Below are 205830 nucleotides of genomic sequence, written 5' to 3' on the forward strand. Positions count from 1 at the left end.
TACGTCCATTAGTACTACGATTACTTCTACAATAACAACAATAATAACAATAATAATCATCATGTTAACAATTACAACAACAAAATAAGAATATCAATATTGATAATAATAACAATGATAATATCAAAGCTCAATTTGCTTACCTGCACTGCAAGAAGCTCTTAATTCTGCCTCAAATCCTGAAAGTTCTAGAGTTCTATCACTTCTGAATCGGATTCGCATTAACGTTGACGGAGCATAAGTTCTGTTGAATTGCGCCAGATGACTTGTAAATCTGTCAATTAGCATAACCGACTGATCAGCTCCTGATTCACTGCTTACGGTCAGCTGGTCATATGAGTTCTCAGTGAAAAAGCTGAGGACACTCAGAACCAGAGAGCAATCCTCCGGCATGGTGATGACCCATAGAACATTGGTGTTGGAATCGTAGTAGGCAGGGTAGTTGGGAGAAGAGATGTACAGACTGTCTCCGTCTTGAAGAGCGAAATTACCTCCTTGCAATATAATTCAACATGTTTGTACGTTATTGAAGGGATTATAATCAAGCATTCTTCATGATAAGAGGGTACATTTGCTACTTAGATAGACAGATAACGCACCTGAGAAAATGAAGTATGAGACGTACCCATAAACCAGAGCATCTTATAAGAAATGTTTGAAAGAAACTAAGCAAACATCAAGAAAGTTAATCATTTTTGAAAATTGAGATCACTGTATTAGATACAAACATTTCAAGATTTTAATAGCATAAAATTGTACTTTGTCCAATTTTGGTGTTCATAAATACAAATGCTGTCCCTACTAAATTAAACTCCTTTCCTTCGACACTCAAAGTTTGAGTTGAGACTAAAAAATCGCTACTTTCTAGTGAAACAGAAGCAAGTAACCTCATTGTGAAGGGTATTCGCATGGGATATATTTCATACCTAATCTAACAATAAAACAATAAACCTTTCCAAATAAAAAGTCAATACTTGAAAGTTGATATCTAGCAATTGCTTGAAGAAAGGCTTGCTAGGATATGAGGCGGTAAACAGCTACGAAAAAAACTGTCACTTTATATTTAAATGAATAGCATCTAGGCCTACAAACAACAAAGGTCCTATACGTGTATTCAATTAATTTGATTATGCAAAGTCAATCAAAATGATAACATGTTCATAACTCTTACCATTTAAGTGTACCTGTGTCATCTGCTCGGAGGAGGCTGTGTTTGAGGCTGTGATAGATGAGATAGTAGTCTCAACAGATTCTGCATATGAAGGGATATGAAAGAGGCTATAGAAGTTTCAAAGACCCTAATGATTTACTACTACTACTACTACTATTACTACTACTACTACTATTACTACTACAACTACTACTATTACTACTACTACTACTACAACTACTGGCCCTACGTCCATTAGTACTACGATTACTTCTACAATAACAACAATAATAATAATAATCATCATCATGTTAACAATTACAACAACAAAATAAGAATATCAATATTGATAATTATAATAATGATAATATCAAAGCTTAATTTGCTTACCTGCACTGCAAGAAGCTCTTAATTTTGCATAAAATCCTGAAAGTTCTAGAGTTCTATCAGTTCTGAATTGGATTCGCATTAACGTTGACGGAGCATAAGTTCTGTTATACGGCCCCAGACGACTTGAAAATCTGCTCATTACCACAACCGACTGATCAGCTTCTGATTCACTGCTTACGGTCAGCTGGTCCAAATAGTCCTCAGTGTTAAAGCTGAGGAGACTCAGAACCAGAGAGCAATCCTCCGGCATGTTGATGACCCATAGAACATCGGTGTTGGAATCGTAGTTGGCAGGGTAGTTGGGGGAAGAGATGTACAGACTGTCTCCATCTTGAAGAGTGAAATTACCTCCTTGCAATATAATTCAACATGTTTGTACGTTATTGAAGGGATTATAATCAAGCATTCTTCATGATAAGAGGGTACATTTGCTACTTGACAAGCTGTACAGAATAGCTACACTTTTTTTCCTATTTTTCTCATTGAACACTATGGGTGTTAATATTCATATATACATACCACAAGATTAAAATTAATGCAATTTTACACTCCACTGAGGAAAAAAAAAAAAAAGCAGTAAAGGAGTAAAGATGGTTTGTATTTTTAACCCCAAAAGAACATAATAATAAAAACCTGAATTAAATGACATATAAAATTCCATTCAAAGAAAAGTTAACAGGAATTAAATTTCCTAAACATTGCGCATGCCACCTATAAGGTTTTTATAAAAGCGATACGCACATATCATGGACATATTGTGAGAGAATGGAAAAGCGTGTCTGTTTTTGTTTTGTTATAGGAGTGAGAAGACATGAGCCCCTGAACGCTTGCGTACTAATGGGGGGGGGGTTATTTCTTATTCGATACCAGTGATTTACAAATTTTGCTGAAATGACATGATTTTCCGGTATTTTTCTCAATTTGTTGGTAAGTCATACCTTTTTATGCGTTTGTTCGAAAATTAGAATTCCCCAAAATTTACAGTCGGGCGAAAAATATGCTTTTTTAGAAGCCTTTATGTCAGGGTCTGCAGAACGACCGGGCTCGGGGGCTCGAACCCCCTCACTTTTAAACAAAGTTTGTTACAGAGAAAAAGAAAAAAAGAGAGGAAGAAAAAAAAACCCGAGCGTCCGGGGGCTCTGCCCCCTTGATACTCATGTGACCGTAATTAAATGCCTAAAACCCCAGAGGTAACGGGGGCTCCGCCCCGGATCCCACCAAGGGCCCTAAGACGGGGCCCTGGATGCTCATCTGACCGTAATTAAATACCTAAAACCCCTGAGCTTCCGGGGGCTTTGCCCCCTGGACCCCACCTATGGCCCTAAGGCGGCCCCTGGATGCTCATATGACCACAGTTTAATATTAAAACCTCTGAGCTTCCGGGGGCTCTGCCCCCTGGATGCTCATCTGACCGTAATTAAATACCTAAAACCCCGAGCTTCCGGGGGCTCTGCCCACTGGACCCCACCGAGGGGCCTTAAGGCGGGGCCCTGGATGCTCATCTGACCGTAATTAAATACCTAAAACACCTGAGCTTCCGGGGGCTCTGCTCCCTGGACTCTCCGCCAAATAGTGGCCTGCCAGTGTCACAAATAAGGTGTCTAAATATGCTTATATGACCGTAATTGAATGCCTAAAACCCTGAGCTTCTGGGGGCTCAGCCCCTTGACCTCCTTCCGGGGCTCAGGCCCTGGACCACACGCCAATTTACGCTCTACCTGATCTTTAATACAACACTTTGAGAAACGTTCGGCGGGGCATGCATGTAACGTGTAAGAGTGGAGGTGATGCAGATTTTTCTTCTGCCCCCCCCCCTTCCAAACGTTTTTGCTCATTACGTCACTGCGCCTGGAAGGTGAGCCCCGTGGAATGTTTGCCCCCCCCCCCCCCATCCCAAACTGCTTCCGGCGCGCCTGATTATGATGCTATATAAATGATATCATGCAAATTCAATCAAGATGATAACATATGTTTATAACTCTTACCATTTGAGTGTACCTGTACCATCTGCTCGGAGGAGGCTGTGTTTGAGGCTGTGATAGATGAGATAGTAGTCTCAAAAGCTTCTGCATATGAAGGGATATAAAAGAGGCTATGAACGTTTCAAAGACCCAAATGATCTATTACTACTTTTGCTACTACTTCTACTACTACTACTACTACTATTACTACTTGTATTATTACTACTACTACTACTACTTCTACTATTACTACTTACATTTCTACTACTATAACTACTAATATTTCTACTACTATTACTACTACCACTTTTACTGTTACTACTCCTACTACTCCTAATATTACTATTACTACTTCTACTACTATAACTAATACTACTTCTTATACTTCTACTACTACTATTACTATTACTATTACTAAGTTACTACTACTATTATTATTATTACTGTTTCTATTATTACTACTTCTATTTCTGCTCCTACAACTACTACTACAATATTAATAATAATGATCATAATAATAATGATATATATCATGCAAAGTCAATCAGGATGTTATCATGTTCATAACTCTCACCATTTGAGTATACCTGTGTCATCTGCTCGGAGGCTGTGTTTGAGGCTGTGATTGATGAGATAGTAGTCTCAACAGCTTCTGCATATGAAAGGATATGAGAGAGACCCAAATGATCTGCTACTACTACTACTACTACTACTACTTTTACTACTACTACTACTACTACTACTACTATTTGTATTACATTATAATTGTCTGATGGGCATATACCACATTTGAACAACTTTAGATCTTCCTTTCATGCAGATGATTCCTACACAGTTTGGTTTAAAATCCAGCCATGGGTTTTCAAGAAGAAGAAGAAGATGTCCAATAACTGCCACTGAGGAAGTCTGGGGCGATGCCCTAGGGGTGCACGGCATACTTGGAGATGCACGGCAAATATGCGCAAGAGACTGTGAGTGTGGGCAACCTTACTGAGCTGTGACATACTGCATGATTCATGTTCTAAGAGGGACATGGCGTACATCAAAGGCGTGGCTCTTAGGTTCTATATATTTGGCTATAGATACTGGGAAACAGAAATATGATGGCAAGATATGCATGATGGCAGTATTTGAAATCGCTGCCGGACTGTGTTGTGGACATGCTTACATACGCACCTTCGTTTGGCTTGCACTCAACACCGGCATCCTCAGAATGCTGACAGTTGTGTACTCCAATGTCATCATGTTGACACTCAAGGATGTTATCCCAAGGGACCAAGCAATCAACATTGTCAAGCCAGATTGGTACCGTAGGCAAGCCGGACCCAAATTCTGCCCTTACGCTGGCCCGTATGGCGCCCTATCGGTACCCAAGCATCCTGCACACAGTGCTGGCTTCATCCAGACCCCAAAGGTCATCGCAGATAGTTCCCCATTCGCCGTCGATGTTGATCTCAACACGTCCGGTCCAAGAATTAGGACCCTTGCTCAGACGGACAATGTCTGTCATACTGGTTGGTGAGAGGGAGGGTGTAGTCTGTTCTTCTTCACATTGCTATTGGCAGAACAGAGTTTGCACAATTTGCTTACCTCTTTGGATGGTCACTCATTCGCCATTCATGCAATTTTGCTCAAAGCAATCGGCAGAAATTTGTGGTAGGATTGCTTGCCGAAACACATGGCTTTGAAATATGACCCATTCCGAGTCTTTATTAGCTCCATGACAACCCTTTTAAATACCGAATTTTAATCTTGCACTAGAAACAGTCATATAATAGTTAAACATTGGGTACATGATAAATACAAAGTGGCACAGGGAGATTATTTTTGTGGTATCCTAAGAGTTGAAGGGTGTCGGTACAGTCTCCTCTGGGTGCACCGTCCCTTCTTTAAGGTTCGGTACCTTAAAGAAGGGTGCACCAAAAGGAGAATAAAAATGAACAAATTATCCTACGTTTTACAAACAGGTTGTAAATATTATAGTGTCATGTATTATATATATATGTATACATAATACATGTATTATCTTTCATTTCACTCTATGCTTTAAATGGAAACATTATTTGACAGAATTGCAAAACCCCAAAGTTGATCTCCTAAAAAAGCTCCTCAAATAATGCATCTAAGGCGTTTAATACCATTGACCATGGTATCCTCCTCAGGAAACTAGAGCATTATGGAATACGTGGTGTAGCATTGTCTTGGTTCCAAAGCTATTTGTTTGACAGGACTCAATTTGTTGTGGTGGATGGTAGTAGTTCCCAACTTGCTTCTATTAAATATGGTGTACCTCAGGGTTCTGTTCTTGGTCCCCTGTTGTTTTTAATTTATATAAATGATATAATACACTCGTCAACATTATTCTCATACTCCCTGTTTGCTGATGATACCAGCTTGCTGCTGGTTGATAAGAAGGCTGAAGATTTATTACTAATTGCAAATCAAGAGATTCAGAAACTGTATGCATGGTATTGTTGTAATAAGTTATTGTTGAATGTTCAAAAGACCAAATGTGTTATTTTTCGCTCAAAGGGTAAAAAGCTTCCAGATGGTATTAATTTTCTTAATGTTGGAGGCCATGATGTTGCGCTTAGTGAAAATGTTCAGTTCTTAGGGTTAAATGTGGATGAACATTTATCTTGGAAGAATCATTTAGATGTTGTATGCACTAAGTTGTCTCGAAGTGTAGGTGTCATTTTTAGATTGAAATTTATTTTACCTGAAAGAGTGCTGATAACATTATATAATAGTATTATTCTTCCTTATTTGACATATTGTAATGTTGCTTGGGGAAACACTTTTAAGTCATATCTTGATAAGTTAAGAGTATTGCAGAAGAAGGCAATAAGGCTTATTACTAATTCTAATTATAGACATCCAAGTTCTCCATTGTTCCTTCGATTAAGAATGTTACCACTAAGTGGACTTGTGTCAATCAATTGCGTATTGTTTATGTATAAACTTCAGTTTATGCCTTATGAATGTACGTTAAAAGATTTATTCCGTAAAAACTCACACATTCATAATTATAATACACGTCAAAGGGGTCTCATTCATCAGCCTTTTGCAAGAACAAATATCACTCTGACCTCTTTCCATATCTCTTGCATCAAAGAATGGAATAGTTTGCCTGATGATATAAAATATAGTACAACTCTTTCTAGGTTTAGAAGGTTATCTAAAACGTACCTACTTGGAAGACTGACATAATTCTACTTTGTATCTTAATAATTTCTCATTCTCAATTTGCTTATAGACCACTAAGGACTGTGTGTGTGTGTGTGTGTGTGTGTGATGGTGCGCGCGTGTGTGTGCATATTTTTTGTGTTCTATATTCTGTAGCTTAGTTTGTTTCCATCCCTTGTATAAACATTACATTCTTTTTAATCACCTTGCCATATCGTTAATGTATGTATTTTGTTGACTATAGGGCCCCGCTCACAAGCTTAGCTTCTACAGGGGTCCTAAAACCATTCACTTAATGATGAACTATTACCAGTCTCTTTTTCATGTAAAAGATTATATCATGTTTTGTGTGGTTTTGAATAAATGAACTTGAACTTGAACTTGAATTATAAATCATTCTGTACAAACTCCGTGCCTGCTAATTTAATAATTCATGGAACAAATGAAGATAATATAATCATCATGTACCTCTTGGGGGATTCCAATACTGCAGTACTCCCATCTGACGTTGGAATCAGTTGTATAGCACCAGGCCATGTCTGAGGTGTCAGGGTTACGGCAGTAGTTGTGCTCCCCGATACCAGTATTCGGGTACTCTAATGGGGTCCTGCTGTGCTCATGGGGATACTGAGAAGTCCAGGCCTGGCACGTATAACCCCTGCGAGTCACGTTGATGGTCCCACGGTAGTCCGTTGCATAGGGATCGGTGTAGCAGTCACTTGGGCCTAAGATTGGAAATGGTGAAATCAAACAAGACATTAGCTTGTTTAATTGTAGTGTCATAAACCCATTTATCATTATAAATGGGTTGGAATAGCTCATTTAGCTTTGTTTCCATATTATGCAGTAAATTAACTTACCAATAGCACAAGTGAGGTGTGCTTTACACTCCTTTATCTTATAACACGGATAAACATTTACTGCTTGAATATGCTCAGAGGCCTTTTGTTCTCACACCCACATATTCATTTTTCAAACCTGCCTGTTAGGTTTACTGCGCGTAATAAGTGAGCGAGCCTTTAGAGTGAATAATATATTTGCGACTTTTGAAACTCACTCAATGTTGTATGTGCCATGCATTCGGGCTCATAGGTGCCGACAGGGCAGTACTCCCATCGCTCGTCTGAATCGGTGGTGTAGCACCATGCAGTGAAGGAGGAAGCCCCCACATTTCTGCAATAGTTGTGGTCTCCCAGCCCGCTGTTAGGGTACTCCTCCGGTGTCCTGTTGTGCTCATGGGGTGCTTGGAGGGTCCACTTCTGACAGGTACGTCCAGAAACCGTGTGAGACACCTCCCCTCTGTAGGTGGCCCCTGATGGGTCCTGCTGGCACTCTGGAGATCCTGTGGTGGTAGCTTTCAAAATGAAGAAGACAAAAATTATATCCAGGCATTTTATTTCTAAATTTCTCAAAGTTCTCATCATGGGACTTTCCTCGATATTGCTAACATTTAGGGTGATCAGTTTAGAGGTGTCAAGTAAATTAAGCGTTGACTGGACCTGTAAACCTCACAGGTTGAATACCTAGTATGAAATCTTGTGAAACAAATGTATATTCTTATGCAAGGCCGTTTACCTACACCCCTACTCTCTTTTCACGTATATAAGGGGATGAGTATATAAGGATAAAAATCTGATTTGTACTGTAATTCCGTCAAGAGTGGGAGAGTTGGAATCTCTGCATGATGCGATATCATTATAAAAAGAAATCACCGTTCTATATAAGTATATCAAATAACATGGGAATAGATCAGGGTTAAGTTAGCATATTCAAAGCTGATCTCCACCTGCAAGATTACCTTTACTTGTATATATGTCTTACCTGTTTCAGGAGTCGGAGGAGTAGGAACACTTGTTGTTTCTGCAGTAGTTGTTTCCTCGTTGCAATTTTCACGGGGCACTCCGATGTTGCAGAACTCCCAGCGAGTAGGGGAAGTCGTATAGCACCAAACCTTGTCACCACTTCCCCCTGGATTCCTGCAGAGATTGTGGTCACCAAGACCATCATTGGGGTAGTCAGAAGGGGCGTAGTTGTGCTCATGAGGTGTCTGGACGCTCCACTGCTGACATGTATGGCCATTGCGGGACACCGATATATTTCCCCTGTAGTCAGTTGCGTTTGATAACAGGTAGCACTCTGATAGTCCTATCAAAATCATGTTTAGGGATTAGAAAACAAACAGCAAATGTAAAATCGGCAACATGGGAGGGGTGAAGTGGAACAGGGGTAAAAGGGCGCACCGGTCAATCAGAAGACATTATAATTTGATGATGCTATACAACAGTCTACTGACTTCACTTTTGATCATTTCGTCTTTTTTAGAAAAATCCATGGAACCCAATTATGTAGCATTCGATCTTCATTCACGCATTTTAGCATCGCATCTTAATCACAATAATGACTATGTCATCTATTTTAGTATCTAGGAATGTTTTGTTTTATTGAGGCCGGGGATCCAACTGATCTTTCGGCCTGCTACAGTTTGCCAGCATCATGATTATCACATATAACTCCCATCAACTAGCTAAACATATCGCCCTCTTATTTTCTAACCTTAACATAGCTGTAATTACCTATGCTTCATTATAGCTAACTTACTTTGGTCGCCAGCTAGTCCGGTTTGCCAATCAATCAAGAAAATACGTCTATAGCTCAGTGGGTAGAAATGTAGTCTTTGACTGTCTATGGCTTGGACCAAGTGAACGCAGTACGTAATTGTCAATTAATGTCATCCTCTGAATGGCTCTTAATTATAACTATATGGATGCTTAAAGTCGGGGGTAAAACTTTGCTTTTCTTAACATTTGCTTACAAGAAAATGCTGGTCAAAACAATCAAATTTACAAGAACTATAATTCCGACCTGGACACCCTGGCAACTTTAGGAAGCTTTCTGGGTGCATCTAATTCAAGATTAAAGACATTATTCATAAACTAACCTCCAGCTAGGGGAGTGATGGTACACTCTGGGTCAAAGTCACCTACAGCACAATACTCCCATCTAACCTCAGGGTCAGTGGTATAGCACCAAGCAGTGAAGACATTGTCTGGGTTTCTGCAATAGTTGTGTCCTCCAAGCCCTGTATTGGGGTATTCAGAGGGGGTCCTGGTGTGATCGTGGGGGTACTGCGAGGTCCATTGTTGACAGGTGCGACCAGATAACGTCTGAGATACGTTCCCTCTGTAGTTGACCCCTGTAGGATCAAGCTTACAGGCAGGCGTTCCTGTACATTAAGATCAAAGATATTATGAATTTAGAAAATACAGAATCGGGGTTCGAAAAATTTCACAGCAATCTTTTCAAAATATTTTGTACTATGATAGTTAGCCCATTGTTTTCTGGCAGATACCATACACCTTACAGGAAACTTATTGATAAAAGCTAAGAAAGGCTTCCGCACTTGGAGACTCGCAGGGTAATTAATTAGCATACATATTAATTAACAAAGATCGAGTGACATGTCTCCTAGAGACCACTTCAAGGTCGATCCGCTGGATAATACGGGTACAATGTAAAAAATAGCTCTAGAAAATAAAACATATTTTGGAGTCCTTTTTAATCAACATGCAGCAAATCGACCCCGGCAGACATCCATAATAGGTTCCTCCCCACATATCCCAATACTCAGGTATTGGTACCTCGTTGGTTTAATCAAAGTGTACTAGCTTTAGGTTGCCCGTCGAGTAAGAGGCGGATGGCATATCGTCTTCTTTCCACGTTGCCCCTTACCCCTTTCTCCTTTCTCCCTCTCTCTCGATCTCCCCCCCCCCCCCTCTCTTCCTCTCTCTCGCTCTCTCTCTCTCTCTCTTCCCTTGCTGCCCCTTTTCTTCATCCCTTATGACAGGTGGCAGGTCTCATAATGCCACCTGTAAATTCGGAACTGATTAATGGATCCAAAGGTTGAGGAATAAGGGCACACAATATTCTTCATTCATTTTATTGTATACACTGTTTGAAGTAATCCATGCGTGTGTTTTGATTTTAGATTGTATTTTAATGACATCTGGATACGGGGATGTGAATTGATGAATGTTTTAAACAGGAAATAATTTAACCATAAATTCAAGGAATTTCCTGGCACCCTTGGAAGAAGGAAAAAACATGTTTATCGGTTATGTTAAGGCCATGGCTAGATAAAGTTCGTGTTGTAGCTGAAATAAATGAATTATCAGGATTCTGGTTTCGACTATGTTTTATTATTGTCAACCCGGCTAACATTTACAAAAGGATGGCATTATAGGTAGTTTCATACTTGAGAGGGGCGCTTGCAGCTCATCTTCTCCACAGACGCAGGCTTTTACGTACGCATATATACGATCGCGAGCAGGCAGCAGTGACAATTTTTTTTTTTTAGCGCTTAGAGACTTCGGTGGTAAGCGCTTTATAAGTAACACTTTTATTATTATTATTATTGTTATTTTTGTTGGGGTCGACCACTGATCTGTTTGGAGAAAATATTCTTTTTTTCCATACAAATCAGTCGGGTCGACCCGCTGAAATATCACAAACTAGACGTATTCGTGAGAGTAATCCCGAGAGGGTTGAAGCCAGTGGCGGATCCAGGGGGGCCGAAACGGCCGCGGCCCCCCCCTATTGGCGGCGCAAAAAAAGGAAGAAAAAAAGAGGAAGAAAAGGAAAAAAAAGGAGAAGAGGAGAAGAAAAAAAGGAGAAGAGAAAAGAAAGGAGAAGGGAAAAGAAAAAGGAAGAGAAGAGAAAAGAAAAGATAAAGAAGAAAGCCCAACTTTTAAATAGAAGCTATATACTCAACAGTCAAATTTTAAATTAACGGTTGGGCCGCTTCATTACTCTTATTTTGCCCTTCATTTGAATTCAGCTCATACCAACTCGCTCGTGTTTGTATTTGAACTCATGTTGGTAGTAATCATGGACAGGGCGGCAATCCTGGGCCCGATAGGGAGACACGTCCCTCAGGAAATTTAGAAATATAGCTAGAAAGAAATATAGCGGAATTTTCTAGAATGCATAATTTCAACATTGCAAAATCTTGCTTGGTTGCTACGCCCCGGCCCTCGCCCGATAACACAAAACTATGATATGACGCTCCCGGCCGTGATTTATCCATGGTTAGTGTAATAGATCTTTTCTCCCTTTCATTTCTACTAACCTAATTGTGTGCTATCACAATCATGATTGTTTCATTTTCCCTTTAAAGCAGGCGCGTAGCCAGGGGCGGTTGGGGCAGGAAGAAGAATTCTGACAAGTCGAGTACGGTACAACGAATCGTCTTCTTTCTCTAATAATTATATGTAATGTCAAAGCTTCCGCGCTTGGCTCGGAAGGGGGACAACTGAAATCAGACAAGGAATGGTAAAACGAATCGTCTGCTTTGTCTAATAATTTAATGAAACGTCAGAAGTTTACGCGCTACGCGCGGGCGGGGAAAAACTGAATTCAGCCAAGGATTTAGAGTCGATAATGGAACAACGAATCATCTTCTTTCTCTAATAATTCAATGAAACGTCAAAGCTTACGCGCTACGCGCGGGCGGGGAAAAACTGAATTCAGACAAGGATTAAGAGTCGAGAATGGTACAAAGAATCGTTTCCTTTCCCCTTATAATTTAATGAAACGACAAAGCTTCCGCGCTTCGCGCGGGAGGGGGCGGGCGGAACTCAATTCAGACAAGGATTAAGAGTTACGAATCGTCTTCTTTCTCTAATAATTTAATGAAACGTCAAAGCTTCCGCGCTTCGCGCGGGGGGGGGGGGGCACTCAATTCAGACAAGGATAAAGAGTCGAGGACGGTACAAAGAATCGTCTTCTTTCTCTAATAATTTAATGAAACGTCAAAGCTTCCGCGGTTCGCGCGGAAGGGGGGGGGGAACTCAATTCAGAGAAGGATTAAGAGTCGAAAATGGAACAACGAATCATCTTTCTCTAATAATTTCATTAAACTATGAAAGGCCAAAGTTTCCGTGCTTCGCGCGGGAGGCGGGGGGGGCTGAATTCAGTCAAGTAATAAGAGTCGAGGATGGTACAACAAATCTTCTTCTTTTCTCTAATAATTAATGAAACGTCAAAGCTTCCGCGGTTCGCGCGGGAGGGGGAAAATTGAATTCAAACAAGAATTAAGAGACGAGAATGGTACAACGATTCGTCTTCTTCCTCTAATAATTTAATAAACCGTCAAAGCTTACGCGCTACGCGCGGGCGGGGGAAAACTGAATTCAGACAAGGATAAAGAGTCGAGAATAGTACAAAGAATCGTCTCCTTTCCCTTATAATTTAATGAAACGCCAAAGCTTCCGCGCTTCGCGCGGGAGGGGGGGGGGAAACTTAGTTCAGAGAAGGATTAAGGGTCGAAAATGTCAAGTAATAAGAGTCGAGAATGTTACAACAAATCTTCTTCTTTCTCTAATAATTAATGAAAGGCCAAAGCTTCCGCGCTTCGCGCGGGCGGGAGGAAACTGAATTCAGACAAGGATTAAAAGTCGAGAATGGTACAACAAATCGTCTTCCTTCTCTAGTAACAATTAATGAAGGTTCAAAGCTTCCGCGCTTCGCGCGTAATGGAGGGGGGGAGACAGCGAGCTGCCCGAATAAGAGTTTTCGATATCTTTTCTCGTTTATTTTGGTGATAAATAACACTTTCACAAATTATTGTTGCTCGCTCGCTTCGCTCATTATTTCGAATTGTGAAACCAGAAAATTACTTTCCGGGCAAGAGGCTATAGCCCCCCCCCCCCCCCCCGATGAAAATGTCAAAAATTCTACTGGTATCGTGCTTCTAATATGACCTTGTCAGTATTGGTATGTTGAGTTGAAAAAATGGTCTGCGCAATTTTCAAATTTCCGGCCCCCCCTATTGGAAAATCCTGGATCCGCGCCTGGAAGCGGCTCATTGTGGCCATAACAAAATTCTTTTTGATTTGAAAATATAAAATATTGACCTCGCAAAAAATGATAGAAATTCCTAGTGCCTATATACCTATGCTGCATGGCGTCGCTAAATGTGAAGTTTTTATTCTACAACATGGAATTCCTATTCCTAGAGAGGGGGTATTGGTGGGTACCCTGCCAGACCATTCACCGAACGGTAACAGCTACCTCGTGTATGTCCGCCCCATCTCGGTTATGACCAAAGAATTCGCCGCTCCTGCTATACTTTCGGCCATTCCTGAAAACAGAACAACCTAATTCAGGAATGGCCGAAAGATATACGTGAACGAGTGAATTCGAAATTGCTATGAATTCCTCGACTGTGATATCTTGACATTAATTCATCACGTCATTTTGAAAGTATTTATTTGAAAATCCAATGGTGCGAAATATAATGTGTATTCATGAATTACAAAACAGGCACAATTAACACGTAATCAATGCAATACCATATATTCACCTCCAAATGCAGAATTCCACTCATCCATCATATTTCTACCGCGGCCCGCAGCCTCTGTGAAATATAACATCACTCGGAAATTCTCACTTGTCGGTTCTTATATTTTGTTGTATTGAACGCTATTTGTATAATTTGTCGAATATTATTAGGCAAGTTCATGTTCTTCTGTTTGATAAAAAAAATAATAACCTGGGCCAATATTCACAAACCTTGGTAAGGTATTTGGCGACTAGACCCTAGTATTCAACTAAAATACCTAGTTATCACCAATGGAGTATCCAACTAACTCATCTAGTTTATAACTAGCCATTGCGTGCCTTCTGGGCCAATATTCATAAAAACCTCACTAATGGAGTTTTCAACTAGGCCCTTGTAGTCAACTAAAATCTTTAGTTAGCAACTGTGGAATAGCCAACTTACTCCACTGCCTTCTGGTAAAGGAGTGGGTGGAATGAATAAAAAACTAATTACATCATTCTCAATGGTTAATTTACATGTTTTTATGAAACACTGGCATACTATTGTTTTGAGTTGCCCACTTCAAAGTTGCCGCCAACTAAATTGTAATTCATAAAACAATAATATCAAGAACCATCGAAGCTAGTACTCAACTAATAAAAGAGAATTTAGTTTCCAACCAAAGAATTGATTTGTTTGCTCTTTGGTACAGCAGACATTATTAGATTTTATGTTTAATTAGGAGCTATCAAATTTGGGTACACTTTTGTTATACGCACTGTCTACACAATAACAATACCGGGACTCTTGATATCTTATATGTCCCTGGCAAAATTAGCTAGTAAGGAAAATGATCCGGGTAAAAAGCTGTATGATAACAGTACTTGTATTCTTTTTCGGAAGGATGGCAAAGTTTGAAATGAAATATATTCCTTAGTTGCTGAAAACAAAATTATATTATCTTCTTGGACGGAGATAATATTTCTTACAAAATGAATCATAGTTTTTTACAAAAGGAATGGTATGTAAGTAAAATATTGAAATAACATTCCCGAGGGAAAGTTGATAACACTTAGCTTTTCTGTATCATTAAATATGTCCGTGGGATTCCTACTGTCCTGAAACATACCCTATTCTTCGCTTTCAGTGACAAATATCGTCGAATTCTATGTAAATGTTGAGAGTTACGTGATAGCTTGTCAGCCAATGAAATGGTTTCTAATAATTATTAACCTATCAATAAGTGAAAATTCATCATTAAAAAGAATTCAAAAGGTTAATGAACATACAATGCAAGCTATCTCAATTCGGGCTATATTATCATAACTGAGCATGTCAAGTAGTTACCTCAACTCCTGGACCATATGTTACATTATTTCTTATACTCTGCTATGCCAAAACCTTTGTCATGTAGTTGCTGTTAAAATGAAAATCCTTGGAATTTGAAAACATTCTCATAATTTTAATATTAATTGATGAATCAATGATACGTAACAGGAAGGTTTGAAATTAGGTTCTCTTACCAGTCGTTTGTCTGGCTAGGAAGCAGAGAGCACAGACGGCAACAAAGGCCTTCATCTGTAGGCCCTGGTAACTCATGGACGCAGTCTAATTAAGTTGACGCTTGAGCTGAAGGTTGAAGTGGTGTCTCTCCTAGTCACCAGCCACACAATGAGAGTATGCTGGCAAATCTTTGTTCTAAATATTGGCTTGATACGAAAATTTCAGAATGTTCCATTCACTCTCCGGGGAGAGCTATATTATATTTTCAAGAATTGTATTGATAATGGATATTTTTTTATGAAGCGGATACTTTTTAGAAAGTCTCAAATTAATAAAGACAAGTATGTAAAGGTATAGAACTTCTGCTCCATTAAATAAAAGCGTATTTAATTTCGCTTGTCTTTTACGCCCCCCCCCCCCCCCCCTCCCGCCATAGTTGTCTTTCCTTCCTTCGGCACCCCAATTGCGATCCTACTTCCAGGTGTCCATTCCAAGTGATGGATATTCCATTTATCCGAATTTTACAATCGAGGCTCAACCCTCGAAAACTCTACAATAAAGGAAAAGGTTAAGTGTCATCTTTCACTCGAAATCTTCAATTTCGCGTATAACTTATCTAAACTTTACACCATGATAATACGTTATTGTATTACATGTTTTTATGTTAAACATACATTCAGTATATTATAGGGCCTATGATATTTCTAAACAAATTAAGAAATTGCAAAAAAGAAAAGAGGATTTATTAGAACTTCCCCAACCCACCTTTGCCCCGCCTGTGGGCATCAAATAACTTGTTCATTTTCTTTGCTTCTAATTTGATATTTTACACATTTTGTTGGTTAATAATTTGCATATTATGATAGTTTTGCTTAAATATGGCATTATGATAAAGGGGTCAAAAACACTTTTTTTAAAATAAATTCAAGATCAATGTCAGTATCTTTCTGTATTGCCTATAGAGCTCAAGTTCAGTAACGCCTTGCCTCCGTTTTTCTTCTTTCCGATGGTGAATCAAAAGGATAAAATTTTGCTTTGATTTGGAGGCGAAAACCCGGAAAGCAAACGATTGTGTTTGGAACGCCCGTAACAACTAAGGAAAAGATAGTATAAAAACGGAGAGGAGTGTTAGGTATGGAATAAATGCGTTATGCTTAATGCGGTCGTGATTTATAGGGGGTTCGAGGATAGTCCTATCATGCCAGGATTTATTTCAATAACAATCTTATATGATCTGGCATTTCTCCATTATTATTATTATTTTTTTTTTTTTTTAACAGTGAAGAGGGATGTTGAGATATCAAGGATCTAAACGCCCCTCCGGCATGTTGAAACACGATCATTTTATCAATCCGCGGGCGGTATATTATTGCATTGACAGTCATATTTCAGTCCTTAATAAACACTTGTAATGTAAACCATATCCTGATCTATATTGCTATCAAGCTCCCTATCAAATAAGTTCCGGTAGACTTCCGCATACTAGGATTAACGTGACAAAATAATCCAGGTCGTTTGCACGGGTAAAATCAATTCGAAGTGTGAGGTCATGCAAAGTTTGGGTTATTGATACAGTTGTATGTCACATCATTCTGATCGATACATGATTGTAAAAAAACAATTACACACACGCACCCACATGCCAAACTTCTCACACACATACGATCACAAGCGCATCACACACAATGCCCACGCACTCAACGTAATCATACACCCTCAGGCACAAACACAAAAATGTACTCAAAGTCATTTTTAACGCAAGCCATCCCATGCACAATCATTAATTCAGATATTGTTTAAGTCTGAATATAATCCAGAGTGGCACATTTTACCTTGGAATTCAGTCTCAAATGACGGCGTTCAGTAGTTAGACAATTCATCAAACAGTGAAGCAATTAATTAAACAAAAATGTTAGGTCTGCAGTATGTATATTAACAAAAAATTAGCTGCAAATGAAATACATTTGTCTGTATTCATTCAGCTTTTGTTCTTTTTATGATATCAGTATTAAATGGTTACAATTTTGTCCCTCGCTTTGCTCGCTCGTAACATTTGAAAATGGAAAGTTGAGATTCGGGTAAGGTATATATCTCCCCATCCCTCACGAAAATGACCGAGTAAATATGCCTATATATCCAAAACAATTATTCTTTTGACTGGTAACTCCTTTCTACAATTATATGGCAATATATTTAATTCTTACATGTACGTACATTTTTTTCAACAACGCAAGTGCAAAGATTTTCCAAACTTATTCTACGTCAATTCCCATAGCACTCTGCATTAGTTGTATAGAAGGGATGGCTTTTCAAAAATAAATGAAAATATTTGAAATTATATCGTAAGTTTGTTTTTTCAATCCACTGAACAAATTCACAATTTTAAATTTACATTGGTTTAGTGATCTCATATTTCAAGAATTCACAAAGTCTGATCATTTACGAGTCCTGATTGTTATAAGTGTATCCCAATTGTTTCTTCCGTATTTGAATGGAATAAGCTAGATAATGAGACCGGCTTCCTCTGTCAATTTATTTAAGAGATTGTTTAAACAAAGTTGTAATTTGTGAATGGCTCAGTCGAACATACACTACGTGCATGTTCTGTAATATTAAAATGACTCATTCACATAATAGCGACTTAATCAATAGTTTCCTATTGACATTACTGTTTACTAGGTTAATGATATATGTTTATTTTCAAACGAGTATTATTTTTTTGTAACTGTTCTGTATAAACGTTATAAACGATGTAAATATGTTCATGTTTATTCAGGGCCCCATGGAAGACCACTACTTGTTGGTGAATGGGCTACCCTGTCAAAAGATTATAAATAAAAAGATAAAAATATTTTTTTTAATGAAATTTTTGCCATTCAGTTACTCTTATTTGTCTACTTTCATACCAGTAAACCTATTACAAAGATTGAATTATCCTTTAACAACCTTGACTTTCGATTTATAATCATGAAGGCCTAACAAGCCTAGTTAAAAGTACCCTTTTCTTTATAAACAATGGTGTAAGGTTACCTCAGAGGAGTGTAACTAATACAAGTGCTGTGACCTCAATTATGAATATGATCAAAATATTGATAAAAATGGAATATAATGTTACATAGTCTTGACCTAGCCTAGTACCACGCGCCGGATATTGACGTTACGTTTACATGAATCCCGCCTCGGCAGCAGTAATGAGATATCGCAAGATTTTTCTTCGTTTTTAAGTTGCTTGTCGGACGTCTTTTCAGTTTCATCTTAGTTTTCAATGTCGCTCTGAATTCAGTTGGAAACACCCAGTCCCTGGAATAAGACGTTAAATGGAGGTCCCGTGTGCACGTTGAAACCGTTAATAAGCTGCCTACGAGAGGGGGTTGTAAACGCAGTCTACTGGACCTGCTGTACCCAAAAGAAGTTTCAGAGAAAAGAATGCAAGAAAATTTATAGTTGAGGGGACAGTTGTTCCTAATCTGGAAAAAAGGTGAAAGAAAAAAAAGGAACGGCAGAAAGCGACAATCAGAGTCAAAAGTAGAGAGCCACATAAATGGAAATTCCTATTTAGGCGAGTACAACAGTGTTTAAGTAAACTGGGAGGTTGTGTTGTGAATGCATTGGTGGCTCTCCCTCCATTTTTTCGAGTACCCCAATTTTTTTCTATTTTTGTAAGAAAGTGCCCCTTTCTACTACATATAAGTACCCCTGTTTCTTTATAAGTACTCCTTCCTGCTTTCCATAAGTGCCTCTTGTCACCTCTCATGAGTGACCCTTTTTTTCCATGAATGTCCCTTTTTCTTTCTATTAAGTGCTCCTTTTTACCTCTGATAAGTTCCTCTATTCTAATGTGATAGGTGCCTTTTTTCTTTTGCAATAAATGCCCCTTTTCCTTTCCCTGGCATTTTAAAGACTGTAAAAATAACCCTGACACCGTTGACCTCTTACATCCAAAATCCGAATTAGTTCCTCCCTTCATACTCATACACACTTCATTCAAGTTTGGTTTGAATCGCTTGAAAGCTTTTCAAGTTATCTAGGTATAGAGTTAACTTCTGGTCATGACCCTGTCACCACTGATCTCTTACACCAACATCCAATCAGTTCATTTGTGCATGCTCATACACTTTTCATCCAAGTTAAGTTTGAATCCGTTCAATGGCTCCCTAGTTATCGCGGTAACGAAAAGCAGGAAGGACGAACGGACGGACAACCAGAAGACATAATGTCTCCGGCACTTTCTTCGGTTGCGGAGGCATGAAAATATTCTTAAATACACAAATTTGCCAAAGAAATCATGGACTTGGAAGGTCACTTTATCCCTCCCCCTCTAGCAACGTCCATGAGATTTATCACGATTTAATAAGTCGATAAAACGTGGAACTTTTTAAAATGTTACACTTTATTTATTTCCATATCTCCATTTTAGAATCGTGTATAAATCATGACAAAATATACGTAAAAGCAATAACAATATGATAATACCCCAACGGCGTTTTGTACTTAACCGGAAGAAGAAGAAGAACATAGTACAAGCAAATATACAAAGAAGACAATAATAATGTGTATGTGGTTTGATCATTACAAGTTTAGTATAACCTGTAAACATGATCCCATTAATACAAACAACAAAATATCCATCATAAGAGCAGAACAGATACGACAGTTAAAACATATTGGCATAGAGAATTCTAAATTGAAAACCATATTCAAACTTTTCATAACACTTCATATTTTCATAACTAAATATTTAATACATTTAGCGATAAATACTCTTTCTATTTACGTTTGAAAGAGTTTAAAGAATTATTGTTCTTGATGTGTTGAGGTATATTATTATAAAAAAAATTGGGCTCCTTATATGTTGTTAAAGATCTAGAAATTGATGTACAACCATAATTACCTCGATTTTTAAATCTCTCTTCAGTATTGTTATCATGCAAATTTATATTTATTATGAAAATTGAGTTGAATACTTTGGGTAAGAGTATATCATCATCCAAAAACATGTAAAAAAATATCTTAATTGTAGTTATTGAAGTTATTCACGTAGACGATATTAAGTTTCTTAAAATAGAGGCGTAGAATGACTTTGGAAAAAAAAGGAGTTTGTAGTTATCCTAACAATTCATGTAATTTCAATAAGATGTCAAGAAGACAGCATCAATAGAATATTACGAGGAATAAACTCTCTTTTTCTAATAGTACGCTAATATTCCTAAAGATTGAGTTTGATGTTATGCGACATAAATTTTCCATTTCGTGTCATCATCTATGTTTCAGTGATCGATATGAATTCATTTATTAAGTCGATCAAGTAGATTGATTATATTTATGTTTAGCGCCATCTGGAGGCTACTAAATTCGTGTGAAGAGATGGCACCCTTTTTGATATCCAGTGGATAAAATCTGTTGATATTGGAGGCATCCTTGTGTAATATGGATGTTAGATGCACTTAAGAAGGCAGAATGAAGGTATGTAATGATGCAATGTGATGAATGTTGTATATAAATGCTGTAATGATGCGATAATCTATGATTAAGTACCTTTCATTCGCACCTAACTCGTTGTGTACATTACATGGATGTAACTTACATTGAACAGTAGCCGAGACGGTCGGCTCACATACAGAATGTTATTGTTATGTAATGTACACTACGGCATGCGATTGAAAGGTACACGCATGCAAGAATGTAAACAAAGATTTGCCTATTTTCAGTTAATGTACAAAGATGAGTACTTGGGGTGCATAATATGAGAAAGTTGTTATATGATTTATACAAGTTTATATTGATAATTAGTAGATGGTTTAGTTATAAAGATACATGCTGTAATTATGAACAGAAGTAATGCAAAGGATGTACGTCAGAAGTCTGACTTAGTTCAGTTAAGCATACATGTACTGGTAGTAACAAACAGTTATAATTGTATTAAGTTTATATGCAGTACAAGTTAATGTGTGAGATCAGGAAAAGAGCTAAAACAAAGGTTAAAACAAGGGGTTAATTAGCTGTAAGGTGCATATTATTGATAAGAGTCACCAGGTTTTCTCTAAGCATTCATGAACAGTTGATTTATGATCCGTTCAATCTATTTTCATTTGTGCAGTTTTTACGGAGCATTTGGAGCAACGAGAGAATTGGAACAATAAAGAAACGACCAATAACAAAGTCAAAGATGCTTCCGCTACAATCTATATTAAAACCTAAATAAAATAAAAAAATTGACTTGTATGGTTACATCATCAATATATAGTTTTACATCATTCATTCCAATATACATGTTTCCGAACATCATAAGATTTCTTACTATCCTTTGGTGTTACACCTACCTTTACATTCTTCGTCTCTTTGAACTAGTTTGCTTAGTTCCTCTGATTTCAAATTAGTTACTGCAATTTGAATAAAATCATTCAGTTTAGATTTTGCTCATCAGTACATTTTCACTAATGGCTTCCTGTATAGAGCTGTTGCCCCTAGTAACTAGGCGACCCATTATCCACTTTGCGCCAGCTGAAACAAGTTGCTTTTTTATTCAAATTCACTGATATGTTTTAGTAAGAAAAAGCAGTATAAAAGCAGTATAAAATCCAGATGCAATCCAAGCATTAACGCATTAAGGCTAAGTGATATATACAAATCGATGCCTTCGTCGATTTAGCATTTATAATTCCTTTCCAATGAAGATCTTTCATCTTCTTCTCTTTTTATTTTATTTTCAGATCGAAGCAGTCCACTGGTAATAAAGTTTCCTCGAGTATGCTTTGTTTTTGCTTTTTCCTCATATATTTCCTGCCCTAATAGAAAATGTTAAAAACTTTAAAAATCTGCCATATGAACGGGAAGGGTATAGAATTCGAGCTGGAATATCGGTACGATCGCCCATGTATCTTATACCGTTTCAGTTCCAAGTTTTCCTAAATTGTCTTTATATCTCAACTTTTGATTAACTTGCCCTTCGACAAAAAACTGAAATATCCACCAGCCCCTCGAGAAAACCCCAAAACGACCCGATTGACAATATATCCCAGGGCCCCTTTGCATAAAACTTACCACTGGTGGTAACTTTGCTATCAATGGCAACTACCATGGTAACAAGGCTCAACAGCCAATCAAAATCAAGGTTTCCGTGGTAGTTACCATTGATGGCAAAGTTCCCATCAATAGTAAGTTTTATGCAACGGGGCCCTGTCTATTTTCCCCATATAAGGAAGACTTTGCTACTCCAATTCCCTACAAATTCAACAGAAAGTGGGCATCAAATAACTGATGTAGACGAACCATTTGGCCACTTCAGGAATGCAGAGAAGTCACAGATGCTTTCATATCCACGACACAACCAGTGAGAACCAATGCAATTCTCCCATGTCTTCAGAACATCCCGATGGATTCGAGGGAACCTTTTACGATAACGTCTGCGCAAGAATCGAACACGAATTGAATATTCTGTGTGTCGGTTGCTACGGTGAAATGGTGATAAATTTGACGATGTTTGAACTTGTTTAACGCCAAAAACTTGTCACGGATGTAATTCCTTGCTTCGCGAGAGCTATTGGATCCTACAAGTTAAAATTAAACAAAATAATTGAGAAAAATGAAACATTGTTTTAAAATACTTAAAAATATGAACAGTATTCAAAACTTTTGTGTAAACATACTTCATTTTTCTTTTCCTCTACATAACAGTAGCTTTCACACCGTGGCATTTATAAGTCGTTCTTAAATTAGATGCTGCTTGTAAGTATCGGCTTGCATGGTGATGTAGATATACAATAGGCTTTCGGGTGCACCATGTGTGAGAGAGAGGGTGGATCTTTCTTGAGGGTTTGTAGTCCTGAAAAGGACTACTGTTCTTAAATTGTTTTCCATTTTCTTTTCGTTTTGGTGAATCGAATCGCATCAATTCCGCGAATGCATTAGTTAAGGATTTCCCCGTCAAATGGACGGACTTCATGCCTTTAAAATGCACATTACATTTGTTTAAATAATAAAATCCTATAACTAAAATCGTGAGTGTAAAATGTTCAGATCCGTGGAATCTCATCTCAAAGATTGATTCTAACAGAGCTCTTATTGGAACCCAACCTCTGTTAAAGTGCAAGGGCGGATTCACAAGTTAGTAAGAGAAGGGGCACAATATCCTTCCTAAAAAGGGTCATTAGAATTTTCTGTGGTGGTTGGTCCCCTTGAAAACTCTGTCAGTATAAGTGTAAAATGCCCGGATTTTCCACGTTTTACCGTGCGATTGATTTCATTTCCGGGCACTGCTCCCTTAATCTTGATATGTATTTTTTTTCTCTAATAAAGAAAGGGATTGAACTCTTTACTTACTTCTCCTTACTACAACAAAGATCACGAGCTCCCCAACTTTGGGCTTAAATCCCACGAATGGGGATATTTATCCCTCCCTCCCCCCTCACACCCACACACACACTTACGCACACTTTTGATGGAGGAGGTGCCTTTAAAAAAATATACCCCAACAATTTTCAAGGAAAAATTGTAATCAATTACTTAATATTTAAAATGTTGACAACATTGCTATAAAATGTTCCTTAATTTTCTTAAAATCAAAATAGAAAATTAAGTTCACAACGTCATAAAATTAGTTGTCTTCTAAACATCACATGCATCTCCATTTAGTAGAGTAATTTGTGATTCAGAGGCCTAATTGCGATCATCCCCCTCCTCGTAACGGATTTATGTCACTGGATATAAAAGGGTAATTATATCTCCCTAGTATGTACATACCTGTGTACTCCGGGCTGAAGACAGTTAGTGGAACGGTTTTGATCTTCTCTTCAAACAGGTCTGTTTTATTGAAGAAGATCATTAGCGATGTTTTTTTAAACCAGACGCTGTTACATACCGCTTTAAAGATGTCCATACTCTCCCTGATGCGATTCTAATGCACATAAAAACAATGATAAGTAGCATTTGGTTTGTTAACACGATTTAAATGATCATGATAATAATACTGAAAATAATAGTATTTATGATAAGAAGAATATTAATAATGAAAATAATAACATTAATGAACACTAATAATAATCATTGTTATTATATACAAATAAAATGACGGCTTAGGATAAAGCGGTCTAAAACTGATGACCCGATCCGATGAAAAAACAACTTGATATAAATAGAAAACTAAATAAATGTAGAATACAAATATAAAGGAAGTTAAGTATTTAGGGTTGCTGCACAAAAGCAAATTAAAACCTCATTTTCCTCACCCCTCCAAATGACGGGTCAGCAGGGGTCAAATTTGCCGCAGTTATAGTGACGACATAATATATGCACTCGATATGGCGAAAACTCCCGATTTTCGAAGCTTTAGATCTTGAGTTTTCAGAGAGTTGATACTCCTCTGACAGACCCTAAAAAGGCATATACTTGATATTATCGTAATCATTGGCTTATAAGCTTTCCGTTGATATAAAATTCATCCATTTCATTTTGCAATTCGGATACGGTCTTTAACGGGATTTTACTCCCTCGCAAACTTAGCAATTTATGATTGTTTCCCGTCTTAAACTTAAGCCCCCATCAAACCGAACTAGTCCTCAATACGTTCTGAAAAATGTGCTCAAACTGTGTGCGAATAGATTTGAACATAGTAGCAACTTTTAACAATTTGTTTAAAGCATGAACGGGCTCGGACTGCCTGAAAAAAGCAAATTTTCCCGATCTGAACTTGATATGAACTGACTGTGGACGGGGTACAGACGAGATGGACGTATTGAGGACTGTTTATGAACGAACTAGGGTTGTATTATAGACATTATTTACAAATTCTACTCCGACCACAACCCGTTTTACGATTTTCTAGGACGGTTCCAAAACGTAGTGAGAACTAGTTTGGTGTGATGGGGGCTTAATGAAGCACTGATTGTACTATAACCAGGGTCATTGGATTCAGTTACTGTTCTGCATATTACAGTGGACATTTTCTGCTACCTGGGGAGCATTCCAGCGATTCGCCCTCTTATGTACGGGAGCGCAGAATTATGGCAATCGGATTGAATTGCATATCCTATTCTACATGGGTATTAGCAACTGGGTAGAGAGGAGCCCGGAGAGGAGCAATTTTGATAACGTTCCCTACTCATTGAAATAGTGACGTGTTGTGTCAGCCCATCCCCACAACCTTTGCCCCGTGACCTCTTGACTACGACACATCTACCTTCCTCTTTCTACCGGATTTCTATCGAGCACATGGGTGGAGAGGAGTTCTTAAAGGTCTCGTCCTCACTACCTTCAGGTGGGGATTGGACAGTGATTGCCCCTGCCTATTGTAGGCGTACACAGAGGAGAGGCTATAATCATCTTTAATAAAATACTATCTTGAGCTCTATATTATTATTTGTTCTCGAGTCATCTGTTATATGTTTTACTAACACTCATCATATCCACGCTACCAATTATCAACAATTCGGAGTGTTACACTTGCAATGTCGATAAAATGCCCTACTTCAGACTACAGATCGAAGAAGAAAAAATCTCGAACAGTGACATCGACGGGGAAGAGGATTTTGGGCTCTGCCTCAGCTTTAAACATATTTCTCTATAAGAAGACCATCACTGGAAAATATTAGTTACCAACGTGATCTTATGATGTAATTCGATTTAAACCTGTATCGGTCTCATGTATCATGTATCATATACATGCATGTAATATATTATTGCTGACAAAGAAATCACGTAAGGTCAGATCAAATCAAATCAAATCGATAAAGCTACACGTTGGTTGTTAAAGAAAGGCTAATGGCAAAGTCATTAACAAAAAAACTACATGAAATATGACTATAATCGACAATTTTCTTCCACTAAAGAAGATATCAGAGACAAAAATGACAAGAAAAAAAAGTCCAGTCTTTCCGGAATCACTTATCTCCTTGTTAACAGAACTTTCAGAAAACATCCCTATATTTATATTCGATCGTTTGCAGAAATACCGACTCTTCGAAATTACGAATCTTCGTAAACAATTCTTTGGAAAAACGTAAGTTAATATAACATCAACCGTGGAATTCTCTGAAAACATAAATACGACGTGTATGCAATAAACACTTTCAAACCAGACACACCAAGTTGACCGACCGATCATAAAGACAGGTATCTCATAAACCCGTCCCCCTAATGACCAAACACCACTCGGTTCGAAGTTGATTTTGGCGGTGTAACTGATGAGCTATTACTTTAAACATTAAGTTGGCTTATTACGGAATTCCCATCAAGATTATAGAATAATGGTATTTTATGGGTCCGTAATCCACCCTCGGGTATAAACAAGAAGTCACTTAAATGAGTTCATAGTGATGTCATTCCTAAAATGGGGTTGTTTACTATTACAATCCTCTTCACGAAAAATAAAGAAAAGCCTTAGGCAATTATCATTTTAAGAATTGATTTTTTTTTCAAGGATGATTATCACGATGTTAAGGGGTTACCCGACCATGCTTTTTGCAACGTGATGATAGTATTCGAGCGTAGAGGCCATTATTGCATGTTTGTTACTTCGATCAGTGTTTTGATGATTATAGAGAAGGATGATGGGAAACCTTTATTGCAATCTACTCTAAAAGGAAGCAGAACAAATCGGACAGGCAAACTGGTGAAAGTGTCGATGATATCTGAGAAACATTGAGAAGGTCGTGAATTTGTGAAAGTTTTAATCAATATACATATGGGAAATTCAATTTGGTCGAATCGGTAATGTCATTGTGCTGTCGTGCCAGACAACTTTCCCAGTGGTTCCAATGACTCCGGATGGCCTTTTCTGTTTAGATGACCTAAACAAATATGTCAGCCATGATGTATTTTGTGGAAAAGGGCACTTACGAGAAAAACAGAAATGAATTATACTTTTGTTCACGGCAAAAAGAGGAATCCATCGACAAGATTGGCAATTCGAAATTCGCATATACAGTGTATTTAGTGATCACTTAAATTATATCAAACATTCTTAAATTTCGTTTAATTGTACAATTTATTACAGTCTTTCGCCACTCTATTTCTCTTATTTTTCGGCTTTCCTATACAAAAAAACTTATTACGAAGATTGGATTGCCCTCTGTTCTGATTAAGGTGAATTAATTTTTAACTTACTCATTCTTTGTATTCTTTTTTGAAAGAATATCATAGATGAAGTGGCACCTGTAAAAGATTACTCTTCAAATGCCCTCAAATTCGAATATGACGAGAAATAGATTCAAAGTTTGGAACACACTTTCATGTGTTTGGATTCCAACATACACAAATCTGTCTGTATTGTGCAGTGCTTAAGCATGCTGAACTCTTTTTTTACTACCCCATTTTTTCCTTCTCCAGTTTCTTTCACAATGTAACCGCTTGACCTGACTTTAAATATAAAATGGAGGCATCAAAATCTAATATAGCTCTGAATCTCTAGATGGTTGACGGATAACAGTCACCTGAAGGCCTACATAATATGGCTGCCCAGCTTCATGTGAGCTCAAAAGCCAGATTTGTTTTTTCATGTAAAGGTTATTTTCCCTGCCCGTCTAGAGACAGACGAAGAAGAGAACAATTGTCGATATCAGTTTTCAATGGTGGATCATTTTGCAATAAAACGGGGGGGGCGCTTCTGCTTGCGCACAAGTTCTATGTTTTCGATTTGGATTTGAATCGTCTCCAGTAGATGACCCCCCCCCCCCCCACACACACACACTCACACGCACCTACGCACACACACACACACACACACACACACGCACGCGTGGCTGAGATACATACTGCAAACGACGATGAAGGTATATAGGAAAGGGCCTACAATGTCCTAGAAAATTGACATTCTTCTTTGAAATACCTTAGCAGATCAGGTTCCATTTTCAACTTCCTGGAACCATTGGCGTAAATCCTTACATAATACCTATTGTTCAGGGTGGATGAATGAATAGATCACCCCCCCCCCCCCTGAACAATAGGTATCAATTGCAGATTTACGCCCATGCCTGGAACAAACAAAAGTATAGCGATGAAAACAGGTTATTACAATTTACCGTGAGCAATTCAATCAAAAACATAGCCGTACGGCACATTTTGGCGAGGAGGGGGTTGAAGCCTTGTTCCCGAACAAGCAACCGCACACAAAGTTGACCCTTTCTGAAGTGAATATTACGAAATCTGGGCACCTCCTGTGTGAATATAAGATTATTCGGGCATTACACAGCTGGAATATAATGCTATTTGGGCATCCATCTTGCTGGGCATCTTGCTGCCCGAATTTGTGATGCTGGTTACCCGAATATTGGATTTTTTTTCCAAGGAGGCTGCAGTTCACTTAGCAACCCCCCCCCCCCCTCCCCCCAGGGTCTCGTACGTCTATGATTAGGAATCGGGTTGACTGCATACATAAATGAACAACAAGGCAATTTTCAGCCTTTTGTCACAATTTAGAACAAAAAACTTGTCAGCATTATCACCCTTCCCAATTCGATTAATCACACCGGGGCCTGTTTTTGAAGCTTCTCGTCAATAAAAAGATTTCCATAATTCTATGCCAAATTCGCTCTCAGCCAGTCATAACCGGTTTTATGAAACAGTGCCTTGATTCATCATCATTTAACTTCACTATTCACGTGGTGTGTGGCGTGCACGGAAGCATTAAGCTACAGCATTGGAACTTGACAAGGTTATTAAACAGATTTTACTGACGACTGGTTATTCCACACTTCCCACGCTGTATGATGTGTTCTTATCATACAACAAGTAGGGGTATCCAGGTTTTGTTAAAAGAGGGGCACAATATAAATAATTGAGAAAAAAACACAAACAAAATAAAAATAGGTTATTACCTTAAGGGGGCACTCCAAGTTTTTCACTTAAGATGTGCCACTTGAGTTTCATTGGTGGAAGATATGAGCCGGATATGCCCCCTTCCCACTCAAATCTACGATCGATTGTTTTTAGTATCATTATCAGTTGCACTATTATTATCAAAACTATTATTACTATTTTTATTATTATAATTATTACTATCATCATTATCATTATTATTATCATAATAATGATTTTTATCATTTATTCGGCAAAGCGAAAATAAAGAAACAGTGAATACAAAACAATGGTAAGTTTAAAATGAGTAACATGGATGTCGTGAATTTCCAATCCATGTGACTTTATATAAATAAAGATGAATAGCAAGATACCTCATACATTGACTTGCAAATGTTTAGGATTAAAAGAAAAAGGAAACAATTAATGTTGCATTATGTATATGCCTATGCCTCACAATATAAGGGGAAGGAGATTACATGTACATCACCCAAACATAGCATAAGATGAACCTGATGAGGAAATGTGCAACTGAATTTCCTTTAAACAATATTTGCAACTACTTAACAAATTGAGGATTATGGAGCTGATTTTGATTTTAAAGAAAAAAACACTATACATGTATGATATACAGTTTAGACTATTTCAGGTTGGTGACTAGAAATCGTGGAGTTGACTTTGAAGAAAAAAAATGGATTTATGCGCAAAAAAATTAAGAATGAAATCAGGGAAAATTGACTGGAGCTATACACAGACTATAATCATAGCGATGACAGATTATAACGTTATGAATTTATGAAATTTTGGTACTTAGGCTTCACAACAGTGTATAATCCCGGGAACAATGTGACACTTTACGCCCTAAATTATTCAGGAATGAATAGGGTACGCTATGGAGTTTATAATTTCGATATTGTGCGCCCCCATCTCCTCCAAACCTGAATACAGATAAACGACTTTGTGCATGCTGTATTACTATCATTGGTGTATTTAATTCCCAGTAGATCTCTTTACTTATCTTTGTTTTCTCACACTTGGCATCATTTTTCGCTGACGTTCCTAGACTTTTTTTATTTTACAGGGAAGTCAGATAAACCATCAAATGCCAAACAAAATCTATTTTACTATGGATTTTGATGAAACATAAATAATAAAGCCATCCGACTGAAAATTCAAGACAACAAAAATGGAATTTGCAATTTGTGATAAAGTTTTGATTTAATGTGGCTATCATTTCTAAGGCTACTTCATTAAGTCAATGCTGTCTATGGTGTGTCAAGACTTTTTGTTCTTTCTCTTTTTATTTATTTCTTCCTTCCTCGATTCATTTTTCTCGTTTTTTTAGCTTTTGCGCACAATGTCACAGATGAAACGGGATAATTATTGTTATACAATCAGAGTGTCTCTTTAAAAAGTGTCTTATCCTTCTTTCAAAAAAATCCATCACACATTTTTCCACACGCGACTGCTCAAAGAAATATTGGATTGATATTCATAGTTTCTCGATAACATGGGATTATGGTTTACTTCCACCAACGTCGTTTAGCCTTAAGAGCATTTAGTGTCGCCCACGAACCAACCACAGGTGACTTTCTTGAAGTGATTGTTGTAACTTTTTCGGATTCATTCATATTTTCCCTCGTAACGCTGCCACATTTACTGCGAAATATGTGAACGGATCTTTACAGTTCCCACCATTTTACACTAAGCGTATACACAAATTTCACGAAATTGGTCTTTCGACAGGTAAGGGACACGTCCAAACAGAGAGTCAATCGTATCCCAAGTTTTCTTCCAGATGCATGTATTAAAACATGAAAGGGATCGATCTGGTTTTACATGTTTCAAGCGGCGGCATCTTTTTATATTGAAAACACTTCTGATAAAAATAGACAGTATGGATTTTACTCGATTTATCAAAACCATGACCATGGATTATGATAGTGACAGATCCTGGATCTTCCACTAACCTCGTTCCCATCTCTTTTAATAACCATTTAGTAAATTACAGATTTTGTTTTGAAATGAAAAAATAATAAACATATCCATATCATTCATGTTCACTGTATCAACGCATTAAGCTTCCAATCTGTCAATTCATTCGCGTCCCAGAGGAAAATAGATGCTATCAAATAGCGACATTGCAACTTCAGTTATAATAGCATACTGCTATTTTAATGCGACTTGGAGATTAGCTCGGGTGGATGCATCGAGATAAACTTAAGTGTTAAGTGGAAGGTGCATACCGCAATAAGATTTGCAAACATTGGAATTATTACATCGTCATTCAAGCTAGTATACACGAGAGACGCACGTTCGTATGAGACGCAGAATGCCTTAATGAGGGCCAGGAAGGTCGAGTTTGTTGTCATTATGATAACCTCACCGTCTAGTGTTATCATGTTTAAACTATTCTTACTTTACACTGAAGAAGAAGTACAAATATTATAATGAAGATATACGTCATTGCATTTTTCCATAGATGTAAGACCCTTCTAAATTTCGGTCAGAAAATGAAGGATCGTTGTCAGAATTTCGACACCCTTACCCCATTAATCCAGCCCGAGCTACCACTGCTGGAAAACTTGAAATTTGAAGTATCTACCATAGAAAAAACCCCGAAGAATATTAGATTTAAGATGTGAATAGATCGCTGTCAGCCAACATTCACCCCGCGCGCTTTACAACGATTATTCATAAAAAAATAATACTTCATTATCCTCAAATGGTGCATACGTGCAAACGACTCGATATAACAATCTATCTAGGTTAGATATGAACCAATTGCTATTTGCGTCTGGACAGCTACCCTATCGACCCTTGACTAAAACTATATCTATTTTCTTTAAAGGTATTATGTGTGATAGATTACGATTAATCTCAGTTACAAAAATTCAAAGACTTCAGTGCATTCGAATCCGAGCTGCTCGTGTTGTTCTTCGAGCTATGAGACACGATCACGTATCACCCCTACTTAGATAACTTTATTGGCTACCGGTCGAAAAAAAGAATAATGTACAAAACTGCACTGTTTGTTTATAAGTGTACACATAATGTTCCCGCTGAATATTTGTCCTCCTTGTAACAATCGTCCATATAATCTCCGCTCAACTACAGACACAACGGCTCTCTATGTGCCTAGAATAAATTCGACAGTGGTCGGGTTACATGGAATAGGTTACAATGTGAATAACGCTGCATTATGCCAGTTGAATTATTTAAGAAGCATCTTAATAAAACACACGTACATTGTAATTAACTGCATTACATTTTCTATCATATTTTTTGTTGAGTTTTGATCAGTGGATTATTCGTTTTGTAAAGCGCTTTGATTAGTTCTAAATTGGATATATCGCTATAAAAGAAAAAGTATCATTATTATTATTGTTATTATTAATCATCGTATCTTGAGAAACATATGTGATTTTAAGTCTTATCATTTTGCAAAACACCCTTCTAACTGTCAGCAGTATGCGTTAAAATATCGACTAATTATTGTATCCGGACCGTTTTCTGAATCTTATCAATACTTACACACAAGGTAGAATGCACCAGAGATAGTGGTGGCTTGTTGATATCTTTCTGTTTTTGTGTGTGTATATGTATGGTGGCCCTGAAGGGACATCGCGAATAGACTAAATCGTGAAAAATATGCGATAAAATTCACGATATCGTCAATTTTATCGCATATTTTTCACGAAGAAATTCACGAAATTGACGATATCGTGAACTTTTCACGATGAAATTGACGATATCGTGAATTTTATCGTGAAAAGTTCACGATATAAAGTTCACGATATCGTCAATTTTATCGTGTACACTATCGTGTACTCTCCTGACGGGCGCTTCGTAAACAAAACCAGCCCTAGCTGGGGGAGACAGAGAGAAGGAAAAAAGGGAAAGTGAAAGAGAAGATAAAAGGAAAGAAAGAATAATAAGAAGAAAAGAGGGAAACGGGGGGGGCGAAGGGCTCTTGCCTCCTCCTCACTCCCCTCCCCCCTCCCCGCCAAAAAATAAATCAGAGAGAGAGAGAGAAGGGAAAGGGAAAGGGAAAGAGAAGATAAAAGGAAAGAAAGAAGAGGAAGAAGAAGAAAAGAGGAAAACGGGGGAAGGGCGAAGGACTCTTGCCCCCCCCCCCCTCCCCCCTCCCGCCAAAAAATAAATCAGAGAGAGAGAGAGAGAAGGGAAAGGGAAAGGGAAAGAGAAGATAAAAGGAAAGAAAGAAGAGGAAGAAGAAGAAAAGAGGGAAACGGGGGCAAAGGGCTTTTGCCTCGTCCCCCCGCCCCCCGCCAAAAAATAAATAAGAGAGAGAGAGAGAGAAGGAAAGGGAAAGAGAAGAAAGAAAGAGAAAAAACGAAAAAGAGGGAGAATAGGAAAGAAAGGAAAAGAAAGAAAAGAAAGGAGGCAAGAGCCCTTCGCTCCTGTTTCCCTCTTTTCTTATTCTTTTTCCTCTTCTTTCTTTCCTTTTATATTTTCTTTCCCTCTCCCTTCTCTTTCCCTTTATGTCGGGAGGGGGGAGGGGGAGGTAAGAGCCTTTCGCCCTTCCCCCGTTTCCCTCTTTCCGTCTTCTTCTTCTTTCTTTCCTTTTATATTTTCTTTCCCTTTCCCTTTCCCTTCTCTCTATCTCTCTCTCTCTCTCTCCTATTTATTTGTTGGCGCGGGAGGGGGGAGGAGGCAGAGCCCCACTTTTCTTCTTATTCTTCTTCCTTTCCTTTTTTATTCTCTTTCCCTTTCCCTTCTCTCTCTCTCTCTCTCTCTCTTATTTATTTTTTGGGCGGGGGGATGCAAGAGCCCTTCGCCCCCGTTTCCCTCTTTTCTTCTTCTTCTTCCTCTTCTTTCTTTCCTTTTATCTTCTCTTTCCCTTTCCCTTTCCCTTCTCTCTCTATCTCTTATTTATTTTTTTGGCGGGGGGTGGGGAGGGAGGAGGCAAGAGCCCTTCGCCCTTCCCCCGTTTCCCTCTTTCCTTCTTATTCCTCTTCTTTCTTTCCTTTTATATTTTCTTTCCCTTTCCCTTCTCTCTCTTATTTATTTTTGGCGGGGGGGGGAGGAGGCAAGAGCCCTTCGCCCTTCCCCTGTTTCCCTCTTATTCCTCTTCTTTCTTTCCCTTTCCCTTCTCTCTCTCTCTCTCTCTCTCTTATTTATTTTTTTGGCGGGGGGGGGGGAGGTAAGAGCCTTTCGCCCTTCCCCCGTTTCCCTCTTTCCTTCTTCCTCTTCTTTCTTTCCTTTTATATTTTCTTTCCCTTTCCCTTTCCCTTCTCTCTCTCCTTATTTATTTTTTGGTGGGGGGGGGGAGAGTGAGGAGGAGGCAAGAGCCCTTCGCCCCCCCCCCCCCGTTTCCCTCTTTTCTTCTTATTATTCTTTCTTTCCTTTTATCTTCTCTTTCCCTTTCCCTTTTTTCCTTCTCTCTGTCTCCCCCAGCTAGGGCTGGTTTTGTTTACGAGGCGCCCGTCAGGAGAGTACACGATAGAGTACACGATAGAGTACACGATAAAATTGACGATATCGTGAACTTTATATCGTGAACTTTTCACGATAAAATTCACGATATCGTCAATTTCATGGTGAAAAGTTCACGATAAAGTTCACGATATCGTCAATTTCGTGAATTTCTTCGTGAAAAATATGCGATAAAATTGACGATATCGTGAATTTTATCGCATATTTTTCACGATTTAGTCTATTCGCGATGTCCCTTCAGGGCCACCATATATATGTATGTTGTTGTCAGCAAGAAACTCTCCCTAATGCCTTAAACATTATAGGATGAATACAAATATTTTACAATGCTGAGAACGTTATTCTAATGAAAGGGGAAAAGAGGGATCTGACACATTGATGGAAGGTGTGAAGGCTACGAGCCCGTAAATCCCATGCATGGACCCGCATTCCTTTAATTACTTGCTCGTTTTCTACCTTATTACTACATATTTCCATTCTCATTTATCATTTATGCAACACCACTGCTGCTTTCCACGAACGTGGTAAGTGGGGGCGGGGTCTGCAAGTACAGCGCGTCTCAAAAATGCATATTTCTGGAGTTTCAAAGCCAATTGAGATTAATGAACTAAAAAGCGGAATATATTGTTCTTTTAACACGGCATTGTACATACCAAATATATACATGAACATTATAAATTTAACTTGAATGCGATTTTAATTTCAGAATAAAATATTTTACCTATAACATAATATCTTCACTTCGACATGACCACAAAAACATTTATTTTTGACTTAAATTTTGGAAAATATTATGAATGAGAGTCCATTATACATACAGAGACTATTACACGATCATCTGATGATGAAATTGCAGAGGATGCATAAATATTGAGACAGTAAAGAATGGAAACATCATCCAAATTCTTTGGTGTGCCCTGACACGCTTTAGCGTGTACCTATCTGCGCAAAAATTTGTTAAATTTCTGGGAAATCTAAATTCCGCACTTTAGTCGGTGCAACGACTACGAATAAGTGGGGAAAACCTCCTACCCCATCAGATTTGAAAAGGTTAAAATGAACTTGAGAGCAAGAGAAAGGAAAATTTAGACACAATGAAATATTTAAATATGTATATATATATATATATATGCTCTCAAATGTGATTTGAAAGGTTGATTATTGAAATCTTCCTACAACCATCCTACTTATAAATCCTGCCCCCAAACGCCGTTCGATCAACGTTACGCTACAGTTTTGGCACATGCGTCCCGAGGGGCGATGATTGTCCTAGGTGGTAATTATCCTGTGGCTGATTGTCCTAAGGAGATAATTTCCTAGGGTGATTGTCCAGGGGGTAATTGTCCTAGGGGTAAGTGTCCAGGGGGTAAGTGTCCAATGGGTGATTTCCATGGGGGTAGTTGTTACAGGGGGTAATTGTCCAAGAGGTAATTGCCTTCGCAGGTGGTGGTCCTTGGACTTAATTAGTTTGGTAATCTTCCGGTGGATAATTGTCCGGGGGTAATTGTCCCGCTGGAAATTTCCCCGGGGGTGATTGTCTAGGGGGTAATCGTCCTAGAACCGTCGTATTCATACACGAACCGGGATGTTGGCGATGTTGCATAACACGTACACAAAGACAGCAGAAGAAGAAGGTACATAAATATTTGCTAGGCAAATACAAGTCAATTTTTAGTATACATTACCGGCCACATCTGAGATTTTAGCGCATTTGTTAATTGTATTAGGTTAATATCCCAACTATAGCTAAATAGGTCAGACTAGAAAATGAAGTTGAAGTGATTATGTAATGTCACTGTGGGATATTTATGTTCCTAAATTTACAATACTTGGTAACGCAAGGACCACGAAATGCCTTAATGCCGTGAACTTGCCTTTTAACATGTCTCAAAAGTTACTGTACAGTGGGTCTATTATGGCTTCAGATCATCAGATCATGTTTAACAATTAACCGCAAAGTACTTCCTACTTTAAATCTGAAACCCATGTATCGTTTATGTGAGTAATGACCATGTTTCGATTTTCAGCAGATTAATAAATGAAATGAAAAATAAATTAGGGTATTTTGTTCACCTTTGTCGGATCCTCTCTCAACTTCTGATCGAAGGCACTTATCGCCACTGTGTAAATGATAGCCGTGACGTCATCAAAACAGTGTATCCATTTTCGCCTCTCTGTCCGTTGACCACCTATATCAACAACTCTAGTGAAGAAAATCGTGCAAAAATATGATCTAAATTATTAAAGACTATTATAAGGCCTAATTTAGATCTCATTTTTGTTTTACATTCCACTATACTGTAGTTAAGGATAACATTTCACCTCTACAAAACTGTTGGTCATATCTCAATTTGGAGGTTATCTTCAATAAATGTCACTGCTACTCCACCATTGATTATCCATTGTGACATTTTGTTCGAAAATAAATAATTGTGAACACATATATAAAAATATTAAAATATATATAATTTTTCCCCTAAACGGCGGATTTTTTAACTTTGGTTTTCTTCTGTCTTTAGAATGCCTGCTTATGAATGCCCGTTATATCACGTTAAGTGCAAACCATAGGTCTATGAGACTATCGAAGTATGAACAGGCTTACAACCATCCCGTCAGCGGTAGCGCAAGGCCATTTCAAATGAGTGTTCTGCAGATTTTTACCGGCAACATCACCTGCTCATATCAAGTGTTGCTTGCAGGCATATTTAAATGAAATGCTCCAATTTAGCAGCATTGTCCATACATTTGATTCCCTCATTTCATGATATTGAAAATGATAAACGGTAACATTGGAGCGCTACAAGCACCTTGCGTGATGGATGTGAACGTTAATATATATTTTGCATGTGCACAACTTAGCCTAGATACTTACACAAATCTTCGTTTTCTGAATTTGAATTCCGTAGGTATTATTCCAGTGGACTTGAGTCTAGCTCTGATGATATCATCATCACACGGTATGTAGTTATCACCTGAGAGAGCAGATAATCTCCCGAAGAAACTGAAATAAAAAAAATAAAAAAATAAAAACAAAAGAAAGAAATTGGCACAAACAAACCATTTGAAAGTCTTGTTTTAATATTCTGCAACGGTTTCAAGGTTTCTTCATTTTGTCCACATACTATAACATAATCAAATGAATATGGAATATAAACAAATTCAATCTCATAATATTAACCAAAGATATGAGAAATGATTATACAATTATTCAAATAAATCATTTAAGATTGGCACAGTGGTGAAACATAGTGGAGAAGTCTACTAAAAACCCGAAGGTTTTATTTTTTGTTAATGATGAACTTAATATTTGCTGATATCGGCTTGCATGGTGATGTAGATATACAGTAGGCTTGCGGTAGCACCCTATAAGAGATGGGGGGCGTGGGGAGTAGGAAAAAGGACCCTCGGTGATCTTTCTTTCTTGAGTGTGTGTAGTCCTGAAAAGGACTGTGGGTGTAGTCTTGAAAAAGACCGTTGGTTATCTTTCTTAGCTTATAGTTCTAAGGAGAACTATAGCACTTGTTGGAGAAGATTGGTGGACAGGTAGGAGCAGGCACGTAGCCAGAGTTCGATGTTTGGGGGGGCACATTTACATGTAATCGATCGAGGTAAAAAAGGGGTCTAAAAAAGTTCAACCGATCTTGAAAAATTTAGTGGGGCACGTGCCCCCGTGCCCCCCCCCCCCCCCCCCCCCCGTGGCTACGTGCCTGGGTAGGAGTGGCTCGATGTTTCGAACAGGTTTACTATCCATCGTCAGGGGTGATACTCAACCTGTTCGAAACGTCGAGCCACTTCACAGTGGAGAGTGACGCGCGCCTCAATAAGATGACGCGAAAAACGAGGAAGAAGATTCATCCCACCGTTTTTTTTTTAATTTGGTCACGAATTACGACGCACATTATAATATCCGTCGTAATTCGTGAACTAATATAAACTGTTTGATTTAAAGCAAGACTTTTCTCTTCTTGATCAATATGTTATTTTTTTTTTTTTTGTTGGTTCTGAAACTCCGTAGGGCCTATAGGCCCTACTTTGAAAAATATATCTCACAAGATTAAAAGAAAATCATATACTGCTGCTATCAAGCATGATGCCTTCGAATCTCATAGACATTACAATTTCAGCATTAATGGCGGCCATATTGTATTCTTTATACAATCAGTAATTGTGACACTGCCTTAGATTACTGGCATCAGGACTTATTGCCCTCACATGCTTCACCAGCGCACGTATCAATGCGAAAGAAATGACACACCGTGTACAACGGGCATAATGTGCATCGGATATAATAAGTTGGTGACGTACTAGCCTGCGTTGTCGAGGAGTTGGAACTCATTGCTGCGTTTGTAGCATTCCTGGATGCCATGGTCATTCCATATCCTGTCAATGACTTGGACCAATTCTGGGGTGAATTCATGGTCACGTGTTCCTGTCATGTTCATGTACGAGTAGAGATATGCTGCGTCATTCTGTGAGATTAAAATAGGGAAAAAATATTGGAAAGAAAAAATGAAGACATGGGCAATGTTTCATAAAAACTTCTTTTCAGTAATAAATGCTGACATTCTAAGACAAATTTGTTCTCAGCCAAATCTGCATACAGATCACCTCTTGATTTCGTCAGAATCTTTATTCTTTATTTTTAAATATATTTATTTTTTCTGTATCTTTTTTGTGGTCAGTTTACCTATCGGCTCATCACGTTTGAAGCTCTTACACCTATGGGTTCTTGTAATATCGCGATGAAGCTAATCATGTGATTTCATAATTTGACCTCTATGACCCATGAACCTTGAACTACATACCCCCAAATCTGATCAAATCGTCTTCGTATTGTGGTACATTCTGTCACCTGGTTTGAAGTTAATACCTTAAGTGAATCGACAATTTACCTCTATTTTCGGATTGCTGAAACTGATGCCAAGTTTGGTCATAGCACCGAGGAGTGCTAACGTAGATTCGGTCACGTTACAATGAATGATGAGCCTGAACACTAGACGTTCTTCCTCACTGAATCCATTCAAATGTATTAATCTAGTAACGGAAAGAGGCGATTGAATTGACGTTATATAAGTTATAAGATATATACTTACGTTATGTAATCTAAGAACATATGGTGAGTCTAAAACCTTCCCCTCACCGAATCCCTCTAAATGTTTCTATCTGGTAAGAAAGGAATCAAATGAATTTAAAATGCATCAAGGTATATGTTTATTATATATGTATATATAATGCTAGGTAATGACGCTCCCCATGACCTTCCTTTTCACTTTATCCATACAAATATAGCAATCTGTAAATAAAGGAGGCATCCGAATTATTATTTCAATTATATATCAAATATGTGACATTTGATCATATGATGAGCATTGGAACTTAGCGTTCGTCCGCACTGAATCGTTCTTAAACAGGGTCACACAAAAATTCAACAAAATGACTTAAGTTTTTTCTCTTTCTGATCGTATCCTAAATGTATCAATCTGGTAAATAAAGCAGATTTAGATCGACAATTTGAAAATTAATATTCCATCTTTAGTGTTCCAAAGAATTAATACAAGTCGTAAATGTTGCTAAGCAAATTTCAGTTTGTAAAATATGTAAATTCCGTTTATTTATTTCAGGTAATTATGTATACTTATGCTTTACCATTACAGGAATACTGATTTTCGAATATATCTGAAAATACGTGTATTACCTCAACATCATACTTTAAAGTTAATTGTTTGTTTGTTACGGTCAGGTTTGGTTTATACTCCAAAAATTGGGCAGTCAAAAAAGCACCTATAAATATGACAAGCTTTCTTTCTTCAGAGAGATCTATCGAAATGTCGCCTACCTCTTCCCTGCAATAGAACACTGGATCTGCGACTTCTGTAAAAAGTTTGATTTGTCAAATATCAATGATCAGCCTGAGAAGCCTTGTATTTCCATATGTTTTTTCAGTTGATTTCTAATAATCTTTTAAAGCCTCACCTTAACTGCTTTGCAATTGTACTCTTGCCCGATTCACCAGCCCCTGCAGAGGAAAAAAAGAAATATATTTCGATTATCAGAATCCACTGATGATTATACAAATAATGCACAGCAGTGAGGGCATTGGTTAGAATTACCCACACAAGGTACCTTTGGAACAGTCTAACACGCCCGAGGCGATAGCCGAGGGTGTTTGGACTGTTTTGAAGGTACCGAGTCTGGGTAATTTCACTAATGCCCGAACAAAATGCTGTGTATCATTTGTTTTATAAGATTATATTTTATTTGTTATATGAAATGATGTTTGTAACCTGATCTTACTAATGACCGGTCATTATCCAAATTACGCGTTATGTAAAATAAAAGCCTGGTCACGTGTACGCTTTCATTCAATCATTTGATAAGATTCACGTTATCATCTTATAAACTTATATATTGAAGTTTAATAGAGAGGATGAAACCGTGTTATCGTAATATAAATTTCAAATTCCTCTTGACAAATGAGAAATTTAAAAAACTAACAGTAGGGATGGTATAGATCTCTATGTACCTCATTCATTTCGATACGCTGGTTAAAGTTCTCGAACCCATTATTTTTTTCAGCATAGAAACTGCAAAGAGAATTAACATTTTTGACAAAAATTAATGTATGAATCAACTTTCATATCCGGCGATGTCATTCCCAGTCTTCCTATGTTCCTTTATTTTCTAAATGATTCACGATGATTGTTAGAAAAATAATATCATATGAAAATATCTGACATTTTCCACATGGAATCTGAAAGTTTATTATGGGAATATTCAGCAATATGTGTTGTCTTTACATGTTAAGCCAGGTTATTAAATCACATGAGATGCTTCATGTTAATCCCGTGCACACGTATTCAAATATTTCCTAAGATGCCTGAAATCACATCATGTTTTTTTTTTCCTTCTCATTACTTAGAAATGCAACTCTTATTCCTCAAGACGTAATACAATGATGGAACAGTCGTAAAGCAACCGTCTGGTTCAATCTACATATCGAATAATTTACACAAACGATATTGCAACTTATTGCAAAATAATTTTTCGGATAAGCTGCAATAAATCACGCTTTCTTATATTAAATATCGACGGTTTAGAATAAGTTTAAAATGTTGATGAACGAAGAATTCTAAATCACAAATTAGCAAGTTAAAATTACGACTAAAATAACTTGCATCATGTATATGATTCGCGTTCTGTATTTATGACTTTTAACATTTCTATTATTGACAATATTATTTTGATTGTTCTTTAAGACATAGGTCTACACGCTCATATATTTGATTTGATCGATTTGATTTCTATTTATTCCATATACATACGAATACTTTATACATTTACAATCTTACAATCTCAAACCCCCATTTCCCTGCTTGGTGTGTATAGCAATACAACGTTCATTTATATGCGTGATACCAATTATGGCGATTTACAAAACGTTAAAACTATCTTATAGGTTGCATGATATTTTTTTTTAAATCATACAATAACATATACATCATCGTTTACTTCTATTTCTCATAAACAATGAACAGTGTTTTTTTTGGTGTTTTTTTAATCACTTCTACGTTAAATACATCATATCTGACACATCACCCTAAACGAAATCAGAATCACATTATGACTGACAAACACAAATACACATCTAAAGATTCCCGAGAATCCATACATATCGACGTATTTGGGGAGGTTGCACAAAATATCAGGTAATGCAAATGTATGGTAAACAAAGAAGCAATGAAATAATAGAAAATATTGCTCGTGGCTATAGCTTTCTGATTTTTCCATTTGAAACTCCGGGATTTTCAGCTTTTTCCCGGTGGCGTCTCGAAACGTGGCAACCAAAACCTTTTGCAGAAGAAATTGATACTGGATAATTCATTCTTTTTCTCTTTCTTGTTATAGTTACAATCGTGTTCCTAGCATATCAAATACATCGACCTGATTTTGACATTCGTTACTACGACAACTGAAAATCAAATGTGCATGAACTTACTCATTGTTTTGTTGTATCACTGGATTTAAATGGAATACATTTTTTCAATTTAATGATTCATCTGTCGTTATAATGCCATTAAAATATTTTGTATTATGTTTATGCCATAGTTGTCAGGTAAAGTTTATCTAGCGTTCCAGTGGCTGCATTTTATATCAGTGCCATCTGTACTTGTGAAATAGTCTTTTCTGTAACGTATCTTTGTCATTACATAATAATAATTATATCATTGAAATTGATAGCAATAATATAATAATAATAACCACAATATAACATAAATGTTCTTAAATTGTTTTAAAAATAATAAAGGACATGTAGCAACAGAATTACCCATAACAATAAAATTTACAATATACATTATGTAAACAAAACCTCAGAAGGAAAAACAAATGGGGGTTTATGGAAGTTACAAAACCAATTTTTATTAGAAAATAATACAAGAAAATGAATTATAATCTAAAAGCATCTTAACGCACTAAAATGTTTGATCACAGCCCACCCCCCCCCCCCCCTCCCCACTACAAACACACACAAACTTTAATCAGGAAATTCAGAGGTATTGAACTGACAGGTAAACTTTCACTTTCACCTTTAATGGAATGAATCGTGAAGAACGCAAACCCTCGTCTGAAATGTCTATATATAAATATCAAAATTGCATGAACTTTAGAGCAAGGCATCATCCCTCTTTTGCTCTCATTCAGTGTTTAACAAGTTAACCCTGCGTGGTACAGCAGTTTGGGGAAATTATGAAGAAAAAAGTTTGAGATGATTCAAAATAAAATGTAAGATTCATTCATTGTTTAGGTTCAAGAATGTATAAAGGTTTTAAAAGTTTTCTACAGCCGCTCTGCTTGAAGTCGGTCACAGATCGAAACAAATTATACAATAAAATATTAATTCTGATGAGGATCATTATGATGGCAATAACTTCACACACGTTATACATTTACACTACTATAATACTAGAAGTAGCCAAATCAACTATACCTTTACCCAATAATGTACGCATATTGGCTTTTTGTTGCTGATGAAACCAAATTCTGAATTCCCTACCAACGTAAAAGCAATTAAGAACTTTACAACTTCAAGGTTGAATTTAAGAGGTATACCTATCACTTATCATAGGTATAACTTGACAACTATACAATATTGATTAACTTCTTAACGACTGTAATTAGTTTTATTTATCTTATGTTATTCTTCTCTAAATATTACCAGAATTTTTTTTATTTTTTTGCCTTTTTTTTTTTAACTGCCACTATTTTATATCTTTGAATAAAGAAATAATTAATAATGACTTTTTAAATAGGACCCCATTGTAAATAAACTTTTCAGCTTTCATGGGTCATCTTTTCAAGTGATTATTACCATTTTTATTTTGTTTTCATTTAAAAATGCCTGTTTACTCTTCATATTTATGGTACTTAGCACTTGACAAATAAATCAAATCAACTCATCTTCTAAGTCATTGAGGAAGTTAAGCCTTATCTTGACAAATTTCATGAGGCGCCCACACATATCATAATCCCTATTTGTATAACTAAAAAGAAAAATAGTGTGCTACCAATAAAGTATGTGGAGCTCTCCTGCAGCGTATTCCACGGTCTGGAAAATGGTTTGTTTTTCAGGGTCCCTGAACCAATAGAGGCTTATGTGCTCTTCTCTGGGGTTTAATATTTGACATATCTCATTTCAACTCGTAATTGCTTGTCGATCCCAGAGAAACGTTTGTAGCAAACGGGAATTACTCGTTATCTTTATTGTCTTATTTAGTCTATTGTCAAGCTATGCCGTGGGGCCACATAATTTAACAGTCGGTATCATACGTTGACACCAAAGCTTTCAGTGACACTCATAACGAAGGCGTTGATTGTTTTAGAGTGTGGAGATATGGTAGATAAATTAAAAAAAATAGAAAAACACCCACGACCTAGCATGATCGTAGCACCCGTGAAATATTTATTTGTCTTTTATTTTGTTTACTTAGTATATATTTATTAATGGTCTTTGTTAATGTGTGATGTGATCCATGAAAGATATTGATCTTTAACGCGATGTTTTTTAATGCAACTTTATCTATAATAGGAGTAAAGTTAGATATTTCAGATTCACCAAAAACGTATTCACGTATTACCAATATTACCTTAATTTGACCAAGGTTCAGATTGTAACAAATCAATAATTCTTCATCGTCAAAATGTTTAAAAGATCGAAAGGAAATCATTTTCGGTAAGAACTTTTTGGTTCTTGAATCTAATTTTGCAAATTTTGTTTTACCATAATGACCACTTATAGAAAATATAATGCAACCATGTTCGACAACTTTCGAAGAATGAGTTGTAAAAGCGAGAACGATATTGTGTAGCGGAATTAGTCGTAACATGTGTAAAAGTATCAATTAACTGATCAAAATTATACGAACTCATCAAATAATCATGTATGTTTAATAAAGGGATATTTTTCAGTTAAATATAATCACAATTAAGATCTCCAAAAACGAGTATCTCATCTATTGAAGAATTAGACGAACATTATGATTTATAAGCTATTTTTAAACTTTTTGAAAAAAGAAACATCGCAGGACGGAGGTCTGTATATACTAGAAACAAAAATAAATTTCTGACGAGACAAACCTATATGAATACATTTCATTTCGAAGTTCTGATTTTCCTAATCGCATCTTCATGTAGAAAATAATGAAAATGTAATTACCTGCAAAGAAATATATGAATGTATACGAATCACACAATAAAGACCAACGCCTATAAACACATTTGACAACTCTAGAATTAATTTAACATAAAACCTAAGAAGGTGTCAAAATTTAATGAACACTTTGTGAACTTACCAAGTAGTAGCAGTTTGACTGTTCTTGAAGCCTCCAACTTTGCAGCATAAAGCATTTTCTCAATATTTTTGTGTCTCTTCCACGCGACCTGCAGATTGCACGTCTGAACCGTGTCTCTCCGATGGGTTATAGGAGATACCTTTACACTGGCGCTTGATCCCATTTCTTTCATCCGATTACTCGCCCTGTCTTCTCCTATTTCGATTGCTCCTTAATTAGCGTGCGTTCGTCAAAGGTTGACTCGTCTTGAGCGGGAATGATTGCAGGCGACTGATTCCGTGAAAAAGGAAAGACGTTCATCGGTGTGCTGGAATCGACCGCTAAATACGGAGATGATTAATTGTCGACCAGTGAACGAAGATTGTAGGCTTATCGTCATTTTCGTCTGTCCATCGTGAGTAAGGTGTCGTAGTCTAGTGGATACGTCATCGGACTGTGGATCACGTGGTTCACGATTTGAGCCTCACCGTGGTAAACTGATTTTCGGCAAGACATTAATCTATACATGTATTTGCCACTCCCAACCCAGGTGTTTAATGGAAACCCGGTAGGATACGAACGTTAAATGTTTGGCTGGATTGGCATGTGGATGTTTGCAAAACGGCGCCTGGCCGGAATACTATCCAGTTGTAGGGAGAGGGGCGCGTGCAATATCATGTGCGGATTAGCATTTGAATTCAATGACCAGGGTTATAATATAGGATTTCCCGGCCAAATTCGCGTGTTTGTCATTCGAATTCATTTACTTTGCATTTAAGTTAGCGCAGATCGGCTTTGCCAATTATCATTCAATTTTCCAGTTTTTGTATTTAATTTAGGATTTGGGTCGAAGGGTTTCATAGATCTGTCATTCAATTGAGAAACTGCTCAACTAGCATTCAAATTAATATTCACTTGTCGAAGCGTAATTTTTATCATTCAAATTAACACCTGTCATTCGTATTCGTAATATTTTTATTCAAGTTAGGAATGTTAGGGGGAAGAATTGCAACAAACTTTTACAGTTTTTAAATAATGCTCTTAAAATGCACGATTTGCCATTAGGGTCTAAGCTGTTATTCCATTTATGTATTTTTAGGACAATGCAGATGGGTGTAATCAGACATAAAGAAAAGAAGGGGCGAAATCAAGGGATATGGCATTTCTGCACGGACATGTTCATGTACCCGGGAAAGGTGGGGGTACCCTCAATCGCCCCTTTTTACTACAGACTCGGAATTTTTCAAAAGTAATTCACATCGTCTCTTATACCCAGCACACCCCTCTGTTTTTATTAAAGAGTTTCATAGTTTACTTGCCCGCCAGCAGATCGATGGCTAAAGACATGGCTAAATAATGAATCATGTTCAAATTGTTGACTCTAGTCCCTGCCCCAGTCACAATATTGTACCCTTCTTCCATAATGACATTATGATGAAATTATGATAAATTTATGATGAAACATAAGACAAACAACTTCCTTACATGAACATTTACAAATATAATGAGACCATCGGGTCCGTAGATGCAAATCGTTTTTTTCTTCTTGACAATCAAACTCAAATGCCGATGAACATCAGATAAATCTAATAAGTATAAGTGTATAAATGCAAGAAAATTAAATATGATGAAATACCATGGGTGTCGATCCCGGGGGAGGGATGGGGGATATATCCCCCCCCCCCCAATATTTCAGGTGGGGGGATGGCCTGTACAATCAACCCCCCCCCCCCCCCAATAATTCACCATAAAAAAAAATGAAGAGAAAATTAAATGATGAGAGCCCGATGAGAGTAGCTAATGGTTATTACTCGCAAGATGACCATCGATATACACATTTTGCTATCTCATTTTCATAATACATACATATATACGAAGTAAATGAGACAACTGTATATGAGACAAGAATAAATTGAATTCTCGCTCAGAAATTGATGAATTTATTCAATTTGTTCAATCAACAGCATCATAAAAATGCAGTGCGCCAAATGCAAAGACGCAGCGTCAAAAAGCAACGAGCTATTTTGTTACGTGCGAAGCGCTAAAGTAGCAATCTTCAATGCACATGAGACAATCCTGGACAGTGTAAACATAGATGAACTCTGTGACGAATTCGTGATGAGATCGGAGACAAGGAGAACGATTTTCGGACATTAGTATAACTTATAAGACAGTTCACTAGTTGTTATGTTGTTTCCGTTCACCCTTTTTAAAATTCACGTCATTGTATCTTTATTTTTATTTATTTACTCATTTTATTTCCTGATATTTCCTAAAACATTTTTCATTTTTGGAGAAAGATTATTATGTCACAACTTATTTTGTTTTCTTGAAAAGCTGATGTAGGCCTATGTCACTGTCGTACTGGTAGGGGGCGCTAGCCCAAATAAAATCCAGCCATGACTTATTTTCGATTTCATACAAGAGCATATATTTTGTATAGTCACCAATGGGCATAACTAGTGGCCGTTAACATTGACAGTAATATACAATTCCTTTCGAGAAGCTATTGCGACAAGCACTGCCGGGAGATAACATGCTACCCACCACTCGGGCTGTGCATGCAAAGATTTGCGAACGTTCCATACGTACATCATGTGGGGAAACTGAATTCAGACAAGGATTAATATAGAGAACAGTACAACGAATCGTCTTCTTTCTCTAATAATTTAGTGAAACGGCAAAGCTTCCGCGCTTTGCACGGAAGGGGGGGGGCAACTGAATTCAGACTAGGATTAAGAGTAATAATCAAATGAAACGTCAAAGTACACGATACAACGAATCGTCCTATTTTACTAATAATTTAACGAAACGTGAGAGCTTCCGCGCTACGTGTGGGATGGGCGAAAATGATTTCAGATGTGGATTAAGAGTAATAATCAAATGAAATGTCAAAGCTTCCGCGCTTCGCGCGGGAGGGGGGGGGACTGAATTCAGACAAGGACACGATACAACGAATCGTCTTCCTCCTATAATAATTTAATGAAACGGTAAAGCTTCCGCGCTTTGCGCGGGATGGGCGAAAATGAATACAGACAAGGATTAAGAGTATTGAAACGTGAAAGCTTCCGCGCTTCGCGCGGTAGGGGGGGGGGAACTGAATTTAAACAAGGACACGATACAACGAATCGTCTTCTTCAGTCTCTTACAATGTAATAAAATGTGAAAACTTCCGCGCTTCGCGCAGGAATGGGCGAAAATGAATTCAGACAATGATTAAGAGTCGAGAATGGTACATCGAATCGTCTTCTTTCTTTAATAATCTATAATGAAACGTCAGAGCTTCCGCGCTACGCGCGGAGGAAAGGGAACTTGATTCAAACAAGAATAAAGAGTTGAGAACGGCCAACGAATCATCGTCATTCTCTAATAATTAAGTGAAACGTCAAAGCTTCCGCGCTTCGCAGGGGAGGGGGGGGGGACTCCCCCTCCCTGGAACTAACCAGGCATGTCCATGGATATCTGACGAGAGTTGTTAAGCTTATGACGGAACGTGATAAAGTTCTCAAAGCTGCTAAAGCTAACAAAAGTGATGATCTTTGGGACACCTACAAATATCTAAAGAATACAGTTATTCATCTCATGAGGAAAATAAAAAGAGAATATAATGCAGACCAGATCTCGCAAAATCATAACAATAGTAAGCAAACGTAGAGATGTTTGAGAAACCTGGTGCCTAAGTCATTACCTATATCTCCCAATAGCATAAATGTTGATGGTGCTAATGTGTCAGACAATGCAAATATTGCTGAAGCTTTTAATGACTTTTTCATTTCTAATGCTACTAAGATTACAAAGGACCTGCGAAGGAATAAGTCTCAACCGAGAGTAGACGAGGACAATAATATTGGTCCAACTCATTCGCAATTTAATTTGAATTTGATTACTGAGGATTTTGTACTGAAACAGATTGATAATCTGAGTATAGATAAAGCAACTGGTGAAGATCACATCAGCTGTAAACTTTTAAAGATGACGAAGAATGTTATCGCAGAGTCTCTTTGTGATATCATTAACAAATCCCTGTCTACAGGAGTTGTTCCACGTGAATGGAAAAAGGCTCGGGTAGTACCAATATTCAAATCTGGAGATATTTCTTCTTTGAATAATTACCGCCCCATTTCAATATTACCTATCGTGAGTAAAATTATAGAAAGGGCCGTCCACCAACAACTCAGTGAATTCTTGGACGTGAATCAATTATTACACCCTAATCAGTCTGGTTTTAGACCTAAACATTTAACAGCTACTGCCCTTGCAAAACTTGTAAATCAATGGTCGTTGAATATTGATAACAAAGAAATTTCTGGAGTTGCCTTCATAGATCTTCGTAAGGCTATTGATACTGTTGACCATGAGCTACTTCTACATAAACTAGCTTGTATAGGTTGTAGTAATAGGACTATTTATTGGTTCAAATCATATTTAGGGGATCGACAACAAGTGACCCAATTCAAAGGAGCCAAGTCGCATCCATCAACCATCAAATTAGGTGTGCCACAAGGTTCAATTCTTGGTCCCCTTTTATTTTCAATATATGTTAATAGTCTACCTGAATGTACTCCTGAAGGTATCATAGATATGTATGCTGACGATACGACACTTACCGTCAGTGCAAATTAACTGTTGCGTTAAACAGAGTCATGGCATGGATTAAGGAAAATCATCTTGTTCTTAACACTGAAAAAACTTGTGTCATGTTAATAGGCTCACCTGCTAATCTCAAGAAAATTGAATCTTTCACCATTTCATTAAACGGCAATTTGATCAAAAGAGTTCAATTCACCAAATGCTTAGGACTTTTGATAGATGAAAAATTGAAATGGTCTAAACAAATCGAAAACGTAAGTAAACTTACCCAGAAAAACATTAGCATGATAAAGAGAGCAAAGAGTTTTTGGCCTCAAAAATCCTTAAAGTTACTTTATAACAGTCTAGTGTTGCCACGATTAGATTACTGCTCTGTTGTATGGTCGAACCGATTTCATTCTCATACAACTAAGCTGCAAAAAAAATAATATTGAACAAGACATATGACACACCGTCGGCTGATTTGTTCACAAGTCTTAAATGGATGACACTAGACAAGCGGTTTGAGTTAAGTCGCGTTATGATGATATATAAATGCGTTCATAACTTAGCACCTTCTTACTTTCAGGTAGGCTTAATCAATCCTAATAATGTACATGAGCATCATACAAGGCAAATAGACAGTGGATGTTTACGTGTGCCTAGATTTCACAATGATTGTTATAAGTGTAGCCCAATTGTTTCTTCCATATTTGAATGGAATAAGCTAGATAATTCATTGAGAACGGCTTCCTCTGTCAATTCATTTAAGAGATTGTTGAAACAAAGTTGTAATTTGTGAATGGCTCAGCCGTACATACACTACGTGCATGTTCTGTAATATTTACATGACTTATTCACATAATTGCGACTTAATTAATATTTTCCTATTGACATTACTGTTTACTACGTTAATGATATATGTTTATTTTGCAAACGAGTATTATTTTTGTAACTGTTCTGTATAAATGTTATAAACGATGTAAATATGTTCATTCAGGGCCCCATGGAAGACCACTACTTGTTGGTGAATGGGCTACCCTGTCAAAAGATTAGAAATAAATAAATAAATAAAACCCACTAGGGAGCGCGTTTCGCGTGCTCACTACCGACCCGCCCCCCCCCCCCTAAAATGAAATCCTTGCTACGTGCTTGGGATGGGGTGCAACGTACTGTCACACGCTTCTACCTCTTGGTTGCTTTGATCCATTGCCCAAAAAATTTCGGCACCTATCATCCCCCCCCCCCCCAACCACAGATACAAATCGACATCCTTGTGAAATACACATGAAAAAACAATCTTGAAAGAAAAAGAAAGAGCTATAAAGAGTGTGTAATAAACGAGAAATTTATATTGACCATCAATTTAAGTGCAGAAAGTGTTAATTTGAATGCTACAAATGAATTAGAATGCTAAAAGTATACCGTCGCGTTGTCGGAAAATCGTGTAGCGCCAAATCGAATGACCAAATAGCGAAAGAAGCACATTGTTCATTAATTTGAATGAAACATACGTAGATTCTAACGAAAATTCCATTTGAAAACTAGAAGAGGGAATATAAACCCGAGATATACCTACTAAAACCGTCGAATTAGAACGCAAGACAAATTAATTTGAATGACAAACTCGCGAATTTGGCCGGGAAATCCTATAATAACCATATCAGTACAACTACCCCCTGGACAATAACTCTCCGGAAAATTACCCCCCTGAAAATTACCCCCCAAGGACAATTACCCCCAGAAAATTACCTCCCGGAAAAATACCCCCGTGGACAATTACCCCCAATGGAATATTACCCTCCCGAGGACAATTACCCCCCCCCCCCCCCCACCCACATCTGAAAATAACCCCTAGGATACTTACCCCTTCCCCGTTCATTAAACGGGAAGTCCACCCTGATAATAATTTGGTTTTAATCAAAACAGAATTTTTTCGGGATTAATTATCTTTCGGGGGTGATTGTCTAAGGGGGAAATTTATCAGGGGGCAGCTGTGCTTGTGGGTTATATCCACGGTAGGTTATTGTCCTACGGGTAATTGCCGGGGGTAATTGTCCTCGGGAGGTAATTTTCCGGGGGTAGTCCATGAGGGGTAGTTTCACGGTGGTGAATTTTTCCGGGGATGATTGTCGAGGGGGTAATCGTCCTACAACCAATAATTACCATGAAAAGAGCTTAGAAAGGGTTAAAGTGCTAAACAAATATGACTATTACTACGATTTTTGGCTTCTTACAACAACTAAGAGAATAGCCCTATTATCAACTCATCATTTTTATCATTGATTTGTCCATTTTAATGGAAAGCATTCAAAATAATGTGAAGCCATTTCAAATTCAATTGGCACGTGGTAACTTTATTTTATTGAAAGAGTTTCTGTCAATTTCTTCATGATTACTCCAAACATTCTCCGTCTCAAGCCCATGAATTCACAACAAAATTATGTAGTTGTGGTAATCGACCGGTAAAGAGCCGATAATTTGAACTTAATGCAATAATAAGGAGTGATCATCCGAAGCAGTGGCGTACGCAGGATTTTTTTCAAGGGGGGGGGGGGGTTTCCAAAAAAAAACATACATAAAACATACACATAAAAAAAACTCGAGGGGGGGGGTTTAACCCCAAAACCACCCCCCTGCGTACGCGCCTGATCCGAAGTAAATACTCGCTACTGGTGTCAAATGATGCTTCCAAGAGCGCGGTTATAATACCCCTTCATGGACCCATGTTTAAGGATATTTTTGTATGAATTGGGATCCCGATGTTTTGGGATTCTTTGTGAAAAAGCGACCATTAAAGCGGCCCATCCCCGTACCTTCGTTAGGTTGAACTTAACTTCGTCAACACGAATTGAAATCGGAGGGCAACAAAGCGATTATCTCACGTGACAAGACACTTGTATCGGCCTAGAATAGACTGAATAATTTATTTTGACATCATTGCTTAATCGTATTGGGAGCAGCGCAATGGCTTCTGGCGTCCAGCATCTTCTACAGATATCCATATAATTATTAATGTAGGGGGATTTTGTCCATGCTCTGCTATTCACAAGCTTGCATTAAATTTTGATTTTATTTTGATTAATAACGGTATTTTTTATTCCATATCCTTCTTTCCAATCAATTTTGAATCTATCCATATCCTAGTTTGATCTCACCTTGTTGATAGTCATGAATTCTATGAAATATCAAATGCTTCCAGTTCCAATACTGCCTTGAATGTATTTAAATGCTTAAGATATATTTTTAGAAATTATACACGATTGTATCTACGCTTTGATAAACAGTTCCTTTCTTCCGTTTTTAGATTATTCTATTCTTGATAGTTTTGTAGCACATAATGCGTAGTAGCCTATATCTGTATCGTGGGCCGCCCGGGATTATAAGAAAAAGCTTCAAATTAAACCAATGCATCGGCTTTTTGACGCCAACGGCAAAAAGAGGCGATCTGTCTATTAAATTGAGATCATGTCAAATCCACTAAGTTCATCCACTGTGACCCGTCACGTTATGCTACCCCCACACGTTTTACCCTACAACCGTTACGACACGTGACCACTTCAGGATATCGGCAAATAAACCGCTTCATAATTAATATTCTTTGAGTGTTTTTATTCCTTTTGATCAAAGTGTAACGTTCTTTATATAGATTTGAAAAGTCAATATATTTGGTATTCCTGGTGGGGAGGAGAACCAATTCGCCGTCAGCCATTGTTTCTCGCTGTCTCGTTGGTGACTGAGCCCTACTAATGCCCAGAAAATAACCATCAGAATAAAGCGAAGACGTGATATTGATAAGGGAATCATATCAAATAAAGCAGCACTTTAGAGAGCCATGTCGCAAGTTTTCGAAATTATAATTCACTACTTGAGCCTACTAGGGCTTTAGGGCTATAAATTACTTGAGAACGTGTAATAAGGGAGTTTACAGATAGCACATGGTACAAATGACCCCAAATATCCCCAGATCTTTTACACATAGAGAAGTTCCACTTTGAGCATATTAGAATAATAACTGCCAAAGTCCTAGATGTGCTTCATGAATACCTTTTGTTTGCCCTCTTGAAAAGAATACTTCCACCTGCGTATCATAGAATGTACCGTTGGTGCATAAATGAATAATGTTACATAACTTTCATGAGCGCATAGCCAGTATTCATCTCTGTGGGTTTTACCTGTTGGTACAAATGACCTTTATCTACCCATGCGCAGATTGTATCTGTAAACTCCCTTATATAAGGATTACACGATTACTGAACCAGGAATGTCGAAAAAAATTGCAGAGATGTGAATTTACTTCACACATTCGTATGCAAAAGCAGCCTTTATGCTGTTCCGACTGTCACCCAAAAATCAATATTATCAGAAACTAATTACCATTATAGAGGTGGCATAGTCGAGTGGTTTATACACTTGACTGGAGATGCGAAGGTCGTGGGTTCGAACCTCGGTGAGGTACATGTGTCAGTGCCACTCTTCACCCAGGTGTCACGAAGGTACCGATAGGAACAGAAGTCAGTAACCTAGCAGACCTGGGGAGTGTTTCGAAAAGGCATGTCTACTCCAAAAACAACTTACTGTCAATAGAACCAGACAAATCTGACAAACCAATCAAAAAAGTTTGAGCAAAATCAGATAACTAATAAAGTTATGAATTTTTAAAGACATGAACAACTTTGAAATTCACAAGACATTGCATCACTATTTATTGTTTTCTTTATATTGATAATATAAATTTCCAATTTTCCCCATAAAAATATTAATTCCTCACACCAGCATCCAAATTATTGAAAGTAATTTGTTTTAGTGTGGATGAACTAAACTATATAATTACTCTCCCCAATACGACATGTCCTATTCCTAGTTGACCTTTTCTAAAATTAATGTTAATATGCGTTACTGCAGCTTAAGTGCATTTTCCCCAAAACAATTATCTATGTGATATGACAGGTGATCTTTAATAATAATAACAATATCAAGCGCAACATATCCATCTCTAGAGGTGCTCAAGGCGCATACAAATAATTTAAATTAATATTCAACATGTATCTATCTATCTATCAGGCTATAGTTCATCCAGACGTTGGACAAAGCCATCCCCATAGCATTTCCAACATACTTAAGATTAAAGAAATATTAAATGTTAACTTACACGAGATCACACGACTTCATGGTGCCATGGTACATACAATGTGGCACAGTGTGATTATTCGTTTTGTAATGTTACTATAAATATGCTTCTTCTTTGTAAGACTCGTCCTCCATTTAACGTCGTAAACTAGTTTGATATGAAGGGATCAAGTGCGAAACTCTTGCTTAACCATTTGCCAGTAAGACATTTGCGCTCCTTATTTAAGGCTCGCGCAAACAATAAATGAAGAAAAAATGTTTATTATAGTTCTGGTTCCCGGTCCTGGTTGAATGGTTCCTTTTTTGTTGTTCCTTGTTCATGTCACCACGCCGCACAATAACATTACGCTTTATGAAGTATGAATAACACGTACAAAAATTAACACTAAAAAAAATAGACAAACAAAAGACTAATGGGAAAGTAGACTTCATTTGATGTAAAATTTCCCCGGAGAATTTCAGAAGAAACGGTTAAAAAAAACGCCATTTTTTTCTTCATTAAACTGCCTAAGTAGATCAAGTGCTTAGTGGGAAACGGAAATGATATTGCCCAATGATATCGTAAACTTGGGCTTAATGACCTAAAGGCAACTCTATTTTTTAAATAGCAACACATTCGTAATCCAACTTAATCAGCAGATAATCACATGACGATAGCAAAGGCGCTGAAGAAACGACCTTAAATAGCCGTGTCCATCACCCTTTAAAATGTGGGAACGTTACAATGACGTGACGTAATAGCGACACGATTTCAACTGGCAATGAAATAAGGTGTTGGAATTGCCCTCGAGTTGATTTCTTGAAGTCTTCTCAATCCCCTTCCAATCGTGTTCATTGATTAATTCATCAGGAAAAATGTATAAAAACGCTCTCTAGATTGTTATACTTTCTGGACAATGTCGACAAGGATCGCCACGCGACCGTATACTATGAAAGTGAAAAGTAATAAACCTCGGGCCAAATCAAAAACCCAACTTGTAGAGGGCGTTATGAGCGCACGAGATTTCTCTAGGGATATGAAAATCTGCAAAATGACGTGAGATACACTAAAAGACTACCCCTCATCCTTTTTATATCAAACTTACATTCGAGACGCTCAAGGGAGATAAGAATAAATACGAGGCACGTGTCTGTGAACTCAAAAATACGTGTTTTATTTTCTTCCTGAAGAAAAGTCACAATATTTTTGTTGAATTCAGTTTTATTTACATGTACATCTACTGGCAATGATTTATGATGACGCAAAGACGATACGAACGAAGGTTTATTAAAATTCATGAGACAGAAGAGGCTGGATCAATTTCTCGTTGTGATTGCCTTTTATACGGTTTCTTAAAATACGCTTTTAAACAACGTCCGTTTGTTTGTTTTTCCTTTTGTATACCGTGTGAGTCGAAAAAAAGTTTACACCTAGAAAATTGCTTATTATTTTAAAATCATCTATGAACAGTAAATTATTATACATATTACGAAAAAGTGTGTTATCCCAAATAATTTGGTATCACTTTTGTGTGGTATGTGTTAACGCTTGGATGAACAGGAGGCATTGCTTGCGAGAATGCAAAAATCGACTTGCGCCAAATAGGCCAAAAGCATTAGGTCAAAATAGGCTTAGACCTGGAAATTTTTGGTAACAAGCTGATTTTTTTTAGGATAGCTCCAGGAATATGTCTAGAATAACATACTTAAAGTCCTCGTATATCCTCCTTGAGCGTTCTCCGTAATCCAAGATGGCGTCCAAAATGGCCGCCATTTCCTGATTTTCTTATAACTTTGCAACTAGATAACCCGAATACAAAATTTGAATGTCTAAATATATGTTTTTTAGCATAAGGAACTCAATAAAATACTTGTTGATAAATTTTGAAACACACAAGTAGCTATAAACCACTTTAGCCCTTCCCGAAATCCAAAATGGCGCCCAAAATTGCTGCCATTTCCTGATTTTCTTATAACTTTGCAACTAGATAACCCGAATACAAAATTTGAATGTCTAAATATATGTTTTTCAGCATAAGCAACTCAACCAAATACTTATCAATAAATTTTGAAACACACAAGTGGCAGTAAAACCACTTGAGCCCTTTCCGAAATCCAAAATGGCGTCCAAAATGGCCATTATTTCGAATTTATCTCACTGTATTAAAGTAGGTGCGGTATGAATACAATCAAATGTCTATACTAGAAAAGCACTATTGTAATACATATCAGTACAAATAAACCTTTCGTTAAATAATTAAATATTTCTTATACATAACGTATACACACCCACCCATCCACCCACACACACATGGACACATATGGCCGCTTCCATCAGACTGACAGTGTGCAAACCGTGAAGAGTACTCAACGTTAGATGGAACTGAAAATGGAGACACATAAGTACCAATTACTGTCGCAAAGGCAAAAGTCACAAGGTTTCAAACAGGACATGCACCTCAATAGCCCATGCCATGTCATCTCTGCTAGTAGACCAGGTCATTTCTGCTAGTAGACCAGGTCATTTCTGTCGCCAATATTGTTGGAATGGCTTCGTATAAACACCGGAAGTGTGGCTCACGTGAACAGATAGACATCTTGAGCTGAGCAACATAAGCTTTGTCTTTCATGGATTGGTTTCATGAAAGTGTCCATGCAGAGTGACCAGTACGATAATTGAAACTCTGCCCATCGTAAATTTAGACCCCTCCAATCCGAGTACCATCTACACGGCACTATACTTTGCACAGTCACAATGTGAACAAACATATAACTTAAGAATATGTGCAGTATTTTTAACCAGCCCTCGTACATCAAGGCAGCAGAGATTGTAGCTTCTTCTCAAGACCTAGCAAAAGTAATCGTCCGTTTTGGTGGATTTCACCTCCTCATGTCATATCTCGGCAGCATATAGTCCACGTCATGGACAGAAGTATGCTTATAGAGCTATGGGAGACAGTGTACGCCAAAGGATCTGTCATACATATGCAATCTGGACATGCATTTTCCCCTTCTCCTCGTGCTCACATTCTTACTTCAGCTGCCCTCAATGGCGTGTTCATGAGTAAACCTGGCGTCTTAGACAGCATAGATAAGGACTCCTCAACCAGGACAAGAAGGTGACTGTTGTACCTGAGAAGAGTGTGCCAAACAGTCTGTTAAAGTCAGATCATTTCACAACTCACTGAACGGGCAGCAGGACACAGTAGGACAGGAAAGCTTTGGTTGCAGTAAATCCGACATTTATGTGTCTCTTCTGCAATGTTTCATTCCAGCTGAAAGGACAGGGGACTGGAAGCTCCATCTCAGCTGTGTGAGGAAAATGATACAACATTTCCATGCTGCAGGACATCTTCCCTAGTTCAAATATGCCAGGTTGTTTTTACAACAGATGGAAGCTCTAGAGCAAACCATGCCAGGAAATGAATTCGCAGAAATGGGATACTTCACCATCCGCCGTGTGGATTCATTCTGGGGTGGAAACTTCTCTGATCAGACCATTGAAAAGTTCCTGATGCGGCAGCTGAAAACATCTAGAGAAATGACTCGTGGACGTGGAATCACAGACAGTACATTGGCTATTAAAGTGGGTTTATGTACTTCCTCACTGTGTTCCTACCTGTGATGAACTGGAACAGTTCACCGGAGTACACACTGGTACACCAGAGCAGCATAAAGACATACAGCAAAGTACCTGGTCAAGAGACAATAAAGAAAGATGTATCTTTGTTGGAAGGCTGCAGGCACATCACCATTTGCTTGATACGAAACTAATTGCCTGGGGGGTGTTTCACAAAGATCCTAAGTAGAACTTAACACTAAGTTGGACTTAAAAATTATGGACAGCCATTGGAGCCTTAAAATGAAATATATTCAAAAGCAAAAATTCAAGTAGTTTAGACTTTTTTTTATAAATTCCACATCAAGAACATGAAATCTCCTTGATGATAGAAAATATGAATGATTTGAATAAACATTTTATGCCTTTCAAAATAACTTTTACAAAATATTTTCAAAGATGCTAATGGCTTTCCATAATTTTTAAGTCCAACTTAGTGTTAAGTTCTACTTAGGATCTTTGTGAAACACCCCCTGGTCTCCTTGTCAACAGGCATCGTCGTTGGCTTATCTGTTAATTGTGATTAACCTGTACAAATCGGCCTAGTTGCGGCATCCGAAACGAATGGATGGTAGGAAGTTTACAGAATTCAAGCTACGTACATCGTAAGGACAAGGTAAAGACCATTGGTGCCAAGAGTAATAGAGTGAAAATCAGGGGACAGAGCACATAAGTCAACCCAACACTACTGTTCAACAGAATAACATGTGTCCTGAATAACAACACTGAGATGGAATCGGTCTTTGCTTATGAACATATTCCCACGCACTTTCCTTTTCAAAGGTGGGTGGGGTGATGCGGAAGCCAATAAAGAGTTCTCTGGGTCTCCTGCTGAATTCGTTCTCCAAGCAATCCAACGTGCCAGAAATGGTCTCTTTGTTTAAGATGGCCGTGGTCGCCTACTGCACCCTTAAGCATTATGGAGCTCATTTGACGGTGGTGTTCGATGGATATAGAAGTGCAACTTCGACAAAGGAAGCTGAGCAGAGACGAATAGTCCAAAGATGTACCTCTTTATTTGATGATAATATATTATATGCCAACAAGCACAATCCAAAACAGCTTTCCTTGCCTACAGCAACAATAAGATGAGACTTATACAAACTCTACGTGACAAAGTACATACCGGTATCAAGCAGGCAGAAGCGGATGCCAATAACCTGATTGTCTCTACAGCACAATCAGTAGCAGAGTCAGAACAGGTGCCCGTTGTTGTCGTTGGTAAGGACACAGATTTACTGGTCATGCTAGTTACTCCGGCAACCACTTCCACAGATATGCACATGCTATGCCGCTGAATCCTGTCACGGTCTTCAACAGTCATGAAATTCAGCATGCCATAGGGGACACTAGAAATTGCCTGATGTTTCTTTAAGCTGTGACAGGGTGTGATACGGTCTCTGCAATCTACCATCAGGGCAGTCGTAAAACTTTCAATATGGTCCACAACTCCACAAGAAACTTGACTATGGCTTGCTTGATACATTCGCAGTGGAAGCACCCATGACGAGGTAAAAAAAAGAGCCGGGAAAGCCTTTTATGGGGCCAGCAGGTCTTGATGACTACCGTTACACTGCTTACAATTAAACGGACAATTGGTCGCAGTTCTCTGAGTTCATCCTTTCAGTTAAAAAGTCTACTTCCAACTAGAGCTGCAGCAAAGCAACATCCATACCGCACCTCTTACAGTCATTATGTATAACAAGCTTTAGCGACCTTGTGTCTACATTTTCAGTTCCATCTAATGTTGAGTACTCTTCACGGTTGCACCAAGGAGTTACTAGGTTGCACACTGTCTGATATCGTTGAGGATGATGGAAGCAGCCATATGTGTATGTGTGTGTGTGTACTTTATGCATAAGAAGTATTTTTTAATTAAAAGATTGTTGTACTGATATGTATTTCAATGGTGCGTTTCTAGTCCAGACATTTGATTATATTCATTACGTATCTACTTACCATGAGATAAATTTGGAAATATAATGGCCATTTTGGATTTCGGGAAGGGCTCAAGTGGTTTTACTGCCACTTGTGTGTTTCAAAATTTGTTAATAACTATTTGATTGAGTTCCTTATGCTGAAAAACATATATTTAGACATTTAAATTTGGTATTTGGGTTATTAGTTGCAAAGTTATAAGAAATACAGGAAATGGCGGCCATTTTGGATTTCGAAAAGGGCTAAAAGTGGTTTATAGCTAGCTACTTGTTTGTTTAAGAATTTATCAACATGTATTTTATTGAGTTCCTTATGCTAAAAAACGTATATTTAGACACTTAAATTTTGTATTTGGGTTATCTAGTTGCAGAGCTATAAGAAATTCAGGACATGGCGGCCATTTTGGACGCCATCTTGGATTGCGGAAAACGCTCAAGGAGGATTTATGAGGACTTTTAGTATGTTAATCTAGACATATTCCTGGACCTATCCTGAAAAAAAATCAGCTTGTTACCAAAAATTTCCATGTTAAAACTAATGCTCTTGGCCTAAAAGTGATGCCTACAGTATGTTTTATGTTGGGATTAGCGGAGTGAGAGAATGAATTGAATGTATCAAATGAAATGCATTGCATATGCTTTTTGCAGAAGCAAAGTCATACACACACACACACACACGCACAAAATGTTCGTAGATATTTGATATTCGATATTTGTGGCATGATAATTTTCTTAGGGATGTTATTTGGATCTGCAAAGACCGAATTAATACCCCAAGTCGAATTTTGCACTAACGCAAACAATACCTCTTGTTCATCCAAGCGTGAAAAAATACCCCACAAAAATGATACCAAATGATTCGGGATAAAACACTCTTTCATGAGGTGTATAATAATTTACTGTTCATAGGTGATTTTTAAAATAATTAGCAATTTCCTAGGTGTGAATTTTGTTTTGCCTTACACTGTATATTTAAAATGCAGAGGGGTAGCTTTTGGGTTCGAATAGATATAAATTGTTGTAGTTGTATATGATAGTCAATCCATATTTATTCTATATTACTCTTCGATATGAAATTAAAATTGAATTAGATATTGCATAATGCTATTAATACATCAATAGATCTACATCATCCCCTTTCGCACCATCATTTTCAGCATCAGTATCATCACCTACATCATTACTATCTTCATCATTCAATGACTACATCATCGTTAGCTGCACTACCACCACAATCATTGTCATCGTAATCTTTATTATCATTATCACCGCCGTTATCTTCAACCAATAATCCTTCACGAATGTTTTGTAAATATTTATTTTGTTGTGTTTTTAGATTATCCATAAGGTTTTTTAATACATCACAATCATAATCGTTACCATTTTACAACCATGATGATCATCATTTGCACCACCAACAATATTATTACATTATCATCCTCATCAATCACCATCATCATCATCATCATCATCCTCATTACCACCAACACTATCATTATTTTCATCGTCATATCATCATCACCAACACTACCACCATCATCACTACCAACACCATGAGCATTATTATCATCATCAAATTCACCATGTACTATAACCACTTTTGCCTGCATCACTACAATCACCACATTCATTACAACCATTACCACCATTACCATATGCATCCATCCAAGCTACCGCCTGACCATACCACCTGACCATACCACCTGACCATACCACCTGACCATACCACCTGACCATACCACCTGACCATACCGCCTGGCCCAAGACTTTGCCAATACTACATCAACATTCAAGGGGTTGAATTGGTCATTATAGGATACGAGTCATTATTCTGCACCCATAACAACAAGACATAGAATAAAGAGAAAAATACATTTTACATTGTTTTCCTTTTCATATACAGCATTTTGCTATTATATATTTATATACACTTCACCAGTTGACATTATACTTAATACTATTATTAATATACCTCTCATTTTACATATATCGCAAACCTCTTAATCAATACAAAAAACTAGCAGTTGAACTACAATTTTACACACATTTCATTATAGTAATGAAAGAAATTTCATCTAATATAAAATTTCTTGGTATACACAAGTTGGTAATACAAAATAAAAATGCTAAATTTCTTATTGGTCATCCAAAAATGATTGTTAATTCCACTTCACCATCATACTCATATTTAATTAAAACCTGAAGAGAGAAAAAAAAGGGTTCACTCTTATTTCTAGGGAAAATAGAAATCTTTTACCTCTTTTCTCTTACTCTGTAATTTGTTTTAGTTTTTAATTTTGGTATATATTTGAAACACAGCTGTGTTTATTGACAGTGGCCAAAAGTTTAGTTTGATTTCATATTTGATTTTTAACAAGAAATATGCAAACGCCTAAAGGAAACCTCGCCCCAAAGAATAAGTGTAGATCTGCTCAAGGATAATATTTATTCCTGTCTAATGATATACAATGTACCCTACAAAAGTGTACAATAGCTTAGAGTACAAGTCTGTGTGCAGGAGAAATGAATATATTCTTGGCATGATGTAATTATTTTAGCATGACATGGGCGCAGCTATTTTCTTGATAATGTGACGTACCAGGCGAACTTGAACATGTAGCATGCACCAAGCTCTAGTTGGGAAGACTATTTGATTTCTTTTTCTAAACCTTCACTTTTCAATGAGGGTAAATCATAGCTGAAAGGGTAAAAATTATAATTAGCGAAAAATATCTAAGTGAGCAGTTGTAGCTTGTTTACTTAACGATACTAAAATATAACGGTTGACAAACCTATTTCAGTCATGTGAAACATTCATCCCAGAAGAGCAACAATTTATTTACGCAATTTGCATTCTGACAATTGTAGTACAAAAGATGATAGCAGGTGAATGATATACTTCATCACCACACATATATGGGAAGAAGCATCCATGATTTTAAAGACATTTACTTGATAAACGACTTCACATAGAACGTCACATTAACAAGAAAATGGTGATGCCCATGTCATCCTAAGAAACTGTACATTATGCTAAGAATATCTTAATTTATGCCTCTCTCATCTTCCAAATTAACGGTCAAGAATACAATTAATCTCTCAGGTTATTAAGTAACGTTATTTCTTGACGTGGGGTTTCCTTTAAGGTACTTTTAACTGCCTTGTTAATTTATTATATTGTAATCACATCAGAATCACACAACGTTATTACTTGCAACTTACATCTGTCCATAACATTCAATCTGTATGCAACAGGATAGTATTATAGTGATAGTAAGAGCAATCATGTAATATAGGGAGTTTCTAGCAAAAATTCAATTTCTATTGAAATGTTGTCTGTACCCCTAGTGTCAGAAACAGGGAATTTTATCTCCATAAAGTAAACATACTGCTAAAAAGGATATTGTTTATCTTTAGGACTGAGGGGCATATTGATCATATCATTAGAAAAAATTTTACTATGTGCAAAATAAAATGAGTTTAATAACACCCATCTGGCTCCACCAGGTGATGAGTCCATAATTCAAATTATTTGTTGGGGGTAACTCCCCTTCACTCCCATCCCAAATTCTGTGAACATGATTATAATAATAGCAGGAGAAATCTGTTATTTTTAGCAAATGGTTGAGTTATTCGATTCCAATCTTTCTAAATTCATTTACGTTTATTCAACACTCCAAGCGTCCTCTTCGTGCACGTTTGCACAATATCACATTAATCGCACATACTGCTTGCATCCCTTCCAATTTGTAAAAGCTATGTAAGGTGGCTGGAAAGAGCAAACAGTATACTGATCTACTTGTCTACCTCTCATCATAATTGTTATGATTAGTGTCTCAGCCACAACCCTGGACAGTCTGGGGCTTTTATTCAAAATTCTTTACATCAGACATTGTTGATTGATTTGCTTGTCTCTTAAGTGCAAATTTGGTTTTGAATAGTCATATGAAACAGGAAGGGAACAATAAACATGCACACAGCATAACATTTTAATCAACGGGTAAAAATGGCTGCACATTTTGACTGATTAATGAAAAAAAATAACTTATTTTAGGACTCCAGACTTGCGCTTTCAGAAGTAACATAAGAAATAGATCATGCCTTGATTATCAGATTAACATGACTTGCTATGGATTTAATACATGCTCAAGATTTTGAAGGTACTTTTTAGCTGTTAAAAATATTTTCAGTCCAAAAATAAACGGAATACAACGGACCAGACGGTGATAAAAGGATTGTATGGGTGGTGATATTTTTATGGAATCCTTCTGAAATCACCCCATAATTATGAGGATATTTATAAATGGTGGGTTATTTTGGGGAACTTGAATAAAATGAGGTTGATGATTTTCACACATTTTTTCTCAGTAATGGGCTTTTATCTAAAAGCACAAAAATGTGAACAGTTGTTAACTATTACTTACTGAACATATTAGATATGGAAGCACATTTAAAAGTGCCTTTATTTGGCAATTTTTTCTTTGAAGAATTTGCAAGTTGCCCACATAAATAAATCACTCACATAAGTATTCAGACCTTTTAGCGATGGTTACTTAGTAAAATAACTATTAAAAAAAACAATAAGCTAACTTGATTACCCTAGTGTGAGTAAGCATTGCTAGCAAAAAGTCAACTTTCTGATCAACTGAGCAATGTTCTAATTGTTCCATGGTTAACACAAATTAGCTCTTTTTCTGCTTGAGCTGCACAAACGCACTACACCTACTCATCACTTATTCATTCATTTTTAACTTGGACGAACAGCATGCTATTGAATTTCATTTCTCTGACACAATCCTAACAGAGTCGTAGAGTAGAAAGGAAAATTCAAACTCTGTCTATATTTATGTTGTTAGAAGCGACTCGAAACCGGGTGTCTGGTTTAACTGAAATAGTAGAATACGGGCCATGAAGTTAAGATTGTGGGTTTAAGCTCTGAGATTATCAAGGATAAGCACTTTGAGAATTTATGTCTCTGGCAATATCACTCAAAAGAGACATGAACATGCATATTTTCTTGTAAAAGTAACCCCCTCGCACTGGCATTTACATTGCCCTAAAAAGCAAGTTCTTGTCCACACACATAGCTGGACAAAAACTGTACTCTAACATGAATATCTAAGTTCTTGATCAAACTTTTTATCTAAGAGTGAGATTTACTTGCCTATCTATTTCACAACTGCCATTCTATTGCCAATTCGAATTGCCCCCCCCCCCCTGGTAGCTGAAAAAGTTCTTTGAATCTTTGTTGCCCTAGCAACGGCTGGAAAACCCCTCACCCAATCCCCTATATATGACCATGCTCTCGTGAATATTTTCTCTTTTTGAAGCAAGCGTGCAGGTCAGATCCGCAGTTTGGGGAAGGTAGAAGGGGCTCATAGATAAGTAAGGGTCTATATCTTATGTAAGTACCATTTCAGGCCATGTCCTGGACACCACAGTTTATCTTGAGATACTGAGGAGACTGTTAAGTCTCTATTTTCTGAACTTGTAGAGCCAGACCGGAAACACTTTCACCATCAGCCCAATGATTTGCCTGAGATGCTATTTGTGGCGCGATAATCATATTCATTGTCTGAATCCTTGCCTATGATAATATAGGCAGGGCGTGAATGATAGCGGGAGCTAATCTTGTCCCTCTCACAGAATGGCAAGGATGCTCAAAGCCTAGTGTGGCTACAAGATTGTTTGCTAGGAGTCGAGTCAGGGGGAGCAGGACTCTCAGGTCGATGTGATTAGGGGAATTCGGGAGAGAGTGCTGCTGTCTGGCTCCAACTGCGGTGGCAATTAGCAAGAAGAGTGCATATTTTGCAAACCAGTTAGCAAGGCAATAATTCAAAATAATGATTAATTAAAAAAAAACAGAAAAGTAATCCACCAAAAATAACCTAAGACTAGGGTAGAAAAGAGCAGTTGCAAGAAAATCTTACAAATATATGGGTAATTTTTCCTTAGCTTTTCAGAGCTTTCTTGGAGGGAAACATGAAGTCCAGCAGAAGAGAAGAGGAGGTTTTTGCCTGGGCATAGTCATACATAGGTGATTGAGTGGGACTTTTCCTTAAGTTGCAGAGGAAATGAAGGTTCAAAGAATCTTTTCTGCTATTGGGGGCAATTCTAATTGGCATTAGAATGGCAATTATGAGTTCCAGTAATGGTAACAAATAAGTTTTGAGCTTTCACATTCTTTTTTTCATTGTGGAAGAATATATCAAATTGGAAATTACCCACAATTTTCAAAATACGAGAAATAACTAAAAAATTTGGATCAAACTTTCATGCCACATGTGTGTACAGATCAATGCCTAAGCGCAGAGCAGGTGAATTTTAGCAAGAAGTCAAGGTTTTATCATTGTGATGATTCCAAAATGTCACATTACATACTACATACATGTAATAACCTTCTATAAAGTACCTCACAGTAACTCAACTTTATCTTTAACAATAAAATCGTTGAAATAACAATTTCCTGCACATAGAAAAAGGTTTCAAAATCTGCATAATGCTGTCAATAGAGTTACATCAGAAGAAATGTTAATTGTAATACATCTAATCTTTATGAGGGTTCAAAATCATTGAGGGTGCACAAGCAACAGGTGGGGGGCATCGCAGTACTCGGTGCCTGAGATGCATGTTTCTCCTCACCGGTATATGAAATTAACACAATCATAACTGAAAAATCAACTCAAGGGCAATTCAATACATTATTTGATGTCCCATTAAATTTATGTACAGATAACGTAATACATCATTTCTATGTTAGCGTGTTTCAATAGGGGACGCACAAGGCTAATGAAATTGCCTTAGATTTATTTTTCAAAAGTACATAGTTGCTATCGTGTAAATTACACAATGATGCATGAAACATGCATGTCATAATGTCATCCTTCATTAGTTTAGAGCCCCACTGCACTACTTATAGCTACTTGCGCCCTCTATATAGCAAACAATGCCTAATCGGTGACCATTGATCCCCCATGCTCCTCTTTTTCTTATCTTAATTGAGAGCTGATTTGATGAGATAACCACCTGTCAGTGATCATGCAGGGAGGTCTTATCCATCCTGGCCAAACTAGTGCAGTGGGGCTTTAATGCCAACAGGATGGGATTTTATTTCTCTCCTACAAACAAAAATTATCCATTGCATTGCAAGTGAATCTTCTTGGAAAAGACCAAAAATGTTACAAACACTTTGCAGAGGTTGCTACCATATTCAGGGCAAGTACCTGGATCTATTTCAGAAATCTCAAGAACCACACAACAGTACAGGATTCCCCCTCTCCCCCTCCCCCCTCCCACTATAAAGAAAAAATAAGATAATTAAGGGAAATTTGAAACTCTTCACATACATACATACATGTACATCAATTGGATTTTTACCACTAATCTCCCTGTTCTGACAATGTGGCTTAAATTCTTCCAAACCTGGCACTCTTTATACTGTTACGTTTCCTTGGTTGACTGTGCCGCGTGACCAGACTCTTGACATATACAGGCAAGTACCAGGATCTGATGCAAGTTTTAACTGGTTCAGACCAGTCTCCTCAGCTTCTCATGATGGGCTTGGGCCTGAAGAAGATAAAGACAAAACAAGAGAATGACAAATTAATGACATGACCAACTTTAATGGGGTTGTACGACACATACTCCTGCGAAAGTTGCTCTGCATCAATTTCCTACACTAACAGAATTCTATACTTCTACCCTGAACCCAACCCTACCCAACCCTACCTAACCCTAACCCTATCCCAAACTCTAAACTTAACCTTGAACCCAATGGCAACCCTAAAGCCCCCAATCTGCAATTTTTCAGCATAAGTCCTGGGGGAAGACAAGACATGTCATGTTAGAGCACTGTGATAGCAAATGGGGAATCAACGATAATAAAATGATAATATTCAAAATTCAGTGAACTGATTAAGGTAAGCAAACATTATACTGGATATTCATGTATACTTTCTATTTTCATAACTTTAAATCATGTAAAATTTTTATAATATTGAATGTTGAATTGTATATCTGATTTCTTGTCAAAATTACTGTTCTGTTGGAAATGAACAAATAAAACTGAACTGAAACTGAAAAGAAGTTAGTGTACAAACATTACCAAGGCTTCTGTACATCCAGGGAGGTGTTTGGTACATCCTAAAATATCGTTCATTACACATTATACCCATCCCCCTTCCTCCCCCCTCCCCCATCCCTTGTTTACTGCTCATATAGGAATGAGTCCTAAGGCTAACCCATTGCATACAGAAACAGGGTGGTCCCTCTATTAAACCTATAGGAAGGAGATAATTCAGTAGTCAAAGACTTAAAGGGGTGGTGCATTGTATTCTCACATCCAATAATGTATCAAAACAGAATTCCGCCCTCTGGCTGCCATTGAAAAACTAGGTGAAAAATGGAGAACACTGCATAAATAAATATACCACTATTTCTTACACTGCAAGAAAAATGGAGCAAGGCAGGTTGTGAAGTTGAGAGAGGTGACAATTAATTGATAAGAGACTTAAAGGGTAACTCCAGCCCAAAATTGAACCACTATTTCTTAGACTGTGTGAAAAACAAAGTTTAATTTCTTAATAGAATGTAAAAAGTGGACCACTACTTCTTACACTGCGTACAAAATGAAGCACTATTTTTAGACTACACCGAAAATGGACCACTATATCTGAGACAGTGTGCTCTATTTCTTAGACTGCATGGAAAATTAACCATTTATCCATAGACCATCAAAGTTGCTTTCATATAATTTAATTTTAAAAATTAACAAATTTACAAGCGGGAGGATGATTTATTAAAAAAGGTGAAGACAAAGTAGATGCAATTTATATCTTACTTGAGATGTATTTTCATCAACATCCAGAGAATATAATCCCTCTGTGCGTTCTCTCTTTCATCCCTTCCTCTTAATTTCTTATCTTGTGTTCATATTTGAAGGATTTCTCCTGATTCTATAACACACTATGAATATTGATGAGTATATATACTCCCACACAGATCCACCTAAATAGCAGCTTTCAATCAAACACAGATTACAGTTGCCTCTTCCTCGGATTCATATAAATCCAATATCCATGTTTATGTAACAAGTAAAACTTGAAATCATATTTTATAAAAACAAGCAAACAAGAAAAAGAATTTAAACCCAGGCAAAAAAAACTCATCCCCATATTGACTCATCAGAACCAGGGCTGCATTAACTTTGTAGAAAAGTTAAAGATCACTTCAAACTTTTCTGATGTTATCTGAATTAAAACCTGCAGCTTCAAATTAAAGACACTATCCCATAAATATACAAAATGTACAACTTTATGCCACATAAGAGCTGAATGAACATTGAATACAAAAATAAAGGAATAACCAATATTTTCCCTTTCAGCATTGCACAAAAGAAAATTAAAACATCCTTTTCAGCACTCCTCTAAATTTAGGGTCAACAGGGGTCAAATTTGTCACAGTTACGGTGAGTATATATTATATGTGGACCTGATCGGCTCGCCTATAGCTGCGGCAATGAGCCGTGCTTAATCAATGCAAAGTTATTGTGAATATAAATACTTCACATAAAAGGATCAAGTCGATAGCTAGTTTTTAGGTCAATAACTTCCCATTTTCAAAGGTATAGATTTCAAGTTTTCAAAGAGCTGTTAATCTCTCCTTTGACAGACACTAAATTGATAATATTAGTAGAGTCTTGTATAGTGCTCATGTCTGGCACATTGCCACTCCTGGTGCTCCATTTAATCCATTATTATTACCAGGCTTTAGCACGGCTGCCATTACAGCGATGGAGCATATAAAGGAACTAATTCCTGCCAGGTACCCATTGACCTCATCTGGGTGGAGAGTGGCAAATATAGATTAACGTCTTGCCAAAGGACATTAGTGCTGCGACAGGTATTCGAACCCGAACTTATCCACTGGACCACAACACCTCAGCATAGCATATGATTTATATTATTGTAATCTATTGATATATATAATTCATCTAATTCATCTTTCACTTCCAGCTGTGTTCCCAGGAAAGTTTAATCTCACATTTTAATGTTTTTTTAAATATTTGTAAAAGAAGTTAAAGAAGAAAAAAAATATGTATTCACTGTTAGTGGAGCTTAATGTCAAAATTGAGGCTCACTTTCCTTTCCCTGTATCCTACACGCACATGATACGACAGGGCTTGATACTAGTAGACACACAGAGCACATGGGCACAACAAATTGTGCAATTTAGACAGGTACCATATACACAACGAGTCACAGACCATTAGATTTTTATTCAAGTTTCCCTCGTGAAAAAGCTTAGTGTAGAGCCATGGATTTTCAAAAAGCCTATAGGAGATATTCTTTCAATATTTAAAGTGTAATCCTTCAAGATAAGTTAAAAAATTGGAATAACAATTTAATTTCATTTTAATTGAAGGGGATCAATCTCAATTATAGCATGGTAATTCTGATCTTGATGTCTTCCACAAGGGTAAGTATTAATAACTCTTTAATTTTCATAGAATACTTAATTGATCCATACCATATAAATGTATGACAATATGGTTGCAATGTGCATGTACTGACACTGCTACCCTTGGATTGCCCATTGGATCCATTGAGAATTTAAAAGTAACCTTTAAGACTTGTCTTGTATTTGAATTACCTTTATAAAAGGGTGATTCAATCTTTGAATTGAGTTCACTTGTTTGTAAGCAGAAAATATTGAGAAAAAGCATGGCAAAAGCTTGAAATAAATCAGACTAAAAGTGATAAAGCTGTGAATGTTTGAAATATGAAATCATTGCATATGTACAAATCTCAAATTGACAATTTGTAAGTGGATTGCGATGTAGTTACTGACAACTCTCCAGTTTGTTTTGCACAAAAATATGATTTTTTTTTTTTTCTTAAGCACCTCCTTTATCTGGGTACAACTCTAAATATATTATGGATAACATATCATGAAAGGTCCTCTGAAAAGGAAAGACCATCTTGAGTCATGCATTTCCTTTTTTTTAAATTAAAAAATAATTTCAGTAACTATGTGTATTGGAGCAAAGAGGAGAGTTGTCCACCATTACTTCACAGTGATATTACCAATTCGTTCAATTTAAAATTCCCTTTTGTATAGCAATTACAATTTTCAAACATTTCTTTTTAATTCTCAAATTGTTCTTATTGTATGACTGATTTTGTTAAAACTACCACATGTTTCCATAAGTGTTATGATTTCTTCCAAAGCGATTTCATATTAAAGATCAAGATGTGTTCTGATCATGCAATTACATTGTGAAAGAAACCATTTAGATGCAATTGGAAAAGGTTGATCATGTAACATGTAAGCATTGATGTATACTGTGAGGTTTTGGAATCATCAAAACGATAAGAAATTGATCCATTCTTGCTAAAAATCACATGCAATATAATATTGGATGGCTTTGAGTGTGATACAAGAATCACACGAAAACAAAGCCATACAATATTATTATTATTATCTTTATTAGTCTGACTAGCGGAATAACAAAATTTGACTTACCTCAGTAAATATGGCTTTGTTTTTGTGTGTTATTGCCATGATATCAATATCGTTAGTTCAAGTTCCCGGATGACTGAGCAATATGAAACAATATTGGTCAGTCATCCGGGTACTGCGCTAAAGATATTAAATACACTGATTAATTGTACCACTAGAAAGCCTTATATAGATAAAAGTCCTATGTATTATATCTGTCTTCAGTGATAACACTTTCCAGGCATTTGCTAAATCTGGAAGTGGGTGCATTTAAGAGCAATGGTACTCAGTCCTCTCAAAATAGATCAGTTCCACAAAAATTGCATAAAGCTCTTTTACATTAAAATAATACAAGATGATATAAGCCCAAGGCATTTCCCTCCTGTTCGATATGTTTGAAGGGTCTCTGAATAAATGCATAGAAGTTCCTACTTACAGGAAATCCACTGTTACATAGCAGTTAGTTCTTTTAAAATTCATATGTAAGCATTTAATCTGATTAAAGTGATCCTTTGCCTTAGACACCAACATGGTACTCTTATCATAAAAATAGCCCTGTGTAAATATATTTAGTTGATTTCCATTGTTAATACTCAATTTTAATATTCCTCTATATTGTACTGTGTTCTTAAACTTTAAAAGAATAACAAATAAAAATACATCTCACAGAAAAAAATATTCTGCTGTTTTTACTGTCATTCCATCACCATAAATCTGTGTGTTTAAGTTAAGTTCTAATTGTATTTAGACTTTTATTCTCAACTTAAAGGATAAAATTGATCCTCCAAATGAGTAACTTTAAACAGTAGCAGAAATTTCAGAAAAAACAAATCAATAAAGGTTTGAGCAAAATTGGAACAATCGTTACAGAAATGTTATGATTTTTAAAAATCTAATGAACAGCACCTTCTCTTGGAGACAAACTGGAATTCCCTCCTCATTATTCACAAAGTTTGGTATGTCTATTTCAGTAATTTTATTTTGCCTTTTTCATAACCCATTTGATTTTTCATCGTAATTTTTGATATTTTTGCCACCAATTTTTGTAATGTTTCTGCTTTTATCAAAGCAAATCATTTTTCGGCTGGAGGTTCCCTTTAGGTCTCTTATCAATTATTTTTCACCTTTCTCAACTCCACAATCATCAAATCAATATAAGAAAAATGAATGTATGGTAGAATGAAGAAAAAAAGATTGGCATTAATCCTCCCTTAATAAAAACCACCACAAGTTCTACTGGAGATATAACTTGAAACTGGACTTTAAAAATTCAATAATTCAAGGCCCATTTTCTATCAAACCTACCCTCCAAGTTTCATGTAAAAGAGAAGGTTTTGTTCTGGTAGGCCCTAAGGTGAAACAATAATTTATGAGCTTCCTAATTACTTTTCTGCCACTTTGGAAATGTAGTAATGTCTCCTGAAAATGATTTCTCTTCAAATACCCTCATATTTGAAATATGACGAGAAATACTAGAGCTAAGAGCTAAAAGGTTTAGACAAAGCTTTCATGTGAGTAGCCCCATATATACATTTCTGTGTGCAATGTATGTAATTTTCAGCCAGATCAAGTCAATTCTGAGGTACATATACTACATAATAATCCCCTTTCCCAGGTGCTTCCAGACAGATTTTCTTTCAGAGAGGCACTCATGATTCTGCAAGTTTGTATAATGTGTTATATCTATAACATGATTTATAATCATGGTTTGTAAAATAAAGAAGAAAAAGAATCCACCATTGCTACAATTCAAAAAACAAATACCAATACAATGTTTTCAAATAAATCTGGTAAATGACCAAATTTATCAACAGAACAGTCTAAAAGAAAAAGTCACTGTAGTAACTTCTCAGTATCCATTTTCAAAAGTGGAAAAGTAGCTTTACAGATAATTCTGTACATTTTAGGGGTTGTGACAAATATATATCAGACCTGGTAATAACTTGTTCTGCCAAGCTACTTACTTTTTCATTCCCACCTGATGTACAATTACATGTAAAAGGTTTTACTTTGCTGTGGTTGGTTTTTCAAGGGAGATTGCCAATCATGTGTGATCCAGTACTTTCCTACACTAGCAATCTCCAAACTTCCAACCCTGGACCCAAAACTACACCTAACACTAACCCTAAAACCTAACCTGAAACACAATTGCAATCCTAACCATAACCTTATACTTTTGATGATATAAAGCCTGGAGCGATTATCACCTGAGCAAATGTCAGAGCACTCAAATGTAAACAATGAGCAAAGGAAATGGCACTCTGATATTTGTTATCATTTTCTAAACAGATCCCTCCTCTCTGACTTTATTCCTAGTTTGTCCCTTATGATTTCTCCTTTACTTTATTATTGGAAATGTGTTTATATTTATATCAATTTGAAGCACAATATGTTGAACAATTCTTCTTCACTTCTCATCAAATTCTTTGTTTCTTGTCAATTTTGGTGAATTAATTTGATTCTTTTAAACATTTTGAACAGTGCAATTATGTAACCTTTGCTTGTATCAGTTTTCGGACTGTTTTGATGTTTTCCAATACACAAAAATGAATGAATGAATGAAACAGACTCTAAAGTGGACTGATCTTTGGCCGTTGGTGTGACTGAGGATTTAACACAAGTACATGGGATTTGCCGTATACATGGAAGGAATTAAGGCTGTAACTCATCAAAGACATGCTTACCTCTAGGTATTCCTGGGGAATCCTTGTTTACAGGACTAATGTTGGTCTTCTGTATGGACACCAAAGCAGCAAAGGGGTCCGCACTCAACGTTGCAGTCTTGACGGGTGCCAGGGGTGTCTGGAAAGGGTTTGCGCTGGGTTGGTGAGGCACTGGAGGCTGCGAAGAGGCAAAGGGATTTGACGGAGCTGAGGGCCCAGGTGCAGACTCGAAGGAAGAGTTGGTGACATTCAACAGAGGCATCGACAGAAGATCACTGAGAGCACTACTGTTCCTGACTAGCTTTTGGGAAGCTGGTGCTTCCAGACCCTGCGCAGGTACCACTGACCCCTGTCCTAACGGAGCGACTGGTAAGGACGATGGCTGTGATATATCAAGCTTATTAAAGTACAGTCCATATTCCTCTAATAACTCTGTGCCTTGTGTTTTTCGCTTACTAGTGTCAGCACTGTCAGCTGATCCCTCTAACGCTACGAGAGGTTCAAAGTTGTCCTCAAACTGACACTTTATTGGACTAGCCAAACTGTCTTGTGTTATATCAATCAAAGTACACTGGTTAGAGTTATTTGATGATGATGAATGATGGCGGGCGTATGTAGGCGGTGGTGGGGGTGGTGCGTTACGGGGTCTGCTCTTTGGTGGGAGGGGTAGGAGTCCAGCTCCTTGGTCTTTATCAGTAGAAGATAAGTCCATCTTAGCAAGACTACTGGAACTACTACGGTTGCTTCTTAAGCTGATCTCATCTTCCTGTTTCTTCTTCTCCCGCTTTTTACGAGCCGGGGCTAGGGGAGTTACAGATTGCTCACTGGGGGCCTGTAACAAAAAATAAAAAGTTGTGACTTCCATTCAGTGCGATACAGAGAGCATATACTACATATAAAATCTAAATGCAATAAAATTACATACTGTGTGCACTACTGATATACTTGCTTCTATTTCTTTTAAAAGTAAGGAATATATTTGTACAATGTAGTATGTACATACTGGGTGTATAAAAAATGCAATAATATTTTGATTGGAAATATCATGAGAAGTACTGAATTAAACTGAGTGAAATTGTGTATGTATGGTTGTCGTAGGATCCTCTAAATCTAACAAGAATTTATTGAAGCTAAAACCACAAAACAAAGACTTATTTTGTCAAACCTACCATTTGTCAAAAGCTACATGAGAGCTCTTTAAATAGCTTTGGTGCACAATAAGTGAAGTGTGTACTTGTCTTTTCTGCATTTCCCAACAAACCTCTCTATTGAAGTGATTCTAACTCATTGGTTCTTGGTGAAATCCCCACTGTCACATTTTAGATTATTTTTTTCATTTAGATTGTCATGAAGATATCTTTAAAATATATTTTTATTACAAAAAGCAAAATAAAATAATCAAAGAAGTTATTGAAGTATATGACAGTTCACTTATTTGTTCAACTTCATATTTAAATTGTTGTGATGAAAATACTATATCTTACAAAAAAAAATCATAACTAGCTATGTTTACTCAGATTCTTGTGAAATTCACAGGAAGATGAAAAAGTAATACTACAACATTGCTAGTGTAATTTCAATGAGGGTGGATTTGTAATTTTTAAGACATTGCCAATCAAAATTTAGTTGCGTTTTTGGTGGAAACCTGTGTACATGTATGTTCAGCAGTCTTCTGCAGCCAGTTGATTAAGCTTGATATTGTGATTAAAAACTGTGAAACACACACCAAAATATATGACCTTATTGCCTGACGTATGAATACATGCAATTCTGTGGAAAACAAGATGTTTGGGACAACGCTCTTCCCATAAGGTACTATTGGATACATTGTAGTATTAGCAAGGATGTAGGTTTGTAAGAGGGTGGTCATCAAAGGGTTCCGTTGTTCAAATGGTACGTTGTTAAGAGGGTACGGTCAGGGGAATCATCCAGAGGGGTGCTATGTACATTTCACCGGGTGTGCAGATGAATTAAGATTCATATCATTATTGCGTTCCTGCATATTATCTAGGTTATGAGCTGCAATTAAAAACAATTCAGGCGATTGCAAACTATAGATCAATTAAAACACTCATGAATTTTCCTGGAAGCTCTGAAACAGATTCAAATTCAGTGATTTGAAAATGATAATTGTAGTCCTTCTTTTATTTAAAAATGGCTATCTGCATGTCTTTTAGTTCATTTCTAAATAATGAACATCAACATGACACAGAAGGTTCAAACCTTCTAAAAAGTTGCACGACACCACATCTTGTGTTCTCACTTTCTCTTCCTAATGCACGTTTACTGCACAATCTGCAGTAAGCTCCAAAATCGCCAACAGCTATAACCAGGGACCTTCAGCAAACTGTAGTTTTACCCAAGAGTCCTTTCTACCCACATTTATACTAAGAAGCTCTCATATTACTAGTCTGGGATAATATACTGAAGTCATGTCAATGTAAGACATCATAACCTCTCTCTGAGGCATGATCCTTATAGTATAAGATCTGGAGGGTGTTTCTCAAAGATCCTAAGTCAAACTTATCTCTAAGTTGTACTCTTAAAATAAAATATATTCAAAACGGAAAATTCAAGTATTTTAGACTTTTTATAAATTCCACATCAAGAACATGAAATCTCCTTGATTATAGAAAATATGAATGATTTGAATCAACATTTTATGACTTTTAAAATAACTTTTACAAAATATTTATATAATATGGACTGGCCTTCAGGGAGATACAACATATATTTCCCAAACTAGATTCATATTGCTCTGAGTCAAAGACGAGGGCAATATGGGTCTTGTGAGGGCAATATTTGTGGTATCTCCCGAAAGTTAAGCCAGTCAATATTGTTATTGTTATCCAAATCAAACATCTAGAGCAAATACATAAATCAACCATGACAATCTCAAAAAGCTGAAGAAAATTTGTCAAACCAGCACTGTGCATCCAGTGCTTTTTGATACACTGCAAACAGTGTGCCTAATTTGGTGTGATTATTACGTCACAATAGAGTGCGCGCAAAAGTGCGCAGTTTCTTGTACGCATAATAGATGCGCAATGAAAATGACAAAATAGGGCGCGGTGAATATAAGACTTTATTTCCTTTTTTTTAACACGTAAAGCCCATAGGCTTTTCATGAGAGGGTAATATGGTCTTATATTTACTGATTAGCTCTTTTAGGGATTACAAGAAGTGTAATATGATTTTGTAAAACCACTCCTCAGAATAATATGTCTGATACGGGTAATAATTTCATAGATGCTAATGGCTTTCCATAATTGTAAGTCCAACTGAGAGATAAGTTCAACTTAGGATTTGTGAAACACCCCCCTGTTCATAATTGGAGGATCAAGGAATGGAAGCAAATGATAAATCACCTTGTGTTTGAGACAACATTCCTATTATGTAAAGACATTATCTTAACCAGGAAAGACCCTAAGGGACTGTCAAACCTGACAGCTACACATCTGCTTAAAGGTTGTTGACTGTTGAGTGGTTGATTCGCTCTATGTGTTTGACTTTGTTAACTGTTAATGTATGTCTGTGACTTTATTCCCAGATCAAAGAAATCCAAACATAAGCTCCAATCAATCAGAAAAATCAGATAACAATAAATAAAAACTCCAATTAAGTCACCCCACAAACACTTGGCAAGAAAAATAGGCACTTTGATATCGTGATAGTGCAGTTACGATATGTAATTTAATTAAATGAAATAAACTCAATTGAGCCACTCCTGTCACTCATCCTCTCCAAGTGCTATAGTTCTCCTTAGAACTATAGGCTAAGAAAGATAACCAACACTCTTTTTCAAGACTATACCAACAGTCCTTTTCAGGACTAACAAACCCTCAAGAAAAATTACTGAGAGTCCTTTTCAGGACTCCTCAATCCTCCCTCTCTCTCTCACATGGTGCAACCGCAAGCCTACTGTATAAACTCATTATAGCGCTTAGTTTTATCGCCCCGGTCACTGGATTCTGTTAGGATTCTGCACTTTAAAGTGCACATGCTATACTCCCTAAATGATAGCTTTCCAGCCAGTCACCCTTATACAGGCATGCACATGCTAAACCACCCACACTGACACATCCACATCCACACATCCTACTACAGGATACCCATTCAGCACCTGGGTGGAGAGGAGCAATGTGGATAAAATGCCTTGCTCAAGGACAGCTTAACTGCACTATCAGGATATCAAAGTGCTTATTTTTCTTGCCAACTGTTTGTGGGGTGACTTAATTAATTAGAGTTTTTGTATATGCAGGATTCAAACCCACAATCTTTGCATTGCTAGTCGAAGGATTTGATCACTTGACTATAACACCTCTACATAATTAAGGCTGGGATTTCTCAGTAAATTATCATATTGCTTAAATTGCTTTAAAGAAACCCAACTCCACAGGCTATTCCATTCCATTCCATAAATTATCCCTACTCTGAGGCAGTGGGATAATACAGCAATCAATATTGATGGTAACTGTCAAGAGTCCTAAGCCTAGATTTACTTGAATAATCCAGATACAATTACTGCCATGTATTTGTCCCTGTTTTATGGTTATGAAACACTCTTGTCTATAACCCCATTTCGAGTCACCTCCACATACATTTTACTTTTGTTGCAACACTCAGATTCTGAAACAAAATCCTGGATTTAGCTCATGCTGCAATCATAATTACAAACCTTTAGGTCAGCCAGGAGCCCCATGTCTTTTAAAGGCTGATCGCCTGTCTGATTATCAAGATATTTATGATTGGAAATCGAAATCAAATTGTGCGTTTTGATTCAGTGTCAGTTTGGACTTTGCCTTTGAATAACCATTTTACATGTGGGAGGTATGATGAAATATATAATCTACAACATCCGATAACAAATACTAAAAATATATATAATGACATACATGTATTTGTCTCAGTAAGTGATACCTACAGGTAATTCTCATTTTTTCTGTTAAATCCATTTTAAAATGAATTACAGGAGAAAAATTAAATACATGTAAACCAAGGTGCCATCACGCTTATAAATATATTTTAAAGACAATTTCTAAATGAATATTTTAAGTTTTCAATGTCTATCTTAAAGCATTCCTGACCTGTAACCTGACCTGTGACCGTACAATCCATAAACCTTCATCACAAATCAATTTCTTGGTCCAGATTTCTTAGCAAGCAAAAGTTTATATTCAACTGGTTCAAACTACCTGAAGCTTTTAAAGGGTTGATCTTCATTTTAAGAATATGTGCATCAACAATGGTATACCTTTTTTTTCAAGAGGTATTCTATCTTGATGAGGTATCAAAGGATTATTATGACAAAAAAAATATTCTGTCAAAAAAATAATGACTAAAATAGAATAGTGGATCTATTGAAATGACAGAGAAATGTATGCATTTATACCAAGGATTACTGAAAATAAGATCTGTCTTTTCAATTATTCAAATATTCACAGAGAAAGATAAAGAAAAGATATACAGGCAAGGAGATTGTGTGTTACAGAGAGAGAAAGGGGAAGAGAGGGGATAGAGGGGGTGTGTGGGAGAGAGAGAGAGAGAGAGAGAGAGAGAGAGAGAGGAGAGAGAGTGTGTATGTTTGTGGGAGTATTGGAGAGACAGGAGAGTGAGAGAGAGTGAGAGAAAGAGAGAAGAGTGGGTTGGGAGAGAAAGACAGAGACAGAGACAGAGATAGAGGAGGACTGATGGGAGAACAAAGTGGAAGATGGTTATGAAGGAGAACAAGGAGAGATAAAAGGAGAAAGAGAGAAAGGGGAAGAGAGGGGGTAGAGGGGTGAGAGAGAGAGAGAGAGAGAGAGAGAGAGAGAGAGAGAGAGAGAGAAGAGAGAGAGAGAGTGTGTGCGTTTGTGGGAGTGTTGGAGAGACAGGAGAGTGAGAGAGAGTGAGAGAAAGAGGAGAGTGGGTTGGGAGAGAGAAAGAGAGGGAGAGAGAGATAGAGGAGGACGGATGGGAGAACAAAGTGGAAGATGGTTATGAAGGAGAACCAAGAAGCAAAGGGGTAGGAGAGACAAAGGCAGGGACAGAGAGACAGAAAAACATAAACGGAAATCCACGAGAAGGAGAGAAAGGGACAGGGATTGTGTGTGACGTGTGAGAGGTAGAGAGATGATGGAGACAAGAGTGAGAGAAGGAAGGATGGAAGTGAGAGAGGTAGAGGTAGAGTTAGAGGGAGAGTGAGAGTGAGAGAAGGGGAAGAGAGAGGGCAGGGAGACAGGGGAGATTGAGGGGGAGACTGAGAGAGAGAGAGAGAGTGAGTGGGGAGAAAGGAGGAGAGAATGGGAAGGAAACAGATAGGTAGAAAGACAGGGACAGAGATAAAGAGGAGGGAGGGAGAGAGAGGGAGGGGTGGAAGAGAAAGGGGAAGAGGAAAAGATAGAGACAGAGAGCTAGGAAGGAAATAAAAGAGCCTACAATTAGAGGCTGCTGTGTGTAAGTGTAAAAATACGTGTATCACACTCTGCTACTCTTTCATGAAGCCCTGTGGAACAGTACATAAAAATAAATGAAGGATTTTGTAGTTATCAGCCCCTATAGTGATTTCATCATTAAGTGGCATGAAACATTTGTGAATGTCAATTTATCATGAAATATGTGAAATTCAACTAAGGCTAAGTTTAAAGTACACTAAACACTGGTTACTTTTAAACACCACTGGAAAAAAAGGGATGTTTCATTCTTATAAAACACACAGCACAACAGTCCATGTATATAAAAAAAAAAATAAAAAGGCCTACATCTGGAAAAGGGTATTACTTCAATATGTGGCATGCACTAATACTATATTACATAAAACCTTATATTACACAGTTTTTGAAAATTTCCTGTGCTAAATTTAGATGGAAACCACTGGAAATGATAAAAATAATAATTACATTTTAAGGGCGCTTAATATAGGTATTTCTAAGCGCAAGTTAAAAATAAAACCTTTTCATATTTGATAAAAATTAATTTTGCGAAATTACAAGATATATTTATGAAAATGCCATCAGATCATAAAGCCCCAAGTTTAAAGGAAAAGTGATTCTGTTGAGAGAGATACATTTGATATCCCCCAAGTAATGCCAGACACTTTCATTAGTGTCTACATCAGGCATAGATCTATTGTGTAGCCATGTACAATACCTATAGTCGTTGGTCTCCCCAGTGTCAATTTACACCTACTTCTGACATCAAGCTGTCAGACCCACATGATGCATATTATAACGTCATACAGTGCTTACTTTTTGTTTAAACTACGGCGTGTTTGAGCTTATACCCACTTCATACTACTACATGTACTCACACTTTCTATCTCTTCTGCCCAGGAAAAAATGTTTTTATGCAATGTTATGGACTGGAAATTCAGGACGGTTGCATAAATAGAACAAGGGAAACACTCTCGGCGGTCTCGCCTGCATAACGCAATTCAATATGATAAACCAGAACTTCAATGACGTAGTGCCCATCCGCATCTTGCAACAACAAATATCCTAAATTTTATGTGGTACACTTTTGAACTGGTCAAAAAATAAAAATTTGATGCCCTGGAAGGGACATAATTTCATTTCATTTGCATAAAGTACCATAAATAATCAATAGAGCAAAATCTCAAAATTCTGGGTAGAAGTTTAGTGTTCCAAATTTAGCTCTACCAGATAAGGCAAACCAAATCAAAATCGGTCAAGAAATGAGGGAGAAGAAGCAATTTTTGTTATTTTTAGAATAAATTTGCATAAATTACCATAATTAATTAATGGAGAACAATGGAGAACTTCTACTCAGTACCTCACTGCCGAAATCTTGGAACTCGCAGGCAACGCTGCCTGCGACAACAACAAATCTAGGATCGTATATGATTCATATGTTCATCTTTTTTTATATTCACAAGTAATGTATTATATATAGTTTGTTTTTTAAAAGGGCTGAAACTTTCTTCTCTTTCTTCTCAGTACCTCAGTATTCTGTGTAGAAGTTTAGTGTACCACGTTAGCTCTACCAGATAAAGCAAACCAAATCAAAATCGGTCGAGAAATGAAGGAGAGGAAGCATTTTTTGTGATTTCAAATAAATTTGCATAAATTAGTATAGATAATGAATTTCACGATTCTGAGTAGAAGTTTTAAATCCCCTTCCTAGCCCTATCATATGAAACAATCAGAATCAAAATCGGTTGAAAAAAACGAAGAAGAAGCATTTTGAAAATCTTGATGTTGATGCCACAACAAAGTCTAAGTTTGTTGACCTTAAATGACCTTTGACCTTAACTAAGTGACCTGAAATCCTACTCACATGATTGGGAAGACTTGATAACCCTATAGTCCAAGTTTCATTGACTAAGAACATAAACTTTCAAAATTATACCAAAAATTCAAAAACTTAACCTTAGGTTAAGTTTTCGATGATGATGCTACAACATAGTCAAAGTCTAATGACCTAAAATGACCTTTGACCTTGACTTTGTGATCTGAAATTCTACTCACATGATTGGGGATACTTGATTACCCTATAATCAAAGTTTCATTGACTAAGAACCTATACTATAAAAATTATATTAAAAATTCAAAAACTTAACCTTAGGTTAAGTTTTTGATGTTGACGCCGCCATCGCCGTCACCGGAAAAGCGGCGCCTATGTCTCGCTTTTTGCTACGCAGGCGAAACAAAAAATGACTGATTCCCCACGAGAAGTCATATACAATGTTGAAATTAAGTCAATAAAGGAAGCAAAAATAGTAAATCACTTCTCATTGTCAATCCAGACGTAAACAAGAATTGTACTTATGCCAGTGGCGTACCTGGGGTACTCCGTCAGGGGGGGCAAGCGACCGAAACAAACAAAAAAGGCGATGCTAATTTTCACTTCTGGCGAGCGAGCGAGCGAGCGAGCAAAAAAAAATCTTTAAGTAACGTTTGGTATATAAACTGGTATTGTTGCAAGTTGGGGGTGGGAACATTCACTTGTTAGCGACGTTAATTTCATTTTTTTTGCAAACTAGTGTAGCGAGCAAGAAAAAAATCACTTCTTTTTTAATAATTGCCACTTAAACTTGGTTCAATTGTCCCATGCAGGGCGCGGGAACAATATTGTGTTTAGGGTAATTTTATACCCATTTTAGCTAGCGAGCGAAAATACATCTTTCTCTCAATGAATTGCTATATAAAATTTGTTTCATTGTTGCAGGTAGGGGGCGGGCACAATCGTGTTTAAGGCAATGTCAATCCCATTTTGGTGGGCAGGCAACCCCCTACATTTCTCTTTTTAATGATATTGTAACAGGTTAGTGGTGGGCACATAATTCCACGAGCTAGCGAGCGTAGCGAGCGAAAAAAAAAATCACTTTTCTTTTATAGGGAAAATATGGTACATAAAACTTGGGTTCATTGTTCCATGTCATGGACGTGATTATTAAAAGTGGTGTTAATTCTATTTTGGCGAGCGAGCGTAGCGAGCGAGCAAAAAAAAATCACTTCTCTTTATAGGGAAAATATGGTATATAAACTTGGTTTAATTGTTCCATGTCAGGGACGTGATTATTAAAAGCGGTGTTATTTCTATTTTGGCGAGCGAGCGTAGCGAGCGAGCAAAATTTTTGTAATGATAATTGGTTCATAAATTTCAGATTTTTTTGTTGCAGGGCAGGGCTTACACAATCATGTCTAAGGTGATGTTAATTCCGTTTTGGCGAGCACGAGCACACCAAAACTTCTTTGAATAACGTTTCGTACATAATTATTAACTGGTTGTTGCAGGTTGGGGCGGGTACGTTAGCGGTGTCAATTCCATTTTGGCGAGCGAGCATAGCGAGCAAGCAAAAAAAATAAATTCTCTTTTAATAGAAATTAATAAATAAACTTGTTTTTATTGGTGCAGGTCAGGATGGACGCAATCGCGTTTAACGCGATTCAATTCCTTTTTGGCGAGAGGGCGAAAAAACTCTTCCATTTTTAATGATATTGTTGCAGGTCAAGGGTGGGCACAATTGTTTCCAAAGCAATGTCTATTCATTTTATTCGCGAGCGAGTGTAGCGAGCGAGAAAAATGAATTAGTCTCTTTTAGTAACATTTGGTACATATATTGTGTGTTATTGTTGCCATGGTTGCAGGTCGGGGCCCGTCGGGGCAGGCACAATTGTATTCTAGGCAATACTAATCCTTTTCTCTTTTCAGGGGGACGAGCAAGTGAAAACATTTAATACAAAATAGGCTAGCAAAGCAGTTCGCGCCAGCGAAGAGTTTCAAATTTGTTATATCACTTATATTTTCCTATTTTCATTTGTTTTAATTTTTCAGGGCCGTATGCGGAATATTTTTCTGATGGGGAAGGGGGAAAGATGCGTTAAAAGTTTTCGAAGAATCTCAAAAGCAAAAGGAGTGAAAGGAGTTCGAGCGACCGAACTGGTCATGAGGGTACTTTTGCATTTTCAAAAGTAGAATTGAAGGATTTGGTATAGGCCTACACTACATTTTCAGGAAAAAAACTGTACGATTTCAAAATATCTGGAGTCAACTGCCCCCCCCCCCTCTGGTGCTTACGGCCATGTTCTTTATTTTTTTTTCCCATTTTTATTCCTTTCCTTTTCTTTTCCCTTTTTCTTCCTTTTCTCTTCTTCTTCCTTTTTTCTTTCCTTTTTTTTCCTTTTTTCTCTTTCTTTCCTTTCCCTTTCTTTTCTTTTCTTTCCCCTTTTTCTTTTTTTTTCCCCTGGAGCCCGTCTGGGGGGGGGGGCACTCTGCCCCCCCTGCCCCCCCCCCCATAGGTACGCCAGTGACTTATGCCCTGATTGGGCGTTAGCTCAGCTTTACGGTTAGATAATGTTGGGTCACAGATTAAGGTCAGGAATCTAGTAGTACTAGTAGATTACACCACAACAGGGACTTTTAGATTTGCACAATATTGGATTGCTACGATCGACCTTCCTTTTAATGCACTGCCTTGAATGGACATCACACGTATCAGTCCATGCAAATCTAAAAGTCCCTAATTACACCACAAGTACACAGGTCCTACAGGCTAAAATTATTTATTGCAGGACTCTACAAAAAATGTCCACAGAGGCAATGTTTAAATAGTAAATTTGTTGAAATACCAGTAATATGCATAAATGTAGTTCTTTTTATTTTGCCATACACAGAAAAACCCACATACACACTCCTTGGTGATTAATTAGCAATGTGTAATTTAAAATGTGTTCAATGGACATATGCTTTATGTACTGTATGTACCTTGTAACCATGTGAAAAAAGAATTTCCATTTAATGTGGACAATAAAACAAATCAATCAATCAAGTACCGGTATGTGCTTCCCACAACTGCTCCAAAACAACTCTCTATAGTTTCTGTGCACCTTCTCCTTACTTGTCTACAGCACTAAATCATGTATGTTTACAGTCCTACTTTCTTGCTTGCAACCAGGTGGAAGAACCCTTTATACAGAATCACTCACCCGATTCGGTGACCCATGGCAACATTGATGTGAATACTTTATCTTAGGTCCATACTTTATGGACATACCTTTGATCCATACTTTATGGACATACCTTAGGTCCATACTTTATGGACATACCTTAGGTCCATACTTTATGGACATACCTTAGGTTCATTTATCTTAAGCTACGGTCACAAAGGTTCGTACGTACGTATCATTCGTACGAATCATGTTTTTCCATTGTCTGAAAATCGTTCGTAGCAGCCCGTAACGGTATTTGTGACTGAGGTTTTAATTACCGGTAGTTATTCTCTATAGCTAGGGAAGACAATGTCAAAAACTGTATAACTATGCAATCCCAAAGAGAGGAAATTACCGGTACACAAATTTGATGCTTGGTGATGCATGAATCTCACTCTTGAAGTATGACAAGTCTTGTGACGTTACTATAATACAGATTACCCATATTATTAACTTTTTCCAGCATTTGAAAAAAATAATATAATTTATTCACGAATATCTGTAGAATTTATAACATGAAAACTTTGGCCTTTTGAATTTTGTAAGTTTAATCTTAGTATCATTTGGATCCTACAATACATGTTTTATGCACCTGTTACAATATTGTTGTGCATTATCAATACATTTTGATGGAAAAAAATGAATGACAAAGAGGGGACATTTCTAATAATGGAGGTGATCATGTATGATACGAGTAACATAGGGAGCTTCAACGACTGAAGCTTTCCTTACTTCATGCCTGCATGAAATCCTTTGAAATGTGGATAGTGGCATTTAAACTGCAACAAACTTCACTGAAATGATATGTAATATTGCCTTGTCTGATTGTAGATGCTTAATTTAGGGTTCTAAAATGTTTTATAATCAAATGGAAACAAGCCTCTAAAAATATGCATCAATATCTGTCTGTGCCCTCATCATATTGCCATTTAGTGATTGCAATCACTTTAGTAAACAGTCTGATTTTCAGACCCTTGTACTGGATAGTCGTATGTTTAGTGCTGAGTAAAGATTCAGTCTGTTTAACTTTGGCCATTACATGAAGTGGGTTATTGATGAAGACAAATGCTCATGTACCTTTACAACTCATTTTTTGTATGTTATTACCAAAGAAGGAAAAAAAGGCTAGTCAGTCACTCAATAGTGTCCGACAGTGAAGTCGAGCAAGTTAACGGGTTTCCTTGCATAATATGATGTTTACATTTCACAGATAGGACATACGTGACATTTTCATAATTCCTGCAAAGTTTAACAGAATTTGATGTTGGCTGCAAAAGGGAATACAGTACCTTTAATGAATAAAACTGATTAATACTCAGAATTCTATATCAGTGGGTAAAATCAATCAAAATGTCTGCGCTCATGAAATGCTCATTTGTTGTGTAGTGAGCAACATACCTCAAATAAGTTTCCTTTTTTCATATAGCAGTATGTAAAATGGATATGTAATACATACTTGTACTTCAACTAAAAAACTGCATAAATGGCAATGAAGTTGTGTTTCTGTTATAGGAAGAAAAGAATGACAATAATTTTCCGCTTTTATATAGCGCTTAATACATCTACAATGTCTCTAAGCGCTTTACAGATATACTATTACCCCGGTCATTGGATTCAATACTTGCTCACACCGCTCACACTGTGTGCACAATCTCCACTCCCTGGGGAGCATTCCAGCCAGGCCTTACTTGACGTTCAAAAAACTGTTTGACCAACAATGATGGTCGCATCCTACCGTGTACCCATTTAACACCTGAGTGAAAAGCCATTCTCAGTCACAAAACAATCTTCAACAATCAAAATCTTGAGCAGCATTTGCAGCCCATGGTACAGAAGAGGTAAAAAGAAGTATCACTCATTCATGTCAAATTACCTGTCCAGCTTTATCTTGCTTTTCTGCCGAAGGCTGCTGCTGCTGTGGCGAAGAGGCATTGAACTTGTTAAGTATCGGTTGCACAGAAGGCATAAGATCCATACTGCTATATCTGGCAGGCAGCGAAGCATCGTCCCTCAAGAACTGCTCTAGGGTCATTGGTTCGGCTCCATCCACCTCAAGAACTTCATAGTGTCTGGTTCCACGCCCCCTGTCAAATTGAAAGCAATGGCCATCCACCCAAAACATGACACATTGACAGAAGTACATGGAGCCCCGCAAATCATAGATAAAATTGTTATTTTGCAAATGGTTTTAAGAGTTGGTCATATATCAGCAATAACGATAATGAAAATGTTGACCCAAAAAATTAGTATATGTAGAAAAGGTATACATGTTACCAGTTTCAGGATTAAGCACTACTTTGATTGGATCAAATAACGTTTCTACAAAGAATGATTTTGTTTTAACCAGTATTATGCTATTGTTATAGTTATTGGTGATTTATAACCAACAATTAGGCTTGAACACAGCTTACAGGCAACTTGCAAGATTGTAGCTAGATGTACTTGCAAATCTAGGCCATTTCTTTAAAGAGGTGGTCTGATCCATAGAGATTGCAAGTCCTCTAATCAGTCACAAACTTACAAGTGCCCTTCTCTCATGAACAGAGATGGGAGTAATATCAATCTCTCCAGAGAAATGGTCGCTGGGGTAAATGATGGATCACTCTTTCAGTAATGTGCAGCCCTTTCGTATCAAATAGTGAAAAGCAACATAAAATATGATAGCACAGTAAATGTGGATCCAGGCAGAAATCACAGGTGGTGTACTTTTCCAGTGAATACAGCATTGTGGCAAGGTTGAGAAATATCTCCCAAATTACCATGTGTTTTTAGATTATATAGATGAGAGTAAAAGGAGCAAAAAGTACATTTTCGCCATGTTAGTATCTACATGTGGCATTGATCCTCAGCATTATTATTACAATAAAAAAAAATCCCCATATGAAAATAACTCAAACTAAAATGCTAACAAAATTTAAAAAAAACGTACATAAAACAATTGTATTGCATAATAGTGTACACTGGTAACAAAGTTACAAAATAAGTACATACAGTACACGACAATACTATAAAGAAAACATGTATGGAGCAATGGTTCATGTACATGTATAATGTACTTCAGTTTTCATATTGTGTAGGCCACAATTAATTAGTTGTTCTCATTCTACAGCACAGCATTACTGCATTGTGTTCTTTCTCATGCAAGGAGCAAACTAAAAGCTGAAAAGTTTGAAAAGGGTTATATTTCTAAAACTAAAAAACTAAGATCTAAAACTAAATAATTAAAAAAGTGACACACTTTTTTCTCATGGCAAACATAAAAGTAATTTAAATTACACTGATTTACAGCTCTTTTTCTTTATTATGCAAAGAAATATTGTCTGTTAGGAGCCAGACAATTTTATACAGAGCTAATACTCCTCTGGCTCCAAACAGACTCAGTTTTCAAAAGAAAATAATTAAATCAATTTGTGATGCAACAACTTGACATGAGTTCTTAATTAACCAGAAAACCCAGATGATTATGAAACCTGTGTTTCAGATGTGAAGTCTTCTACATGGTGTAATTCCTTTTTAACCCCCCCCCCCCCCCAGAAAAAAATCACTCTTCATTTGCCTTTCTCCTATTTTAGTTGTCGACAATATGTCTCAATGCTCTGTAGTACATGTATATTACACTTCACGCAACTGAAAGGATACAACAACAAAAAAGCAATCAAGAAAAGAAAGCACAATATAAACAAAGAGACAGACTTAAGGTAAAAAGGAACAAGGACTAAGTTAAACAAGTGTTTTATTTTCCTAAGTTCCACTGAAAATTCCTAATGACATAATTCCAATAAAAAGAGGGAAACCCAGAAAAAGTTGCCCAAAGAAAAAGCTTTTGTCTACATATATGCATATGTCTCAATATTCTTGTACATTTCGCAATAAACATAATTGAGCAAATGGAGAATAACAAAAGTAAAGGGAAGCAAACAAAAACAGGAAACACTTGAAACAAAACAATAAATATTGAAATGCTCAAAAGGGAGGCAGCAGGGAAAATAAATACAAAAGGCAAGTGAAATGAGAAAACAGCAAAGAAACACTTCAAAAAAACCCATAAATATTGGAAGGTCATAAGGAAGGCAGCAAGGGAAATATATATTCCAATTAAAATGACCCAAAATAATAGAAGCTTGAATAAATAAGCCTTTATCTACCATGGCCAATAAATAGAGGGCTTCTCAATAAGTTTCAAAAGAAAATCTGGAGGCACAAGAAGTCATTTGAAAATTGATCAGGGATATCCCAGTAGACTGATAACCCATGGTACCAATCACCCAAAATAATAGAAGCTTGAATAAATAAGCCTTTATCTACCATGGCCAATAAATAGAAGGCTTCTCAATAAGTTTCAAAAGAAAATCTGGAGGCACAAGAAGTCATTTGAAAATTGATCAGGGATATCCCAGTAGAATGATAACCCATGGGACCAACAACAAAACCTGACAGCCCATGAGAACAAGATGTATTTAAGGAAATATAGAGATGGTGAATACCGACCAAACAAAGACACACATATGGAGTGATGATCTTGTTGGTCGTCAGTCTGGTGAGCTCTCTGAAAGCAGCTACAAGGCTCATAAGATTGACATTGTCAGTCTCATGGAGTGTCACTGTCTCTTAGGCTGTTGGTCTCATGGGTCATTGGTCTCATAGGTCATAGAGTGGTGAAGTGTGACGTCATCAAAAATCTATTTTTGGAATTTCTCAATTATTTCTACATTTTCCGAAAGAGCATCAAAAACATGCTCTGGCTCCTAACCATTAGGAGCCAGAGCATATAACACTGAGTTCCTATAGGAAATACATTAATTCAGATGGTCATATCTCAGCCAATACTTAACATATTCAATTGGTTTTTGACATTTGGACATTATATTTGATGCTCTTTCGGAAAATGAAGAAAAAGTTGAGAAATTCTAAAAATAGATTTTTATGACGTCACAGCTTTGTTACTCTATTGGTCTCAAGGGTCATTGGTCTCAAGGGTCATTGGTCTCATGGGTCATTGGTCTCAAAGGTCATTGGTCTCACAGGTCATTGGTCTCAAGGGTCATTGGTCTCAAGGGTCATTTGTCTCATGGGTCATTGGTCTCATGGGTCATTGGTCTCATGGGTCATTGGTCTCAAAGGTCATTGGTCTCAAGGGTCATTGGTCTCACGGGTCATTGGTCTCATGGGTCATTGGTCTCAAGGGTCATTGGTCTCATGGGTCATTGGTCTCAAGGGTCATTGGTCTCATGGGACATTGGTCTCATAGGTCATTGGTCTCATGGTACATTGGTCTTGTAGGTCATTGGTCTCATGGGTGATTGGTCTTGTGTGTCATGGGTCATTGGTCTCATAGATTATTGGTCTCATAGGTTATTGGTCTCAAGGGTCATTGGTCTCATGGGCCATTGGTCTCATGGGTCATTGGTCTCAAGGGTCATTGGTCTCATAGGTCATTGGTCTCATGGGACATTGGTCTTGTAGGTCATTGGTCTCATGGGTGATTGGTCTTGTGTGTCATGGGTCATTGGTCTCATAGATTATTGGTCTCATGGGTCATTGGTCTCATGGGTCATTGGTCTCAAAGGTCATTGGTCTCAAGGGTCATTGGTCTCACGGGTCATTGGTCTCATGGGTCATTGGTCTCAAGGGTCATTGGTCTCATGGGTCATTGGTCTCAAGGGTCATTGGTCTCATGGGACATTGGTCTCATAGGTCATTGGTCTCATGGGACATTGGTCTTGTAGGTCATTGGTCTCATGGGTGATTGGTCTTGTGTGTCATGGGTCATTGGTCTCATAGATTATTGGTCTTATAGGGTATTGGTCTCAAGGGTCATTGGTCTCATGGGTCATTGGTCTCATGGGTCATTGGTCTCAAGGGTCATTGGTCTCATAGGTCATTGGTCTCATGGGACATTGGTCTTGTAGGTCATTGGTCTCATGGGTGATTGGTCTTGTGTGTCATGGGTCATTGGTCTCATAGATTATTGGTCTCATAGGGTATTGGTCTCATGGGACATTGGTCTTGTAGGTCATTGGTCTCATGGGTGATTGGTCTTGTGTGTCATGGGTGATTGGTCATGTAGGTCATTGGTCTCATGGGTGATTGGTCTTGTGAAACTTCACCAAATCGGATGCAGCATTGAGTAAAGCCACTGAAAAGCCCCAAAATAATTGACTATGGCAGATAACAGGATTCCCACAAGGGAAAATGGAGTTCTGGGAAGCAAGAGCAGCTATACACTAACTCTTTTTTTTAAATAGACAAGAAAAGGTTCCAAAAAGTGACAGAATATTATTCTGTAGTGGAACAAAATGATGCTTGCTTTATTAATCTCAAAAGGAGTTTTGTCTCCTTTTTCAAAAGTCTGTGCAGACATGCCATTTACTTTTTAATCAAAACATCAAACAGAGAATACCTCTTCTTCCAATATCTGATGCTCCTTCTGTAAATGTAAATGTAAATCAACAGAATTTCGTTTTTCTCCAGTAATATCAGGACAGGAAATTTCAACATTTGCAAAATTCAAAAAAGTTTCTACCACTTGATATGGTGACTTGGAGGACGCACCGCTTTAATGACTTTTTCTACAGTTGTACCGCATTCTGATCCGACAATGAATTTGAAATCGCGATATCGCCTAAGTACTTTTGACAATAAATTTTCTAGTTTCACCCATTTGAAGTTTTAAAATGTTGCTGTTCATTGGGTGGTGATTAATCAAAATATAAATAAATTTGTGTAAAATATGATAAATCATGGATCGAATAACACATTCGTTAATTTTTTGAAATGCGCGTGAACTTTAGACACCCCATCACACTTTCTGGGCAAGGGGGAGACAGAGCAAGTGGATAGTAACCCCCTCATCCATCCCAGCATCTTGTATCCCAGAACTCCATCATGACAAAGCCTTCTAGAAAAACAACCAAGAATTAGTAAAATTAAGTGAAGGAATAATCCTGAAGAATACTTACTTATCACCAACTCTGTCCTTAGGCTGTGAAGGAAGCATAAAAGTCCTTGGTCGGTGAGAACTCTGATTAAAACATGGGGATAGATAATGACTTGACATCCATACTGTATGGAGAGAGATAGCTGTGACACACTCACACATGAGCGGGGTCATAGGTTCAAATTATGGAGCTTCGAATAGTTCCTTCCCATGTACAAGCTCTATGGGAGGGAACTTTTTGGAGCTCCTTGGGATGATTGACCAATCAGGAAAAACTTCTGGTGACTGAACTATATCTCGAAACTCAATTGCTATAATGATATCATTTGATACATGTTCCAGCAAAGATAAAGGTAATGCCTTCTTTTTTTTAAATCAGGAACCAAGTCAGTAAGGTAATATATTGTGCTTCTAATAGAGTGGTGAAGTATGACGTCATCAAAAATCTATTTTTAGAATTTCTCAATTTTTTCTTCATTTTTCCAAAAGAGCATCGAAAGAACCAGAGCACTATAGGACTGAGTTCCCATAGGACATATATTTATTCAGATGGTCATATCTCAGCCAATACTTAACATATTCAATTGGTTTTTCGACATTCGGACATTATTTTTGATGCTCTTTTGGAAAATGAAGAAGAAATTGAGAAATTCTAAAAATAGATTTGTATGATGTCACAGCTTAGGTACTCTATACTACATGTATATAGTTTCTCCATAGCAGTTCAATGTCCCCTTTTAAAGATATTTTTGTATCATACTTTGATCCAAAAATTTAGAAATTACAGAGCAGAAAGAGCAAAAATCACAGACAATTCGGGGGCCGTTCTAATTTTTGTATTATTTATTTTTCTAGTGTAATTTCATAATATTCACCTCTTTCCAAGAGATATTACACTGCGCCTTCATTTCAAGACCAAGCCAATATATAAAAATATTTAGAAGAAAGAAATTTTAAAAAGTATAAATTACTCTTGCATATTGAAATTTGAACTTGAATTGAGCATGAAGTAAATACAATTTTGAAAAGGAAGTTTGTTGTACTGGAACTAACACTTGTACATTACATGCAAGTGCATTAGCAAACTGGCAAAATATAAAATACATGTGAGACCAAACCCCTCTACCCTCCCCCCCCCCCCCAATCATATCTCTCTTTTTTTTTAATCCATAATGAAATCACTTTCAGTTTTCCTTAACAGATGAGATGTTAATGGTAGGAAGCTCCAGATGTGAAAGGTGCGGGGATAGGGAAAACACAAAAGGAGAGGGGGAAAGGGGAGAGGGGAAAGGGGAGATTGGATTATGGGAGGGAGAGAGTATCATGGGAGGGGAAAGGGAAGAGAAAGGAGACGGGGAGGAGAATGGGGAGAGGGGTAGGAGAGGGAAGGGAACAGGGAGTAGAAAGGTTTAATGGGGTGAAAGAATGGGGGAAGATGTGGAAAGGTGAGGAGGTGAAGGGGAGAGCGATGGAGAGGAATAAGAGAAGGGGAAAAGAGGAGAGAAGGGAAGTAAAAAAGAAGAGGAAGGAGAAAGGAAAACAAGGAAAAGAAAAATGGAAAGGGATAGGCAAGGAAAAGAGATAAAATGAAGGGTGAAAAAAAATACATGTGTTCAAAATCCAATGGGATGTAGAACTACACGTAGAAGGACCAATAGAACCAGGAACAGTGTGACCGGGGACCAACATGACACAATGCCAATGGGACTTAGAACCATATGAGTTGGACCAAGGAGGTGAAGGAATACATTTGGGCCCTAACTAACTAGCTATGAATGATACCTGTGCAGATGCTGATGTGGGTTTCCTTCTTGAGAGTACAGGGCTAGATGAGGGTGATGAGGGTGTACTCCTGGTGATAGGGCGGGATATCTCAGGCTGGTCCCTCCGAACTGATAAAATATCCTCACTCTCCTAATGAGCAAAACACAACACAAACCACGGGGGTGTTTCACAAAGATCCTAAGTTGAACTTATCTCTAAGTTGGACTTAACAATTAACAAAAGCCATTAGCATCCTTGAAAAATATTTTGTTAAAGTTATTTTAAAAGGCATAAAATGTTGATTCAAATCATTCATATTTTCTATCATCATTGGAAAGTTCATGTTCTTGAAAATTTATGAAAAGTCTAAAATTCTTAAATTTTTGCTTTTGAATATATTTCATTATAAGGCTACAAATGGCTGTCAATAATATTTCAGTCCAACTTAGAGTTAAGTTCAACTTAGAATCTTTGTGAAACACCCCCGTGAAGTGTAAAAGGCTCCAGCACACTACGTCACTCAGTAAACCATTGCAGAAAACAGCAGGTGGTCCATTGTTACAAATATTCACGTTGGCGAGTGAATTAGTGAATATGCATTGCACGCAGGTTAAGTCACAATTGAATACTAAACTAGACTTGTCTAATTCATTATCCGGCTTCAAAACATGAAGTAATTGTTTTATATAACGAATCTTTTTTATGTAAAATTGAGAAATTAGTAACTTACCTGACAAAAATGCCAAAATCGCACATTTATGGCGGGGGGGGGGGTAAAGTTTGGGGAAATTGTTTGCACAGTAGGTTTTAAAATAATGAACCATACACGGTCATATCATTTGACCAATTAATTGCTTACATTCAAGAACCCATTTTATATTTCTCATTGTAACTGAAGGTTCAGCGGTGCGGGAAAAACAGTATTTGCACTTGACAAAACCCACTAGGCATACATGTACAGTGTACAACTTCGTCTGTATGTTTTTAAAAACAAACATGAAAGTGTGGCACACTACACTTATGCCATTTTTTATTCTGTTTACTATTGTGATCATTTTGGGGCAGTTTACCGACTCGTATGGGATTGAGACACAATAATAAACAAGATAATGAGCTTGACAAGTCTCATTCATTATTTGATTGTCATTTAACTTGCATACAGTGCATATTCACTAATGCACTCACAAACATGAGTCATTTCTACATTTATTTCTTTTAATAGAATTTCAATTAATTTAAACTTGAAATTGAACTTGAAAATGGGTAAAAAAGACCATGCTTTAAGTTTGTACTTTTAAAAGACAGTGAAGATGAATCACTGATGTAAAAAAACAAATCACTAAATCTGGCAATCAAATACATGTGTCCATATATACAAGTTGCCCTTTATTGCTCACACATTTCCTGAGGCATGAATTTTAATTTAATTGAATAAAACATTAGGCGCAAGGGAGCTGCAAACAATGAGTACAAACATAAACATCTGAAAATGAATCTCAGGTGTTTTATCAGGAAAATAAAGCATGGAATATGCAGTTATAGATATATGGATATTACCTGCTTAAAGGATAGAATTGTAAATAGAAAAGAGCTTAATTATGTTTCATTATTCATAGTTTTCCTCTTTTTGTTGTTGCTTACCCTGAATTTGAGCTTATCCTTCATTGTGTTAATCCTCTTGCCGGCTATGCTTTTTGTCTGAAAGGCAAAGATATAAACAAATAGTTATATACAGTATATATGTATAATTGATATTATAATTTGGATTAACAAAAGTCCTCTTCCCTAAAAGATGCTAAGCGCTGAATAATATTACAATGAGTACTGGTAATCGGCTCTTTCCACAATTAAAACAAAAATGCAAATGTTTAAAAAATTAAACATAATAAAAATGTGACAAAGGTCTATTGATATCTAAGAAAGTGATTGATTTCAGGAGTCTTACTTCTTTCATATTCAACATAATTGTAATGCTATCATTATATACCCAAAAAGTGCATACATAATACACAAGTGAGAGCATGTAATACTAAAACTGTCTCTTAAAATAACTTTAACTACACTCTAAGATGCATGGACACAACCAGCAATGGTATCCCTGTAAGAATGCATTTTACATTTCAAATTGCATCTTTATGTGCCACTATATCGTGTAATTCACAGCAGCTCATGTGCACAAGAGAGCTTATCATTCTAGAGCTTATTTCTCAAATCTATGACCAAGACTGTGCTGGGCTACTTTAATACTTGGGTCAATGTGATTTGATCTTGTTAACAGGCAAAACTGGTAAAAACCATAAATATATATTATATATATATTTTGTTGCATTTGTGTGTAAATTGTAATTTTGAATTCACTATCTGAAGAAATAAAATTGAAACCGGTCATAATGAAGAAGAGAACTCTAAAGGACTTTTCTTTCAAATGTTTTCAATTATTAATTATTATATATAAATTGTATAGAGTAAATATAGTCCAGCATCGGTTGATTAAGCATTGAAAAGTGAAGAAGAGATACTAAAAATAAAGTATGGAATGCAGAGTATAAATATTTTTCGGCTTTAAGCCTTTGTCAAGTAATGACAAATTTATTCTTATCCCGCATTCTTCAAAACTTGAAAAAAGGGCGCAACAGTTGCTAAGTGTGCACAGTTCAGAAAACAAGAGGATAAGTCTGCTAGAAAAGATGGCAAAATAAAGAAAAACACTAGAAAAGTGCAGAAGAAAGTAGAGGGGGAAAAGACATGAAGAAAGATATGTTTTTGCCAGCGTTACCAAGTATAGCAGGCAAATGTTGTATTTACGGTAATAAGTAAGAACACTAATTGTTTTCAGGCATGCATCACCGAATTCTTAAATTACGCTGTATTAGTGGCAGTTAATTTGAATGTGACAAGGGGAAGATGTATGAGAAGAGTGCATTGAATAAGAAGGGTCATTCTAGCCTTCCACTGTGCGCATACTAGCTTTTTAGAAGCATTTCTTTCTTAAAAGCATTTTGCATCATCTGATTGAATGGGTTCATGATTGTGAAACTGTGATCTATTTATGAAGAGAAATGTATGCATTAAATGCAGAGTTTACTGTCCATCTGCCAGCCACTCAAGACACAGTATATACAAGCACACATCATGAATAGATTGTGTTGTCCCTGGCAACATGGAAACACATTTTGTTACCTGCCAGAACGCATCCTTGACAGCTTGTGGGTTGACAGTGACCTGATGATGATAGTTAGAAGATATCCAGAGTGAAAGAAAGAAAGATGGAACAAAATGATAACCACAATGGAACATACTTTTCCTTTCTTTTCTCTACTGACACGTGACAAGACAAACACCAAATGTATGGATACATCCACATTTAAGGACGCAGAAAGGTCTCTGTTATTTGGGCAAGATTACAGAAAATGTTAACAAGGGAAACGCTCTAGGGCGGTCTCGTCTGCATTACGCAATTCAATATGATGAAAAATTGAGGTTGGAACATTATTCATAGGCAGCATGGCCCATTAGCAGGCCCCAAAAATGAAATCCTCTGAATACAATCAGCATTTTGAAGTGAATATTGACCAAGAATCATCAGAAGAATATTTACTATTAATTGTACCAGGATCGATAACTTGAATGAAATATGAACAAAATTAATTTAAAAAAAAATGATTTATTAATTCTCATATTAAGTTGTGAAAACATAATTCAAGTCTACTGACCTTAAATGACCTTTGACCTTAACTTAGTTACCTGAAATTCTACTCACAAGATTGGGGATACTCGATAACCCTATAGTCCAAGTTTCAGTGACTAAGAACTTATACTTTAAAAATGATATCAAAAATTCAAAAACTTAACCTTAGGTTAAGTTTTCGATGATGCCACAACATAGTCTAAGTCTGTTGACCTGAAATGACCTTTGACCTTAAATTTATGACCTGAAATTCTACTCACATTATTGGGGATACTTGATAACCCTATAGTCCAAGTTTCATTGACTAAGAACTTATACTTTAAAAATGATATCAAAAATTCAAAAACTTAATCTAAGGTTAAGTTTTTGATGTTAACGCCGCCACCATCGCTGTCACCGGAAAAGTGGCGCCTATGTCTTGCTTTTTGCTACGCAGGCGAGACAAAAATCATCCACAATTTGTCCATATTCTTAATTAATTTTTTTTCTTCTATTTTTGCACTACAAATTTCTTACAGAATGTTGGTAACGAGACAAAAGTTGTTGTCGTTCATATTTCCAACCACAACCAAGAGTATATGACAAATTTGTACAAAAAGATTCTGAAAGTACAAATTAATGATAGTTGAATAGTAAAATTATTTATCTTACATCAAATCTAAACATGTCAGGAATGTTTGGTATACTGTATAATTGCAATTAATTTCAACAATTTCCTAAATTCCCTTTAGTAAAGGACATGCCCATCATTATGTTGGACAAAATGAAATCATGAAAACACATACAGAGTTACAGAAGAATATTTTACAATAAAGGAATGAATAATGAAACCCTCTGATGCTGTCTGAAGAAGAAGAAAATGATCACAAAAAACAGTTCATTTCTGTTTTCCTTTTGAAAGAAAGAAATGAAAAACATAATACAAAATTGAATGAATTTGAAGAACACTTCATTCTTCATCCCAATTGAAAAACTCAGATTAACTTACACATTGAAAGTATTTCAACAGCACATTTGTTGTGAGATTAGGGGAAAAGCACAATACGTGTGCATGACATGGCATAGAGATGAATTCAGTCTCTGTATATGCAATAACAGGTGTATAAAACAAACATGCATTTCTTCCACATGGAAAACATAAATATAACTCAAATTTGCAATTTTCCTTTTAAGACCATGGTCTATGAGATTCTCATTGCAGTACATGTACATGACTACATTATGTATCAAACCTATGGTTACCTCCCGGCCCCCCCACTCAGAGGTCGGAATGACTGCATGCGTGTTGTCAAAATGTCTGATAAAGGGGTACTTTTTGTGCGACAAAATCCGGCCCGAGAATTGTAAAAAAAGGGGGAGTATTTGACTTTTCACCGGGAGATTTCTTTAAAAAGGGGGTGTTTTTCTTTTTTTTCTCTCATCTCTTTGGACTCCTGAGAAATTATTCCGAATTTAGAGGGGTACATTGAGCATTTTTACTGATTTAGGGGGGTCTCCAAGGCAGGCAAAGCCCGCGAAAGGGGGGTTCCGAAATATAGGCAGTCCTCAGATAGGGGGTGCTTTCAAAAAGAGGGTACAAGCATATGCGTACCCTAAATAACACTGAGTGGGGGGGGGGCGGGGGTTACCTTAATAAATTAATGTCTTCCGCAAGAATGAAGTGATATATTGTAGTATTGAATGAAACGTAATTACACTTCATATAACACATGCAAGGCTCCATAGGTGTATTGTACAAGAAAATCAGAGTGCATTTGACAAGGGGATATATACTACATACACTTGACACAAGACAAGGGATAATATAATACATGCAGTTCTATACATTTTACCTCATAACATTCACCAAGAATTAAAATCCATACATCTACAATAATACAACTAGATATGAGCCCATTAATAATACAGGGGGTGTTTCACAAAGACTGAGATCGACTTTAACCATTTCTCTCACCATTGGTCTCTGAATTATGATCTTTAGATAATATTTTTGTCCATCAATAATGAACTATAAAAAAGATGTAAAACTAAATAATGTAGATTTGTGAACATGGTTTGTACGTCTCTTGAGAGACCTATGCCAGTAAACAGTGAGAGCAAACAGTAGCATGAATGGCCTGCCATAGTTTGTTCGTTCGTACAAGGAGTACATCATCTAAATAGGAAGGTCCTTATTTAGCCAACTGATGGTCTCCTCATAGGATGACATGATCCACAGTTTGGATCTCTCCACAGGCACAGTTTGGCGATGGCTCAGCTCCAATTTTCTGCACGAAATATTGTGTACGGCCAACTCCAGTTCTGATACGGCTGATGTTGACCCAGGCTCTTCTTGAGAGGTTGCTGCCACTTGGTTTATCACAGGGCTCTGGTATGAACTCCTTCAAGTTGGTAGTAGACGAGATCCACTGGTCTGACCGGCGTTTTACTATCCAGGTAGATAAGGTGGAGGGGGCTTCTCAAGCGGCAGCTCGGCAGCTTGTGTTGCAAAGTGTCTTCTAGGGAGACGCTGTCCTTCACAGGCAGGGGTCGGGAACAAGGCATTCATCTCTGTCATGCTTTTGGGCAAGCTTAGTGTACTGCGCATCTCATCTGAGCTGAGCTGGTGGTATGCCAGACAGTATAGGCAGGTTGTTGACTGGTGTTGCAGTGAGTGTTCCGCTGGTTAGTCTCATAGCATCATTGAGGTCAACATCAACCTTGTGAACATGGTGATGGGCTCCATGCAGTTGCAGCATACTCAGCGGCGGTGGAGAAGGCGAGAGCTAGGGTGAAGGTGCAAAGGGGGGTGGAGGTGCAAAGGGTGGTGAAATCAGCTCCCCATCCTGTCCCTGCAAGCTTCTATAGGGAAACACTCTGGCTTGGGTCTGTTGAGCTGTGGCTTTGGCATGCTCGTGGAAGGTGAGGCTTCGATCAAGAGTGACACCTAGGTACTTTGGTGTGGGGTCGAAGTTCAGCCTAGTCCCATTTAGTGAGATATTCAACTCTCGGTTGACGCATCGGATTGCCTGATGGAAGAGGAGGGATACAGTCTTCGGTATGCTCATCTTGAAATGCCACCTGTTGAAGACCTCAGCTAGCATCTTCAGGTCCTTCTCCAATGATGTTTTGATTGCCTCGAAAGGAGTGGTTGTCGAACCCCAGTGCGGTGTCGTCTGCATAGGAATACTGCATGCATCCCCCATTGAGCATATCAGAGACATAGATGTTGAAAAGTATCAGAACAAGGACAGAGCCTTGCGGCACACCATTGCTGAGTCTCCTCCTCCTACTGCATTCGCTGTTAAATGTTTCAAGCAGCATGATAAATTTCACAATTCTTATATCTGGAATGGTCTGCAGGGTCTTGGGGTATAAGCCACGGTGCCATACTGTGTCAAATGCCGCTGGTAGGTCGACAAGAACTGCACCAAACAGGTCTTGGACTTCGTGTAGGATTCACACAGATGGTCGCATTCTTTGTCCCAGCATGGAACATACAGGTGTCTTCTGCCCCTGGAGATGGAGAGTTTTGCCGCATGATATAACATGGAGCAGAAAGCAGATTAGGAGTCATTCACATTGCTGGTGTAGGGGTCTGGCAGTCAAGATGTTAGGTTGTTTATGAGTTCCTGGAACTTCGGCCAGTCAGCTTTTCTGAAATTCCATCTCTTCTTTGGTAGGTTGGAGAGTTGAAGCTTGATGTCGCTTGAGATGATGATTGGACAGTGGCCAGAACTTGGGACTTTGGAAGGACAGTTCTTGAGCAGGTGTGTCTGATGTTTGATGAAACCAGTGACAGGTAGGGCCAATGAAGTCCATGATTTGTAGCTCCCTGAGTAGAATGTGGGGTTGTCCTTCCTGTCATACTGTATCATTAGCTCCTGGGATTCAAGCCATTCAAAAATGAGCTTTCCATTCTTGTTGGTAGGGCATCTCCAGGCAGTGTTGCGACTGTTGAAATCTCAGCAGACAAAGGAGTTCCGGGGCATCTTTGGGAAGAGCATGATTTCAAAATCTACATGTTATGGCTTATACAAATTGCAGAAGTGGGTTCCCATAGTTTTAAAGGTGCTCCATTGTAGAGTTCACAGCAGATCGCCCAGTGGTGGATGCTTTCATGCCTTGTTTGACGTAGGATGCAATCCCATGTTTCTTGTGTGGTATGAAGCAGATCAGATCAAAACCTTCGATGTGAAGCTGTTCTTCTGTTTCACATTATGTTTCTTGGAGGCAGATAACATTGACTCAATTTTCCTTTGCAATATGGGCAATCAGGTCTCGCTTTGAGTGGGTAAGGCCTTCAGCGTTGAGTAAGAGTACGCAGGTCGAGGTGTCAGCCATCATCTTGATGGCTTGTCCTGAAAAGGACACATGTTTCAGGGAACTGCATTGGAAACTCTTCTGACGATAGAGGGCTAGAGAGGGACTGGCAATAAGATCGCAATGATAGACTTCAAATTGTTGCTTTAGTTGACAAATATCGTAACAGGGTTGCCACACGTGAAGGCAGCAACAGGAGTTAAGTCCAACTTAAAGTCAATCTTAGTCATTGTGAAACACCCCCCAGATATGTTTAACTGATTTCGATATCTTGTGTGGGTATTAATATGGAAGGAGATATAGTAGATATAAGTGTACCAATCACCTGACAAACAAGTTTGTGTATACATCAAATAGCACTTTATACCCTGAACTTCAACATTTAAAGATTCATCAACACTTCATACTATGTTCATGACAACTTCCACGAAAACGTACACTTGCTATCTGAAATGATCTGTCCAATTAACCAACCTTTCATATTTACTCTTAGAATTTGATTGGCACATTTAATAAGCATGCATACATGTAAATGTATATATAATCTGTTTTAAACTAGTTTATCATCAATGGTACGAATACTAAATTGTACATGAACCAGTGCTTCTTATCAGGAGAATTTTCTGGATAATATTTGACACTTTGTTGCACAAACATTTCTTTATCATAACACATTATAGTCTCTGTCTTCTCTTCGACAGAGATCTAATATATATGATCAGAGAGCGAAAATGTTTGAGGAAAGAAGGATAAGGGTGGGTTTATCAATATGTATTTGTAGGGATGTGCTTATTAACTTAAACAAGTGATAGTGACACAAACACAACATACATATATATACAAGTGCCCGATGCAAACCACATAATAATGGTATATTGCTTAGAGATTGGTTTGGAGTACTGTTTGTGGGATTATAAGGGTGTGTTTCATTCTTTCTCGCATATAATTGTTGTGTCAAGATGATGCAAAACATAACCAAGTACACGGCTACCAAACAAAACACTTATGCCCATGCATAGAATAAAGTAATTCCTTGAATATTGTCTGCGTTTTTTAACAACTGAGGTAAAGCAATTTGTAGGAACACTGGGCATCCATTTAAAGAAAGCCATTTGTAGGTACACTGAGCATCACTTATGAAGGAAGCTAGTTGTAGGTACACTGAGCATCCCTTAGGATGAATAGGTGTGTGATATCAAGGAAGCTAGTTGTAGGTAAACTGAGCATCCCTTAGGATGAATAGGTGTGTGATATCAAGGAAGCTAGTTGTAGGTACACTGAGCATCCCTTAGGATGCATAGGTGTGTGATATCAAGGAACCTAGTTGTAGGTACACTGAGCATCCCTTAGGGTGAATAGGTGTGTGATATAAAGGAAGCTAGTTGTAGGTACACCGTGCATCCCTTAGGATGAATAGGTGTATGGTATGAAGGAACCTAGTTGTAGGTACACCGAGCATCCCTTAGGATGAATAGGTGTGTGGTATAAAGGAACTTAGTTGTAGGTAAACTGAGCATCCCTTAGGATGAATAGGTGTGTGATATCAAGGAAGCTAGTTGTAGGTACACTGAGCATCCCTTAGGATGAATAGGTGTGTGATATCAAGGAACCTAGTTGTAGGTACACTGAGCATCCCTTAGGATGAATAGGTGTGTGATATAAAGGAAGCTAGTTGTAGGTACACCGAGCATCCCTTAGGATGAATAGGTGTATGGTATGAAGTAAGCTAGTTGTAGGTACACCGAGCATCCCTTAGGATGAATAGGTGTGTGGTATGAAGGAAGCTAGTTGTAGGTACACTGAGCATCCCTTAGGATGAATAGGTGTGTGATATCAGGGAAGCTAGTTGTAGGTACACCGAGCATCCCTTAGGATGAATAGGAGTGTGGTATGAAGGAACCTAGTTGAGGGTACACTGAGCATCCCTTAGGATGAATAGGAGTGTGGTATGAAGAAGCTAGTTGTAGGTACACCGAGCATCCCTTAGGATGAATAGGTGTGTGATATCAAGGAAGCTAGTTGTAGGTACACTGAGCATCCCTTAGGATGAATAGGTGTGTGGTATGAAGGAACCTAGTTGTAGGTACACCGAGCATCCCTTAGGATGAATAGGTGTGTGGTATGAAGGAAGCTAGTTGTAGGTACACTGAGCATCCCTTAGGAACAATAGGTGTATGGTATGAAGGAACCTAGTTGTAGGTACACCGAGCATCCCTTAGGATGAATAGGTGTGTGATATAAAGGAAGCTAGTTGTAGGTACACCGAGCATCCCTTAGGATGAATAGGTGTGTGATATAAAGGAACCTAGTTGTAGGTACACCGAGCATCCCTTAGGATGAATAGGTGTGTGATATCAAGGAAGCTAGTTGCAGGTACACTGAGCATCCCTTAGGATGAATAGGAGTGTGGTATGAAGAAGCTAGTTGTACGTACACCGAGCATCCCTTAGGATGAATAGGTGTGTGATATAAAGGAACCTAGTTGTAGGTACACCGAGCATCCCTTAGGATGAATAGGTGTGTCATATCAAGGAAGCTAGTTGCAGGTACACTGAGCATCCCTTAGGATGAATAGGTGTGTGGTATGAAGGAACCTAGTTGTAGGTACACTGAGCATCCCTTAGGATGAATAGGTGTGTGGTATGAAGGAACCTAGTTGTAGGTACACCGAGCATCCCTTAGGATGAATAGGTGTGTGATATCAAGGAAGCTAGTTTAAGGTACAACGAGCATCCCTTAGGATGAATAGGTGTGTGATATCAAGGAAGCTAGTTGTAGGTACACCGAGCATCCCTTAGGATGAATGGGTGTGTGGTATAAAGGAACTTAGTTGTAGGTACACCGAGCATCCCTTAGGATGAATAGGTGTGTGGTATGAAGGAAGCTAGTTGTAGGTACACCGGGCATCCCTTAGGATGAATAGGTGTGTGGTATGAAGGAAGCTAGTTGTAGGTACACTGAGCATCCCTTAGGATGAATAGGTGTGTGGTATGAAGGAAGCTAGTTGTAGGTACACTGAGCACCCCTTAGGATGAATAGGTGTATGGTATGAAGGAACCTAGTTGAGGGTACACTAAGCATCCCTTAGGATGAATAGGTGTGTGGTATGAAGGAACCTAGTTGTAGGTACACCGAGCATCCCTTGGGATGAATAGGTGTGTAGTATAAAGGAACCTAGTTGTAGGTACACCGAGCAACCCGTAGGATGAATAGGTGTGTGATATAAAGGAACCTAGTTGTAGGCACACTGAGCATCCCTTGGGATGAATAGGTGTGTGATATGAAGGAAGCTAGCTGTAGGTACACTGAGCATCCCTTAGGATGAATAGGTGTGTGATATGAAGGAACCTAGTTGTAGGTTCACTGAGCATCCCTTAGGATGAATAGGTGTGTATTATGAAGGAAGCTAGTTGTAGGTACACTGAGCATCCCTTAGGATGAATAGGTGTGTGATATCAAGGAAGCTAGTTGTAGGTACACCAAGTATCCCTTAGGATGAATAGGTGTGTGGTATAAAGGAACCTAGTTGTAAGTACACCGAGCATCCCTTAGGATGAATAGGTGTGTGATATAAAGGAACCTAGTTGTAGGTACACTGAGCATCCCTTAGGATGAATAGGTGTGTTGTATGAAGGAAGCTAGTTGTAGGTACACTGAGCATCCCTTAGGATGAATAGGTGTGTGGTATGAAGGAAGCTAGTTGTAGGTACACTGAGCATCCCTTAGGATGAATAGGTGTGTGATATCAAGGAAGCTAGTTGTAGGTACACCGAGCATCCCTTAGGATGAATAGGAGTGTGGTATGAAGGAACCTAGTTGAGGGTACACTGAGCATCCCTTAGGATGAATAGGTGTATGGTATAAAGAAGCTAGTTGTAGGTACACCGAGCATCCCTTAGGATGAATAGGTGTGTGATATCAAGGAAGCTAGTTGCAGGTACACTGAGCATCCCTTAGGATGAATAGGTGTGTGGTATGAAGGAACCTATTTGTAGGTACACTGAGCATCCCTTAGGATGAATAGGTGTGTGATATCAAGGAAGCTAGTTTAAGGTACACCGAGCATCCCTTAGGATGAATAGGTGTGTGATATCAAGGAAGCTAGTTGTAGTTACCCCGAGCATCCCTTAGGATGAATGGGTGTGTGTGGTATAAAGGAACTTAGTTGTAGGTACACCGAGCATCCCTTAGGATGAATAGGTGTGTGGTATGAAGGAAGCTAGTTGTAGGTACACCGGGCATCCCTTAGGATGAATAGGTGTGTGGTATGAAGGAAGCTAGTTGTAGGTACACTGAGCATCCCTTAGGATGAATAGGTGTGTGGTATAAAGGAACCTAGTTGTAGGTACACCGAGCATTCCTTAGGATGAATAGGTGTGTGGTATGAAAGAAGCTAGTTGTAGGTACACCGGGCATCCCTTAGGATGAATAGGTGTGTGGTATGAAGGAAGCTAGTTGTAGGTACACTGAGCATCCCTTAGGATGAATAGGTGTGTGGTATGAAAAAAGCTAGTTGTAGGTACACTGAGCATCCCTTAGGATGAATAGGTGTATGGTATGAAGGAACCTAGTTGTAGGTACACTGAGCATCCCTTAGGATGAATAGGTGTGTGATATCAAGGAAGCTAGTTGTAGGTACACTGAGCATCCCTTAGGATGAATAGGTGTGTGATATCAAGGAACCTAGTTGTAGGTACACTGAGCATCCCTTAGGATGAATAGGTGTGTGATATAAAGGAAGCTAGTTGTAGGTACACCGAGCATCCCTTAGGATGAATAGGTGTATGGTATGAAGTAAGCTAGTTGTAGGTACACCGAGCATCCCTTAGGATGAATAGGTGTGTGGTATGAAGGAAGCTAGTTGTAGGTACACTGAGCATCCCTTAGGATGAATAGGTGTGTGATATCAGGGAAGCTAGTTGTAGGTACACCGAGCATCCCTTAGGATGAATAGGAGTGTGGTATGAAGGAACCTAGTTAAGGGTACACTGAGCATCCCTTAGGATGAATAGGAGTGTGGTATGAAGAAGCTAGTTGTAGGTACACCGAGCATCCCTTAGGATGAATAGGTGTGTGATATCAAGGAAGCTAGTTGTAGGTACACTGAGCATCCCTTAGGATGAATAGGTGTGTGGTATGAAGGAACCTAGTTGTAGGTACACCGAGCATCCCTTAGGATGAATAGGTGTGTGGTATGAAGGAAGCTAGTTGTAGGTACACTGAGCATCCCTTAGGAACAATAGGTGTATGGTATGAAGGAACCTAGTTGTAGGTACACCGAGCATCCCTTAGGATGAATAGGTGTGTGATATAAAGGAAGCTAGTTGTAGGTACACCGAGCATCCCTTAGGATGAATAGGTGTGTGATATAAAGGAACCTAGTTGTAGGTACACCGAGCATCCCTTAGGATGAATAGGTGTGTGATATCAAGGAAGCTAGTTGCAGGTACACTGAGCATCCCTTAGGATGAATAGGAGTGTGGTATGAAGAAGCTAGTTGTACGTACACCGAGCATCCCTTAGGATGAATAGGTGTGTGATATAAAGGAACCTAGTTGTAGGTACACCGAGCATCCCTTAGGATGAATAGGTGTGTCATATCAAGGAAGCTAGTTGCAGGTACACTGAGCATCCCTTAGGATGAATAGGTGTGTGGTATGAAGGAACCTAGTTGTAGGTACACTGAGCATCCCTTAGGATGAATAGGTGTGTGGTATGAAGGAACCTAGTTGTAGGTACACCGAGCATCCCTTAGGATGAATAGGTGTGTGATATCAAGGAAGCTAGTTTAAGGTACAACGAGCATCCCTTAGGATGAATAGGTGTGTGATATCAAGGAAGCTAGTTGTAGGTACACCGAGCATCCCTTAGGATGAATGGGTGTGTGGTATAAAGGAACTTAGTTGTAGGTACACCGAGCATCCCTTAGGATGAATAGGTGTGTGGTATGAAGGAAGCTAGTTGTAGGTACACCGGGCATCCCTTAGGATGAATAGGTGTGTGGTATGAAGGAAGCTAGTTGTAGGTACACTGAGCATCCCTTAGGATGAATAGGTGTGTGGTATGAAGGAAGCTAGTTGTAGGTACACTGAGCACCCCTTAGGATGAATAGGTGTATGGTATGAAGGAACCTAGTTGAGGGTACACTAAGCATCCCTTAGGATGAATAGGTGTGTGGTATGAAGGAACCTAGTTGTAGGTACACCGAGCATCCCTTGGGATGAATAGGTGTGTAGTATAAAGGAACCTAGTTGTAGGTACACCGAGCAACCCGTAGGATGAATAGGTGTGTGATATAAAGGAACCTAGTTGTAGGCACACTGAGCATCCCTTGGGATGAATAGGTGTGTGATATGAAGGAAGCTAGCTGTAGGTACACTGAGCATCCCTTAGGATGAATAGGTGTGTGATATCAGGGAAGCTAGTTGTAGGTACACCGAGCATCCCTTAGGATGAATAGGAGTGTGGTATGAAGGAACCTAGTTGAGGGTACACTGAGCATCCCTTAGGATGAATAGGAGTGTGTATGAAGAAGCTAGTTGTAGGTACACCGAGCATCCCTTAGGATGAATAGGTGTGTGATATCAAGGAAGCTAGTTGTAGGTACACTGAGCATCCCTTAGGATGAATAGGTGTGTGGTATGAAGGAACCTAGTTGTAGGTACACCGAGCATCCCTTAGGATGAATAGGTGTGTGGTATGAAGGAAGCTAGTTGTAGGTACACTGAGCATCCCTTAGGAACAATAGGTGTATGGTATGAAGGAACCTAGTTGTAGGTACACCGAGCATCCCTTAGGATGAATAGGTGTGTGATATAAAGGAAGCTAGTTGTAGGTACACCGAGCATCCCTTAGGATGAATAGGTGTGTGATATAAAGGAAGCTAGTTTAAGGTACACCGAGCATCCCTTAGGATGAATAGGTGTGTGATATCAAGGAAGCTAGTTGCAGGTACACTGAGCATCCCTTAGGATGAATAGGAGTGTGGTATGAAGAAGCTAGTTGTACGTACACCGAGCATCCCTTAGGATGAATAGGTGTGTGATATAAAGGAACCTAGTTGTAGGTACACCGAGCATCCCTTAGGATGAATAGGTGTGTCATATCAAGGAAGCTAGTTGCAGGTACACTGAGCATCCCTTAGGATGAATAGGTGTGTGGTATGAAGGAACCTAGTTGTAGGTACACTGAGCATCCCTTAGGATGAATAGGTGTGTGGTATGAAGGAACCTAGTTGTAGGTACACCGAGCATCCCTTAGGATGAATAGGTGTGTGATATCAAGGAAGCTAGTTTAAGGTACAACGAGCATCCCTTAGGATGAATAGGTGTGTGATATCAAGGAAGCTAGTTGTAGGTACACCGAGCATCCCTTAGGGTGAATGGGTGTGTGGTATAAAGGAACTTAGTTGTAGGTACACCGAGCATCCCTTAGGATGAATAGGTGTGTGGTATGAAGGAAGCTAGTTGTAGGTACACCGGGCATCCCTTAGGATGAATAGGTGTGTGGTATGAAGGAAGCTAGTTGTAGGTACACTGAGCATCCCTTAGGATGAATAGGTGTGTGGTATGAAGGAAGCTAGTTGTAGGTACACTGAGCACCCCTTAGGATGAATAGGTGTATGGTATGAAGGAACCTAGTTGAGGGTACACTAAGCATCCCTTAGGATGAATAGGTGTGTGGTATGAAGGAACCTAGTTGTAGGTACACCGAGCATCCCTTGGGATGAATAGGTGTGTAGTATAAAGGAACCTAGTTGTAGGTACACCGAGCAACCCGTAGGATGAATAGGTGTGTGATATAAAGGAACCTAGTTGTAGGCACACTGAGCATCCCTTGGGATGAATAGGTGTGTGATATGAAGGAAGCTAGCTGTAGGTACACTGAGCATCCCTTAGGATGAATAGGTGTGTGATATGAAGGAACCTAGTTGTAGGTTCACTGAGCATCCCTTAGGATGAATAGGTGTGTATTATGAAGGAAGCTAGTTGTAGGTACACTGAGCATCCCTTAGGATGAATAGGTGTGTGATATCAAGGAAGCTAGTTGTAGGTACACCAAGTATCCCTTAGGATGAATAGGTGTGTGGTATAAAGGAACCTAGTTGTAAGTACACCGAGCATCCCTTAGGATGAATAGGTGTGTGATATAAAGGAACCTAGTTGTAGGTACACTGAGCATCCCTTAGGATGAATAGGTGTGTTGTATGAAGGAAGCTAGTTGTAGGTACACTGAGCATCCCTTAGGATGAATAGGTGTGTGGTATGAAGGAAGCTAGTTGTAGGTACACTGAGCATCCCTTAGGACGAATAGGTGTGTGATATCAAGGAAGCTAGTTGTAGGTACACCGAGCATCCCTTAGGATGAATAGGAGTGTGGTATGAAGGAACCTAGTTGAGGGTACACTGAGCATCCCTTAGGATGAATAGGTGTATGGTATAAAGAAGCTAGTTGTAGGTACACCGAGCATCCCTTAGGATGAATAGGTGTGTGATATCAAGGAAGCTAGTTGCAGGTACACTGAGCATCCCTTAGGATGAATAGGTGTGTGGTATGAAGGAACCTATTTGTAGGTACACTGAGCATCCCTTAGGATGAATAGGTGTGTGATATCAAGGAAGCTAGTTTAAGGTACACCGAGCATCCCTTAGGATGAATAGGTGTGTGATATCAAGGAAGCTAGTTGTAGTTACCCCGAGCATCCCTTAGGATGAATGGGTGTGTGTGGTATAAAGGAACTTAGTTGTAGGTACACCGAGCATCCCTTAGGATGAATAGGTGTGTGGTATGAAGGAAGCTAGTTGTAGGTACACCGGGCATCCCTTAGGATGAATAGGTGTGTGGTATGAAGGAAGCTAGTTGTAGGTACACTGAGCATCCCTTAGGATGAATAGGTGTGTGGTATGAAGGAAGCTAGTTGTAGGTACACTGAGCATCCCTTAGGATGAATAGGTGTGTGATATGAAGGAAGCTTGTTGTAGGTACACTGAGCATCCCTTAGGATGAATAGGTGTGTGATATCAGGGAAGCTAGTTGTAGGTACACCGAGCATCCCTTAGGATGAATAGGAGTGTGGTATGAAGGAACCTAGTTGAGGGTACACTGAGCATCCCTTAGGATGAATAGGAGTGTGGTATGAAGAAGCTAGTTGTAGGTACACCGAGCATCCCTTAGGATGAATAGGTGTGTGATATCAAGGAAGCTAGTTGTAGGTACACTGAGCATCCCTTAGGATGAATAGGTGTGTGGTATGAAGGAACCTAGTTGTAGGTACACCGAGCATCCCTTAGGATGAATAGGTGTGTGGTATGAAGGATGCTAGTTGTAGGTACACTGAGCATCCCTTAGGATGAATAGGTGTATGGTATGAAGGAACCTAGTTGTAGGTACACCGAGCATCCCTTAGGATGAATAGGTGTGTGGTATAAAGGAAGCTAGTTGTAAGTACACCGAGCATCCCTTAGGATGAATAGGTGTGTGGTATAAAGGAACCTAGTAGTAGGTACACTGAGCATCCCTTAGGATGAATAGGTGTGTGATATAAAGGAACTAGTTGTAGGTACACCGAGCATCCCTTAGGATGAATAGGTGTGTGGTATGAAGGAAGCTAGTTGTAGGTACACTGAGCATCCCTTAGGATGAATAGGTGTATGGTATGAAGGAACCTAGTTGTAGGTACACCGAGCATCCCTTAGGATGAATAGGTGTGTGATATAAAGGAAGCTAGTTGTAGGTACACCGAGCATCCCTTAGGATGAATAGGTGTGTGATATAAAGGAACCTAGTTGTAGGTACACTGAGCATCCCTTAGGATGAATAGGTGTGTGGTATGAAGGAAGCTAGTTGTAGGTACACTGAGCATCCCTTAGGATGAATATGTGTGTGATATAAAGGAACTAGTTGTAGGTACACTGAGCATCCCTTAGGATGAATAGGTGTGTGGTATGAAGGAAGCTAGTTGTAGGTACACGCAGCATCCCTTAGGATGAATAGGTGTGTGATATAAAGGAACCTAGTTGTAGGTATACTGAGCATCCCTTAGGATGAATAGGTGTGTGGTATGAAGGAAGCTAGTTGTAGGTACACTGAGCATCCCTTAGGATGAATAGGTGTGTGATATAAAGGAACTAGTTGTAGGTACACTGAGCATCCCTTAGGATGAATAGGTGTGTGGTATGAAGGAAGCTAGTTGTAGGTACACTGAGCATCCCTTAGGATGAATAGGTGTGTGGTATGAAGGAAGCTAGTTGTAGGTACACTGAGCATCCCTTAGGATGAATACATGTAGGTGTGTGATATCAAGGAAGCTAGTTGTAGGTACACCGAGCATCCCTTAGGATGAATAGGAGTGTGGTATGAAGGAACCTAGTTGAGGGTACACTGAGCATCCCTTAGGATGAATAGGTGTATGGTATGAAGAAGCAAGTTGTAGGTACACCGAGCATCCCTTAGGATGAATAGGTGGGTGATATCAAGAAAGCTAGTTGTAGGTACACCGAGCATCCCTTAGGATGAATAGGTGTGTGGTATGAAGGAAGCTAGTTGTAGGTTCACCGAGCATCCCTTAGGATGAATAGGTGTGTGGTATGAAGTAAGCTAGTTGTAGGTACACCGAGCATCCCTTAGGATGAATAGGTGTGTGATATAAAGGAACCTAGTTGTAGGTTCACTGAGCATCCCTTATGAAGGAACCTAGTTGTAGGTACATTGAGCATCCCTTTGGATGAATAGGTGTGTGGTATGAAGGAAGCTAGTTGTAGGTACACCGAGCATCCCTTAGGAAGAATAGGTGTGTGATATAAAGGAACCTAGTTGTAGGTACACTGAGCATCCCTTAGGATGAATAGGTGTGTGATATAAAGGAACCTAGTTGTAGGTACACTGAGCATCCCTTAGGATGAATAGGTGTGTAGTATGAAGGAAGCTAGTTGTAGGTACACTGAGCATCCCTTAGGATGAATAGGTGTGTGATATGAAGGAAGCTTGTTGTAGGTACACTGAGCATCCCTTAGGATGAATAGGTGTGTGATATCAAGGAAGCTAGTTGTAGGTACACCGAGCATCCCTTAGGATGAATAGGAGTGTGGTATGAAGGAACCTAGTCGAGGGTACACTGAGCATCCCTTAGGATGAATAGGTGTGTGATATAAAGGAAGCTAGTTGTAGGTACACCGAGCATCCCTTAGGATGAATACGTGTATGGTATGAAGGAACCTAGTTGTAGGTACACTGAGCATCCCTTAGGATGAATAGGTGTGTGATATAAAGGAAGCTAGTTGTAGGTACACTGAGCATCCCTTAGGATGAATAGGTGTGTGGTATAAAGGAAGCTAGTTGTAAGTACACCGAGCATCCCTTAGGATGAATAGGTGTGTGATATAAAGGAAGCTAGTTGTAGGTACACTGAGCATCCCTTAGGATGAATAGGTGTGTGGTATAAAGGAAGCTAGTTGTAAGTACACCGAGCATCCCTTAGGATGAATAGGTGTGTGATATAAAGGAAGCTAGTTGTAGGTACACTGAGCATCCCTTAGGATGAATAGGTGTGTGATATAAAGGAAGCTAGTTGTAGGTACACCGAGCATCCCTTAGGATGAATACGTGTATGGTATGAAGGAACCTAGTTGTAGGTACACTGAGCATCCCTTAGGATGAATAGGTGTGTGATATCAAGGAAGCTAGTTGTAGGTACACCGAGCATCCCTTAGGATGAATAGGTGTGTGATATAAAGGAACCTAGTTGTAGGTATACTGAGCATCCCTTAGGATGAATAGGTGTGTGATATCAAGGAACCTAGTTGTAGGTACACCGAGCATCCCTTAGGATGAATAGGTGTGTGGTATGAAGGAAGCTAGTTTAAGGTACACCGAGCATCCCTTAGGATGAATAGGTGTGTGATATCAAGGAAGCTGATGTAGGTACACCGAGCATCCCTTAGGATGAATAGGTGTATGGTATGAAGGAACCTAGTTGTAGGTACACTGAGCATCCCTTAGGATGAATAGGTGTATGGTATGAAGGAACCTAGTTGTAGGTACACCGAGCATCCCTTAGGATGAATAGGTGTGTGGTATAAAGAAAGCTAGTTGTAGGTACACCGGGCATCCCTTAGGATGAATAGGTGTGTGATATAAAGAAAGCTAGTTGTAGGTACACCGAGCATCCCTTAGGATGAATAGGTGTGTGATATAAAGAAAGCTAGTTGTAGGTACACCGGGCATCCCTTAGGATGAATAGGTGTGTGGTATAAAGTAACCTAGTTGTAGGTATTCTGAGCATCCGTTAGGATGAATAGGTGTGTGATATAAAGGAACTTAGTTGTAGGTACACCGAGCATCCCTTAGGATGAATAGGTGTGTGGTATGAAGTAAGCTAGTTGTAGGTACACCGAGCATCCCTTAGGATGAATAGGTGTGTGGTATGAAGGAACCTAGTTGTAGGTACACCGAGCATCCCTTAGGATGAATAGGTGTGTGGTATAAAGGAACCTAGTTGTAGGTACACCGAGCATCCCTTAGGATGAATAGGTGTGTGGTATGAAGGAAGCTAGTTGTAGGTACACTGAGCATCCCTTAGGATGAATAGGTGTATGGTATGAAGGAACCTAGTTGTAGGTACACTGAGCATCCCTTAGGATGAATAGGTGTGTGATATAAAGAAAGCTAGTTGTAGGTACACCGAGCATCCCTTAGGATGAATAGGTGTATGGTATGAAGGAACCTAGTTGTAGGTACACTGAGCATCCCTTAGGATGAATAGGTGTGTGATATAAAGAAAGCTAGTTGTAGGTACACCGAGCATCCCTTAGGATGAATAGGTGTATGGTATGAAGGAAGCTAGTTGTAGGTACACTGAGCATCCCTTAGGATGAGTAGGTGTATGATATGAAGGAAGCTAGTTGTAGGTACACTGAGCATCCCTTAGGATGAATAGGTGTATGGTATGATGGCACCTAGTTGTAGGTACACTGAGCATCCCTTAGGATGAATAGGTGTATGGTATGAAGGAACCTAGTTGTAGGTACACTGAGCATCCCTAAGGATGAATAGGTGTGTGATATAAAGGAAGCTAGTTGTAGGTACACTGAGCATCCCTTAGGATGATTAGGTGTGTGGTATAAAGGAAGCTAGTTGTAAGTACACCGAGCATCCCTTAGGATGAATAGGTGTGTGATATAAAGGAAGCTAGTTGTAGGTACACTGAGCATCCCTTAGGATGAATAGGTGTGTGGTATAAAGGAAGCTAGTTGTAAGTACACCGAGCATCCCTTAGGATGAATAGGTGTGTGATATAAAGGAAGCTAGTTGTAGGTACACTGAGCATCCCTTAGGATGAATAGGTGTGTGATATAAAGGAAGCTAGTTGTAGGTACACCGAGCATCCCTTAGGATGAATACGTGTAAGGTATGAAGGAACCTAGTTGTAGGTACACTGAGCATCCCTTAGGATGAATAGGTGTGTGATATCAAGGAAGCTAGTTGTAGGTACACAGAGCATCCCTTAGGATGAATAGGTGTGTGATATAAAGGAACCTAGTTGTAGGTATACTGAGCATCCCTTAGGATGAATAGGTGTGTGATATCAAGGAACCTAGTTGTAGGTACACCGAGCATCCCTTAGGATGAATAGGTGTGTGGTATGAAGGAAGCTAGTTTAAGGTACACCGAGCATCCCTTAGGATGAATAGGTGTGTGATATCAAGGAAGCTGATGTAGGTACACCGAGCATCCCTTAGGATGAATAGGTGTATGGTATGAAGGAACCTAGTTGTAGGTACACTGAGCATCCCTTAGGATGAATAGGTGTATGGTATGAAGGAACCTAGTTGTAGGTACACTGAGCATCCCTTAGGATGAATAGGTGTGTGGTATAAAGAAAGCTAGTTGTATGTACACCGGGCATCCCTTAGGATGAATAGGTGTGTGATATAAAGAAAGCTAGTTGTAGGTACACCGAGCATCCCTTAGGATGAATAGGTGTGTGATATAAAGAAAGCTAGTTGTAGGTACACCGGGCATCCCTTAGGATGAATAGGTGTGTGGTATAAAGTAACCTAGTTGTAGGTATTCTGAGCATCCGTTAGGATGAATAGGTGTGTGATATAAAGGAACTTAGTTGTAGGTACACCGAGCATCCCTTAGGATGAATAGGTGTGTGGTATGAAGTAAGCTAGTTGTAGGTACACCGAGCATCCCTTAGGATGAATAGGTGTGTGGTATGAAGGAACCTAGTTGTAGGTACACCGAGCATCCCTTAGGATGAATAGGTGTGTGGTATAAAGGAACCTAGTTGTAGGTACACCGAGCATCCCTTAGGATGAATAGGTGTGTGGTATGAAGGAAGCTAGTTGTAGGTACACTGAGCATCCCTTAGGATGAATAGGTGTATGGTATGAAGGAACCTAGTTGTAGGTACACTGAGCATCCCTTAGGATGAATAGGTGTGTGATATAAAGAAAGCTAGTTGTAGGTACACCGAGCATCCCTTAGGATGAATAGGTGTATGGTATGAAGGAAGCTAGTTGTAGGTACACTGAGCATCCCTTAGGATGAGTAGGTGTATGATATGAAGGAAGCTAGTTGTAGGTACACTGAGCATCCCTTAGGATGAATAGGTGTATGGTATGATGGCACCTAGTTGTAGGTACACTGAGCATCCCTTAGGATGAATAGGTGTATGGTATGAAGGAACCTAGTTGTAGGTACACTGAGCATCCCTTAGGATCAATAGGTGTGTGATATGAAGGAAGCTAGTTGTACAATGTAGGTACACTGAGCATCCTTTAGGATGAATAGGTGTGTGATATGAAGGAAGCTAGTTCTAGGTATAACGAGCATCCCTTAGGATGATTAGGTGTGTGGTATGAAGGAAGATAGTTCTAGGTACACTGGGCATCCCTTAGGGTGAATACGTGTGTGGTATGAAGGAAGCTAGTTGTAGGTACACCGAGCATCCCTTAGGATGAATAGGTGTGTGATATGAAGGAAGCTAGTTGTAGGTACACCGAGCATCCCTTAGGATGAATAGGTGTGTGGTATAAAGGAAGCTAGTTGTAGGTACATCGAGCATCCCTTAGGATGAATAGGTGTGTGATATGAAGGAAGCTAGTTGTAGGTACACTGAGCATCCCTTAGGATGAATAGGTGTGTGATATGAAGGAAGCTAGTTCTAGGTACACTGGGCATCCCTAGGATGAATAGGTGTGTGGTATGAAGGAAGCTAGTTCTAGGTACACTGGGCATCCCTTAGGATGAATAGGTGTGTCATATGAAGGAAGCTATTCTCATCATTCCAAAATAAAACAAATTAAACATTGATCAAAATGTGTGTTCATACCCTAATGCCAAGCACATAATAATATCCCACTAACGGCAACACATAATCACAAATGAGTATGAGAAACTTACAGGAACTCTGAAATTGCCTTGAGCTTGTACAACCTTCAGAGTGGCATGATAATTCGAGATACATAAACAGAAATGAGGTAACTGATGTTTGATGATGATACATTGCTGACAGACGGAAGGATTCCCCCAGAGGGAAAAAAAACTCAATAAATCGATTGATCAATATACATTGATTGACAATAGAGAGACAATATCCCTGACACATTACATTTGATTATAGAAGCCTAGATGAAAATGACACCAAAGCCAGAAACCTTCAGCTTGTTTTATCATCAACTAGTCTCACACAACATGATTTCAGATGTGCAATGCTCCATGTGTCCACTGATAATGTTGTAGCTTTTCTGGTGTTACTGTTATCGTTGATCTGAATGACATGCTATAACCCGTTGACTACTGCACTCTCACATTGCCCATAGGTTTTATACAGGAGCAATCCAGTTCCAGTAGACAACAGTTTACTGTTGTTATTGTTGTTGATTTGAATGACATGCTTTGAAAGTGCCAAAGCTTATGAAAGCTAAAGCAACAGTGGCAATAGCATAACACAACATGGCATTGCACTGCACAATATATGTTGTGTAAGACCATTGCAATAAGAGCGTGATATGGAAGTGAATTTCCTGACGAGTAAAGCTTTTAATTAGTAAAAGCATTGGAATAGCATTGAAATTTAGGACTAAAGGATAGTTTCCTGAAGCAGCATCTTTGCATAACTTCCCTTAAAGCCAGACATAACCAGGGGGGTGTTTCACAAAACTTGTCATCGGTGACAAATGACAGTTTTTGTTATAAGCTACTGAAATCCTTGCTTCTGATCGGTTATCAGCAGGTTTGTCACTGGTGTTTGTAATTTGTCATTGAAAAAAGGGTTTGTGAAACGGGTCCTAGTTCAATTGTTTACAGACAGACTCCTATGCTTAAAGCTTGTAACTTCTTTTTGCATAGAAAAGATGCCAAACAAAACCATTCCACCTTGTGCAGGAAGCTATTGAAAAAGCTGATTACATCAATTAAAGACTTTATATACAATGCCTTGTATAATTTGTCACGAAATACATTTTATGTTTTGCATTATGAAGTGATCAGCGAAGCAAGTAACACACCACAGATAAAGCAGTGGAAATGTTCAATGTCATCTGAAAGCAGAAAGGTGTTTAATATCTGTGTGCAAAAGGGCATGACTTAATGCCCTTCTTGCTGTTAAGAGATAAAGCATTGGACATTACAGAAGCAGCATTATTGGTGTTTGCATGGACTTTCACATTTCCCCGCTGAAGCAGATCTTGGCAAGGTCCTAATTTCAATATCAAATTTTTGTTAGATATTTCAAAAATATTTTGCCGAAATAAATGAGCCAGTTCTTGCCTTTTTGGTGGAGTCCTTATCCCGAAGAACCTGCAATATTCAGTTAAAAATATCTCAAGCAATTTCCTAATTGGACATTTTTTTAAAACTAATTCCAAAACAATTTTTTTTTTCTCCATTCAAAGTGCAGACACTATCCACATCTTCAATATCAATTATAACCAGAGACATAATAACGTAATTAAGATTAAATATTTCTATTCAAGGAAAGAATGCCTCATTAAATTTCTTTTTGATTTGTTTAATTAGGGCTCACTATTTGGTTGCCAGTCACAGTATATAGAAATAATTAAATTTGGTTTTCCCACAAATTGACGATTCCTGAAAGGGGATCATAATTCTAGGTGGTTTGACAGTCCATTTTCATTGCCCGGACAGTTTGGTGACCACTCACATCAATTAATGTCTCTACCCTTTCTTCATCCACAATGACTCAATATTTGTTTGTTTTTTCTTTGTATAATTATGGGCATTAAAGGAAAAGGATTACACTACTACATTTCTTAATGAATGCTGCCCTCTACGGTCTGCATCTTACCCTGTCCTTGGCATCTCTTGACTTGTCCTTGATCTTGCCGTATAGCTCACTGCTCTTGGCTTTGGCCTGCCCGAGACGTCTCCGGATACCCTCTTGTATCTTAGAACCTGAGGGCAGAAACCATGGCAACAACAATTAATATGAATCCTCCTCAACCTGATCAGGATCGAAACAGATAATATTCCTTTCTAAAAATATCTATGGTACATCATATGAAACAGAGATTACTTCCTAATGGTCAATGTGATTGATCCTCCTGCAGAGGGCGCTGCTCTTTGTTTTGACCCAGAGCCATCTATACACAGAGTTTAGCCAACCCTGTTTGAGTTGGACACAATATGGCGACTGCTGTTTTGTTGGGCAAGCACAAAACAAAGAATATACCCCATGTTGTGACCCAGTAAAACCAAGGTGGTCAAACTCTGTGTATAGATGGCTCTGTTTTGACCTGAAGAAGATATCCCCTTGTGTCATCTTATATTTTAGAACCTGATGAAAAAAAACCATGGTTACAATGATCAAATCAACACATTTTTAATCATCTGCTCATGACTGAAAGTTAGAAAGCTCATGCTCAAAGCTGGAAGGGGTTGTCTATATGATATCTAATCATGACATTTGGAAATGACAACAAATTACCCCTCCCCGCACCAACAACAAAAACAAAAAAACATTTCTGCTTTCTTTCTTCGCCATATCTTTCCATGTAATCTTCGGTATTCCTTTCCCTCTTACGCCATCCACTTTCAGATCCCATGCTCTTTTAAGAGGCACATCATCTTCCCTTCTCAACACATGACCCATCCATCTCAATCCACTTCTCTTTACCAGTTCCACCTGTTTCTTCCAGACCCAACCTTTCCATGAGCTCATTCGTGTTCTATCTATCAGACAGTTTCACATTACACATCTTCTGTATCATGGCTCTTTCTGTTCTCCTCAAGATAATTTCTTCTATTGTCTTCACAATGCCATAGTTCAAGATCAGTTTTAACATTCTGCCTCCCTCACCTGATGCTATGCGACTGTCCAGCTCTTCCTCGAAGAGATCGTCAATGGCTTCATTCTTATTCAATGCGTCTACTCGAAACTCAACAAACTACAAATAGAGAATACAATACAGACATGTATGGGTCACATATTTGAATTTTGTACATACACCAATGCACATCCACAAGAACATATACTTTGAATTGCACTGTCAGCTACATGTACATTTGAATGAAAGTCCAGAATTCAGTAAAGTATTGGAAGAATCTAGAGTACACCAGATATATTGTCAAAGCCCTGTTGGAAGTTTATGTATGAGAAATGATCACATTCGTACAACGTGCATTTGCATGGTATTTCAACAAGCTGAGTGCTTGTTTATATCATTCTATTTGGAGCACAACATTCCTTTTCTTGCTGCTGGTCACATGGGACAACTGTAGAGGACAGCGTTTCCTAACTTTGAGGAGGTGAAGAAGTTTCAGTGCAAGACCAAAAACTACTTGTCTCGTTTATGAAATGACCAAAGGTGAACAAGTTTCCATCCATGCTACTTGTCAAGGATAGGAGAAGACAAACACAGTGCTACTGATGCCTTGGAAGGCCAGGGGAGTGTTTCACAAAGACTAAGATCGGCTTTTAGTTCGACTTAACTATGGCAGGCCGTTCATGCCACAGTTTGCTCTCACCGTTCACAGACACTGATAACACGTAGGACCATGAATCTCAGATTTAACATTGTTAAACGATGCCTTTAAAGGACCTCTATTCAAATAAGAATTTAAAGTCAATGAAGAATCAATAAGGACTCATCACCAAGGCTCAGTAGACATGACCTTGCTCCATGCTATTGAGATACATCAACAACATTTCTCTCATTACTAATTGAACATTTCAAATGTTGGCAGCTCTAAATTGTTTATTTCCCCTTAGATTTTCTCCATTGGGGTCATCACAAAGGTTCACAAACTTAGGTAAGCAATGGGTAATCTGTGGATATTATATAAAGATGCCCTTAGAAGGTGTGAATGAATCCTACCTGTGCAAAGTGTTGCAACTGAAGCACCGCATTCCTGAATGGTAGTTCATGTTTGGAACCATTAGTTACAAATACATCCCTGTCAAATACAATTTCTCCATTCTGCAAAAACAAACAAAAACAAAAAAATACAAGATAGTTTTAAACAGTATCAAAGAGATGACATGTGAGTTCACGGGCTTACAATGAAGGCATAGAAAAATCAACTTTGACTACAGCAAATCTTTAAGTTACATTTATATCATCAGTGAACGTTTTCCAAAAAATTGAACTTTCCAATGAAACTTTCCAAATTTTTGTTTTGGTTTTGTTTATGTCTAAAAATAATATAATTATAGTTATAGTTGAGAAGTAGAAAGGAAAACAAATTATGCCCCTCCCCCACTCTCTTCAATCTAACAACCTATACAAAAAGACTGTTTGGATTGTAAGACTAACTTTGTTTTAAGGCCTGTCAGCACTAGTTTAGCCAGGAGGGATTAGACCTCCCTGCAAGGTCACTGACAGGTGGTTATCTCACCAAATCAGATCTCAATTAACATCAGAAAAAGGGGATCATGGGGACCAACGGGTACGGCTTAGGCATTGTTTGCTATATAGAGGGTGCCAAGTCGCTACAAGTAGTGCAGTCCTGCTTTAAATAAAGTCAGAAGCACCAGCAGCCGGGATTTATCACATTTTACCCCCCAAACATCACTATTTCAATGTGTTTATTAAGAGCATATGAATCTGTTTTATCCTTATCCTAATCCATCTTCCTCCCCCCCCCCCCAAAAAAAAAGCAAGGACAAGAATGTGTAGGTACCTCTAACGTGAGTGCCTCTCTATAGGTACCAAGGAGGTAGACCAAAGTCTTGAGGAAGGCGCGGGCTACCCCGTCTCCGCTCACTTGACTGGAATTCTTGAGGTTGTGTTTCAGCTGCGTAACCTAAATAAGAAGACAATATTTTCAGTGTCATGTACAACAAAACCTAGATGAATAGTCAAAACCTAACATGATGATAATAATAATAATAATAGTGATTTCTTGTAAAGCGCTCATGTCTGTAAGACTCGACACTCCTGGCGCTCCCGATTATTACCCTGGCTTTAGCACGGCTGCCATCACGGCGCTCTAGCATTTCAAGGAATTAATTCCTGCCAGGTACCCACTTACATCACCTGGGTTGAGTGTGGCAAATGTAGATCAGTGTCTTGCCAAAGGACATTAGTGCCGCAGCGGGACTCGAACCGCGGACCTTGTGATCGACAGTCCAGTGACATATCCACTCGACCACAACACCTCTAGGATAAAGACCCCCAGTCTGCAAGGCAATTTCTTTTAAATCCCTTGAACAGTGATTCTTACAGAAACCTGTCATAACCTGCACATTTATTATGACTATTATTTATCTTATTTTTTGTCTCTGTTGACAATATTTCTGGTTCTCAATGAGCGGTAGGTATAAATGGATTTAACTGTGTATCAAAAGATTTCTTCATATTTGAAATATCTATCAATGTACAACCACTGAATAAATAATTAATAAACAAAAGCTGAATTTAAACAATCTTTGAGAATGGCAGCCCACTTCCTTTGGAATACACATATGTGTCACAATTCATCAGACAGAAGACATATTTCTTTTCTAATATGTCAAAAATGTTCATACATTAAGTTTGGCTCAGTCATTCCATGCATTCCAATTTGAAAATTGAAACCGTACAATAACATGTACTGAAAATTTGTCTTCATACCACAAATTATTTTATTTTTCAATGAATTTAATTTGTATGAATCTGGTGGAATGAATCATTAGTAAAATGGAAAGCAGTCCTGGGGGTGTTTCACAAAGACTAAGATCGACTTTAAGTTGGACTTAACTATGGCAGGCTGTTCATGCTACTATTTGCTCTCACCACTTACTGGCAATGGTCTCTAACAGGGACGAACCGATACAAATCATGGTCACACATCTACAGAATTTAATTTTTCTAAAGATCATAATTGAGAGACGAATGGTGAGAGCAATCAGTGGTATGAATGGCCTGTCATATTTAAGTCCAACTTAAAGTCGATCTTAGTCTTTGTGAAACACTCCCCAGAGCCAAATGCCAATCTCTGTGCATTAGTCAGACTTACTGCTTCAGATGGAAGTACTTGTAAATCATTGAATGGTGTTTCTATGGAGTTATTGTCAGCATCAAGTATCACCACTTCGTCTAAGGCCATCCGCTTTACTTGCTGCAATTGGGAGGAGAAAGAAGATATTGTGAAAATCTTTTATATGCAGATGATGCTGATAGACATCCCACACACTTCCCTCACTCCACCTACATCACTGCTCAGAGGGCATTCCATGAAGATGGTAGTTCCTTTTGCCCGAACGCTGGTCTACCAGAGGAGCTTCTTCCCGGATGCTATAAGACTCTGGAACTGCCTCCCTCAGAATGCCGTTAATTGTACCTCTGCTAACACCTTCAAGCTAGAGGTACAAAAGACCCAGCTCCGCTAAAATGGTAGCTGTTTTTACTCGCACTCAGTCAACTGTACCTAGCTATTATCAGACATTGTACACACATCTGCACTGCACCTCAACAGTACGAAAATACACCTGACGGTGGCCTGTACTGCTACTGAAGAAGAAGATACAAACTTGATATTCAGTAACAAAGATACAAACAAACTTGAAGGTATTTTTAACCCATCCCACTTTAAGCAATTCTGAAAATATATTCCATAAATTGCATAAATGGAGTATCATTTTAAAGCCAAAGGGGATTAAACAGACTTTTAAATAATACTTTTTAATAATCCAGAAGTGGTTCTGGACAAAAAGACACTAAGACATTTATTCTTTTTTTAACCCAAAACTTCCTGTTAGTGAAAGCCTGTAAACATGAACTCCTGGAAACCAATCCTGTATGGCATCAGCTCCTGCTCTGTGGAATTCTCTACCCATAACAATTAGGAATATATCTTCTCTTGTCTAGGATTTTGTTTAGAATCTGAGGCAAAGATACCTAACCCTAAAGAAAGGCCTTAAGGTGTATCTTTTTCTATAGGAGTGTTTCTATTTTTCTGTATTAAGTCTATGTTCTCTCAGTTTATTATCTAGGATCAATGGATAATTCAGTTGATACCTCTCTTTAGTATGTTGAATAAATCTAGTCATCTGATAGGTCGAAATTGGAGTCGTGATTGTAGCCATGTCCGCCTACCAGTCAACATTTTATTTTAAAGATGCCCATTGCCCTAGGTAACGAACGGGCCACATAAATCAATTTTGCTGAGATCCCCATTGGTTTACGTGTAAAAAGTTTCTTTGAGCGAGCCCAGATACCCTACAGTGCTTTTTGTCTGCGATTCTCGAACGATCAAAACATTATGGCAACTGTTCAGCAAATTTACAGACAGTGTCTTTACTTAAGAAAAGGATAAGGTAAGAATTCTTTGTAGATTTATTTGTGAATTCGGTATATAAAAGATATATCGACTGCTGTAACATTCCAAGCATAGCCGTTTCTATACTGGCTCTCAGGACCGCCCCGGCGCCTATAGAAACAGCGAAGCCTCTCATAGCAGTCAATATATCTATACTATACAAATTTAACTTTATTATCTTTATTACAAAACACTACTCTACCACAGAACCGACACGTTTCCTTCACCTCCTTGCCCTTTCCAACTTACAGCTACAGACCCGTGTGCACCCCCCCCCCCCCCACCTAACCCAGACTACGCCACTGTATACAGACCTCCATGAATGATGAATGTACTCCTATGATGAAGGGCATCGGTGCTGAGCAGTAGTCGATGAGATGGGATGGAGTTACAGGAATGTAGATATGCTGCCAATGGAGGGGGTATAGCATCGATACCGCACCGTAGACACACGCTGTTAACTGCAATGTTAAGATGAATAGAGTGGTGAAGTGTGACGTCCTTAAAAATGTATTTTTAGAATTTCGACATTCAGACATTATTTTTGATGCTCTTTTGGAAAATGAAGAAATAATTGAGAAATTCTAAAAAATAGATTTTTATGTCACAGCTTCGGTACTCTATAGAGTGAACAAGGTACAACTATATTTGATATTGATTAGCTGCTTCAAGACCTTCAAAATAGCTATAGTGTCCTATCAGCTGTTTTTTTCTTTCTTAGACAGAATTATATGTGGTCAACAATTCGCTATATCCAGTTTAGCAAAGAATATAGAGTAGTCATATAGTTTAACATTATGCAGAACATTTATGAACACATTACATTATGTCTGCTAAAAGCAGGAAGGGTATCAACTCAAATCTGTAAACATAACAAACTGTAGGCTTATGTCTTTCTGGCTCGCAGTATATATGTGCCAGTTTGAGCACATAATCTCCTTCATTTCATTAAAAAAAAGAGTTATTTGCTCAATCTTACCCTGTGTAATCTCTCAGATGTAATAAGGACTCGTCTCTCATGTAATAAACTGCAGAAAATAGCAACAAAAATGAAAATATGAACCATTATTCCTTGTATCACAAAATAATTTTCCTATTTTATTTAACTACAGTTTTGTGTGTAGTACTACATTTTTAAAAATCACACACAAAATATTTCTAATACTTTGGTTTCTTTCATGCATTTACCACATTGAATGTGATCATTTGTTGTTTAACTTGTCTATTTTACAGTATTTTATTCTTTATTTTATGCGATCAGGCATCTTTCTCTTTTTTTTGGGGGGGGGGGGGGGGCGAGGGGGGCGAGGGGGTAGATCACAGTATAGGATACCAAAGATGCCAAATTCATAATACTACTTCCAATGAACATATGTACTTGTAATTCTTTACACTTTCTTGAAATTTATAAACCCCACCTCCAAAAAATAATAAGCCAATTTTGAGATACATGTAGTGAATGTACAAATGACCCCCAAATATCTACAGAACTTTTAAACATGGATAATTCCAACTTTGTTTACTGCCAAAGTGACAGAGGCACTTCATGAATACCTTTTTTTTCCCTCTTGAAAAAATACCTACAGCTGTGCATCATAGAAAGTACTGTCCATGCATAGTTGAACAATGATTAAATAAATATCATGAACACGTATCCAGCATTCGTCTCAATGGGTTTTACAGTTTTGTACAAATCGAGGGGTCAGTGACACAAAGACATAACTCCATTTTTACCATTTTGAGAAAAAGTGGTTTATGTATCACTGAGCACTTGGGCCTTAAGCAGTTAAGTCTATGTTTCACTAGCCATTGACTTCAATGGGGTGTTGTGTGGAGTTAAGTCTGTGTTTCCTGGAAAGCCCACATTTTTCTGAACCTTTTGGTATCAAATACTCATTTTGGCAAAATATGGAGTTAGTCTTTGTGTCACTGAACCCTCAAAATGAACTTTATCTGTCAATGTGCAGATAGTATCTCTGATGTTCTTGCTGTTTCTTATCACTGTATCTATATCATTTAATAAGAATTTGAATGGATTAAAATCATTCCATACCTAACAAACAGGATGATCATATTTTCTGGAGTTATAGCACTGAAATACTCTGTCATGTTTATCTGTAAAGAATAAAAACAATGAAACAATCAGTCCTATCATTTCTAATTGTTCAAATTTTAATTCTAAATGATGGCTCTGTATACTTATATTTCTTAGTAAACATGGTGCACATTTCATAGTTTTAAGGATTTTACCACATGTTTAAAGGAATACACTGCACTATGCCACTCGACTTTGTCTTGGGGCACACTACAGTGGGCAATAGTTTCACTGAGCCCCTCAAAGCAGTCAATATTTGTATATATAAAACAATAGACAAGCTGTAATCAACAATAGCAGACAAGTTCAAAGTTATGGATCTTCAGAAACTTCAGTTTAAGAAAATACATAACTGTTCCCCCAACATAATAATGCAGACATGGAAAGCAACTTACATTTTCAGGAATACTAGGCAAGATTCTATAACTATTCCCCAACATAATACGGCAGACATGGAAAGCAACTTACATTTTCAGGAATACTAGGCAAGATTCTATAACTATTCCCCAACATAATACCGCAGACATGGAAAGCAACTTACATTTTCAGGAATACTAGGCAAGATTCTATAATTATTCCCCAACATAATAACGCAGACATGGAAAGCAACTTACATTTTCAGGAATACTAGGCAAGATTCTATAATTATTCCCCAACATAATAACGCAGACATGGAAAGCAACTTACATTTTCAGGAATACTAGGCAAGATTCTGTAACTATTCCCCAACATAATAACGCAGACATGGAAAGCAACTTACATTTTCAGGAATACTAGGCAAGATTCTATAACTATTCCCCAACATAATACCGCAGACATGGAAAGCAACTTACATTTTCAGGAATACTAGGCAAGATTCTATAACTATTCCCCAACATAATAACGCAGACATGGAAAGCAACTTACATTTTCAGGAATACTAGGCAAGATTCTATAACTATTCCCCAACATAATACCACAGACATGGAAAGCAACTTACATTTTCAGGAATACTAGGCAAGATTCTATAACTATTCCCCAACATAATACCACAGACATGGAAAGCAACTTACATTTTCAGGAATACTAGGCAAGATTCTATAACTATTCCCCAACATAATACCACAGACATGGAAAGCAACTTACATTTTCAGGAATACTAGGCAAGATTCTATAACTATTCCCCAACATAATAACGCAGACATGGAAAGCAACTTACATTTTCAGGAATACTAGGCAAGATTCTATAATTATTCCCCAACATAATAACACAGACATGGAAAGCAACTTACATTTTCAGGAATACTAGGCAAGATTCTGTAACTATTCCCCAACATAATAACGCAGACATGGAAAGCAACTTACATTTTCAGGAATACTAGGCAAGATTCTATAACTATTCCCCAACATAATACCACAGACATTGAAAGCAACTTACATTTTCAGGAATACTAGGCAAGATTCTATAATTATTCCCCAACATAATAACGCAGACATGGAAAGCAACTTACATTTTCAGGAATACTAGGCAAGATTCTATAACTATTCCCCAACATAATACGGCAGACATTGAAAGCAACTTACATTTTCAGGAATACTAGGCAAGATTCTATAACTATTCCCCAACATAATAACACAGACATGGAAAGCAACTTACATTTTCAGGAATACTAGGCAAGATTCTATAACTATTCCCCAACATAATAACGCAGACATGGAAAGCAACTTACATTTTCAGGAATACTAGGCAAGGTTCTATAACTATTCCCCAACATAATAACGCAGACATGGAAAGCAACTTACATTTTCAGGAATACTAGGCAAGATTCTGGTGTCATCTGGGCAAGTGTGAAGCATTTCCTAAAATACAAAGGTAAAAAAACAATCCAACAAAAATATATCAATAAATGTAGGTTGTGACTACACTAGAACCAGAAAATTACTGGTGAATGCTCTTTCCACAGCAATTAACTTTGTGAACTGCAAATGGAAGAGAAAATACAGTGTGTGATTCATTATTTCACAGATTGAAAGTTTCATGAATCTGGAATAGTCTTGCATGTCTTGCACACATTGCATTTTCTTTTCAGCGTAGGTAAAAGAAAAGTAAATCAAAGAACAAAGAGCCCAATTTTTCAAAATCACACAATAGTACTATTATCCTTAGTAAAAAATACTCCATTAGTAAAAAGGATCAATATTCAGTTACCAATTCCCTCAGATAGGACTTAAAGCAGGTAGTAGATGGCTGCTCTACTGAGAAGCATAAACTTACATTCCTAGCAGTCATAGATAAAATAAACTTAAGCATCGAAATTCATACTACCGGTAACCATTATTATCATTATATGTGATTAATTGGGTGTGGAAAATTATAAGTTGTAACATTTTCTAGATATTACACACTTTGTAGAAGATTTAGCTTGCATCTTCCATTTTATCAATCCGTTTATTTTTCTTCTTGTCTTTCCTCTCTCTTCCAATTTTCTTGTACAAATGTTGGTAAGCATTTTTTGTTTTCTCAAACATATATATCTTTCTTTAATAGTTAATACTTCATACAAAAGCTTTTGGCTTTCTTGAAAACATTTGTTCACCAAATAATATACCTGTACGAATGAACAAAAATACATATCTTTCAAACTTTGGTAAAAATTTGATGACAAGATTTTTACTAAACGAGTAGATGTATGAGCTTACTGATGTATTGCCACCTTCGCTCACTGTGATTCTGAGTTGCTTGCCCGGGCCGGGTACTTTGACTTTATGGAGTTGTTCCAAGAGGGCGGTAGCAGCAGGCTCACAACTAGTTTTCAGACTAGCAAGCTTGTTGAGAACTTTGTAGAAGATGTCAAACCATGGCAAGTAGCTTTGTCAAAAACATGAGGAAATTAAACAAGAATTTATTTCAAAAATATTTGATTAAAAAAGTATTGTACAGACCTTTCCATGATTTGTTTGGAAGATGTTTCATAGGTCATCTACATACATGTATAGTGTTGCAGTACACTGTTTCCCCAAAACACAGAATAAGTATTATAATGACTTTGAGGGCTTATTGAGAAATCAATGTTTTTAGTATATTAAGCCAGTTCATAGTTGCAGTCTGAGCATGAGCAGATAAAGGTCACTGCAGACCAAATTGTGAAATACACAAGCATTGCACTCCATGATACACAGGTGGAAGTATTCTTTGAAAAGGGGAAACAAAAGCTATATGTAGCACCTCCATCGCTGTAGGAGTGATTATTTTAAAATGTACAAAGTGGGAACTCTTACCTGTGTAGAAGATCTGTGGATATTAGGGGTCATTTGGGACATGTGCTAACCATGAACTGATCTATTAATTGCACTGGAATGTGCCATTCAGAATATCCTGTTGTCCTTAATTGGCCCACCGGTATGTACTTTACATGTGTACTGTATATGTTTACAAAAAGCAGATGAGTGATGAGTGCATGCAGTTTTGCAAGAGTTTGCATTTACCATTAATATGCTTATTTTGACTTTGCATAAATTGTTCTAATTTTGTATTTGTACATGTGGAATTAATTACCATCACAAATGTATGGTAAGGGTTGATCCAACTAGCTATTCAAAAAGGAAATGAAGCATCCCTTATACAAATAATGCAGAGGGGATGTCAGAAAATGGCTCTTAATTTCCATCCAAAAATATGGGAAATTACTCTTTGAGTAAATTTGAGCAAGGGGCAGACTTATACTTACAGTACTCTTTTTTGAGGGGGAGGGATATATCTGTAAAACGCTTAGAGACGTCCGAGATGTATTAAGCGCTCTATATTAAAAGATGAATATTATTATTTTTATCATTTGATGATGTACCTGAGAATGCAGATTGCAGTCTTGGCTCCAGGCGGATGTCGACAGAAGCCAAATCTTTGTAAATTGTCCATCCCAGTCAGAACAAATGTGAAGAGCTGACCGGCTGGGTTGTACCTACAAGGGGCAAAAAAAATGATAATGTTCAAATTATTTCTTCCATTTTTGAGTACATACAGTACCTCTTTACAGAGTATTATCGTACTATACTGGGGTGTGTGCAGGTGGACCACTACACCGGGTTTCCCCCTACTCTTATACGAATAATGCAGTGGGTTCTTAACGTGCAAAGGTAGTGACTCTTCTCTACACGGGGCCTCCTTTCAACGTCCTATCCGAGGGACGGAGTGTTAACACTTAACATAGCCTGCATCTATGAACAAGGGGAAGGGCACGTTAACACACAACGCAGGCTTTTTTGCCCTTGTACCGGTACATGTATAGATCACAACAGGCTGCTTGACATAGGTATTTCATTAATACTTCAAATGTTTTTCATGGTATGGATGAAACTACAACTGATTCCTTTGTTTTTTTGTAGCACTGCATTTTTTCATCAAAATAAATCATGTCAAAAATCTAGAGAGAGGCAACAGATCAAACAGTTACTATGGCGCTGGTGAAGTAAGAGAAATAGGTGAAGAGGAGAAACAGCTAGGCACTGAAAATATGTGCATTGTTATAGGACATCATCTGTTTTAATTTGGTTCCTTGAGTGACGTCACAAATCTTGGCAGTGTTCAGAGAGCTTTCCAAGTGGGAGAGGGGCGGGGCGGTATTTTTCCATTTTAAAATTGATAATAATCGTTACTTTGAATGTTTCCAAGTTAAAAATTTTGATAGCCTTGTCCGATCTAACCTTCCCTTTATGCAATGATACGAATTTCATCAATATTTGAAATCAATGCACCTGAAGTTAACAAGAAATTAGCACTAGAAGTGTACAACAAACCAATTCATTAAAAATTAATGCAATGGTGTTTGAAGGTACGCGTAGCTTTCTTTCCTATAGTTGTATGTCTACAGTTTATACTCTACTCCATTCTTTTCTTATAAAGTGAAACCTGTACATATAAAGGTAGCAAAAGGGAAACATGAAAAGTGGTTTTCATAGGCAGGTGGTCTTTATGTACAGGTTCCTTTAGTACAGGGTTCAATAAGAAACCATATGCAAGAGAAATGGAAAAATGTGGTCTTGATAGACAGGTGGTCTTTCTATACAGGTGGATGCTAAAGCAGTTTTTACTGTACATGTCCACAGATTTCAATTATTTAGTCAATCATTATACATTACTCAGTGTATACATACACTAATTATTGATATATCAGGCAAACTCCAGCAAGATATTTTCTATTTAGGTATCAGATCACACATTGCTATATAATGCATAAACATGTATGTTTGAGCACATATAGAGAGTCAACTGGTATATTACATGTATATGTGTATCATAGAATTTTCTTCCCATATAATTAAATAAGTGCTTCTGTCAATAATTTTAGACCCTTTTGCCAAAATCATCAATTCTGAGGATTTGTTTCCTGAATGACTTCAGAGACTGCCTAAATAGGATTTAAAGGATGAATTTCAGATCATATTTACAAGGTTACAGCAATGCACTAATCACCTAGTCTGCAAGCACAGACTCTGATTCTAATTTGACACGTTACCACAATACCTATAGGCTTGAGCAGAGAATAGCTCTGTTTAGTCTCTGTATGGAGTAGGTCCATGGCCTCTGGATAGCTGTTTAAGTCAGGAGCAGCTAATTAAAAGTACAGACCATATAGCGTGCAGTAGACTGTGCCGTCAGTATAGTGTCTTTGTTTTATGGACACTATTACAGTACGTACAATGCTTGACAAGGGTTTGAGCTTGCAAACTATTTAATCACCAACTTGATCAAACCATATTCCTTGATCAGTTATTTTACGGTGCATGAAGATGATCAGCTCAAATGTATACATGTACATTATACATGTATTTGTTGAGTGACGGATGAGGAAATAGGGAGCAGAAAATGCATGTAGGATTCAACGAACAAAGTCTTTAGCTTCATATTTCTTGCTATTGATAATGTACAGGTACAGTGCATGTACATGCAGACACACAACATTTCCTGGGTATTCTTACACCATTTAATTTGCAGCATGAAAAAATCAATGTGCACAGTGAAAAAAATGTGAAAGATTCTATTAAGTTTCTAAAATATATTTTTCTGGAGTCTCTTTTCCTTGTTTACTTTCTGAGGTATCTGATCAAATGATCACAGGGAAATCGGATTCAAGAATGTTAGATTTAGGGGTTTGAGCTCGATCCCCCCCCCCCCCTTAAAATTAATCTGCACAATAATGTTACGTCTTATTATTTTTTAGGGGAGGGGGGCTTTTCTGAGAGTATAGGGATCGAGGAAGTAGCTAGGGGGAAAAAATTCTCTCTTTCCCCCTTTGTAGTAGGGTACATTTATGTACATGTACAGTATGTACCTATATATGTAAAATTGCATGTTTTACTTGTACAAAAAGTACACAGTAGTAGTAGTTGTGTACAGCTAGTAAAAACATACAAATACATATTGGCTTTGAAGTTTGTAATGAGCTCTATTGATAAGCTCCCTGGGCAAGTGATCTGTGAATAGATTAGTCATTCTAACCACATGTTTGGCAATTAGGAAGCGTATGGGGAAAGTAATATCCATCCAACATGGATTTCCTGAGCTGGAGAATGTATATCTTCAATGAGCTGACTGACTGTAAGAAGGCATGAAGAGTAATTACTATTGGTCAGTGGTAGTAACAGCGTCCTTATAGGCCTGTCTTAACTATCTCAAGATTACCAAATATCCAGCTATTTAAACCGTCCTGATTGCAAACTATCCAGCTAATTTGCGTCTTCATCAGACCGAAGTAGCAATTAGCGGGATATTTGGTTGGAATTGTCATCCCAAGATATCTTGGGATAATTTGCAAAATATCCAGCTATTTGTCCTGTGCATCTTCACTAGGCCGAAAAACTTGCACTATGCACTAACGCTGAGCAAAATATCTCGAGCTAGTTTCTCAAGGTAGAGTTTCAAGTTTCGAGGTCGAATCTCGAGCTGATGAAGACGCGATTTGTAACTTCGGGATTATTTCCCAAATCAGAAATAGCTGGCTATTTGGCAATCTCGAGATGATGAAGACGCGCCTCTTGAGTGCCCGGCGCTGTATTAATAAAGGATTATACACCATGATGCACAGAGTGACCTTGAGAACACTCAGGACTAAAAATCCTATATTAAGAATAATAATGATACAAATAATAATATGTCTTGTCGGGAGTAATGAGCGATTTCGCTCTTCAAAAGCTTGAATTACATGTACTGTATACTGTTCTCCCTGAGGGCCCTGCAATCATGTTCTTACCTCAGCTTTACTATTGATAAATGTACATTGTTCGTAGCACTAGATTATACAGCAATAATTTTAAACATTAGAAAAGGCACTAATCGTGAATAATTTGTCCGGCGAAGCAATTTGATTTTTTTTTTAGTTTTTAGTTTTTAAATATTTCTTGTTATTTGTAAGTCAGGAAATTCAAATTACAATGAAATCTACGGAAATTGAACCAGCACAAAAAGTACACTGAAACACTGAGCGATCTACAGTGTAGCTCTCAAAAGCTCCAAAATTGCACTGATAATTGACAAAGAGCTCTGGCAAATAAAGAATAAAATCACAGTAATATCAACTTCCAAAGAGCTGTACCGGGTATAGGTTTTTTTTAGTCCTGACCCACATGTACTGTAGCTTAGCTATACAGAGCAGGGAAGCAACAGCTGAAAAGTCATAAGCTTTTTGCTTTTATTTACCAGCAAGATTAGTTTTTAATCTTTCATAGAGAAAAGCATCTCATGGTCATTTCCTTAAACAATTTGAATAACACTGTTTTTCAATGTACATGTACATTTAATACTACATGCAGTGCACAGTGTATTTCAAATACACATGTATGGAATTACTTGAAAGTGTATGGAAAATGATATACCAAAAGGTATTCCTTTATTGGTAAAATTTTGTCAATAAATCCATTACTGACATTAACCTTTTCTTCAAATCTAAAAAGAAGGAAAACTTCATCTTCTTGTTCAAACAGTGATAGACCAAACTTTCTTCTTTTACTTAGTAAATTTGGCATGCCCCCTATAAAGTGGTATTGTAGCATTCTAGGCCTGTCCTCATCAGCCTGAGTTGGCCAAATAGCCTGCTATTTCTTATCCAGGAAATTAGCCAGCTCACAAATAGCCTGCTACTTGGCAGGGGAAGACGCAAATAGCAGGCTACAGTATGTGCTCTGGAAATCTTCCTAAGATATCTTGGGCTAGTTAGCAAAATAGCCCGCTATTTGTGGTCCATCTTCACCAGGCCGAAGACTTGCATATAGATGCATGAACACTGAACAAATTCTCGAGCTCGATTTTTCGAGCTGACGAAGATGCGATTTGTAACTTAATTCGGGCTAATTTCCCAGATCACAAAAAAGCAGGATATTTGGCCACCTTGGGCTGATGAGGACAGACCTTCTGGAAATAGGAGTACAAAAAACTTGACTCTTGAACAATATATTACAAATTCCTTCACTTCGCACTCTGTTCAAACAAAATATGACAGCCATACAGATAGTTGGTATCCTCATTGCGTGCCAAAGTACAATGTTTGCACTATACAAATAACATTTCTATTTGGTAAAAGCAGGAAGAAATATGTAAAGGAAATGGTATTTAACAGAATTACCTACATGTAGAGTAGAGAGAAAATGTAATGCTTATTGGCCCATGTGTGCATGTATTAAAAGCGACTCGGTATAACATTGCTGAAGGTTGATGAAAAAAATGTGAAATTGTTGTATGAAATGTTACTTATTATATTCCTTCAACGGTATACTAACCCTTTAACATGTAAAAAAAATTCTTAAAAAAATTCTCAAACCAGAAAGATATTAGTGGTTTTCTTTGAAGGCCTCACTGTGCGACACCCTCTAACAGTAAATTCTCCCAACCATTTTTGAATTTTCCCAACCACTTTCCATGAAATAAGGTAAAGGACAGGCTTTTGAAAATATTTCCACAATTAAATGTCTGGAATGGTATATAGAGCCAATTCACTGCTTTGTGACAAATGTAATCTAATTGTAATGATATACAGTGTAGTTGGGAAGTTTAAGGAATTGATCCGAATACTTTTTCCCAATTTTTTATCATTAATAATAGTGTTTTCACTCAAACTTTCAGGTTATCTTTAATTGTACATCTAGCATTGAAGTCACTACCTTAAAGCACCATTTTCTCTCATCTGAAATTTTTTACCAGGTCCCTTATGTGTACAGTATGTGTACAGTGCATGTACAGTACATTCACAACATGTACAGTGTATCTCACTATTATAAAGTTACATCATTTTTAGGCCTACTAGCTTACTTTTGCATCAAATATACATGTACATAATATATGTAAATGAATTCATGTACATGCTTGGTGAAAAGTGGAGAGGGTTATCATATTGCAATTTTTTACACAAATGTATATGCAAGAAATGATTAGATTGAAGATCGACTTATAGTTTAGCTAACTTCCTAGAGACTTCCTACAGACTTTGGAATCAAATAAGCAAACCGGTAAATTGTAAAATATAAACTGATTTAGGACACTGTAGTATAATACAGAAAGATGCTCCTACTCATAAATGATATATTTTGTTGCATAGTATAAACACATTCCTGTATGTATTGTCCCTGTCACTGCTATATGCGTGTATACAAAAATGTGTAAACTCATCTGCTGAGAGTCACAATGGTGTATTAACCAAGCATTTTTTTTTTAATCCATTATTTCATGGTTGACATGGTTAACTACATAATGTCAGTAGATCATTTTACAAGATTATGGTTCCTGTTTCTCATAAGAACTGAAGTAATGACAAGATTTCCATGCAAACCTTTGAGTCTTTGTTGAGTTTTTGATGTGCTCATGCATGCAGTCAACCATAAAATACCAGATTCTGAGTGAACAGGGTTTCAGTAGTTCATTCACCGGTCCAGCGCATGCAACACACTCAAGAAATGACAGTAATCTTGTGAAAAAGCACTAGAAGTGTATATGGGTGCGTTCAATTGACACTTTTTCACCCTAGAATCACGGTTTTCAAAGACGTGTCGGTCGTAATAATAAACGTGTTTAAACACACATACTGTACAGTGTGTACATGAAACGCTGAAAAGATGCATTTGTATCGTGGTTCTGCAGAATCATGGTTGCTAAAATTCGCTTGAACGAACGGAGATCTCAATCATGATTATATGAGCTATATGAGGGCACAGTCCCTTCTAGGAAAATTGTTTAAAGCTTTGCAATTCAGAAATTATGAGTATGTTTTGATGATTGGAATACTAAAAGCCTACAGGTGTATGTAAAAGTTATGTAAGTCCCCTGTAGGTTTTAAACAGACATAGGATTCCTCTCAGTCTTTACAGTGCGAGTCAAAAAAAGTTTACACCTAGAAAATTGCTGATTATTTTAAAAATCATCTATGAACAGTAAATGATTATACATCTTATGAAAGAGTGTTTTATCCCAAATCATTTGGTATCATTTTTGTGTGGTATGTGTTCACACTTGGATGAACACGAGGCATTGTCTGCGAGAGTGCAAAAATCGATTTGTGCCAAAGTTGCTTATGTGATGTTTGACCAAAACGATTGGGATTTGGGTATTAATTCGGTCTTTGCAGATCCAAATAACATCCCTAACACAATTAATCATGCCACACATATCAAATATCAGATATCAAATATCAACGTACATTTGTGCTTGTGTTTGTGTGTGTCTGTGAATTTGCTTCTGCAAAAAGCATATCCAATGCATTTCATTTGATACATTCAATTCATTCTCTCACTCCGCTAATCCCAATATAATACATGCTGTAGGCATCACTTTGCCGCAAGTCGATTCTTGCACTCTCGCAAACAATGCCTCATGTTCATCTAAGCGTGAACACATACCACACAAAAATGATACCAAATGATTTGGGATAAAGCACTCTTTCATAAGATGTATAATACTTTACTATTCATAGATGATTTTTTTAATAATTAGCAATTTTCTAGGTGTAAACTTTTTGACTCACACGGTATAGGACAATACATGTCCTTGAGTTATCTGGATAATAATTGCCACTTAAATCACCCTGAAAAATATATTCATTCAAGCCTTATTTCCTGCTTGATGTTGGGTATATTCAAAGGGAAATATTTCCTTCCTTTCTTAGAGTAAAAATCAAACAGTATAAAGGAGGTTAGGAACACATCTTTTGAATGGTGAACTTAAAAGTCAGTCCCTTAGACGTAAATAATCATATCTGATAGATACACGTCTGTAAAAAAAAATAATAACACACACACGCACATGTGCCAAAAATCTCAGTGATTTTTTCCTTTTCAATAAGGACAAGCTATGTCAGGAGAACCATATATAGCCTTCTTCACACTGATATTAAGTTGGTTTTAATTTCTGCGGAAAAATTAGAGAAACAGGTCAGTGAAAGTTTGAGTGAAAAACTGGTTTACTATAAGAAAGTTATGAATATTTGAAGGTGTGATCAATCATACACAAATTAGCAACTCTGCGACATATCTTGCAAGCTCCCCTCTTATTTGCCCTGTACTAAAAACTGTTAAAATTCATATTTTCCCTTTAGAAAATATTCAATCATACATTCGTCCTAAATATAATTATTGCAAATATGTTTTCATGCAACCCCTGTATGAAAGAAATCTATTTCATGATCAATAACAAACTGAAAGTTTATAAAAATGTTCTGAACAGAGCAAGTTGGAGAGGAGCTCGCAAAATACTTCACAGTGTTGCCAAATTATGCTTCATTGTTGCCAATTTGTGCTTCATTGATGACAACTTTAAAAATTCATCGCTTTCCTTTTATTAATCAGAAAATACTTTCACTTATTTGTTTCTCTCATTTTTCAATATTTTACAAAAAACAACTTATTATCAGGGTGGACTTCCCGTTTCATGCATGCAAGATCTTCATCTTTTTCTTCCTCTCTTTTTGTTTCTTCTGCTTCTCCTTCCCCCTATTCTTTCTTGGTTTCCTTCTTCTTCTTCTTTCTCTTTTTCTTTCTTTTCTTCTTCCTGTTCCCGTTTCATTTTATGCCTACTTCATCATTACTACTTTTCCAACAGCTTTTGTATGAATGTAGAGATCAGATAGAACTTCCTTTTGTTGGTATGTTTCTAATATTATACATCTGCCACTTTTACTGCTCATACGCTATATATAATATATATACTGTACATGTATATATAGATATGAGGCGAAGAGTCCATGCTCATTGGACATGGTATATATGCTCTTCTCTCCTTCTCTCTCCCTCTCTCTCTCTCCCTCTCCCTCTCCCTCTTTCTCTCCCCCTCCCTATCCCTCCCTCCCTCCCTCACTAACTCCCCCCTCTCTCTCTCTATCCCATCTCCTTTTTTTCTCTCTGTAACTTTTTCTCTCTCTCTCTGTTTGTAACATGATGTGACTAAACATTAAATCTATAAAGTATTTTCTAACTTTCTATTTTTAAAAAATGTCATGCCTCTAAAGCTAGGTAAGTATTTCTCTCTGTGTCTGTCTGTACGTCTTTCTGTATCTCTCTCTCTCTTTCTCTCTCACTTTCTCTCTCACCACTGGCACTCACTTTCTCTCCATATCTTTCTCTTTTTTGTCTCTCTATCTATTATCTATAGGGCAATTCCACGGTAACGGAAGGACACTCAGACAAGATTTTTGAACTTCAGGTTCATACTAAAAGAACTGTTTTATTAGTATAAGATGTGAAACAGTACAGATATAATACCTATATAAGTGCCTTTAATTCTCCCCAAAAAATTGTCATTATAGTTAAGTAGTTTAAGAATGTGCATATTAATTATCTCGGTAACGGAAGGACATAAAAATGGACATGGTTTTTCCAGTTAATTAGTGTTTATCCAAACTTTGTGAAGTTGATGAAGCTTTCCACTTGACTGAAACACATTTTGTTCCCCATAGTTTAATACATACTAATAAAACATTTCTTTTAGTATGAACCTGAAGTTCAAAAATCTTGTCTGAGTGTCCTTCCGTTACCGTGGAATTGCCCAATAGGTCTACAGTATCCATCCATCTATCAATCAATCTACAGAAACTTCAGATACATTTATATAGGTATCTCTCTCTCTCTCTCTCTCTCTCTTCCTCTGTCTGCCCCCCCCCCCCCCCCTCAGTATAGACACATGAGTCAGAGCATTTCCTTTGAACAGCCTTCAACTTGCCAGCTTTCTGCCAAGTTCATGCTGTGAAGTCCTCAAACGGTGTCAAGGCTCTGTTTAGATCAACACATACCAAAACGTACAGTAAGCAAGTTACATAGACCAAGGGAGCGATTCATTCATGATACATGTACCGACTGCATCAAGACCAAGTATAGATCAACATATATCATAATGTACAGTAAGCACTACACAGACCAAAGAAGCAATTCATTTCATGATACCCATTGCTTCAAATAGAATCAATAGAAAGGTTTGACCACTGCTGTCCGTCCACGTTTTAACAGCACATCACTGTACATGCATGTGTATATATTTTGCACCTGGATTGATGCCTACACACATAATGGACATGGCACACGCCACACTGCAGTGCGTAATCTTCGTTGCATGAAGTAGCACTTAACGAGGAAGAAGAAGAAGAATTCTTGCCACAGACATGGTGATTTTCTTCTCCACTTATAATTTATAGGCAGAGACATTTGAATAAGATCTCCCAGTTGATGCTACACATTGAGACTTCAAAGTCAGTGAAACCCTCTCTTTTTATTATTATTCAATTGGAAAAATGGGCAGCAATAGTATTTCTAATACAATTCTTGCCATAAAGTAAAGTTCCAACTGAATAGGATTTCCCAATAGAAAGATTTTGCAATCTCTTTACAGAACTAATTCTTTTAGGCTTATGTTTTCAATATACAATGTGAAACTACCAACATACAGAATAAAAAAAGTTGTGGTGACTTTTATTTAAAGCCCCGCTGTCCTACTTGTAGCTACTTGCTCCCTCTATATAGAAAACTTCCCCAATTGGTGCCTGTTGGTCCCCCATGATCCTCTATTTATTATGTTATTTGAGAGCTGAGTTGATGAGATAGCCACCTGTCGGTGACCTCGCTGTGTGGTCTAATCCATCCTAGCCACACTAGTGGCATACTACCAAGTACAACTAGTCTGTGCTATTACAGTAGACTAGCTATCAATACCACAAACATTCAATACATGAATAGATGCGTGGATGAATCATCAATATGGTACAATCTGATCTCTGTACTAAGCTGAATACAAACATGACCATTTAACCCTAACCCATCCCCCCCCCCCCCCACTAAAAAGGAACCCATCTTGTACAAACAAAAATAAAGTTCCCTTTACTTTTGTAATGCATTAATTGCACAATCTTTTGATTAAATGGTTACGCCGTTTGCTGAGAGTTAAAAATCTGAACTAAATTTAATACATGTACATACATGAACTTACATGTACATGTAGATGCTTCATATACATTTATCTATACTAAAATAATGTGGGGTATTTTTAACAGTGCCTTTGTGCTTGATAAGAGTTTCAGTAATTTGTTTAAAGATTAACATTCTATTCAACTCGGTTGACGCACTATTGAACTCATAAGCATTCATTATTTGTATACTAATCAATATGAAAAAACAATTTTCGGCAATTGTAAGTCAACCTAATGAAGATTAATTTCATTATGTTGTTATTTTACAAAATCACAAATGTGAAACCCTGGAAGTGGATCTTTAATTGATGATTTGTTGATGAGTTGACACTGGTCCCAAAGGGTCTGACTTTTCAGACTACACCCTCTAGCAGCATGGGATTGGAATGCATGAACTTGCTTCGATGAAAATAAAACGAAACCAGAAATTCATATCCCTTGAACAACACTAGCCTACACCGAGAAATCCCTCTCTACTATAATTCATGATGGATCGAGTCTGAAACCATAAGATTGGAACTAATAGTAAAGCCTTCCATTATGTATCCATTGAGCCTAAAGCATTCTCAAGCGTTTATCTTCATACACGCCAGTTGGAGAAAAAAAATCCTAAGCTGCAACAGGGAGATTTTAAGTTGGAAAAAAACTTGCATCTCCCTGATCTTGACAGGTATTCTGTGTTCGTAGGTTTCCATGACAACATAGTATTAAAGTACAATCCAGCCTTGTAACAACTTCATTAGCATAGAAGCAGAAAAAAAGAGAAACAAAAGGGCAAAAGATTAAAGTAGATCAGGCCAATAATAAGGGATTTATATATGTGTGAAATATGAGATCACTAAATTCATGCAAATCTCAAATTGGCAATTACAAGTAGGTCAGGGGATTGTGACAAAGTCATGGAACAACTCTCCCGTTTTTCATGTAGAAAAATATCATTAATTTCTCTTTTTTTCTCCTTGGGGCACTACTCAAAATACATCATGAATAGTATATTATTACAGGTGTTCTAAAATGAGAAGACCCTCCTCAATCGTACATTTTGGAAAAATTTACATTTTAACATTTTGTGTGTTGGGATAAATGGGAAAGTGATCTGGCACAGTAACACTGCCGATTCAGCCAATTTGAAGTGCCTATGAATACATATAATCATTACAACTTTCAAAAATTCATAACTTTCTTAATTTTTGTCAGATTTAATTCAAACTTTCACTAGTCTGCTTCTGTGTATCAATAACGGTATATGATGTATTGCATTGTATGGCTGCAGGGTTATCCCACAAATGATATACCGTAGGGGTTCATACTCATAAAGGTGGACTATAGATGTAAAACCTGGTTAACTGATCCATTGATTTGTGGAGCATCAGGTGTCTAGCAATTTATTCTGGATTATATACCTCTCTCATAACTATAGCAACATGCAAACAGGACTACTGATCCTTCAGATTGCTACTTAAATCTGGGAGACCAAAAAGCTTGCCTGGGGCATGTCTTACCATACTCTGTATAGAGAGGCAAGAGGGGTACAGACAAGACAATATTTATGTGAAACTCAAGTAAGTTCATGTACCTGTATACACTACATGTACATGTACATTAGATACAAACATTAAAGAAACTAGTTTTCTGACTCATAAAGCAAGGAATAGAAATTTGTTTTGCCTCCACGATGAATTAGTAATATGGTACACACTACACAGAGCGGTCATGAAAGTGTCAATGTTCATACATGTGTCTCTAAGCCAGTGAAGTCATGAATGAATGCATCGCTTAAAGGGATCCGGTAACTTTGTCTCAGATTCTGAAACAAAATTCTGGATTTAGCTCATGATACAATGATAATTATAAACCTTTAGGTCAGTCAGGAACCCCATGACTTTTACAAGCCGATCGCATGTCTGATTATCAAGATATTTATGATTGGAATTACAAATTTTGAAAACCGTTCGCCTGACGGTTTTCATAACGCTAGTCTATTGGGGAAAATGAGTATGGTAAAAACGGTCACTCAAAGGTTTTTACTTTTTTGAGGCACTTCTTGATCATTTTGAAGCGCAATTTTTTGAGGGCTTCAATATTACACCATATCACAGACACTGATAACACGTAGGGCCGTGTATCTCAGATTTAACATTGTTAAGCGATCCCTTTAAAGGGCATTGCATTGATTTGCATGGTGAGAAATCTCAAAACTTGAAAAAGGGCCAACATTTTGTAAAATTCATAATTGAAAACTTTCCTACTGTAATAGTACAGGGCTAAATATTCATTATCAGCAAAATTACAGTCATTTTTCTTTTCACATTTGAATTTTGCAACTGGCAGTGTTTTATTCACCCCATATGTTGTGTACAAAATGAGGGCTTTTATTTTCACTCATAGAGAAAAAACATGTCATTTGATCTCAAATTTGGCACATTAGTACTTTCATAAACTCGACTTGCTGCTACAGATACCGGTACATTTGAGGGCTTTGAAGGGTGATACAGCGGAACTAAACACATTTCATACATCAGCGAAAAACACATCTGACGGACCGTGGGGCTCTTCCTCTAAAAGTGCAAATGAACATGTACATATACTTGTGCAGCACATATGCAGAAAAACCTTCCTTTCACTGTATCTCCGACTGTACGCATCTTTTGTCTGTATAATTCTTGCTGCTGCTCTATCTTTGTCTCCCCCCCCCCCCTCTCTCTCTCTCTCTCTTTCTCTCTCTCTCTCTCTCTCTCTCTGGCTCTCTTTATCTTTTCTACCTACAAAATTCTTATCTTAATTTGCTCCTTTCTGCCTTACTCTCTCTTCTCTTCTCTTCTCTTCTCTTCTCTTCTCTCCTCTTTCTTTTCCTTAACAGTCTATTTCTACCCCCTCACTGATTCACTCTCTCTCTCTCTCTCTCTCTCTTTCATACTGATATTCTCAAAATGAATCACAAGGGTATCTAGACAAAACACCTATTAGCTAGGCCCTACTATCAGTACACCTGCATAAATCTACATAATTTGTATTAATTGTAAAAGGCATAAATCAGAAAAGGTGTAGTAAAGATTGACATAGGCCTACCTGCTGAGATCACATGGAAAGCAGAACCTTGGTAGTTCCTTTGCCACCACCTCATCATGAAAGTCAGTTGGGAATCTATATACGATATGGGGTTCTGAGAAGGAAGAAAATAAATTATAATTACCATTTTAGGAGCAGAAATTGCTTGTTAGAAAGTTTTTAACGGGTGACAATTACTTCAGAATTTGCTCCTTTGAGAATGATTCTTGTAATGTTGAATAAAATGAATTAAAGCCAGCATGCATACTAGGGGGTGGATATTTAGCAACGACAAAAAAAATACATTCTACATGTGGTACACTTAAATGTCAATTTAAAAACTAGAACTACAAAATTCTGAAAGTAAAAATGAAATATCATACAAATATTGAGTGCTAAGGATTTCAATATTATGTACGAACTGACAAATTAAGAATTTTCAAGTGTAATGTTATATTTCACCAACGCTGGAGACTGAGGAAAATTCTGATTTTGGAGGTGAATATACATGTTCATGTATGTTTAATTGAATGACGATATGCAATTGTGCATTCAATATTTGTTAAATTAAATTAAGGGTACAGTCAAACCTGCTTTAGTGACCACCTGTCTACAAAGACCACATTTGTTGTTTTCCTTGAAAAAGATTTCTCATTGAAACATGTACTAAAGGACCTGTCGACAAAGACCACCTGTCTACAAAGATCACTTTTTTTGTGTTTCCCTTAGGCAGTCGCTATAGACAGGTTTGACTGTATTTGCGATCGCATGCATGGTTTCTTTCAGTCTATTTTCGCTCAGGTAGTCCAGTACCCATGTAGTGCGGTAATGAAAATTGAATACAGATTAATTTTTCCAACAGATGTATTTCAAAGGGGTCCACAAAATTACAACAATTGAAAGAAAAACAGTAATAAATCAATATTTACAAACATGAGAACAAAGAGGAAAAACAAATAAACAAACCAAGAATCCAACAATACATAAAAAATATACCATTTATTCTGGATATCATTACAGCGCAACACATAACTCTGTTTAGAGGTAGAACCTAGTGACTTGTATTTTCAGCCGTACCTGGTAATTGATTTTAACTTCGTTAGAACACTGCTTTATACTGTAGTTCAGAAAATTCCTTTTTCTAAAATCTGGTTTTGTCCATGTGATGTACGCTAAAGATGTGTGCCGTCATTAGGGACTTTTAGATTTGCATGACGAGAACGTGGACTGCTCGTGTGACATTCTTTTAAAGATAAAGACCAGTTATGGTCATGTGATTGCATTGTGAAAGAAACGTTGTGAAATCGATCAGAAAAGGTTGCTCATCTAGCATATAAGTATTGGTGTGTACTGCAAGGTTTGGAATCATCATAATGATAAGAAATTTGGCCGAGTCTTCGTAAAGTTACAAGCACTTACATAGAAAGATGTATATGGGACTACGCACACGTGCGCGACACATGCGTTTATCTCTCACAGTACAATAGATAAACTAATTTACCAAATATATCAATTAGTAGGCGGTTTCCCGTCAAAAATTTTATCACCATGTATTAGTCAAAACATATTCTTTCACATGAATTGTAATAAAGAGCTTCCATTTCATTTTTTGAAATTGGGTCGTTTTCATACTGGTCCTTACCTTTAAGGCAATGTGACATCACTGCCTTAAAAGGGTGATACACGTCGCAGTCCACGTTCTCGTCGTGCAAATCTGAAAGTTCCTGGCATAAAATCTGACTTCAACGTTTTCTTTTCTATCAGGAAAGGCATTTTCATATTACATTTTACCTTCCTTCCTTCCTTCCTTGTAGTAGTTATTTCCCTCTCGCTTTTATCACTTTTTACCACTTTTTACTTTCAGAGTTACACACACAAGTGCTTTGCAATATATACCATGAATTTTTAAGATCCTTTCAGCCAGAAGTATTTACAAAAACTGCCTTAGCTACTTACCTGGTTTATCATCACAAGGACCAGCTACTTCAAAGAAGGCCTCGTACAAGTGGTCTGGGTTAGTCCTGGAATATAACAAAAGAATCACAAATGTTTTTAAAATGAATGAAATTAACATTAAATTTGAATATCAAATAAGAAAGCCTGCTCTTTTATAAGGAGTGGGAGGGGCAGTAATCATTCTAAATTGAGTATGAACAAATCATGAATGTAATATCAAGTTAAATAATCTGCATAATTATGTACACAAATTATATTTTACATTATCAGTTTGTAAATTGTAAAAGACATTGTTACAGTAAGTATTCTTATTTTTTAAAATATCGATTGTAATTGTAAATTCAATATTTTTTTTTTGTTACGTTTTTTTAACTGATTTGTACCAATATACTTTGTTTAGCTGTTGAAGGGGTTAGGCTCGACTAGTACATGTGTTTATCTGTCCCCTTTTACAAACCAATAGTTTGTCTTCTTGTTAATGTAAACATTGTATAAAATGTATTACTGTATTGTTTTGGTAAATAAATCAAATCAAAATCTGTTGTATATGAAACTTAAGAGATCCTTGGCTGGTATATGTTTGTTGTTTATTTGCTTGTTTCTGTTGTGTGTTTTGATTTTGTTTGTAAACACATGCTCAGAAGACAATTGCACAATTGGTCAATTTCTATCACTATCAGAATACCTTGATTCAACCCTGGACTAGTTCCTAGTCACGAGGCCACTGAAGAAAATATCAAGCTTTGATAGGGCTTGTACACATGACTCGGTCAAAGCTCAAGGCTAAGACCAAAGCTAAGGCCATTAAAATATGGCACCAAGGGCTTTAATTGACTCGACTACAAAACTGGACAAAACACTATACTTCTCTATCCTAATTCTAACCCTTAAACTAACCTGAATCCAAAAACATAACCCATGCCCCTAATCTACATGTATATCTTATAATCTATCAAGAAAGAAGGTTGTGTAATATGTGCTTTATATTTCTGTATCTGTTAACACAGAGCTCACTGAATACGCTCAATTCCTTTGCAGCACCCAATTACCATTTATTTACACATTTTTAAAAAACATGCCTGCTTTGGTGCAGAGGGTTTACCGTGCCATATCTTAACGAGCCATTATCCTTACACCACCCCCTGCAATCTCAGATAATGTGTTTGATAGAAGGCCATACAATTTTTTTTTCAATCATAATACACAATGGGGAATTTTTTGGGGTCAGCGTTATAAATTATTATGTTATTCACATCTGAACTTCCTCATAAGCAGAAATCAACAAAAGGAATCAATTACAAAAGAAACCCCATTTACCAGGAATTATCCATACAATGATTTATTTTTAAAGAGCTGCCATCAGCATATAATTAAAGCTTTTCAGATTGTCAACTCATTTTGAGTGGGCAAGAGAAGCAAAGTGAATTATACATGTACACTGATGTACATGAATGATACAATGTACATGACAATACAGGAATGTGCATGGGAAATCCCCCAAACCCAAACAGTACATACAGTACATGTATGTGCAACTTACAAAATTACACATGTACATGAATGCGAGTACAAAATCTCTACATTATACATACAACATTTTTGCTTAATGTAATGTTATAAAAAGTTACAATTAGGTCATGAAGGTCCTTGTTTGTTTGTTTGTTTGTTTGTAATTTTAAAACAAAAACTGCCAATTTAGTGTCTCAAATTTGGCTGGGGGAGAGGCACACGCGTGTAATTAAAGCAGATTTGGCTGAGGGGGCACAACAACATATTTACATACTTGTTTCATAGAGTGAGGGATTGGGGAGGGAAGGGGTGCATGGGTGCTACCCCCCCCCCCCCTCTCTCTCTCTCTCTCTCTCTCTCTTTCTAGAGCTCTCTCTCCAATAAATCACTCTATGCATATGTTGCTGTTCATTAAATACTGAACATGTAGTTTTTTTGGCACATCCCGGCCAAGCTAGGTAGTGTACAGTATTGGAATGCATGATGGTAATCTACCCTTAATAGCATCGGTTCTATTTTGAGTAAACCATATTAACATGCATGGTCAATATTTACTTCATAAACAAAGGTCTTAGTACAAAGTGCATAGTGTGCCAGTGTACAGCCAAAGTTCCAAAACCGCAGTATGCTGCTTACCTTTAAAGTCATCGTTTAAATTTTGTTAATCTGACATGCATAGCCCTATGCTTCAAAATGATTGAGCTTCAAAATGATCATGTAATGCCTCAAAAAAGTTAAAATCTCCGCGTGACCGGTTTTACCATACTTATTTTCCACAGTAGATTGTTATATAAAATTGTTAGGAAAACGAAAAATGAAATTATGATTTCCAATCATAAATATCTTGATAATCAGACAGGCGATCGGCTTCTAAAAGTCATGGTGTTCCTGACTGATAAGAATACTGACTGTCCTAAGGTTTATAATTGTGACTGCAGCAAGAGCTAAATCCAGGATTTTTTTTCAGAATCTAAGGCACTGTTACCGAGTCACTTTAACATAATTTGAAATGTCTCACTACCTATACAATATACATGTACATGTAGGCTACTCATCATATTGAAATGGGAATCTTCCATTCAGGCTGCTTCCATCCGGTAAAATAAATGTCTTGCTGATAAATGGCATACAATATGTACATAGATACATACACGCCTTCACAGCCACCTTGCTACATGTATGCTGTATCGCATCCGTTTCAACCTTGTCGACGTTACCTGGAAGGCCTTTCTCACTGAACTGACATCAACAACAAGAGGACATGGATCTCGTTTTAGGTCGTTCCACTGCAGTAGTCAGACCTATGCTTCTTCCTTCTTCCCAAGAACCTGCAAGGACTGGAACAACCTCCCACAGGACCCAGCCCAATACCCCTCTCTTGATGCCTTCAATGTCTTCTTGAGTGAGATGCAGATGTAATGTCTACAAGACCAGGAATGTTTTTTTTACTTACACATGTACAGTATATGCACTTGCACAACAAGAACAAAAAAGTTAAAATGTGGAATAACAGGATATATGTGAAAGCCTCCATACATACACACACAATCAGTGCATTTACAGTTGTACATGTATCTTCAACACCATGAAGCAGCACTTACACTGAAAGAAGAAGAAGTATGTACTTAGAGCTCCCTTTCATGGGTAACAAGCTGTCCTGGCCTGAACGTTGCACAACACTTCTACAACTTTGCCATCAATGGAAACTACCATGGCAACTTTGATTTTGTTTGGCTGTTGAGACCTGTTACTTGAGAAAGTGGTATGTAAATTTGCCAAAGTTGACCACATGTTGTTATGTCAGAAATGTCAGACTAAACAGTCGACTAAACTGATATTCTACAATAGACAATGGTATGTAATTTCCCCCAGCTCAGCACACACTCATAAATAGAATTGCATGCTTTCATACATGAACAATACATCATCATTGCCTTTGTCTTCCTGGTGATGCTACAGCACGTCTGACATAGCAACTTTTATGTTACTATTGTATTACGTATTGTAACAGGTGGTCAACTTCGGCAAAGATACATACTACTTTCTCAAGTAAACTCATTGATGACTGACAGATGATGTCACAAGGGGAATGAGATCTGGAGGATTTTTAGGATGGAGTTTTAATAGCAATTAGTTTAAAGAAAAAAATATTTCAAACTACATGTAGATGGAACTTCGACTGTGCGCAGTCAAAAATGATGCCTAGAGCGATTTTACAAACCAAAACAGAAGCAACTTTTCAAATTTACGTTTCATTGTAATCCATTAACAGGTTCTCAGAATATTGTGATTACAAGCTACTTTTCATATACATGTACACCCTGTATGACCTTCTGATCTTTGACCTCATGACCCTAACATCTAATCAGTTCATTGGCTTTGAAAGATAAATGTCTTGAGTTTGATGGTAATCCTTCCATCGGTTCTAATGATAATGCGATCACAAGCTATTTTGCATACACAATGAGCCCCATGATCTTTGACCTCATGACCCCAAAATCTAAACAGTTTATTGGCTCAGCAAGATACATACATGTACATGTTCCGAGTTTGATGGTAATCTGTCCATCGGTTCTATAATGATGTGATCACAAGCTATTTTTGCATACATAATGAGCCCTGTGACCTTTGACCTCATTACCCCAAAATCTAATCAGTTCATTAGCTCTGCAAGATACATACATGACTTAAGTTTGGTAAGAATTATCCATCAATCAGTTTTTGAGATAACGCGATCACAAGCTATTTTAGCATACATAATGAACCCTGTGACCTTTGACCTCATGACCCCAAAATCTAATCAATTCATTAGCTTTGCAAGATAAATACATGATTTAAGTTTGGCAGGAATCCATCAATCGGTTCTTGAGATAATGCGATCACAAGAACTGGACGTACAGACGTACATGCGGACGGAAGCTAGATGGACGGACAACCCCAAAACATAATGCCTCCGGCTACTTCGTAACGGAGGAGTACAAATATTCAAAAATCTATGAAACACATTCAGAAGTTTACATATTACAATATGAGATGTATGCGGGACTACACACCAACAGGAATTAAGCTTGCATTTGGATGGCATTTACCTGCGCGCATTTGACAATTACGTCTCCGCCCTTTGTGCAATTCTCACTTCTTCTTCTTCTTCAAGATAATCTGCCTCCTTCTTCAAGATAATCTGTTCAGCAACGAGCTACGCGACTCATCCAAGATGTAAAGCATCTATGCTACGAAGACATGCAGACTCAAAACTCTCAAACTACCATCACTAGAGTACCGGAGATAGAGGGCTAATCTTCTTCAAATATACAAGATCATGCATGGATTTGAGGCAGTAGAGAAGAATGACATGTTTGATATCATCGAGGAATCCAGAACAAGGGGACACAGGCTCAAAATAAGGAAGCCCTACTGCAAGTCTAAGACGAGGCAGATGTCATTTTCAGTGCGGAGCATAAATGATTGGAATCACCTTCCTGAAATTGCCATAAATGCCTCATCAATCAATAGGTTCAAGTCAGAACTCGAAAAACATTGGAAGCGCCATCTGCTGAAATACTACCCATATCAACGCGAATCCAATGCAGTAAGAAGGGGCACATAAGCTGAAGCTTCAAGCCTCGACACCAAAGTAAACCAAAGTTAAGTAATATAAGATTCTTGCAGTTGCCGTATATACTCGGCCTGATTGGGGTGTGCAGGTGGACCACAATACACCGGGTTTCCCCCTACTCTTATACGAATAGTGCAATGGGTTTCTTGACATGCAAGGGTGGTGACTCCATTTAACATCCTATCTGAGGGACAGAGTGTTTTCCATCTAACATAGCCTGCGTCTATGAGAAAGGGGAGGGGCACTTAACTCACATCTCGTTCAAGAGTTCACGTTGTTGCATGCATGGTTCTGCTGGAAACGCAAATAGTCTACACACATTGTTCACAATTTATACTCAATTCATGATAATAAGGACAAATTTAGTATGGTAGGGCTCCCCAGAGTTCGTTGAATTAGCGAGCCCCCTTCATGCATGCCCACCTTTATTTATTAATCGCTATTATCGTACATGTACGCTACCCGTTTCAAGTAAACGTACAGCACAACACACATTTACGCTTCAAAGGTATTGTTAATGCGCACTCAAACAAAGCAAATTGCAGTCATTTACACAAACAAAACCAAACTAGCGTAATGTAGACCTGCATGTATTTCATTTTACTTAGACTCCAACTGAGTCCAAGCACAAATGCAATCAAATTAAGGGATTAATTCTGCTCTCAAAAATTGTTGTCCATGCACACACTTTTTTTAAGGCGAAGACATGAATATGGACCTAGATGAAAATTATGGGCCCTAGTTAGGCGAGTTTACAATTATGCAGTTTTTTAGAATGGGGGAATGGAAATCTCATATGCATCATTTCTAATTTAATATTAATAATAGATGTCTATCTAGATTCTAGTCCTCCTAGCTGTTCTGTACACACAAAAAAGTTAAGGCCGTGCGATGCGACCGGCCTCTGAATGATCCCGAGACGTTTTCACTATAAAACTACAAATTTCAATTATACTTTGTGGTACCAGACATATTGGATTTTACTTACTTCAGTCGACTACCCATTTTGTATCAGATGACACCGAGAAATTTACTGAGACATGAAAGCAAGTTGTTACTTCCGGTATGACATGTCTGTCCTATTCACGATTCGGCTTTATACTACTACACTCGGCTGTATAAATCACAATGCATGATCAATCCAATGTTGACAAAATATACACACACCATGCAATGTACACATCTCCATGCCCGACTTGTCACAGCCGGTGGTTTATGGACGCCATCTGTTGTTCAGAAGCCATATAACTTTCTCTCACTTTATTTGCTACGCTCTATATTTTCATAGGCGGAGTTGGCATCGGAGGTACCGCTTGCTAAGCTTGTAAGAAAATTTTGGTATAGAAAAATCACAAATATATATATGGGCCTTGAATGTAAATTTAGACCATTGTGTCCTAAATACGGCTTTTTATATCCTTCCTCCCCCCCCCCCCCATTTCGATCAATTAGTACGGTCTTCAATATCTCCAAGTCTGTCGATCTTCTGTTTTTTTTTCTTCTTCTTCTAATTCTTCTTCTTCTTATTTTTATTACTAATATTATTATTATTACAAAACTGTATTATCATTATTATTCTCCTTCTTTTTCTCCTCCTCCTCCTCCTCCTCCTCCTCCTCGATCCTTCTCCTCCTCCTCGTCCTCCTCCTCCTCCTCCTCCTCCTCCTCCTCCTCCTCCTCCTCCTCCTCCTCCTCCTTCTCCTCCTCCTCCTCCTCCTCCTCCTCCTCCTCCTTCGACTCCTCATCCACGTTCTTCTTCTTCTTTGTCGTCGTCTTCTTCCTTTTTTCTCCATGGTCGAAGGCAACTTATGTTGTGTAATTTCGTTATAGCTATGAATAAAATCACAACTGCAAAACATATCCCTCAACGAAAACCTCCAGTGATTGTCTGAAATTTATCATTCCTTAAAACCTATTGGCCTAACTATGCAGAAAGAAAGAGAAAGAGAAAACTAAATATATGACCAACTATGACACAGATGAAAACATCGAGATAGAAGGTCGAACGTTAGAGAGAGTGAGCAGTTACAAGTATCTGGGACAAACTTTGAAAAAGGAGGACACCACAAAAGAAGAAGTTATGATGAGAGTAAAAGCAGGATGGATGAACTTTGGAAGATACACAGACATGTTGACCGATAAAAACATACCCATGTCACTAAGAAGAAGAATATGTTCAACCAATGCATTCTAACAACTATGACATATGGATCAGAAACATGGTCATTGAACAAGGATCTAGAACAGAAGCTTGTGACTACTCAACGAGCTATGGAGAGAAAGATGTCGCATTTATCTCTGCGAGACAAAATCAATCACAAAGTCATACGCCAGAGAACAAAGGTCAAAGACATCATGGAGAAAGTCAGAGAATCAAAGTGGATATGGGCTGGGCATGTAGCAAGACTTCAGGACAATAGATGGACAAACCGTTTAACAGAATGGCAACCAAGGATGGGAAAGAGAAGAAGAGGAATGCAGAAGAGAATTAGATGGAGAGATGACCTAACATCATACATGGGAACGGCCGCTTGGACTGGGACAGCTAGAGACAGAAGAGAATGGAAATTACATGAGGAGGGCTTTGTCCAACGTCTGGATGAACTATAGCCTGATAGATAGATAGATAGATAGAAAACCTACCTTTCTAAATTCAATTCAACTAAAACCTACTAACTTCAGAGAAACTCAAAAGGGAAATAACTTTAGGGGGAGGAAATCAATTATTTTCTTTTTTAGCACCCATTATACTTATCCCTCCCGAAGCGGTTTTTTTCTTCTTCTGTACTCTTGTATTGGTAGATGGGTAGGATACTTCTTCATGCGTCTGATCTATTAATATTTTGGGAAGATCCAATGAATTTAATTGATTCATGGTATATGTGATTATCATAAAGGAGTCACAAGAATTTTGGTTGGCATTGTACAATTTTATTCCTTATTATAGTACAGGTATGTTTGGGTAAATCACCCTAAATTCCTTCTTGGTCACGCTTACAACAAAACTCAAGTATTCTTTCATGTTAAGAAAAAAAACAAGGCAGAAGGCTTCGTTTCATTTTTCTAATGGATAGTACCTGTGAGAAAAAAAAATTGAAGGATTTGACTAGTTTTTAATCGCATTTTCAAATAATCGAGCACTTTATAACAAAATAAAGAATGGTCTCGTCAAGATATAAGCGGCATAATTTCATCAATAATTTTAGGCAAAAAAGGTTGTTTACTAATTGGGGGAAAAAGTGAAAACCACAGGAGGTGTGATTGAATGATTTTGGAAGAGGTATAATTCATATAAATGGTTAATATAAATAACAATTGATATAAATAATTTTGCCGATATAACAAAAAAAACATTGCACAATTGTGACAAACAAATTAAAGAATAAAACTGGGTACACAGAGAAACTTCAGATAAAAATACACATTTCCTCTATTCATCAGCCCCCCCCTTAATCCCTCCCCTCTCTCTCGCTCTCTCTCTCTCTCTCTCTCTCTCTCCCTTTCCCATACCTTCTCTCATTTTTTTCTCTCTCTTAAAGTTTCTCCTTTTCTGTCAATCAATTTTGAAGAAAAAAAAAATCACAAAACTTTTTTGGATCATCTCATGCCAACAGGTGAACTTGATATCGGATATATATATATATATATATATATATAACCTCATTCAATAGTTTAAACCATCCTCTGTCACGTTATAATATACAAATATGCACAGACTTGGAGAAGAACAGCCATTGGCTGAAGCAAGTGATCCGTGTTGAAATAAAATAAAATGAAATGAAATAAAAAAATACAATTGATTTATGAAACAATTGAAATAAGTAATGGAGATAAAATTGTATGATGACTTATAACACAGAGCCTCAGTGAATATGCCAAAGTCCTCTGTTGCATGCAGTTGCCATACATAACAATGATGTACAAAAAAAAAAACCAAAAACATGGCATTTTTTGCAGCAATTTACTGATGTAAACTCTGTTACCATACATTCTGACATCTCCTGTGAACACTGTCTACACTCTGAACATTCAAACTCAAACTCAACCAAAATGTAGCTTTCAAACTGAACACTTTTTAATAGAATCTATACGACAGATTTTTTTTTTATGGGACAGTATGCCTCCTTATTCAAAAACATTGACACAGCAAAAATATCAAGCTATAAAATGGTTCAACATTAAAAAATAGCATCTTTATAAATCTCATATATATATATATATATATAATAATAAGCTCTCTTTATAGTCATAAAAGATAGATATGAATTTACAAGTCATGACTGAAAGCACTTAATAGTACTTTATATCAATATGTACATAGAAATAGTTTATGAATACTTACAAATGGTGGAAAATACTATATTAATACATGAAAAATACTTGCACTTGAATTTACCTTCCCAGAGTATATTTGGGAATTAAATATTAAATTGTCCTTGTTTAACGGTTTAACCATTTGAAAAATGGGTACTATCAAATATAACATGTTTGAAATTGATTTGAATCAAAATGTTACTTTAGTTTAGTTCTTTGTAGTTCAAACTTAAAATATAAACCTTAACAGATTTAATAGATGATGTAAAGAACATGCTTGCACTATAGGAAGATATTGGATAGAAAATGTCAACAGATGCATTTTTACATTCCCATTATGGAAACCATGTGCATTAAAACTTGTAATGGTCTTGTCTTTTGTTATCAAAGTGTAAAAACTGTTAAAGGTTCTATACATTTCAATAATTTCAAAGTCTGTGTGTGTGTTTTTTGACATCATGTAATCCAATTAACAGATTGTACGAGATTTGGTAATTCTGAAAAAGTATTTTCATTTTTTGGGGGGTGGAAGGAGGAGCTCCGTCTTCAGGATATTGCGTTGTTCTCTGGGCTACAAGGAGGTTCTTATATTCCTGCCCTTGCCAAAGAGATGTAGACAGAAAATTATGAAAGTTGCACAGGTCTCTTTCCAGGGCACTTTGAGGTGGTTGTTTACCCTTAAGTTACTTTTAAGAGCATATCTAGATAGTCAGTATACTTCTGCACAATGCAATCTTTATAAGTTTCAATTAAGTTTTGATTAGAAATATAAAATAGTACCTATAACAAATACATCAGTATACATCCACTTTACAAATAATGTTTTTCAGATGACTGCACAAGCTATTAATTAGATAGGTATGTACAAAATATGATAATTCGACATGACAATTCTGTTACAATAGTGCCAAACTGGACAAGATTTTCTGTTTCACAGAAAATATAACCTGATTTTGATAGTGATGGCAGTGTTGAAATTACTTTTTTGTAAAGCACATTTAGATATTTGATATCATCAGCTTTTCCAGTAATAATATATCTGTAAAGCGCTTAGGTACATCGTTGGATCGGTGTATTGAGCGCTATATAAAAAACCAGATTATTATTATTATTATTATTTACATGTAGCTAAAAACTAACAATAATGTATCTGACAAAGCAAGCTACGTACAGATACATTCCTTTGGTAGATATGTAAAATACATATAATTAATCAATTGGGTTAACATACATTCCATTTTCCATCTTTAACCATGAAAAAAAGAAAACAAAATACTAATTGTTAATTAACAGAAAAAAGTATGTCAATAGTAATTATATGTTACTAAAAAGTAGGCCTAAATGTAATTAATTTATATCAATTAAACAATATCAGTAAAAAACAAAAAATAATATAATTGCAATACTATTCATATAATCAGGGGTGATAGTGAGCACTAAAAAAAAATAGGTTTTTGTTTTCCCCTCAACCACGCCCCCCTTGAGTAAAAAAAAAGAAGAGGATTAGCGGGGAAAAAATGGCATGTATCAACATTCCCGCCTTTCAAGTAAAAAAAAATTGGACAAAAATAGGGCAAAATAGGGAAGAGTAGAGAAAATAAGAGGGAAATCGGGAAAATCAGGATAAAATATGGAAGAAGAAAAAAAATTGGTAAAAAAAAAAAAAAAAAAAAAAAAAAACTTTTTTTTTTTTTTTTTTTAATAAATCGGGAAGAAAAAAAAAATCGGGAAAAAATCGGGAAAAATAAAAAAATCGGGAAACCGATTTAAATCGGGTTTTTATCAGGCCTGTATAATTACACTTTTTTTCAATATGTAATAGTATATCAGTAAAGCGCTTCGAAACATTGTATTAAGCGCTATATAAAGCGGAATATTATTATTATATGTTCCCACAAGGAATGTAGTTCACTACATTACTTGTGGGAACATATAATAATGATGATGATACTGCTGCTTACTATGACAAGGGCAATGATACACCTGTAGATCTCCTGAGAATAATCTACAATCGAGATTAAGGAGCCAGAATCAATATCTTCAACCATCATTTGTCAAGCTGATGATGTTAAAGGGGAAGTCCACCCTGAAATTAAGTTAGTTTTAATAGGAGTAGAAAAATGAGAGAAACAAGTCAGTGAAAGTTTGAGCAAATTCCGATTAAAAATAAGGAAGTTAGGATTTTTGAAGTTGTGATCAATCAAACACAAATTGGCAACTCTATGACGTATCATGCGAGCTCAACTTCCATTTGCTCAGTACTAAAAAAATCTAAAATTTTCATTTTCCCTCAAGAAAAATTTCAACCATACATGCACCCTAAATATAATAATTGCAAATATGTTTCTATACTCCCCCTGCAAGGAACAAATATATATTCCGTCTTCAATAACGAAGAAAACATGATTTTATGGAATATTATGCACAAAGCAAATGAAGGAGAGCTCGTATAATAAGTCACAGAGTTGCCAATTTGTATTTGATTGATCACAACTTCAATAATTCATAACTTTCTTATTTTCATTCAGAATTTGCACAAACTTTCACTCACCTGATTTTCTTATTATTCTGCCTCTATCGAAACAAACTTATTTTGGGGGTGGACTTTCCCTTTAACCCAATGACGCCGGAGAAAAGATACATCACATCTAGACTTAATCTCTTAACAAAGAGTCATTCATTTTTCAATCATTGACCAAAACATCACTCAGTATTATCTTAAACAATAATCCCTCTAGTCTCTAAGTTATGTTTTAAAAAATACAATAATAACAATAACAATTTTTTTTTAAATAAAAATAAATAAATAAATAAAAATATATATATTTATAAACAAATATATATATATATATATATACAGTCTACACAAATCAATGATACTGGCCAATATAAACCATCCACTTCAATCACAAATTTCTCTGAGATTTGATATATCAGTACTTTTCAGCTTATGTACATACATGTATGTAGCTGTTGACCGTTTCATAGTGATTAAAAAATAAAATCATCTAATCAATTGAAATCTGAAAGATCATCTCAAGTTTTCAAATTTGATAATTACAATTATTGTGCATTTTAACATCTATTGCTTTACTGTAGCATTCCACATATCATTATGTTGATATTACATGTATCATCCTTTTGATATATGCAATTATATACAATTAAAGACAAACTTGAGTTCTGGTAAAAAAAGAAAATTAATTCTCACAGAATCTAACGAAACTTACACTTAATGTTCAAGATTACAAATAAATGTCATATGCCAAACAATTTTGGAAGAAAATGTATACTGGCTGAGTAATGAGCATAGAAAGATAAGGAAATCAGGGTAGTACTAACCCTGACACCATGTGTGTTGTCCCATATACATCTATCTGTGTAAGTAATTGTTACTTTACCAAGACTCTGCCAAATTTATGATGATTTTGATGACTCTAGAACCTTGCATTACACACCATTAATTACATGCTATATGATCAACTTTTCTGATCCATTCCACACCTTTTCTTTCACAATGCAATCGCATTACCAGTACTCAAGTTTATCTTTAAGATTAACATTTTCTTTTCCTTCATATACTCTTGTAAAGTTGGAAAAACAAAAAGATGTAAAGAATGTAACTCATGACATATGAAGTGCTCTACATATCAAAGTGTTTAAGTTTCTTATCATTTCAGGTCGGTAGTGCATTCAAATTTCTTTCTTTAAGTGTTTCATAATAATTACATTCAATATTTTGTTTTTCAATTATCAGTACTGACATTAGAGGTTGCTATGTCTGACAGGCCTTAGACAGGCCTCAACTCTTCCAACCTAACATATGCAATTGACATGCTGAATAACAAAACTGAAATGAAATCATTTGTAACGAGATTAATTCGCATACACATGTAGTTCATCACTATATACTAGGGAAGAAATGTGCATAAATTTGAATTTTGTTGAATACATCATAAAAACTGACTGCTGATTCCATATCCATTCAAATAATTGACATTATCCTACATCAGTTGTAATTTACTCGTGCAAATGTGACACTGTTATCTTCCTCATAAAAATCGCATTAACGGAGAAATCCACCCTGATGTTAAGTTGGTTTTAATATAAGTAGAAAAATGAGAGAAACAGGTCAGTGAAAGTTTGAGCAAAATCTGATTAAAAATAAGAAGGATATGAATTTTTAAAGGTGCAATCAAGCAAACACAAATTGGCAGCTCTGTGACGTATCTTGCCAGCTCTTCTCCCATTCACCTATACTAAAAAACTTCAAAAATCTTTGAGTTTCACTGATGACAACTTCAAAAATTCACAACTTTCCTACTTTACATCGGATATTGCTCAAATTTTTACTAAGTTGTTTCTCTCATTTTTTGGCTTTTATTAAAAACCAACATAATATCAGGGTGGACTTCCCCTTTAACGTAATGAAAACAATTCAAATGCACAAGTGTATTTGATTTAAATATAATAACATTAAAAACAGAGCATGTACAAAATAAATCGTGGAAATATAGTTTGCTTAAAAAAGGGGAAAAAAAAACTTAATTCAACAAATTTTTGGTAAAAACATGTTCTAAGGTAGGCTTTACATGTAGAAGACACACACACACACACATACACAAAAAAAAGCGTTTTCACAGAGGAACAAAAATAAAACTGAACTAATCTGAATGACATAAAAAATCTTACAATTTCTATTTTTGATGAGACTGATAGATTTACATCAAAATGAATTCAGGAACCTCCATTAAAAAGGCAAACTATTTAATCAAAACAATAATTTAAGTTTGACCAAATTAACAAGTGATAAACCTACTTAAAGGATACTGGTAACCTAAATTGCATTCTTGAATAAGATATAATATTTAAAAGAAAACTAAACAATAATACACCATTTTAATGTTGGTTATCCTTTCTAAGCTGAATTACTGTTGCATAAGAATGTTTGTACATGTAAGTCTTAGCCTACAACTAGAATTGCAGATGTATGCTCATGTCAATAAAACTATCTGTAAACACAAAATATTACAAAAAATATATTTAAAATCTGTAGCAAAAAAAAACAACTCAAAACAAAAACAAAACACCTTTTTTAACAAACAAAAGCTAAACTACTAACATTTACAATTGTAACTGTGGAAGGATTATAACATCTCTGTATAAACTGGTCTTAACATTATAAGATGGAATTAAAAGAAACTCACTGTGGTTATCATACTGAACCAGTTCAGTAGATGTGCAGGAAAGGATCTAACTCTTCCATAACACTGATCATGCCATTAGAAATATGGAGAAACAAATTAAAGGCAATCACTGTGAATGACAACTATAATCTCACGTAGGATCATTGCAGTGGAAAGGCTTGCAGACCATAAAATCTTCCATAAAACTGGTTTCCAATAGAAAGATGGAAGTCTGGGCGAACCCACTTTGGTCAAAATAGATCTACAATCTCAGCTCAATTAATCCAGATCAGTAGAATCGTTTGGCAGTGAAGTCATCCACAGGGAAAAAGGAGATGAGAACGGGCTGGTTGAAGAGCTTCTGACCGATGAGGGCGTTTAGTGCTGACTTTGTGTTTGCTGAATCCTCAAACTCAATAAAGGCCTGAATATATAATACAAAGGGAATCAGAGAAATGTATTGGATGACAATGCAATATATACCTAGTATCAATATAAACTTATCAAATCTTTATAGGGAGAGTCTACTGGCGTGTCGCTGTGAGGGAGATTAGAGCAGACTCAGGCCCGAATTCACAAAGGAGGTTTGAATTTAACCCATGGTTTAAATCTTCATTTACATAACCCATGGTCTAAAATTAGCGCCAAATAAGCACGACACAGTCAGAGGTCCAATATTAGACGCACGCAAGGCAAGGTATGTTTACTTTGCGCTAATTTTTAAACCATGGGTTATGTAAATGACGGTTTAAACCATGGGTTAAGTTAAACCTCCTTTGTGAATTCGGGCCGAAACTTCAAACTTTAAACCTTCTTTACAGTTTGTTTGGTCTAATAATTCATTTAAAAGACTTTATAAGAAACAATCTTCTCTCTCTTTATAATTCATAATCTAATGCAAGACCTCATCTTTCATCCCAAAATACAATCTTTTTTTCTTTACAGTCTATGTTATTATTACTTTTACGCCTGGTGCATTAAATTGTCAAGCCTTGCTATGGAAGCACCATTTTCCATCTGTACTATGGTTAATACTTTCATATTTTTCAAATAATTTGAAGGTTATTATGTCAATTTACATGCAATTCTGACATTTTCATCTGTTGTAGTATTCCATCTCTTATCTTTGTATAGATTGTGATGATTATAGAAATAAATGTTAATTCAATTCAATTCAATATAACCCCTATCCATAGTCATGACCTGTTGTACTTACTGTGCCTTTTCCTGGTCCTGCTTTAGGAATGAGGAGTGATTTGATTGGTCCAAATTTGAGGCACTCACGTTTGATATCCTGATATAAAGCTAAAAATAAAAGTAAACAAACAAAGATAAAAAGATAAGTCACATGTATCACTTAAGTTGTGAGAAATAAACAAAAATGTTTGTGACTAGTTTTTCTGGTGTAACAAGGAACTACATTATGCAGTCCAATCAATTTATGTTTATGTTTGTAAAGTAACTCGTATCTACTCAAACAATAATTGATTAAACCTGGTTCATTCACCAAACTGACATTACTTTTGCCATTCATTGTGTAATTCTTTTACTGGATGACACATTTCAATCACACTTCTCTGTTAACTTGCATATAAACCATCCCCCCCCCCAAAAAATAGAGTTCTGCATTCATGTTTGATCCTTTATATCTCTCTTGTTACTGTATTATCATACTGGATGTTGGTATCATTGAAAAGCCTGTTAATTCCCCTTTACAATTACATTACATTAAAAAATAATGATGATGTCCACTTACAGTGAAACACTTTTTGATTGGTCAGATCCACATTGGAGGAGACAAGGTTTGACAGGCGAAGGGTTCTCATTGGTAGAAGCAGAAGGTCTTTGGCACTTGGGGTCAGTTCATTGGAGAAGAAAGGGTGGGTCAGAATCTCTGCTGCGGAGGGACGCTTTGCGATGTCACATTGTAACATGCTGTGTAAGAGAAGAGTAATATTTCAAAGTGAAAGTTTAGTGATGCTGGAGTTCACATTTACTTATAAGTTAAAAACAATTTAAAAACTTTTGAACATTACTTATTTTGATTGGACATATCATCGATGATGCTATACCGGGTGAGTCAAAAAAGTTTACACATAGAAAACTGCTAATTATTCAAAAAATCATAATTGAACAGTAAATTATTATACATCTTATGAAAGAGTGTTTTATCTCAAATCATTTGGTATCATTTTTGTGTGGTATGTGTTCACGATTGGATGAACAGGAGGCATTGTTTGCGAGAGTGCAAAAATCGACTTGCGCCAAAGTGATGCCTACAGCATGTATTATGTTCGGATTACCGGAGTGAGAGAATGAATTGAATGTATCAAATGAAATGCGTTCCATACGATTTTTGCAGAAGCAAAGTCACACAGGCTACCGCACACGTGCACAAATGTTCGTTGATATTTGATATTCGATATTTGATATGTGTGGCATGATTCAATTTGTTAGGGATGTTATTTGGACCTGCAAAAACCAATTTAATACCCAAATCCCAATTGTTTTATGTTATGCTAGGAGTCCATTGGGCCGGCGCCAGTTGGTGCCAGTTTGCGCCAAAGATTATGTGAATGGCGCGTAGTGGCTCGCTGTGGCGCCGAATTAATGTCTGCTCGGCATGTGTTGCCAAGTGGAATAAACTGGGTGCCATATGGCGTGCGCCAAATGCGACCCGGCTTGCTCCAAAATGTTGCGCTAGTTTGCGCCAGTTCGCGCCATTACACGGCCATTTGATTCCAAAAGTCACCCTGTTGGCACCATTCGCGCCAATAGACGGCTACTTTGCGCCACTTGGTGATTAGTTTGTGCCAAAGGTCGCCAAATTGGTTTGAACTTGCCGCCGCTTGCCGCTACTTGCCGACTATATAAATACCGGCCATCGGCTACCTGGTTCAGACCCTCCTCAGCTGCTGTATGAACAACATCTCTACTAAATATTTACAATTTTGATATGTCTGAGGCTTTTGATAATGTTGGAATGATGATGCTGCTCCATCAGAAGATGATGAGAGATGCTGAGGTGGCCACTGCCTATCAACTTATGCTGGCCAATCCTGAAGAAGAAGAGCCTCCTAAGAAGAAAAGGAAGCACAACTGGTGGTTTAGACTCATGCTCCACCCACAGTTGAGGGCCGAACGTGGACAGTACCACACTTTGATGGAAGAGCTGAGGGAGAATGACAGGAGGAAGTTCAAGAACTACACCAGAGTGTCCTCAGAGATGTTTGATGACCTGTTGGTCAGGCTTACACCCCACTTGCAGAAGAAGGACACCCACATCAGGAAGGCTGAGACCATTCCCCTTGGTCTCAAGTTGTTCGTCTTCCTGCGCCATCTCGCCACCGTGGGGCCACCTATGCCGAGCTGTCTTACAACTTCCGAGTGGGCAAGGAAACCATCCAGAAGTTTGTCCCTGATGTAGCCAGAGCGATAGTGGATGAGTATGCTGCAGAAGTCATCTCCCTCCCCACAACCAATGAAGGCTGGCTTGAAGTTGCAGGTGATTTTGAAGCCAGATGGAATCTTCCTCACTGTCTGGGAGCCTATGATGGAAAGCACATCCATCTCCAGAAGCCCAACAAATCAGGCAGCCTTTACTTCAACTACAAGCAGTTCTTCTCGGTTGTCCTGATGGCTCTGGTAGATTCAAAGTACCAGTTCCTGTGAATCGATATGGGCGGGGTTGGCCATCAGTCTGATGCCCAGATCTACAACAACAGTGAACTGAAGGAGTGCATTGAAGCTGGCACTTTAGGCATCCCAGATCTAGCTCCTCTTCCCCATGATGATGAAGAGCACCCTTTGCCGTACTTCTTCGTGGGAGATGATGTCTTCGCCATGAGGACGTACATGATGAAGCCCTATGGCCGTCGTAACATGGACCAACAGCAGAAGATCTTCAACTACAGGCTGTCCAGGTCAAGGCGTGTGGTTGAAAATGCCTTTGGTATTCTGGCTCTGTGGTTCCAGTGCTTCCTTGGCCAGATGAGACAGGAACCAGACACAGTCCGCCTGCTCGTTGAAGCTGCCGTCATGCTGCACAACCTCATCAGGAAGCGCTATCAGGCACTGGACGTCCGCATGTTGGACCAGGAGGATGCCCAGCACAACCTCATCCCTGGAGCTTGGAGAACTGCCGTCATCACTGTGAGAAAGTCCTGCGATGCCGCCCTGCTTTTATAGGCGGTAAGTGGCGCCGAAAGGCGGGCAACCAGGTGGCATTTGGCGCGAAGTAGTCACAAATTGGGTGCCGTTTGGCTCGCGTAGTGGCGCAAACAAGGTGCCCCTTGGCGCTAAGTGGCGCCATGTGGCGCGAAATCTCATTGGCGCAACGTGGCGCGCGCCATTACATTCCAGTGGATTCCAACAGGCGGATTGTTTGCGCCAAAGGGCGATATGTTCGCGCCATTTGGTACCACTTGGCGGACACTTGGCGCTGATTGCTTGATGCAAGTGGCGCGACGAAAATTTCAAACATTTTGAAATTTTCTTGCCGCCACATTCAAATTTGGTGCCGTTACGGGCCACCACGAGCCAGTTGGGAGGCAGTTTGAGCCACTACATGCCACTAGGCACCTTATTGGCGACACTAGGCGCCACAGTAAATTGCATTGGCGCAAACTGGCGCCAACTGGCGCCGGCCCAGTGGACTCCTTGCATTAACATCACATAAGCAACTTTGGCGCAAGTCTATTTTTGCACTCTCGCAAACAATGCCTCTTGTTCATCCAAGCGTGAACACATACCACACAAAACTGATACCAAATGATTTGGGATAAAACATAATTTACTGCTCATAAATGATTTTTAAAAGAATTAGCAATCTTCTAGGTGTAAACTTTTTTTTGACTCACACTGTGTACATAAAATATTCATCACTACTATCTTACTCTCATTCTATGATTCTTACCTCTTAACAAGATCTGATAGATGATGTACAGCTGCTTGGCGGATAGGGGAGAGTTTGGGGTTGGTCATCTTTGGTTTGAAAAGGTTTTCTATGAGTGGCTCACATTCACAGGCAGTGTTAGAACAAGATATCTGTTTGGGAGTCAGACAAAAGAAAAACATCATTACTTTGTTCTTTCATCGCATTACTGTCATTTTACATCTCTGTCATGCCATAAACTACACCACTATCATCACTATTACCTGAAGTTAAATCAAGAATCCTCTCAATATTAACATTTCCAGTAAACATTATTATACTTATCGTAGTCATCATTTTCATCATTATCATCCTTTTAACCGCCATTGTTTATTGTCATCTTTATCATCGTGATAATTCTTTGACACCAACATAATCACCATTATCTCTCTCATCACATACACCATCAGCACAACCATCATCACTTCCCTTTAAGTTGCTTGTGCGTGGGTATATAGAGGGCAGCACACGGACGTACGCACGGGAGCGTAATACCCGTTGGCTCAGTGTTATGTAGTGGTCGCCAAGTTGCTTACCTCAAAAACAACTATATACCCACGCATGAACATCGTTAACTGCACTGACTCCAAACACATTTAAGGGCAACTGTTACCATCATCACCAACATTATCTTCATCTCTGCCAACTCCACAACCATCACTATGATCCACCTACCCGACATTGCAAGCAGGCTCCAGGGAGCACATCATCCTGGCCATAGAGCTTCATCCCGGTGTACGCCCTCACTATGACGCAGCCCAGACTCCATATATCTGCTGCGTGAGTGCACTCTGTAACGCCCTCATCAACAGCGCTCATCTTGTGCACCACTTTCTGGTTGCCTAGGCTACTCACAAAACTATTCCACACCTTGGCCTCTGGGGATTGGTAACATAAGCTCTGAATCTGGCTGAAATCCTTCATTCCAAAAAACAGAGAGAGAATAAAGAAACAATATAGTTTGATATACATACACAATTTTGTTGATATAGCACTGATACATACTCTGACCATTTAAGTTTTGGTTGATAGGAAATATAGAATAAATGTTACACAGAATTTTGATTTAAACAATTTTGTATAATAAAAAGAAAAAACAACAAACCATTTTATTGTTTAAAACAATACACCATTGAGTAAGACACTCATAATGGCCTTTTATGTCGTACATATCTCTTTTGGATCAGATTTTGAACTAGTCCACAAGATTGACAATGTAGGTTAAGTGAAAATCCTAGGAAAGTCGTGCAGAAGGTGATTAAGTCAAACGTATCGGTCTCCGGGGCTTTATCCTCTTAGACCGATGGTATCATATACTGTCGATTGCTAGAACCCTCAGATATGAATGAATGGTGGTGGTTATTTTACCTGACTGCTAAGAAAGCATACATGCTTGTAAGTAAGCAACCAGACGGCTGACGGCTTTAGGTCCTCTCTGAGGGACCTGGTAATGAGGATTAATGCCTTACCAAAAGGCACTGGCGCATCGCCTTGGTTTCGAACCCGGGTCACCGGATTACGAGACCACTGCCCTATCGACTGAGCTATCGCGCCTCCTTATATCTTTTCAGAAGACCCAAGAGGAGAGAGACAGAGTGGAGAAAGATTTTAATAAGCAACTGGGGAATCATGTAAATGCAAAAAGATAAATACAATACCAACTAATTTAAGCAAGAAAATGAATAACCTAATAAAAGGTAATGAATGAGCTAAAATCCATTGACTCACTTGGCGTCCTTCCTGAAAACTATGTCCAAAGTCCACAATCTTCCAGCTGCCTTCCTGTGAGCTCCACAGGATATTGGCTGGTTTGAGGTCACCATGGACCCAGCCACACCTCTGAACAAACTCCAAACATGATGCTATATCTCTCAACAGCTGCTGGATCAAGTAGAGCGAGAGACCATAACTGGAAGCATCCTCATCATCATCATCCTCCTCTTCTACGTCCTCCTCACTTGCTCCCTGATTGCCTTCTTGGTGATCAGCAAGATCATCCTCCTCTCCGTCATCTTCTTCAGCGTTATCTTTCTTTGTGTTCTTCAAAGTCCCTGAGTGAGTCCTGCTATCTCTACCTGAATTTGAGGCAAGAGCGGTGCTGCTGTCAGGAGCTCTCGTTGACCCATGATCACTATCCTTACCCTTGCTCCTTAGACCGGCAGCTCGCTGGGCAGTTGCTCTCCTCGTCTGCATCCTGGTTCCACACCTCCCGCTGCCCTCTGTGTGATCTGCTGTCCTGACTCTACCATGACTTCTTCCACTTTGAGCCGTCTTCTTCTCTTTGCCTTGTCCTTTCCCTTTCTTATGGTCCTTGTGGTTTGCGGTACCACTGGTGATGTCATTGTTGTTATTGTTGCATGGAACATTGCTTACAACCCTGGAGTGGTTTTTGGAATGGTTGCTGGTTGTAGGAATACTGGAGAGAATAACTCGACAATTTTCACTGCGGTAGATGAATTCCTTGAGATTAAAGTCGAGCAGTTCCATTGCCAGACAGGGGTGTCCCTTATGGGTAAAAGTGCCATAAACTGAAACTGGGGAAAGGAAAAAAAGCAAGAAGTTTCTGATTAGTAACTAGCAATTTCAAGCATTTAGGATTTTTTAGGCATGGAATTCAATTGATGTGATACAATATTCTACTAGTCTCAATTTTATCTGCAATAACTTTATAACACAGCAAGCTTTTACATTGATTCTTTGAAGTAATTAAAAACAGTATGTGCTTAATTAGTGTGCCAAGTTTTAGAACAATCTGATTATACTTGTGTCAATTCTATCCCTTCAGTGTCTCATCTTTTTTTTCAATTGGTATTGTACAGGCATTAAATGCATATCATATTGTAAAAGATGGATGTAAAAAAAAAAAAACACATATGAACAGATAACATTTGGAATTTTTGAACTATTAAAGCTAATAAACCTGTTACACAAACATGTGAGCCCTTATTGAAATAGAATTAAGTTACAACATTTCAAAGGTAAGACTATGTTTTTACTTTTAATGTATTTGATGATTTTAAAAAGATGTTCCTACATGTATATGTATCCTTCAGTTTGTTTGTCTCCATTTATGATACCTTGTTACATTGTAAACAATAGGTCTTGATGGTAAGCCTTACACTCCTTGAATGATTATTTTCTTCTTTTCCAATTCTTGCCCATGGAAATCAAACCTACATACATACATGTGAAAATTGTGAAGGCCTGTACACATTTCCTTTGTAAATCAAAGGTGTTCTAACATTCAAGGCTACCATCTTCCCCTTCACAAATCAATAAGAGCTTCAAAAAGAATTTTAAAACAAAGATGACGGACTTACTGACTCGTCTGTCCCCATAGACAGCATTGAGGTTACACATCTCCTTAATAAAGGCCAGTCGATATTTCTCCTCTTTACGGTAGACCTTGACTGCTGCCTGAAAGCTATCCTGGTCGGTGGACATATGGTATACCTTGGCGCACCGCCCCATGCCCAACACCCTCCCCAGTGTCCAGGGCTGCCCCAGGCCGGTCACCCGGGTACCCTCCTCAAACTGGGGAAACATCTCCTGCATGATAACTGTGTGGAAGATAAGGGGGCAAGGAGTGGTCACTTAATGCTTTTTTATGACTCACTTTGTTAACATAACAAATAATAATAGCCATATTCCTCATGTGCTCCTACCATCCTAATGAATACTCAGGACACCTAAGAAAGTATGTATATAACAAAGAGTTCAGAAAATTACATAAAGGAGACTAATGTGAATAACAATACAAAAAATATGAACAAATTAACTGAAAGCTTGGTTAAAGAGGTAGGTGGGAGAGAGAGAGAGAGAGAGAGAGAGAGAGAGAGAGAGAAAGAAACGGAATACAGGGGTTAGAGTGTAAGAAAAATTGGTGTGTAGTCTCTGTAGTGCATTCTTTGACAGTGATTAATTACACATTGCGGTCTCAGTTGACTTGAGAATTAGGTGCTATTATTCAGAATTGTTTTGGGAATATGATCGACTTTGGCAATTATTCGACTTTTAAAAGATCAACTTATACAGAGGACTAAAACATGCAGGTCTATGAAGAAATATAGGGACTTTCTATTATCATCGACTCAAGAGGTCATTCATCAAATGCAACGTCGCTTTTGTGCAAGGTTGACTGTATTTCAGCTGTGCAGAGAACTTATGGGCCAACAGAAAGGTCTTGAATTTACAACAAAATCAATGGTATTGTAGCCCAAAACTGTCCAAAAGTATGATAGGAAAAAAAAATCCACTTTTAAGATAAAAAAACCCACCAAAACAATTTCTTCAACACGCAGGTCTATGAATGTCGTTTCAATTTGAAAATCTGGGCGATTATGTAAATCAAGTTTTCAATCAAGATTATTTATATCGCGCCGATCCTGGTTAAAAACAAGACAAGAAACTTTATTGGATGAGAGCCATTCATGTGAAGAAACACACAGTCAAGAAGTAGACCCTCACTTTTTCTTCAGATCTAAAGGTTAAACAGAATTTTTACAAATGTAATTCTGCCCCACTCCACCTCGTCAACTCCACTATTGCTTACGAACAAACATACATTCACCTTTTTTAATCAACATACATATACATCTACATTAAAGCCCAATATATTTACCTTAATACGTTACAGCAGCCAGGGATAATGTCAAAAGACCTCAGCTCATTTTGGTAGAAGTTCAGATGCTGAAAAGATCTAACCAAAAAACAAATTAAAAATAAAATAAAATAAATACTCAAATGTTAAAAGTTACTCTTGGGTTCCACAAAATCATTAGCATTTAGAGCCATGCCGATATCAATTAAGATGAGCGGATACGTCGTCGAATGTCGATCACAAGGTCCGCGGTTCGAGCCCCGCCGCGGCACTAATTTCCTTTGGCAAGACATTGATCTACATTTGCCACACTCAACCCAGGTGATGTAAATGGGTACCTGGCAGGAATTAATTCCTTGAAATGCTGGAGCGCTGTATAGGCAGCTAGGCTAAAGCCGGGTAATAATAAATGCGCCTCGGAATAGAATTTCTAGATAGACAGCGCTATAGAAATATTACAGGAGAGTCACATCTGACTGACATGAGCGCTTTACAAGAACCCATTATTATTATTATTATTATTATTATTATTACAATGCACAGGGACTAATACACCGATACACTCATTAGTGCTTTGAAAAAAAATAAATTAAGATTTAACCTGCTGTGTTTCGTAGCTCAGTGGAACCAACGTTTTCTGAAGTTTTTGTTGAAAACATGCATGCACATACAGCAATCTTGCAGTAAATGAAGTTTTTTCAACAAAATATTGTTATTTTACCCCAAAATATTGTTATTTTACTGCAAAATATAATAACAATTTGATGTTAGATTAATACAATATTTATTCCAAATATTAAAAGAATATTACAATTATCAATAAAATAACTGCCTACTAAATACTAGAGGTCAATACGCATTAGCATTGACTCTATACAACATGGTAAATCGTCAGGTTAGGACGTAGAATCACCCTTTTTCCCATCAAAAACTTCATAAAATTATCATTTCAAGTGGTTGAAGGGATGCCCAGAGGAGTCGAAAAACATTGTAAGTCAAAATTGTAATTACTACTTCTTTTCATTTCGAAAAAATGTGACCCAACCCGCTATTTGAATTGTTTTCCTACTGCTATGCAGGCTCTAGAGCTCCGACGCCTTCAGCTCTCTGGAGTAACACTAACATTAACTCCAGGGAGCTCCGACGCCGATGGTGATGCCGTTGGAGCTTCAAAGCCTGTTTATGATAACGATTCAGACAGTGTGTTGGGTCACATGTTTTCGCAATGTAAAGAGGTACAACTTTGACTTACAATGTTTTTCAACTCCTGTGGGCATCTTTCCAACAACTTGAAATTCTAATTTGAAGAAGTTTTTGATGGAAAAAGGGTGATTCTACATCCTAACCCAACGATTTTGTATCATCGATTCAACATGGGGGAGAGACAGTATGCATGTGCGGTAGAGGTGCAGCAAATATGATTATTCATGATATAGAGCGCTGTTTGCTCATAATTGCTGAATATGCATTACCGAAGAGACAAACCCCTCCTCATTTTAATTGCTGTTGTGACCAAGATATGTTTAGAATTTTGAGTGGACGCCCCTTTGGAAATATGGAGATTAATCTGCTCTTTCATATGACACCTCATTTATTGAGTATCACCTTCAGGATCACAAGAAATAAAGGTATGAATCTTGATTCGGTCAAAAAATCATTGACCAATTTTGCATGATCGCGCAATACACATAGACTGCATAAGGATGCATGCAATCTCTATATCACAATATTTTCTGCGATAGCTAAAAAGAAGGGGCCTCGAATAGAGTAAAGGACCCGGTAATCGGCCAGCTCCAGTTTTCGGCCGATTGGTTGGATGCAAGGTAAAATCACTCTCGCGCCAATTAAGGAAAATGAGGCTGAGATCAGATGAATGTAATGCGCATGCGCTAAATGTTAGCTAAAGTTCTATGTGGTGTGCAACTCCTTCGGCATCGCACTCCAGCAAAGGTTTAAAAAAAAAAACATTGGTAAGTTGAAAAAAATTGTATTTTACTGCAATTAAGGAATAGAGTAGTGGCTCTGGTCTGCGGCCGATCGGCGGGAACTGCCGATTCTATTTTTATTGGAATACTCACAGAATACTTCAATACCCTCAATAAAGAGTCCATATACTTACTTATTAAATAGAAGTCACAAATAACCTAACTGACCCACAGCGTGGTCAGCATTGACCACGTTTCGAAATGCTTCGAGTTCCCCGGTTTGCGGGCACGCATTACCGGTTTGCGGCACGCGTACGTCACGATGAAAGCATGTACCAAATTACTACGGGTAACCCAAATTCTCATGTTTATCTGTTGCTACGGTAAATTTGTCAAGGTTTAAACAATTTCACCTTTTCCTCGAATGGATCATCCCATCCGGGGGCAAGTACTACTAGAAACTATCGGGTCATAGCGGGTACACACATCAGCACACATACCATCATACACGATCCCGCATGTTATGTGTGTATTAACACCCCCCGCCGCAAACCAGAAAAAACACGTAATTCAGTGCCGGTTTGCGGTCACCCCATGCAACTGGCCATGCGGTGGCACAATCAAAATATCTGCGATAGGAGACAGACCACAGCCATCATACTTCCACAAAAACATCAAATTTCACCTCCAATCGGACAAATATCGGACAAATAGAGCTACAATACTGATCTAGTCATGCCTCGATCTCTTAACTTAAAAGTTAGCACCTGCTGGAATTTTCATCGGCGACTGGTGCCGTAGATTTCCGACATCGCTGACGGATACTCCGTACCGACAGGAGCACCTGCTACGGACGTTTTCGGCAAAGCAGAACTTACCGTGGAATCCACGGTAGGTTTTAATGATTATTATCGAGTCATATTCATTTTATTTTTAAAACAAATACCCCTGGCCGCAAACCGGGCGATGCCGCAAACCGGAGACTCTACTTTAGATCTAGATCTAGATCTAACGTTAGGTGTCATAAAATGTCACTAAATTAGTAAAGAGTAAAGTACCGATTTTGAGTAAAATCAGTTAAGTTTTGTACAGTAGTGTGTGAAATGTTGAGAATCAATAGCACAGCTTTTAATACACAACCAGGATAGTAATGCAGCTATGTCAGTATGTGTATGCTGGATTGTGAAAGGCCGAAGAGATGAGAGCTCAATCAAGACATTCAATGCAACACTAACATCAAATGTAATACGTGGGACTTAATTATCACTTTGCACTAGACCCTTAATCGAATTTTACCCATATTAGAAGAATTTTGTCAACAGAATAGTTTGAAAATGTCGTCTTCTTAATTTCACAAAACAGAAAAGTTCATTCACAAGAGTCACCGTTTTTCCTAAAAAGTTATAGATATAAGTTATATAATACTTACATGCCCTGCAGTTGGTTACCGCTTTCTTCACTGCGCAGCAAAGATAGATTGGGTATGTACAAATAAATTGTTTTGAACTGCTGCCCTCTACGTTTTCAATGTTTTATGTCGCAAGTCGGTTTCTTTCAAATCTGTCATTCCCCCCCCCCCCCCCCCCCCCCCCCCCCTCTCTCTCTCTCTCTCTCTCTCTCTCTCATTCTCTTGGTACTTGGTTGGGTAATCCCTTTGGCAGCTCACTCAGGAAGCTATACTTCCTATATCTCTTTCTCTCTCTCTCTCTCTCTCTTGGTACTTGGTTGGGTAATCCCTTTGGCAGCTCACTCAGGAAGCTTTACTTCCTCTATATATCTTCCCCCCCCCCTCTCTCTCTCTTTCTCCCCCCTCTCTCTCTCTCTCTCTCTCTTTCTCCCCCCCCCCCCCCTCTCTCTCTCTTTATCACTCTATTATTTTGGACTCTCGCTACCCAGGAAACCTCCCTCTCATGTTATTAGTGGGTGTATCACACAACTAATCTGTCTCTTCCCTCCATTATCAGCAAAGGTAAAAATGTCATAATTATCTAGCACGAAAACGGGCATAACATGAGACCAAAGTAACAACATATAGTGAAAAATTCATTTATTTTGATCTGTTTATGAAATAAATATTAATTGAGTAATATCATAATTTCATGAATCCCCACAATAATCATGCTGATCAATGCACATAACATATTGAATGACTGTTTACAAAAAGACTGCTTCATTTTTTTGCTTAACCTTGACCATGTAAAAAGTTTACAAATATTATCTAGCATGGTAAAAAAAGTCTAATATCTGGGCATTTAAAAAGACTGCTTAATTACACTAAAAATATCAAATACTTAAGTTATTTTGGAAGGCACTAAACGTGTTGATTGCACTATAAACAAGTAACACCATATAATATTCAAATAACACATACTTTTTGGTGTCGGCAATTACATTTTATACATGATATTATAGTAGCAGGACGTACATTAAGCATTACACATCTACATTCACTTAGTATCAGAGCTGTCAGTCTTCATGAGAAAAAAGAACTTGTCATGAGGAACGTATTGACCTTGAGGTGATGATACTGGTATGTGTTCTGCAATACAAACCAAACCAATCACATTCCACTTTCCATGTACAAAATATTTTTAAATGTTTTTGTTTCATTTTTATCCTTTTTAACCACAAACAAAAATCTCACACTTAATATTTCATGCCAGGATTACCTGCCTTGTGACAATTTCATTCCTCTTTTTAAAAAATAATTAAGAATTGTGATGGCTTAAACTACATGAAAATCAAATACATGTATTTTCATTCATAATGGTTTATTAGATATACCTTCCTAGATATATATCCACTGCAGTTCATAAAAGAGATTTCATTTAAATTTTATTTTTTGGATGGACAACAAATCAGATACTTACATACAAATAAAGTATTAAATTTTTTTTTTTCTTTCTGACATATTTCCAATTCAAAATTGACAGCTCACTACATTTATGTAATAGTTTATATATTTTGTTAAAATAATTCATATAAAAAGCTAAAGAGTACATTACAGTTACCAAGAAATACAATTTGGTGTAATGCAGCATACATGTTAAAATACACTACAAGAACAAATTGTCCCTAGATGTACAGGGTCTGTTTAGAGACCTACAGAGGAAGTCATAGTAGCTTTACTTGGCAGCAAAAATGTGTTAAGACCCTGTATATTATCAGCATTCAAAATCTTTTCTAAAAAGACACACATTCTTCTATTTTCCTTCAAGGCCTCTTCTTTCTCCTCTTTGAAAATAAAAAACAAGATGAATGCAACAGTGTCTCTTTGATATTTTTAACACTTTATGACCCTGTGACTTTTGACCTCTTACACCCAATAGCTAAACAGTTCATCCTTGCATGCTCATACATACTACATCCAAGTTCGGTTAAAATCTGTTCAATCAATGGATCTCAAGTTACCATGGTAATGAAATGCAGGACAGATGGATGGATGAACAACCCCAAAAAGATACTCTCAGTCACCACCTTCTGTGACAGAGGCACAAAATATATATATATAATATAATATTGTAAATCAAGTGAACACTTTGATCACAATGTGAAGGCATATCAGGCATAGTGCAGGGCTTACACATCACTTTCTGCCTACCCCTACTAGAGGGAATTGAAAGAATCATGTTTGAAAACTTGGAGTAAACGTGCAATGCCCTGAGGTACTACACTCATATCATCACATTCTGAATAAGATATAGTTGGAAGAATAAACTTGATTCTACGTATTGCGTTTCTATCTACTATCACAAAATCTAATTCTTAGAAACTGATAATATAGTAGGCTTATGTTCTAAAATTCTAAAACTAATAAGAAATCTAAAATTCTAAAACTAATAAGAAATCTAAATTTCTCTGTATTTTCAATGCATACATGTACATGTACATCAAGTTTTTGTCTGAGATGAGCAAAGAGTACATGAAATAAGCACAAATAGATAATGGTCTCAATTTTGCACAGTTTATAAAAATTTGCATCAGCCTTCACTTTTATACAAAAATAATTTTTTCCGATTATATGTAATTCATTGAATTTTATGAAAGAAATCGTTTGTCTTCCATTTAAAGTCCTCACAAGAGAAAATGATACTTCACTTTAAAATATTGCCCCTTTGTACCGTATGTAGCTTGTCCCAGGCAAATGCATGAGTTTGACAATTTTCCAAGCTAACGCATTCTTTTCAGCCACAACTTGTGATCGAAGTGCAAACTTATCACCGTTACAAACACACTCACATAAAATGCAACAGCCAGAGTGACTCATACAATTAAAATACATAGAAAAGGGTTCCATGATATTAAATTCAAATTATATTATGTACCTCAGTTATTCAACATCTAAGAAAAAAGTAAATTATAAGGATTCAGAATTAAGATCATCTTCACCTTACATAGTATAAAAATATTCTTACAAAACCATTTTCGGACCTGGGCCCTGTTTCATAAAATCGTTATCAATAACAAATGCTAAATCCTACGACAAATTTGCTCATGTACAGCTAGTAAAATGTCATGATTTCAGTAGCTGTTAATGATTACAAGTTTTGTGAAACAGGGTTCAAGTACCCCATTGCCTGTGGGAAGAAACTTGTTTGTACATAAAGACTAGGGGAATGAAAAACTTTGGTAGTCAACAGGTTAATTCACACCATCAGTTACACCATCAGACTAACACCAAACTGATTGATTGTATGCCATTCAGAGTAATATCAAACTATTGGTTGGTTTATTGTCAGCCTGGGGGGTGTTTCACAAAGATCCTAAGTTGAACTTATCTCTAAGTTGGACTTAAAATTTATGGGAAGCCATAAGCATCCTTGAAAACATTTTGTAATTTTTTTTTTAGAAGGCATAAAATGTTGATTAAAATCATTCATATTTTCTATTATCATGGGAGATTTCATGTTCTTGATGTGGAATTGATGAAAAGTCTAAAATACTCCAATTTTTGCTTTTGAATATATTTCATTTTAAGGCTCCAATGGCTGTCCATACTTTTTAAGTCCAACTTAGAGATAAGTTCAACTTAGGATCTTTGTGAAACACCCCCCCCCCCTGGTGTTGGTCCTCTTAGTGTGACTGGGGCATAAAACTGCCATCCTAGAATATTGTGGTCCCATGCATAGTAATCTATGTCTTTAAACCAACATCAAAAGTCCACCTTCCACCCACATCCAGTGCACATCTTTAAACATTCTTCATGGGTTGGCTTGTTGGGACAGTTCTTCTGTCTCTCCAGAACCTCTTGAGGAAGATTGGTGTGGGTCCCATCACAGTACGGAGGTGACTTGGTATACTTGCAGTTACATATCTGGTAGACGGACTGGGGCTTCTCAGGGACCTCCCACTTGAGGGAACGGAAACCAGTCTTCTTATGAGCACCTGAGATTAGAGTGTCAAAGCAAGTGAGCAACAAAGAGATACAAAACAATGATGAGCGAGAAAGGAAGACAAAGAAGAAGTTGAAGAAGAAGAACAAGGAGAAAAGAAAAATAAGAAGAAAAATAAGAAAAAAAAAAGAAGAAGTGGAAGGAGGAAAAATAAGAAGAGAGAGAAGAAAGAGAGGGAGGAGAAGTGGATGAGGGTAAAATGGACAGGGGGCAATGAAGTGTAAAAAGAAATACAAGAGAAAAATGTAAAGATAGAGAGAGTGGGAGAGTGAGAGAGAAAGAGAGAAAGAGTACCCTTAAATGAAGTGTGATAATGTATTTGATGAAATAATAAATCTGATAATATAAATATATATGAAAATAATATATACTGAGAGAAAAAAGGAATAGAAAAGTGAATCATAACACCCCCTCATCATCTCATGATACATTTACAATGTACACATGTGCTAGGTTTGTTAAGTGTGCTACCACTTCCAAGTGTAACAAAATGACATTTCCATGAATTTTCTATTTTTAATGACGAATATTTATAGACATTGTAATATCAAAATATGCAAAGTAATGTTAAGATACTGCATTAACTAATTAGGTGCAATTTTATGTTATATTTCCTATCAACTATTCATCAAATTTATGAATTATAGAATTTCATGTATAGGTTTGTCATGGAATGACACACAAGGCAATTTTTAGGTCATTCTGTAACAAAGCTATTAAAATTTCAGTATTTTATGAATTTGATGAAGGGTTGACAGAAGAATCAACTGTTGTGAAAGTAACTATTAGTTTATATCTCATTTCTGTGTAGGTTTTTATTAAAACATTGATTTCATTGATTTTTCAAAAATGAAAATTCATTGGAAATGTCATGACGTCTGGAATTGCTACATAATCAGAGCCATTGTAAAATTGATAAAAGTTGAGTTCCGAGGAGATTACTTACCATCACACCAAGGAGCTTTTTTGCTAAGTCCACAGGTACACCACTTTTTCTTTTTGCCTGGCTCTAACTCACTACCTCGTACTGTTATAGGTCCATACTGTGAGAGGGAAAGATAAAGGGAGAGAGGGGAAAGAGAGAGAGAGAGAGAGAGAGAGAGAGAGGGGGAGGGTTAGAGAGAGAGAGAGAGAGAGAGAGAGAGGGAGGGTTAGAGTGATAAGGAGGGAGGGAGGGAGGGTGGGAGGAGAGTCAGGGAGCAAAATAAAAGGGAAGGTAAATATAGAGAAGAGAGACAGTGTGTATGTAAAAGAGAAATAGAGAGAAGGGACACAAAAGATGTGTAGAAGGAGAGTAAAACACAAAGGAATGTCATATCTTTCATATGTGTATATGAATTATCAAGGGGTGTGAGAAAAAAAATCCATCCCCCCTTTAAAAAAGAAGACAAATGGGACTGTCTCCTATGTCTCCATCCTAAATTCAGTATTGGAAATGGATGAAATTATTCACAATGAAACAAAAAGCCTATAATCCAATGTATACTGACTATGATCTTGACCTACTAGCCTGGGTAGCCCCCAAATATAATTGGATTGTCCTATAGTTATACTGTCACGATGTTTAGGTATTGGGATAGCAAAGCTTAAGACCTTTAAAGACTCTATATTTCTTAGGTGCCCTCTGGTGCAATCTGAGTCATAATTAGAAGCATTTTCAAATTTTCAAATTTTATGACTAATATTTCATGAATAAATTCAGATGAGAATAATTATAAACCTGCTGTTGATTTTTAAACCTGTACATTGAAAATTTAAACATGTTGGTGTTTATATGTTTAAACCCCTTGTTGACCACACTGATCTACCAGTACATCTCAAAACCTACCATGCACCAGACTGTGAAGTGTTAAGAATAACATTGTCTTCTTTAGCTTTAATACATGAAGTTAATATGGTACCAGTAAAAAAAATTTAAACAATTCTTCTACAGACATGTAAAGACATGCAAAATAAAGTATACAATGTACCAGCTTAAAATAGTTACTGTGGTAGAATGATTCTAGAATTACCCACATGACAAGAATATTTTCTTGCTGGCAGGCTAGTTAAGATAATTAGGAAATTCTCTTATCAAAAGTTATTTGTGTAATTCACACATGAATGGTAAATTTCATCATGGTAGTCACCTAGCCCTGATACCTCACAAGCTCTTCTATTTTATCTTGTAAGACAGGGGCAGCAGTTCAATAAAAGTGTTTTTATTTTCTGGCTGCTTTTGAGGAAGCGTCATGATTTTTACAATCTGAATGATTTTAATATGGACAGATCGTTTGACAACAAATTGTACCTCAAAAACAATACAATACTCAAAATTGTGTTATGTAAATTTGAACTTAATTGATTTAAAAACTTTTGAGTTATTAAGGTCAGAATGTTTTGATTAAAAAAAATCTTTACAGACACATATGAGGCAGCAAAACCTAAGGGCACTTTAGTGTTTGTTTTTAATAGAAGGGGAGCATTTCACCCCATACTTGTTGGACAATTTTGTCAGTCTTTTATATTTTTGTAATGTACAGCTAGAGTTCTTCTTTCTGACATAATTTGATAGGGAAAAATTGACCCCACTTTTTAAGGGCCATCTCACACACTATTCCCTACAGAATTTTTTGTCATTTTTTTGTGGTTGTGTTTTGTAATGTCATACTACTTCCTATTCCTACTAATGCATGGACTACAAGTGGATCGGGTGAAATTGACCCAACTTTAGGGTCTGTTTGGGGGGGGGGGGCAAACCTAACAGCTAAAAACCTTTTTGTTAATGAGAAAGATAGCCCAAGTGACTATGAGGGGTCAAATCATATGAATGGAACGGGGTACTATTTCAGAACAGGCTCGATCCAGGGGGTGTTTCACAAAAATTCTAAGTTGGACTTTAAATAATGGAGAGCCATGTGTAGCCTTATAATAAAATATATTCAAAAGCAAAAATTCAAGTACCGTAAACTTTTCATAAATTCCACATCAAGAACATGAAATCTTCTTGATAATAGAAAATATAAATGATTTGTATCAACATTGTTATGCCTTTCAAAAAAAGCTTTTACAAAATATTTTCAAAGATGCTAACGGCTTTCCATAATTGTTAAGTCCAACTTAGAGATAAGTTCAATATAGCATCTTTGTGAAACACCCCCCTGGCCTATTAGAATAAGAAGAGTGAAATTTGAACTCACTGTGTCAACAGCTGGGTACAAGAGCTCTCCATCTTTCTCCCGATGACTCATGCCTCCTTCTGCCATGGTATCAGAGCGTCTCTTCAGTCCTTCTTCCGTAAACAATCCAACACCCTTCTTAGTTATCCCTACAGGAGCTGTGCAGTATGGTCTCCCTGTAAGGTGTTGATCAGTCCAGAGTGTACCGCCTTGTGTGTTGGAACTTTTGCGTTGCCGACTCAAAGCAAAAATTTCTCGTCTGGAAGTCAAAAGACGTAAAAGACGAGGGGTGAGACTGAAATTAGCGTTGAGATGACAAAGGTACCCTAACCTAGCGACAAACAACTGCTGATTTCCCATCGGATAAATTCAACTTGTGTAGACTAGACATCTGTTCTTGTAAGTTGTAAAGCCTGTCAAATGAATGAAAATGAATATCTAAATTCATATGCAGGTAAAGGTATACATGTCCATGCATTTCTCTATTTGACAAATCAATTTATTTACACACGTACACATAGCTTCTTTTTTAATTTTCTAAAATAAATTATTAAATTACTGACCAAATTTGGTCTGCAGGGCAATGGTTCACGCGTAACTTTAATTACTGTTAATTCAAAGCACATGAGTTATGAAGACAAGGCCACCAGGAGCTTTATGCATACAGTGCATTTCAACACAACTTTCATACAAGAAGGCCCAGCTGGGGAGTTTTTTACAAAGACTAAGATCGGCATTAATTTATGTTGGACTTAACTATGGCAGGCCGTTCATGCCACTGTTTTCTTTCACCATTTACTGGCATTGGTCTCTCAATAGCCTTACAAATCAAGGTCACAAATCTACAGAATTTACATTTTTTGATAGTTCATTATTGAGGGAAAAATATTATCTAAAGATCATAATGTTGAGAGCAACCAGTGGCATGAATGGCCTGCGAGAGTTAAGTCCAACTTAAGTCGATCTTAGTCTTTGTGAAACACTCCCCTGGTATATTAAACACTGTGTGAACTGACTCTACGAGTAAGACAACACACATATCCAGACCATATTATACATGTATATAATGATCTGCCAATATGAGATTTTTTTTAATTTTTTTTTGGGGGGGGGGGGGGGGTCTACTGTCATCATAATGGATTGTATGTTGAGGAATAGAAAACATGAAAAAAGCCTTGATCTCCAGAAATGGCAACAAATAGCAACATAAATAAAAATTAAATTCATTATTCATTATGACAGGTTATAATATTCATGCCTTTTAAAGGGGAAGTCCACCCTGATATCAAGTTGGTTTTAATAGCATCAAAGAATAGGCTGGTAAAAGTTTGAGCAAAAACCAATCAAAAACAAAAAAGTTATAATACATTTTTAAGGTGCAATTAATCAATTGAACACAAAGTGGCAACTCTGTGACATATCTTGCAAGCTCCCCTCCCATTTCATCCTGCAGGTACTAAAAACTTTTGAAATTTAATTTCCTTCCAGAAAATCTTCAATCATATATAGAGGTGTTGTGGTCTAGTGGATAAGTCACTCTACTGCAGATCAAAAGGTTCGGGGTTGGATTTTCGCTGCGGCAAGATGTTCATCTACATTTGCCACTCGATCTGCACCCAGGTGTTAAATGGGTACCCGGATGCGAAAGTTAATGTGGTTATATAGATGAGCAAATGTGCGCCTGGCTGGAACGCTCCCCAGGGAGTGGAGAATGTGTATACATTGTGTGCGGATAAGCCGGAATCCCATGACCGGAGTAATATCTGTGAAGCGCTTAGACTAGAGTTAGACACATCGTTGATGTACTAAGCGCTATATAAAAGCCAAATATCATTCATTCATCCTAAATATATTTGTTGCAAATATGGATTTATACAACCCCTGTGTGAAAAAAAATCAATTCAATCATCAACATGTAAGAAAATATAAGTTTATGAGAAAATGTTGCAAGATACATCACACTCATGCAGTCACAGTTTTTCCAGCGCAGCACCAGTGCAGTGCCAATTTGTGATGACAACTTAAAAATTCATTAGATTTTTAGACATTACTTTCTTATTTTAATCAGATATTCATATAGCTCAAACTTTCCCTAATTTTGTTCTCTCATTTTTCTGCCTTTGCTTAAAAAACAGCTTAATCACACTCACAAGGCCAAGATGGACTTCCCCCTCGACGTAGCTAGTGGAGCAGACAACAGACAATTTCTCCCCATAAGCTTCGGCGTGGTGAAATCGGCGTATTCGCTGACGCACAACCAAACGCCTGTTCAAAACTTGTACCAATAATTACGATTTTCACTAATAGAAAATGGAACAATCACATCAATATTAATAACCTTATTTATTTACTTACTTATGCCCGAAAATAGAGTGGAACTTCAAAGCCTAAAATTATCAACGCTGCATATCGCTAACATTTTGGTGAGTATATTTGTTGCGTCTTACACCTTACCGTCACTAGTCACGAAAATGTCATGATAAACATGATCCAATCGGCAATGCAAGTTCTACACAAAAGTGATGTCATGCACACGTGCCATTTTCCCCACAGATATCAGACCACGCCCACCTTGTACCATTATTAGCAAAGTACATACCGGATGCGATCGTGGAGGGGGGGGGGGGGGGGGGGGGGGGGGGGGGGGGGGGGGGCGGAGGGGGTCTGAATCAAGCCTACTCGGGAAGGACTCTTTTTTTCTGTCTTTCAGTTTCATATTTAATTCCTTGTTTGGGTTATTAAAATTAAAAAGATAGGATTGGAAAAAGAAAAGAAAAAAAGCGACCCTTTAATTTTTGTACTGTTATCCACTTAACAAAAGGAAGAGGAAAAGAAAACAAATTCATATCAAATAGAAAGGTTTGGGAATTATAGTCAGTTCTTGTCTGATTGCCAGTACAACAAAAACACATTGTGTGGTGCTATTGGCATTAATTGACCCGTGTTGTTTGTTCAATTTGTTCTTATAATCTTGATGAGATAAATAAAAACAAACAAAATGCCCAGTAGCCTTCGTTGTACCTTGGTCCATTAAACATTGACCCTATAATAAGTATACAAAAGATTAGTTTGTAAAGAACTTATATTTTTCTTGCATATTTTTTGCTTAATTATAGGCTTTAAGCACAAAATATGCAAGAAAAAGATACCGTAGGTATGTTCCAAAACATTGTGTATAATACACAATGTTTTGTAACAGATATACGGTATCTTTTTCTTGCATATTTTGCAATACATTACAGGTCGAGCACTAGTCTTGGAAAAGAAAAAAAATTCTCAAGGGGTCTATAAAATACAAGCCATGTTTTACCAGTGTGCCAACCTTAAATGATTCATTTGAATAATTTGATTTGATTTGATTTGATTTATTTATGTCTGTTTGATTTTCTTTTTCTTTTGCATTTTTACAAATATATAACAAACAAATATTGCAAATTTACACATGACAAAAGAATATTATGTAGAATAAAGTAATTGTAAACTCATTTTGTCGTATCTTTGTTTAATATTATGTTATTGAATTTGTTTATATTGCATATTCATTTGATTATGTTATATTATGTGGAAAGATAAAGAAACCTTGAAACCTGGCTTTTGGAAATACTCCCCTTTCTACTAATCTCTCTCTCTCTCTCTCTTTCTCTCTCTCTCTCTCTCTCTCTCTCTCTCTCTCTCTCTCTCTCTCTCTCTCTCCCTTCGATTTGGGTATGGGCTCTCATATGCCTCTTCTCCCGTTCCAGCTTATTCAAGGGTGTCGATTTGTATCCGTGGTTGGGGGATGATCGGTGCCAAAATATTTTCGGCAATGGATCAAAGCAACCAAGAGGTAGGAACGTGTGGCAGGTTGCACCCCCCCCCCCCCCCTCCAAGCGCGTAAGCCAGGCTTTCATTTAAGACCGTTCTCGATCCTTGTTTGAATCAAGTTCCCCTTCCCCCGCGTATAGCGGAAGCTCTAACGTTTCATTAGGTTATTAACGAAAGAAGACGATTCGATGTACCATTCTCGACTCTTAATCATTGTCTGAATTCATTTCTTTTCCCCCTCCCGCGCGAAGCGCGGAAGCTTTGACGTTTCATTAAATTATTAGAGAAAGAAGACGATTCGTTGTACCGTTCTCGACTCCAAAGCCTTGACTGAATTCAGTTTTCCCGCGCGAAGCGCGGAAGCTTTGACGTGTCATTAGATTATTAAAGAAAGAAAACGATTCGTTGTACCATTGTCGACTCTTAATCCTTGTCTGAATTCAGTTCCCCCCTCCCACGCGAAGCGCGGAAGCTTTGACGTTTCATTAAATTTTTAGAGAAAGAAGACGATTCGTTGTACCGTTCTAGACTCTAAATCCTTGTTTGAATACAGTTTTCCCGCTCCCGCGTGAAGCGCGGAAGCTTTGACGTTTCATTTAATTATTAGAGAGAGGAGACGATTCTTTGTACCGTTCTCGACTCTAAATCCTTATCTGAATTCAGTTTTTCCGCTCCCGCGCGAAAGCTTTCTCCTTGTCTCCGATCTCATCACGAATTCGTCACAGAGTTCATCTATGCTTACACTGTCCAGGTTTGTCTGATGTGCATTGCAGATTGCTACTTTTGCGCCTCGCGCTTAACATTTAGTTCGTTGCTTTTTAACGCTGCGTCTTTGCATTTGGCGCACTGCCTTTCTATGATGCTGTTGATTGAACAAATTGAATAAATTCATCAATTCCTGATGAAGCCGTATGAGCGAGAATTCAATTTATTCTTGTCTCATATACGGTTATCTCATTTACTACGTATTTTATGTACGTATTATGAAAATGAGATAGCAAAATGTGTATATTGAAGGTCATCTTGCGAGTAATAACCATTAACTACTCTCATCGGGCTCTCATCATTAATTTTTCTCTTGATTTTTGTTTTGATGGTGAATTATTGGGGGGGGGGATGATTGTACAGGCCATCCCCCCACCTGAAATATTGGGGGATATACCCCCCCCCCCCCCCCCCCCCCCCCCCCCCCCCATCCCCCCGGGATCGACACCCATGAACTTATTCATGCATCTATTCAACTGTTCAAAGTAACTCGGTTGCTCTTTGTAGGCTCAAACTGTAAAGTAGCGATGTGTACTTGCGCCAGCTAGTGTCAAGACTCAAGAGAATTTCCCCCGAGAGTAAATTTTCTTTGACAGAAATATCTAGAAGCCAGTGCTTCTTCCTTTTTAGTATTATACATGTATGCTAATCGTTTGTGCATGCTTATATATTTTTACGGGCATTGTGCCCCCGTTTTTGCCTTTACAAAGATCTTGAACTACCCTGGGGAGAAACAGTTAGCAAAGCAAAATAATGAAGAATGAATGAGTTAACGAATGAATGAAAGAATGAATGAACTAATTAATTAACGAATGAATGAAAGAATGAACGAACTAATTAATTAACGAATGAAGAAATATATAAATTATTAATACAAACGTTACCCCGGTCTGGGGATAAATGGTTTAAATTCTGAAATGAAATGAAGAGACTGGTCAGAATATGTGTTTCCTGTGAAACACCATGACTTTGTGTAGAACTGATCTTTACATAATAAAAATAAACATCTGACTGCTTAACTTCTAATTTGAACACGGCTAACTGTAATTATAGACCAAGGTGGACTAGCTCTCAAGGCTAATGTTTCAAAACCATAACATTACAGTCTTCACTAAATAAAGGTTTTTTCTTTTTCTTTCCACACAATAACCCAACTTTCTCTAATTTCCCGACCTGTCGTCGAAGTAACCCTTGAAATCTTTTTCTGAAATATTACACAATTACTTCCTAAATCCTAGCAAAACTCTTCTCTCTATATGTAGTGACAAAAGCATAATAAAAGATACAAAGAGTATATTCTTACGAAATAAAACTCAGTTTTCAGATGTTATATTAAACAGTTAAAGAGGTCAATTAGAAATATAAAAGAGAGAGACAGAGAGAAAGAGAAAGAGAGAGAGAGAGAGAGAGAGAGAGAGAGAGAAAAAAAAACCCTACAAATTCATAGAAAATAGAACAGTATAGAAAAGGTTTCAAGCGAGAAAGAGAGATGATTTCTAACGAAATGAAATGAAAGGGGATGTGTGAAATTCTATCGCTCGTAATGACCATCTGGAAGGTTCTAACTTGTTAAAAGCTCGAGAGCAGCCTAGGGCTCTGCCACCCCATCCGTAAATATAGAACCAGGCGCGGATCCAGGGGGCCGAGCGTGCCTTGGCCCCCCCCCCCCCGCAAAAAAAAAAAAAAAAAAAAAAAGGAGAGAGAGAGAAGAAAGGAAAAGAAGGGAAAGGGAAAGAGGAGAGAAAGGGAAAGAGAGAAGAGGAAGAAGAAAAGAAAAGGGGTAAGAAAAAGATCGGGGGCCGAAAGGGCCTTGCCTCCCAGGCTGTTGCCCCCCCCCCCCCCCCCATCACAAAAATAAGAGAGAAGGAAGGAAAGGGAAAGAAAAAAGAAAAACGGGAGATACTGGCGAACTGATAGGGGGTAGGGGGCTTGTGGGAAATCAAATTTAAACGTGGTTTATTTCTAATTCCATAACGGTAGATTACAAATAATGCTGAAATGACATAATTTCAGAGATTTTTCCTCACTTTTAAGTAAATTATACGTTTTTATGTGACAAATTCCTAAATTTACAGCCAGGCAAGAAATGTGATTCTTGAGATTCCTACATGTCAGGGCCCGAGGAACGGCGGGGATCGAGAGCCTCGGGCCCCCCCCCCCCCCACTTTTTTGTGAAAAGGTATATTAAAGAAAAATAAAAAAGAAAGAGAGCAAGAAAGAAAAAAGAGTTAACTGCCAGTGTCAAAAAATAATGAAACATCAAAATATGCTCATCTGACCGTGATTAAATGCCTAAAGCCCCCAAGCTTCCGGGGGCTCTGCTGGCCCCTGGATTCTACCTAGAGCCCTAAGGCGGGCCCTTAGATGCTCATCTGACGGTAATTTAATGTCTAAAACTCCTGAGCCTCCGGTGGCTCCACTGCCTCGACCCCACCAGGGGCCCTAAGGCGGGCCCCTGAATGCTTATCTGACCGTAATTTATAGCCCCTGAGCTTCTGGGGTCGGACAAGTTATCAAAATGTGTTTATCTGACCGCAGGCGCGTAGCCAGGGGGGGGGGGCTGTGGGGGCGGTCCCCGAAAATCGCCGTCAAAATAAAAAAGAGAGGAGAGAAAAGAAAGAGGGCGTAGGAATAAAATGGAGCAGACAAAGAACATCTTTGAAATTCAGACAAGGATTAAGAGTAGAGATCGGAACAACGAATCGTCTTCTTTCTCTAATGATTTAATGAAACTTAAAAGCTTCCGCGCTTCACGCGGGAGGAGGGACCCTGAATTCAGACGAGGATTAAGAGTCGAGAACTCTACAGTGAATCGTCTTGTTTCTCTAATGATTTAATGAAACGTTAAAGCTTCCACGCTTCGCGCAGGAGGGGAGGGGGGGAACTGAATTCAGACAAGGATTAAGAGTCGAGAACGGTACAGCGGATCATCTTCTTTCTCTCATAATCTTATGAATAGTCACAACTTCCGCGCTTCGCGCGGTAGGGGAAAAACTGAATTCAGACTAGGATTCAGAGTCGAGAAAGGTAATACGAATCGTCTTGTTTCTCTAATAATTTAATGAAATGTAAAAGCTTTCGCGCGGGAGTGGGGGGGGGGGAACTAAATTCAGACGAGGATTATTTTCGAGAACGGTACAACGAATCGTCTTCTTTCTCTAATGCTTTTAATGAAACTTAAAAGCTTCAGCGCTTCGCGCGGGAGGGGATTTAGAGTCGAGGATTTAGAGTCGAGAACTGTACGACGAATCGTCGTTTTTCTCTAATGGTTTAATGAATCGCAAAAGCTTCCGCGCTTTGCGCGGGAGGGGGGAAGGGGGAACCTGAATTCAGACGAGGATTTAGAGTCGAGAACTGTACGACGAATCGTCTTTTTTCTCTAATGGTTTAATGAATCGTAAAAGCTCCCGCGCTTTGCGCGGGCGGGGAAAAACTGAATTTAGACGAGGATTATTTTCGAAAACGGTATAACGAAACGTCTTCTTTCTCTAATAATTCAATGAAACGTCAAGAGGGAGGGGGAACTCGCCCCTCCCTGCACCCACCCCCTCCCCGCATTACGTCACTGCTGGTCACCATTACGTACCAATATTTGGCTCGCATAACTTCAAATTTGGGCCCCCCCCCCTAAGAAATCCGGGATCCGCGCCTGTATAGAACTGATTCACCTGAACCCAATCCAAGACAACCGTTTGTTTTATAACATTGTCCTCAATATGTACGTGTGTGTGTGTGTGTGTGAGAGAGAGAGAGAAAGAGAGAGAGAGAGAGAGAGAGAGAGAGAGGGAGAGGGAGAGAGAGAGAGAGAGAGAGAGATGATTTTCAACGAACTGAAGCAATAGGGGCAGTGCAAATTTCCTTGGATATATTTTAGTTTCTATCGTTCAAGACGGCTATATTGAAGGCTCTGCAAGCGTCCGGGCTCTCTGACCCCGGAACACGTTGCTCCCCCCATGGAAATCCTGGATCCACCGCTGCCATGGAGGGGGCATGCCCTAGCAGGGACGGATCCAGCTGGCGGCAGGGGAGAGGACCAAAGCGGGGGCCCAATTCTTGGGAAATATTTAGCGGCGAAACAGGGGGAGGGGTGGGGGGTGGTAAGGAGCTCTAATTTTTTTTTTTTTGCCCCCGAAAATTTGAAAATCGCGCCTGCCGATATTTCGCTCAGTAGGGTGGGGGGGGGGGGGGGGGTAGTGATCACTAATTTATTTTTGTTTGACCCCGAAAATTTGAAAATCGCACCCCCCCCCCCCCCCCCCCGAGCACCATGGGAGGGCACCCGTCTTCTTTTTTTTAACAAATAAAGTTAAATTCACGTGCTTTTACCAATTTTTTCACAGGGGAGGGGGCCAGGCCCCCCCCCCCCCTGGATCTGCCACTGTGCCCTCGTTCCCCGCTACAATGGCTGTATAGGAAAGGCAAATCTGTATCAAAAGGAAACGACACCATATGGCGCATTGCGCAATTACTTTTTGCCATTGTTCATTGGGAATTTAGTCGGGGAATTTAGTCGGGGAATCCCCAATGAATGATTCACCGCAACTGAATGCTTGAAATATCCAGCTACACACACGTTCTCATTGTTTGTTGTTGCTGTTGCGATAGAAAACACTGAAAGCAATGGGTGTCGGTGGGTGCGAATACCCTATGCTCTCTTTTGTTATATACAATGGAACCCGGGTAACAGAGTCTTGCAACAATTATGAGGACTGTTTGAAAAGGAAGTTAGGAAGAGAAAAGTAGCCTCTACGGAAGGCTTATCATCGATACTAGCCAGGAGAGGAAGAGAACAGACAATTTAAAAATGGCTGGGGTAATCCAGAATGGACTCCAAAAACAAGCACTGGATTGACTCCACTTCTTCCCATTAGTCAGAATCTTTCTTGTTACCCTCCCCCCCCCCCCCCCCCCCCCCACCCGCCCCCTATCCTATGAATAAGAAGGATTGGGTCAAATAAATCTAAATTCAAATGTATTGATTAATATCCGAACATGTAGGATCATCCTCAATAATTTTCTTATGAACAAGGATAACTTAAATACAGTTCGCAAATGGAGAGCAAATGTCAAAATTACAATAAACAGAAATAGAAAAATAAATATGTACTAATAAATATTTTTTTAGGGAACGTAATGCAGAGATGATAACACAACACATTTGCAATCTTAAATTCCAGCGAGGAAAAAAGACAATAATGTCAATGATTTACACTTCTATAATAATTAACAAAAGTGACTATGAATAAGAGTGTAACGCTTTATGTTACATTTTGTCTAGGGGGCGTACTCTACTCATGGATAGGCCGAGGGGCAAGTATTAATAAAACACAATAGATTCCTTTGTGAGCATTTCCCCTCAACCAACCACGGATTGAAGCCCAATTAATGGTTTCAATATCGCAGCCTATGAGTCATTCGATCTATTTCAAAACATGCTTTTTGTATTTCGTTTCGATTTATATTCCTATTTGTTTGCATACACACATCCTGTTGCTACCCTCTCACCCCTCTCAACATGGCATACAGCAGATACAATCACTTATTATGTTCGTCACACGAAGAACCGATGTTTTATTGCCATAGAATTGTAATCAACAAACAAAATTTAAATTGAAAAACCCTTCAATTATTGAAAATATGATTAATTTACGATGTTGAAGTTCTGAAATACAATATAATATATTATGTTTACTTCTGCTCTTCTCTTGTCCCCGTGAAGGCGCAGATGATGATGATGATGATGATTCGCAATTTATTATCATTAACCCGATAACCTCCCAGCGCCCCGCCCACATGATGTCAGTCCCCCCCCCCCCCCCTCCCCCATGAATTGACCCCAGCCAGCGATCTATCAAAGAGTAGCTCTATATACACTGTATTATGCCTGGTATTGTCCCGTGTTGCCTTTATATCACGTAGCTCCATATGAAATGAAACATCCATGTCGCTCGAACAAAATGAAAAAATGAAAAAACAACTTTAGGCCACTAACGAGATTCTGCTACTAACTCATTCAAAATTGTCGTTTGTAGCTTAATGACATGACATTCTTTTCAAACAAAGTCTCGATTCAATATCTCGCTCCATGGCACATAGATAGATTCTTTTGTGTTGATTTTCCCTCCCTACCCCCTCCCCCATCCATCTCTGTCTCTGCAGCGAGTAAAAACGATGAATATTTCTATTGATATATGTATATCTGATTCATACCTTCATACACGAGAAACAACATTCGCTATGCCTACGTGTACCAGTATATTGATTTTAAAGTTCCAGTGTCGGTATCATAATGGAATACGTTTTATAGTTTTTTTCTTTCTGACAAATTATGTTACCTGTATTACCATCAGTAAAGTGCAACACCGTTTATACCAATTTTTAGAAATAAATAATTTCGTCATAATCGCTCTAATGCCGGAAAATAGGAAAGATTGTTAAACATATTTGTAAAAGTCACATCATAGCCTATATAACAAAATGACAAAATATTACACACAAAAATGACAAAACAAATTTTGTGGTGATGCCTCAAAATAGTTCAATAGAAATAAGTGCAAACCAATTAAGATGAACAAACATGTTTTGACTAGAAAGTCATTGGGCATCAGCTTCATTAAAACGAATACATGGTTTAAAAAAATACAGGTACATGAAGCATATTTCTCCCTTTTCATTAACCTGTATAATTATATATATACATAGGATTATAGTTTTCATCTTGTTTGCGACTTTACATGCAGCCAAATGTAATCAATCGCATAATTTTGTAACCCATTCTGCTCTCAAATAGAAAGTGTTTTCGAGTTAGCTGGAAGTGGATGTCAGAGGTCAACAGCTCGCAATAATTTCTTCATGTTGTTGCTGGTGTATTCAGCTTGTCTATCATCACCAACTATTTTTTCTTCTTCTTGATATAAAATTAATTATGAGAAGAAATTGACCTCTCTCTTTTATTATTATTTTTTTTATATTGGTTTCCATGTATTTTGTCACTTTAAAAAAATAATGATGATATCAAGCAAGGTTACCAAACCCTGTCGTTTTTTATTTGGCACTATCCTGACAAAGCCGCTCATAATTATGATACGGTTTTTTTTTCACTGCATGGTACTGGTCAAGTTGGAATGCACCCTTTTAACATTTTGGGGCTTACTATAAAAATTGTTTGAGAAATTAGCAGAACCAATATAATATATCGATAACTGTTGATTTTTTTTCCTTTTGTAAAGATTAGTCTACTTTTGAAAAGTTCCCTCATTGTTTTTACGAAACAATGTGGGATTCAGAATCAATGAAGGAATCCAAAAGAGGCAATTTTTTTCTGTTTCACAGTATTTCTTTATAACGAAATTTTTCATTAAAAAAAAAAAAAAAAAAAATTATTCACCGTATTCACCACTTTCATTTTTTAATGAAATAAAGCTTATAAATTATTGTAGGGTTACTTAGAGCGAGCTTGCACTAGAATTTCACATCGTAATAAAATAAAGCAAATTATATTTTAGGCCTACATTGTTTACATTCCCTACGTCGTTTATACTTATATCTTTTCCAAATCAATTTTTATTGAAAAGTATACATTCAAAGTTTGTTCACATCTATATATATTTTGTCTTTATTGATTTTGCGATTATGATTGAAGAGTACAATAACCTTTAAATGAATGCAAAAGACTTGTCCCGACGAGTCTTTGCAATCAAAACCATAAATGAGATAAGGAAAAATATGCACATTCAAGAAAGATTATTTAAAGCAAACACATTTATCATTTTGTAACCTCACCGAACTGGTTCATTCATTTATCTTTAATAAAGGATTAACTGGACCAACTAAAAATAATAATATTACCATCTACGGATTACATTCCGTACAAGCGTACACGAGATGATCTTAATATTAATCCCATTGTTGAAGGATTACATTAAACTTCTATACAGAATACAATATTACACTACACTAGCCAACATAATGTGCAATCGACTTCGCACTGGAGCAGGACGATTCTCATGTTATTATTAACCTGTGGTAAGGATGGCAAAACTAGGTGACACTCTGAGGAGGAACAGACGATGAAACACCGGCCTTGGTCTGCCCCCCCCCCCCTATCAGAACCCTATACCCCGGCCAAAAGTCTTAAAGGGTTCAATACCACGGCCATGCCCTCCGTCCTGCACGATGGACCCTACAGGACCTTTCTATATTATGGGCGACGATGATGATGAAGATTATGATGATGATGATCTGCTGTTGGTGAATTGCATGGCTGAGCTAACTACACCTAAGAATGATGGCGAATGAGAGCGAATTTTTTGATATCACATCGCACCGCACCGCGCCATCATTATGAGGTGAGAGTATGTGCGCCATCTCCTCCTAGCTTGACATTCACCCGAGATACTCCGGGGTCTCTGACCTACCAAGTATTAGGCAGACTGAAAGTGAAACCAAGTTTGAAACAAAAGTTGATTTCCTCACTTCAAAAAAGAAATAAAACCCATGACCAACGAGTACACAACAAGTTTTGTTATCAAATTAAATCTACAAAAATAAACAGATTCATAGAGGTCTAGATATAGATAAATTTATATAGAAAGATAGATGAATACATAAATAAACAAATACCTTACGAAAAGCTGTCTCCCAAACTGATGTTAACTTTACATTGAAAAATAAATAAAGTAAATTCAATCACACATTGTATACATACATAGGCCTTCATACATACAATTACGCCGATTCCAGTCATGTCCAATCTCACAAGCATGTCTAGTGACTTCTTTTTCGTGAATGAAGAAAGGCCCTTCAATCGTCTTGGCATGGTGAGTCACAATGACTATTGCATGTCCGGACACGAAATAGAAAATACGTGTACCCTATAGCATTGCGACAGACACACTTAAATTGCACAATATTTTAAGCGGGTATGCCTAAAAAGAAAGCGGAATGAAACAGAATTTATTCATTCATTATTTAACATTGATCACAGTACGTGCAAGTCGATCAATTTGAAATATTACAGGCCTGAAGTAATGTCAATGACAGCCTGCTTCAATTTATATTTAGGATCAACGTGTAAAAATGTTTATTATCTTGGTATGTACTTTGTACCAGATGAGCTAGATAAGTACTAGACCGAATTTTCCGTCTCTTTCGTTCGTTAGCCTCTTATTGGGGTAGGGTCGGCTCTCTCTTTAGAGACGGAAGCCGTTTATACACATGTCCTTGCTAACGCCACGGCCAGTTCTGGTCGTAGCGTTTTGCCCCCAAAATCCCCCAAAATGTCATTTTACCTCGAGCATGTTATATTGTAAATTAGGCCTAGGCTATAATAAATCAGTTCCACTTACCAACTTGACTGAAATAATCAGTTTAATAGTCCCTTTTTAGGAAATTATGGGTCAAAATCGGAATCCATGTTGAAAAAGATTTTCAAAATGGATTTCGATTTTGACCCATAATTTCCTAAAAAGGGACTATTAAACTGATTATTTCAGTCAAGTTGGTAAGTGGAACTGATTTATTATAGCCTAGGCCTAATTTACAATATAACATGCTCGAGGTAAAATGACATTTTGGGGGATTTTGGGGGCAAAACGCTACGACCAGAACTGGCCGTGGCGTTAGCAAGGACATGTGTATAAACGGCTTCCGTCTCTAAAGAGAGAGCCGACCCTACCCCAATAAGAGGCTAACGAACGAAAGAGACGGAAAATTCGGTCTAGATAAGTACGTCAGTTCAGAGAAAATCTTGCATACATAATTATATCATATCAGAAATCATGTTGGATCTTGTCGATTGAGTGTATTAAAGATATGAGTAAAACTTTAATTACATGCAGTTACAAAGCTTTCGTCATCTCCTCCTTCCTTTTCTCCTCCTCCTCCTATACTCCTTCTTCTTCTTCGGGTTCTTCTTCTTCTTCTTCTTCTTTTTCTTCTTTTTCTTCTTCAGTATCTCCTAATTCTTCTTCTTCTTCTACTTCTTTTCTTCTTTCTTTCTTTTCTTCTTCTTCTTCTTCTTCTTCTTCTTCTTCTTCTTTTTCTTCTTCTTTCCTTCTTCTTCTTCTTCTCCTTCTCCTTCTCCTTCGATCTTCTACTTCGTTTGGTAGGTCATGGACCAAAGTGGGTCACCTTATACCGCGGTAAGTTCAGAAACATTTTACTGATTACTTTTCCTATATGATTTGACAGTGATTATCAGTTTAGTCGGTCGTATGATTAACACCTACGATCGGAAAGACTTTCAGAAAATCAGCCCACGGGGAATTTATATCGACGCGTCCAACCCCTATTGCATGTGTGCGTTGTGCGAGCATAACAATATATAGACAGAAATAACCGTCTGATGTGGGTCATTTCTTTAATAAAACTGACGTTTGTTGACATTCCCCATATAATCGGAGGTCTAGTGGAGCCAGACGTAGTCTCAGTGGAACAACCGACGATTAGAGAGACTGAAGCTTTTGGTCTAAACAATATAGTACTAGGAATAATGAAGTATGAAACAGACCATAGGGTATTAAAGTTGAAGTTGAGTTTTCGAAAATATTTGCGTTGGCGTTGATTGCACTCATGTTATTTGATTCTTGAATCTTGATAAAGAACAGATTCAGATGGGTCGGACAAAGGATAGTCATTTAAATTTTGGTAAAGTATATCCGGAAATAAATGTCTAAATGAGGGAATGAGAAACAAATATATAATCATGCAACGAAAAAATATATCAGGAACGGAAAATAAAGTTTTGTAACGACACGCACTCCACGCAAGAACTAATTCCAAGCAGAATTCAAGCTGGGTGAATGATTGTAAAAGCCAAATGAACGAAAAGTCCTTAGTTGTCTGCAGTCATTGAAGTCAAGCTACTAGAAGTGGACAACTATATTGAACTTACTGTCATGTACGAAGGCGTCATCATTCAGTTCTGCAGGCTTCTAACGTTACTTGAAGAGAACACAGGCGGAGAAGAGACATAATATCAGTCATCTATCAGCAAATTAATTTATAAACGTTAGTCACACCAATGGCACGAATTAATACGATCCAATACAAGACGTTTGAAGACAAAAGGCTGAATATTTTCAAAATATTCAGCAGCTAACAGCTAGAGCTGAGCATTACGTGTGGCTGGCTGCTATCTTTTTTTACCGACTGACGTGATTACAACGATGAATGCCTATTATACCCCTGTTTACTGCACTGAAATACCGCGGAATACGTGGCGCGATCCGATTCAGTATGTCGCAATAGCTCACTCCCATCCAGCTAGTCATGGGATATTGTCATGCGAATAGCATCTTGTAAGGGGAAATCCCCTTGCAGTCATTGCAAACAATGACGTCATGTCGGAAAAACCCAGTAGCAATATACGGCAGTCTTATTGCGCAGTCGACTTTTACATGATAATTACCTGCTATGCATAAAGGAGGTAAGGGGCAAAACTGTTGCGTTTCGTTTCGTGGCTCTGAAGTACATGTTATACTTTACTGTGATAATTATTGTAAATGTTATAGTTGGGAAGGAGGTTGTATAGAGGAAGGCGAAATAAACAAAATGCCAATTAATTCCTAGATTCTTGTCTGGATTTTTGAAGAGGAGAAGGGGTTCCATTTCGTTTGAAATTGATATTTTTTCTCTACATACAAATGCCATCGGATAGAATTTAACATTAATTATTAATTTACTTCATTTGTATGTGCACAGCTACGGAGCTCAGGCTCAAAACAAAGGTTTCCCCGAAATATATTAAAGATTTTGTTAACCCCATTAAGAAGGCTTCAGATTATTTTTTAATTTCCAAGCAAATAATAAAAATGAGGCGGATTGAAAAATAAACGAAGGAGAAGGGGACGAGACACTGGGAATTACTTTTATTTTGCCTAATCAGGAGCAGATTTAGTTGATCTAAATCGGTATCATATCATGATTGTCGAGACTTAGGCATTGTAGAGAAAATGGAATTAATGTTGGTGCAGGGGAAGTGTCGATCCCACCACCCCTCCCCCGCCCTCAGTCTTGCCAAATGGGTATCAATTTGCCTGCAACGCTATAGGGCAACTCAAATACCTTGGCCATAATACCTTAGTTTGAATATTCAACCGTAAACAACCGATTGTCGGACAATCGAGTCACAGCCGCGTCGGCCCATTTAGAATATAGAGTATGAAATATCAGACTATGTAAGGAAGGGTGGGTTGGGCATTCAGCCAAATGATATTGTTCAAAATATTACGTTCCCAATGTACATGCAAGCGCCTTTAATTTCTTATTAGGCCATGTAACTTTTAACGAAAATAGATTCATGTATATTGTATCCAGAATTTACTGAGAATTGGGGTTACATGCATACAGTCTTCCCTACATTTTTCGTAATAACGTGTAACTATGTCCTATGATTTATATCTCGTATTGTGTCAATACAATTAAATTTGATATGGCTGTATATAAATGTATTTATTGAATTCATATTTACATTCATGCCCTTATCAGTTGTCATGGCATTGTTCATATAAATCATGTTTCAACTTGTAGAGATTTATCAATCATTATCACATCAAATATGTTTGATTTGTAATGATTATCATTGTGCTGTTTTACGGGTATAAAAACCCTTACATTTTACCCATATTTTAAAGTCAATATTTGTAGGTTAAGATGACAGGTCGAGATAATACCAGGAATTCCTTATCAAGAATTCCTCAGTCGACTTTGTATGTTGACATCGAAGAAGATATTGTTTTATAGGTTTTTGCGCTTTCATAACTTTGTGATTGAAATTTACGCATTATCGTCTTACGATTGATATCAGTCTTTAAAACCATTTGGAGACACATGAATCCATTTATGAGTCTCCAAATTAATTCGTCGCAAAATTAATTAAGTTTGGGACATTCCAATTTTTTTCCGCATTAGATTTATTTCTAGGGGAATTTATGTTGTTTAATGTGCATACAAATCGTGAACGTCCGTAGGCCTACTATTTCAAATTTCGTGCATTGAATTTCTAGGTTCGTGGAGTCAGTTTAGCCGTTTAATTACATTTTCGGGATTTCAATTTATTGACATTGTGGAGACAGTTAAATCGTTGAAACTGAAGTTTCAAAGAGTTACCATAATGTATACTTACACTCAATCTATGTTTTTTGTGTCATAAAAATCTAATTAGAAATGGTAACAGAGTTAGTTATTATTCCGGCGGAAAGAATATGATTATACTTTCAGGGTTTTTCCAGTCACATTAATTCTGCCAAGTTGCTAGGAAGTGACACGTTGGATCGGCTGTATTGAGCAATGCAATTGTAAAGACAGACACTGCATGTAATCACTGTTATTGTTGCCTATTCTACATACAGAGACCTCACAATTTAGATAATGAGAAAACGTGTCATAAAGTGGCTGAAAAATGGGCTCTGGTTGACCACAGTCTGAATAATAGACTTCAATTTAACATCCTTTTTGTAATACTGAAATTAATATTTAGCCTTATTTAAAATTCATGGTGGATGGATGGATTGATGGATGAATTGGTGGATGAATGAATGAATAATATTGATCGATGGATGGATGATCAAGTAAGTGAAAAAAGCCAAAAGTATTAGATCATTCGATTGGGCCAATATCCGTTGGGAATTCCAGTCAACTGCAATTTTTGATAATTTCATATTATATGGATTATCCAGCACAAGTAGTTATGAGAAAAATCAGGAAAAATCTCTAATCACGAGTTGAAAATATTCCCAAGTTTATAAGGTTATTGTAGTTTTGCGTATCTCGAGTTAATTAATCCAGGCAGTAGGCTAGTGGGCGTAATAAGCAAACACTTTTGGGGGGTCAGAAAAAAATCCGCACCACCACCAGGTGGCATGCATAATGGACAATTTTTTAGGGGGGGGGGGGTCAATATGTGGGCATACACACAACCTTTTAGCTATGTTGATTATTCATGAGCCTAGAGTACTTTGCATTTACCCACTACAACAAATTACTTGATTGCTTACATTAATGTTCTTCACAATTTAAGCAATACGATGATAAGTTTATATTCCACCTATTATCCAGGGGCGATGGAGTGTCTTACAAAGTGAGAGGGGATCACCAACAAAAAGGGGCACTTTTGGAAAAAGTGGCACCTACAAAGGGAAACCACAAAGTTAAAATATGCACTTTTTAGACATGCACTGGTAAATATCCCCTACAGTGTGATTACATTATCAGGGATGATTTCAATGATTGTTTCTCTCTTTACATGGTTGAAGATACTTTGGAGTTGGGTGTGGTGGTCTGGATATATTTATTTGCGAGCGAGCGACCAAAAATGTTAAGATTTGTGAGGTCGCAGGGAAAAAACTACATCTTATAGAAAGGAAGAAAGTAAAGTCTGATCTAATCATAAAAAACTGAAATGATACTTAATAAGATACATAATTACATTAACTTTCAATACGAGCCAGCGTAGCGAACGAGCTTTGGGCGAAATTAATGAAAAAACGCTCTTAGTTGCGTTTAATAATGAGCACATTTTATGGTGAAAGGAAAAAGGGGCACATATCCAAAGGGCAAATGACACTTATTAGATAAGAAAAGGAGAACGAGTCCAATTAAAGGGGAATTATCAGAGATAAAATATAAAACAGGGCACTTATTACAGAGTAAAAGGGGGCATCTCTCAAATTTGAATGAGGCACTCACCGGAGATGAAAAGGGGCACTTATCTGGATAGGAAGGCACTTATAAGAATGTGGAACGGGCACCTGTTTAAAATAAAAAGGGGCGCTTATCTGAAGTAAAATGGGGCACCTTTCCTGTGTAGAAAGGGGCACTATATGTTTTTTTGCCTGACTTGTAAATTTGGGAACTCGTTATTTTCCTACAAACGCATACAAAAGTATAAAATACAAAAAATGAGAAAACCCCGGAAAATCATGTTATTTCAGCATCATTTGTCATGTAAATTACACTCAATTATGAAAAAAAATTCTCATGACACTCGTAATGCTGGTAATTTTTATTTTCCTAACAAATGTTTTTAAAAATACAGTTTTTCTGAGGGCCAGTTTTATGGAAAAATATCCCGTTTAATATAAAAACTGTAATTCAATGAATATTTTCTAAACGATTGTATAAACCCCATCTTTTATTATTGTATTCAATCTCAAATTAAATGACGTTACGTTTCAGTAAATGCACTTTGTAATGTATTGCCCCTCCCCTCCCCTTCTCCCTCCCTTTTTTTCTTCTTTGTATTGGTGTTCTCTGCTTTTCTTTTCCAGTTTTTCTTTTCTCAACAATACAGTGTATACTTTAAAAGGATTGACGTTCATAATGTTAATTGCCCTTTTTGTTAACCCCACATTCCTTTAACCTTTTGTTTGCTCCTTCCCTTTGTAATTTTCTTGTAATCGATCTTTTATCTGTATATCATGGTTGTATGTTTAATGTTTTTTTTATGGAGAATGAAATAAATGAAATGAAATGAAAATCACTGGTAGAAATAAACCACGTTTGAATTTCATGGGGGGGCAACTGCCCCAAGCCCCCCCCCCCCATCATGATGTGACCAAGAGTTATTTCTCCTTTTAATCAGTCGGATCATTAATCAGCCTCCTCTTTAGCCCCTGGGGTACACCAACTATCACGCCCCCACCACCACCCCACCCCTCCCCCCCCCCCAGTTTCCTACCTTTACATTTAAAATCAGCCATCAAGTTGGCATTTGTCTGTAAATAAAACCGGCTTACTTATGAAAAAAGAAATGAATATGATGCTGCTTATAAGTATCGGCTTGCATGCAAGCCTACTGTATGAAATGAATATGGTATAAATGAAATCAGTTAGCGCAATGGATTGAAAAGGGTGCTGGAGGCGGATGTGAGTGCAGGGGGGCTACAGAACTGAACAATTATTTCTTTGTTCTTTAATATTCTCATCTCAAATCTATATTATTATTTTTCATTCGACTTACTTCCTCTTATTTTGTTTACTCGTTAGATTTCTATTGACTTTTCTCCCTTAACTTGATTCCCTTTTCATGGAGTTTCGTTTAATTCTTTAGTCATACGCTTTGTGTTTTTCTAAAGGTAAGATCTAGGCAGGCGCGTACGCAGGGGGGGGGGGGGGGTTTGGGGGGTTAAACCCCCCCTTTGGAAATTTTTTGTGTGTAAACCCCCCTAAAAAAAACCTAAAAACCCCCCCTTTTGGATTTTTTTTTTTTTTTTTTTTTTTTTTTTTTTTATTAAAAAAAAAAAAAAAAAAAAAAATTATTCCCATGGCCGACCTAAAAAAGGTGACCTTACCCCCCCCCCCAACGGAGCAAAATGTCAAATTTCCAAATTTCGAGACCAAAAAAAAAAAAAAAAGTGTCCTCTTACCCCCCCCCCCCGCTTATTCAGCGGTCGGCTGAGTCGTTGCGATTTTTTTGGGACCAAAAAAAAAAAAAAATGTGTCCTCTTACCCCCCCCCCCCCCCCCGCTTATTCAGCGGCTGGCTGAGTCGTTGCGAAATTTTCGGACCGATTTATAAATGTTAAAACCCCCCCCTTGAAAAAATCCTGCGTACGCGCCTGGATCTAGGTATAACAAATAACAGAATTTCACAACCACTGCGGGTTTTCGTTGTAGGGTGATTTGAAGTTGCAATTTAATTCATAACGATACATTACAAATACCTCAACAGAAGGACAAGATAGCGAAGAAGAAGACGAAGGAGAAGAAGAAGAAGAAGAAAAGGAAGAAAAGGAAAGAGTAGAAGGGTTAGGAGGAGAAGAAGACGAAGAAAAGGAAGAAGAAAAAAGAAGGAAAAAATAGAAGAACGAAAAAAGAAGAGGAAGAAGAAGGAGGGGAAGAGAATGCGACTAAGAGTATAAAGAGAAGGAAGAAGACAACGAGAAGAAAGAGAAGATGAAGAAAGAAGTAGAAGAGGGAAAAGGAGGAGAAGAAGGAGAAAGAAGAACTTATGAAAAATAAAAGAAGAGGAATAAAAAGAAGAAGAATAACATAACTTGTGATAGTGTTTGTACAATGAAAATGTTGATTAACAATAAACAAATATGTGATTTAATAATTACAGTTTAATCGAAACTGGAGCTGAGGACTAACATGGACATTTATTTATTTCCACGTAATTTAGACTCGGAGCATTGCGATTTCTTAATGCTGACCTTTTTCCATCATACGTTTATAAAAGACATGTGATCTGTGAAAACCCGAGATTAATTAGGCACGATATTTTGTTGATACAATGAAACACATACACCATAGGGGAATCCCAAATTTTCACAAATTCGAAAACATATTGAGGAAGTAAATACCTCAAACATTCCAAAGCATTGTCATGGTAACATTACGTCAATGGAGTCTGAATACATATCTCATTATGTGCTATAACTATGGCGTATTTCGAAGGGGCTCAGCGACGAAGAATTGACTACATGTTGCTCCAGGAACGCAATACATATTATGTACGACTCAAGTATCAATCCATTGAATCGCGGGGGGTGCCACCCGCCTCTCCCCCGAACTGAGAAGACTTTGCATTTACCGTATAAAAAAAGTTTGTATCATAGAGACTCGATTTGATGAAATAATTTATCACATATCTTATATAGCGAGGTCAGAAGGTTTACAGATCTTCTTTGTTTTAAAGATATAGACCGGTCTGGGTAGTGGTAAAATTGCGGTTCAAGGGTTTTGGGTGCAAAATATCCAGACCCCCTTGGGTGTGTAATGTGTATGTACCCAATTTGAACAACTTAGATCACACTTTCCTAACGACGATTCCTACCAAGTTTGGTTAAAACCCGGCCTAGCATTTTTGAGAAGAAATAGAAAATGCAGAACAGAGGGGTTTTTTTCGGGGGGGGGGGGGTGCCACTCCCAAGCCTACTACTCCTGGAGGAGTCAGTTGCCCTTCATAACAAGTTGATATCCACCTGCCTGAGGAATGTTCCCTATTAAGTTCATTCAAAATAAGAGTAAAGTAAAAAGTGTACAATTATTGCCAATGGGGATGCTGCCCTCGTGCCCCATTGCGGGACATATACCCCATTTGAACAACTTAGATTTCCATTTCCTGCAGGGGATTCCTACAAATTTTGGTTAGAATCCAAAAAGTTTTCAAGAAGCAGAAGAAAATGTGCAACTACTGCCCCAGGCTCCTTGGGGGATGCCTACCCCATTTGAATGACTTAAGATCTCCCTTGCCTAAGCATGATTCCTACCAAGTTTGGTTAAAAACCTGGATAATAAAGATGTAATTCTGTTAAAGATATAATTGTGCGAGGGAGCGATTTTCTATTTTGGATTGCTGAGAAGATGCATCGTATAGTGCACTCTAGAGCCAGCTTTATTTACACATGTACAAAAGATTCACTGTATGAGTCTGGAATGATTGCTAAAAGGACCCTCTCATGTTTACGGAAATCAAAGCATTAAACAAAATTAGGTACAGATATTATCCTAGGACAATAGCTAATATTTGAATTCACATCCCTATACTGATGCATGTATAACCTTTTTCTTCTCCAAACAGTACAACACAAAGAACTTTACAAGATATAGAAACGCTTACACAAAACTTGGGAAGGTGATTAATTCCTAACATTACCACCCCAAGACCATAAAACGAACACAAATCAACATTACAATTTTAGGAGGCGATATTTATTGTGGTGCTTTTGTGAGAACGGTAGGCTACCTTTGTTGTGTTACCCGAATGTACTGTGTTAAATGAACTATAACAATTATTCTGAAGAATCTAGATTGCGTGAAATTTGGTTTCTATAATTGGAAGATTGATTGATGGCTTCATTGGTTTCAAACAATTTTTTGTTTAATGACATCGGGAAAAGAGAAAAGTGCAACGAAGCTAGAAGCTAGAAGATTTTGGAAGGGGGGGGGGGTCGACTTTGCTCTTTGTAGACAAGTTTTTAGCTACTAATTTACCGGTATAAGCAACAACTAACCAACTAACCTAAGTTTGTGAGTATGGTAATGACTTTAGTGGCATAAACTTTGAAGGGGGGGGGGGTTCGATGTCCCATTATCCCTTAAGCGACGAAGCGACGCCCTTGAACATTCCATATTCAGGAAGTCTATGCTAAAAAACAGTGGGCCATTGTTATGAGAGATGCAAACCATAAAGTTTTCAATGATTACGACTTCCTTATACCAAACCCAGCAACAAAATGATAACATTCTGTCTCAATAAAAAATTGCCTCAGGATTACCCTACATAGGACCAAGCCATGCTCATGCACTTTGTC

The 205830-nt window shown here is 37.7% G+C and overlaps 6 protein-coding genes and 1 non-coding gene across 29 annotated transcripts in view; all 7 read right to left on the minus strand.

Annotated features, from left to right (window-relative positions):
* Nucleotides 1–3601, minus strand: part of LOC752349 (CUB and sushi domain-containing protein 3) — a 26298-nt gene extending 22697 nt beyond the window's left edge. For 15 of the 16 annotated variants that reach the window (XM_030998087.1, XM_030998080.1, XM_030998082.1 and 12 more), the window contains exons 1-4: nt 3526–3599; nt 1541–1891; nt 1172–1252; nt 144–494 (exon numbers count right to left, since the gene is read on the minus strand). In XM_030998087.1, coding sequence (XP_030853947.1) covers nt 144–494; nt 1172–1252; nt 1541–1891; nt 3526–3547 — 805 coding nt within the window. In that variant the 5' untranslated portion in view covers nt 3548–3599. Of the gene's footprint in view, nt 1–143; nt 495–1171; nt 1253–1540; nt 1892–3525 lie in introns of all 16 variants that reach the window. The other variant, XM_030998081.1, reaches the window with a different exon arrangement.
* Nucleotides 3602–4085: 484 nt separating this feature from the next.
* Nucleotides 4086–15665, minus strand: LOC105439854 (apolipoprotein(a)-like). The gene is made up of 7 exons (XM_030998226.1): nt 15529–15665; nt 9626–9910; nt 8509–8832; nt 7745–8041; nt 7156–7412; nt 4678–5056; nt 4086–4153 (listed from the first exon to the last, which is right to left on the minus strand). Exons 1-6 carry the CDS (start codon nt 15602–15604, stop codon nt 4862–4864), a joined length of 1434 nt encoding a protein of 477 aa, XP_030854086.1. The 5' UTR covers nt 15605–15665; the 3' UTR covers nt 4086–4153; nt 4678–4861.
* Nucleotides 15666–22693: 7028 nt separating this feature from the next.
* Nucleotides 22694–45978, minus strand: LOC579597 (guanine nucleotide-binding protein G(t) subunit alpha-3-like). Its single transcript, XM_779704.5, has 8 exons — nt 45601–45978; nt 40727–40769; nt 39646–39787; nt 39059–39222; nt 37626–37754; nt 36827–36956; nt 24248–24401; nt 22694–23055 (listed from the first exon to the last, which is right to left on the minus strand). Exons 1-8 carry the CDS (start codon nt 45770–45772, stop codon nt 22868–22870), a joined length of 1122 nt encoding a protein of 373 aa, XP_784797.4. The 5' UTR covers nt 45773–45978; the 3' UTR covers nt 22694–22867.
* Nucleotides 45979–67803: 21825 nt separating this feature from the next.
* On the minus strand, nt 67804–153642 carry LOC100889676 (DENN domain-containing protein 1B). Of its 6 annotated transcripts, none has more exons than XM_030997780.1 (22): nt 153483–153642; nt 147370–147434; nt 145435–145528; nt 131782–131895; nt 130637–130805; nt 129740–129796; nt 127916–127977; nt 126842–126890; nt 126177–126323; nt 124561–124662; nt 123244–123366; nt 122439–122540; nt 121421–121508; nt 120410–120516; nt 118504–118536; nt 98286–98327; nt 96747–96803; nt 95124–95255; nt 93364–93425; nt 88278–88488; nt 74997–75807; nt 67804–68379 (listed from the first exon to the last, which is right to left on the minus strand). In XM_030997780.1, exons 1-22 carry the CDS (start codon nt 153497–153499, stop codon nt 68363–68365), a joined length of 2661 nt encoding a protein of 886 aa, XP_030853640.1. In that variant the 5' UTR covers nt 153500–153642; the 3' UTR covers nt 67804–68362. The 6 variants fall into 6 exon arrangements, with proteins under 6 accessions (XP_030853640.1, XP_030853642.1, XP_030853641.1 ...); XM_030997782.1 differs by having other exon boundaries at nt 93364–93386; nt 153483–153641; XM_030997781.1 differs by lacking the exon at nt 118504–118536 and having other exon boundaries at nt 153483–153641.
* Nucleotides 153643–161186: 7544 nt separating this feature from the next.
* Nucleotides 161187–174931, minus strand: LOC100890256 (cyclin-dependent kinase 13). The gene is made up of 9 exons (XM_030997056.1): nt 174882–174931; nt 171549–171626; nt 170248–170487; nt 168656–169461; nt 167603–167845; nt 166910–167040; nt 163751–163929; nt 163211–163299; nt 161187–162418 (listed from the first exon to the last, which is right to left on the minus strand). Exons 3-9 carry the CDS (start codon nt 170480–170482, stop codon nt 162284–162286), a joined length of 1818 nt encoding a protein of 605 aa, XP_030852916.1. The 5' UTR covers nt 170483–170487; nt 171549–171626; nt 174882–174931; the 3' UTR covers nt 161187–162283.
* A 3579-nt stretch (nt 174932–178510) lies between these two features.
* Nucleotides 178511–184496, minus strand: LOC100889608 (CDGSH iron-sulfur domain-containing protein 3, mitochondrial). Of its 3 annotated transcripts, none has more exons than XM_030997059.1 (4): nt 184359–184496; nt 182025–182241; nt 179792–179888; nt 178511–178837 (listed from the first exon to the last, which is right to left on the minus strand). In XM_030997059.1, exons 2-4 carry the CDS (start codon nt 182088–182090, stop codon nt 178605–178607), a joined length of 396 nt encoding a protein of 131 aa, XP_030852919.1. In that variant the 5' UTR covers nt 182091–182241; nt 184359–184496; the 3' UTR covers nt 178511–178604. The 3 variants fall into 3 exon arrangements, with proteins under 3 accessions (XP_030852919.1, XP_030852918.1, XP_030852917.1); XM_030997058.1 differs by having other exon boundaries at nt 182025–182262; XM_030997057.1 differs by lacking the exon at nt 184359–184496 and adding an exon at nt 184154–184291 and having other exon boundaries at nt 182025–182262.
* A 10347-nt stretch (nt 184497–194843) lies between these two features.
* On the minus strand, nt 194844–194924 carry Mir4847 (microRNA mir-4847). The gene is given in 1 exon segment (NR_038815.1): nt 194844–194924. It is a non-coding gene; the product is annotated as a microRNA mir-4847 (primary transcript).
* Nucleotides 194925–205830: the final 10906 nt, after the last annotated feature.

Source organism: Strongylocentrotus purpuratus, unplaced genomic scaffold, assembly GCF_000002235.5.
Source record: "Strongylocentrotus purpuratus isolate Spur 01 unplaced genomic scaffold, Spur_5.0 spur5_scaffold_4, whole genome shotgun sequence".
NCBI classification, from domain to species: domain Eukaryota; kingdom Metazoa; phylum Echinodermata; class Echinoidea; order Camarodonta; family Strongylocentrotidae; genus Strongylocentrotus; species Strongylocentrotus purpuratus.

Excerpts from the sequence above, each read along its gene's own strand:
- LOC100890256 (XM_030997056.1), bottom strand. The coding sequence starts at position 170,482 with ATGCAGGAGATGTTTCCCCAGTTTGAGGAGGGTACCCGGGTGACCGGC. Across the intron at positions 167,846-168,655 it reads GTTTTCAGGAAGGACGCCAA|GATTTCAGCCAGATTCAGAG; the intron begins GTGAGTCAATGG and ends TTTGGAATGAAG. Across the intron at positions 163,300-163,750 it reads CAATCAAAAAGTGTTTCACT|CTTTATATCAGGATATCAAA; the intron begins GTAAGTGGACAT and ends TTTTATTTTTAG.
- LOC579597 (XM_779704.5), bottom strand. The coding sequence starts at position 45,772 with ATGAAAGAAATGGGATCAAGCGCCAGTGTAAAGGTATCTCCTATAACC. Across the intron at positions 39,788-40,726 it reads ACAATTGCAAAGCAGTTAAG|ATTAATACATTTGAATGGAT; the intron begins GTGAGGCTTTAA and ends TTCCGTTACTAG. Across the intron at positions 23,056-24,247 it reads CTTCAGCCCGGAGTACACAG|GATCCAATAGCTCTCGCGAA; the intron begins GTATGTACATAC and ends TTTAACTTGTAG.
- LOC105439854 (XM_030998226.1), bottom strand. The coding sequence starts at position 15,604 with ATGAGTTACCAGGGCCTACAGATGAAGGCCTTTGTTGCCGTCTGTGCT. Across the intron at positions 7,413-7,744 it reads CATGGCACATACAACATTGA|GCCCAAGTGACTGCTACACC; the intron begins GTGAGTTTCAAA and ends TTCCAATCTTAG. Across the intron at positions 5,057-7,155 it reads GTATTGGAATCCCCCAAGAG|CAATGTGAAGAAGAACAGAC; the intron begins GTACATGATGAT and ends TTCTGCCAATAG.
- LOC100889676 (XM_030997780.1), bottom strand. Across the intron at positions 145,529-147,369 it reads TCCTTGTGATGATAAACCAG|AACCCCATATCGTATATAGA; the intron begins GTAAGTAGCTAA and ends CTTCCTTCTCAG. Across the intron at positions 95,256-96,746 it reads AGGATAAGCTCAAATTCAGG|GAGAGTGAGGATATTTTATC; the intron begins GTAAGCAACAAC and ends TTTGCTCATTAG.
- LOC100889608 (XM_030997057.1), bottom strand. The coding sequence starts at position 184,218 with ATGGGGAGAAATTGTCTGTTGTCTGCTCCACTAGCTACGTCGAGGGGG. Across the intron at positions 182,263-184,153 it reads GGGAAGTCCATCTTGGCCTT|ACGAGAAATTTTTGCTTTGA; the intron begins GTGAGTGTGATT and ends TTTGACTTCCAG. Across the intron at positions 178,838-179,791 it reads AAAAGCTCCTTGGTGTGATG|GTGCTCATAAGAAGACTGGT; the intron begins GTAAGTAATCTC and ends CTCTAATCTCAG.